We start from the raw sequence: 211,626 nt of genomic DNA, 5'->3' as shown, positions 1-211,626 counted from the left end.
AAAGTATTTGTTTCTGATATTTTCTTAATAAACTTTGTATTTAACAAAGTAAGATTTTTTTTTCTTTTTTTGGAAGTGCCTCTTCCTCGTGTTTTACTTGTGTTACTATAGAAAGGGTAGGTGTTGTTGGTTAGTCATGTCCTGTCCACCATGGCATACTGTATTGTTCATGGGGTTTTCTTCGAAAAGATACTGGAGTAGTTTGCTGTTTCCTTCTCCAGGGCATTAAAACAGCGGTTAGTGACTTGCTCAGAGTTACATAGCTAGTAAGTGTCTGAGGCTAGATTTGAATCCAGGTCTTCCTGACTCCAGGCCAGTGGTCTCTCCAATGAGCCACTTAGCTGCCTTATTAAGAGAGTAAACATTAAGGCTCTATAAATATAATATCTTTGTAATTATTAAACTATCATCTGTACAAGAAAAATATAATCTTTGTACGGGACTAACTTTACTAAATCCACCTTGGGCATTATGAGTGGGCTATACAGATTCTTGGAAGATCTTTTAAATTTATTTCATTTTATTTTTCTAAAATTCTGAACACCAAATAGACTGACCATTTCTATACATAGTAGGACAGAAGGAGAGAATTGTACATAAAATTTCAAATCTATTATCTGCTTTTCTATATATTCACAAAGGATCTCCAAAAACATCCAATTTCTTCTGGTCTCCCTTCTTTTCTTTTTTTTTTTCTTTTTTCTGGGCAGCAGGGGTTAAGTGACTTGCCCAGGGTCACACAGCTAGTAAGTGTCAAGTGTCTGAGGCCGGATTTGAACTCAGGTTCTCCTGAATCCAGGGCCGGTGCTTTATCCACTGCACCATCTAGCTGCCCCCTACTTTTTTTTTTTAAAGTCCTATCTTTAAACCTTTGTCTACCTTCTAACCCCACCCCCTCATTAAAAAATTTAAAAATTAAAAAAAATATTTGTAATAAATATGTATAATCAAGCAAAACATATTCTCACATTAGGCATGCCCAAAAATGTTTGTCGTATTCTGCATCTTGAGTCCAGCTCTGCCCAGAGCTGGATTATGTTTCTTCATGGGTCCTCTGGATTATTTCATTGAGTTCACAAGTCTTTCCCAGTTGTAGTACTTATCTTTGTAAAGTGATAAAAGTTAAGATCCTTCCTACTTAAAATGGAAGTAATCTCTCCATCTCGAATTTCCTCTCATACCTCTTGAAAGTGTGGGCAGAACATGTGTCAGTAAGAGTTGTCTTGGAGTTATTGCCTCTAGGGTTGACTGATAATGTTCGACTAGAATCCTAGCTACCAGCCCTCCAGCCTTTGATGGTTTTTTCAGGAGATCTTAGATCTTACAGTCTATTTCAGAGTACAAAACTATTGAGAATCTGCCTTGTACCATAGCTTGTAAAATGTTCTTTAAAAGTATGAAATTAGGGGGCAGCTAGGTGGTGCAATGGATAAAGCAGTGGCCTTGGATTCAGGAGGACCTGAGTTCAAACCCAGCTTCAGACACTTGACACTTACTAGCTGTGTGACCCTGGGCAAGTCACTTAACCCTCATTGTCCCACCAAAAAAAAAAAAAGAAATTAAGGTAACATTAAAAAAACTAAACATAACAAAAGTATGAAATTTAAAAGTCCTTTTCATTGTAGAACCTGAGTTGATAGGGGTGGAGTTGAGATGTGATTTCGTATTCCCTATTCCTGAAGAGGAAGGAGTCAGTTCCATATCATTCCAAAGAAGTGGTTATGCTGCCTCCCTTTAACGGCATCCAATGATGGGGAAGTCATTACCTGGCTACACTTTCACATCTTCAATTGCTAGGATATTGAGTCTTGTTTCTGCCCTTTGGGACCATGTGCAGTTAAGTCTGACTTATGTGGTGATAAATGGCAGCTATCCTGTCTCCCCCATCCCACTAGGGTGTAATTGAGTCCCCTTGCTATCATGGCTGCCCCACCTGGAGGTGCTACCATTTGTTACTATCCTTCCTAAAATACGACATTCCACAGGGTTGTGCACAACAAGACTGCCACCTCTCTTATTCTGGCTATTAGGAGACAGAAAAGGGAGGGAATAAGCATCTATTAGGTGCCTACTATGTGCTGGTGTCATGCTAAAGCTCCTTATAGTTATCTCCTTGGATCCTCACAGCAGCCCTGAGAAACATGTTATTATTATTATTATTATTATTATTATTATTATTATGTTACAATTGAATGAAATGAAGCATACAGCAATTATGTGACTTGCTCACAGTTACCTGGCCCCTGAATGTCTGAGACTGGATTTGAACTCAGGTTTTCCTAACTCCAGGACTAACACTCTATCTACTTTGCCACCTAGCAGCCTGTCCTTTGAGTGCAGCCTGAATTTGAGCTCTTAGGCTACAGTTGATGACTCATCGGACTGTTGAAAATACCACTTCTTTTTTACCTGAACAGTGGCCTATAGCCAGTTTTCCCCTTCCCATACTTGTGTGCTTGGTGGGGTTTTTTGTTTGTTTGTTAATCTCAAGTAAGATTATAGAATGTAGAGCCAGAAGGAGTCTTAGAGATCACCTAGTCCATAAATTCTTAACCTGGAGTCTGGGAACTTGTTTTTTAAAAGATATTTTGTTGGGCAGCTAGGTGGCGAAGTGGCTAGAGCACCGGCCCTGGAATCAGGAGGGCCTGAGTTCAAATCCAGCCTCAGACACTTAACACTTACTAGCTGTGTGACCTGGGCAAGTCACTTAACCCCAATTGCCTCACTAAAAAAAAAGAAAAGAAAAAAAAAGATATTTTTGTTAATTACTTAAATATAATATGCATCCTTTATATTTTATCTTATGCATTGTAATGAGAAAGGGTCCATAGGCTTCACTAGACTGTCACAAAGTGAAGAACTCCTCCAGTATAACCCCTTCATTTTACTAAAGAAACATGTGTAGTGTCACTATCAGCTTAGTTAACGAAGTAGTTCTTATTAGATGTCTGATTTGAATTAATTACCACAAAATACATATTGCTACCCATTTTATGATTAATTCTCATGACATTTAGTATCCTGTGGCTAGGTTTGTGTTTTAGTCAAGTATAGAAATTGAGGTGCTAAATATAGGGGAAATTATACTTAGAAAAACAATACAGCATTTTCTTGTAATTCCTTTTATTAATACTAGTCACCCACAACCTAACTATAAATAATCATGTTATAGAATAATATGATTCCTATGGGTGATGTTTGACATTTTCTAGCAAATGGATTTGCACAGCCAATTAAGTCCCTGAAAATCAACCTTCCCACCCCCCCATCCTTCATTTAATAGTATCTTTTTTCACGTCTTGCCACTTTAAGGGGAACTTAAAAATGACATTTAAAAGAAAATGTAAATCTTAGGACTAACACATTGCTTTATCTCTGAAAGAATGTCCATTAGCAGTAAGAATGTAGAATTTATACTTCACTGAATAATAGACTTCTTTGGTCTGATATAGAAAGTGAAATAAAAGTTAAGCATAGCCTTTAGCTCCTGAATAATCGTCTGGCCTTTTCATTGGAAAAATTCAGATTATTAGAGTGTTTGAGAGGTAGGAATATAATGACCAGGAACCTTATACATTCTTTTTCATTTTATCATAATCGTTGTTCAGGAAGTAGCTGTGGTGATTCAAACTTGTTCAGTCTGAACATATGTGGAATGAGGGGGTGAAAAAACTGCAATGAAGCTATTTTGCCAAAAAGCCCCCGGGCTTGGATTTTTGAATTAAATATTACATAGCTCTAAAATTTGCATTAAAAGCATATTGTCTATCTTTCACTTTTCAAAAAACCTAAGAATCTTCCCAGAGACAAGGGGGACAAGTGTCATCTACTATATATGATAGGAGGAAGATGCAAGCATGTGATAGTTACAGTTACACAAAGTAAATATTGGATGACTTATGACATTTATTTAAGTATTTATTGACTTTTGGAAAATAAAGTGCAAAATTGAATCTCCTATGGAATATCTTGTACTTCCCCAATTTAGGATAAATCAAATACTTCTTATTGGTTGAGATGAAAAATTAATTAGCCCTTGGTAGACAGAAGCTTTTGTAATATGTTTTTTTGTGTGTGTGTGTGGTGGCGGTGGAGGGGGGAGTTCCTGCTGTGGCATGTTTGTTAGTCATAAGGCAGATGTCATAAAATTTTTCATAGCAGGCCCTTACGCTTATTGCCTACCTCCAAGCAACCAAGAAGCTGTTACACAGTTGAGGTTAGTATTTATTTGGGAATGGTGGATCAACACATTCGACGATAATTTTTTAAAAATCAATTTATTCAAGTTGCCTTCCCTGCATACTCTATTAAGCAAAAAAAAATATGGAAAGGATGCTTACAAATTTCACAGCAGAGCATTGTGATAACAGAGCTCAATGCCTATTGGTGTGCACACCTTTCTGCCTTCATCCAACTTGTCAGCAAAGTCACCTTTGTACCACAGCCCTTTATTAGTCACTCCCCACAAATGCAGCATTATTGGTTGAGTATGAGTCTTGTTAGAACTTAACACAACTGGGTACGTATGGACCCAGATAATCTGTTAATAGTAGCTCTGAATTAAGGGTAGAATGAAAAATCTACACCACTCTTAGCATTCCAGATTTTAACTTACAGGGTTATGGTGCATGGGAAGGAATGTTATACCAAGAGTCAAGGGGACCTATTTCTTTTCTTTTTTTTTTTTTTTAGGCAATGGGGGTTAAGTGACTTGCCCAGGGTCGCACAGCTAGTAAGTGTCAAGTGTCTGAGGCCGGATTTGAACCCAGGTCCTCCTGAATCCAGGGCTGGTGCTTTAACCACTGCGCCATCTAGCTGCCCCAAGGGGACCTATTTCTTGTCCTGACTGCTCCTCCTTAGCTAAGTGAATCATATTAGACAGGTCATTCAGCCCATTGAGGCCTGTTAATATGCAGGGTTATGGACTATATGATCTGTAGGGTTTCTTGACTCCAAAATAAGCATTTGTGATAAAGAGACAATCAATCCTCTTAAGAATTTTCATTTCATTCTTTTGTTTGAAATATATTATTTTGGGGGCAGCTAGGTGGCACAGTGGATAAGGCCTTAGATTCAGGAGTAGCTCAGTTCAAATCTGACTTCAGACACCTGACACTTACTAGCTGTGTGACCTTGGGCAAGTCACTTAACCCCCATTGCCTCGCAAATATATATATATATGTATATGTATGTATATATGTATGTATATATATGTATAACTTATTTTTACTGTGTAATATTAACTTCTACCTTTTCCGAATGACCAGTATGTGGTCAATGACAGATTAGCCTAGCACTTAGAAGCCAGGTTCATGGAGTAAACTCTTTGGTAGACATTTTAACTTGACACTTTTTTTGTCTACACTTTTGTTTTTGGTTGGCACACTATCCTGATGAGTGTGAAGACATTAGTATGCTTTCATACATTCATTTATTTTCAGGGAAAGAGTCATTTATACACATTCAGGGCATGATTTTATGCTAGTAATAATAACAGACAGCCTTTGTATGGTGCTTTAAGTTTTGCAGAGTTCTTTCCATCTACGATCTCATTTGATCCCAGTATTTGCTATGTGCTTTGTAAGCCCTCAGGTGTGTGGTACTGGTGGGCAAATGTTAGGGAAATAATTTATTCTCCACTGATTGGGGGTCTTTGTATATGGAAAAGCCTCTTGCACCCTTGGTACTCACGGCCTACTTCCAACAGTAGTTTTTATATGCGGTTGTTTTATGGATTGTAGTGTACTTTGAACTAGTCATAATTAGCAGTTTAAATATTATATTACACTTTTAGTCAAGGTGAATCCAGGTTTGGGTTTGTTTGTTTCTTTTTTTCATTTAATCTGAAGTTCTGGAAAGATGTAAAAATATTCTAAGTTGACGGGTATGTTGTGTTAAAAATGAAATCACTGGATATTTATCAGTTTCTAGAAGTTGGCACCAATCAAAGCTTCCTTCGAGGGTCTCTGCCTTTTCTATGAGACATCCTAGGATCCTAGAGATCTTCTGTAGTCTAAGTTTTGGACCTGAGACCCAGAAAAGTAAAGTGATTCACCCAAGGTAACACAGACACATAGTAGAATTTGAATTCAAGTCCTGCAACTCTGTCATAGCTTGATATCATTTGCCATCCACTCCTATGAAGGATTGGCAGCAGTGTGCCTACAGATTATTTGGAATATGTTCATAGGATGTTAATTAAAAATGAAACAGATCCTTTGTGTGGGACAAGGGAGATCCAAGGATCTGGAAGGAATTAAGTCTCAATTGTTTCTTTCTTGCTGTTTTCCTGTTTAGCCAGTTCCGTTTAACTGTGGATATTATCTTTTCTTTGGTTCTAAAGGGCAAGATAGATATTTCTTATATTATCTCTTGAAGCTCAAATGAGAAAATGGATATGAAAACACTTTGAAATTCATTTTGTGATCCCTTACTTTTGTGTATAGTATTTGATGGATTTGGGGTGTTTTGGAGGCAGCTTAGTGGCTCAGTGGATAAAGCACCAGCCCTGGATTCAGGAGGACCTGAGTTCAAATCAGGCCTCAGACACTTGACACTCACTAGCTGTGTGGCCCTGGGCAAGTCACTTCACCCTCAATGCCCCACCAAAAAAAAAAATGGGGTAGCTAGGTGGCACAGTAGATAGAGCACCGGCCCTAGAGTCAGGAGTACCTGAGTTCAAATCCGGCCTCAGACACTTAACACTTACTAGCTGTGTGACCCTGGGCAAGTCACTTAACCCCAATTGCCTCACTTAAAAAAAAGATTTGTGGTGTTTCCATATCAATTATCTCCCTTGATTTTCAAACTGCCCTGTAAGGCAAATGTAATTTTCCTGTAAGGAAAAAGTCTATTTTCCCTATTTACCAGAAGAGGAAATGGAAGCTCCTTAAGTATAATTATAAGGGGAGATCGTTTGCTAAAATGGAACACTCTAACTCTGGAGTCAGAAGACCTGGGTTCAGATTCTGCCCCTGAAACTTACTATCTGTGTGACCCTGAACAAGTACCTTGCCTTTCCTCAGAATTTTCCTCAGCTGCTAAATGAAGGAACTGGACCAAATGACCTTTGGATTTCCTTCGACTTGTACATCTATGACCCCCTGATCAAATGAGATAATGATTGCGAAGCACTCAGCACGGTGCCTGGCGTATAGCTGGTGTTATCCAAGTGCTTATTCCCTTCCCTCCTTTCTTTACCTTCACTTCCCCCATGAAAGCACATTTTGAGCCATGAAATACTAAATAAAAGTGAGTTTTGTTGTGAGGATGTAACTCAGTCAAGGGCACAGGGCTGGTAAGTGGCTGGGGGCTTCTGTCTGCCAATCTGATGTTCTTTTCATTCTCCTGTGCAGCCTGGCCCTGCTGTGCTCTGCAGAGCAGGCAGAGGGTGCAGCCAGGAATGGATGGGCCTTGAGTCCATGTCTCAGCAGAGCCGGTTGGAGGAAATGGGCTCGTTTCTGCTGGAGGAGAGCGAGGAGGGGAATCGGAAGGACTGTCAAGGGGAGAAGGAATTAGATAAACTTGTCTTGTTTGGTTCCAGAGGGTAGGACCAGGAACAATGGATGGAAGTTTCTAATAGATCAGTTTGGGCTTGATGTCAGGGTGGGGAAACTTCCCAACAAACGGGGTAAAATGGGCTGCCTTAGATGCCTGCAAGTAGAGGCTGGATGTGCTCGAGGATTCCGTGGCTTGGACCAGGAGGTCCCTTTCATCTCTCAAATTCTGAGATTAAGTGAGTAATAGGGCAGCTAGATGGCACAGTGGATAAAACACCGGCCCTGGATTCAGGAGGACCTGAGTTCAAATCCAGCCTCAGACACTTGACACTTATTAGCTGTGTGACCTTGGGCAAGTCACTTAACCCTCATTGCCCTGCCCCCCCCCAAATAATAAAAAAAAAGTGAGTAATAAAAAACCGCAGTTAAGTTTGCAGCCATTCAAGATCTATGAGGCTGGTAGAGACAAGGTGCCCCTAGCATTTCACATCTACTATAATGCCTGACAGTCTTAATTAAGCTTAATAGATAAAGCGTTGGGGACAGATGTAAGAAATTAGACCAGGCAGCAAAAAAGGACTACAGAAAGGCTTAAATCAATATATGAAGACCTAGTAGAATAGCAAATGTCATAAACATAAGTCCAGAGGACAGACCGGCAGTCAAATGGACATGGGGCTCAGGTTACCCCTGCCGGTGAATAATAATAACAGTATCTAGCATTTATATGTCATTTTAAGGTATGCAAAGTACCTTAAAATAAATAATTTTATCCATACAACAACTCTGGGAGGTAGGTGTTATCATTCTCCTAATTTTACAGATGAGGAAACTGAGGCACAGAGAGGTTGAGTGACTTGCCCAGGGTTACATAACCAATAAGTATCTTGTGCTGGATTTGAACTCAGGTCTTCCTGACTCCAAACCACTTTGCCACATAGTTGGTCATGAAATTATACTCAATGTTAGCACTTGGATATTATTATTCTCTTAGAACAATTGTATGAAAATAAGAATAAAGCACCTATGTATGAAAAAGACCAGAAATAATTTGCTTGGTTTGTTTCTTTTGGTCTATACCTGTGATTTCAGGAAATGCCCCCTACCAATGTGGATTGGCCACTGTTAGGTGACTTAGAGTCTTAGAGTTCTATGGGACACTTGAAAATGAAAGGGCTCAGCCGAGATGTCATAGATGGGACCTGAACCCAGGTCATCTATACTCTGAGACCATCTGTCTATCCAGCATGTCATATCTCCTCTAGAGGGAAATTAGACTTAGTGTGTATGACAGAGAACAAAAGTAGTAGGTTAGGAAAATATGAAGTTTCTTATATGGTATCTGGTTGGACAGGTGTTGTTTGTCATATTCAGTAATGCAACCTGTAGAAATGATAACTGTCTCTTTTCTAAATTGTGATTTGCTTTAATGGCTTCATTGAAGACATCTAAACAAATTTGATGACTAATGACTTCCAAAGAGAAAATAATAAATGTATATAATCAGTTACCTTTTGAATCAATAATTCAACTTTTAATGCAAACATTTAAAGAAAGAAAGGCAAATTAGGAAGGAAAATTTCCCCTGAAAACGTTGAATGTGGCTAATTTTCTGAAGTGGTACTTTATACAAAGGTTTATACATAAATGTCTTTTGGGTTTTTTGGATAGATTATTCAGTAAAATATGCTAGATTGTTTTTTTATTGCAATGAGAATAACATGAATCCCTCCCTCTGGCCCCCACCCCAGCCCAATCTGATACATACATAGGTATGTATAAAACTTGGAAAGCCTAATGACCAACAGCAGTCAGCACAAGATGATTTTAGCCCCAGGAGATCAGAAGCATCTTCCACCAAGCACTTTCTAACAAGTACTTTAGGCTCATTCCAAATGTCTAGAACCATTTGCTAAGAAAATGAATTAACCTATTGCATTTGCTCTTCTCTCTCTCTCTCTCTCTCTCTCTAAACAAAGAAGGCCTTAATAAAGTAGAATTACCATTTCTAAAGTAAGTATAGGTTCTATTAAATACAATTCTAACAATGAGAATGCATCAGATTTAAATTGTAGGAAGGCATACAATAAATTAAAATATCCCTTTGATTCTTGGGGTCTCTGATGTAATTTTCAGGGGAGGTGGCATTAGCTAACATGGAAGTTTTCAGGAGTAGTGCATTTTTAAGTGCTTCAGTGGGAAGGAAGAAGTCTTTCACTCAATAAATTATTCCATTATTTATGTAACATTTATAAATGGGAAGAGAGAAAATACTCCAGTCCTTGCCACTGAACTACAGATATTCTACTGTATCATAGGGTGCTACATGCATTTGCTCCCTCATTGTAAGGAAGAATGATTACTCATTTGCGGGATACAATTTTATGCTAGTACTTGGAATAGTACTGGTGGCAAATTAGTCCACAGGACTCTATCTGTTATTTACTTAAGTAAATTACTTGAAAAAAACAACAACCCAATATAGATTACAGTTCAGTAAAACAATAAAGTGCTTTAAATGAGATTGGCTGTTTCTGCATCATTTTTACTTCACCGTAGGCACCCAAATCCACCAAATTAAGAGTCGATAGTATTTCACAATAAGGAAAACTTTAAAAGCCTCATTTTCTACTAAATATCCAATACTGCTTATGTATCTGACTTATTTAACAATTCTCTTTATCAAGTTTGTTTTCCATATCCTTATGTCATTGAATCAGCTCCCTAATGGATAAAGAAGGAAGTTAGAGCATAGGCTGAACATGTAAAAATGGAAAGGAGGAGGGGGGGGCATAAATATTACTTATATTAAAATTTTCACTTGTGAAACTGTGTATCAAAGGGGGTTGAAGCAAAAAAAAAAAAAAGAAGACCCGCTTTTCCAATCCAGTGTGTACGTCCAGATGAATTGAGATACACCATATAGAGCTTCTTAAAGAAGGGTCTTTGGGGACTTATATAAATCTAAGAGTCTGTAGTCCAAGTCCACTTGAATGATAACTGCTATAATACAGTCGCATCTCTCATGGCTTCAACCCATCTGCAAAACAGAGAAGCAGGAGCACGTTTTATTAGATGGATAGTAATAATTATTCACATTTATGTTTCCGATTACAAAGCACTTTATGTGTACATGGTGGTCTGTGCGTACAGGGCCAAAGTAGGCAGGGCAGGGATTATTATCCCCATTTCATAGATGAGGAGAGGTAAAATGATTTGCCCGAGATCACATAGACAGCCATCGGCTAAAGTTGGGTTTTGAACCCAGGCTTTCAGACCCAAAGTTCAAAATCTTTTCCTCCCACCTAAAACGGTATGGTATTGAGAGTATAAAAGGAATCCCCAAACACCAAGGATGCTTTCATTTTCCTTGTTCTATAACATCCTAGTCAATTGGTTATAAAGACAGGAATTCTCATAATGACAAAGTCACGGTCAGTTGTACTGCTAGTTGTTAGGGGATGTAAGAAGCTCAAGGAATAATGAATGGGTCCTTTCCCTTTGAGGGATGAGGGGTAGGGGGGAAAGGGTCTATGATCCTAGGCTAGTTAGTTCTTAGTACCTCTGTGCAGAATTGGCATCCTCTGCTCTGAAGCTGTAAAACAGAGTTTGCTTGTGGTAAAGATGAAAAACAAGTCCTAATTCTCGGTTTCCTTCTTCTAGGGCAATGGTGAAACCCAACAAAGGTATGCTCTCGGTAGCTACTTTATCCTGAGGTAGAAGGAAAAATAATGTTAGGTATCTTTCTTCAAATATGCACTGCACTTGTGTTATCATTATTGTTGGTGAAGACCCAGAATATGTCATTCTACTGTCGTGTAACAGGATGAGAACTGTGTTTTATTCATTTTTGTATCTCCCCCAGGGCTTGTACATGCCATGTCTTTGCACATCAGACTTTGTACACTTAGAGCTAGAAGGGAATTTAAAGGCTATGTGGTCTACTTTTCAAATCAGGAAACTCAAGCCCATGTAGGTCATGACTTGCCCAGGGTCATGAAAGTCGCAAGCATTCCAGGTTTTGAACCCAGATCTCCTCACTCCACAGAGTAGACAATCAGTAAATGTTTATTGAGTTGTGTTAGACATATGCTTTGTATGTTATAAGCACAGAAGTAGACAGTGGGACTAGCCTTACAATACACTGTACCCATATCTGGAGCAGAGGACAAGGCACCATAACCAAGGGGAGTTGGTACCGATCACGTCCTCACTAATATATCCTCTCGTTAGCTCAGATCTGACTCCTGAAGACTCATTATTCTTGTGATAGAAAGGCAGGAGTGTTATGGGCAGCTTTTTAAATGGTCATCCTGCCTACGGTTTCTGCTGCTCTTGAAAAGTAAGCACTTCTGGTTTATTTGGTGGTGATTTTTTTAAACTCAAAAACCAAGCGAGGAGGATTAGATTGCAGGCATGCAATGAGGGGATATTGTTGTGCCTTCACTTTTCATGTATGAGTTCAAGGATGGAAAAATGTTTAACTGATAAACCTCCATACCAAACCCTCCCCTGTTTTTTGTTTGTTTGTTTGTTTGGTTTTTGCAGGGCAATGAGGGTTAAGTGATGTGCCCAGAGTCACACAGCTAGTCAAATGTCTGAGGCCGGATTTGAACTCAGGTCCTCCTGAATCCAGGGCCGGTGCTTTATCCACTGACCCACCTAGCTGCTCCCACCCTCCCCCACTTTTTAAATTAAAACTGAAAGTGATTCTGGTCAGTAGAATAAATTTATGTTTCTGGAATAAATGACTTTGAAGCTATATTTATTTTCACCTTCATTTGAGGGCTCATCCACGTGCAGATATCTTTTAAGTAATGTCACCCAGGCTGCTCTTAAGACCTTGATTTTTCTAGTTTCCAAGATGAGTTTATTTTTCCTTCTGTAGTTATATGTGTTTGACTGATCAGAGGATTGATCAGGGAGGCCTGGTCAACTTGATGAAATTATAAACCGGTGAGCCTTTGCTTGGGACTACATTTCTCTATAGAGGGTGTGGATGTGCCCAATGAAGGGGCTAGAGATACCTCCTGGATCAGGGTATCTGCCTCATGAAGGAGGAGTGAATTAAGTCTCATTTTGAGAGTGAGGCATTATTGGATTATGTCAGATTATTGTCCATTGAGCTATTGTGCCACCCCACCCCCTTGGACTGGACCTAGAAAAGAGAGGCTTAAACTTCGGACATTTAGAGAGATACTCTTATCATGTGCATCCTAATGGCACCTTGCAGATAAAGGGATGGTGTCAGCACAGACTCTCAACCACATGGTCTAAGGTTTGGCAACATGAGGCCTTACAGCCGATGACTTGTCATTTCTGAGACTAGAAAGGTAGGGGCCAGAAGGGGGCACTGCACTATTCTAATCTATAGAGTTAACTCCCCACTCTAGGGTTAAGACAGGACCTCTGCTCTGTCTTAGGTCTCTCTGGATAACTTCCACTGCCCACCTATTGGCTCCCCTTTGTAGGCTCAGAGCCTTTTGCACCTCAAGCCCCTGACCAAATCAAATCACCTCCCAACACTGGGATTTAATAATCCCTCCTTAATAAAACTGAATGTACAATAGGCTAATGATTAAACAGGCCTGGTAAGTATCTTCAGCCCTCTCAAGGTGATAGCAATGAACGTGTTCACATTCTACATAATAAAGATGATCAAAGTCCCAAATATCCTATATCCCCAATTCTGAATAACTGGGAACGTGGGAAGGCTACACAGGATTGGACAGCTCACTCAATGCAGCCGTTGCCTTTTTTGGTTTTGGTTTTGTTTTTTTAGTGAGGCAATTGGGGTTAAGTGACTTGCCTAGGGTCACACAGCTAGTAAGTGTTAAGTGTCTGAGACTGGATTTGAACTCATGTCTTCCTGACTCCAGGGCTGGTGCTCTATCCACTGCACCACCTAGCTGCCCCTGCAATGCTTTTTTAAAAACAGTGTATTCAGTGAGGAATGCAAGGATTGTCCACTGCATCGGCTACTGGCTTCAGGGTGAAAAACTCCTACAATTAAGCATAATCCTTGCTTAAAGACCAAATGTGGCAAGAGCAGCCAAGCAGTCTCCTGAGAGCTGTACTCTGTGTAAAGGAGCCTAACTACCCAATATTCAGCAGTCTGTCAGAATGCAATTAGCAAATACGTTTTTCAAAGCAGATCCCTTGGTTTTGAGAGGCACCAGATGGTAGCCCTGGAGGCTGAAATCCTTCATTCATGTATCCAACTTGTTCAGGCCAGACCAGGACTGGGCCAGTGCCTCTCATAAAGCTGATTTAGGATAACCCTCTTCTTTAGAGAGCAGGGTAGAGAAAGCATGGGTCATTTCCCCTAGCTTTTTCTACTATTGTCAAATCAACAAATATCATGGTGGGGGTTGGAGCAATGAAGGAGAAGGATGATGCCAGTATTCTTATTTTCTATATAGGGTTGAGTTTGTAAGCCTCCAAATGACAGCATCTCAATGTTTGGCTCATTTAGTTGATTTGAGCAGAGTAGGTGATTGGCAACATTAGCAAAAGCCATATTGCTGGAGTCTGGGTCCAGGATAAGGAATAGGAATGACATGCTAATTAACACAGCCTTTTCCCTGGCCTTGAAAACCTTTTGTGATGCTCTGGTGTACTTTGCACAGCTGTTCTCAAACAAAACCCTTTTAAAATTGGTATGGAATTTAACATGCTCAAAGTTGATATCTGTGAGTACAGACTTACAATGGTATCATCAGTCCACATTGTGCAATGAACACGCGTCTCAAAGAAAGTGAGCTGTGAGAAGAGGAATTCATGGTCCTGCAGAGTTACATTGTAGACAGGTTTTATTCTTTGCTATCCTTAGCAGGACCTAATGTCTGGCCTCTATCAGTTTTTCCCACCAGCTTAAGATGGTGGTCGCGGTGCCAGTAAGAAAGATTTGAATGGACATAAATGATACAATTCAGTATTTGCTTCCTCAAAATAAATGAAACAATTTTATTTGAAATATGATTGTTACCAGCCATGGTCATTTTTCTTACTAACCCTAAATGGTGCTACTATTTTAACAGAAGAGTAGAGCCTGGCTCAATTATTTTATTGGGATAGAAAAGTTCTGGATGAGGAAATACCTGTACCAATGAAAGTCGACCCCTTATCTTCAATTTGAAGGCTCAAAAGCTTGCCTTGACTCACTCAGAGCCATATAGCCTGTATTTTTTTCTTTTTTCCTTTTCTTTTGGCAGGGCAATGAGGATTAAGTGACTTGCCCAGGGTCACACAGCTAGTAAGTGTCAAGTGTTTGAAGCTGCATTTGAACTCAGGACCTCCTGAATCCAGAGCCATTGCTTTGTCCACTGTGCCACCTAGCTTACCTCTCCCCCTGTATTTTTTTCAAAGATGGGACTTGAACCTAGCTCTTCTGGCTTTAAGGATGCCTCTCATTATTTTAACAAAAAACAAAAACAAAAAGACTCTTGACTTGCTCAAGGTCACATTGATAACTAAAATAAATTAGGTAGTAATGAACCTCTCAGTCTCTACTCTTACTGAACTTATTGAGAAATAAAGGCTGCCTTTTTGAGGGAAGGGAATATTAGTCTCCTAGACAATAATTGGACTCATTCGGCTGCAATGTTAGGAGTACTGATAATGAGAATGCTACACACTGGGGCCAGGAAACATCCTGTTTTCTCCAGCCCCCACACGAAGCACCTTCCTTACTGCCCATAACTCTTGGCTTTGGTCTGTTGAGGATGTTCTTTTTTGTGTGTGTGTGAGGCAATTGGGCTTAAGTGACTTGCCCAGGGTCACACAGCTAGTAAGTGTTAAGTGTCTGAGGTCGGATTTGAACTCAGGTACTCCTGACTCCAGGGCCGGTGCTCTATCTACTGCGCCACCTAGCTGCCCCATTTTTTTTTTTGGTGGGGCAATAAGGGTGAAGTGACTTGCCCAGGGTCACACAGCTAGTGAGTGTCAAGTGTCTGAGGCCAGATTTGAACTCAGGTCCTCCTGAATCCAGGGCTGGTGCTTTATCCACTGTACCAAGTAGCTGCCCCTTGGGGATGTTCTTTTATACTATCTCACAGTTTTCTGTTTTACATGTGTAAAGTCTTATCTCTCCAAAGAAATTGCAAGCTCTGTGAAAGCAAAGACTTCATCACAGACTAACTGTAATATGGCCCAGGGCACCAGTAGAATGGATGCTGTTTGGTGCAAAGACTCTCCCTTTTCTGTCTGTAGCCTGAGTCTATCCCAGTGCCTGGCAAATAATAGGTATTTAGTAAGTGCTTTCGAACTCTGGACAGTGGGTTGTGCATTTTTTTTTTTTTTTTTTGGCAAGGCAATGAGGGTTAAGTGACTTGCCCAGGGTCACACAGCTAGTAAGTATCAAGTGTCTGAAGCCGGATTTGAACTCAGGTCCTCCTGAATCCAGGGCCGGTGCTTTATCCACTGCGCCACCTAGTTGCCCCCGGGTTGTGCATTTTTAAAGGTGTTGATCTCAAGTTGGTATTTCAGGGACTGAGCTTAAACTGAGGGCCTCACCCTGGGAGAAGAGAGGGGGCATCAGATCTGAGTCTTAGTACCTCACTGGCCATATAGGTGTAGAGGACTTTGCCTTTGACGACAAACCAAAGTGTCTTCCAGTGTCGCTTGCCTTTCTTACGCCTGCTCAGATAGCCGCTGATAGCAGATCCCTCTCCGGAGGCTGCCACCTGTCAGGGTTAAAGCACACAAGTCACGGTGCCCACTGGCTAGGGATACAGTTCCCACTTAGGATATCACAGTGTGAAGAATGGAACATGTGATGCAGGCAGAAAGGAAAACTAATACAAAAAATGGCTTGAAATCAGATGCTTTGAATAAATCCTAAGAATTCATGAAGAACGCCAGACTCTGTAAAGTAAGGAGCTGAACAACTCAAAAGATCTATATTACAGACTTGCAATGAAGCAACACTGGGTTTTTCCCCCATACGTGTGCTGCCCCCTTGTGGTACTGCTAAAGAAATTTTCTTCCAATCTAGAAGTCAACTCTTGACTAATGCTGCAACTTAACATATGTAGACTCATGTCTTCCATTCTTTTAGAAGAAACCATATTCCTGACATCTAAATATGAACTCAAAGTTTCTCAGCTCTTAGCGGAGACTTTCCTAGGGGCATTTATCTACTCAATAAGATGCTTAGAAATCACATTGTTGGAGCTTGAGAAAGGGCTCAGAAACCATGGGATGCGATGTAGAAACACAGAAAGTTGAGGTGGTTTGTCCGTGATTATATAGCGAGTTAACGGCACGGCTAGTTCCAGCATCAGGGTCTCTTTCCATTACACCAACTATTTCAGTGCTTTCCCCCATAACTTAAGGCTTCTCCATTTTGGGAAAGAAAGAAGCAATAACAAACTTTTCTGTATACCTCAAAAGAAAGACTCTTGATGCCAACTCCCTTCCCTCTAACTCCACTCCTCTCCCCAGCCCCAACCAAAATCTCTTAGTGTTGTAAGTTGAGTTTTCCTTTGCTTTTTTTCTGAAACTATATGCTCATGGAGTGAGCCACAATAAATGGGACTTTTGGAGACTCAAAATAGCCCATGCCGATGGCCTGGGATATATGTCACAAGATATATATCTTGATGTTCACATAGAAGGACTTGCCAGGAAGAATTGGGAGGGTGAAGGGTTTGGTGATGCTAATGTATAGTTATCACTGGACTTTTACTGATCCTATCAAACACACAGTAACTAGATGATAGGTGATGGCCTTTGACTAATAGCAATTTTCTGATGTAGGTCTGATTCAGACAAGCCCTTTCTAAAAATTCCTAATGATTCTTAGGGTTAGAGAATTGTGGTTCTATAAGGGATCCCCCCAGAATGTACTAATCCAAGGGTTGCCAATTTCTTTTACACTGAAGACTGCCAGTGATGTTCAGCTGGTGTCCATGGACACCACTAGATATCATTGGAAGGTGTAGGCTATAGCTGGGGAAGAAAGAAGGAGTAAAAGAAGAAGGAGAGAGAAACAATGTCAAAGGGACTTGAGAACATTGTTCTTTGTGAAGGCTGCCTTTCCTTTATCTCAAATATTTCCCTACCTCCTGGTAAGGTGTTTGTGTTTTGTTTTGTTTTTGTGGGGCAATGAGGGTTAAGTGACTTGCCTAGGGTCACATAGCTAGTAAGTGTCAAGTATCTGAGGCCAGATTTGAACTCAGGTCCTTTGTGAATCCAGAGCCAGTGCTCTATCCACTGTACCACCTAGCTGCCCCCACCTCCTGCTAAGTTTTAATTCACCCTCAGAGCCAAATTTGCATTATAGATAGGGGGACTGCACAATCTCTTTCCATGGCCTCTTCAGTCAAGAAGTCCTTTTACCCTTCCAGAATCAAGTCTTTTCAGTTTCAGTGAAAAAGGATTTTGCAAGGGAAGATTAGGGCAAGCTAAGAGAGGCCCAAGGAATCAGGGTTGAACGAGCATGAAAGTCATCTGAATTATTCTCCATTTGTCTGTTATTTCCTTCAATGCTGTCCCATGAAAGCTGACATGAGAACAAATGATAAAGATGCCAACACAGACCAATAGCATCTGTTTACATCGATGCACACAAATAATCCTTCTTGGCAATGATTCTCATTGCGTTTTGCTAGATAGCCTTGATCCTACCTCCGTAAGAGCTGAAGGGATTTTCTTTTGTTTCTTGAAGGCAGAGGGGTTAATGCTGTGGAAGACAGAAGAGAAAGCACCACTGGAAAACCTGGATGACGACATGGGGAAGCTCATGCTCACTGGCCGCTCTGTAACAAAGAAAAAGGAGGAAAGGGGGAAGAAAAACAAACAAGCAAACGAGAGTTAACTGAGAAATCTGATCTGAACGACAGAAAGGAGCGCAGTGGCTAGGCTGGGAAGAGCAGGGCTTTGGCTTTTTCCAAGGCTAATGTCTACCCAACAATTCTTCCCAGTGTTTCCTTTGGCTTCTGGCTAGGCTTCATGTTTATCATCTCTATTACCTTTCAACAGCACTGGGACATCCCCTCCTCTTTTCTTCAGCTCTGCATAACAGCCATCACAGACTTTGGCCAGCCGGTCCTTGAGATACTTCAGGGGATACTTATTTCTCGAACAGTTTCGACAAACGATCTGCAACAACAGAAGACGGGAGGGGCCTTAGAAGCCATTTAGATCGGGGGTTATTAACTTGGAATCCGTGAACTTGTTTTTATTTGATGACTATATTTCAGTACATTTGGTTTCCTTTGGAGCCCCCTGCAATTTATTTTATGCATTTAAGAACATTATTCTGAGAAGGGGTCTGTCGGTTCCCTAGATGCCCAGAGGAGTCCAGGACCTCTTTTCTGGATGGCACAAGTCACTTATTTTGTTCATTAGGAAACTAGTATAAAGAATGTGTGTGTGTGTGTGTGTGTGTGTGTGTGTGTGTGTGTGTGTGTGTGTGTGTGTGTGTGTGTGTAGAGAGACAGAGAGAGAGAGACAGACAGACAGACAGACAGACAGACAGACAGACAGAGACAGAGAGAGAGAGACAGACTTTCCCATGGTCAAATAAGCAGTAAAGGTTTCAGACCAAGGAATCATAACAGGCACTTGTACTCCAAATCTTTCTTTTTCCATTTCTATACTCAAACCTATACCATGGAAACTTCATCTTGTTGGCTCGTGATTAGTTTGGGAAAGGAAAATTGCCCCACTCCCACTCTGCTAATCCATGTCTTTTCCTTCCCAAACTACTCTTCCTCAGTCCTCCTTAAGGACGCCTTCCCCTCCAACTACCTAGAAGTTTTCTGACCTCAAAGACTGAGTGGGTTTCCCTGACCCAGGCTGTAGAGCCCCTGCAAATGCTCCCTTCTCTCTCTCTCTCTCTCTCTCTCTCTCTCTCTCTCTCTCTCTCTCTCTCTCTCTCTCTCTCTCTATCTCTCTGACAATGAGGGTTAAGTGACTTTCCCAAGGTCACACACCTAGTGTCAAGTGTCTGAAGCTGGATTCGAACTCAGGTCCTCCTGAATCCAGGGTCGGTGCTTTATCCACTGTGCCACCTAGCTGCCCCCCTGCTCCCTTCTTGTCACACAAGTTATAGACTCTTGTCTTCCCATTCTGATGGCAGGGCCAAGCGTAGAAGCCCACCAACCTACCTTTCCGCAAGCATGACAGTGATGGCGTCTCAGGGTGAGGGAGAAGTCACAGCCACAGTTCATACACATCATTACATGGGACACAGGCACCAAGGTAGGGGGCCTCTCACCCAGGCAGATGCCAAGCCTTTCTCGGATCTAAAGCAGCAAATAGAGAGTGAAAAAATGCCTTATTCTCTTCCCCATCCCCCTCATTCCCCTCCCTTCCTCCTACCCACCGTGTAGATCTCAAAAAGTCTTTGCCTTTTACTGCTACTGAGCTGGTAGCTAGGACTTCCCAACCCGTCTGGAAATCCCTCCTGACTGGAAATCAGGCTTCTTTGATCTCTCTTGTGATTTCCTTGGCACTGTGGTTGCCAGTGTAGGCCAAGCATCTGGGCCCTAAAGCCCTCCCCTTCTTTGCTAACTAACCCTAGCTGGAATAGGGGAATGAATGTGGTACAAAGAGGTTGAAGTCCTGGCCTAGTCATGCTAGGGGACCTTGGACAAAGCACTTTCTTCTCTGGCCCTGTCTCATCTTTAAATTGAAGGAGATGAATCAGATGACCCTTAAGGCCTCTCTTGCTCTGAGATCGTCTGACCTTAACCTAAGAGTAAGATGCATAGCTGTAGTTTCCCCAGGGTCCCATATAGGAAGGGGTAGCTTATGTTTCTGTGTGACTTGGTTGCCATTGGGTGGGAGAGAGAGAAAAGCGCTTCTTCTTCTTTCCCCTAGACCCTCATCATAGACAGTAATAGAAACTGGGGATGGTCATAGCATTAGCATCACTGGCTAGGGTGGGACAAGGGCTGGCGATCTGACAACAGCATTTAGTTCTACCAACATTTGTTTAGTCAAGCACCTATTATGCTCCCAGGCACTGTGCTGGGCACTGGGGGTACCAGAGCAGAAGTGAACCAGCTTCTCTCCCCACAAAACTTTTGTGAAATACTTTGTAAACATTGCCCATTGTATAAATGTGCACTCTAATTATCCTTGTATGTGGCAGGATGCTGCCTTATAGAATCAGAGTCTTAGAAGCTATAACAGACTTTAGAAATGTTCTCATTCACCTCATTCATTTTACACAGGAAGAAACTGAGGTCTAGAGTGGGGAAGTGACTAGATCAAGGTCACGAAGTTAGATAATGGTGGAGTGGGGGACTCAAAGGCAGGTCCCGGTACTCTCCAATGCTGCCTTCATTCTCCTTTCTAGGGTCGATCTTGCCAGAAGATGGCATGCCATCTTAATTTTCTGGCTGTCCTATGCCAGCCTTCTCCTCTGCCACCAGGTCCCCTGCTCACCTCAACGCTGTTATGGAAGGCAGCTAGGGTGTGCATCTTGTAGTCCTCTGGCAGGGCTCTGCTGAGGCAGCTGTACCATTCGTCTCTCTCTGAGCACGAGCTGTGGACACAAACAGAGGGGGAAAGGAGGAGCTGTTAGTTCCGGCGGCAACAGCTGTGTTCCTGAGGCTCAGCCAGGGGTCCTAGCAGAGTCTGACTTCCTCTTGCCCTGGGATCCTGAGTGAGTCACTCTTAAGGAAGTGACTTTTTTAAAATAAAGGTGGAGTACTTGGCTGCTTCCATGGTGAGATCTGAGTAGTACTGGGCAGCCCCCTGTCTCCAAAAACACTTCTCATGGCTGTTACGGTACCTGAAATGCCACCATTACAGCTCATTGGTAGGGGATCATCACATTTATAGCTGGATGAGACCTTAGAGATAATTTAGCTCAGCAGCATCATTTTACAGGTGAGAAGACGGAGACCCAGGGGAGTAATTGTCTATTATGACTCTTTTGGGTCCTGGATAAATCTTGCAGGATCTTCAAGGAAATTAATGCTTCTGACTTTGCCAAGGAAAATCCCACAAGCCATTTGAAGGGAACATCTTAATAGGGATGAGCCTCATGAGAGCATCAGCTCCCATGGATTCACTGATCATCTCTATGCTGATGATTCTCAGGTCTCCTTGTCCGGCCCTAACCTCCATAAGCGAATTTCTAACTGCCTATTTGCTATCTCCGGCCCACACAAATGTTAAGCTCAACATGTCCAAATTGAACCATTCATCTCTCCCCTAAGATCTCCTCTCTTCCTGATACCATTGAGAATACTGCCATCTTCTCCATCACACAGGGTTGAAACCTAGATGCCAACCTCAGGTGCTCTCTCTTACAGCCCTCCCCTCTTCAATCTGTTGCCAGCTCTTGTTGATTCTACCTTGGAAACATCTCTCATACATGCCCCTTTTCCTCCTCTGACACTAGTGCAGACGTTTGTCACTTTAGACCTGGACTATTGCAATATCCTTCTGGTTGGCCTCTCTGACTCAAATCTTTCTCCATTCTAGTCCATCCTTCACTTAGCTGTCAAATTCATCTTTATCAAGCACAAGTCTGACCATATCACTCTCATTCTAGAAACCCCAGTGGCTCCCTGTCATCTTCAGTATAAAATATACAATTCTATGTCTTGGGTTTAAGAGCCCTTGATGACCTGGTCCTTCTCCTGCCTTTCCAGTCTTCTTATATCTTATATTACTCTGTGATATCGTATATAGATCCTATATTACTCTGTGATCCAGTGACACTGTTCCTCCAATAAGCCGTTCCTCGAAGTTTTATATTGGCTGCTCCTCTTCTCCTTCTCTTCATCCTCACTTCCTGCCCTCCCTGGCTTCCTTGGAAACCCAACCAAAACTCTACCCTCTACAAAAAGCCTTTTTTGATTTCCCCCATAAGGCAAGTCCTTTTCCTCTGTTGAAGTTCTCCAATTTATCCTGTATATATTTCGTTTTCACATAGTTGTTGGCATATGCCCTCTTCTGTTATGCTGAGAATCCTTGAGATCAGGGACTCTCTTTTGCCCTTCTTTGAATCCTCGGTAATTAGCACAGTGCCTAGCATATAGCAGTCACATTATAAGTGTTTACTGACTGACTGGCTATCTGGAAAAGGTTACAGGCAGGAGGAGGAGGAGGGAGAGGAGGAGGAAGTTTAAGAGGAAAGAACTGTTGACAGGAGATGTCTTCACAATTTTCATATTTGGACACCTCAAAACTTGTTTTCTGGTGGAGCCATACGGCTCACATTACTACAAGTTTTGGAAGTGATCATTATAAGTTTGGACGCAATTTCTACCTGCATGTGAGCTTCCCTGGGGAAATGACCCAATTTAAGATGGTGCTGGGCTTAGGGAAGAATCACAAAGGGATGAGGTCTTTCCTTGTCCACTAGATGGCGTTCTCGCCCTGTTTCATAATAAGGCAAGGGCTAGGAATGCTGTTTCTCTGCTCTTAATTGCTGTAGGCTCCCAAGAAGACCTTACCCTAACCCTAATCTACTCAGTAGCTAGACCTACACAGTGAGACCTTGGCTGAGAAAATTTTAACAGAGTTGGAAGACTTTGGAGTTGGGTTAGAACTTTTTTTAACTACTTAATCAAGAATGTTTTTTTTTTCCCCAAGGCTTCGAATTTTGGGAAATGTTTATATTTCCTAGAACTTCTCACTCTTCCATACCTTGCAGATAGCATCAAGCAGGACTCAGCTGACTCTATCTTCAGTGCATATGGGACTTTTTCCATCACAGGGCGGCTGACCTGGAAAAACAAAAGTGCTAGTGTAAGGGCTGGAGGTAGGGGATGGTACCTTAAGAATAACCCAGTGTCCTCACCCTCTTGACTGGGTGTTCATCCCCAGGGACCGCCATGAGGTTTAAGACTCTTAAACTCAGTCACATAGTTTCAGCATCCTGGTCCTGATTCTGGCATCAATAAGCTTGTGTGACACTGGATAAGTTACCTAACCTCTTTGGGGCATGTTTCCCCATCTGTAAAAGACAAGAGTTGGCCTTGCTGACCTCCAAGGCCCCTGGGAGAAACTTTCATGGTCATTTAGTCTAGTCTCCTCATCTTACAACTTCTGTGTTTAGGTTGGCCATTTGGTAGGGAGAAAAGAAAATGCTGCTGCTGCTGCTGCTGCTGCTGCTGCTGCTGGTAACCTTCTCTCCTTCCCCTTTCCAAAAGTCATCTACGGTCCCCTTTGTCAATTGGCTCCTCCCCTCCCCCCAAGGCTTTGGCAAAATTTATCTGGCTCCACCCACTGTGGGGCCTTCTGGTCCAAATTTCACTGAGTCTACTTTTCCAAGGAGTGTCCAACACTGGAACTAACCCCTAGCTCCCAGAAAATTCTCTAGAGGGAGGCAAACTCCCACCTAAGGAAATTGTCTAAGCTCACTCCACCTATTCCAGCACAAATTTAGAAATTCCTAAAAAAGAAAGACCTGCTACGCCTGTAACCTGTGCTCAGCCCCACTGGGGACCTAGCACCTTCCTACAATCTTCCTTCAGTGCACAGTTCAGTGGCTACCTCCTGGATGAGGCCTTTTCTGATTGCCCAATCACTAGCATTTTCTCCTTCAGTTATAGCATTACTTTGAGTGTATTGTATTTTGTTTTTTCTGTACACATCCTGACCCTATCCTTCCAAGAGAATATAAGCTCCGTGAGGGCAGGGATTCTCTCTCTCTCTCTCTCTCTCTCTCTCTCTGTCTCTCTCTCTCTCTCTCTCTCTCTCTCTCTCTCTCCCTCTCTCTCTCTCTCTCTCTCTCTCTCTCTCTCTCTCCTCTCTCTCTCCCTCCCTCTCTCTCTCTCCTCTTTCTCTCCTCTCTCTCTCTTTCTCTCTCTCTCTCTCTCTCTCTCTCTCTCTCTCTCTCTCTCTCTCTCTCTCCTCTCTCTTTCCTCTTTCTCTCTCCTCTCTCCCTCTCTCTCCACCCAGAATGCCCACCTCCCTCTCCTCCACTTATGCAAAGATTCCCCATTTTTCAAGACCCATATCAGAATCATGTCATCCAAGAAGCCTTCCTTGATGATTCTAGCTCACACTAATCTCTCCATTTTCTGCACTTAAATAATGATGACAATGATAATAATAGCTAGCATTTATATTGCACTTTAAGGTTTGTAAAGTACTTTACAAATATCTTATTTGATTCTCATAACAACCCTGGGACGTAGGCACTTTTATTATGCCCATCTTACAGATGAGGAAACTGAGGCAGAGGACTGACTTGCCCAGAATCACACAGCTAATTAAGTATCTGAGGCTGTCCCCATACTCCAACAATTCAATAATCACTTATTAAGTACCTGCTGTAGACCAAGCCCTGGGAAACAAAGGTAAAAGGAAAAACAGTTCCAAGGGGCCTTCTGGAGGCTTCCTACTAGGAGATACAAAAGTGTGTGTGTGTGTGTGTGTGTGTGTGTGTGTGTGTGTGTGTGTGTGTTTTAGGGAGGGTGCACTGACAGCTGGGAGCACCAGGAAAGGTTACCATAGTACATGAGCTACCCCTTGAAGGAATCTAAGAAGCAAAAGTGAGAAAGGAATGCATTTCAGGTATAGGGATAGAGTTGAGCAAAAGCATGGAGGCTGGAGATGGGAATGTGGAATTTAGGGAACTACAATTAGGTCAATTCGCTTGGATTGTACAATAAGCCTGGACACGCAGGCTGCAACTAGATTGTGAAGGGCTTTCAATCAGCCCAACACAAGAGCCTAGGCTCTCCTCTCTTGTGCTTTATTGTAGGGGCCAAATCTCATCTTCACATTTAGACTGGAAATCCCATCTCCCGCTGTTGTCTCTTCCTGGCGCCTAGTTAGGCACAAGACAGGTTCTTAATGCATGCGCTTACCCTCATGCTGGACACAGCCAGTGTGTTCTTCAGCCGGTATTTACCATCCTTCTGGGGGAATGTGTAAAGAAGGACGTCACTCATCTAGAAAAAGAGAAACACAAAGCAGATGGATAGTTTTCCTACCATGGAGCTCCACAGACTTGCAGTTTACTGAGGGAAAGGAGACTAGGCTTCTGGGAGGGGGGTGGAGGTATGTGAGAAATGAATCTCACTGTCTTCCTAGGAGCCTCTATGGTGAATGTGGAAAGATACCAGCCTACAGCGCATCCTCATAGATCATAGGCGTAGAGATACAGAGCTTCGGACGCTACCCAGTCCAATACCCTCATTTTGTAGATGAGGAAACAAACACAGAGGAGTGATGGGATTGTCCAAACTTACATAACCAGCAGGTGTCTTAGGTAGGATTTGAACCCGGGTCTTCCTGATTCCAAGTCCAGTCCTTTATTTATTATTCCATGCTCTTTGGGGGGGGGGGCGTTGTACCCAGAGGATTCTCCCTAAGGGGGGTGGGTTTCTTGGGATTGGAGCAAGTTGAATAAAATGTTGTCACCTCAGAACCCTTCCTTCCAAAGACAGTTAATTGCTTCTATCAGGAGGTGGAGGAATTTGATTACCTGTTTGGTGGGTGCCCCAGAGAGGCCAGTGGAAACTGATCCTGGAGGCAATAGTGTGGCAGAAGAAATGCTGGCTCACAGAATAATAGCAGTATGCATTTTGGCTTCAAGGGACCATAGAATCATCTAGTTCCACTGGCCTTTTACAGATGAGGCAACTGAGGCTCAGAGAGTTAAGTAACTTGACCGAGGTCACACAGTAGGAAGAGGTAGAGCTGAGATTTGAACCCAGGTTCCCTGACTAAATCTACCTTTCTTCCCACTGACCCATGCATTGATCATAGGATGTAGAGGTGGAAGGGACCATAGACTTCATCTAACCTGTTTAACTCCATCCTTTTATAGCGAAGTGGTTCAGGATCTTAGGGAAAGAACCTTCTAGACCATCCATTTCTAATCCCCTCATTTCGTGGAGGACAAAATGGAGACCCAAACAAAGAGTTAAGGGGATTGGTTTAGGGTCACATAGGTAATGAGGGATAGAGTCAATATTTGAGCATAGATTTTCTGGCTCCAAACCTAGTGCTCTTTCCTATTACACCATGGCCAGGATAAGAGGTGAGAGACCTCATTTCCAGACCTGTACTTGTCATCTACTTTCTGTGGCAAGTCACCTTCCCTCCTCCAGCCTCAGTTTCCTTTTCTGTAATATGAGGAGTTTGGACTAGGTGATCTCTAAGGCTCTTTCTATCTCCAGTATCTCCTGACTATGAGTGTGGGGTATGTGCGCATGTGCCATTCTTCAGAGTTCCCAATTCAGTGGGAAAACCAGCTGCCCCAGAGTGATGGGCAGCACTCAGGGCTTATTCTAAGCCATCCAGGGACAGAGGAAAGGTGCAGATTCTGGCTGCCATCAGCTGCTTCCCAGAATGCCCTGCTGAGCCTGCAGCCTCCAAAGCTGATTTTTTAATTTATTAAGAATGGGCATATTTTCATCTCTCTCCCTCCCATTTTTTTTAACCTGCCCCCAGCGCACGGCGCTGCCATGGCAACTGTGATTAGCATCCCAGGATTTTATTAAATGTTCAGCGTGGCTTTGTTTGCTAATTGCCAGTTGAGAGGTGCCTTTTCCTTTCCTCTTTTCTCTGAACCACACACAAAGGGGAAAATGAACCTTTAATCTCCAGGAGCTGAGGGCCTGTCCTGTGACTTGGTGATCCGGGAAAAAGAGGAATATTTGGTGGTCTTCCATAATAAGAAGACATCAACGGGTGGCCCTGCCGGCCGCTCTATGTCCACAGGCATGTTTCTGATGAAGGGCCTGAGGTCTTTTTCTCCAACATGTCCCCTGGGACACCACCCACCTGGGACCTCTTTAGGGTCCTGGGTCTCTCCTGACTACCTGGGAGGTTTGCGTTCATCACTTCTCCAACTGGAGCATTAAATGGGAGGGGGAATATGACAGTTTTCTAAGTATCATTTTTATCCCATTATGTCTTTTTTTTTTTTGGTGAGGCAATTGGGGTTAAGTGACTTGCCCAGGGTCACACAGCTAGTAAGTGTTAAGTGTCTGAGGCTGGCTTTGAACTCAGGTCCTCCTGAATCCAGGGCCAATGTTCTATCCATTTCGTCACCTAGCTGCCCCTATCCCATTATGTCTTAACCTCTGTCTGCCTCAGCTTCTTCAACTGTAAAGTGGACATCTATCTCCCAGATTTGTTGTGTGGATCAAAGGAGATAATATTTGTAAATCGAACTGCCTGGCACATAGTAGGCACTTAGTAAATGCTTGTTTCCTTCCTTTTTTTTTTTTTTTTTAAAGATACTCCTGTCATTTTCTCATGAAACTAGAATGGCTCCCCATTGTCTATTATATTAAACCTCAACTCCTTATTCTGCTGTATCAGGCCCTTCATAATCTGATCTCGCACTCTCTTTCCACTCTCCCTCAACTCATACCTTAGGCTTAAACCAGTCTGGTTGTCTCCCTGTCATATTCCTCTGTATCTTTGTGCCTACTATTTCTCCTGCTTGGAGGGACCCTCTCCCTCCCCCCCCCCCCCACCACACACACACATCCTTCTCTTCCCAGTCACAATCTTTAAGGCCCAGTTAAACCAGAGCCTTTTCCAAGCAGCATTCTCTGATCACTCCAGACCTCAGTACTCTCCTATAGCCCTTTCTGTCGACCTCAACTGTCTTGGATCACATCCTCTGGTCTTATTTTCTTTCATGACCCAGCTCCAGAGTACTCCACCAGGTTTCTTACACATTACTCCTCCCCTTCATGAATTCTGTGGTTCAGACAAACAGGCCAATAACTGTCCCTCACAGATGGACATTGTATCTCCTCTCTCTTCCCCTGCCTGGAGTGCACTTACCATGCCTAGAATTTCTAGCCTCCTCCAAAGCTTAGCTCAGATGGTAACTATTCCATGTGGTCTTTCCTGAAACCTCCTTGGCTATCAAAAACCAAAATAAAATGTTTATATTTATTATTGTAACGATTGGAATGGCGCCACCTGCTGGAGACTTACTGTAGAAGAGTTCCGCCCATGAAGCGAAGGTCTTTGAGGGCAAGACCAGGAGTCTTTTCTTTGGCGTCAGGAAGTGACGCGGGCTAGTGGGAGGAGGAAGGAAGAGACTGGCGCTCGCTCTCACTCTTTTTTTTTGGACTCTGGTGGAGAGCGGAGCTAGAAATGCGCTCTCCCTTTAATAGATAGGAATCTAGGCCTTTCTCTCTCTCTTTACCAAATTCTTATTCTTCTTAATAAATGCTTAAAAGTCTAACTCTTGCTAAAGCTTATAATTTATTGGCGACCACTCATTAGATATTTTAGACAGACTAGCTAGAATTTTAGCCCTTAACATTATATTGTACCTAATTATTTATACACATATTGTTTCTCCACTAAAATGTAAGTTTCTTCTCAGCACTACAATGATTCTAGACAATCCCAAAGAACTCATGATGGAAAATGTTCTCCATATCCAGAAAAAAGAACTGTGGATTCTGAATGCAGATTGAACCATACTGTTTCTACTTTTGTTGTTGTTGTTGTTTTTGAGGTTTTCCCCTTATGCTCTGATTCTTCTTTCACAACATGACTAATATATAGCCTATATCAGATTGCTTTCTGCCTTAGGAAAGGGAGTGAGGGAGAAAAATTTAGAACTTGAAAGCTTATGAAAACAAATGTTGAAAACTAATTTTTTGTGGGGCAATGAGGGTTAAGTGACTTGCCCAGGGTCACACAACTAGTAAGTATCAAGTGTCTGAGGCCGGATTTGAACTAAAGTCCTCCTGATTCCAGGGCCAGTGCTTTATCCACTGCATCACCTAGCTGCCTCCGAAAACTATCTTTACATGTAACTGGAAAATAATAAAATACTTTTATGATTTAGAAAACAAAATAAAAAAGAATGTAAGTTCCTTGAGGGTAGACACCGTTTTGTTTTTATCTCCAACATCTAGCTCAGTGCCTGGCACATAGTAGGTGTTTAGGCTTATTGGCTCACTGTCTTGGATATGAGTCTTGTTTTCCCAACTGGACTGTAACCTGCTTGAGGATAAGGACTGTGTCTAATTTGGGTATCAAGGAGCATTGTAGGCACTCAGAAATACTTGTAGTAGAACTTGTGGGGAAAGACTTAAGTTTGATGTGAACTCTTAGCCTTGAATAGTTAGCCCCACCTCTCTTTTTGGCTCTCAGATCTCTTCCAAGCCCTTCTCCCTAAAATTTAATATTCCCAGTTTTACAGTGAGGTTCCTCTGTGTGTAACACACATCCAGCTGTAGAGTTGTCTCATTTCTTCTTCCCCCAAGCCCAGCAGAGGCTTGACAGAGAGGGATCCCCAAAAGCTGCCTGTCCCCTTTACTTCTCATTCCACCACAGCAGGTTTTGTAGAGGAATTCTTGGAAGGCTGAGATCAGAGAGAGTACCTCCTTGGGGGCCTCCCATGGGTGTGTGTTTAGGGATAGAGGGATGGTGAGTGGGAGGGGGTGCAGCTGAGTTAGCCCAGTCTGTGCAAAAGCCTTTGCTGGAGCCAAGACCTCAGGGGAAAGTGGGCCAGCCAAACACCCGAAACATCCTGGCAGGAAGCCCCAGATTCAACAATATCACTGGCCAAGGAAAGCCTGATGACTCTAAGGTCTGACAAAGGTCACTCACACACCCATATAACAACCCAGAAACACACATACACACATCAAAAACAATGAATCCTCCTTTATAACCCCAAACTGGCTTAAAGTGGGTTCAAAACTACTTGAAGTCTTCCTATATTAGCTGAGGCCTCACCCTTGGCTGTCTGGCAGCCTCTGTTATCTGTAACTCAACTGGGAACCAAGAAGAGGGGCCAAAATATAGGCAGTAGAATTTTTGCATGTTAAAAATAAAAATAATTGATGTCAAGATAGTGCTTTAAAATTTGCATATTCACTTAAGCTTCACAACTCTGTGAGGTATGGAGCACAAGTGTTATTATTTTCATTTTAAAGATGGAGAAAATGACATGCCCATAGTAATACAGGTGGTGGCATAGTGTGGAAAGTGCTGGACTTGGGTTCAAGGAACACTTGGGCTTGAATCCTGTTTGACCCTGGCCAAGTCCCCTAATCTCTCTGTGGTAAAATAATGAATTTGGCCCCTACATCTCTTACCTCAGTTTCCTCATCTGTCAAATGAAGGGTGTTGGACTTGATGACCTCTAAGTTCTCTTCCTTTTCTAAATCACTGATCCCGTGACTCCAAGCCTGGCATCCCATCCCATCTGCCCTTATGTTCTCAGCAGAATCCCATCAGCCCCTATTGAATCTTTCTTCCTTGTGAGAATCTAGCAATCTGGGTACTCGGCTCAGCCCAGAGCAGATGAGGAGCAGAAAAGAGAGAAGGGCTGACAGAAGCAGGAGATGTTGATGGCAAATGAGGAGAGAGGAGATGCTGTTTTGTATCCTCTGTTGGATAAGGTGGGACATCTTTCTGCAGGCCACCCTCAGGGCACGGGAGGCCCCAAAGCAAACCCCATCATGTACTTAACCCATTCCCCTTTTAGGGACACTGGGTTAAAATAAATTCCAAGTACAGCCTTTTAAAGGAAAAGGAACCTCAACAAAGGAGATGGGGAGAGAGGGGGAGGAACAGTGCTGCTCCCTCTTTTTCCTATTACTCCCTCATATCACACCATGTAGACCCCCCCATACACACACATACACATACACCCCAATCCTCCTCTGGGGAGGGCCAGCTGACAATTGTCCCTGGAAGGGTAGATTTTCAGGGGATTTTGGAATTCATTCAGCGCAACCCTTCATTTTACAGAGGCCCATCATGGTTTTAAAGTAATGTCCCTAAAGTCACAGCACAAGGGTGGCAGAACCCAGACTTGAATGCAAGCCTTTTGACTCTATATCCTGTGTGATTCCTACCATCCTAGAGATGTCCAATGAAAAGAGTATGGGGCTTGGAATCAGAGGACCTGTGTTCTGTGTGACTGTGGACAAATCACTTCTTTCCGGGCTTCAGTTTCCCCATCTGTAAAAGGAGGGGGAGGGCTGGATGACTCCTGGGGGTCCCTCTAGCACCTAATCTGTGGTTCTATGATCTTTTCACCACCAGACACCCTTATATCTCAGCTTTTCCCTTTCTCTTTGTGGCGTGTGGAAGGAAGGTTTTCAGAGGATTCCTACATTAGACTGGTCTGTGACTCCTCAGACAGCACCATGCTAGATGAAAGGCTGTAATTAATTTAAGTTGTGCCTTTAGCAGGGAGGAGAAAGGTAGGTGCCACTGCAGTTCAACTCTGGTACCTTTTATGGCTACCTCTTCTTCTGCCCCAGAGTTAATTCTTCCAGGGGTCAGCCTGCTTCAGACAGACCCCATCCTTGAACTTCCCTCTATCTTTTCTCTCCACCTCCAACCAATGCAGACCCCAAAATTGTAATTCTTCATTTCCCTTTTTAATCTTTTCCTAGGATGGAGGCTTACATAAGCTTATTAAAAATTTGTTTATTTTTCTATTTACTTTGTCCTTTAACTGTTTGACATTATTCCATTGCTCATATGCAATGGAGGGGCACCAGGGAAAAGAGAAGTATTTTAAACTGTAGGATTTTTTGTTTGTTTTGTTTTTGGCAAGCAAACCATGGACTGAGGGCTCGGAGTTAAAGAAGAATTATTGAGGGCAGCTAGGTGGTGCAGTGGATAAAGCACCGGCCCTGTATTCAGGAGGGCCTGAGTTCAAATCTGGACTCAGACACTTGACACTTACTAGCTGTGTGACCCTGGGCAAGTCATTTAACCCTCACTGCCCCCACCAAAAAAAAGTTATTGATCCCTTTTTAAGTATTTCCAACACAGAGAAAAAACATACCTAGATTTCTCTAGGCGATGAATAAATCAGGAGTCTTGAGAAGAAGGGGGAGGACTGTGACCAGTTGGGTTGGTATTTTAGGTGAGTCTTTCTTGTTTCCCTTTCCTTTTTCCCAGTCTTGGTTTGAGAGGAAAACCCCTCCCAGAGGTGTGGCATTCTGAGAGTAGTTAGAGAGATAGTCATGCCCAAGCCAGAAGGAGTTCCACCCATACCAGGATAGAGCCAAATAAGAGGGAGTGGTAACCCTGCTTACCCAAACACCATGGTACAAATGGGGGTGCCCCTTGTCTCTTATAGTTCTGACAGTCTATGATTCCTGTGAAAATGTAGTTAATCCTAGGAAGAAGGGGCAACCCTAACTTCCCAAAAGACACCTTAGTGGGGCTCAGAATAGCTTCTAAAAGAAAACTGCTATAGGAATGGAGCGCAGGAAAAACGTGTGGAGGAAAAAAAAGAGAATGCATTGAACATTAGAAGCTTGGGGAGTCTCAGTACATAGAATGTTAAAGCTAAGAGGAAACTGGATAATCTTTTTTTTTTTTTTTTGTGTGTGTGTGTGTGTGTGTGTGTGTTTTTTTTTTTTTGCGGGGCAAGGGGGGGTTAAGTGACTTGCCCAGGGTCACACAGCTAGTAAGTGTCAAGTGTCTGAGGCCGGATTTGAACTCAGGAACTCCTGAATTCAGGGCCGGTGCTTTATCCACTGCGCCACCTAGCTGCCCCAAGGATAATCTTTTAATCATGAACCCTATATCATAGACTGACAAACTCCTCAGCTAGACATTAAAAGTTCATTGCAGGGGCAGCTAGGTGGCGCAGTGGATAAAGCACCGGCCCTGGAGTCAGGAGGACCTGAGTTCAAATCCGGTATCAGACACTTAACACTTACTAGCTGTGTGACCCTGGGCAAGTCACTTAACCCCAATTGCCTCACTAAAAAAAAAAAAAAAAAAAAGTTCATTGCAATTTGGTTCTAGCCAATTCAGGATCATTGGACATTATTCCCCTTCATGGGTTCTATGTTCTAGCCACAACGGCCCACTTGCAGTATGTCCATCCATCTCCGCTCTGCCTCTGGATAAGCTGTCCTCCATGTCTAGAAGGGACTAGAACCTCTAGCTTCCTTCTTGCCTTTCCTGAACCCCCTGTAGTGGTCAATGCTTCCTCTCTCCTCAAATAAGCCCGTGTAGACATATGTGTGTTTACATGTATCTCTGCTCCTCCCTCCTAACCCTCACCGTTTGAATATAATTTCCTTATAGGGCAGGGATTGTGTTTGATTTTATCTTTGTGTCCCTAGTACCCAACGCAAGTGCTTCACACAGTAGACAGTCATTCGATTAGCTCGCTCAAGGCCACACAGCTACTAAGCAGCAGTTTCCCACCACAATACCGTACTGCTTCCTCCAGCAGCAGGCTGGAAAGGGAGGGGAGAACACCAGAGACAATTCTTTATGGCTGCACAAGTCTATGGAGTCCACCTTCCCCATGAGACTGTGAGCTTCTTGAGGGCAAGGGCCCCAGCACTGAGCACAGTGCCTGGCACATAGTAAGCACTTAATGAATTCTAGTTAACTGGCCCCAGCCATTCCAGAGTCTTACCAGGAAGAGATGTCGAGGGTGTCTGGATTTTCCTGTCACTTTCATCAAAGTCCCTTCTTTCAGGAATTCCTGTAAGGAATAATCTGGTTTCAGCAGCTGGTTCCTTGTGGTCAGCCCCTCTGTCCCCATTTTATCCCAATTATGTGCCAGAAAACTTGTCAAGGAAGAGGAGAGCAAACCTTTACCCCAAATTAGTCACATCCTTCTGCACACAGGACCGGGGCAGGGACGGCATTAGTGATCCTGGGAAGGGTCTCACCCTCAAAGGACCAACCTTCAAGGCCTGACTCCAAGAAGGAGCTCTGAGGGACAGCTAGGTGGCACAGTGGATAGAGCACCGGCCTTGGAGTCAGGAGTACCTGAGTTCAAATCCGGCCTCGGACACTTAACACTTACTGGCTGTGTGACCCTGGGCAAGTCACTTAACCCCAATTGCCTCACTTAAAAAAAAAAGTTAAAAAAAAAAAAAAGAAGGAGCTCTGAGGCTTACTACCTGTAGGACCCTGGGCAAGTTGCTGAACCTCCGTGGGCCTCAGTTTCCCCCACTGTAAAAGGAGGGGGTTGGACTAGATGACTTCTAAGTGTTTTTTCAGCTCTAAATCTATGATCTTAATTCCAGCCTTCTTTGAGGAGCCTTCGTTGGCCATCCAACCGCCACTGATCTCATGGCACTTAATACGTATACTAGTTACCTGGCACTTAAGTCTTTTATGGCCAGATTGTATTATTATTATTGGGAGTAATGATATGAGTATTGTCAATACTGTCCATATTATTAACAACAATAATAACTCATATCATATAGTGCTTTAAAATTTACAAAGTATATTTCCCCATAAGAACTCTAAGAGGTAGGGCAGCATGGTTATCATTTAACCCCTGTTTTACAAATGGAGAAACTGAGGCTTAGAGAGGAGAAGCCATTTGTTCTGGGTCATCCGATGAAAGAGAGGAATTTCTTTCCCATAAGACTATGTGCTCCTGGAAGGCAGGGACCCTCTCGGTTCCTCTCATACCGTGTAAGCTCTTTGAGTTCAGGGACTATTTCCTCTTCAGCATCTAGCAGAGTACCTGGCACATAGTAGGTGCTTTATAAATGCTTGTGGATGCATAGTATCTAGGAGGATACTGGGTACCCAGCGAGCACTCAGGAAGGATTAGCAGAGGTAAAGGCTCTCTTATAGGCTGAACCGGACCCTTGGTACCAGTTTATTTGTTTTTCTTGCTCTTGGCAAGTGTCACTTGACATAAAGTGATATGGTTCTGGCTATGGGCCACTGCCCAGATCATACATTCCTCTTCTTCTCTGAATGGAGCCTCAGAATATTTGATATAGCAAGTAAAGGTGGTGCAGTGGATAGAGTGCTGAGCCTGAAGACCTGAGTTCAAATCCAGCCTGAGATAGTAGCTATGTGACCCTGGGCAAATCACTTTCTGTCTGTCTCACTTTCCTATTGGAATAATGATTGAATAAAGATAATAAAACTCCCAGGGTTGTTGTAAGGATCAAACGAGTTAAGATTTGCAAAGCACTTAGCACAGTGGCACTGTAGGCACTAAATAAATGCTTAGGAAATAAATAGGAAGAAATAAGTTCCTTCCTTCCTTCCTTCCTTCCTTCCTTCCTTCCTTCCTTCCTTCCTTCCTTCCTTCCTTCCTTCCTTCCTTCCTTCCTTCCTTCCTTCCCTCCCTCCCTCTTTCCCTCCATTCTTGCTTCCTTCCTCCCTTCCTTCCTTTCTTCCCTCCCTCCTTTCCTCTTTCCCTCCCTCCCTCCCTCCCTCCTTCCTTCCTTTCTTCCTTCCCTCCTTCCTTCCTTCCTTCCTTCCTTCCTTCCTTCCTTCCTTCCTTCCTTCCTTCCTTCCTTCCTTCCTTCCTTCCTTCCTTCCTTCCTTCCTTCCTTTCTTCCCTCCCTCCCTTCCTTCTTCCTAAAGGGTAGTGATGAGTACATCAGATCATAGGGACCCCAGAAGCAATCTAGTACAGCGCCCTCCTTATAAAGATGAGGAAGCTGAGGCTCCAGGGATGTGACATGAGCTGTCCAAGGTCCCACAGGTAGTTGAACAGCAAGAGATAGGGTTCACAAAGCCAGGTCCTCTGACTTCAGATCCAGGGCTCTTTCCACTCACTCCTACTGGGTCCTGACTAAGCCAAAGTGCTGGATTTGATTTGGGAAAAAGGCTCAGAAAAAGAATAACTGTTAGTTCCAAATATAACCCTGCAGGCACCTTCTATTTTTTCTCTCAGCTTCTTTCCCTTAATTGGCAATAATATGGAAATGACATTGTGGATGGTTGTTTGTCAATAGAATTTTATGTTTGCTATTCATAATATTAAAACCAGGTGGATTTCTCTTTCTTAAAAATAAATGAAAAGTTTTGTGGGTTTTTAAAAACATATATACAGCTCTCAGGAAATCTCTTTTTCTTTTGGTCAGGGACCTTCCATAGTGGGTGGAGGGCGGGGGGATGTTCCCCTTCTCTCCTAACTAAAGCTCACTGATTTTCTCTTCCTCAGGAGCAGGGGTGTCTCTTGTGAACTCTGAGGTAAAAATACACATCGACTCCTTTAAAAGTGGAGAACTGCCCACAGGGCATAGATGCTTCTTCCTATGGAAACATGACGTATGACCACGGGTACCAGCCCTGACCCTGGGGAATAAGGCAAGCCACCAGCCCAGGCCCTTTGCCCTCGGCTTCTGGCCCTGGGCCAGGTAGAACAAGAGGTCCTGGCCTCCTCCTCCTCCCAGGCCCAGAGCCCAGCCTGCACCAGTAAACACCACCTGTAGCCAGGCTGGGCTGAGGTCTCACCCTGCACTGATCCAAAATAAAACTGGCCCCCAAACAATGGTCTTATCAGGGGCCTCACCCACTGTGCTTACCCTTCCTGGCTGGAGGAGGTTGTTCTGGCCTCTGACGCTGTGCTCGATGTGGACCAACTTCTGTAGGTTTTCCTGCGGGCGAGACAGGAGTAGAAAATTAAAATGGGTCAGAGAGATTAGGGGAAGGAGAGGGGGAAGCCTGATTTTTTTTCATTTGTTTGTTTTAAAAAAAACAGATGTCCGTCCAAGCAATACTTATTGAGAACCCACAAGTGTTCCGGGCACAACTGGGGAGAAAGAAATGGTTAAGACATGGTCCCTGCCTTGGTGGAGTTCATAATCTAGGGGGAGGATGAGACATGTGCCCAATTAAGCTAATACAATTAAAGAGATAACTAATGATTTGAGGGAACTATAAGCACAGTGGCAGGGGGGTGGTCCATAGAAGGAGAGAGATAACTCTTAGCTAGAAGAAATCAGAGATTTCTCTGAGGAGACGCTATTTGAATTAGAATCATGCTGTTAGGATTGGTAGCAAGGGTAGAATTTTCACAAGCAGAGATGGGGGTGGGGCAGGGAGGGTTTTCCATAAAGAAATAACAGCGTGAGCAGAGGTATAGCTATTAGAAAGGGCTTGGAGAGGGGGAGGGCATGGGTGAGTTGGCCCCACCCTCCAGGTAGGGCCAAGTCAGACCCTGGACTGCTAGTCTGCCAGCCTTACTGGGCTGCTGGACTGCCAACCAAACAGACTGTGTGGGATGGAGAAGTTACTCAGATATGGGACATCAATGGGAGCAGCAGCAGCTTGCCAGATGGGCAGGCAAAGGATGGAGAGGTTGGCCCCCTCTGTGCTACCTAGCCCATTCTTCCAAAAATCTCAAACCCAACCTCCTGGCCGAAAGCCATGGAAATCAATATCCTTTTAGAGATTGAGACACACAGAAAAAGAGGAAGACAGTGACAGAGAAGCAAGGAGAGGGATACAGAGATGAAGACGGAAACAGAAAGAGGCTAGGAAGGAGTAGTTATAGAAAAATAGAGAAATGTACAGGAATCAAGTTCTATCATGTTTGTGTCTCCTTCCCCCAAATAAAATGTAAAGTCCTTGAAATTAGGGGATGTTAAGACTTTGTGTCCCTAGCACCTAGAGTAGCAGCTTGTCCAGAGTGGGTGCTTAATAAATGTTTGTTGATTTGGTTAGATATGAGAGTTGAGGGAGAGGGAAGAGTAAAAAATAATCGATCCCAAGGTTATGAATATCAGAGACTGGATAAATAGTTGGACCACTGATCTGAGGGTGAAATTGGGGAAGGGGGAGAACAGGTTTAGGGGAAAAGACACTAAGATTGGGTTTGGACATGTTGAGTTGGAGGTGCTTGTGAGACAACCAAGTGGAGATGTTCTGTGGGCAGCTAAAATTCAGGATATGAAACTCAAAAGACCGATCAAGGTTAGAGACATCAATCTGGACATTTTCACAGATGTGGGAATTATAACCGTGGGAGCAAATGAGATTGCTAAGGAAGAGAGTACGTGTATATATCTATATCTGTATCTATAGCTATATATTTATAGACCTATGTGTAGCTAAATGCATACAGAGAGAGAGAGAAGAAAGGGAAAGAGGGAGAGAGAGAGGGAGAGAGAGGGAGGGAGGGAGAGAGAGAGAGAGAGAGAGAGAGAGAGAGAGAGAGAGAGAGAGAGAGAGAGAGAGAGAGAGAGAGAGAGAGAATATAGTAGACTGGGGACTGAACCCTTAAGAGATTGGAAAGGGATGAAATAGAGAAGAAGTAATAGAAAGATAAAATGATGTGGTAATTCTGAAGTCATGGGGAGGGGTGGTGGTGGAGAAAATCCCATAGGAGATCAACAGTATCAAAAGCTGTAGAGAGGTCAAGGAAGATGACAATGTAATATTGGATCCGGCCATTTGCACATTAAAAGGTGATCTTTTATATAACTGTTTGAATACAGTGATTTGCTTGTAAGTCAGATTGTAAAGAGTTGAGCTGAAGGTAAGCAGGAAGGTATTATATTTAAAGATGCTTAACTATGAAGGGAAGAAGAAAAATGGAAGCTGGATGGGGTAGCACAGTTGAGGGAAGTCTTTTTTAAAAAAATAGGATTGGAGAAGCCTGACTATGTTAATAGGTAGAAGGGAAGAAACCAGCAGAGAGAGAGAATGAAAATGTATGCAAGAAAGGGATGGCTGCTGGATCAAGGTCCTGGAGAAGGCAGGAAGGAATGAGACCGAGGGAACAAGTAAAATCGTTAGCCTTAGTGAGGAGTAAGGATACTCCTTTTTCTGTGAGAAGAAAGAAGGTGATGAGAGAGGGTGGGTGACCATGTTTGAGAAGTTCTGAGGGATGAAGGAGAGAAGCTGGAGACAGCCAGCAGTATGACAAGTGTGATGACACCTGGATAGTGGAAGTACAAGAGCAGAGAACTTAGACAAGCTGAGACTTATAATAAATAGCATGAGGTTTTAGCCCCAACTTGGCCCTACCTCACTCTGTGGCCACAGGCAAGTGGCTTCCTTTCCCTACTCCCATCTTATCCTCTTCATATAAGGAGGTTACCTCTGATCACTATGAGAATCAGGCAGGAGAAGAAAGAAAGCTCCTTAGAAACCCATGGAGTATTGTTGGGTAAAGAACTAGAATGTCAAACAGAAGGAGAGTCCACACCAGCGTTGGCAGGTCTGCTGGTTTAACACTGCCCCAGTGATAAAACATTATGCCCGGTGACCCGGCGGGGCTCCCTGCCAACCCTGCCAAATTCTTTTTTTTTTTTAGACAATGAGGGTTAAGTGACTTGCCCAGGGTCACACAACTAGTAAGTGTTAAGTGTCTGAGGCCAAATTTGAACTCAGGTTCTCCTGAATCCAGGGTCTGTGCTTTATCCACTGTGCCACCTAGCTGTCTGCGCACCGCCCCCCCAATTCTTAAGGAAACCAAGAGGCTAGAGGAAGAGCCCAAGAACTGTAAGCTGACGGACAGCCTCCTCCTCTTCTCCCTTGGCCATGTCAGCCTTCCACATGTGGATTCGATTTCTTTCCTTCCCTCTTCCATTCTGTCCCCCCTCAGCCCTGCCCCTCCCATCCCCTGCCTTCCCATCTCCCCAGCTTGGGAAGCTGACATAGTGGGATTCCATAACTCAAGAAGCTACTTAAGAGTTTGGTTAATAGAGCACAGATGTACCAGGCTCAGCGACATGAGCGCAGAGCAATGTTGGATTGGTGGCCAAGACACTTTAAAGAGTCCTCCTCTGGCAGGCAGCACAATTGTCATGTCATTACCCCAAATGTACCGCTGCTAAAGACAGGCGATAGCAGCCAGTGCTTCTCAGAGGGGCACGATGAGCTCCCCATGTTTGCGACGCCATTTCCATTTTCCAAAGCCCCTTCCCAGCCTTTCTCCCATTTGATCCTCACGACAGCCTCTTACAGAGAGGAAACCCAGGCTCAGAGATGGCTTGTGCTTGTGGCATCACTTGTGCCTGGACTCAGGCTGGCTGACTCCAAATTCAGTCATTTTTCTACTACGCCATTGTGCCTGCTTTGTCTTATGAGGGGTCTATTAATGGGGGAACATTTCAGGGCGGATGAATGGAAAGAGAGGAGGTAGGAAGGATACATAGTTTGGAGACAGGTAAAATGCCCTGAACATTATGGAGGCATCTACACCCTGCCACACCCCCCCCCAAACACACACACACACACATCCCTCTCTTTGTCTCTATTTCTTCTCTCTCTTCCTTTCTTCCTTTCCCATTTCTGTCTCTATTTCTCATTCCCAATCGCTTCTCTGTCTATGTTCATCTGCCTCTTTTTCCTCCTTCTCTCGATCTCACACACACACACACACACACACACACACACACACACACAGGCTGAGTTATACAGAATGTCCCAAAAGTCTTAGTGCAGTTGTAACCTTTAATAACTTTAGGAATACAAATGCTACAAACTTACCCCCAAATCCCACCCTATCATTTGAAAGTTTAAGTATTTAAATTTCTTTTGCACTTATTTAGTTATGAGGATTGTGAATAGTACATTTTTTAATTTTAGTTTTTCACAAGACACAGCTGTGTCGTTACACATTGTGAGTATGTGTGTGTGTGTGTGTGTGTGTGTGTGTGTGTGTGTGTGTGTGTGTGTGTGGACAGTTTCTGGATGATGCTTTCTCAGATCAGTGGTGTGGGAGAGGAGGTCCTCTTGTGGGGTCATATCGCAACAATCAAAACCTCACTTTTGGATGATCTTTTTTTTGTTTGTCTTTTGTGGGGTTTTTTTGGGGGGGTGGGTGGGTCAATGAAGGTTAAGTGACTAGCCCAGGGTCACACAACTAGTAAGTGTAAAGTGTCTGAGGTTGGATTTGAACTCAGGTCCTCCTGAATCCAGGGCCGGTGCTTTATCCACTATGCCACCTAGCTGCCCCTGGATGATCTTAATGTTAATGTTCCAAATGCAATCCTTTCAGGCAATGAACAGCAGCTGATCCAAGTTTTAGTAAAGTTCAAAAATTGACTAGCACAGTGTATAGCATAAAGAGTAAAGTTCTATTGGATTTTAATAAGAAACATACCAATATGTAAAATTGAAATAATTAACCTTTCAAATCTGGGTTTTTTGTTGTTGTAAGTTTGTAACATGTCTTCTTCTGAAGTTATTAGTGCTTAAAACTGCCCCAAGACTTTTGGGACACCCTGGTTTACAAAGTGTTTTACAAAGCTCATTACACCTCATTTGACACTTGTAACAACCCTCCGAGATGGGTGGTGTTGTTATTCCTTTTACAGATGAGGGGAATGAAGCTCAGAAAGGCTCGGTCCAAAGACAATCAGCTAGTAAGTATTCTGAAGCAGGATCCAGATCCAGTTCTTAGATCACAAAGCTGAAGCTAGAAAGGACCTCAGAGGTCACCTAGTTCAACTGCCTCATTTTACAGATAAGAAACTGAGGCTCACAGAGGTGAATCGATTTGTCAAAGATCACACAGGCACTAAGCACTAGAGGTGGATTTGAACCCAGGGTCACCAACTGCTCTCTTCACTGTACCGTTCTGCCTCTCCTGACTCTCACTCCACTGCTCTACCCACTAAATCACACTGCCTCACCTTCATCCCAGACACTGAGGTCAGGAGCATCAAATTTCTCCCTGGGAGAAACTATTGAAGGTTTGGTATCAGCAGTAGTTAAACACTGATAACCACCTTCTTCAAGCCCCTTTATTACATTAATGAGAAGGTTTGTTCCTTGAGAGTATGGATTATCTAATACTTTGTATTTATATCCCCAACACTCAGCACAAATATTTGGCATTTAATAGATGCTTGTTGATTGACTGATTGATTGGCAGGACTGGACCAAGTCTTCAGAGTCACACATACATTACTGAATCTTGGCTACAGCCCTGACATCATGTTGCTGGTCTTCCAGCTGATGACACAGGGGCTGTTGCTCAAGTATAGTAACCATACTATATTTTATTAACCCATTCCAATCTAGCCCCCACACATACAAATAAATCCAGCAAGTTTAAAGAGATGATATTGTACTGAATGAGACCTCAGAGTTTATCTAGTTCAACACTCTCCTTTTTGTCCCCCCATCCCACCCTTGAGAAGAAATCTGAGGCCCCAAACTGGGAACAGACTTTCCTAAAATGATACTGATAAGGTTAGGACTGGAACTTGTCTCTCAGCTCTTAGTCCAGAACCCTTCCCTCTAACACCCAGTTAGTGTTATTGACACAGCGAACTTCCCAGGTTAAAGAGAAACCAGAATGGAAGGAGGGATGGAGGGAGGAAAGTGGAATGGGGGAGCGGATGTAGGTATTTTCATCTAAAGGAACTCTCCTATAACATGATGGATGAGGCCATAAGGAGTTGGATACAGTGGCAAAAAACCAGCCGTCTCCTTGGGATGATAACTCAAGGTTAATAAATGAGCCCCCAGGACAGCCAGGAAGATTTAGGTTGTAACTCAAGGCTGCTCTCAGCACTGGCCAGACCATCGGTGGGCCTCTGCCTCTGCCTAGCCCCGGACTATAGAGCTGGGCCTTCATAGCCCACCTGGGCACCAGAAGCAGACCCTCCTATGGCTCTGCTGAGTGACCTTTGCCCTGGCCTGTCAGGAGAATAATAAGAGGAGGTATTTATTGCTCTAATATATGTTATCGTTTTAATCCTCATGATAAACCTTCAAGGAAAGCATTGCAGGCCTCACCGATGAGGAAATGAGAATAGAGAGAGGTAAAGTAACTTTGGGACTTTTCCAAGGTCACACGGACATAGCGTCGTGCATTTAGAATCACAAGAAATAAAAAAAAAATTAAAAAAGAATCACAAGGAATCTTAGAAGTCACCTAGGGTAGTCTCTTGGTTTGACAGATGAAGAAACTTGGTCCCAGAGAGGTGAAGGTCACTAGGGATGCAAATGGTGGAACAGACTCTCGAACCCCGAGAAGATAATGTGACATAGTGGAAAGAACCCGAGTTCAAATCCTGATTGTGTGACCATTGACAAGTTCCTTCTTCTCTCTAGGTCTCAGTTTTCTTATCTGTAAATGGGAGGCTGGACAAAACAAACTCTAATGTCTCTCCTAGCTCTATATTTGATGATCACTTTTGTCAGTATATTTCCCATTTCACAGAGAAGGAAAATCAAACTTGTGGGTAAAAAAGTGACTTGCTTGTCCATGGTGTGTTAGTGCCAGAGTTGGGACTGGAATTCAAATCTTGGAGCTCCTCTGGGATTCCTTCCAACAATTCCACCCAACAATCTGTCATAGGGGCATAGATTTAGAGCCGGAAGGGATCTTAGAAGTCATCGGATCTAATGAAGCCTGCCCCTGTTTTACAAATGAGGAAACTGAAGGCCAGAGAGTGTAAGCAACTCCCCCAGCCTCACGTTATAAGTAACTAAAGGAGCTAGGATTCAAACCCAGATTTTCCTGAGGAAGTCTGGCACTCCATCCATTAGGCCAAACTGTCTCCATCTAATCAATTAACAAGCATTTATTAAGTGCCTACTATGTATTGTACCCAGCACTGAGGGTCACAGAGACAAGAATGAAACATTCCCTGTCTTCAAGGCATCAAAAACATCATTGAATGGTGAGAAAAAAAAGGACAATTAAAGAAACCCTTTGAAAAGTGAAAAATGATTTGTAAAGGAAAGGCAGCTTCAGAGAGGGATTTTTTAAAAGCACAATACTTTGGGGCAAGAGGGACCTGTGTTCAAATCTTGTCTTTGCTGTAAGATCTTGGGCAAGTCACTTCCCTTTCTCTAAGAGGCAGCTGGGTTGCTCAGTGGATAAAGTGCTGGGCCTGGAGTCAAGAAGACCTGAGTTCAAATCCAGCCTCAGACACTGGTTCTGTGACTCTAGGCAAGTCACTTACCCTCTGTTTGCTTCAGTTTCCTCACCTGTAAAATAGGACTGATGATAGCATTTACCTCTCAGGGTTGTTGTAAAGCTCTAATGAGATGATATTTGTAAAGAGTTTAATTTGGGGGTGGGCTGGGCTGGGCAATGAGGGTTAAGTGACTTGTCCAGGGTCACACAGCTAGTAAGTGTCAAGTGCAAATTTGAACTCAGGTCCTCCTGAATCCAGGGCCGGTGCTTTATCTACTGTGCCACCTAGCTGCCCCCATTTGTAAAGAGTTTAGCACATGGTGGGGACTATATAAATGCTAGCTATTATTATTTCTATAAAATGGGGGAGTTAGACAAAATAACGTCCAAACTCTTTTCTGGCTGAGACATTCTAAAGCTGTTGTTTGACAGGTGGCTTTCAGTGCCAGAAAGAGAATGAGGAGGAGAACCCCCAAATCCTAGAACTCAGCCCCCCCTAGCTGGCCAGGTGACCTCTTAAAAGCCACCTGTGGTGCTGCCCATGGGGCCCATAGACCCTTCAGACCGGTCAGAATGTGGCCTCTGAGCTCAGCGGCCTGGGGAAGCCAATGAGACAAGTGGTTTAACAGGATCTGCACAACCTGGCCCATTTCACCAGGCGGATCTGCTGACAGATCAAAGAGAGGGCTGGGGTGGAGAAGTCGTTCATCTTTGAGAGCTGGGGCCAGGGAGGGGAAGAGGGACTTCCCAGCTGTGCACAGCTGGCTTGGAGGACAACGGGAGGCTTTTGTTTGCTGGAGAAACTTCAAATATCAGCTAGGGTCAGTGCCAGGAGAGAGTCGTTTAGCCACCGGCGGCTGCTCTGGTACCTCTCCTGAGGGCACTGCCTGGCATCCTCGCCCTCACGCATGGGAGGGAGGCGGTCTCCTTGGCCTTGATTCTTAATGGGGAAAATCCAAAAGGATCTCAGAGGTGGTGCCAACCTCAGGCTCAGTGGGAATGATGGGAGGCATCCCATCTGTTCCCCAAATGTCTGCAGTTGTTGGGAGTTTGCTGCTTTGAGGAGGGTTGGGAATAACCAGCTCCTTGCCCCTGTATCCAGCAGAGTGTGGGCTACGGCTTTGGCTGGACCTGGCACTTCTGGGTAAGGCAGTATGGGCCAAGCTCAGAGAAATCCTGCAGTGCCAAAGGTCCAGCCAATCACTCAGCAGGAAGAGAAACTGCAGCCTTGGGACACAGGGCGAAGCTACATGCTCTCCCAATGGCTTTGTGGTCAGGGGAACAGGAGAAAGACATTCCTGGGGTGATGAGGGAGGAAGAGCTAACCCAGGGCCATGATGGGACCCAGGAAACCAGCATACTTTTCTCCCTGCTTCCCTCATTCAACAAGGACATAGTTCCCTCCTGCAGCTGAGGGTGTTGGCACATTAGGTCAGACAACCAGGGCCTGGAAAACCAGGTTTTATTCTCAGATTCAGACCTTTTAGACTATTGATTCTTTTCAATGTAATGCAGTGTGGTATAATAGAAAGTGCACTTGAGTCGAATTGCACTGAGTTCTAATTCTTCCTCAAATATTTATTAACTGTGTGATCCTGGGCCAGTCACTTTAATCAGTCTCAGCCTCAGTTTCCTCATCTGTAAAATGGGCTTAATGATAGCCCATACCTAACGGGGTTGTTGTAAGGTTCAAGTGAGATACTATATGGAAAAATATTCTCTAAACATTGAAGCACCTCATGGATGTTAGTTACTTAGTAAAAGTCCCTTGAAGGAAAGGCCCACATTTTATGTCTCTCTAGGAGCCTGACCATATAGACCAATGTCTTGCCTATAGCTGTCCTCAATAAAAACCTGATGGTTGACTGACTGAATGATCTGAAGCAATCTATTGCTTAACCTCTGTTTCTCTGACAGAAGGGGACAGTTGCTTTGGAAGGCACAAAAGCCTATCTCTCAACCTCCAGAGAAGAGGTCCTTGGCCCCCTGAGCTAGTACAGCCCCAGACTTCTGGGACCATTCCATCACCTTGTTTTGAAAGAGAGATTTTGCCAGGAGGATGGACAGGGATGTCCAGGACTTACCCCTTGCTCCATGCTGTCGTTAGCTCGGTCTGTGACTTTGGAGATGAGGGCCAAAGCATCTGGGGAATGAAATGGAGCAGAAAGTGGATTATCTGGGGTGAGGGTGAAGTTCCTATTTTATGACCCTCTACTGACTGAGAAAGCCCAGGGTAACTGCTTTGTCTCCTGTCCATGGGAAAATGACAATAGCTTCCAACGTCTCTGCAGGGCCTTTTAGGCTTGACTCCATTAGAGTCTAAGCCACTTGAGGGAAGGGACTGTCTTTTGCCTTTCTTTGTATGCCCAGTATCCTTAGCATTGTTCCTGGCACATGTCAGGTGCTTAATAACTGCTGACTGACCAGCTGCCTGCCTGCCTTGGGCTTGTAAGGGCCAAATTTATTATGGGGAGAGTTAATTGGGCAGCTCACCATAATATTGGGGTTCAGAAAATAATGAGAGACTTCTAGGTCCAAAGTTTCCTCCCTTCCAAACTGCCTTTTTTAGTTATTTCTACCAGACTAATAAGAAAGGAGATTAACAGCCTCTTTTCCACAAACAAACCAGGTTTTATTAATAGGAACAAAATTTACAACAAAGGTGAAGTTAATAAAGCCAGGGACAAGGGAACAGGGGAAGAGAAAAAAGAATAAGCTCCCTGGCTCTAGCAAAGACTGACTCAAACCCCAGACTTGCTTTCAGCTCAGCTAGCTCTTCTGTGATTGTTCTGCAGTTACTACCTCATTGGTCCTACAACAAGCCCTCTTGGGCTTGGCCATAGAGTGCTTACATGCCTGATGCCATTCTAAGGAATCAAGCTCTGGCCTGGCTTCCCAGAGTCTCAAAGACTCAATGAGAAGAGAAGCTAAGACAGACACAAAACACTTTCAGAGGACCAGTAAAGAAGAGCATTTTGAACTTTTCTCAAGTCATAGCTCCTCCTTGAAGTCCTCCCCAATCACTCCAAATAGGTTCCCACCCCCCAGGGCAATGAGGGTTAAGTGACTTGCCCACGGTCACACAGCTAGTAAGTGTCAAGTGTCTGGGACTGGATTTGAACTCAGGTCCCTTTGAATCAAGGGCTAGTGCTCTATCTACTGCGCCACCTAGCTGCCCCTCCAAACAGTTTTCATCTAATCCTCCTTCTATCTAATTCTCTATATATTCCACATATGTGCACCCTTACTTTTGTAATTCTTTCATCTTTTCCCCAGGGATGCTGGGTATCTACTACTAAAATGTTCCTTGAGAGAAGGAAACATGTCTCCTTCTGTAATCCCCTCAATACCCAGTGCTTGGGGCATGGAAGGTGCTTAGTAAGCACTTTTTGAATGAGCGTGGCAGAATTCTCTGGATCATAGAATTTGGTATTTGTAGCCCCAGGAAGGTCCCATGCAGGAAGAACGCCAGGGAAGTGCTCTTTCAGAAAGCTCCCTATCTATTCAAGGAGACTTCTGAATCTAGCTTATCTCTAACATCGCCCTAACCTGTGAGGTTTGGGCAACTCAGGTGGAGAAGATGATGAGATCATGCCAAAGACATGAACTAAAAGCCTCCATAGAACAGGAGCAAAATTGTCTATTTTTCAGTGATAGAGCTTTCGAGATCCAAGACTGCCCCTTCCCCAAACCTTGGTCATGACTTTCTCTTCCTCAGGTCTGGAAATCAAGCCAATCCCACTACATTTGGGGATTCCCAGATTTCCCACAATTCCCTATAATCAGCTCAGACACTGCCCCCCCAGCAAAGCCCCAAGCTTGTGAGGAATAAGTGGGGGACAGAAGACAGTGATTTCATGGGTTCCCAGTATGTTTCACCAAGGCAACTGTAAAAGCTCAGCCTATGGGAGTATAGTTTCCATCTCTCCTGTACTTACCTTGGGTATTTTCATATTCTGCTGAGTCTGGACAAAGGTTATTCAAATAATCTGTTGGAAAAAATAAGAACCAAAAGACAAAATTATTTCCCAGATGAGCTCAATCTCCTAACCCTGGGGTTGGCAACCCCATATTCTCACCCAGAGTAGGGATGCGGAGGCAAGTGAATTCTTCCAATTCAAGGACAGAAATCAATTCAGTTCAAGAAGAACATATTAAGTGTCTACTCTGTGTAAATAATTGTGTTAGGAATAGAGAATAAAAATGAAGAAGCCCCTGCCTCAAGGATCCTATATTCTTCTGGGTGGGGAAAGGGGGGGAAGTGAGAGATCACAGATATGTGTACTGAGGAAGAAAGTAAAGTTCAGGATGGATCGAGTATCCATTGTTATTAGCCTGGAGAATCAGCATAGGAACCCAAGAAGCATCATCACCACCTTCATCATCAGAGGACTGATACCATTCTCAATCCCCCACCATTAAGACCCTGATTATCATGACCAGGGTGTGGCCTCCTCCCTACCTCCTCAGCCCTGCCTCGACCCATTATCTCTGTCCCTTATTTCATCATTACCATGATCATCATCACGATGCTGCCATAGTCAGCAGCAGCAAGAATCACTCCACAAGCCATTAAAATGATACATATGGGAGGCATTAGTATTATTATCAGTGTCCTCCCCAAAACCGCCAAAGTCGTGACCATCAATGTCAGAAACATCATGCCCATTCTCACCGTCACCAGCACTATTGTCACCATCTGCACTGTCACCATCCCTATTATTATTCCCACCATTATACTTATCATGTTCACCATCACTACTTCATCCCCACCCCCCATCTATCATGCTCACCGTCATCCCTATTAGTATCCTAACCGTCCCCATTATTATGCTCTCCAATATCCCCACCACATTCACCGTCATCCCCATCCCCATCGGTCATCCCTTCTGCTGATGTCGTCATCTGAAGACAACATTCGTTGAGTAGCTGCCGTGTGCACAGAATGAGTCAAGATGCAAATTTTTCTGCCCTTGATCTTTTCACAATGGCCTTCACTTTGGCCTTTCCCAAAGCATATCTCAGCTTCCCTGGGTTTGGATTTTAGTTTCACTACTTTATGGCTACTTCTGGCCATGAATTAGCCCTGGTTTGGCCTGTGACGTAAGGGAAATGCTAGAGCCTAGGTGCATGGTCTGATATTAGCTACTCGTGTGACCATGGACAAGATATTTTACATCTTTGAGGATTAGGTCTTAGTTTCATCATCTGTAAGTGGGGAAAATAATGCTTATCCTATCTCACAAGGTTGTTGTAGAGATGGTACTTTGTAAATCATAAAGGGCTATATCATAGCTTATAAATGAAAAATGTAATTTTTATTCTTCCAGTGGAACATGTTGGCCTAATATAGGGCAGACCTAGACCATTAAATTTCACCTGGAATTGATTGTGATTTTCATGTACCCCATAACATGAGCCAAAATGCCAACATCTGATGAGGTAGGCAGAACGCTGGACTTGGAATCAAGAAGACCTGAGTTTGAATCTTGCCTAAGGTATTTATTTACCAAACAATTTACTTAACTTCTCTCAGTCTTAGATTCTCATCATTAAAATGAGGATAATAAAAGCAACTACTTCAAAGGGTTGTTGTGATGATCAAGCAAGATTTCATAAATATGTATAATACATGCGTAATGTAACATAAATACGAAATACAGTATATGTTATATTGTATAGACATGCATAATATATTAATATGCATGTAATATATACACATATAAATATAATATACGCACATATTATATATACACATACACACATATATAAAGCACTTTGCAAACCTTAAAGCACTATACAAACGTTTGCTGTCTTCATCATCACCCATAAATACAAACCAATTAACTTTACTACTCTGCTGCTGGGCTTCCTATTTCACAGGGGTCTTCAGAAAGCAGAATGCTGCTCCCAGTGGCAATGTCTACCTCTCCCCACCCACACATGCTCCCTCCTAGCCTGCACAACTTCCCTGATCTGTCCTCTGCCCATCCAGACCCGCCATGGCCGCATCCCTGGTGACATCCCCAGGCCCACCTGTGAGGAGCACTTGATACTGGAAGATGTGCTCAATCACCTTCAGGAGCTGATGCTTCACACCCTGGCCACCACTTTGAGGACTCTTCTGGTCACAAGAGAAAAGAGAGGAGAAACACTGTGGTCAGTCCCTGGTGACTTCTGAATAAAGTGTTTGCCCCAGTGTTTTCTGGCCCCCATGAATTCCACACTGAACTCTCTGTAGGTACCTCCTCCCTGCAGACCCATATCCCTCCCAATCCTCTCCCACTTTAAGGAGCTGTGATTTCATCATAGAAGCAGGTTCCAGCCCATCTACAACTGAGCCAGATGGTCTTAGAGAGTTTCTGTGGCTGAATAATCCCCCCTTTTTTTCCTGCAGGTGACCTAGTGCAACTGAAACTATCTTTCAAATCTTTTCAACTTCTCAGGACTTATGGGAACTTGGGCTCTTCAGGCACAGGCTCTGAGAGCCCAGCATTACCTCCTTGACATGGTGAGATATCACAGAGGGTTTTCAGCATCTTTTAGGATCTATCTCTAAGCTCAGCTCCTCTAGGGAACTTGCTCTGACTAACCCTGCCAAGTTCCAATTTCTACCTTATGCAAACAGTTGGTGCAGTGTTCATTAATATTTATTTTCTGGCTTGTGGCCTCATATCTCTTTCATGTTGTAGTGGCTAGAACATTAGATTTGGAGTCAAAAAGTATTGGGTTCAAATCCTGCTTCTTAGATATTTAATTGTTTGACCCTGAGCCTCAGTTTCCTTCATCTGGAAAATGGTGGTATCAATAGTTGCAGGACCTACTTTATAGGGTTATTTGTAAGGCAAGTGCTTTGTTGACTTTAAAACAACAGAAATGTTAGTTCTTACTAGTAAGACAATGATAGTGGACGTCCTCATAGAAGTAAGCTGGGGAGGTGGAGGGAGCCGGAAGTAGGGACTTTACCTCAAATTCCCGGATGGTGGCAGCCAGTTGGGAAGACTTGATGTAGTTTCCATTGAGTAGAGTCAAATTCTTATCAAACTTTACGATGTAAGCCACATGGTGGTCGAATTTTGGTGCCCGGGTGAGGAAAATGTCGGCTACCTTTGGCTGCTCTTCCCTGAAGCCATATGAGGAAAATGAAAGTAGGAGAGAGTGTGAGTAAATGGTTTAAAAATTACCAGCAAACCCCTCCGTAACATGCCATTGGACTTCCAGTCATCCCATCCTTGTCCTGTGGAAGGTTTCCTGCCTTTCATGGGAAACTAAGCTTTAATCTACTGGCTTTAGTGAGCTTCAATAAAATAATGCATGTACAGCATTTTGCAGCCTTTAAAGCATCATGTAAATGGAAGCCATCATCATCATCTCATTCTCGTTTTGGAAGATGGTATTCAGGTAGATACTGTGATAGAACAAGTCACTTTCCAGTTATTATTCTCTTATACTTAATGATATGTGGACTATTGTGAACTTGGATAAAAATAACTGCTTTTTTTGTAGGTGTATAAAAGTATTAGAATGTAAACTCATCTGTTGGCTCACTGCAAGCATCCTTGGTATCACTCCAGTAGCAAACAAAATGGTGTGAATGATAAGTATCTTGCTCTGTTCCCACATGATGTTTATTTCTCCTGCTAGTTCTCATTTTTTTTTAAAAAGTTATTTTTTGTGCCCTGAAGATTACGAATCTTTTGTAAGGTGACATAAAAACATTGTTCTTAAGTTTTTATAGACCAATGTCATGTCTGGGCATTTGGGGCCAATGTTTGGTCTATGATAATGGTCCACTTCCAGTAGCAGGTATTGATTGAATTCTCAGGTTACATATACATATACACACATATATGTATATACATTACATACATATTCTGAGAACTCAGAAAACAACTATAGGAATTTGGATGAATCCCCTTTCTCTCTCAAAAGGGTAAGGTAGGTAAGACAAACATCGAATGAACATATGATGCATAGTTCTCAAAAGAAGAATTGTAAACTATTAACAACCATATGAAAGATTACTTCAAATTGTTAATAATAAGAGAAATTCAAATAAAATATATATGCAATATAAATTATATGATATATGCAATATATAATGCATATATTCTGAGATTTTGAGGTCTGCATTTGTAGTATAGTGATTTGTCATTTGTCAGTTCACAAAATATAATGAACTTCTGATGTATAATTCTAGCCATCAGGATGTATCTTGTTAGATATTCAGTAGCTACTAAATTTTTACAATTTTTACAGTCTGCCACGATGCATTACAATTTCCATGGTTTCTTTGTGTGAACAATATTCATCACTAAATCTGGGATCTTTAAGGGTAACCTTTCTGTCATTTATTATTGTTGTTATTATTGTTGCCAAGGGTGGTTTGAACTTGTGGAAAGAACTATGGCTCTTTTGTTCTCCCCCTAACCCTCTCCAGGGATGGATTCTACTGTCTCCTCATCTGTAAAAATGAGATCTTTGCTTCAGCAGTAGATAGGACCAAGATGTCTTCTAGCTCTGCATCCTTTGAAACCTGTAGGGTCTTTTGTACTAGATCTACATTGTGTCCTAGCTGCAGAGCTCTGTTACCCCATGTACCACCCTATCCTAGGATATACGCCATATGGTATACATCGGCAAGAGCAGGGGCTGGAAGTTGGGAGACCTGACCTAGGTTTAAATCCAGGTTCCGACAATTGGTCACTTCATTTCTCCATGAATTTTAGCTTCCTCCTCTAGAAAATGGGGATAATGACACCTGCATTACTTATATTTCAGGGTTCTTATGAGGGAAATTATTTGTAGAGGACTCTCTCTCTCTCTCTCTATATATATATATATATACATATATATATGTCTCTCTCTCTCTCTCTCTCTCTCTATATATATATATATGTGTGTGTGTGTGTGTGTGTTATCATTATAATTCAAAAGCATGAGCATTAGAGGAGAAGACTGGGGACAAGAGAGTCCACTTACCAGTTCAGTATTCTCTCTTCCAGTTCACTCAGGATCTCTTGGTGTAGTTCATAGATGGCGGGAAGCTCACTCAAGCCTTGGCGCAGCTCACCTCTGGCTAGCGACTCTTCATTATCCTCTGTTTCCTCACTTAGGGCTTTCAGTATTGCCTCATGGAAATCCTGAAACCCAAGACAGCCTGTTAACAAGATGCTAAAACAATACACAATGTCTTCAACAATGGAAATAGAAAGAATAAGAAGAAAACAATAGAACTTGAATGTCATGAAATTATTATGACACCCAAAAGAAGAGATACAGAAAAGGCATTCCACTTCCCCCTCTCCCCCACCCTCTCCGGCCCTCTCCTAATTTCTCTGCAGACATGGGCAACTATAGGTGTGGAATGTTGTATATATTGTCAGACTTTTGGTAGGTGGGTTAGTTTTTCTGAGCTCTTCTCTACTCCTACTCTCCTTTTACATTTTTTGTTACAAAGGATGCTCTGTGGGAGAGAAAGGGGAAGGGATATGTTGGGAAATGTAGGTGGCATAAAAACAAAAGATATCTATCCACAAAATAAATTTTTAAAAATATATATAAGAGAGGGGACAGCTAGGTGGTACTGGATTCAGGAGGACCTGAATTCAAATCTGGTTTCAGACACTTGACACTTGACACTTACTAGCTGTGTGACCCTGAGGAAGTCACTTAACCCTCACTGCTCTGCCAAAATAAGTAAACGAATAAACAAATAAACAAACAAATGAATAAATAGATGAATGAATAGATGAATATATATAAGAGATAAGAGATGATATATATACATACACACACATATATAAGAGCATATGTGGCATGATGATGGTAAGAGCCTTAAACTAAGACTTCAGCTTTGTGGCTTATTAGCTACATGACTTTGGGCATTATAACCTTCCTGAATAAAATCTCGTATTTATAACCTGATATTGATTCCAAATCTCACTATGAATAGATTCAGTCTTCAAATACTCCTTGTAGAGTATGGCCTCTTTCCTTAAAGGAGCTGAAGCTTAGCTTTAATAAATTTAAGAAGACAGAGAAGTTAACCTCTCTAATGGGCCAGAGGTATCCCCTTAGCCGTGGATGACCGCTGAAGCTAACCAAGTAGCAGCAAAGAGAGAGAGCTGGGAAGCAGCAGAGGCTTGAGGCCCATTGGGGACCAGGTCCAGGACAGGCATGCCAGAAGCTCCTGGCAGCCCTGCAGCACCCATCGCCCCTCTGTGAGTGTGTGCCGGCCAGATGCGTTGCCTACGTGTGTCCTTCCAGTGGCACCTCATATATGCCCACTCCTCCCACTGATGGTGGATAAATTTATGAGAGGGTGTGGCTCTCACTTATTTGAGGGGAGGAGGTGCCCTGTTGCTACTTTCCTTATTATATGATTTCATTAAATGCCTTTGCTTTGAACTAATTTCATTCTCTGGATGACTAGGAAAAGCAACACATCAGGGGGTGCTCCAGGGCTGTGGGTTGGGGTGGATGGGGACCTCTTGACCCTTGGGTAGCTTTTCGTGGTGGGGGGGCTCCCACATGTGAGGGGTGTCATAGGTGCAATGTCAGTGATTCAGATGAACATACAGAAAGTTCCTTCAACAAGCCTAGTGACCGAAGACAAGGTCTCAGACCTTTGACAGATTAAAAAGCTGAAATGAAATGTTAAAAAATGACATTTACTAGAGATAAATGTTTTCCTGACATTCTTTGCAACCTCAGGCAAGTCTCTGGTTCTCCTCTGAAAAATGGGAATCATTCTGCTGCTGAGAAGGGCTCATTCAAAACTGGCTAGACTCCCCAGAGGCCTGGAATTCGAAACAGGCTTGCAGGGAAGGCTGTGCATGTTCACTGAGCCCTTCAGTGTTCTTGAGGATTGCCCGGAGGCCAGGGATTTATCCCCAGTTCCAGTGGAGGAGAGAAGGACGACCTCCAGATTGGCCAGGGCTGCAGTAGGGAAAGGTCACCCACTCCTGATAGCTAGGGAAGGAAGTGGAAACTTCAACAAGTGCCACTGTGTTCTGTTGGAGTGTTCTCTTTCCAAAAGCCACTTGGTGAGCCTGGGGCCTTCCCTGATTTCCTCCCTCCCGTCCTCTTCTCCAGGCACGAGGGGCCAGTCGCCTCAGCCCTGCCTGCCCCAGGCCCGTGGGGAGGTTCTCACACTTAGCTGGTTGGCAGAAGGGCCCAAGCTCAGGCAGCTTAGTCTAGAGAAACATCCCTTCTTTCCAGGTCTTCTCAGGCAGTGCTGGAGAGTCTTGGGTCATTGGGGGGTGGGGAGGGGGTGGGGTAGGCAGGAGAAAGGAATAAGGCAAAGGGAGTTAACTCAGGCCCTACCCCCCCCAAAAAAATCCCAAAGCCTAGTTTGGCATTGACTCAGCCTTAGGAAATATGGGCACTTCAATTCTCTGGGTCTCAGTTTCTTTATCTGTAAGATGAAGGGATGTGGATAGAAGACTTTTAAGTTTCCTTTTAACTGTAAGACCTATTTAAGAATTTCAGGCAGGATCAGGACTGGGGAGCTGATCTCTCTGGGAAGAGAAGCCTTTGACCCTCTTTTCCTATTCCAGGATCATCCCAGGCAAGAAAATCATCAAGTTACAGAAAGGAAGACCCTAGGGTTCCGGTCTTCCTACCAGCATTTTGTTGGCGAAGAGGGAAATGGGAGGGGGTGGGGACAGACCCTCTGGCTTCCCAACTGCTTCATAACCACCACAGAACCTAGAATAAGCTTCTTTCTTTCCACTTCTACAGGTGCTACCCTAGTTCAGGTCCTTCCTGACTGATTTCTGGTCTGCTCATTTCTCTCTCCCCCATCCATCCTCCACGTGCTTGCCAAGTCATTTTCCCAAAGTGGAACGTGAGTTAAAAATTATTCTCCGGGGCAGCTAGGTGGCTCAGTGGATAGAGCACCGGCCCTGGATTCAGGAGGACCTGAGTTCAAGTCCGGCCTCAGACACTTTACACACTCACTAGCTGTGTGACCGTGGGCAAGTCACTTAACCCCAATTGCCTCACTAAAAAAAAAAAAATAATTATTCTCCTGCTCAAAAAAAGTCAATGGCTCCCCAGTAGCCACAGGGTAAAGCCCAAACTCCTTCTCTGGCTTTCAAGAGTCTCCACCATCTGGTGTCACTTTCCCTTTCCGTTCATCCCCTACTTCTCTCTAACACAATCCAATTCAACAAACATGATTTAAGTTCCTACATCATGCAAGGTCCTGCTCTGTTACTTCTAAAGTGGATGAGTCCTCCTTCTCCATATATGTCCTGGGCTTTCCCACCTCCATGCCTTTCCTCATACCTTTCATGAAGACCCAGCCTGATGCCACCTCTTCCATAATTATCTCTGAGGGGCAGCTAGGTGGCGCAGTGGATAAAGCACTGGCCTTGGATTCAGGAGGACCTGAGTTCAAATCCAGCCTCAGACACTCGACACTAGCCGTGTGACCCTGGGCAAGTCACTTAACCCTCATTGCCCCACAAAACAAAAAAAAAAAACAAAAAAAAAACCCCATAATTATCTCTGATCTCTTGAAGCCAAATCTCCTTCCCCTAAAACCTTCTCAGCGTTTAGCAGTAGAGGCACCCAAGGTACAGTGGAAAGTGGACTTGGGGTCTGGAAAGACCTGATCTTGGGTGACTGTGCGCAAGTCACTTGATCTCTCCGATCCTCTTTGCTCACCTGGAACACGGGTTTAACAATAACTGCAGAGTGCCTACCTGGCAAGCTTGTTGTGAGGCTCAAATGAGATAATTACATAAAACACCTTGCTGGCCTTAGAGCAAAATATAAATGCTAATTATTATTATGACTTGTATGCCCCATCCGGCAATCATTGGATTCTGGGATGTGTTTCACCCCTTTGTCCTTGTGTCTCATCTCTTCTGCCAGATCGAAAGCTTCTGGGGGCAGAGACCAATAAGGAAGGGAAAGGGTCAGAAATGTGAAGGAGGGATTGGGGTAGCTGAGGGAGGGGGGCAGGAATAAAAATAAGAGGTAGAAAAATTGGGAAGAAGAAGAGAGATGTAGAGTAAGAGAGGCATGTATAAGAGAGAGATAGAGAGACAGAAACAGAGAAAGGGAGAGGGGAAGAAAGAGAAAGGAAAGAAAGAGAGAGGAGAGGGGGAGGAAAGAAGGAAGGAGAAAGAGAGAGGGAAGGAGAGGGAGGAAATAGAAGGAGGGAGGAAAGGGGAAAGAGAGAAGGAAAGAGGAGAGGAGTGAGAAAGGAGAGAGAGGGAAGAGGAGAGAGGAGAGAAAGGAAAGAGAGGAGGAGAAAGAGGGGGAGAGAGAAGGGGAGAATGAAGAGGAAGGGGGAGAGAGAAGGAGAAAGAGAGAGAGAAGGGGAGAAAGAATGGAAGAGAGAATCGTATTTTGGAGCTGGAAAGGACTCTAGAGGTCATTTAGATGAGAAAAAAAAGGAGTAGGAAAGAGAGAGGAAGAGAGAGAGACAAAGACAAAACCCTCCTGCAGCATTTGAAATGAAAGCAGATGATGTCATGCAAGGGACAAGCAGATGTGGAGGTTACAACGTTTCCTGCTTTGAAAACAGACAATTCTGTCCCTGTCTGACCTCCCCTTGTTGGGTTGAGTGAGGTTCTCTAAAGGGAGGCAGGGAGGGGTTGGGGGATGGATAAAAAAGTGGGAAGCAGTATTGGCTTCCAGTCCCAGAAAAAAATGAATGAGCTATGGACAAATGGTCAAAGGATATGAACAGACTCTTTTTAAAAGAGGAGACACAAATTATCAATGGTTTGAAAAGATGTTCATAATTGAAGAGACACAAATTAAAATGAATGTGAACTTCCATCTCAGGCCCATCCAATTGGCAAAAAAGGAACTAAAAGCACCCAAACTCAGTACTGGGGAAGTTGGGCAGAAACAGGTATAGTCATCCATTGGTGATGGAATTGCAGATTTATGGGATCTTTTAAAGGGTGAAATCAGGCAATATGATGTAAAAGTTTAAAAAAATAGCCCTTTTATCTAAGAATTCCATTATTGGGAATATACAACAGAAAGTTTTAAGTAAAGAGCAAAAGAGCTACATAGCCAAAGATGTTCAGTGTTATTTGTAATTACAAAAGGCTGGAAGCAATTTAACTTCCAACAGCGGGGAAATGGTTAAATAAATTGTGCCACATGACTGTAATAGAATGCTATGATGCAATTAAGACCAATAGGTTTGAGGAATACAAAGACACCTGAAAAGACTTGTATAAAGTAATGTAAGGTGAGAAAAGCCAAACAAGAGAAGAATACTATGAAGAATACATATTAACTTTCACCGTATTAGAGGAAAAGTGAATGAGAATGAATGGACAAAGGAATCGTGAAGGGGACTGGGAGAGGTTGAGAAGTGGACATGAATGAATCTAAATTGAATTCTTAATTAATAATGAATAAATCAATTTAATCAATTCAATAAATTATTAGATTGTTAAATTAATTATTAAATTGCATCGAAATTAATTTTTTTCAGATGCAGCTAGGTAGCCTGGTCAAGGAGACCCAAGTTCAAATTCAGCCTCAGGCATTTATTAGCTGTATGATACTGGGTAAGTCACTTTATCTCTGTTTGTCTCAGTTTCCTCAACAGAGAACAACACTTGCCTTGAAGGGTTGTTGTGAAGATCGAATGAGATAATATTTGCAAAGCTCTTAGTATAGTGTCTGGCACATAGTAGGTACCCTATGAATATTAGCTATTATTATTTTATAAATGTGTATTCTCTCTCTAATTTAAATGTCTTTACTAAGCAAGCTTAGTCATGCTGGTGTTCGACATTAAGTTTTTAATAAACTATTTAATTTTCAAAATGAAGCGAGCAGTTCAACCAATCCAAATCAGCCCACGCGGGCTTTCTGAAGATGGAATTCGAATAAGTTCATAATATCATAGGTAGCTAGGTGGCCCAGTGGATAGTGTATTGGAATTGGAATCAGGAAGACCTGAGTTCAAATCCAACCTCAGTCACTTACTAGCTCTATGACCCTGGGCAGCTTAATTTTAACCTCTGTTTACCTCAGTTTTTCTATCTATAAAATGAGAATAATCATAGCATCTACCTCTCAGAGTTGTTGTGAGGATCAAATGAAATAATAATTGTCAATTAGCACAGTGCCTGGCATATAGTAGGCACTATATAAATGTTTATATGATGCACACGTTCTCTCACTGTCTATGTGTTTGTCTCTGTCTGTTTCTGCCTCTCCCTCGCTCTCTTTTTCTTTCCCTCCTTCTCTCTCTCTCTCTCTCTCACACACACATAAACACACACACACACACACACACACACACACACACACACACACACACTATCCATGCCAATCCCAAGGATAGCAGCAAAAGATGACAAGACCATCCTTCCTTCTTCAAACCCAGGCTTCTTTCCCAGCTGCCCGGAGGCAGTTTCCTCTCTCTGTCACAACATCATATGTTGCCAACTGGCAGATCTCCTCATTTCCTTCTTAGGGACTTGTCTAATAAGAATCCCTGAAGTTAGGCCCCCAACTTCCTTTTGAACAAGTTTCCCAACTCTTAGCGTGCCTCCCCTGGAGGGCATCGGGCCACATGCCATCACCTGTCCTGTTGGGGCAGGGGCCTCAGCCCCTGGACACTTGGCCCTGTTGCCTGTTCTAGAAGTATGTGCATGGGGGGGCAGCTAGGTGGCGCAGTGGATAAAGCACTGGCCTTGGATTCAGGAGGACCTGAGTTCAAATCCGGCCTCAGACAATTGACACTTACTAGCTGTGTGACCCTGGGCAAGTCACTTAACCCCAATTGCCTCACAAAAAAAACCCAAAAAGAAGTATGTGCACGACCTGGTATCTTGAAGTGGTCCAGACTATTCCTTTGCTCAGTGATAATGATAACGCAGATGATAGCTCTCATTCCTCTAGGTGTATTAAGTACTCTTCACAACCACCTTGTGAGGGATACGGCAAAAACCTGATTATCACTATTTTATATTAAATGCCATGCCATCTAACCATGTTCACAATGCCAGAACATCCTCTATGGCATCTGTGACAGGTGGTCACTTGGCCTCTGCTTGGCCACCTCCAATGAGCGGGAGCTCACCACCTCTTTAGGAAGAACATTCTGCTGAAGAACAATTCCATGAAATTTCTTCCTTATATGAAGCCAAACCCCACCAGCCTTTCTCACTCTGGTTCCAGTTCTTCCCTCTGAACTCATACAGAATGCACCTGCTCCTTCCTCACCCCCTAAGTGGCAACTCTTGGTCTTGGCTGTGTGTAATTTAAGATTCTAAATGTGGATTCTAATCTGTTCCCCCAGTTTTTGGGGAAACTGACTAAAATCACTGATAAAACGAGTTTAGGTTTTTAAGGGTTTATTGGAAAATAGAAAGAAAAAGATTGAGAACAGAATTCCAACAGCCTGGCATTCCTATCTTTCCTCAAATTTCCTGTGAAGTCCTCTGCCACCGCCACCACCACCACCATCAAGTCAGGAACCCAAAAGCGCGAGAGCTCTCCGCACAGGCTCCCTCTCCTCCTCCCTGTCTCCTCCCAGAAAATAGGAGGCGCCTCAAGTTGATTGGCTGGTAGCCTTGATAGACAGCACCCATGAGCAGATGTCATTTCCTGACGCCAAGGAAAAGCCACAATGCCTCTGAGGCATTTTCCTCATGGCGGAGCTTTCCCACAGCAAGTCTCCAGTAGGTGGCATCATTCCAATCATTACAGCTGGAAGTGTGGCTCAGTGGGTAGAACATCAGACTCAGGTTCATAGGATCAAGGACATAGAGCAGGAAGGGAGCTTCCTCATGACCTAGAATGCTGCTGACACTAGGCTCAGAGGGTACATGGGTCTGTTGCTTCCTCCCTATGTCACCTTGGACAAGTCATTTCCCCTCCTCTATGCCTCAGTCTACTCATCAGCAGAATGTTGAGGGTTAGATTAGTGGCCTCTAAGATACCTTTCCCCTCTATTCTTCCGGTCCTCTGCTTCTGTGGACTCTCATGGTCGCCTTGTACTTAGTAGAGACTCAGGAAATGTGTCATGGATTGAATTCCTGAATGAGAGTATTTCAAAGGGACCAACTTATCAATAAGCAAACACATATTAAGCATCTCCATGTGCGAGCTACTGTGCTGGGGATGTGAGGGTAAAATGAAACAGTGCCTGCCTTCAAGAAGTTTGCATTCTTTTGGGGGAGCTCAGGTGTGGGAAGAGGGAGCAGATCTATTTTGTCTGACTTTGGAAGGCAGAAACAGGACCGAAGGGCAAAGTTGTCCAATGGTGGTGTGCTATGCCTTTGTGGGTAGTGAGTCTCTGGTCATCGGAGGTGCTCCAAGCACAGGATAGATGATGTCCATCAGGAATGTCCCAGAAGAGATTCTTTCAGGGGGGAAGAAGAATGGGTTATATAACCTCTAAATATCTCTTTCAATGCTTTGATTTTCTGTGAGAAGGTTAGGAAGAAATGAAATTCAGGAGGGGAAGAAGAACAGGGAGGAAGAAGAATGGGAGAGAGGGAGAGAGAGAGGGAGGAAAATGCAGGCAGGAAGGGAAGGCAAGAAGTTGGAAAGTATGGTGGATCTGAAGTTAGAAGACCTGGGTTCAGGGCTGACACAGATTCAGTCCCAGGAAGGCCTCGCCAGAGAAAGAGACCCCCAGAGCCTCTGAATCAGCTGCAGCACCAGTGTCATCTGGAACTAAGCTCACAGTCTGGTGAGAGGGCTGAGCCCTTGGCAGGGGGGAGATTACAGGGGTCTCTGCTGGTGCTGAGGTGGAACTTGGATTTTTCACCCCTGCTGGGAACCAGGAGGTAGGCTTGCGTAGCAGTGGCCCAGGTGGGGGAAGGGCGTGGGCTCATCAAAGCTGACAACCACAGCACACAGAGTTTTGCTGTCTGGTTGATTGGTGAGTTGACCTGGGGTTATCTACAGGACCAGGGAATAGGCCAGGCAAGTGAAGAACCTGCCCCTCCTTAAATCACACCACTTCAGATCTCCTGAAGCTTGGGGCAGAACAACCTGAAAACAGTGCCCCACTTTAAGGAGCTAAAAGTCAAGTAAAAGAAAGGCAAGATGAGCAGACAGAAAAAGGTGAAGACCATAGAAAGTTTCTTTAGTGACAAGGAAGATCGAAGCGCACCCTCAGAGGAGGATGGCAACATCAGGGCCCCTATATCTAAAGCTTCCAAGAAAAATGCAAATTGGTCTTAGACCATAGAGGCACTCAAAAAGGACTTTGAAGATAAAGTTAAAGAGGTAGAGGAAAAATGGGAAGAGAAATGAGGGTGATGCAGGAAAGACACGAGAAAAAAGTCAACAGCTTGAAAAGCCAAATGGAAAAGGAGATATAAGAGCTCTCTGACGAAAATAATTGCCTAAAAATTAGGGTTGAACAAATGGAAGCTAGTGACTTTATGAAAAGACCTGGGTTCAAATTCTGACTGCTATTTGCTTGTCTGTGTGACCTTAGGCAAGTCTCTCCTCTCTCCTTTGGGGCCTCAGTTTCTCATCTGTAAGATGAGGAGGTTGGAGTAGGTGACCTCTAAATCTTCCAGGGCTTTCAACTCTAAATCTACAGTCTGAGGAAGGAAGAGAGACAGACCATTATTATTTCTACACCCCAGGGAACTTCATTATGAATTGCTCTGTAAGCTTGTTTCTTGCTTGTAATTAATTCCTACTGAATTGACTTAATCCCAATGGTCTGGAGAACTGTTATCATCTTGATTAATTTCAAAAAGATTGAAACATAATAGTAATCACCATAACAATGGTTTTAACAAATCACATGGCAGCTAGAAGTCAGGACACTGGAGTTCATCTATCACACCTGATGGAGGAAGGGTCCTTGGCTGACTCTGAAATTCTAGTCCCCTGTAGCAGACTTTGAGTCTGTCACCTGGGGGAGACAACCCAGACCCTGGAGTCACCTTCCTCTGAGGGATCAGACCAGACCAGAAGCCAGGATAGACTGCTTGATGCCTCTCCACTGCCTACTCCGGTCTAATCCAAACTACTGAGCACGGCATTCGTTGCCCTTCCTAGCTAGGTCCCTGCCATTTAATCTCTCACTGCTTTCCACGCATAGCCCCAGCTCCAGCCATGCTCCATGACTCACTCTCAGGGCCCTCAACCTACTGCTGCAGTCCTTGAAACCATATGGGTTAAATGCTCATTGCTCTCTGTTTCAGGTTGTGTTGTCTCGGCACCCACCTTTAAGGGCAGAGACCTTGTCTTGTATTTCTTCTGCCCCTAGGACACAGCAGATTATCTTGGAAGGGCCGTTACAGGTCACTTAGGTCCCTACCTGGCATGAATTCCCTGTACGGTAATCCGTGGCAGGTCTCTTTTTATCTCCGAAAGCTCCTAGCACACAGTAGCATTTAATGGTTGTTGAATGAATGAATGATTGTAAATGTTCAGTTAAAAATCCTCTGATTAATGGATTCCAGATTCCTTCCGTTAAATATTTCTAGAAGAAATCCATCTACTTAATGGGTTTTTGTATAGGAATAGCTCTTTTTTAGCATAATAGAATCTATTTATTCTAGGTCCTGCACTAAGGGGGTCATAGTATCATAGAACGTCAGAGCTGGAAGACACATGAAATATTAACATGAAATACTAAAACTGGAAGGGAGCTTAACGTAGAGAATTTCAGAGTTGGAATAGACCTTTAGAATATAGAATGACAGACCTAGAAGGGACTCCAAGCTCATAGAGATTCAGTGATTCAGGGTCACAAGGGTAATAACTAGCAGCACTGGAATTCGAATCCAGGCCCTCTGACTCCAAATTCAGTATCCTTTCCAGGTTAGGCCAGTAGGCATGCTGCTGGTTAATGGCAAACCATCTTCACGGGGCCTAGCGATGGGGCCTAGAGATGGGGCTGGTGAAATGAGGAACTTGGTCTGGCTATCGGCTTCTTGTTTTTGTTGTTTGCTGTTGGTGGTGGCATTTTTCCAAATTTCTCCCACTGCAGAAGAAGGCTTTGAGAACCAAGTACTAAGGGAAATCTAGATAATCAGACCTTTTGGACAAATCCTCTCAGTCAAAAAATAAGCATTTATTAAATGCCTACTATTTGCTGGGCACTGTGTTAAGTGCTGGGGAAACAAAAATAAGGGAAAGACAGTAGCAAGGAGCTTACAACCCATTTCATATAGGGACCCATGTGGTAGGACAAAAACCTTGGATACGCTATGGACGATGAGACACATCTTATTCAAGGAGCCTTTTCTGCCCTAGTTTTGAGGTGAAAGTGGGTGGGGTTTGTAGCATCTGTGATTCCCAAAGGTTAATGTATGTTTACCATTCTAGGGATTATTTTCTTCTTCCTATCGTATTACCCAGCACTGTGCTTGGCACATAGTAGGTGCTAATGAAATGCTTACTGATTGATCGATTTTAACTATCCTCCAAATGCCTACCTCAAATGCCACCTGATGGTGCATGAAGCTGTCCTTGATAACCCTACTCATCGAGGACTGTCCCCATCAGCCTTCTCAAGAGAGAGCCAAATAATGAAACAGAAAGAACATTGGATCAAACCCTGCCTCTGATTCCTTTGACTATAATTGAGTGCTTCATCTTCTCTGAGCCTCAGTTTCCTCACCTGTAAAATTGGGGGGGGGGTTGGACTAGATGTCATTGAAAGTCCTTTCCAACACTAAATCCAGGGTCCTCTCATCTCTCCCCTGCTAAGCCATCCCCAGATGACCCAGGCTAACCTCCAAATTGCCTCACACACCCTGCTCTGGGCTTAGATATTTCCAGCATCAGTTCCCCTTCTCCACCAGGACCTTCTCCCCTTTCTTCAGACTCTTAATTGATAGGGTTCTCTGTGCTAGCACAATGTCTCTATTCTTTTCTCTCGGAAGAGAGTGGGTGGACAAAAATGTCAGCATCCTGGTCATTAATCAATCCATTAGTGTCACCCTAGGAAAAGACCAGATGGAATCCGTTAGGATGAACTTGAGGTGGCCTCACTCAGGGAAAGCTCCAATCCCTTCTGGGCCTTGGCTGGAGAAAGGGGCCTTCCCCTGAGCTGTGTGGGGAGGGGCTGCCCTCTCACCTCCAGCCTTGTCTCGGGGAAGAACTTTGGGAGGAAAAAACAAAACACCAAACTTTAAAAATAACTTCTCAAAGCTCTGGAAAGACAAGATATGCCAGAGAAGGTGGGGCTGGGGGGAGGGGGGAGGGGGGAGGGGGAAGGGATTGGAGATCAAGTCCAAACTCCTTAAATTGGCACCCAAGGCCCTCCACAATCAGCCCAGCCTCATCTAGAACTTCAGATCGACCTTCTGACTCTCAAGCTCCTAAAGACACCTTGTAAGGCAGCATGGCAGTGAATAGAATAGTCAAGAAGACCTGGGTTCAAATCCCACACTGGACACTTTACTAGTTAGATGATTCTGGGCAAGTCACTTAAGCTCTTTGGGCCTCAGTTTCCTTATTTGTAAAATGAGGAGGTTGGACTTAGTGGCCTTTGAGGTCCCTTCTGGGTCTAAATCTATGACTCTACAACCTACTCCTTCTGCTGCCACTTCCTAGAATGCCCTCCTTGGTCCCTATCCTTTATCCAATTGTACCCATATTTTAAGGCTCAGCTCAGATGCCACCTCTTCCATGAGGCCTTCCCAGATCACCTAAGGATCCATCCCTCCTCTTGGCTCCTATAACATTTACTCTTTGTAAATGCCATGCCTCAGTCTCTGACCTTGAGCTGAGTAAATGCTTCTTTATTGATATTTTTCACTACAGAGGTGTACAATCTCCTGTGGCATCCCCCTGTATTGTCATCTAATGTTTCATGCGCTGATGCCCAGTCTCCTCAGCTAGAGCACATGCTCACAGAAGGCAGGTACTCTGCCTTGCTGGATATTCCATGTAGCACCTCACAACACAGTGCTAGGCACACGGTGTCACTCCAAGGTATGTGCATGGCAGGTCCAAGGGCACGTCATGCCCACCTCCTCAACCCCTACCACTGGCATCTTTCCAAAACAGAGAAGAGAGAAGAACAAAGACAATAGAGGTACAGATAAGGGGGACAGAGCTGATCAGGTTACCAGCGGCTCATCTTTAATTGCCACCTGTGACCTCCTTCAGGACTGATCTAGCCATGCCAAGAGCAAGACTACCTGGTCCTGAGGTAACTTCTTGGGTGCCCTTCAGCAAGCTCAGGGGAGTTCCTGGCAGTTATATGCCCTTGCAGCCTGAGGGTACCCTGGCCTCAACCTCTGACTCATGGTGAGTGCCCAGCACACGGGAAGCAAGACTGCGGACGGATGATCAGGAAGATCTCAGTTCAAATCCAGCCATTTACAAACAGTATGACCTTGGGCGAGTCACTTAATTTCTTCTGCATCAGTTTCTTCAGTTATAAAATGGGGGTAATAATAGCACCCACCTCTCAGGGTTTTGTGAAGATCAAATGAGATCATATTTGTAAAGGACTTTACATTGTGCCTGGCACGCAGTCAGCACTAAATAAATGCATATTTCCTCTACCATATGCCTTAAATTCCACCATTACGAAATCATTCCTTTGGATCTAAGATACTCCCCCTGTTCCTCAGTCCCCTAGGAGAATGCACATGAGAGAGATTACAGCTTAAACCTTTAATTTAATCAGCTGACATTGTCATAGAGAAATTATAATAGAAAGAACAAGGCTTTATGGGAATTGGGCACATGGAAATTACCTGGTTGGGGGAGGGGAGAAGAAGGATCTGTAAAAAGAAGCAGGAGGTGCCAAAAACAAACATCCTATTTGCCATTTAATTCAAATCTGGTTTTGCAGAAATAAGAACAGTCCACTTTCTTCCTCCCACCTCCATTCCCAATTTGTTGTTGTTGTTCTGTATCTGACTCTCTGTGATCCCATTTGGGGTTTTCTTGGCAAAGATCCTGGAGCGGTTTGTCATTTCCTTCCCCAGCTCATTTTACAGATGAGGAAACTGAGTCAAACAAGGTTAAATGACTTGCACAGGGTCACAGAACTAGTAAGCGTCTGAGGCCAGATTTGAACTCAGGAAGATGAGTTTTCCTGACTCCAGGTCTGACGCTCTATCCACTGTGCCATCTAGCTGCCCAATACCCAATTCTCAATACTCTGTACCAATTGGTGAATTGAGTTGAACACTCTTAGATGCCCTAATCATCTCCAACATCTTCCCAAATCCAGGAGGGGGCCCAGGAGTGTGGTAACAAGTCCCTGGTTTAAAGACTGTTCACCAACCCAAGAAATACAGAGATACAGCTCGAAGCTTTTCCTTCTAAATAGGAAGGGCTAGAATGAACATCTTTATTTTTGTGTGTGTGTGGGGCAATGAGGGTTAAGTGACTTGCCCAGGGTCACACAGTTAGTGTCAAGTGTCTGAGGCTGGATTTGAACTCAGGTCCTCCTGAATCCAAAGCCAGTGCTTTATCCACTGCGCCACCTAGCTGCCGTTAGAACGAACATCTTTCATTCCTTCATCCAGGTATCCTAAAGAGTGAGCACAGGGGCCAAAGCTGAGTCATGGGAAGATAGACGGGGGATACCCAATCCAGGCCACTTTCCCCACCTACACAAGAGTTCTATCCTGGAAAAGGCGAGATATCTGTTTGGCAGTAAGCCTGGTGCTGAGAATCAGCAGATGCCCCTTGGATCTAGAGGCTGTCTGGTGTTGTGGAAAACATGTTGGCTTTGAAGTCAGAGGACATGGGTTCGAATCCCACCTTGCCTACTTACTACCTATGTGACTGTGGATGCCCCACACGCTATTGAGGTAGTAGAGTAGGAAGAAAGACATATTTGTTCACATGGCTTTGATGAGCTGTCACCAACAATGAGCCTTCAAGAAAGATGGAGGACCACTACTTACTCTCTGCCCTCTCTCTCACTGGTTCCTAACTCTTCAAGGCCCTGCCATCAGCCCTGCTACTGTGCCTTCTAGACTTCTGGGCATGGCCTTCTGATGTGCTGATATATCCTACATACTGCTGATGAACCAAGCTTCTTTCCACATCACTTTCATCATCACTTTAAGTAACAGGGATGTGTTGGAGCCGGCTTAGACAGCCTCAAGAGAGCTGATTGTTCAATTTTCAGCATGAGAATTTACTTCTTGAAAACTACACATCAGGGATTGGCATATTGTTTTATTGATTGTCTAGACTTAAGAAAGCAATGAAGGAAATGTTAATAATTCAGACTGAACAGAAAAGCTTAATTTTTTAAAAAAAACCAGCTGTGTTGTTAAATATTTACCAGCACGCCCCTAGTGGATGAGCTCTGTGGGGTTCAAATCCTGCATCTGACACTTACTAGCTGTGTGACCCTAGGTGAGTCACTTAAATGTCTTTGATCCTCAGGTCCCTTCTCTATAAAATATAGATAATAAATACATGCAATCCCTCTGAGGGTCCTTGGAAGGAAAGCTCTTTATAACCCTAAAAGTATTATAGAAATATGAATGATTATTGTGAGTTATTCTTATTCTCCTGCACTCTTCTGACTAAGAGCTGGGTGTTCTCTTTCTCTAGACTCCCTCCCTTCCTTTCTTCTCCCCATCCCTACCCCACCCCCCCATCATGGAGCACCGGGCTGGGGCCGGGCACACAGGAGGCCCTCCTGTAATTACTTGTTGATGGACTGATTTTATCTTGGAGGGGGATGTTGGGGGGGTGTTGGAATCTCTGTCTCAGCGCCCCAGCTGACTGGCTGGAGGAGGAAGGGAAGAATGTGCCGGAGGATGAAGATTACACACCGATTGAGATAAATAAATGTGTAAATCCATCAGCATCTTAGAATGCACTAATAACAAAGGCCTTCCGACGCTCACATCCCCTTCAATCACATTAGCACCACTTCCACGGCCAAATCAAACTCCTGCTCGGCTGATAAACAAATGCTTTGACTCAGGCCTCCCTCTCTCCCTGCAGTTTTTGAAACCTGGCTTTGTTTTTCTTCCCCGACCCTGTGGCTCCTCCTCCTCCTCTTCCTCTTCCCCCTCCCTCTCTTCCCTTCTCCTCCTCCTCCTCTCCCTCCTCCCTTTCTCCCCTTCTCCTCCTATTCCTCCTCTCGCTTATCTTCTCCTCCTCTTCTTCCTCCTCTCGCTCCCCTTCTCCTCCTCTCCCTCCTCTTCCTTCCCTCCCCCCGCCATACCACTCCAAACCTTTCTTGTAAAATGCTTTAGGAACAAAGCCCAGGAGGGACGAAAAGCCATCATCAGTGTGGACTGATCTTAAAGAAAATGCTGAAGCCAGAAGCTTTTCTCCAGGACTCTCTATCTACTTTTGTCAATCCCCACTCTGGGGCTTCTGTGGCTGCTCAGACTCCCCTGGTGACACCTTACCCTGCCCTGTCCTTATAGGATCAGAGATTTAAGCATCATCATCATCATGCCTAATAATAATAATAATAATAATAATAATAATAATAATAATAATAATAATAATATCTAGTGTTTTTATTTAAGTTTGGCAAAGCGCATGACATGTTTTATCTCATTCGATCCTCACAACCCTGGGAGGTAGGTGCTATTATTTAATATTCCCATTTTACAGATGAAGAAACTGGGGCCGGGAGAGACCAAATGACTTAGGAAGTATCCGAGGCAGGGTTTAAATTTGGGTCTTCCTGACTCCAGCTCCAAGACTCAGAGTGGGAAGGGAGTTTAATGATGGACGACATGTGACCCTGACTCAGACTCAGTTTCCTCATTTATAAAATGAGAGGAGGGCTACTCTAGGTGACCTCTGAGGTTCCTTACATCTCTAGGTCTATGATCCTAAGATATATGGCAACCCCCTCATTTGATAAATGAGGAAACTAAAGCCTTGAAAGATATAACAACAAACCAAAAAACCCCAAACAAAACAACAAAAAAGAAAGATATAAAAACAACTTGTGAATGGTCACACAAGTAGAAGGCACCAAAGAGAATTTGAACTCGGGTCTTTCTGACTATATATAGCCCAGCATTGTATCTACTAGGCCAACCTGTCTCCTTCCTAGGTGTGACCTATTCTTTCTCTCCATCATGTTTCCCACCCCCCCAGGGCTCTGACAGGTGACTGAATCCTAGGATGGACCAGAAGGTGTTCGTTGGTGCTAATGCTTCATATATTTACATACATACATACATACATACATATATATATATACACACACACACACACACACACACACATATATATATATATATATATATATACATATTGAGAGAGAGAGAGAAAGAAACATATATAACCTTATCTGCCCAATGAAACTATAAGCTCCTTGAAGGCAGGGATTTCAAAGTAGACTAGAAAGAGTGTTAGAGTTAAAGTGATATTTTATACACACATGTGTGTATCTATATATGTACACATGTGTACATGTGCATAGATGTATCTATGAATATGTGTATATACACACATAGGCTACTTCTTGCTTATAAAACACCGGACAAGTCACTTAACCTCTGGTCTTCTCTTTCCTTTTCTGTAAAATTGGAGTAGCATAGAGTGGGAATGGGGGTGGGGGTGGGGGTGGAAAGGGAAGATCTTGTACTAAATGACCTGTAAGTTTCCTTCCAGTTCTATGTCTACGATCCTTTGAAATGCATTTTGATTTGTCTTTATGCCTAGCGCAGGCCTTCACACAGAGGAGATGCTCAGCAGTTACTGGCTGATTGATTAATCATTTAGCAGGACAATTCACAACTGTTCTGATTCAGTCATATATGCATAAGCCCCTCTCCAGTTCATGCCTGGTCATGTGCCGCCCCAGGGGATTCCATTTTTGGTACATAGTGCCTACACATTGGATGTCCACCCTGGGGCTGCTCCTTCTCACATGCAGCCAAGACATGTTTTTTTTGAAATTCCATCAAATTAGAATAATTTCTTCTTTGTTAGTTGGACAGAGACAAGACAGAGAGAAGAGAGACAGAGAGCCAGTAAGAGAGACAAAAAAGAAAGAGAGAGAGAGAGAGAGAGAGAGAGAGAGAGAGAGAGAGAGAGAGAGAGAGAGAATGAGAATATGTCTCCTAAGGTCAGTAGTGTAAGCCGAAATCCAGGTGTTTCCCCTGTTGTTGAATTGTCTCCTTTCCAGAGGGTCTGTGAAGGGGGGGGGTCACTACAGGAGATCCCTGCCCCTTTCCCCCTAAGCACCAAAGTAGACAAATAGAGCTTGATGCACAATTTCCCATAACTGGCTTATGAGCTGTGGATTTTATAGGCTTTCTCTTTTTATTTTTTAAGGCATTATTTTGTATCACAGTGGTTTTGGAGTCTTTCCAAGTGGGAGGAAGCAGTGCAATCACATATGGAAGTTTCTAAGTTAAAACTCCCTTAGCAAACTTGTAGAACAAAAGACCTGTCCCCTGGACACATCTGTCAGCTCAGAAGTAAAGGGAGGTGGGTGGGTTAGGGGAGAGGGAAAGAGAGAATGACATTTCCCAGCCTTCTTAAACAGATCTTCCAGGATGGGGCTGGAAGTTGCCAGTGGACTTGCTACCTGCCACTTTCCACATCCAACGTTCCCTCCATGCTAGGCTCTCTCTCAAAAGAGTAGGCTTGGGACCTTTGGCTGGCCATTATCAGCCATGTTCCCTTCTCCTCACTGAGTAATGCTCTCCTTGAGTGGACCCATAATCTCATTTCTGATGATTGTTCTTATGATACTGACTTCTCAGATTTTAGATTTATTCCAAAGGGAAGATGCTGACTGTAGCCATAATACAATCCAATTTAATACTGTCCAAAGTAATTCGATTCAATTCAACAAGAACTTATTGGGCAACTATTATTCAGTTCAGAAAGTATTTAAACACCTAGTATGTATGAGACACTGTCCTGGGCATTTTGTGGATTGGTTTAAGGCATTCCGGGTGAGGAAGGCCCTCTACCAACGGGACTAGTGACTATTCTAAAATTCAGCATCTTAGAATGCTTTATAGGGCACTGAGAGATTAGGGACCCTGCCCTGGGGACAGAGCCAGCTGGCATCAAGACCTAAACCTAGCTCTTTCTGCGCTGTGATGATTTTCAGGGGAACTGGGAATAAAAACATGAGAAAATGGCACCACCCCCACCTTCAGGAAGGTGGTAAGGATGCTACAAATACGAGGTAGAATGTAACAGGGAGGGGGCAGCAAGGTGATGCAGTGGATAAAGCACCAGCCCTGGATTCAGGAGGACCTGAGTTCAAATAGGACCTCAAACACCTGACACCTACTAGCTGTGTGACCCTGGGCAAGTCACTCAACCCTCACTGCCCCACCAAAAACCAAAAAAAAAAAAAAACCAAAACAAACAAAAATAATGTAATAGGGAGCTAGGAGAACAGGGGGAAACGCCACGAGGAGTTTGACAAGGAAAGATCTTTTTCACCTATGGGATGGAGAGGGATGTTAGGGGAAGCTTCAAGGAGACAGATGTGGAATTAGGCCTTGAAGAAAGAGAGAGACTTCAAATAGAGATAGGGTGGAGGGGAGTCTATTCTAAGTACAGGGAACAGGGGTGATAGCATACCTATGGCAGAGGGCGAGACGTGAGTAGGGGATGTTGGGTAGCCCAATTTGGCAAGAACAAAGGATGTGCAAAAGGGAATTACATGAGACTATAGGTTGTGTTCTGACTGTGGAGGGTAGAGAGTGACTGAGGTTCCTTCTAAGTTGGAAATTCCATAATTCTTCTATACAGGAGTTCTTGTATTGTGTGCGTATGTGTGTGTGTGAGTGTGTGTCCCCATGACCCTTGTGGCAGTCAATTTAAGGAAGCCTCTGGACCCCCTTCGTAGAACCATGTTTTAAAATGGTTAAAATAAAATGCAAAGGATTACAAAGCAGACCAATTACATGGAAATACGATAATCAACATAGTAAAAACAAACAAATGAATGAATAAATAAATGAATAAATAGATAGATAATGAATGAATGAATGAATGTGTGAACTTCATCAACCTCTGCTCTGTGAAGTCTTCTCCCGGCACTCCAGGCCATAGGCAGAGCTTCCCTTTTTGAACTCTGCATTCAATGCTATACCACTTGTCCCTTAATTTTCCCTGGACGCTCCATGCCTGCTTGTGGCAGGTCTTATATTTTTGTCCAGAAAATGAATCCCTTGTTTGAAAGTATCACTTTTGGTGCCAAGCACAGGCCTGGGTGGATAGGAGGCACTCAGACCACAAGAGGATGATGGAATCTCAGATGTCTCCCTCCCAGGACATGGGGCACAGGGGCTGGGCACACAGGCAGCCTTCTGCAATCATAACAAGGGGTCATCTGGTCCCTGCTTGAAGATTTCTAGGAAGGGAGAACCCACCCCTTTCTGAGGCAGCCCATGTCCTCTTTGGATTGTTAGGGAACATTTTCTGATGGTAAGCCTAAGTCTGCCTCTTTACATCTTCTGTTCATTTCTCCTGTCCTTTCCTGTCCTGTACCAAACAGAACCAAGCCCAAACCTCTTCCACATGAGGGCCCTTCAAACACTCGGACTCATCTACTGTATGTCTGCCAAGTCTTCCCCTTTCTAGTTGCTTCAACAGATGGCCCAGTATGGCCAGTCCTAGGAATCCCCTTTGAAACAACCCTGTGACAAATGCACTAAACAGATCCTTTTTGACTGGTCAGTTGATGCACCACTAGGGTGCAGCCAAAGCTCTCCCAGGCAGCTTTCTCTTTGGTAAAAACAAATGCCCGCATGAGTGGACAGATGGCCATTAAGAGACATACTAGCCTGAGATCAGAGTGTCATGGAGGGACACTTGGAGTCTGAAGACTTGGTTTTGAGTCCTGGCTCCTTTACTTACTAGCTGTGTGATCTTAAGCGAGTCACTTAACTCCTCAGCCTCAGTTTCTTCATCCGTATAATGTGTATGATTTTAGCATCTATCTCTCAGGGTTGCTGATCTGTATGTGATAATATATGTAAAGCACTTTACAAATGCCAATTGTTGTTATTATTGATTATTATTATTTGAATTCTGTGGTACACATTACAACATCTCAGCTTCTTTATCTGGTAAATGTAAGGGAACTAGATGTTTGTTAAGGATTGCTTGATTCTCAGTAAATTATTAACTCAGATGAGAAACAGAAAGATGAACGTGTTATCTTGTGACTATGACCCCTGGCAGACCCTTCTCTGAGAACTCCTGCTCTGGTCCTTGGCACCTCCCTCCCATCAAGTTAACAAATGTGTTCAGACTCTCCCCTGGCTCCCTGGGTCATCTCTGCTTTGTTTCAGAAGCCAACTTTATAACTGAGTTTCCTGTGATGTCCCTGTGCATTTATTGGGACACACTGGGTAGTGGGTTTCCTTCCAACACCATATTTAGCCACTGACATTTTTCCAAAGTTCACACTCCCAACTATGTGATAGGAATTGAAATCAAGAGTCAAAAGACCTTGGTTTTAGTCTTGGCTCTGTGATTTGTTATCTTGTAACCCTGGGGAATGGTAGGGACCCTTCACCTCTTCTGTGTCCTGGACCTCCTTGTCAGTCTGCTAGAGCCTGTGGACTCCTTCTCAGAATAAGGTTTTTAAAATGCATAAAGTAAAACATACAGGATTAGAAGGAGACCAAGTATACTGAAATTGTTCTCGAAATATTTAAGAAAAGGCACGTTCATGGATGCTGGATTAAGATTCTCTGCTCTATGGATTTCAGCTTCCTTATCAGTAAAATGTTCAGGAGGGACTAGATAACCCTAAAATATTCCTCCTGACTCTAAATCCTGTCATCCCATGGCCCATGTAATGGGACAAATCTATCAATCAATTAATCAATAAGCATCTTATTAAGGGTCTCTTGTGTGCCAGGCATTGTGATGGGCACTAGTGATGAGCTTAGGCTATCAAGGAAGACATATCTATCTATCATCTACCTACCTATCTATCTATCTATCTATCTATCTATCTATCTATCTATCTATCTATCATCTTTCCATCCATTCATTTATCTGTCTATATCTATATATGTGATATGTATATATGCATTTCTATATGTATCTATATTTATAGATATAGACATATGGATATCTATCTTTAGATATAGATAGATATAAACTATACACACAATATAACACATACAGTATATATAACACATGCAGTATATATAATACATGACACATGCCACACAGATAACATATAGCATGTTATATATAACATATACTTTATGCATAATATATACCATTTATACATACAGAATAAACACCAAAGACATAAAAAATAGTTGTATGGGGGTGGGGGATCAAGAAAGGATTTGCATATGAGCCGGTACTTGACTTGAATCTTAAATGAAGTAAAGGATTAAATGGGGGTAGAGGAACATTCATTGCCACTATGGAGCATGGCCAGGATCAAGGAAACTGTAGCTCATATGGAGAAATGGTCTCCTGCTATTCCACTATTTTCTCTTTTCAATTGTGGATAATAATAATAATGACAATAAAAAGTAATACAACTTATACAGCACAGGTTTGCAAAGTGCCTTACAAATATTATCTCATTTGATCCTCACAATAATCCTGCTGAAAAGGCTCAAAACTGGGAAAAAGCCTTCTCCTATGAAGAGTTCCAAGTTACTTTTTTTTGTTTTTTGTTTTTAGTGAGGCAATTGGGGTTAAGTGACTTGCCCAGGGTCACACAGCTAGTAAGTGTTAAGTGTCTGAGGCCGGATTTGAACTCAGGTACTCCTGACTCCAGGGCCGGTGTTCTATCCACTGTGCCACCTAGCTGCCCCTCCAAGTTACTTTTCTTCCTAACACGACCCAAATTGACTAAGAGACAGGATTTCCTGCAATGCCTCAGTGAACTTTGGCCGCCATCACCCCTACATGAATAGGGTTCACCTCTGTCTCCTTACCTCTTTTCTACATCTCATAACACAGCCTAGGAAAGGGGGCGATTGGGTTTGGGCAATGGAAGTAATTGACTCACCAGCATTAAGTGTTGCAGCACCTGCCCGTATCTGTGGAAGGAGAGAGACTCGAATTAATTCCCATCCAGTCAGCCAGGGCTGGATTGAGGCTGAGGTGATGTTTTATTTACAAGTTCAGGGCCAGTCGGCCGCTGGGAGACTCACGATTTCTCTGAAGACAACAGCTCCTGAGCGATGACATAAGCTCGGGATTGTCCTTCCTTCTGGAGAAAAAAACAACAACAGGATAAGCAGAAACAGCTGATGTTAATGAGGAGGGGCAGGTGGGGTAGGGGGATATCATCACTGAGCTTACATGTCTACAGGACAGGCAGACTGACATGCTTTCATGCTAGGACTCCTTGGTGTGTCCCCTTCTTCCAAAGGATTAACAACCCAAATTCAGAATGCTCTTTCTAAAGGATGAATCCCAATCATTACTGAAGCCAGCTTGGTCTTTTTCTTTTCTTTTCTTTTCTTTTTTTTTTGTGAAGCAATTGGGGTTAAATGACTTGTCCAAGGTCATACAGCTAGTAAGTGTCAAGTGTCTGAGGTCACATTTGAACTCAGGTCCTCCTGACTCTAAGGTTGGTGCTCCATCCACTGCACCACCTAGCTGCCCAGCATGGTCTTCTAAGTTGGAAAACACAAACTTTGCTCCTTGACCCCTGAGGGAGGTTATCAGGAATTCACAGAATCTCAGTCTATCAACTTCAAATGGTTCCTGACTGAGCACTCTTTCAACAATGTCCTTCACCAGTGGTCCCTAGTCTTCACTTGAAATCCTCCAGTGAGGAGGAATCCACTACTTTCCTAGGCAGCCCATTCCACATTCAAATTGCTCTAATCGTTAGGATGTTTCTTTCCATTCATTTGAAAGTTGCTTCTTCCCTCTTCCTCACCCTATTCCCTAATTGTTCCTATTTTTATTCTTTAGGACTAAGAAGAACAAGTCAGGATAAATTCCTCTGTGGCCCTTCATATGTGAGGAGAAGCATCATGTACCCTGAGACCACCAAGACTTGTGGTCAAGCCTTTTCTAGGCTAATGATCTCCAGTTCATTCCATCGATCTTTACTTGACAAAATCTCCCACCTCTTCACCATCCTTCTCAATGCCCTTAATTAAAAAATGGTGCCCTAAGTGGACACAATACAGAACAGCTGGTCTGACCAAGGTGAGCTGCAGCAGAATCAGAGATTTCGATTTAGAAGGAACCTTAGAGTCCGTCAACAAACATTTACCAAGTACAGTATGATCCCTACCTTCAAAGAGCTCCCATTCTCATAAGAAAGACCACAAGTGAAAAATTGTACAGTGTAAATGGAAGGTCGAGGCAGCTGGTGGCTCGGCAGGATAGAGCACTGGGCCTGGAGTCAGGAAGACCTGCGTTCAAATCTGGCCTCAAATTCTTCATAGCTGTGTAACCCTAGGCAAGTCACATAACCTCTGATTATCTGACAAAAGGCTCCACCGGAGAAGGAAATGGCCAACCACTCCAGTATCCTTGCAAAGGGAACTCCATGGAGAGCTATGGTCCATGGGGCTCATTACTCTTTATCTCTAGTCCATCCTCTTATTTTATAGATGATGAAACCCAGGCCAAGAAGGGTTAAAGAATTTGCCTAAGGTCCCATACTTAGTGGGACCAGAACCTGGAGCCCCTGACTATAAACCCAGTGTTTTTTCCATGACTCCAGCAAAGCAGATCAGTAAAATAATAATAATAACAACATTTATATGTACTTACAACATGCCAGGCACTGTGCTAAGTACTTTACAATTATTAGCTCATTTGAGCTTCACACCAACTCTGGGAAGTAGGAGCTATTATTATCCCCATTTTACAAATGAAGAAATTGAGGCAAACAGAGGTTAAATAATTTGTCCAGGCTTACACAGTTAGCAAGTGTCCAAGGCTAGATTTGAACTCAGGTCTTCCTGACTCCAAGCCCAGTACTGTATCCACTGGACCATCTTGATGCCCAAAAGCCTTTACCCTCTGTCATGACCAGGTCTCTGGTTTCCATGACATCTCCCAAGTCATGAATCTTTTCTCCCTGTTTCTAACAAGGTAGCAAGAAGTAGCAATATTATCACTACCAGCTGCTTTTTAGTTCTGCTTCTTGGGGACAAATCCGTTATTCTCTGTGGTCCCCAGTTTCCTTATCTCTAAGGTCTCTTTTGCCTCTAAATCTTAGCATCCTGAGCAGCCCAATAAAAGGGAAGCAACTTTCTTGTTTGGCTTCTGAGGGGAATAACATTTTCCTGCCTCCATCCCCACAGAAGTGTAATATGATTCAAGTGTTAATTTACTCACTGTCTAGCTATTGTATTTGCAACACTGACTTGAAGTTTTTCTAGAATTTTAAACTGTGTATACTTTATGGGTAGATCTTGTTTTGTGCAGCAGATGGGCTCCCTCCAAATCGGTGCACAAATAAAATCTCTGTAAATTGAGTCCTGTGTTAAATGCACCAGGATGGGGCAGAGTTGGGGATAGATGTTAGAAGGAACCTTAGAATGTGTTCACCTGTAAATGGAAATCACAGATGAGAGTATCAGAGAATCCAAGAGGCAGAAAGGACCTCAGGAGCCAGCTAGTCCAACTGGCACTGAAAAAAGAATGATTTTTTCCAACAAGTGATTTTTCCAATGAAGAGCTCCAATGATGTTCCAAGTTTCTTGGTGTCCCTATCCATTTTTACTTGTTAGGGTTTTTTTCCTTACATAAAACCTAAACCTACCCCTACAAATTTCACCCACTGCTCCTCGCTCTGCAACTTGGGGACAAAAATGCCATCTCTTATCCGTCTTCAGCAAAACAACCCCTCAGTACTTCTAGACTCCCACACAAGCTTCTGCACTCCAACCTCCCCTTCTTCCCTGGCACTCCCAGAGCCTGCCCTGGGACCCAGGCCTTCACAATGATGAGTTGTCACTGTATCTAGCCTGGACAGAGAGCCACTATGCCATTCCCTGGGTATCCTTGTGGCAGACTGCTGTGCGGGCATCATCCTTCTGCCCTAGCTTTTCTACTCTGCCTCTGAAATCAAACCTACCAAAAGAGTCCTCCCTGGCTACCACTCACTCCCCTATTAGAATCTAAGCTCCCTGAGGGCAGGAACTGTCACTTAGCAAAGTGCTTAGCACATAGTAAGTGCTTAATAAATGCTGTTGCTTTTATTCATGTGTGAATGAATGAGAGAGAGAGAGAGAGAGAGAGAGAGAGAGAGAGAGAGAGAGAGAGAGAGAGGGAGAGAGAGAGAGAGAGGGAGGGAGGGAAGGATGAAGGGAGACAGACAGACAGAGACAGAGAGAGACAGGGACAGAGAGACACAGAGGGACAGAGACAGAGAGAGACAGAGAGACAGAGGCAGAGACAGAGAAACAGAGGGTCACACAGACAGAGAGAGAGAGAGAGAGAGAGAGAGAGAGAGAGAGAGAGAGAGAGATCTAACTTTCACTATAACTATAGCTGGCTACCATTAGCATACATTAGCCATTAGAGAGGTTGCTTAGGTACATACATAACAGAGAGAGAGAGAGAGGGAGAGGAAAACACAAGGGTGCAGTGCAAAGCTGAGCAGTCTAGGGGCCAGGAGATCTAAATTCTTGTCCGTCACTTTCTTCTCTGTCTTACTTGCTAATATCTTGTATCCCCAGCACTTAGCACAAAGGTTGGCACAAAGTGCTTCACAAAGGTGATCTCTCTGTCTCTCTCCACCTGTTTCCTACTCTGTAAAACGGGACGGCATGGACCATCCGATCTTACTGGGAACAGCAGCAGAACCGTAGTACATGCTAGAAATGGAAATGGACCCTAGAGATTATCTAGACGGGGCTTCTTAAACTTTTTCCACTCTCGATCCCTTTTCGCCAGAGAAATATTTACGCCACTCCGGGTACATGGGTATATAAAATCGGTATATAAAAAATGTTATCTATAACCTTTGACTATTGTCAAAGTTTTCGGGACCCCCGCATTCAGTTACGCCACCCCGTATGGGGGTCTCGACCCCATAGTTTAAGAAGTTGTGATCTAGCCCAAGTCTCTGATCTCACAAATAAGGAAACCCGAGCAGAGGAGTTGGTTAATCGGCTTGCCCAGGGTGGCCCCGCTGGTAAGTAGTCCAGCCTGGGCGGGTGGGCCCCGCTCTCTCTCAGGGATCTTCCGTCTCTGACGTTCCGGGATCCGGGATCTCTGCCTTGGGCAGGTTCGCAGGCTAGCTTTTCTCAAAGTGGGAGGACACCTAAGGGAAGTCCGGCTGGTGCCCGCCTGAGAAGCTGGCCGAGAATGGGAGGAGGCTCAAGCGGCTACATCTTTTTCCCACCAGCCGCTCAGGAGTGGCTGTGACCTTGGGCTTTATTTTCCCACCCTGGCACAGGTCACTTTGCACGTCCCCAGTGGAAGGGGCCCATCTGTTTGCCAAGCCCGCTCATGCCAAAGGGACAGGCTCTGGGTGGTCCTCCCGGGCACGCCCCAGTCCCTCCCTCACTTCTATATACAGAGGATCTTGCTTTTGTAACTCCGTCCATGATTAATGTGCCTTTCCCCAGACCCACAGCAAAAGACCCGAGTGGGAGGTCACGTGATCCATGTAGGACTAGCTCCTAGACGGTGTCTCTAGGCGTTGCCCTCCCTGAGTTATTTAATTGCTGTTTGTTTAACCAGGAAATGAACTCCAAGACTGACGACAGTGTCCAGAGACAGACTTCTGGGAATGGAGGGGCCTCCTCCCCCAAGAGGGCGTGGGGTGGTCCGGAGGGGGGTCTCTTGCTATCAGGTTTCTCAAACAAAGGCCAAGCCGGGTATTTCAATCAGGTCGGGCAGCCACCCCCTTTTGTGTGTGTCTGATCTTATTATCTCCTCTTTGTCCTCAGGCGCCTAGTGCATTCCCACATTTCCTTCCCGGGGTCCAGTTTGGGGCACGCAGGCTGCACGGTCCGCCAGCCCAGGAGAGGTGGCGGGTCCAGGTTAGGGCCAAGGCCACGGCTCCTCGACCCCTCCAGTTATCAGATGGAACAGCTGGGAGCCTGCTAGAAGAGCTTGGTCCTTCTCAGGGAGATGCTAGGGATATGGTTTGAGTCATGTACCCTGAAAATCCATCATAGAGTGAGAAGAGACTGGACAGAATTCGAGAGGGTTGGCTTTTGTTTTCTTAGTTGGACTAGCGATGTGTGACCTTGGGTAAGTCACAAGATTATAGAATTAAGGCATCTCAGTGACCGGTCATTTAGTCCCACTGGTACCCAGAACAGAAATCCCTTCTATGACATCCTGGAGAGGGATCATCTTATCTCCACTTGGAGTCCTCCACTGACCCACTACCTCCTGAGACGGCCTATTTCACCACTGTATCGGTCTGCATGTTGGGCAGTTTTTCCTTATATTAAGTAGAAATCTGCTTCTATGTGACTTTCCTCCACTGCTCCTAATTCTGGACTCTCTGATCAAATAAAAATAAATCAAATCCCTTATCTAAACAATAGCCCTTCAAATACTTGAAAACAACTATCATTTCCTCTCCCCCCCCCCACTCCCCTGCCCCAGCCTCTCCAGCATTCAACATTTCTGACTCCTTTAGTCAATCTAGGTGGCTCAGAGGAATAGAGCACCAGGCTTGGAGTCAAAAAAGAACAGTATTTAAATCCTGCCTCGGACACTTACTAGTTGTGTGATCCTGGGCAAGTCATTTGACCACTATCTGCCTCAGTTTCCTCATCTGTAAAATGAGGATAATAATAATAGTACCTACCTCCCAGGGTTGTTCTGAGGATCTACAATCATTATAAAAGTGCTTTGCCAACCTTAACGTGCTATGTAAATGGTGGCTATTTTGATGGCGATGGTGGTGATAAGGACAATGATATCTTTCTAACATTCTGTTTTCCCTTTTCTGGGTATGTTTCATCCTTCCAAAAATGATGCTGCCACTCTACCTCTGTCTGAGCCTCAGTTTCCTTATCTATCAAATGAGGGTAATGATTCCAGCCTCACCTACCTCATAGGTTCTAATCTGAAGAGCCAACAACAAAGTCTACATTAAAAATGATGCTCAGAGCATAAAGTACCATGCCAGTAAAAAGAATGACCTCATTTGGGCCTTAGGACAAGCCTGCAAGGAAGGGAGGGAAGGCATTATTATTTCCCCTTTGAGAGGTGACAAAATGAGACCCAGATAGTATTGATAATAGTCCCATGGTTTTGTATAGCTCTGTTAGCAATGTTTTCCTTATGTGGGACTGAAATCTCTCTGCAACTTCCCCATATTCCTCCCAGGTCTGCCCTTTGGGGCAAACAGCACAAGGATAAATCCTTTTTCCTGTGACAGCCCTTGGAGTACTTGAAGGCAACTCTCAGGTCACCCCATCTTGTTAAGGGTGGGCTCCTAAAAGGGTCATCTTCAGTAAACAGAGTACCCTGGTTGCATCAGAGAGTCTTCCTAGAGGATGAGTGGCATGGGACAGATCATTTAGAATTAAAGGGGATTTTGTTGTTCAGTCATTTTATAAACAGTGTTTGACTCTTGTGAACCAGATTTTGGGGTTTTCTTGGCAAAGATACTGGAGTGGTTTGCATTTCCTTCTCTAGCACATTTTACAGATAAGGAAACTGAAGCAAACAGGGTTAAGTGACTTGTCCAGGGTCATACCACTAACAAGTATCTGAGGCCAGATTTGAACTCAGAAAGATAAGTCTTCCTGACTGTTGGCCTGGCAGTCTAACCACTGAGCCACCTATCTGCTGTGAAAGGGACATCTAAAAAATAAGGTCAAAGAGGGTAATGGGCCTTCTGATTCCAAAAGTGCAACAAAAAGTCCGGGTTTGTGGATGTGTCTGCAGGGGTGTGCTGGAGCCACCTCTTACTGGTGGGAAGCCTACTGTTAAATGTTTAGCATGAGGGGCAGCTACGTGGCGCAGTGGATAGAGCACTGGCCCTGGAGTCAGGAGGACCTGAGTTCAAATTTGGCCTCAGACACTTAACACTTACTAGCTGTGTGACCCTGGGCAAGTCACTTAATCCCAATTGCCTCACCAAAAAAAAAAGTTTAGCATGAGTATTTACACCTCAGAAATCAAAAACCCCAACAAATCAGAACTTGATTTATTGTTTTGTTGATTGTTTAGACTTAAGAAAGTGATGGAGAAAATATCAACAATGCAAATTAAACTTTAAAATGTGCCTGGCATACTTCCCCCCCCCCACCCCAGACAATAATTGTTAAACATTTACCAGCACACCCACAGTTCCTACTCAGTTCAGGTCTTGAAGCAAAGGCTGACCTTCTAGAGAGCAATTTGGAACTGTGTCCCCAAATTTACTAAAGGCTGCATTCCCTTGGACCCAGCAATACCATCTCTAGGCTTGTACTCCAAAGAGACCAAAGAAAGAGGGAAAGGACCCATGTGTACAAATATATTTGTAACAGCTCCTTTTGTAGTTTCCTTTTGTAGCTCCTTTTTAGTTTCCTTTTGGAAACTAAGGGAACACCGATCAATTGGAAAATGGCTAAACCTATTGCAGTATGCGATGATGATGGGATACTATTGGACATGATCAGTGGGACCGTTTGTTTTTTTTGACTATGTATATTTATTCTAAAGATTTTTTAATGGAGGAAGAGGATGGGATGATGAGAAAATTTGTTGGTTAATTGGAAAAAATTAATTTAATTTTTAAAAAGCAGAGGCTGGAAGACTATTTGCCAGTGGTCTTGTTGAGGGGGTCTCTTGGTCAGGTATGGATGTGTGAGACTAGATGGTGTCTGAGCTCCCTTCTAGCTCTTATATTCTCTGATTCAGAGACTGCTGTCCCTTTGAGGCCTTGGGCAAAGTAATTTCTGGGCCTGGGTTTCACATCTGTAAAATGAAGGAGTTTGACCAATGGTCCCTATGCTTCCTTCTAGGTATAACCTATTATGGATGAATCCAATAAACAGTTGTTGAATTCTTGCTATGTACTGTACTTCCATTAAAGTCTTCCTCTGATGCTTTGTCCTAGCTTGGAGGTTACCCTTGGTTCCTGAGAACCATTCCAATGGAGCTCAGGCATTGGCAGGGCCCTAACAAAATAGGCAGGATTTGAATATGGCCCCAGGAATGGACCGTGGGCCCGTCTTCCAAGGGCCAGTCTAGTTTATCAACATCACTGGAGAGAGTATCCACTTGGACAAAACTGCACATTCTTGAAGTACACACAAGGCCCTGTCCAAGACCATGGCTACAAAGAATGAAAGCAACCCAACACAAGCTATTATGAGACAAGGTAATAATCATAGCTAGCATTTATATAGACTTTAAAGCTTGCAAAGCTCTTTATATGTGTTCTCTCATTTGATTTTCACAACTACCCAGTGTGTGTGTGTGTGTGTGTGTGTGTGTGTGTGTGTGTGTGTGTGTGTGTACAAACGAGCTTATTATCTTTGTTTTACACCTGAGGAAACTGAGGCAGACAGAAGCTAAGTAGTCATACAGCTAGTAAGTGTCTGAGGCAGGATTTGAACTTGGCTCTTTTTGGCTCCAAGATCAGTGTTCAGTTAAACACTATTATACCTTGATACCTTGCTGCTTAATTAGAAGATGATCCAAGGAGTTAGACTAGTGTGCTGTGAAAAAAAGGGCTGGATTTGGAGTCAGAGGAGGAAACTGAGGCAGACTGAGGTTAAGTGACTTGCCCAGAGTCACACAGCTAGTGAGTGTCTGAGGGAGGATTTAAAAACTGGTCTTTTTTGACTCCGGGCCCAGAGGTCTATGGACTGCCCCACCTAGCTGCCCACTGAGTGATCTTGAGCAAGTCACTTTCTTTACATGGGTCTCAGTTTCCCCAGGTGTAAACCAAGGGGGTTACACTGGGTGATTTCCTAGGTCCCTTTCAACTATTATATCATAATATGTGATTGTCAAGAATCTCCAGGGTTTGATTGGGTACTTGGGAGGGGAAAAGGAATCTCAGGCAACCATTATGGAAGAAGTAGGGAATAGAGAGTCATAGCATTAGTATATTAGAAAAGAGTAGTGAATTTAGAGGCTTAAGACCCGGGTTTGAATCTGACCATGTGACATGACATTTCTGGGCCTTAGTTTCTGTGTCTGATGAAACAAGGTGGAAGGAGATGAATTCACTGGCTTTTAAGCTCACTTCTAGCTTTAAGTCTTTGATCCTATGAACAGGGGCATGGAGGCTCCAAGACCACATGAAATGCCAATTGTAGTGTCAGTAGTGGGACTGAAGAATCCTGATGCCCACCTTGTCCACCTCTTCCTGTAGTAAGGCTATCAGAAGACATCCTTTGCTTCTCAGTACTCAGAACAGGCTTGATGGCACAGGCTCAGCAACTACTTGGTATCTCAGTGATAGAAAGCCACATCCTAGTATCCATTGCTTACCCATGATAGCAGCACGTCACCTCCTGGAATAGAGGAGGTGGGGATCCTCACAGCCCACCCACCCCCACACTATGCTCCAGCCAGGGCTTCCCATTCTGAGCATCAGCTAAACTATTCATCATATTGTAGGGCCTAGCGCAGGAAGGGACCTGAGAGATCACCTGGTCATGAGATAAGCCCTAACGTTTTACAGAGGAGGAAACAGGCCCATAGAGGATAAGGGATTTGCCCAAGGTCACTTAGGCTTAGGCCAGGTTTGATTTTGATATTTCAGTTTTATTCCTATGTTTGAGTCTTAGGAAATATGTAAGTTTATGGTTTGGTTTTGACTATGATTTATTTACCCTCAGGCCAGGGGGTGGGTGGGTAAAGGGAAGGTACTTGGTTTTCAGGCCAGTAGCAAGTTAACAGAGGCAAACATACCTAACCTGCCTCTCTCTCTTGAGCTCCCATTCCTTATCACCAACTTCCTCTTGGAACTCTTTACCTGGATGTAAAGTAGGTACCTCAAACTCTATGTGTCCAAAAAATAACTCAAAAACATGTCTCCTAAATCTGCCCTTCCTTTTAACGTCTCTATTTCTGTCCAGAACACCACTGGTTATGGTGTTGATGGTGGTGGTAGTGGTGATAGTGATGGTGGTGGTGGTGATGGTGAAGGTGGTGGTGCTGGTGCTGGTGGTGCTGGTGCTGGTGATGGTGGTGATGGTGGTGGTGGTGGTGATGGTGAAGGTGGTGGTGCTGGTGGTGGTGCTGGTGCTGGTGCTGGTGGTGATGGTGATGGTGATGGTGCTGGTGGTGATGGTGCTGGTGCTGGTGGTGATGGTGATGGTGGTGGTGGTGGTGGTGGTGCTGGTGATGGTGGTGATGGTGATGGTGATGGTGCTGGTGGTGAAGGTGCTGGTGCTGGTGCTGGTGGTGAAGGTGCTGGTGCTGGTGCTGGTGATGGTGATGGTGGTGATGGTGAAGGTGGTGGTGCTGGTGCTGGTGATGGTGGTGCTGGTGGTGGTGGTGATGATGGTGAAGGTGGTGGTGCTGGTGATGGTGATGGTGGTGATGGTGATGGTGATGGTGGTGATGGTGGTGGTGGTGGTGGGTGGTGGTGGTGGTGAAGGTGGTGGTGCTGGTAATAGTGCTGGTGATGGTGATAGTGGTGATGGTGATGGTGGTGATGGTGGTGATGGTGATGATGGTGAAGGTGGTGGTGCTGGTGCTGGTGGTGATGGTGCTGATGGTGATGGTGATGATGGTGATGGTGGTGATGGTGATGGTGGTGGTGATGGTGGTGCTGGTGGTGCTGGTGCTGGTGGTGGTATTGATGACAGCATTGATGATAGCTCCTTAAGGGAGCTAAAGACTTTCCACTTATTATCTCAGCTACCCAGTTTCACCTCCCACTCTCTCCACCCGATCAAATGCCAAATCTGCTCGATTTTACTTTGACATTTCTTGTATCTGCTCCCTTCTTCCCACTCACATAGCCACCCTTCTGCTTCAGGTTCTTATCTCCTCTCCCAAGGACTATTGAAAAAGCCTTCCAACTACTCTCAGGTTCTAGGCTCACTCCTCTCCAACCCATGCCTCTACAAAGCCACTCCAATCACCTTCCTAAAGTACACATCTAACCACATCATCTCCCCTGCTCAAGAACCTTCAGTGGCTTCCTACTGCCTCTGGGATAAGACACAAACTCCTTAGCATGGCATTTGACATCTTTCACAGTCCAGTTCTAGTCTATTTTTCAAGGATCAGTACACATTACTCTCTTTCATGTGTTGTACAATTCACCAAGTCATGTCTCAAATCCATCCATATCTCTCCCATGCCTTCCTTCTCACAGTCTTCCCTTCCCCCCAACATGCCTGGAATGCACTTCCTCCCCACCTCTGACTCTCAGCATAGTTGGCTTCCTCCCGAGGCTCAGCTCATGTGCCACCTCCTACAGGAAGTCTTTCCTGGCCCTCCTAGTAATACGTGCTCCATTCTCCCTGCCAAACAATCATGTATAAGCTTGGCTGTTCATATGTTTTAATCCACTAGTGGAATGCCAGCTCCATGAGAGCAGGGATTAATTTCCATTTCGTCTTTTACATCCCCAATGAGTACGGCAGAGACGGATAAGACTTGGAATCATGGGAGTTGGGTTTGAATCCCACCTTTGCCACTTCCTGCTTATGTGACCTGGGGTCACCTAGAGATTAAGTTATTGACTCTCTAGGGCCCAGGTTCCCTCATCTGCACAAAGAAGGGATGAGACCAGATTTATAGCAAAGTCCCTTCCAGCACTAAATCAGTGAACACGGGATCTTGTTCACTACCTGCCGTCCATCATAGGACGTACAGGACAGGTAGGAGAGGTGACCTGCCCAGGGTCATTCAGCTAATGTGTTGGAATTAGGGCTTGGAGTTATGCCTTCTGACCCCAAGGCCGGTGCCCTTTCCACTATAACCTGACACTTTGTTCCCAAGCACCATATTGTCCTTGTGAGTAAAGAACAGTCCTCTCTTCTGGAAGCACAAATATCAATTTCCAGGGACCTCAGAAGGCAGATCCCAATGCTTCCCTTTTCTCAGTCAACAAAAGGAAGCCTGTGGAGGCTAAGTCTTCCAGGTCTACTCTCTTCAGTAGATCAGGGCTGCCACAGGTTGAGATACAAGGTGGATTGTACCTCAGGGTCTCACATCTAGGGGTAAAAACCAAAAACCAAGACTTCTAGTGAAGTAAATCTATAGCTTCTTTTTTTTTTTTTTTAGTGAGGCAATTGGGGTTAAGTGACTTGCCCAGGGTCACACAGCTAGTTAAGTGTTAAGTGTCTGAGGCCGGATTTGAACTCAGGTACTCCTGATTCCAGGGCCGGTGCTCTATCCACTGTGCCATCTAGCTGCCCCCAATCTATAGCTTCTTAAAAGGGTTGGAGTGTCCCCTTGTCTCTTGAAATTAACCTTCATTTTCTGCTTCTCTTTGGACATCTGGGGGTTAAAGATTCTGGCAAAGCAGAGTGATTAATGGGACCTGGAAACCAATCCCACCCAGCAAAGAGATAAGACTAGGCCAGAATCTTTTAGCTTTATGAGCCAGTTTCAAGGGGGCCCCTGCCTAGATTGTGGCCTTCTGTGGGGAGTTCTGTCCCCCAGGCCTATTACCTGCTTACTGTCTGTGTCCAAGGTCCTGAACTCTAGCACCCTGTCTTAGCTTGCTGGTTGTCTTTCTGAGCTCAAGAATCATTGGATTATAGACTTAACCTTAGGGGTCATCTAACCTAAGCCCCTTACCTTACAGGTGAGGAAAACGAGGCCCAGGGAGGTTGTATCATGGCCAAGATCACACAGGTACTTAGTAATAGAATACAGATTCGAACCCAGGTCTTCTGACTACAAATTTAGCCCTCTTTCCATAAGTATTACTCTACCTCTAGCGTGGCATAGTGAAAAGAACAATGGACAGGGAGTCTAAATTCCTTTGGCCAGCATTCAAGGACCTCCCCAATTTGGCACCAACTTATCTCACGCCATTGTCTAACCGTCTGCTCTAGCCAGACTGCTTTTATCATCCCCTGAACTCACCATGCACATTCTGCCTCTCGGACCTTGGCTTACATCATTCATCTTGTCTAGAATGCTGTGTCCTCTGGTCTCTTAGGATCCCCCATTTGCAGTTGTGGGGGGCCTTGGGATCACCAAGTCCAACTTCTTTGGTTCATAGGTGAGGAATATGAGGTTAAGTGATTTGTCTGAGGTCACACAGTACGGGGCCAAGCTGGGGTCCCTAATTCAAATCCAAAGCTTGGGGCAGCTAGATGGTGCAGTGGTAAAGCACCAGCCCTGGATTCAGGAGTACCTGAGTTCAAACCCGGCTTCAGACACTTGACACTTACTAGCTGTGTGACCCTGGGCAAGTCACTTAACCCTCAATGCCCTGCAAAATAAAAACAAAAACAAATCCAAAGCTTCCTGCCTCTACTTATTGAAATCCTGCCCATCTTTTAAGGTCTCATTTCAGTCTCACTTCCTCTTTCTTTTAATTTTTAATTTTTTTTTCCTGAGGCAATTGGGGTTAAGTGACTTGCCCAGGGTCACACAGCTAGTAAGTGTTAAGTGTCTGAGGCTGGATTTGAACTCAGGTCCTCCCGAATCCAGGGCCGGTGCTCTATCCACTGTGCCAGCTAGCTGCCCCTCACTTCCTCTTAAAAGCTTTCTCTGACCACCCCCAAACTCAGAGGTATCTTTCGATCATCTAACCTCCTAGGCAATTTCCTGTCTGTGCCTCTCATTTGGTTTTTATTTTATACTAGTGGTGCAGCAGGAGAGCATGCTGGACCTAGAGTCAGGAAGACTTGAGTTCAAATCTAGCCTCAGACACTTATTAGTTGTTGTAACGATTGGAATGACGCCACCTGCTGGAGACTTACTGTAGAAGAGTTCTGCCCATGAAGTGAAGGTCTTTGAGGGCAAGACCAGGAGTCTTTTCTTTGGCATCAGGAAGTGATGTTGGCCAGTGGGAGGAAGAAGGAAGAGACTGGCACTCTGTCTCGCTCTCTTTCCTTTGGACTCTAGTGGAGAGCAGAGCTAGAAATGTGCTCTCCCTTTAATAGATAGGAATCTAGGCCTTTTCTTCTCTCTTTACCAAATTCTTATTCTCCTTAATAAATGCTTAAAAGCCTAACTCTTGCTAAAGCTTATAATTTATTGGCGACCACTCATTAGATATTTTAGACAGTTTAGCTAGAATTTTAGCCCTTAACACTGTGTGACCCTTGACAAATCATTAAACCTTAGTTTGTTCAATTGTATAAATGGGGATAATAAGAGTACCCATGTCCCAGGTTGTTGTGAGGATGAGATAATATTTGTAAAGTGTTATGCAAACCTTGAAATACTATATAAATGCTAACTAAGATTGTTGCTGACTTAGAGTGTTCATATTTCAAAGTTATAGCACTGGAAGAGACCTTAAGATCCTCTAGTCTTCTCTCTTTATTTTATAGATAACACAACAGAGATTGGGACAGGTTGAGTGACTAACCAAGGACCGTATTTGTTTACTTTTCCTCCTTCCTTCCCATGCCCTGCCACTTTCCCTCCCTCACCCCAAACCCTACACAATGGCCTTCTCATAAGAGAGAGGCAGCTTGGTACAATGGAGAGAGCACTGAAATAGACCCAAGGCACTGGATTCAAGTTTTCCATTTAACAGCTATAGAACCTGAGATGATCCTGTGAACTTCAGCTTCTCCCTTTGTAAAGTGGGAGAAAACAGCCATCTCTGCTCTACCTCGTCCACTTCTCAATAGTATGGGGTTCAGAGGAGGGGACGTGTGTGGAGAGCGCTTTCTGAACTATAACTGATAAAGGATTATAGAAATGGAAGAGCTCATCATTGTGGAAATTGCTCTATTCACCTTTATTCCTAGATTACCCAGGAGCTAGCATGTCCACCCAATGGTCAGGTAGAGCCTGGGGTCCCCAGTGGTCAGGTTCTAGTCTCCTGGGATCCTCAAATAACAGATGAGGAAGAAGGACAGAACTTTTCCAAATGCACAAACTGACCTGTAACTCAGGCAGAAACTGACTCCTTCCTAACCCAAGTGAAACTTTTTCTTTCCTAAATATTCTATTACTAGCCCTACGATTCAATTCAATAATTCAATCCAACAAATATTTATTAAGTGCTTTCTATGGTCCAGGCACTGTATTAAGCTTTGGGTATACAAATAAAGAGAAGAAAGACAGTCTCTGACCTCAAGGAACTTACAATCAAAGGAGGGAAGACAAAACACACACACACACACACACACACACACACACACACACACACACACACACACACACACACCCCAAAAAAGGAAGGCAGGAAAGGGAGGGAGGGAACCAGGGAGTACCTGGAATCTCTACAGAAAGTATCCTAGACCAAAAGAGGTGAGTAAGGAGGAGGGGTGCATGGTCCCTGGAAGAGCAGCTCTGGCTCTTCGGGGCTTTAGCCAGGGTCTTGCTCTGAGGATGCTCCCCTGAGGGCTGGTATTTTCCTGACTGCAGCTGTGGCCTTGAAAAGCCCCCAGAAGGCTGGAAAGCCAGACTCATTGTCAGTCCAGGCCAATGTGTCAGCCGGACTCTGAATGCTTCCATTTACAACTGGCTCTATTTTTAATCCTTTTGATTTCAATCTCAATCTCTCTCTCTCTCTCTCTCTCTCTCTCTCTCTCTCTCTCTCTCTCTCTCTCTCTCTCTCTCTCTCTCCCTCTCTCTCTCCCCCTCCCTCCTCCCTCTCTCTTTCCTTCTATCTCTCTGTGTCTCTCTCTGTTTCTATTTCCTTCATCCTTAACCCCGTGTGTGTGTGTGTGTGTGTGTGTGTGTGTGTGTGTGTGTGTGTGTGTGTGTTTCTGGGGCTGGCTTCAGGTCCCTTGTCTCTCTGCTGTCTGAGAGGGCGGGTAACTTGTCTCTGCCTCAGTCCCTCTCCTAAAATTGAGTGACTAATCTTCTGAGGCAATCCGACTGTGACCCCATGACTCCTCTCTGTTAGCTCAGTAGAGGTTGCTGGAGATAAACTCTCTTGTCCCTAGCTCCCAGATGGTAAGATTGAGACAAGAGAAGCCACCGTTGGGAATGGGGATTTGGTGGGATCCCTGTTTCTGGAGGCGGTGTCGCCACAAGCCCAGGTGGGACTATCCTTGATTATACTGAAGGCTGCGGTTCAGACACAACTGGAAGAGAAATCAAATGGACCAAATCAGTAGGGATCCCTGGGTTCTAGAGTAAAGGGTTGCCTGGGAGGAACAAACCACTCACTCCCTGACATCTCCAGTTTACCGTGATCTCTCCCTCTGAAATTCTGTTGTAATCAGAGCCAGTAAGTCAGAATCTGTCTTAGACACCACACTCCCCACTCCAACCAAGTTAACCTTCTCTTCATCCCCCTAACACGGCTCACCTATTCCCTTCAGCAGGCCTTGGGCCAGCCATGTCCTGGAATTGGTTCCTGCCCTATTGGGAAACAGAGAAAAGATTTTCTGTCTGAGTCAGGAGTTGCCTCCGTTTCCAGGTCTTTTTGTTTCTGGTGCCTCATGCCTTCCGCCTTGCTTGCCTGATCTCTGACCCTTGGCCTGACCTTGGTTCTTGGCAAGCCCCAGTTTCCTGGTTTGTTTCTGAATTCCCTGGTTACCCATGGTTTAAGTTTAACATAGAGTTTAAAATTTAGCTATTTGTTGTCTTGTCATGTCTACACCTGTATCACCTCTGGCATCCCACCTTTCCCCTTTCATCATGATCAGCATAGTTCAGGTCCTTATTTCTACCTGATGCAGAGGTACTTCTGCTTTTTTGTGCATCCGTTCATTCCTCATCTAGACTATTATAATAGCCCCCTCACTGGTGCCTCTGCTTCTGATCTAGCATCTTCCTTTCCTCTGCTGGAATAGTTTTCCAGAAGTCTCAGTATGGTTATGGCATTCCTCTAATCAGGAATGTTTCATGGCTCCCTATTGCCTACTGAAAGAAACATAAACTACTGAACCTGGCATTCAAACCCCTTCACAGTTTGGCTGCAACCTGCCTCACTTTACTGCATACTTTATCCTTTACATACATGTCTTACAATCCAGCCAAATGGGACTATGTAAGACTATTCCCTCCATTCTCATCCTGCTGTCTTCTATCTCCATGTTTTTTCTCAGTGTAACTTCCATGAGTGGAAAGAACTCCTCTCTCATTCCCCATCTCTATCTGTTCCTTCTCCAGAAAGCCCATCCTGACCTTCCCTGGGAAAAAAATGAAGTTTTTATCCTATCTTCCTTCCTTCCTTCCTTCCTTCCTTCTTCTTAGATAGTGGGGATTAAGTGACTTGCCCAGGGTCACACAGCTAGTAAGCATCTGAGGCTTGATTTGAAATTAGGTCCTCCTCACCCCAGGGCTGGTGCTTTATCCACTGTGCCTCCTAGCTGCCCCCTATCCTACCTTTCTAACAGCCTTTCCCTTAACTTTCCTTTGCCTCTACTTTACTCTCTTCAATCTCCTAATTATTTGTATACATGTCCTCCCTCCCCTGCTATTAGACTGTAAACTTTTTAGAGAACAGCAACAGTGGGGATCTAGGTTTCTACCTTCACTGCCCAGCACAGGTGTCATGCATCTAACACCATTTAACTTGCTTTTGTCGAGCTGAATTCACAGCTTTATTTGACATAGTTTTGTCTCCCTAACTAGACTGTAAGCTTTCTGAAGGCAAGATCTATATCTGAGCCATCTGTGTTTCCCAATAGGGCAGGAAGAGCACACAGTGCTCAAAAGACACTTCTGGTTGATTCAATTGAACAAATCAGATTTGACACACACACACATATATATATATGTATGTATGTATGCATGCATGCATGCATGCATGTATTCATGTATGTCCATGTCAAATCTAATTTGTTGGGGTGTGTGTATATACACACACACTTTTGATATATATACATTTCTTAAACATATAAGCATTTAGTGTGTACAAAGCCCTGGGGCTAGGAGTGTGCAGAGCACTTGCAAGGGGAAAGACAAAATTTAGATAAGCAACTTTACCTGCCTTTATGTAGTTTATAATCTAGTCTATAATCTATCTGACACAAACATGGATAGTTATTGTAGGAAATAATGCATGATTAGTGCATAAGAGTAATTTAAGCAAAGTGCCATGGAAAGCCTGGGGTGGAGAAAGACCACTATTGATTGGTAGTGGAGGAAATCAAGAAAGAGTTTTCAAAGGAGATGACATTTGCTATGGGTTTTAAAAATGAATAGAAATTCAACAGTTAGAAAGGGTTAAGGGAGGGCATTCAAGATCCAAGGTAGCACAAGACATGTATGGAGGGTAGACATTTGTTCAGTTTAGCTAGATTGTATAAGACATGAAGGTATAGGCATGAAATAAGACCGGAAAGGTAGGAGGGGGCTAGGTAGGGAGGTCTTCGAAAGTCAAACAGAAAATTCTGTATTTGATCCTAGAGGTGATAGGGAGCCATTGGAGGTTACTGAGTATGGGGATGACATGGTCATATCTATGCTTTAGGAAAATTGCATTGGCAGCTAAATGGAAGAGAGTTGAGGCAGGCAGACCCACTAGCAGGCTATTAGGACAACTAGGGGGTGCAGTGGATAGAGCACCAGTCTATATTTATTTATACATACCATATATATCTTATATCTAGCTAGTTCTTTATATAGTATTTCTTCTGTTAGATTGTAAGCTCCTTGAGGACAAGAATGATGTTTTGCCTTTCTTTGTATCCTCAGCACTTAGCACAGTGCCTAACACTTGGTGAGAGCTTGTGGATTGACTGGTTGATTTATGGGCTTTTGTAAGTCTGAACTGAGTTCAAATTTGGGACTGGGCTGAGATGCTTTCTGGGTCCCTGGTGGGATCTCCAATAAAGGAAAGAATTTAGAGTTTGGGGGTGGGGGGGTTAAGTCCTGCAATTGAGTACCTTTTGCTACAAACCCTCTGTTTCTAGCCTTTGGGACTGCGACAATGAGACAAACTCAGATGAATCAAGCATAGAGATGTCTGAGAGGCTGCTACAGAACCACCCCTAACTATCTCAGCTGCAGGTGGGAAGATCTAAGCAGGGACAACAGTGAGAGATAATTGGGGACTTCCCCTTTCTGGAGGTTAAAGCCACAGATACCTTCTTAAGGACATCATTAATTTGTCAATTGTCTCTCTGGGGGAGGAGATACAAGGGTGGTTAAATTGGAAATTTAAGGCCTATCAGAAGACCCTGATGACTTCCTGGTTAGGGGTGCAGCCAGGTGACCCGTGTCCTGATAAATCTTGAGAGCAGCACTCTCTATCTCCCAGGTAAGGCTCTTTAACTCTGGGCCACTTCCCAAGCCCCATTCTCTACTGGAGCTGAAGGAGCTCCGGAAAGAGCAGAGCAGATCCTTCCAATAAACCCTCCTTCAGGCAAAAACAAGGGAGTGAGCCAAACCCCAAGTAAGCCATCCCATTTGTTTCTGGTCCCAGATTTTGTGCCTTGGGGGCAGCCAGGGAAAGCAGAGATGAGCTCATTTCCAAACGCATACAGTGAATTCAGGCAACCCCTGCCTTCCTCTCAACCCACTCTGCCTCCCCTCAAGTGGCAGTGCCTGTGACTCCTGTGGTGTGGAGAAGGGGGTTGAGGAGAGGAGGAAAGTGAGGAAGATGAGAAGGGAAGGGAGAGAAGGAGAAGGGAAAGGGAATAAGATGAGGAGGGAGATCAGGGGAAGGGAAGAGAGAAAAGAAAGAGTAGGAAGGGGGAAGGAGAGGGAAGAGGAACAAGCAAGAGGGAGGGGATAAATAATAAGGAGGAAAGGGGGAAGATGAAGAGGAGGACCAAGGAGGGAAAAACAGAGGAAGGAAAGGAGGACAAAAGGAGGAAGAAAGAGGAGGAGGAGGAGTTGGAGGAGGAAGGGAAAAAAGAACGAGGAGAGGTAGTAGCAGGGAATGACAAGGGGAGAGGACTCAGAGAAAGATGATGGAAAGAAGAGGGGGAGGATGCAGATGTTTGAGAGGAATGGAGGAAGAAGAAAAGACAGAGGAAGGAAAGGGGAGAGAAGAAATAAGCCAAATAGGAAGTAGAAACCAGGGCTGAAGGACAAAGACAAGGCATCTTTCTCCAAAGAATTCTTCTGGGCTTTTGTCCCTCTTCCAAATTCCTTCCTGGTACAGGGAGAGAGAAGCCTGTGGTGCCTACAAGTTTTCTCTTCTGGGGGAAACCTGGGGTAGCTTGGAACCAGCTTGGGGCCAGAATGCTTGCTCCAGGGTACTCCTCCCACCTGCCCTCACAGTTGGAGTCACCCGTGCCCTCTCCATGGTCCTGGCCAGGGGCCATGGCCTCAGCACCACTAAGCTGGGTTGGCAGGATTGCTAAGAGGCTTGGGAAAACCTACTGGGAGTTCACACCAGAGCTTTCACAGTCACCTTTTGATTATTTCTCTCCTCTCAAACTTCATATTCTCTCTAGGTATTTCCCACTTTCCCAATCTCTCTGGGACATGACTAAGGACAAGGAAGTAGTGTATCAGACTTGGGAGAGGCTGGAGGCACTGGCTCTAGTCCCAGCTGTATTGCTAGCTTGCCATGAGACCTTGGACAAGTCACTGGGCCTCAGTTCCCTCTTCTGTCAATGGGGCTAATACTATCTACTTTGCCTTATGGAGCAGTTATGCTAAGAAAATGTTGCAGTGTATATGGAGGTGCTTAGATAGGAGAGCTGTTGCCTAGTTGGTCGAACTGTCCTATTTACACATGACCTTCTCCCCACATCCTTCCCTTCAGCTTTTGTCACAACCAGTCCAAATTGCTGAAACACTGATATCTAGCTACAGCAATTTCCATTGTAATGAGCTCAGTTGATATTTCAAATACAGAAATACCAAAAAGCCCATGGGGGAGGGGAGGGGAGGGGAGGGGAGAGGGTGGGAGAGAGAGGGAGGGACGGAGGGAGGGAGGGGGAGAGAGAGAGAGAGAGAGAGAGAGAGAGAGAGAGAGAGAGAGAGAGAGAGAGAGAGAGAGAATAGTTGCTATCTTCCCATTTAACCTTGTGAGTGGGCAGGTAGGGCACAGTAGATAGAACACTGGCCCTGAAGTTGGGAGGACCTGAATTCAAATATTGCCTCAGACACTTACAAGCTGTGTGACCCTGGGAAAGTCACTTAACCCCAATTGCCTTAAACATCTGGGGCCATCTCCAATTGTCCTGATAACATATCTTGCCAGTGAACCCAGATGGCTCTGGAGGACAAAGTGAGGCTGGTGACTTTGCACAGTCTTTCCTTATTTAAATCCAATTCAGTGGATAGAGCACCGGCCCTGGAGTCAGGAGTACCTGAGTTCAAATCTGGCCTCAGACACTTAACACTTAACTAACTGTGTGACCCTGGGCAAGTCACTTAACCCCAATTGCCTCACTAAAAAAATTTAATTAATTAATTAAATCCAATTCACTGTGATGACATCTATCATGGCCCTCTTCGGAAATGAAGGATAAACAACAACAATAGCCTTGAGAGTAGGGATTGGTTCATCTACTCCTTTTGTTTCCCTGGCACACATTGCCTCAAATATAGCCTAGGTGCTTGATGCACGCTTCTGGATTGATTGTAGTGGAAAGAACACTGGATTTGGAGTCAGCAGCTTTGTTTTTCAGCTTTACCATTTCTTAGCTGAATCTGAATCTGTTTCCTCAGAGAGACATGGATTTAGAGTCAATACCCAAGTATGATGCCCTACTTTGCTGTTTAGTAGCTGTGTGACTTTGGACAAGTCACTTAATCGTTCCAAACTTCAGTTTACTTCTGTGCAAAGTGAGGGAGTGGGTGGGATGGATAATCTCTAAATTACCACCTGCGTCTAAATCCTTGAAACCAGCCCTTCCCCCCATGCTTCAGAAACAGGATGACTAGACCCCTCTCTGAGAGAATCTTTCTTACCTTGTGGGTGAGGCCTGGCTCCCTCTGGCTGCTCTCCTCCTCTTCAGAGGATTTCTGCTCTTCATCAGATGAGACATCCTCTGTGGCCACCGCCGAGATCGGGCAGACCTTGTACGGCTCCGTGTAGGCACTGTAACCAGACAAGGGGAGATGGGCAGAGAGGAATCAGAATTGCTGGCTCTCTGAAGCTCCATCAGGACAATTTAGGACATGATGCTTGGACAGAGACTACCCTTTTAGAATGTTCCTAGCAATTCAGGGCTCCCGGAAGCTGGAGGAGGCAATGAGAAGGGAGGGAAGAGGGGTGTTCGCTAAATCCTTTCCAACTGTAAATGGCTTGGCTTTGGACATATGTAGGACCAGGAAGGCCTTGATGGAGGAAGGTGGAGAGACACTCGTCACCAGCACACAGAGTTTGCTACAGACTCGTGCCAAGGTCCCATTTCCTTTCAAGAGAGGCAGAGTAGAGAAGTGGATAGAGCAAGGAATTTCAAGTCAGAAAATCTGGGTTCAAATCTCAGCTCTGCCTCTTGATCCCTGTGTGAGCTTGGAAATCACTCACTTTTATATGATGGTGATGGAATATTATTGTGCTATATAAGAAATGACAAGCAGGATGATTTCAGAAAGGCCTGGAAAGACTTGTATGAACTGATGTATAGTGAAGAGAACATTGTGCACAGAGACAGCAATATTGTTTGACAAAGAACTGTGAATGACTTGACTATTTTCAACAATGCAATGATCCAAGACAATCCCAAAGGACTATAGAAGAAACATACTATCTACCTCCAAAGAAAGATATTGATGGAAAACAGACTGAAGCTGATACTTTTCACATTCTTTCATTTTTTTCTTTTATTCAAGCTTTCTTTTTCTTCTCTTCTCTTCTCTCTCTCTCTCTTTTTTTGTTGTGAGGCAATTGGGGTTAAGTAACTTGCCTAGGGTCACACAACTAGTAAGTGATAAGTGTCTGAGGCTGGGTTTGAACTCAGGTCCTCCTGAATCCAGGTCTGGTGCTATATCCACTGTGCCACCTAGCTGCCTCTATTCAAGTTTTCTTATACAAAATTACTAATATGGTAATGTTTTACATAATTGTACATGTATAACCCATATCTGATTGCTTACTGCCTCAGGGAAGGAGGAAGGGAGAGAGGGAAGGAGGGGAGAAAGGGAAGGAGGGAAAAATGGAACCAAAACTATAAATAAAAATGTTTATTACTAGGAAAAAAAATCACTCACTTTTCTAAACTTGAATTTACTGGAGGTAAATGGAGAGAGTTGGACTAAGAAATCTTTAAAGTATCTTCCAGCTCAAAATAATATATTCTCTCTTGGTGGTCTTATTAGCTCCTATGGGTTCAACCATCACCTCTTTGTAGGTAACTCCCAAATCAATAATCGACATCTCCAACCCCCATTAGATCTCTACATCTGGATGTCCTTTTGGTCTCTCAAACTCAGCATGCCCAAATTAAGCCAGGTATTTCCCCTTCTAAACTCATTTTTGAGAATTTAAAGCCCTTCATAGTCTAGCCTACTATTCCAGGCTGATCACAAATGACTCCGCCATATCAGCTCTATGATCCAGCCAAACAGGTGGTCAATGAACATTTATCAAATGCAGACTATGTGCCAGGAGGCAGCTAGGTGGCTCAGTGGATAGAGCACTGGGTCTGGAGTCAAGAAGTTGTTGTCATTGTGCAGTCATTTCAGTAAAATCTGACTCTTTGTGACCCCATTTGGGGTTTTCTTGGCAGAGGTACTGAAGTGGTTTGACATTTCCCTTTCTTGCTCATTTTATAGATGAGGAAACTGAGGCAAACAGGGTTAGGTGACTTGCCCGGGGTCACACAGCTAGTAAGTGTCTGAGACCAGATTTGAACTCAGGTAGATGAGTCTTCCTGACTCCACACCCAGCATTCTATCTACTGCCCATGGTACAAAGAGTTAGGATTTGAACCCAGATCCTTTGATGGCAAATCCAAAACACTTTCCACTAGAGGAGAATGATGATGATTACAATGATTAGCACTTAGAGAGTGTTCTAAGGCTTGGAAAGCACTTTCCATGTATCATCTCATTCGATCCTCACAACAATCCTTTGAAATATTGGCCATTATTATCTCTCCTTTTACAGATGAGGAAACTGAACCTTAGAGAAGTTAAATCTAGCACTCTGTACAGAATATTAGCCATTTTACTATAAGCATGACTCAACCTTTCCAAGCCTCAGTTTCCTCATCTGTATGATGGGGTCCATTGATTCCCCAGACTAGCTACCTTACAGGATGTTCTGAGGAAACATTCTGTCAGTCTCAAAGTTCTAAAGAAATGTGAATTATCATTGCCATCACCTAGCAGAGAGCAGGCTGCTGAGTGAATGGAGCATCGTAAAGACAATTTTTTTCATGTAGAGAGCAAGAGGTCCAAGTCATGAGGCAGGCCCAGGAGAGAGAGTCATCTGAAGCAGCCAACAGAAAACAAGAAGTCATTGAAACACCTGGGAAGTTGTTAAGAGGAAGGGATTTGTGGAGTGAGAAGGGCTGTGGCTCAGCTGAAAGAGCATTGGTCTAGAAGGGCAGCTAGGTGGTGGTATACAGCACAAAGTACTGGGCCTGAAGTCGGGAAGACTCATTTGCCTGAGTTCAAATCTAGTCTCAGACACATCCTAGCTGTGTGACCCTGGGCCAGTCACTTAACCCTGCTTGCCTCAGTTTCCTCTTCTGCACAATGAGCTGGAGAATGGGGTTATAGAGAGTCTGAAACAAGTGACCAAGAAACTGATCTAGAAGTCAGGATGACCTGGATTTCTCTGATACTTAAAATCAATGCGATCATGACTCTCTGAACCCGGGTCTCTTCTTTAATATAATGGGCATGATGCTAATACTTCAGGATAGAGTTCTGTATCAAGAGCTGACTTCAGAGGCAGGAGAACTGGGTTCAAATCACATCTCTGAAACATGCTGGTTGCTTTACCAGGGGCACATCACTGAATCTTGCTGGGCCTCAGTTTCCTCAACTGAAACAAGAAGGCATTGGACTAGATGACTTCTGTAGTCCCTTTCAGCTCTAAATCCAAGATCCCAAGATTCATGCCCCAGGCTGCTCTCCAAGATTATAAATTGTAGAACACTTGTCTATCTGAATCTGCTCAGTTTTCTGATGAAGAAATCAAAGCTATCTATTGCCATATGAAAAAATGCTCTAAATCACTATGGATTAAAGAAATGCAAATTAAAACAAGTCTGAGGTAACACCTGACATCTATCAGATTGGCTAATATGACAAAAAAGGAAAATAATAAATGTTGGAGAAGCTGTGGAAAAATTGGAACCGTAATGCATTGTTGGTGGAGCTATGAACTGATCCAACCATTCTGGAGAACAATTTGGAACTATGCCCAAAGGGCTATAAAGCTGTGAGTACCCTTTGACCCAGCAATACCACTACTGGGGCTCTTTCCCAAAGAGATCATAAAAAAAGGAAAAGGACACACATGTACAAAAATATTTATAGCTGCTCTTTTTGTGATGGCAAGGAATTGGAAATTGAGGGGATGCCCACCAATTGGGGAATGGCTGAACAAGTTGTGGTATATGAATGTAATGGAATGCTATTGTGCTGTGTAACGATTGGAATAACGCCACCTGCTGGATACTAACTGTAGAAGAGTTCTGCCCATGAAGCGAAGGTCTTTGAGGGCAAGACCAGGAGTCTTGTCTTTGGTATCAGGAAGTGACGCGGACTAGTGGGAGGAGGAAGGAAGAGACTGGCGCGGAGTCTCGGGCCTCTTTCCTCTGGACTCTGGCGGAGAAGGGAGCTAGAAATGTGCTCTCCCTTTAATAGATAGGAATCTAGGCCTTTTTCTCTCTCTTTACCTAATTCTTATTCTCCTTAATAAATGCTTAAAAGTCTAACTCTTGCTAAAGCTTATAATTGATTGGCGACCACTCATTAGATATTTTAGACAGTTTAGCTAGAATTTTAACCCTTAACAGCTGTAAGAAATGATGAGCAGGCAGATTTCAGAGAAACCTGGAAGGACTTACATGAACTGATGCTGAGTGAGATGAGCAGAACCAGGAGAACATTGTACACAGTATCAACAATATTGTATGTTGATCAATTGTGATAGACTTGGCTCTTCTCAGCAGTGCAATGGTCCAAGATAGTTCCAAAGGACTCAAGATGGAAAATGCTCTCCAAATCCAGACAAAAAAGAACTATGGAACCTAGATGCAGATTGAATGATACTATTTCTATTTTGTTTTTTTGAGGTTTTTCCTTTTTGCTCTGATTCTTCTTTCACAGCATGACTAATGCAGAAATATGTTTAATGTGATTGTACATATAGAACCTATATCAGATTGCTTGCTGTCTTGGGGAGGGGGGAGGGAGAAAAATTTGAAACTAAAAATCTTATAAAAACAAATGTTGAAAACTATGTCTACATGTAACTGGAAAAATAATAAAATACTTTTATGGAAAAAAATTAAAAAGCCAACAACTTTTTAGAAAGAAAGAAAGAAAGAAAGAAAGAAGGAAAAGGAAGGAAGGAAGGAAGGAAGGAAGGAAGGAAGGAAGGAAGAAAGAAAGAAAGAAAGAAAGAAAGAAAGAAAGAAAGAAAGAAAGAAAGAAAGAAAGAAAGAAAGAAAGGGAAGGAAGGAAGGAAGGAAGGAAGGAAGGAAGGAAGGAAGGAAGGAAGGAAGGAAGGAAGGAAGGAAGGAAGGAAGAAAAAAGAAAGAAAGAAAGAAAGAAAGAAAGGAAGAAAGAAAGGAAGAAAGAAAGAAAGAAAGAAAGAAAGAAAGAAAGAAAGAAAGAAAGAAAGAAAGAAAGAAAGAAAGAAAGAAAGAAAGAAAGAAAGAAAGAAAGAAAGCCTCTGCAGTTAAAATCACTGAGAAGCCAACCAGACCTGGTGGAGCTCAAGGCTAAGCACTGATTTCTTGGCCAAGGGCTGCTTGATCAAGCCCATCCCCCACTCTGGGACAGGGTGAAAATCCTCTCAGTGGAGGTTTTAAAAAAATGCTCCAAAAATATCCCTCATGCTTATACCACTTTTGAAGGGGCTCTGTGAGCCTTAAATTGCCCTAAGAAATGTGCTCTTCTCAATCCACCCAGTGACTTTGTGGGATCCCCTACCTCTTCCTGAGTCTTAGTTTCTTCGTTTATAAAATGAAGAAGTTGGAGCAGATGACCTCTAAGGTCCCTTCCAGCTCTGACTTTGTAAGATGTGACCCTGTGTCACAATGTTGCTCAGGGTGGGTCCTTGAAACTTCCCGGGTAATTTATCTTCTCTTCTCAGGAGGCTCCTGATCTTCATTTCCTATGGGATATTTCCTTCCCTCCTAGAGGAGATAGGTTCCTGGAAGGGGCTTGGAATAATGGGAAAGCAAGTAGGAAGAGAGGGAGAAGCCCCAAGCTTTCTGAAAGATGTTTTAAAATAAAGGATTAACTGCGTGCATTCCATGTCTTTTTTTTTTTTAAGTGAGGCAATTGGGGTTAAGTGACTTGCCCAGGGTCACACAGCTAGTAAGTGTTAAGTGTCTGAGGCCGGATTTGAACCCAGGTACTCCTGACTCCAGGGCCGGTACTCTATCCACTGCGCCACCTAGCTTCCCCCATTCCATGTCTTTTTAAGCTAACAAGTTATTTAGGGGCAGGTGTTCCTAAGAGGAATTAGATGAACTATGATTTGGGGTCAAAGGCATTCAGCTCACAAACAAATCAGTTCAAGGACACATACATCCTTTCAGGAGCTGTTCTCCTTCAGTCTGGATTATTGATGAAGGGCAGGGTTTCCTCTCATTTCCAAAGGATGATTACACCTCACTAAAGACCAGCATGTTAAGTAGGGAGTATGAGTGTCGAGGGATGCTAGGGATAAAGCAGAAAAGATACCAGATATCATCCAGGAAACCTGGGTATCAGTCTTAACTCTTCCACAAACCTACTGGGGGGGTTTCTTCGGTCAAAAAACTGACCTGATTGGCCAACCTTCTGGAGCTCAGCCTTTCTAACCTAGGATGGTCCTTGGACAAGGACAAAGAGCCTTTCTGGCTTGCCAGAATCATAGAGTCATAGATTTAGAGCCGAAAGGGATCTTTGAGGTCACTGAGTCCGACTCAGAGCTTTTGTTCCAGGGGCATAGCTTTTGAAAACACAAGTGATGATACTTGGTGGGGCAGATAATCCAGAACTATTGATTTAGGGACCTCAGAGGCCATCTAAGCCGATATCCTCATTTAGGGGTGAGGAGACCATATCCCAGGGATTAAATTACTTGTCTAAGGTCCCACTGGTAGTAGACATCAGAGGTGAGATTTGAGCTCAGGTCCAGTAACTCCAGAACCAATGCTCTTTCCACTGTATGTAGGTGATGAAATATACATCCATCCTTTTGGGAGAGAGGTCAGGGACTGTGGATGCAGAATGTTGTCTAGATCCTGTCCCAGGCATTGTATCAGTTTTACTTAGCTGGGTTTTTCTTTCTTTGTTATGAGAGGGATCAGTAGGGCTGGGTATATACCCAGAAGTCATTGTGATGTAAAAAAGTAAAAGCTTCAGGGACTAGTGGAGTAGTCTTGTGATTTCATTGTTATGTGCGATTCCCAGATAAGGACCCTACTACTGAGGGGCAGGTCTGCACCTTTTCTGCAACTCTTCAGATAGTTGGATTGAGGGGTTGTGCCACATAGCTAGAAATGTGCTCGTGTGTGTGTGTGCATGCACGCACACACACACACACACACACACACACACACACACACACAAAGTTCTTTAGAAAGAACGTAATCTCTTTGGGACTTAGTTTTCCCATCTGTCAAACACAGTTAATAATTCCTGCCCTGCTTATCCCATAGGATGTTGTGTGAAACAAATGAGAAAACTCTCCTTCCCCTTTCCCCTCTCTCTATATAGGCATATGTATATTTACCTATACATAGTGCTATAATAATATCTTCTATTTGTAGTACTATGACTATTATCACATGGTCTCAGGACAACAGAATTTCAGAGTTCCACAGGTACACAGAGTTCCTCATTGTCTAACCTTTACCCCTTGTCCAAAATCCTGATGATTAGGAGGAAATGACTGATTCTCCAGAATTCTGGTAGCAGGTGACAGGCTTTCAAATCACTTATAAGCTAATAAGACTCTTCATAATGTCTCCTCTATCTGTCCCTTCCCCCTCTCCTGTCCCATTCCCTTCTCTAAGCCCTCAGAACTCTCACCTGGACTATTACGAGAATCTCCTAATTGATCTGTCTGCTCCCAGTCTCTTCCCAGTCAAATCACCCTACATATAAATGAATGTTCCTTAAACACTGATTTCATTAGGTTACTCCCTCGGGACTCAGTTTCCTCATCTGTAAAACAAAGTGGTTTCCCCGACAGGATCTCCAAGGCCCTTTCTTATTTGAGTGTGAGAGGATCCTCCTGTTTCTACTCTTTATTCAATGATGCCCCCAAGCATCTTCTTCTTCTTCCCTTCCCAGGATGACTTTTCTAGACTTGAAATCTCAGTGGCTAGTATGCAGTATGAATACAGTCAGAACCATGACTGGTTCAGTTAGTTTTTCTTTTCTTTAGCCACAGGCTAATCCCCTAACCTGAGCCACAGGATGCAGTATAAGGGACAGAGAGATGGAATTGAGGCCAAAGAATATGGATTCAAATCCCAATTGGCTACTTACTATGTCTGTGACTATAGGCAAGCTGCTTGGCCATTTGGGGCCTCAGTTTTTTCATCTGTACAACGAAGGAGCTGAATTGGATGACCTCTCAGGTCCTTTCTAAGTCTGAGAAAATGATCCTATGATTCCGGTGAGCAGAGGGGGTGGTGAGGAGATGAAATACTCAATGGGATTGTTTTGATGGGGAGAAGGTGTGAGGGAAAAGTCTACAGCAAAAGCACTATTGAGCAAGGCCATGCCATGGCGGGGGGGCATCCTAAGGTCTCTGGGTGCCCAGTGAGATAGCAAAGAGGGAGGAATGATGCTAGCAAGAGGAATGGGCAGCTACCAAAGACAAGCTCCACCTACTTAAAATTTTTGCCCAGTGACTTGAAGAGAAATCATGGATAGTGACAATGCCCAGGGAGAGAGCACAACTGGAGCCTGGTCTCGGCTTTGCCATTAACCTAGGTGACCTTGCACAGGCGGTTCCAGTTTCTAGATCTGAGGGTCCTTGCCTGTAAAAGTAAGGGGTTGGATTAGATCAGGGGTTCTTAACCTTGTTTGTGTCAGGAACCCTTTTGGGTAGTCTCGTGAAATCTTCTTAGAAGATTTTAAATGCATACAATAAAATGCAGAAGATTACAAAGAAAATGAATTCCACTTAAATAGTTATCAGAATATTGAAAACAAACAAATAAGTTCACAGACCCCAGGTCAAGGACCCCCGATGATCTCTAGTGGTCCTTCTAGATCTAATATTCTATGAAAGTTTAAGGCAGGATCTTACATTTAGAAGCTGCATGTACTGCTTGTGTCCCTGGGCCCCTAGATATTATGTGGACTGTCCTTCAACCTTGACCAGGGAGCTTAATCTTCACCAGGTGCCCCTGCCTTGCTCTGGCTTGATTACCCTCCTGGGCTAGAAAGCTGGTTCCCCTGGGTGCATTCAATCCCAAGCAGGTGCCTGGGTGAGGGGAGAGGACAGAGGAGGAGAGAATGAGTGTCTGGAGGCAACAGTGCTTCCGAACTGGCAGGATGTGATGGCATGGAATGGATGACCTCTGACCTCTGCTGAGGGCAAAGTGAAAACTGTCCATTCCAGAAAGACGGATCCCCAAATTCAACCTGGTGTCATCAGAGGAAGCTTAGAGTGTCCCCACCGGAAACACTGACTGCCTCAAGGACAGTTACAATGCCAACTGGGGAGAACGGACTAAATCTTACCTGAGACCTGATGGAATGACCCTGTCATGGGAACAGGTAGTGGCAGGATTTTAGCTCAGAAGGAAAAGAATAGAGGAATTTCTTGATGAGGCAAACATCCACTGGCAAATCCCAAGCACAATCTGGCCCATAATGCTGATCACAGACTGACCACTAACCCTGGCCATAGGATAAGCCTTAACCCTGAACATGGATTGAGCTCAATCCTGATCACAGACTGACCCCCAACCTTTATCACATATTGATCCCTAACCCTTATTACAGACTTACCCCTAATCCTGATCATAGACTGACTCAACCCTGGCCACAGCCCTGAAAGATGGCCACACATTCATCCTCTAACCCTGGCCACTGACTGAGCCTTGGCCCGGATCACAGAGTGACCCCAGTCTTCCTGGGGAGCAAGCTAAAGTAGAAAGAAGGCTGGATTTGGTATCCAAGGAGCTGGATTTTGCCACCTGTTTGACCTTGGAGAAGTCATATCTTGTCTTAGGAGCCAGTTTCCTACCTGGTAAATTAAGGACTCAGTGACCTCTTTTTTGGGGGGTGGGGGTGGGGCAATGAGGGTTAAGTGACTTGCCCAAGGTCACACAGCTAGTAAGTGTCATGTGTCTAAAGCTGGATTTGAACTCAGGTCCCTCCTGAATCCAGGGCCAGTGCTTTATCCACTGTGCCCCCTAGCTGCCCCCTCAGTGACCTCTTAGGGGCCACCCAGATCTCAGTCTGTGATCCCACAATGATATGTCATCCCTGATCCATGTGATTAAATCAAGCACATGGGGCCCTTTTCCCAGAGGGGGTCCTCTAGTGAAGCAGAGTGAAGCGGTCCCTGTGGTTGGGAGAGTCAGGACAGAGCTGCTTGCTCAGCAAAGTTTCAAACTCTCTTTCATCCAGGTAGCTGCTGGTCCTACAATCTCATTGACTGGCTTAATCAGTGTCTCCCTCCTCCTCCTGGACCTGCCTGGCTTCAATCTGTAACTATTTGTCCCAGAAGACAGGGAATTCAGTGCCATTCACTCCCCCAAAGATAAATGGTGACACTAAGTTCATTAAAATTTGGCAAGAGTGCCACTGCCTGTGCCACACATTACTGTGGTAATTGTGATGGATAGAGTGGTACAAAGATGCTTACACAGCTCAGGTCTCCCATATCCATCTTCCTCTGGCTTTCCCTGGCTGTCCCACCTGGCCAAGAAGCAGGCCCTTTGAGGAATGTGGAAGCCCTGGACATTGGCGGGAATTCATGAAGCATTGCCGTGGCCCGTATCACCCCTTGACCAAACTGGAGAGTTTGTCCCTGGTACTCTCCCAGCTCCTCTTTCTTGACTCATTTCCCCTTCTAAGGCACTTCATTCACTTCAAATTTGCTCTCTGGAAAGTCTCTGCTGTGCTCAGTCATTTGCACCATAGTGTGAACAAGAAGCTAATTTCTCTCTCCCAGGACTATTGATATTTCCAGGATCTTCCCTAATTTGGAATGAAAAGCTTTGTCCTCTGTGAGATTTTACTTCCGGTATGAATGACCTGGTGGGTGGAGGATATTTTGAGGAAACCTTATTGGCACCTTTTAAACTATACTGGTAAGTGACAAGATATTATGATATAATAGAGAGTTCCCTGGATTCAAGCCCAGAGACCTTTCCTTCTCTGTAAGATTAGGGAATTGGACTACCTGGGGTTCACTTGAATAGATTGGGGGGCACAGTTCATGAACTTGGTTGGATGGGAAATCTTTATTTCCACTGACCGCTTTATTTTTAATATTTAATAGGGGCAATGAGGTGATGCAACAAATAGAGTACTTGGGTCTGAAGTCAGGGAGACTCATCTTTCTGAGTTAGAATCTGGCCTCAGACACTTCCTAGCTTTGTGACTCTGGGCAAGCCACTTAACCGAAACCTGATTTTGAGAAGGGGTACATTGGTTTCACCAGATTGCCCGGTGAAGGTTTGTTGGTCTGGTTCAGGATGTGACTATTGGATCACATCCATAAACCCTCAAATGTTAGACTTGGAAAGATCCTTAGAGGTCAAGCCTTGCCCAGACAACTAGAACTTAGAGCCTCTAACAAATCCTTTCTCTTTGGATTTTTCAAAGATTAAAAGCTGGAAATAACCTTAGCCATCCCCTACTCCAAATGAGGAAACTGAATCTCAGGAAAGTTCAGGAAGGATCCTGACTCAAAGAGCACAGAGAGTAGCAGAGTTGGGGTTCAAGTCTTGTGTTCTTTTCTTGAGTTTTGTTGCACAGTTTTAACTCACACTGCATACAAATACAAATAATAAAGGACTCTGTATTAACGAAGGCTTATGGATGTGATCCAATCAACACATCCTGAACAAGACTAACAAGCCTTCCCTGGGCATTGGAATGCTGTGGACTCCACATATTCATGCTGGGAGGTTGCTCAATCCCCTCCACCTCATGCTTACAGAGTTCTTTAGAGTCATCATTCTCGTTGCAGTCCTTGGGACCAGAGTTGTTAAGCCTACAACCTTTGTATAAGTGACTTTAATGAGTAAGAAGGGGCTGAGGGTCCCAAGTCCCAAGATCTCAACCCTGGGCACCCTCCAGGGTTTTTGGTCTTTCTAGAGAAGGTGCCTTTGCCAGAGTATATGGACAGGAGGGAGAATGATCAGAGATTGATACAATTGATACAATCCCTGATTGGGGATTCAGAGTCAAAATTTGTTGTTGTCCAGTCATTTTTCAGTCGTTATCAGACTCTTTGTGACCCCATTTGGGGTTTTCTTGACAAAGATACTGGAGTGGTTTGCCATTTCCTTCTCCAGCTCATTTTACAGATGAGGAAACTGAGGCAAACAGGGTGAAGTGACTTGCCCAGGGTCACATAGTAAGTGTCTAAGGTTGGATTTTAACTTCTAGGTCTTCTAGACTCCAGGCCTAGCAATTTACCTACTGTACTACCTAGTTGCCTAGAGTCAAAATGACTGGGTTCAAATCCAGGCTATGGTAATTCTCTTGACCTTTCTAGGCCTCATATTCCTAACCTAAAAAAAATAAAGGGCCCCTTCTAGCTCTGCATTATATAATCCCTTCATCTTACAAGTGTGGCTCAAATATGACAAGTGCCTTGCCTTAATACACACTTATTAGGTTAAACAGGCAGCATTCAAACTCAAGTCTTCTGACTCCTTCTAGAATACTACACTGCCCCTTTGAAGCTGTGACTTCCTAAGCTATGATCTAGATTCCCCATCAGGAGGACCCTATTGAGAGTTGCTAGGGCCTTTGAGCATCCTCCCCATCTGTTCCATGCATTTTTAATCTTCTTCCTGTGGCATCAGGGTCTCCATGGTATAGGAAATAAATGGACTTCCTAGCTGAAAGCATGATTCAAAAGCCAGGGAAAGCAGGAGCAGACCCTGGGAGGGGAACCATCCACCCCTAACCATACTACAGTCACACCAAGTGCTGCCTCTGAATCTCCCAATTCCCAGGTGGCTTGGGGCAGGGAAGGACACTGTAGAACAATCCTCAACCCACCAACTTTGAAAGTCAGGGTCAATGGCAGCAAGACTGCAAAGAAGACAAGATAATTGGACAGCTTTGAAAGCGATAGGGTTATTTTATCAACTTTAGAAAAGCAAGCAATGTATAACAGAGAACTCCAGACCAGGGCCAGTGGTAGAAAAGGAAACTCCCTCTCACACACAATTGAACCCTTCCTGTGGATTAGGAGTGTGACCTCATTGTGACTCTGTTGACCCCTTGCCATTCTTCCAATTTTCTTAGGAATTCATTCATTCATTCATCCGTCCATTCATCTGTCCATCCATCCATCCATCCATCCATCCATCCATCCATCCATCCATCCATCCATCCATCCATCCATCCATCCATCCTTCCGTCCATCCATCCATCCATCCATCCATCCATCCATCCATCCATCCATCCATCCATCCATCCATCCATCCATCCATTCACAGAATATCTGAGCTGGAAGGCACCTCAGGGGTCACTTTTTCTCTACAATAACAAGTGGTCACATGGCTCTCACTCAAAGCTCTTTAGAGAAGAGTGTAACTGATCAAGGGACTTTATCCCTTGGGAAAAACTGTCTAATTCAAGACACTCTCACAGTTGGTCCTATAGATGGACTGAATAGTTGGCTGCCTAGAGTTCAATTTGAAGGGCATCCCCAAATAGTTCCCTCCTACCTGGCCTGACATTCTCTAATTCTCTAATTCACTAATGACTTACAGAACAAAGGCTGGTGAATTACTTCTCAAGTCCATGACTAATATGTACACATGTTCTCTGGGAGTGGCCTTTGTTCAGGGATTCATTACGCACTCATTATGCAACATGAGCAAGTTGGCACACCATGTGCATAGAGAGCCAGATTTTTCTTCATTGGATACCTACCTACTTAGTATCCAGCCTTGAGTTAGGCATTAAAGGGACAACAAAAAGAAGAGAACTCCATCCTTTCAGTTCAGAAATGTGTAATTTGGGGTAGACAATACCACACACAGAACAATGGAGGTAGGGTGGCATCATTTAAAGATTAATGGCCGGGGCAGCTAGGTGGCACAGTGGATAAAGCGCCGGCCCTGGATTCAGAATGACCTGAGTTCAAATCCGGCCTCAGACACTTGACACTTACTAGCTGTGTGACCCTGGGCAAGTCACTTAACCCCAATTGCCTCATCCAAAAAAGAAAGATTAATGGCCAAGGAATCAGAAAAAAGCCTAGATTTGAATTTCACCTCTAACACTCCCTAGCTGGGTGACTATGGACAAATTGCTTAACCTTGTTGAGTTTCTGTTTCTTCTGTAAAATCAAGAAAATAACACTTGCAGTACTTGCTTCTCAGGATAATGTTTGTAAAGTGCTGTGTAAACCTTGATGGACCAGATCGATTTCATTTATTATTATAACAATCAAGGGCCACACTTTGCAATGCAGAATGTGAACCCTATGGGCACTCCGAGAAGAGACAGATGTATGTTAGACGTAAGGAGAACTTGAGAGATCTCTTCGTCACAGATGGAGACCTGAAAGGAACCATTTTTCTTCTAGTCCAATCTTTATAGATGAGGAGACTGAATCTTAAGAAGTATAGGTGGGGCAGCTAAGTGGCGCAGTGGATAGAGCACCGGCCCTGGAGTCAGGAGTACCTGAGTTCAAATCCGGCCTCAGACACTTAACACTTAACTAGCTGTGTGACCCTGGGCAAGTCACTTAACCCCAATTGCCTCACTAAAAAAAAAAAAGAGTATAGGCACCTGCCCAGAGTTGCACAGGTAATAAGGGGGGAGAGCTAGGATTCCAACCTTAAATCTTCTAAATCCAAATCCAAACTTCATCCCACTGTTCCATGACCCCCTTGCATTTACATTTATTTTTTTAATTTTTTTTGTTTTTGCGGGGCAATGGGGGTTAAGTGACTTGCCCAGGGTCACACAGCTAGTAAGTGTCAAGTGTCTGAGGCCAGATTTGAACTCAGGTCCTCCTGAATCCAGGGCCAGTGCTTTATCCACTGCACCACCTAGCTGCCCCCTGCATTTACATTTAAATGCTAATAATTGGTCTGGATTTGAAAGAGCATCAAAGGCAAGCAGTACACAGGAAGAGTTAGCAAAACCATTGCAATAATAATAATAATAATAATAATAAACAATAAAGCACTTTAAGGCTTATAAAGCACTTTACAATTGTAATCTCATTTGATCTTTATAGCAACCTGTGAGGTAGGTGCTATTATCCACCTTTCACATGTGAGGAAACAGAGCCACACATCTAGTGTCTGAAGAAGGATTTGAACTTGAATCTTCCTAACTCTAAGGCATCTTTGAATGAAAATGAAGAAATCATCAATTAATCACTAAGCATTTATTAGGCACTTACTGTGTGCCAGATACCATGCTAGTGGCCAGAAATACAAAGTATGAATGTTCTTATTATAACAAGTGACTCATCCAAGGTTATCCAGCTAGTGACAAGCAGAGCCATGGCTAGAATCCCATCCTCTTTGATTGTTGATCCAATGGTTTCTTCCTTGTATCATGTAACAACCCTGGAAGGCTTCCTGGGGGAACTGGCACTTGAATCGGGTTTTGGAGGATGGATAGATCTGGGCATGAGATACAGGGCAAGTAAACTTCCAGGCCTGGGTATACTGGAGGCGATCATAAATGAGGGCCTTAGGGCAGGGAAGTCAGGATCCAAATGAAGAGGGGGGACCTAGGGAAGGGCAAGGGAGTAAGCAGACCCCCACAGGCACCTTTTACAGAATTCATAGCCCTCTCAGGGGCCAGGCCCATTAAATTGTGCTTCCATGAAGCGTGCTATTTTCAGGGAAAATAGAAAGAACACTGTTCACATGGGATAGCACTGTAGAAAGTGTCATCTAGGTGGTGGATTATGCAGAGTTCTGAGCCTGGAGTCTGGAAGACTTGAGTTCAAATCCTGCCTTAGACACTTACTCTCCGTGTGACCCTGGGCAAGTCACTTAACCTCTGTTTGCCTCAGTTTTCTCATCTGCCATATGGGGATAACAATAGCACCTACCTCAGGGGGTTGTTGGGAGGATTAAATGAGATAACCAAGCACTTCACAAACTTTAAAGCTGTTTAAAAATGCTAATTATTATTAACCATTCTAAGACCTCAGTTCCCTCATCTGTAAAATGAGGGACTTGGACTCAGTGGTTTCTAAAGCCGTTTCCAGTTCTAAATCCATGCTACTATGACGCTATTTATGGCAAGTTACTTCTCTCTGGGCCTCGGTTACCCCATCTGTAAACTGAAGGGAGTGGAAGAGGCTATTAATGGACAGATCTCTAAAGTGATATTTAGCATTTATTTTTGTTTTGTTTTTTTGCTGGGCAATGAGGGTTAAATGACTTGCCCAGGGTCACACAGCCAGTAAGTGTCAAGTGTCTGAGGCCGGATTTGAACTCAGGTCCTCTTGAGTCCAGGGCCGGTGCTTTATCCACTGCGCCATCTAGCTGCCCGATATTTAGCATTTAAATCCTAAAGTTCTCCCACTGGGCCCAGGCTGATGCCAAATCCCCAGAATCAATTCTGCCACATGCTTTAAGGGGACGTGAGGCGGCGTGGCCCTAAGCTCGTTACTTTCAAGCATCTTTCCTGCTGGGTTCTATATTTTCCAGCAGCCTGGAGATGGAAAAGAACAAGAGCTCGCATTAGGGGAGCTCAGCATCTTGTAATTCCACTAAATGATATTACACTTTTGGTCATTAAAGCCCATCCTTTGGAAAACTTACTGTGAGCCATAAACCCTAACTCAGACAAAGATGCCTTTTTTTTTTTTTTTAAGCTAGGAAGGAAGAATAAACAGCCCCCAGCTAGCATGCTCTCTTTGGTTGATGTTCTAATCCCAAACTAATTCTCTTGCTTGTAGCAATGATATGGATGAGCAAGGCCAGATTGCAGACCCATTATCTGGCTGCTCCCCTAGGGCCTGCCTGCAATCTTTCTGAGAGGAGGAGGTGATGGGCCTTCAGGGGTGGGGCTACCTGAGCCCGTGGAATAAGAGCTGGGTTTGGGAAAGCCAGAGGTGACAGGGAGATTTTGCAGCCCCATTAAGCAAAGCAGCTCCAGGCAAAGCATTGGGGACTGATTATCTATTATCTATAGGGGCTGATTCTGGGCATAGCAGTCGTGCTCTAACTATGAAGGTGATGCTAAAGAGACTTCACGAGGTCCCACTGCTCCCTGGGATCCAATGTCCTTGTCATGTCCATTGGCTGCCCATCCCCATCTTGCCCCAACCAAGCATGCTTCACTCCCGGCTGCCTTCTCTTCTGCACACATGACAAGGTTAGCACTCCAGATTAAAGGGGTCTATGTATTTGGAGGCTTGTGGAACAGCCTGGGTATAGTGTGTTATCTAACATACTTGAATGGGAATTAAGAAATCAAGGTTTTATCTGATTCTCCTATCTGTGTGCAAGTGTCTGTATCTCTCACCTTCATTTTCCTCCTCTGTAAAGTTGGGGGTTGGACTCAGTGAAGTCTAAGAATCCTTCCACTTTAAAAATTCTACCAATCAGTATGATCTCTTCTCTTTCTTCCCTCTCCTCCCTCCACCCAGTCTCAGAAACCTTGACTTGCTAATTTAAACTCCATGGAATTGAAAAGCTTTTGCGCAAACAAGACCAATGCTGTTGGGACAAGGGAAAACATGTTGGCATCAAATATCTAATACTCTGATATCTAAGATACATAGGGGCCTTCCTCAAATAGATGAGACCAGAAGCTATTCCCCAACAGAGAAATGTGAGATATAAATAAGGGATAGAGATTAGACCTGTGATTTCACCTGTATGGGGAACTACTGGGCAAAGCAAGTCCTTTTACCAACACAGGTCAGCCCTTTCTCTGAAACTCATGATATTAGAGAATTTCCTAGAGAACTAAGGTGCTAAATGACTTGTTCAGGATCACAGTGCTAATGTATGTCAGAAGTGGACTGAACTCAAGTCTTTATGGCTTTGAAGCCAGCTCTCTCTCTACTATACCATGCTGCCTCTGACACAGCTCTCAAAAGAAGATTTGAAAACTATTAGCAACCGAATTGAAAGTGTGCCCCAAATCAACAATAATAAGAGAAATACAAATTGAAAACTCAGACTTCCTACTCAGGAAATTGGCAAAAATATTGAAGGATTGAAATGCTTGGTGCTGGTGGGGCTATGAGTAGACAGGCATTGTGGGTGGAATTGTGAATTTTCTAAGCATTCTGGAAATCAATGAATAAGGCAGATTTTAAAAAATAAACTAAAAGGTTCATATGTTTTATCCCAGAGTTTCTGGGCAGTTATCCCAAGGAGCTCAAAGAAAGAAAAGCACCATGGACACTAAAATATTCATAGCAGTACTTCTTTGTGGTAATAAAGATCTGGAAAACAAACTAGTCACCCAATGATGAAAGATTGGCTAACCAAATGGAGGTCCTTGAATGTCAGAGAATAAATATTGCACCATAAAAAATGAGGAATATGAGGAATTCAGAGAAACTTGAGAAGACTTGTATGAACTGATGCAGAGTGAAGTCAGAGGAACAATATATGCAATGGTTATTTGTTGTTATTTAGTCATTTTTCAGGCATGTCCTATTCTTCATGAGCCCATTTGGGGTTTTCTTGACAAAGATACTGGAGTGGTTCCCCATTTTCTTCTCCAGCTCATTTTACAGATGAGGAAACTGAGGCAAACAGGGTTAAATGACTGGCCCAGGGTCATAGAGCTGGTGTCTGATGCCAGATTTTGAATTCATGAAGGTGAATCATCCTGATTCCAAGGCCAGTGCTCTATCCACTGTATTACCCAGTTACCCTTCGCAATGTTTACAACAATATAGAGAACAACAAAATAAAACTAAACATTGTATAATTATGATGATCAAATTTGGCCTAAAAGATGAAAAATACACCTCTCTCCCTTCATTGGAGATGTGGGGGGCTATGAATGTGAAGTGTGGCATGTCCTGTTAGACATGATGGGTGTGTTGCTTTTACTGAATTTTAAAAATAAAGGGGTATATTTAGGAAAGAACATGATAGAAAAAGCAAAAAGAGCTTTATTAAAAAAGAAAGATAACAAGGTTATTTTTGTTTAAAATAATCTCCAACTTTCCTATGTTCCAGTCCTTCAACATCTTGATTTTTTAAGGATTAATTTGAAAAAAAATAATTTTGACTATAGTATTGTCATTTTTATCTTTTGTTTTCATTTTGGTTTGTTTTGGGGAATTCCCTCAACTAAGATATTTCAAGAGTTGCTTGAAACACTGAAAGAATTAGTGACTTGCCCACAGTCATAAAGTCTGCGTCAGGGTCAGGCCTTGACCCAGCTCTTCCTAACAGCCTTCAAAGCTGCCCCAGTATCCTCTATAACCAGGCATTCCCTGCCTTTTCTATCCCTCTGTCCCTTGGCTCTCTTCCCTACCTTCCCCATTCAATAACACAGGCTATTAATGCTATAGTTGAATCCTCTATTGAATATGAAAGGAAATAAATAGCATAATTTACCATATATATACATATAAGAAAGAAAATTAAAATATTAATTTCAATTGGATAATGTAATTATTTGCCAAATGTTCTCTCTTGACAAGTTTCCTGTATCACTTGGGTGTATATATGCCACAGATTGGGAACCCCTGCCCTAGTCCATGCTGCTTGTACATGGGGGATTAATTGGTACTCATGGCTAAAACATCTTTTAGGCCAAATTTGATCATCATAATTATACAATGTTTAGTTTTATTTTGTTGTTCTCTATATTGTTGTAACCATTGCGAAGAGTAACTGGGTAATACAGTGGATAGAGCACTGGCCTTGGAATCAGGATGATTCACCTTCATGAATTCAAAATCTGGCATCAGACACCAGCTCTATGACCCTGGGCCAGTCATTTAACCCTGTTTTAGATGAGTTTTAGATGGTCATATGGCCCAAATTTTCTAGATAAGGAAGTTGGAACCTGTGACCCACCTGAGGTCACTCAGGCAGTAAGTAGCAGACTGGGGATCTGAAGTCTCTAAGGGGCAGTGAGGTGGAGAAGTGGATAGAGCCCAAGGCCTGGAGTGAGGAAGACTCACCTTCCTGAGCTCAAATCCAGTCTCAGACACTTATTAGCTATGTGACCCTGGGCAAGTCACTTTAACCTGTTTGCCTCAGTTTCCTCATCTATAAAATGAACTGGAAAAGGAAATGGCAAGCTACTCCAGTATCTCTGCCAAGAAACCCCCAAATAGGGTCATGAAGAACCAGACACTGAAACAACTGAACAACATCCCACTTAAAGTAAGAATTAAGATGGTCAGTCTATCAATCTCAATCATAGGCTTTTAGACCAAGTATGAAATGCCTTTGAAGGCCATTTGGATGAAGTGAAATGATACCAGATAGGAAGTCTATTCCACTTAGCTGAGGTGTGCCACTGGGGTTCTTAATAAAAACATTGAGATAACTAGAAATGAATGATCTAAGAGAGAAAACATTCTAGCACCCCCCTAAGAAGGAACCACCTAGGGTAGGGGTAGAGTTCCCATTTTTTTTCCTTCCTCTTTCCCACCTCCTTTGTCCAGAGGATGGATCTGGACTCAGAGGGTCTAGAACCCCTCTCATCTTCCCACTGGGGACCTAGCAGAATCTATAGATCAGCTGACAGTAGTATCTACATTGAGAGCCAAGAACAAACAGTATAGATTCTTGGCTTCACAAAGAGCCCAGATAAAGGGGAACTTCTTGAGCACCTCCCAAAGCAATGAAAAGGACTTCCAGCAGCCAAGAGTTGTGAGGCCATATGTGCTACCTATGTCTGAGCCCATCTTCCCCTGAACTCGGTATGTACTTGTGGGAGAGTTTGTTACAGACTTTATTTTATTTTATTTTTTTTTGCTTGTTTGTTTTTTGCAGGGCAATGGGGGTTAAGTGACTTGTCCAGGGTCACACAGCTAGTAAGTGTCAAGTGTCTGAGGCCAGATTTGAACTCAGGTCCTCCTGAATCCAGGGCTGGTGCTTTATCCACTGCGCCACCTAGCTGCCCCCTGTTACAGACTTTATGGGGATGTTTTGTACTATTTTTGCTATAACCACTTTTGTAAATACCTCTTTCTGTAAGTCACTTATTTGTTTTTGTCATTTAGTTGTTTCAGCTGTGTCTGACTCTTTGTGACCCTATTATGGGGTTTCCATGGCAAAGATATTGAAGTGGTTTGGCATTTCCTTCTCCAGCTCATTTTACAGATGAGGAAAGTGAGGCAAACAGGGTGAAGTGACTTGTCCAGGATCACACAGCTAGTGAGCATCTGATGTTTGGATCTGAACTCAGGAAGATGAGTCTTCCTGATCACAGGCCTGGTGCTGTATCCACTTCACCGCTTAGCTGCTGCTATCTATCACTTAAGAGTGCCTAATTAAATTGCTTCTCATCTGATCATTTTGAGGGTAATTCGCACCATTTGGGCTTGAGCCAATGGCATTAGAGAATCACCCCAGACTCCTGAGGGTAGGAAATGTATCCCTGCTCCAGGACTTGACCCTCATCTGTAAGAATGGGCTCTGGAATAAGGATCCTCAGAGATTTTATGGGTCAGACCATCCATATTCTCACCAACACTCTCTGGAATAGAGAATGAGCAGTCTTCTCTGCTTAATAGCAAAAGGAAAGAGCGGCCCAGAAGCAAAACCACTTGTTTCAGGTCACACAAGACTCAGAGGGGAGAGTCCTCAGCTCCTACAGTTTGTGCCCTCTGCTGTCTGCGGTACTTACTATCTGTCTCCTCAGGTCAGGGTGCTGTGGGTATCAGGCCAAAGGAGAAATCAGATGGAACCCTATGGCCTGTTACCTCCTTAAATCTCAAAGAGAGGCAGGAAGAAGAGCAACACAAGCTTGGGGAATTCTCAGCCTCTTTCACACTTGGAAGGAGACCATCATTTATTCAGGGTCAGCCAAGGGATAGTTTGTAATGATTCCCAGAAACATGATAGAAGGGAATACTTGGTTTGGGGTTTTCTTTCTTTCTTTCTTTTTCAATTCAGTTTCCATTTTTTTTCACTAAGAAAAAACAAAAGTCAGCCTTCTTTAACCCTCCCTCCTAAAACACCCACAATACATAGGCCCTGGGTTAATAATTCACCAGGAATTTTGAGGAATTCTATTCCACTAAATTCCTGGAGGGTCCTCTCTTGCTGTCTTCCTCTTTTTTAAGCAAACAAACTGGTATTTTCCCAACCAAAGCAAAACATGGTTTCTGTGGGAAAGAGCTTATTTTCATAGAACCACAGCATTTGGAGTAGGAAAGGACTTTAGAGATGATCTAAAATGAGTATTTTATAGAGGAGAAACTGAGGCCAAGAGAGGACTAGGCCAAGGACACTCACAAGTAAGTGACCAAGTCTTCACCTGAACCCGGGGCCTCCAGTTCCACATACAGCGCTTTTTCAAAGCTATCTGTGAGTCAAAAAAACAAAACAAAACAAAACAAAACAAAAACAACAAAAAAACCCAAAACCAAAACCCAAAACCAAAGACAAAACTGGTCACTACCATAAAGGCACCATACAAATTATGAAAACATTTAAAATAGCTGAGTAATATCCAAATATAAGGAAAACAGGCAAATTAGAGGCTCTCCAAAGCTGTCATGCACGGTCCATCTGGTTCAGGCTTTGAAAAACAGCAACCCTGTCATTAGTTTGATTTTACCTTCCTTAAAGTCCTCCCCTGCCTCCTCATCATGGTGTGAAAGTGCCCCTTGGGTCTTTGAAGGCTGAGTCAATGGAGCGTGAGCCACAGCAGGGCTGGCTAAGTTGATGATGCCTCTAGGACTATCTGTACTGAATGGGGAGAGGTTTCCTCATTGCCACAGCATTGGCCACTTGGGTAATAGAGATTTTGATGTGGCTCCATCAGAACGCACAAAGATACTGCGCTAAAGTCTGCGAGGGTTGTGAATTGCATCAGCAGAGGAAGAGCCTACACGGACCACATTAGTGAGACTGGTGATGGTAAAACCAGTCTCTTACTATAGGGGCATAATGGAGTTTGGACACCAACTTCGAAGATGGCTATGTGTTCTAGGAGCCCAGCGACTTTCTGCCCCTGTCCTGGTGCTATCCTCCCCTAATGAGGAATTACATATAAGCCCATTTCCTCTGGAACAGACGATTGATCCAACAAGAGCACTGTGGAGAGTTCTGAATTGGCAGCCAGAGGTGGTGGTGGTGGCCGTTCAGTCATTCAGTCAGGTCTGACTCTTCATGACCCCATGGACCAGAGTACCCCAGTCTCTTCCATCCTCCACTATCTCTCAGAGTCTATCCTAACTCATATTCATTACTTCCATGACACTCTCTCTCCATCTCATCCTCTGCTTTCCCCTTTTCCTTTGCCTTCCATCTTTCCCAGCATTAGGGTCCTTTCCAATGAGTCCCGTCTTCTCATTACGTGGCCAAAATATTTAAGCTTCAGCTTCAGTATTTGACCTTCCAGTGAATAGCCTGAATTAGTTTCTTTAAGTATTGACTGGTTTGGTCTCTTTCACTCTCAAAAGTATCACTCTTCTTTTTGAGTCAGAGGGCCTGAGTTCAAATTCTGCTTTTGCTATTTACCACTTGGATGACCTCAAGCAAGCTACTTAACCTCTTTGAGCCTCAATTTCCTCATTTGTAAAATCGGGAGATGGACTACATAGCCCTCCCAGCTCTAAATCAAGGACCCCATGACTAGGTCTTACCTCGAGTTTGTATTCCCTCCACTACAGTAATTTACTAAATGTTTTTTTTTTTTTTGAATGAATGAATGACTTAGAGTCAGGAAAACTGAGTTGAAATCCTGGCTTGACCATTTACTAGCTGGGTGAACCTGGACAAATCACTTAGTTTATGAGCCTCAGTTTTCTCATGTGTAAATGGGGATCATCATTTCTGCCCTGCTTATCTTGAAGGGTTACTGAGGATTGAATGGAATACATCTTAAGATGCAGATGCAAGGGATTAATATCATTAATATTTTTCAGGGATGACTTGAAGCTAGTAAAATTTGTTTCTGACACCCCCTTTAGCCCCATTCAACATCTTTCTTCTCACTGTGGATATTTTACCTACTTCAGTCTTCAGTCTCCATATGCTCAGTGCCCTCACAACCAATCAAGAAACGCTTATTAAATGCCTACTGTATGCCAGTACTGTGCTAAGCCCTGGGCTAGAAGTGCAGCTCTCCTGTCTATTTCTGCTGATCTCACCTCTTGTCAGTGCCCCATGTCCCAGGCCTCTTAAGATCACCTTCCCTTGTCGCAATTTTGTTATGCCTTGTCCTATCCTCTCTGCGATCTTTTCTTTGCAAGGTGATTGATCTAGGAATGGAATAAATCAATTTGTGCTCACCTGCTCCTCTAGAGATATGGCAGCATGCAAAGAGGATGTAGGGCCATCTTCAAACCAGGAAGATCTGAGTTCAAGTCTGGCCAGTGGCACCCATGTCTGGGTGACCCAAGGCAAGGGCTGACCTAACATGGGGGAGGCAATTTCCTTCATAACACCAATGACATCACAGGTCTACTCTCTATCAGTTCAGAGCTAGTTCAGAGCTAGTTCAGAGCTAGTGAGTTATTATTATGTTACCCTGCCAGACTTATTACACACACACACACACACACACACACACACACATACACACACACATCCCCAAAGTCTTATTGAAGTTTTAAGTTTTAATAACTTCAGAAGTATACATGCTAAAAAGTTATAAAAATATTTAGAAGGTTAGCTACTTAAAATTTTAAAATATTGATATTTTTCTCATTAAAATTCAATATAACAACCCTCTTGTGTTATACATCTTTCTGGTCAGTTTTCAGACTTGTTAAAAAACAAACAAAAACCTTTTTCATTAGCTGCTGCTCAGTGCCTGAAAGAATTGCATTTAGAGTCCTAGCCTTCAGATCAACCAAACAACAAGGTTTTGATATGACCCTACAAGAAAAGCTCTAATGTAGAGAAATCAAGTGATTTCTTTCTTTCTTTCTTTCTTTCTTTCTTTCTTTCTTTCTTTCTTTCTTTCTTTCTTTCTTTCTTTCTTTCTTTCTTTCTTTCTTTCTTTCTTTCTTTCTTTCTTTCTTTCTTTCTTTCTTTCTTTCTTTCTTTCCTTCCTTCCTTCCTTCTTTCCTTCTTTCTTTCTTTCCTTCTTTCTTTCTTTCTTTCTTTCTTTCTTTCTTTCTTTCTTTCTTTCTTTCTTTCTTTCTTTCTTTCTTTCTTTCTTTCTTTCTTCCTTCCTTCCTTCCTTCCTTCCTTCCTTTCTTTCTTTCTTCCTTCCTTCCTTTTCTTCCTCATTCTTTCCTTTCTTTCTCTCTTCTTCCATTCCTCTCTCCCTTCCTTCTCTCATTCTCTCCCTCCTTCCTTCTCTCTCTCTCCCTCTCTCTCTCTCTCCTTCCCTCCCTCCCTCCCCTCTCTCCCTTCCTCCCTCCCTCCCTCCCTCTCTTGTTCTATTTCCCTTTTTCTCTTCTCTCTTTCTTCACATATTTTTCACAGGCCTTCAAGAAACAATATCCTAAACCAAAGAAGCATCTCTAGTACAGGTGTCAATATGAAGGGACAGGGTGGTAGAGTGGAAAGACCCTGGGATTGAGAGCCAGGGGACCTAGTTTCAAATCCCTCTTCTGCTGTTTACCCAGGTGGCATCGGGTAAAGTCCTGCTTTGCCTCTTTCTCTATAAATTGAGAGGTTTCAGTTGGCTGGTTTGCTAGGTCATCCCCTCTAGCTCCTCTGGCATTTGACAGCCCTGTTTGCCACCCACCAGCTTTTATCTACCACCACATATCATGTGACACCTCTATGGTCTTCATGGGATCAAAGATTTAGTTCTGGAAGTGACTTTAAAGAGCCTTTTGTCCAACCTTCTCACTTTACAAGTAAGAAAACAGGCCCATAGAAGTTGTGAACTGTCCAAGGTCACACAGGTAGCAAAGAGTAGACATACGATTTGAACTCAGGTCCTCTGATGCCAAACCCAACAGTCTTCACTGCCTGCGTCCAGGGTCCACAGTGATTGAGCAAGTCAGAACTAGCTTTGGCCAGCAAGGGCTCCAACATCCCAGATCACTGCTGTGTTTTGTGTCAGGAGGTTAAGATACTATCCATTTCTCAGAGTGGAAGAGAAAATACCTGACCCATGCCTGTGTCTACCAGTATAGAAAAGGCAGACTGATTAGATTGAAGAAAAGCAATTTAGTGACTTATTTATATATAGTAACTGGAACTCAGCTATAAATATATATTAATAACCGGTGATCCTGGAGGTCTGCTGTAATGACTAGATAAGAAGCCATTCTGTTCAGCATATCAATTGTATGTGCCTGAACTATTGTTCTCTGAAGTATTCAAACATTTCTGCAAGACAGTCTATACGACATTAATTTGCTCAGCAGACACCCCCTGTGTTTTTCTGTTACAAAAAGGATGCCTTTTGATTTTATATCACATATATTTCTGAACATATATTCAACTCCCTCCCCTATGCAGAAAGCCTCCCCTTATGACAAAGATCCAAAAAGAAAGAGAGAGGGAAAAAAGCAATTCAATGAAACCAGCCAACACAGAGACCTCATTTAGGCCCTTGTTGTGTTTTTAAGAAGGTGCCTAAAGAGAGTTTTCAATCAGTGTGTGTAGAATGGTTGACTTAGTGACAAGCACTACCATACTGGGTGAACTCCTAATGAATAACCCAACTCTAAAGATATAGGATGTTATCAGAGATTTTATAATGAGCTTTACAATTCACCAAGTTCTTTATATACCTAATTTTAATTGTCTTCATAATTAACATGTGAGACAAAAAACCGAAATCTTATATAATAATCAATACCTAATAATCAATAACCCTGTGAAGTACAGTAGGGAATGTAAATCCCTGTCCTCAAGGAACTTACAATCTAATGGGGGGAGACAACACATAAAAAAGGAAGAGGGTGGGATGATGGAGAAGTTCAAAGGAGGGTAGTGGGAGGAGTGGCCTGAGTGACTTCCTTACATACCAGGCAGTGTGAACCAGTAAAATATGGTACTAGTCTGAGGTTGAGGGAGCCTCGGTTTCCCCATCTGTAATGTGGAGATGACAGCTCCTTCTTTTTCCTATCGAGGTCATGGGCTTGACCCTTAGGACAAAACTGGGAAGTGCCTAAGTCCATCAGACAAAGGGGTAAGGAAATAGAAGCTTTTCTCAGCTGTTTTCTCTTCTGTGACAGCATATGTAACACGGGAGGGGGAAGGGTGGTCACTTGGCCACTGAATGACCGAAATGCACCATGTTGTGGGTAAAGCACTGGATTTAGAGTCAGGGGGCTTGCCAATTACTACCAGTATGAGCCTGGACAAGTCATACCACCTCAGTTTTTTCATCTGTAAAATGGTTGGATTGGATGATCTCTACAGTCATCTTTACTGCTTCCACTGTGAGATCTTTGAGTCTATACATAATGAGACCTTTCAAAACCAAGATGAAAAACCGATGGCAATGTCTTCCTTGCTGCCTTGGCTGGTGAGACAGGTACTATGACTTACAGAAAAGCTGGGCAATTTTACAACTGCAAAGTCAGGAAAATGATGGAATCTCCCAGTTAAGGTTAGACTTCTATAATCTTACTATCTCATTTTTTCTCTCTGAGGAAGGAAACATTTATTAAGTGCCTCCTATCTGCTAGGTACTTTACAAATGGTCATCAGATCCTCACACAACTCCGAGAGGCAGGTGCTATTATCGCCATTTTATAATTGAGGAAACTGGGGCAGATAGAAGTTAAATGACTTGTCCAAGATCACATAGCTAGTAAGTGTCTGAGGCTGGATTTGAACTGAACTCTTCCTGAGTCCAGGTCTGGCCCTCTCTTCTTTGGGTCCCTCAGCTGCCTTTGTTTGGGAGTCAGAGGAGTTGGATTTAAATTCCATCTGTGATGCTTACTATATATGACTTTGGGTAAATCACTCAACATCCCTGGGACTCAGTTTCCTCATCTGTAAAATAAAAGTAATGGATGAGGTGACCTCTGAAATCTTATCTAGCTCTGTGCTTATGCTCTTCACCTATTGCTCTTAAGGGGAGTATTGTCATCCAGTCACCCAGGTTTGTATATCTCTTCAGAGATATCCCAAGCTCTTCCCATTTTCTCATTCCACAATCAATCAGTTGCTGAATCTTGTCAATTCACCTCCATCATTTCTTCACCGCCTTTCCCCCACTCTTGGTTCCCAAAGACACCACTCTGCTTCCTCTCCTCACTACTTGCCTTAACTATCTCTAGCCTCTTTTCTCCAAGCCATCTGTTCTCCACCTAGCTGCAAAAATAATCTTCCTATGGAAGAGTTCTGATCATGTTACTCCCCTCCTCAAAACCTGTGATGACTCCCTATTGCCTCAGGAATAAATGAATAAAAGTTCTTCAGTCCAACATTTAAAGCCCTTCAGGATCTGTTTCCAAAATGCCTTTTCCCCCAACTTTATTTCACATTATTCTCCATCACACACTCTGTAGTCTAGCTAAACCACATAATAAGTTATTCAATGGATTCAATATTCCCTCAGACCCCATTTCAGGAGATGCCCAGTCTATCCATACTCACTCCACTCTCCTGGCTCCACTCCTGACTCTCCACTTTTCTGCCTTTTGGGCTCCCTTCCCCCAACACATCCCCTCAATCTCGGGCTTTCCAACTCCCTTGAATGTAAGCCCCTCGAGGGTAGGAACTATCTTTGTATTCTCTAGACTTAGCATAGTGCCCAGCACATAGCATAAGTTTAATAGATTATCTATCTATCTATCTATCTATCTATCTATCTATCTATCTATCTATCTATCTATCTACCCATCCATCCATCCATCCATCCATCTATCTACCTCTCTATCTACCTATCATCTACCCATCCATCCATCCATCCATCCATTTACCTCTCTATCCACCTATTATCTATCTACCCATCCATCCATCCATCCATCCATTTATCCATCCATTCAACCATCCATCCATTTACCTCTCTATCCACCTATTATCTATCTACCCATCCATCCATCCATTTATCCATCCATCCATCCATCCATCCATTTATCCATCCATTCAACCATCCATCCATTTACCTCTCTATCCACCATCATCTATCTACCCATCTCTCCAGTGCATCTTCCATCTCATTATATTGTCATAAGTCACAACCCCCATCACTGAAATGCTCTCCTTGATCATCTCTGCTTTTTCTAATCCTTTTCTTCCTTCAAAGCTCAGCAAGTGCCACTTCTTATGGAAAGTCTTCTTTGATCTGCCCACCTTGTAGTGAGTGCTCTCTCCCTCCTCAGTGTCTTTGTATAATACCCATTGATGTGCCCTTTAAGTTTCCTAAGTAGGATGTAAGCTACTTGAGGTCTGGACTTGTCTGGGATTTTCCTTTGTGTCCCCTGCCTCTAGGAAAATGCCTTGCACACAACAGGCACTTAATGGGTGTTTGTCGACCTCACTGTGGCTTGGCCTTGTGGACGTAACTACACACCCAAACACATACAAATACACAGACACAGAGACAGACCTGGACACATACAGAAAATTAGACATGAATCATACAAGTCTACACCAAGACATAAATTTGTCCCAAACAACAGCAAAAAAAACCCCAACAACCCATCGAGGGCCTGTGTGAAAACAGATGTGGGCTGTGGACGCTGATCTGCAGAATGTTAGCAGTGGAAAGAGACTGAGGGAGCCAACATTCTGATTCTGTACAGGAGGAAATGAGGCGCAGAGAGTAAAGGGCGACCACTTACTCGGGGTGATGATATGAGTTTGTGGCAGTCTGTGGGAGTAGAACCAGTGTGTCCAGACTTGCAGCCAGCATCCTCTCCACAATCCCGTGCTTCCTTTCACAGAGCATCCTCACAGATAGGATCATTGATCCAGAACTAGAAAGGCCCTCAGAAGCCACCAAATCCAACCTCCTCGTTTCATAGATGCTCAGAGAAGTTTAGTGATTTGCCCAATGTCACACAGTCATTAAGTTGGGATTTGAACCCAGGTCCCCAGTACCCAAATCCAGCACTCCTTCCCCACACACATATGGGGATATACCTGCAGGCACACATAGAACTACAAGAAAATGACCCCGCAGATGCCTGAGGTACACATGCAGACAGACTTGGGCTGTTGGATTATTTCATTGAACCTCAGGAAATGTCTTCTGCCTATGATATAGCCATCTCCTTCTAAGTCAAGGAGAAGTATTTCCACAGAAATCCTGGATTCAAGACTTTGGGCTTAGAAAAATGATGTTTGGGGTGGCTAGGTGGCACAGTGGATAAAGCACCAGCCCTGAATTCAGGAGTTCCTGAGTTCAAATCCGGCCTCAGACACTTGACACTTAGTGGCTGTGTGACCCTGGGCAAGTCACTTAACCCCCATTGCCCCACCAAAAAAAAAAAAAAAAGAAAAATGATGTCTTTGTTATATACGTACATGTGCTCATATACACACACAAGGGGCAGCTAGGTGGCACAGTGGATAGAGCACTGGCCCTGAAGTTGGGGGGAACTGAATTAAAACCTCCCCATAGACACTTACTAGCTGTGTGACTCTAGGCAAGTCACCTAACCCTGATTACCTTAAACATTCAGTGCCATCTCCAGTCCTCTGGATATATATCTCACCACCAGAACCAGATAGTTCTGGAGTAGAGAGTGAGGTTGGTGACCTTGCACAGCCCTCCCTCACTTCAATCCAATTCAATGCAAGTCATGACATCACCTCCCGACATCATGGTCTTCTTTGAGAACGAAGGACAAACAACAACATCAATACCCACACATGTAAAGGGGCTTTAAAATGTACAGTGTCTGAGCTGGAAGGGACATTAGAACATCCACTGTTAGAGTGACAAGAGACAGTGAATGGGAAGAGATGGCAGAGATCAAGCCTTTCATTTTGCAGATGAAGAAGGGTGGCCCAGAGAGGGAGGGAACTTATGAGTAGTCGAGGTAGGGACTAGAACCCAAGCTTCCTAACCCTCAGTCCAGCATCCTTCCAACTTCACTTTGGCTTCTGTGTCCCTTGCAGTGCCTTGCACATGCAAAGAGCTCAGTAGCTCTGCTGGTGATCGATCTCAATGCTGGCAATGGGTTGGCGGCCCTATCAGATCCCACGCTTGCAGATTGAAAGGTCTCCTGAGCCAGACAGGGTGGGGAGAGCTCCGGAGTTGGAAGCAGGAGAAGGGAAAGGGCCACTGGTGATATGGGCCTTTTTTCCCCTTAAACAACAAAAAGGTAGTGTCCTTGGGAGCCTATGGAAGGGTACCCACCCTCAGCTCCACCAAGGCTGCTACGCATCTATGAGGGCCTACATCCCTCAGCCTCCCAGGCCCTTGTCCTGCATTTCCTGTAAACATGGGAAGCTTCCTCCCTGGAGATGAACTGGCCATGAACTAACCACACCCAGGCCCCCTCCAAGCCAAGAGGCACAATGGCTGGCCCATGCCACAGGCTCGGTCATTAAAGCCTCTAGGGAGCCCTTTGCAAAGCCCTTGGGAAATGTGTTTATGGAGCTACAAGAGTGTCAGATCAGGAAGAGAACTGGGCGCTCAGCAGCTCTGACCCTCTCGTTTTAACAGATGAGGAAACTGAGTTTCAGAGAGGGGAAGGTGCTTGATCAAGGTCGCAGACAGAGCTAGGAACCAGGGTTCCTGATTCCCTGACCAATAGGAGACCATGTAATCTTAGCTTCCAAGGATGCAGCACTCATGGCAGAAATAGGTAGATAGACAAAGCATTTGCTGTGGGCCAGGTGCTGTGCTAAATCCAGGTAGTCCAAAGATAACCTTTGCCTTCATTGGGCTTATAGTCTAATTATGGGAGATGACACATGAAAGGGAGCTGCAAAGCCTGAGGTTGGGGGGATGGGCAGGGGGAAGGGTACCCAAAGGGCAGAAAAGTGTGTAGAGAGGAGTGGATGGAGCATGGACAGAGACAGGGACAAGCCTAATGTCATCTGCTACAAAGAACTAGGACTAGAATTCTGGAATTCTAGGTTTGGCTATGCTAAGTAACTCAGTTGAGCAAATCACCTAACCTCTCTGGGCCTCTCTTTCATCTTCATTAAAAGGGATACATTAAAATTAGAGGCAGCTGGGCGAGGGGGCACAATGGATAGAGTCCTGGACACTGAGTCAAGAAGACCTGAGTTCAAATCTAACCTCAGACACTTCCTAGTTGTGTGACCTTGGGCAAGTCACTCCACCTCTATCTGCCTCAGTTTCCTCATCTGTAAAATGGGGGCAATAACTGAGCCTACCTCTCAAAGCTGTTGGGAGGATAAAATGAGACAGTGGTATATAAATGTTAACTCTCATTATTATTAACCTATGCTAGAAAGATTCTTACTTTACAGGAATGCTCTGAGGATCAAGTGGGATGAATGGACATGAAAATTATTTTAATAAGTTCAAAACAATATAGGTATATAAAATGTCAATGGTTAGCATGTATTCCAAAAATTCCAGATTCCTCAAATAAACTATTGTTGTTCTGTCACCTATAATACCAGATAGATCCTTACTGAAATGATTTGTATTTCACACATGGACCAGAGCTTTGGGGGATGGCTCTGTCGTTATCTGTTTGGCAAATCACTCCCCTTCATTCAGACTCAGTTTCCTCCTCTGTAAAATGAGGAAGTTGAACTTGATCAGCCCTCAGGTCTCTTTAAGCTCTAGCATTCTTTCCTTTATGATGCCTTATGGCTCTCCTACTCCAGGCTTGGAGGTTCTTTCCTGTTCTTTTCTTTCTTTCTTTCTTTTTTTTTTTAGTGAGGCAATTGGGGTTAAGTGACTTGCCCAGGGTCACACAGCTAGTAAGTGTTTGAGGCCGGATTTGAACTCAGGTACTCCTGACTCCAGTGCCGGTGCTCTATCCACTGCGCCACCTAGCTGCCCCCTTCTTTCCTGTTCTAATGTTCTGTATTCAAAGGTCCCTTTCAGCTCAAAAATCCATCCATTCCTTAAACCTCTAGCATTCCCTCCATCCATGAATCCCCTAAATTTATTCCGCGCCTGGTGGAAGAGGCCAACTTTTGGTTCATACCATGTCTAACAGTCTCATCCTCCAAGTTGTTAGGGGGAGGGAGGCTACAGAAGGAAGTGAGATGAAATTGGGGGTTGTATTTAAATGATGAGGAGGATGGTCCCAGCTTTCCTCACTGTTCCCCCTCTCCCCATATCTCCTGGCCCAAGACACCTGATTCATGGTAGGAGGGTTTTTAAAACCCAAGCTGGAGGTAGGGTTGGCCCTTGGCAAAACTGTGGAATCCCGATGATGGCTGATGTCCTAGCCAGTGAAATCCCGTGATCTATCTAGAACTCACATCCTGCAATGATTAGGTGCTAGGGACAGCCCCATGAGGATTGTAGACAGCCAGCTCACATTCTGGAGCTTGTTTTTTTTCTCCTTTTTTCCTCCTTAAAAATCAACCCAAAACTTAAAAAAACAAAACAAAACAAAACTTGACTTACTCCCCAAGAAAAAATTTTTTCTTCCCCTTTGCTAATGCAGAGTGATCCAGGCCTGGAACTCAGCAAGACTAGGGAGTCCCAGGGGCAGCTAGGTAGTGCAGTGGATAAAACGATGGCCCTGGATTCGGGAGGACCTGAGTTCAAATCCAGCCTCAAACACTTGACACTTGCTAGCTGGATGACCCTGGGCAAGTCACTTAATCTTCATTGCCCACCCCCTCCCACATACACAAAAAGACTAGGAAGTCCCCAAGGTGTGTCTTCTTCATTAAGAGCCTTACTTGATCTTTCTCAAGCCTTCCCTCCTATCTTAGACATATGACTCCTTCCTTTCTCCTTCTGCAAACTATCCCTTTTAGAATGTTAGCTGATTGTTACAACAATCTACAGATATAAGCACATATGTGTATCTGTATACACACATGCATATATGTATTTATTCATGTATATAAAATTTCTCCATATGCATGCAAATGTCTATTTACATAACTAAAAGCCACACTATTTTCCAATAGATAAGCCATCAGCAGAGCCAGGGCCAGAAGTGACTCCTCCTTTAGTGTTCTTTTCCTGGTGCCACACTGTCTCTGAAGAAAAGGCAGTATAGGCTAATGGGTAGAACATAGGTTTGTGATTCTTAAGTACTTTTTAGCTATGGGATCCCTGGCAAGCCACCACCTCTCTGGGACCTGTTTTGTTCATCTGGACAATGGGAACAGCATCTACCTCACCAGGCTGCTGTGAGGATGAAATGAACTAAGGTGAGAAAGAGCATTTTAAAAGCAAGCTTCCCTGTGCTACGTAAATGTGAGCTATGATTGATTTGTTTAGCTTGTTGCTCTAGCCACAGCACTCCTCAGAGGTCTTTGTAGAGCAAGAGGAGACACACAGACAACAGCAAGTTATGGAAAGATTACCTTGAGTTCACAATAACAAAAACTCATATTCCCAGAGGAACTTTATATGAATCAAGTCACCTGATTCTTGAAACAAGGAGACAGATAGTGCAAATGCTATTCTTCCCATCTGATCAATTCATTCATTCAACAGGGATTTAGTAAGTGTCTGCTCCATGCAAGATACTTGACAAATGAAGAAACTCAAAGAGGAGAAGTGATTTGCTAGTCAGTTACATGGCTAGTATAACCATCAGGATTCAAACCTGGATCTCCCGAGCCTGAACCTATTCGTTGCTATTCCTTTCATACAACACTGCCTCTTCCTATCTCAACACTGAAATACTCTAGGTGACTCCTCCGAGGATGCAGGGCATGGTGTGCTTTGGTTCTCAGGCCTGTGGCTGGGTGTCTGGAAGCATTTAAAAGCTGCCTTGCCAGCCCTGCTCTTTCTTGTCAAGGATTGCTTTGAATTATGGGGGAATATGAGAATTCCTTCTGATGGCCAGCTGGCATATCATTTCCCCACACACACACATGCCCAGGATGGTGGCCAGAATAATGGTGGATCTGGAGAGTTCCAATGGCACAGATAATTCTAATTTTAAATTAGTGAGGAGCAGAGGCAGGGTGGAGGGGAAATGCATGATGCTAGGGCAGAGGATGGGTTAGAAAAACCCACCTGGAGTGTCAACGTAAGCTGCTGGTTTCTATCCAGACAACCCTAGGTGACCTAGGGTTCTGTAAAGAGTCAAAGGTGTCCTGGGGAAGAGCATGGGTAGCAAATCAGAAGTCTAAGTCTCATTATGCCCATTTTAAAGACAATGAAATAGAACCCTGGAGTGGTAAGGTGACTTCCACAAGGTCACACAGTGAGTAAGTGACAAAGCCAGATAATTCAGCTACAGCTTCCCTATCTATAAAATGGGAATAATAAGGCTTGTATCGATTATGAAAAGCCAAAGGGGTAGGATCATAGAACCCTAGATTTGGAGCTCGAAGAGATCTCTTACCATAGGTCTAGAGCTAGAAGGGGCCAAATCCAGGGAGTTGGGTAAGAGTCTTTAGAAATCTCAGTGAATTTCTCGGTTCACTGACTCTTCCTGGGTCTTGATTACTTCATCTGGAAAATGATGGAGTTGGACTAGCTTGCCTCTGGGTTCCTTCCAGCTTTATATCCATGGTCCTATAAAAGGAGCCGAAGTCACCAAGTTGTAGGGAAGGTTGAGGAGCTGTGATGTAGTGAACTCAAGGTCAGGAGACCAGGTTTCTCCTCTAGCCTGTCTCACTAGCCCACAGTGTCACCTTCAACAAGTCATTTCCCTTGTCTGGGCCCTGGTTTCCTGTAAAATGAGAGGGTGGGCTCTGTAACCTCAAAAATCCAGCTTTCACATTCAGTCTGTGAGGCACCAAACTGGGTCACACCATCTTGATCCCGAGTCAGCCTGGCTGAAAAACAGATTCGTGTGTTAGCCCTAATTTCCAGGAAAAGCAGTTTACAAGTTGGCTCTGTCAACAAGTCGAGGATGACTTCAGAGGCTGGCTTGTGGCTCCTCTGCCAGCTGAGAAGGGAAGAGTCAAGAGAGGTGGCATATCAGAAGATTCCCCCAATTTTCCATTAACAATACTGTAATGGAGATGACCTTAGTGATAAGGAGGTCCCAGAGAATTTCCTTTAATGTACAAATGACAGAAAAAAATTATTGGTGTCCCAGGCAATCTATGAACAGGAAGTGTCCCTGGCCAAAGAGCAATTGGATGGTGCTATCATTAACCCATTGGAGTCATCATGGAGTACCACTAGTTGGCCACTCTGGCACCCATCCAATGGAGGCACTAAGTCAATCTCAGTGGCAATATTTTTTAGGAGGCAATTGGGGGTGTGACTTGCCCAGGGTCACACAGCTAGTAAGGGTCTGAGGTCGAATTTGAACTCAGGTCCTTCTGACTTCAGGGGTTGTGCTCTATCCACTGAGCCACCTGGTTGCCCCTCGATGAAAACTTAAATGTTTATCAACATATCCAAAACCTAACTTTTCCCTAAACCAGCTCTTTCTCTCAGGTCAGTCAGTGATAGAACACCTCCAGTTCCTTTCTAAAACTTTGGAGTCATCTTTGACTCTCCCTCTCTCTCCTTGCTGTATCCAGTCATTGACCAAATCCTGCCAATGCTTCCTCTACATGTTTTACCACAACCTGGCAGGACTTCATTGATCTATGGAGGCAGGAAGGCAGCAGCAGCTGCCAGAAGACTGAAGGAGGGTACCAGCCTCTTCCTCATTCTGAGATTGCCTTTAGACAATACCAGACAAAAGTAAAGAGAAAACACACGTATGGTGTTTCTAAATTACTTTCCTCCTATACTGTGTGGCGTGTGTGTGTGTGTGTGTGTGTGTGTGTGTGTGTGTGTGTGTGTGTGTGTGAGTCTGTGTAGGGAGAGAGACAGACAGGGAGAAGAGAGAAAGGAAGAGAGGGGAAGAGGAAGAGAGGAAGAGCAGGGAGAGAGAGAAAGAGAGAGGAAAGGAAAAGAGGTAGAGGGAGGTAAATAGAGAAAAGAGAGAGGGAGAGAGGAGGAAGAGAGAGGGAAGAGGAGAGAGGAAGAGAAGGAAGGAGAGAAAGAAGAAGAGAGAGGGAGAAAGGGGAGGAAGAGAGAAGAAGAAAAGGAAAGAAGGAGAGAGACAGAGAGAAAGGAAGAGAGGGGGAGAGGAAGAGAGGAAGAGGAAGGAGAGAGAAAGAGAGAAGAAGAAAGAGGAAAAGAGATAGAGAGAGATAAAGAGAGAAAAGAAGGGAGAGGAAGAGAGGAAGAGGAGGAAGGAAGGAAAGAGAGACAAAGAGAAAAGAGAGAAGGGAAGAGAGAGGGAAGGGGAGAGAGGAAGAGAAGGAGGGAGAGCAAGAAGAAGAAAGAGGGAGAGAGATATCATGGGACTCTGATGGTCATGTCTCTCAATTCCAGGTTAAGGAGGTCAATTCCTTGTTTCCTCTCTATTCCCACTGCCACCACCCTAGCATAGACCTTCAACACTAACCTGGAGTACTGCAATAGTCTCCTTTCTCTTGCTACTCCAGTCCAATCCATACACCATCAACAGAATCAACCTCCTTCTTCAAAGATCTGCCAGTCCTCTGCTCAAAAGCTTTCAATAGTCCTCTAACCAAATAAACTTCAAACTCCTTAATGTAGGATTCGAGGCCCTTCAGAGTGTGACAAAACTCCATCTTTCCATCCTTGTATCACATTGCTCACCTCCACCACTCTACCTTAATCACTCTTTCCCCTGCCCCACCCTGCATGTCTCACTCTTTCCTGCCTCATAGCTCACAGTACTCGCTCCCCATGCCTGGAATGTCCTCCCTCCATCCTTGCCTGTTGAAACCCTCCCATCCGGTGACATACCCTTAAAACTCCGAGTCCTAGGATGCTCTTACCCACCCACCCACCCACGGGAGACATATTAGATGCAGGTGTAAACAGTCTGCAAATAAATAAATCATAGGAGGTTAGAAGACAAGAGACTTTAAAGATCATCTGGTCCATGGGTCCTTAGCCTGCAATCCACAGGTCTATAGATAGATTTCAGGAGTGAACTTGGATGGAGAACAATGACTTCCTTATTTCAATGTAATTGGGACACCCATAGGGCTTGCTCCCTAAAGACTCCCTGGCCCTTCTATCTGCCCAATAGCTAAATTCTCCTCCATGTGTTGGCTTCCCCAATCAGAATGTAAGTTCTTTGAAGGCAGAGGCTGTTTTTTTTCCATTTGTATCTGGCTCTTAGTATGATGTTTTGCAAATAGTAACCATATGATAAAGGCATTTTTGTTCATTCGTTTATTTAACCTCTCTAGACCTCAATTTCCCCTTCTGTAAAGTAGGGGGGTTGGACAAGATGAACTCTAACATCCCTTCTGGCTTTAAATTCTTCATCCCCACTCTATGCAAGGCTCTGAAATTCAAAGGTAGATCAGACAAGATCCTGGCCTCAAAAAAATCTAATTATACCCCCTCAAGGCTCTCCCTTGTTCGAGTTAATAGTAGTGTTTCCCTGGAAGACCTGGCACCTTCTTTATATTTATAAGAATAAAAAAATAACATGTGTTTGCTACAAAAAATCACAAAAAACCAACCCACAAAGCAATACATGAAGCATTTTTATTTTTGGTTCCAAAGCTTTAAACTTGGTTAGTTCTTTTTTAAACAACTATAATTGAAGAAAGAAAAGCATGTTTGCTTGCAGTTCTAGCATGACAAATGGAACACCCCCAATAAACTTTAGACTTCTGAAATCAAAACCATGGATCTCAGCATCATCCCGTGACTCATCTCCCAGGGTCCAATTAAATACACAGAATCAAAGTTTTACAGAATGCCTGATCTGGAAAAGACTTTCGAGTGTAGGATGTTAGAGCACAGGAGTTGATGGATCCTTAGAACACAGAATGTTAGAGCTGGAAAGGACCTTAGAACATAGAATATTAGAACTGGAAGGGACTTTAGAACATAGAATGTGAGAACCAGAAAGAGGCTTTGAAGCTAGGATGTCAGAGGAGAAGAAAGTTTAGAACATATAATAATAATAATATCTAACATTTATATACCACTGACTATGTGCTAAGCAGGCACTGTGCTAAGTACTTTACAATTATTATTTCTTTCGATCCTCACAGCAATTACCTAGGAGGCAGGTGCTACTAGTACTCCTATTTTATAGATGGAGAAACTGAGACAAACAGAGGTTAAGTGACTTGCACGTAGCTAGTAAGTGTCTGAGGTTGTATTTGAACTCAGATCTTCCCAAATTCAGGGCCAGTGCTCTATTCACTGAGTCACCTACCTGCCTCATAGAGCTTGCTGGGAACTTAATGATCACAGATTGATAAAATATTAGCCCTGGATTCAAAATTTTGAGATTATAAGGAATACTTTTTTTTTTTTTGGCAGGGCAATGAAAGTTAAGTGACTTGCCCAGGGTCACATAGCTAGTAAGTGTCAAGTGTCTGAGGTCAGATTTGAACTCAGCTCCTTCCGAATCCAGGGCTGGTGCTTTATCCACTGTGCCACCTAGCTGCTCCCCCATTATAAGGAATCTTAGAGAACATTTTATAGAGGGGGCCCTTTACTTGGAGTCTAAGGGGTCTATGTATAGATTTCAGGAGGTCAATGAACTTGGACGGGGAAAAAAAACCCCTTTCTTTCACTACCCTTTGGTTTTTGTTGTAATCTTACATATTCTATGCATTTAAAAACATGACTCAGTACAAAAATATTTATAGCAGCTCTTTTTGTGGTGGCTAAGAATCGGAAATCAAAGGAATGCCCATTAATTAGGGAATAGCTAAACAAGTTGTGGTATATGATGGTGATGAAATATTATTGTGCTATCAGAAATGACAAGCAGGATGACTTCAGAAAGGCCTGGAAAGGCATGGATGAAATGATGTCTAGTGAAGTGAGCAGAACCAAGAGAACATTGAGCACAGAGACAGCAATATTGTTTGATGAAGAACTGGGAATGACTAGACTATTCTCAACAATATAATGATACAAGACAATCCCAAAGGACTATTGATGAAACATACTCTTCACCTCCAAAGAAAGAACTGATATTGATGGAACAGACTGAAGCATGCTACTTTTCACTTTCTTTCATTTTTTCTTTTAATCAAGTTTTCCTGTACAAAATGAGAAATATGGTGATGTTTTACATAATCATACATGGATAACTCATATCTAATTGCTACCTCAAGGAGGGGGAGGGAGGGAAAGAGGGATAAAAATTGGAACTCAAAACTATAAATAAAAATGTTTATTATTTAAAAAAAAATCAAAACATGATTCTGAGAAGTGGGTCTATGGTCAGGCTTCACCTGACTGCCAAAGGGATCCATGACACACAACAATTTATTAGTGTACACTCTGGTCCAATTTCCTCATTTTACAGATAAGAAAGTGACATCTAGAATGTAAATGTCTCACTTTTGCACAGCTCTGCCTCCATTAAATCCAATTCAGTGGCAAGTCAAGGCATCACCCTCATAATGTCATCGGTCCTCTTCGAGAATGAAGGACGAACAACAATAACAACAAGGCTACCCAGCTAGTCAGTGGTATGGCTTGGATTAGAAACCAGGGCTCCTGAATTCTAGTTCAGTGCTCTTCCACCACTCTATTTTGGGACCATAAATTCCACTTTCTTGGATCTCCTTGAAATGCCAAGGGCAGGGTAGATTGTGATCTCAACTATCATAGTGTAGAGGTGGTGGTTGGAAATAGGAAGGGGGGGCACAGGAAGAAGGCACATCCTGGAGAGTCCAACAGGCAGTGGGAAGGTCTGAGTAGCATCCAGATGCATCAAATAACAAACCCTCTAGGATGATGATGGTTGGAAGATGCCTTGCTCTTCCTCAGATCCAGAGACTGAAAGGGAAGTTGAGGGAGGAGTACGGAGCTATACTAAAGGAAACGGCTGCCCCCACTAAGAGCACTTTGATTGGGCCAACACGGCTCTACTGTCCCTGGAGGTTAGAATCACGATTAAGAAAGATTGTGGGGGCAGCTAGATGGCCCAGTGGATAAGCACCGGGCCTGGATTCAGGAGTACCTGAGTTCAAATCTGGCCTCAGACACTTACTGGCTGTGTGACCCTGGGCAAGTCACTTAACCCCAATTGCCTCACCAAAAAAAAAAAAAAACCCAAAACCCCCCCCCCAAAAAAAAGAAAGGTTGTGGCAGGCTGGAAGAGTAGGCCAATCCAAACACAAGGGCAACGTCCAAGGTCAAAATAGGTAGTAAGGAGAGGAAGAATGGATCCAGGTTTACTGTTAGTCATCTAATTGCTACCCTTCTTTATTGTCCCAGGCCAATAACTCCACTTCCACCGCAGGAATCCAACCCAATAACCAAAGAGACATATTGATGTTTCTTCCCCAAGTCATGTTCACCAAACCCCAAATTTCCCAATCCACCAAAAACCCATTAAGTCAACTACAGCTCTATGGTACACGACCTATTACTAAGAAGGTTGAATGGGGAAGTAGGGTTAGGCCTCCCACTCTGGCAGAAGCCACCTCTTCTTTCTAGAGTTCAATCAATTAATGAATCAAATGATTCCATATGTCCCCAGAATGTTTTATAAATCATGGTACCTTCCAAGGACCATTGCCCCTCACTCTACTCTGCCTGTCAAGGGACCACTGTTTCTTATCCCTGCTCAAAGAACTAGGCTCTTGGCTCCCACCAACACAATACAAGATGGCCACTTCTAACATAGTTGCTTCTGCTCCAGTATTTAGCTTCCTTCTTGAGGAAAGAGATGATTGCCAATCCTTTTTTGCTTATAGATAAGGACTTGGTTAGTGAGGCAATAAAATAAAATAAGACACTTAGGGATTTTTTTTCTTTTTACTAATTTTTCATCCCTTTCCTTTCCATGGGGGAATATTCTTTAGACCAGGGGTTCATGGACCCTTTGTTTGAGCAATGGACTCTTTTGGCAGTCGGCAAAGCCTATGTACCCCCTCTCAGAGTAATGTTTTTAAATGCATAAAATAAAATACATAAGATTGAAAACGTTATAATTATATTATGTAATGCATAATTCAAAACATCTAGGTGGTGTCGTAGATAGAATGCCAGATCTAGAGTCAGGAAGACCTGAGTTCAAATGTACCCTTAGACATTTACAAGCTGTGTGAGCCTGGGTAAGTCACTTCACCCTGTTTGCCTCAGGTTCCTCATCTATAATACAAGCTGGAGAAGGAAAAGGCAACCATTGCAGTATCTTTGCCAAGGAAACCCCAAATGGGGTCACAAAGTGTTGGACATGGCCTAAATGACTGAATAATGACAAAAATATAAAATTAGACTATAATTACATATAATTATTATATTTTATGGTTTTCATATTTAAAAAACAAGTTCAGTGCAGGTTAAGAATCCCTGTCCCGGGCAGCTAGATGGCACAGTGGATGAAGCACTGGTCCTGGATTCACGAGGCCCTGAGTTCAAATCCAGCCTCAAGATACTTGGCACTTACTAGCTGTGTGACCCTAGGCAAGTCACTTAACCCCAATTGCCTCACACACACACACACAAAGAATCCCTGTCCCAGAAGAGAGAAGGCACCATACAGAGAACAGGAGACTAGGAGTATGAAGGCCTGGCTTTTGGTCTCAGCCCTGAAATTAATTAGCTATGTGATATTGCCTCTTTGGGCCTCAGTTTCCTCCCCTGAAAAATGAGGAAGATTGGGTGAGATGACTTCTAAAGTTCCTTTCAGACCTAAAATTCTAAAATGATTTCCAATCCCCTCTACTCCATCTTGTAGAGACTTCTCTGGATGTTAGGTGAATACTCACTGTTCCCTGGGCCATCGGGACCTTTGACAAGAAACTATTGAATGGCCAACTTGTACCCATTTGAAGACAAAAGAAATGGGGGAGTGATCTGGTCTTAGTGCTGGGCCTGTAGACTCAAAGAGATGACAAGCCCGTTTCTTCTGATGAAAATGTTCTATTACTCCCTCACGGAGAGAATTTAAGAAACTTCATTAATCACTGTCCTCCTTACTACCCTCTCTGGGTGCCCACTGTGCCAGGCCAGAAATAGAAGAGATATTTTGGTTTCTGTAGCGAGCTTGCTTTTCACTATAAATCTCCTTGCATTTTTCAAATAAGGATGCAGTGAGTAGAGTTATTTCTTCTGTGGGTGTTACATTCTTAAGTCTTTGTTTAAGGTGGTTCAGTCAATAGAGCACTGGACCTGAAGTCAGGAAGACCTGAGTTCAAATCTGTCTTCAGACTTAATAAGCTATGGGATGCTGAGCAAGTCACTTAGCTTCTGTTTGCCTCAGTTTCCTCCTCGGTGAAATGAGGACAATAATAGCACCTACCTCCCAGGATTGTTGTTTGGATCAAATGAGAGAATGTTTGCAAAATACTTTGTAAGCTTTAAAAACTGCTATATAAATGTTAGGTAACCAGCCAAAATTATCCACAAAAATCCGTTAAGTCAGATGTGAAGCACAGTGATTTAAATAAACATCAACTTCAGTGCTCTACTGCTTTAAACAGCAATAACTGGAAATGGGTGAGGGTTTCTTTTTTAAAAAGGCAGTCTGTATCAGAGAAACATGGATCTGAGATGGTTGCTATAGCAATAATTGAATAGAAACTTTATTTTTTGTGTTAATCCAGCTAACCTTTTGACTGAGACAGAGAGAGAGAGAGAGAGAGAGAGAGAGAGAGAGAGAGAGAGAACTTTGCAAACCTTAAAGTGCTAGCTAAATGCTATTATTATTGTTGTTACCAAAACAGCTGTCCCTAGATAGTGATGGAGGAAGAGCATCCATGGCCCACTTGCTCCCAAATCTCACCCTTATCAATACCTGCCACACTGCCACACTGATACCACACTTCTCTCCTAGAGGACCTGAAACCCCAGACCTCTCCTCTAGGGCCACCTCAAGCAGGGCCTGACTAAAAGACACACACTGATTGTGAAGGGAGAAAATTATTCCGTCAAGAAGCCGCCTTGTTTCCTCACTGTCTCTCACTGACAAAGGTCAAGTTAAGCAGATTAGCCAATGGTTCCCTTTGGAGCCTACACCTCACAAGAAGAGGAATTTCCACAGTGAGAGGGTGACCAACAAGAAGTCATGGGATCCAAAGGGAAACAGAGAGAATCCAGGCCAGAGAGGGCAAGACCCATATGGTAGTTTGGGTACAGATAGGAAGCCCACACCTATCCTTTCTTTAGGAGAATAAATTCATTTTAGCCTAAGATGACTGAAGCACAATAGCACAGACTGTCTAAGCTAGAAGGGTTCTTAGAACACAGACAGACACCTTAGAACACAGAATGTTAGATCTGGAGAGAACCTTAGAACAGAGAACGTCAGAACATAAAAAAATATAGATGGGAGTGACCTTAGAGCATAGAATGTTAAAGGGGGATGAGACTACAGAGATTGTAGTCTAACCCTTTTTATTTTATAGATACCAAAGCTACTCATACTTATGTAGCCCTTGAGAGCTCACAAAGCACATTATCTCTTCGGATCTTCCCAGTGATGTGCCGGAGGCAGGGCTTTGCTTTAGTTTTTGTTTGTTTGTTTTTGTTTTTGATTTTTTTTTGCTGGGCAATGAGGGTTAAGTGACTTGCCCAAGGTCACATAGCTAGTAAGCATCAAGTGTCTAAGCCGGATTTGAACTCAGGTACTCCTGAATTCAGGGTCAGTGCTTTATCCACTGAGGCACCTAGCTGCCCCTTTGATTTAGTTTTACTTGAAAAGTAAAACTTTCCCACAGTTAACAAGTGGGAAAGGCTGGACTAGAAGCCAAATCTCCCAATGGCCAGTGCAATGTCTATACATACTGCCTGCCACATTGCTGACATGAATATCTTTCAAAGTCATTGTTGTTGAGTCATTCAGTTTGTGTCTGATTTTTTGTGACCCCCTGGATGCCACTACTGGGTCCATGGGGTTTTCTTGGCAAATATGCTAGAATGGCTTGCTATTTCCTTTTCCAGTGGATTAAGGTAGGGGTTACATGACTTGTCAGGGGTCACACAGATAGTAAGTTTCTGAGGCTGGATTTGAACTGAGGTCTTCCTGACTCCAAGCCCAGAGCTCTATCCAATGTGCAACCCAACTGCCTCAAAGCTATTAATTCTGGCCTGATAGAGAAGAAAGAGTACAGGACTTGAAGTTTAATTTCTGTCTCTTCCTAGCTGAGAGACCTCGTACAAATCACTTAAACTGAGCCTCAGTTTCTTCTTCTGTAAAATGGTAATGACAATTCTTATACTAACTACCTCATAGGCTAGTTGCAAAGTTAATGCTTTGTAAAACATGCAGAATGACATAAATGTTACCCAATGGAACAAAGAAGTAAAGATGTGTGTTGATGACACTCGATGTAGGAGCAAAGGCCCCAGAATGACCAACTCAAGAACCCAAGGAATCCAGGACCATAACTGGATGCCTGGCAGGGAGACAAACCAAATATGGACCCCATAAAAAGGAATCATATTTCTAACCATCCAAGGCAGACCAAGGTGCAGCACTGGGAGATGGGGAAGAAAAGAGAGGAGACACTAAGGGACTGAAGCTCTGAGGAGATCAGCTCTCCAGGGTTGGAGGGCATCCATTCCCAGGCCAGCTCTGACTTCCCAAAGCATGTTCCTGGTTCCAAGCTACAGCCAAACTGTCAAGTGCTCTCCATCACCATCATAATCACTAATTTGGCCAGGCCAAAGGCATCCAACTCACTCAGTGTGACCTGAAGCAGATTAAAATGTAATTGGGAAATGTTTAAGAAAATAAATTAAAAATACAGTACAACTTAGCTAATGTTTATTTGTGGTTTTCTAAGTCAATATGATTTCCCACAGGGATCCATCTTTAGTCATTCACACAGCAGCTGTAACCACTTTTCAGTTTGTCTTCAGCTGTGCTGGAGATACAACTAAGCCTTGGAACATTTCCTAGGATTTTTGTTCATGGAGTATACAATGTCAAATAGCCAAAGTTTAATGCAAAAGGATGTGGACAAAAAAAAAAAGGTTGTGGACAATAGCACAGCCAGATCCATTACCATAGACAGCCTGATGTGGTTCTCTGACTATAACCTCTCATTTTAGGGGTTCTCAGCCTAGGATCCATGGTTAGATTTCAGGGAGTCCATGAACTTGAATGGGAAAAATTACCCTTTATTGTCACTAACCTTTGGCTTCCTTTGTAAGCCCATGTACTTTCTTTTATGCACTTAAAAACATTATTTTGAGAAGGATTCTACAGGCTTTACCAGACTGCCAAAGGCATACACGATACTCTAAAAATTAAGAACTTCTGCTCTAATTAAAATTCATTCATTCATTCACTTATTCATTCATTCATTAATTCATTCATTCATCAGGCAAAGGATGTATCTGCTCTCTACCTATTCTTTGAGAAGAAGCCTGGCTCTTTGTGTCTTTTAACTACACTTAAAAATAAATTCCTCCTTCCACTAACTGACCCATTAAATTTAAACTAGTCTTGGGCCTGTCATGGAGAAGACAGCTTTGGTATGACATTCCCCCATCTAGGAATAGGCAGCTTGCTCTGTTTAATTAATAGCTCACTATAAAGCAGATATAACCAGGGGCTCCAAGCACAAAGCAGACAAAAGACTTGTGCCTTACCCCTTCTCCAAAGAAGAGGGGGGAAAAATTGTGTTAGCAACACTCTGGGACTAAGCCATGGTCTCACTGAATAACAAAGACAAACAGAACTTGTTCTGAAGGAGGGAACCTCATGGGATGGCAAGAGCCTCAGACTGGGAGCCAAAGGTCTTGGAGCCAGTCCCAATGGCACTAGTATCAATCCCAGTTTGCCCACCTCTCTAGACTGCAGTTTGTTCAGTGGATATAGTAAGGCCTGCCCCTCACTGGGTGGTGACCTAAAGAGTTTTTGATAAGTTCAAGGCATTTGACAAGTTTTAGATAACCTTACTGAAGTCGCAAAATCACCATTGCCTTCAACTCGTGATGCAAGTAAGTGATTGCTGAGGTCAGGGAGGTTCACGGGGGCACAGCAGGGAGAATAACTTGGTTTCCTCACCTTTAAAATGTGGAGAAAAATACCTTAGTTGGGAGGACCAACTAAAGTAACGTATGCAAAGTGCTTTGCAAACCTTAAATCCCTATGTAAATAAATGCTGGTTGTAATTCCTAGGGAGAAATAGCATGGAGTGATGGAGAAGGGGCTGGCTCTGGAGTTGGGAGGACCTGGTTTCCAATCTTGCTCCATACAGGAAGTGTGATAGAAGCTACTCACTCCATCTCTCACTGTCCCAGGTAACTCCTTACACCTATCAGTTGCAAAGATGCTGACCGGTATCTATAGAGACAGTTTTCTTATGCATGAGGTCCCTATAGCAGTAAAGTCACAGGTCCCCTTCATACCTCCTCCTCTTTATTATTATTTTATTTTATTATTTTTTTGGAGAGGCAATTAGGGTTAAGTGACTTGCCCAGGGTCACACAGCTAGTAAGTGTTAAGTGTCTGTGGCCGGATTTGAACTCAGGTCCTCCTGACTCCAGGGCTGGTGCTTTATCCACTGCGCCACCTAGTTGCCCCATCTCCTCTTTATTATTACCATTATCATCTAAGGAGAAACTTTTCTTCCAATTGATTCTGGTAGGAATGTCCTGGAACTGAGGGAAATGGGAAAATAAAAAGTTGGGAATCCTTAGTTTCCTCACATTCAATTCAATCTGACACATACTTTGTTGTTGTTGCTCAGTCATTTCAGACTCTCCATGACCCCATTTTCTTGGCAGAGATACTGGCGTGGTTTATTTACCATCTCCTTCTCCAGCTCATTTTAACAGATAAGGAATCTGAGGCAAACAGGGTGAAGTGACTCGTCCAAGGACACACAGCTATTAAGTGTCTGAGGCTGGATTTGAACTCAGGAAGATGAGCCTACTGCTCTATCCCACTGTACCACCTAGCTGCTGACACATAGTAATTTAGTGCCTTCTCTGTGTAAGGCATTCATCAGTCAAATGGAAACCATAATATACACATTCCTTACCTTTCAGGAAATCTTAAAGCATGACAAAAATGGGAGCTGCTTTTATTACAATGATAATGATGATGATGATGCTACAATTTTATTACTGGCATTCCCTTACTCAAGAATCAAGAGATAGCTGGGTGGTACAGTGGAAAGAGCTCTGAGCCTGGAGTCAAGATAATCTGGGTTCAAATCTAGCCTCAGACACATACTGGCTGTGTAACCCTGGGAAAGTCACTTAATATCCATCTGCCTCAGTTTCCTCAACTGTAAAATGAGCTGGAGAAAGAAATGGCAAACAATTCCAGTATGCTTGCCAAGAAAACCCTAAATAGGGATCATGGTATCACCTACTCCACTCCCCCCGCCCAGGTTGTTGTGAGGATCAAATGAAATAATATTTGTAAATCAGTGCCTGGTACATAGTAGGTACTTCATAAATGCTTATTTCCTTTTTTTTTTCCCCTTCCTTCCCTCAAGACTCTTCAGTTCCTCAGTGTTGTCTTTAGTAGAAACTACTAACTCCTCACCCTGGCATTTAAAGCCCTTCCCTATTTGGCTCCAGTCTCATGGCCAGACTTATTTTACATCATCTACACTCTTCACACATCGTCTCTTCCAGCCAAATTGGTCTCTTTGGGCTCCCCAGCATCCAGATTTCTCAGCTCTGTCCTCCACCTCCTCTGTCCATGCTTTCGCACAGACTGCCCCACAATCCCAGAATTCTCTCCTCACCTCTGCCTCTTAGAGTCTGGCCTCCTTGGAGGCTCAGCCTTTTCTCATCCCCTCAGTTGTTAGCAGGTTCTCTCTCTCTCCTCAAATTCAATTAGATTCATTTTTTTTTCTGTTAAAGTTTTGCATTCCCCAGCACCCCCGGATTCTAAGCTCCTTGTCGAAGGGCACTTTTCATGTTGTCTTTGCATCCCCAGTGCTTAATACACACTTCTTGAATTATGTTACGAACCCAAGCAGCATCGGACAGCAGGCGGAGGTGGGGGAGGGGTGGTGGGAGTCGCCAAGGGCTGACCTTCCCAGGCGATTCAGGAACCTGGAAGCAATGGTCTTGGAACGCTGAAATGTCATTCTGGGTCAGAACTTCCTGCCTTGCTCAGCGAGTGATGTGGATGGTGGAGGGGGTGTGGAGAGTTCCCGTTGTGTCCCTCCCAGGACCATGTCCAAGGCAACCCCCTTTCTCTTCCTTCTCCCAAGTCTTTAAAGGAAGAACTGGTGGCAATTCCATGGAGATCAGCCTGTTTCTATCCAAGAGTGCTTGAAATTTTTACCATTAGTGTTTCAGCCATCTATATATTGGAGGCAAGTATGTGGTTCAGTGGATAGTGCACTGGCCTGGGAGTTGGGAAGACTTGAGTTTAAATCTGGCTTCAGACACTCACTAGCTATGTGATCCTGGGCAAGTCCCTTAATCCTGTTTGCCTCAGTTTCCTCAACTATAATCGAGGCAGCTAGGTGGCTCAGTGGATAGAGCACTTGCCCTGGAGTCAGGAAGACTTGAATTCAAATCTGACTCCAGACACTCACTAGCTGTGTGACCCTGGGCAAGTCACTTAACCTCTGCCTTAATCCACTGGAGAAGGAAATGGTAGAGTACCCCAGTATCTTTGCCAAGAAAACCACACAGACATGATTCATAGGGACAGGAAGAGTTGGACACGACCGAATGATTGAACAACAAACAATGATTTTCTCCCCCCCCCCTTTTTTTTTGAGAGGAGAGTGGTAGAATCAGAAGACCTGACTTTGAATCTTGACTCTAACACTTTCTGTAGGATCATTTGGCCTCAGTTTCTTCATCTGTAAAATGGGTCAATAATACTTACACTGACCTATCAGGTCGTGAGGAAAGTACTCTGTAAACCTGAAAAGACTGAAGAAGTGTGAGCTTGTACTATTTTAAAATTCAAGTATGGCCTCAATGTGAACAGCGGTGTCAGCTGAAATAACCTGGAGCCTAAGACTGGGGAGGGAGGGTTAGGTGAGGAATTAAAAGATGGGGAAATTGGAAATGAAGTACAGGTCTTTGAATTTTTGCCCTGGATGGCCCTGAGTATTGGCAGAGTTAAAGAGAAGAGTCAAGTGAGTGGGATGGGCTGATTTAGATTCTCCTGGAAATGTTGACTGTTTGGGTTTGGGGATTAACTAACAAGATCTCTGCTGTCTCAGAGTTGAATAGTCCACTTTGAACTCTCTGATCTGGGCTAAGCCACTGACTCACTGCATGGCTCTGAACCTGGCCTTGGCCCCCTGGCCTCCAGCCCAGTTGGGAAACTTGGGTATCAACCAGGGACCTCCCTAGAAACCAGATGCTGTATCTTAGAGGAGCTTCCCAGGAGGGAAATGGATTGCAAGAACAATCCCAAGTCCCATGACATCATTTGCTCCTCTTTTCTTCTGTTTGTTCTCAGAGTAGGCCCCCAGGTATGGCCCCTCTTCTTCCCTCTGTCCCCTGCCTTTCTCCTGACCACAACCTAACCTCTCTCTCTGCCACCTCCAGGATTTTTATCTCCTGCTCTTCATCACTTAGCATCTTGCTCTGACTTGGCCTCCTGAGTCTGATGTTCTGGGACCACCCTAGGAGCACTGTTATTATCCACCCTGCTCCCTCCTGGGCCTTCTAAGTCTGTGATTTAATAAGAGACCCTAGGGATCACAAGACCTGGTTTCTAGTGTCAGCTGTACCAGTCATTAACCCATTCTGGGTCCTTGTTTCTTCATCAACAAAACAAAGGGCTGGAATATTCTAGGGCTTTGTTTTGGAATGAGCTGATTGGATGGGATAAGGCCATTTGGAAATAAACTCTAAGATGGAGCCAGGGATGTGTGTTTTCTGGGCCTCCGGTAGTTCTGCACCATGTCCTGTCCTTTTGATATCTCTCTTTCCTTACCATATGGAGCCCAAGCCCTTCTAAAATGTGTCATCACATAATCATCAATTTAGAACAGGTAGAGATCTCAAAGATCATCTAGTCAAGCCCCCTCCCATCACAGATGAGGAAACTGGGGCCATCACAGGGTATGTGAATATAGTATATAGTGTATATATACACATATATAGTTATAGTTCTAGCATATAGTATATATATAGTATATATAGATGTAGTATATATAGATGTAGTATATATATAGTATATATAGTATATATACATATAGTTATATAAATATATGAAGATATATAGCATATATAGATAGCACTGTATATATATGCACTGTTATATATATTGTATATATAAATTGTGTATGTATATATGTATATATACATATTAGATAGATAGATAGACAGACAGATAGCTAGTATTGGACACTGTTGCATGTTTCCAAATATATAATTTAATATATTTAGGTCTGGAGTGTGCTTTTTTTTCTTTTCTTTTCTTTTTTTTTGTATTTTACAAAGCATTTTTTTAAATTAAATTAATTTTTTTTCTTTTCTTTTTTTTTTTTTGGTGGGGCCATGAGGGTTAAGTGACTTGCCCAGGGTCACACAGCTAGTAAGTGTCAAGTGCCTGAGGCTGGATTTGAACTCAGGTCCTCCTGAATCCAGGGGCCCGTGCTCTATCCACTGCGCCACCTAGCTGCCCCCCTGGAATGTGTTTTTAAGATCATTAAACTTAACCCCCTCATTTTACTGAGGCTCAGAGGTCAAGTGACTTACCCAAGGTTACAAGGCTGGTAGCTAGCAGGGCTAGGATTCAAATTCAGATCCACTGACTTCAAATTGAGTGCTCTTTCCACTACACAATATACCCCTACAACATCTTAGATGTGGCCCTTCCTGGCAGAATTAGTATGTATAATCTCCTAGAAATGAAAACTCTAATGGGTGGGATTTCAGGTTTCCTTCAGAAGATGATTGGAAGGGTTTTTTTTTTGGTTTTGTTTTTGTTTTTGTTTTTTTTCAGGTAAGAAAGTCTTCCTAGAGTGACTGAGATCATGCTACAAGGAGACTTCCTCTTCTATATTTGTGTAAAGTCAACTGTAGCTTGAAAGCATGTAACCTAGTGCCCTTGGCTACCCTCTAAGCTGAACCAGAGAGGGAAGTGGATCAAAATTCTGGTCCTCTGATGTGATCAAAATTCCTTATTCATTAGCAAGAAAGTCATGGAATTTGACCTAGACGAAAAGTCAAGGGACTCACTAGCTCTGGGTCGGCCACAGCTAACTGGGTGAACTTGGAAAATTGCCTCTTCTCTTTGAATCTCAGTTCCCTAAAAACCACCCAACTTCACAGTGCTATCTATAAAAATGCAACCATGACAGACAAAGAAATATCAGAGGAAATTTTGGTTTTTTGGTTTTTCTTGCAGTGCAATGAGGGTTAAATGACTTGCCCAAGGTCACACAGCTACGTAAGTGTCAAGTGTCTGAGGTCAGATTTGAACTCAGGTCCTCCTGAATCCAGGGCGGTGCTTTATCCACTGCGCCACCTAGCTGCCCCCTCAAAAGAAATTTCTTTTTTTTTCTTTTTTTTTTTTTTAAAGCAAGGCAACTGGGGTTAAGTGACTTGCCCAGGGTCACACAGCTAGTAAGTGTTAAGTGTCTGAGGCCAAATTTGAACTCAGGTACTCCTGACTCCAGGGCCGGTGCTCTATCCACTGCGCCACCTAGCTGCCCCCTCAAAAGATATTTCTAAAGGATTTCTCTGTAAACCTTGATGTACTCTAGAAATGTGAGTGATCAATGATATTATTTCAATACAAGAAAGACTGATAGATCAGAGGAAGAGAACTTTCAAAAAGATCTTTGAAAGGTTGAGAAATTGGAGATGTCAGGGGTAGTGTATGGGAACAAGGGCTAAGCAAGTCCAGGAGGAAGACTGGTCCAGTAACATTGGGTCTTAGGATGGGAAAGAGCTTTCAGGGCCTTATTAACAAGGGAAGAAGAAAGTAGGAGAATGAAGATAAGTGATTAAGGAGAGACTTACAGTCTCTTGAATAGGAATTCTGAAGCAAGCGAGTATAAAAAAGAAGCCAGTAGTAATACAGATGGGTAAAGTATGCTAGGGAAAAGAGGAAGAAAATAAGGGACAATTATTAAGGGTGGAACTGGTCTATGCATGGGAAATCTGGAGGCTGGTTTGGTGGTGAGCTTCTGTGATGCAGCCTCCATGTGAAAGGGAGGGTCAATTGCATAATCAATCCCTCCCCCCACCACTAAAGTAACTAACAAGATGTTCTATGCCCTGATTTCTTTATGAAGTGAGAACTCCCCTGGTGAATCAATCAGTCAAAGACAATAAACTAGGTGTGAGGAAGTCTTTTTTTTTTTTTTTTTTGGCAAGGCAACTGGGGTTAAGTGACTTGCCCAGGGTCACACAGCTAGTAAGTGTCAAGTGTCTGAGGTAGGATTTGAACTCAGGTCCTCCTGACTCCAGGGCCAGTGCTCTATCCACTGCGCCACCTGGCTGCCCCTGTGAGGAAGTCTTAATGGAAGCCATTGGATGAAATGAGATGACTCTACATGGTAGTTATATTAGGATGGGTTGAAGAATTGGTCCTTCCCCAAGGGATCTTTCAATTCCACTTGTGGAGCTAAGCCCCTGAAGACAAATTACTTGGAGGTAAGTCAAAGGGAAGGAGGAGAGAACCTATAATATCCTTCCACCCTTGACAGAGGATGGCCTTTTGAACTTTCAAAGGGCAGAAGATTTGTACTTCCCACAAGTATCTTAGCAGTGTCCCTGAGATAGCAGTAGCTGATGGCAGCATCTCCTTTGGGAACTGAGGACAAACTAGACATATTGAGGAAAGGCATCTTTAGGAATCTACAAAGAGCCCAGTAGAAAACTCTGCCATACCTAAGGGGAACATCATGAGGATCTCTTTAAGAAGAGAAAAGAATATTTGGCAATCAGAACCTAATAGTTACCCCTTTGCCATGTGCTCTCTAAGCTGAACTCACTTTTCCTCAGTTGTTGTCAATTATCAATTTGGGTCATGAAGAGTTGGACACAACTGAAAATGATTGAACAGCAACAACAATAAATGTCCCCAGACTGGGGGAGATATTTTTACTTAATTGGGTAACTCTTGCTGTCTAAATGATATCAACTGATATTGGGAGAAGCATACTTGTGATAAAAGATAAAATAATAAATAAAAAAATAAAATCTTTGCTTAGATAAAAGCCCCACCCCTTCGGGTTCCTACTTCCGAGCCCCGAGGTGAGAAGTGGCCAACCACAGGGTGGAAACCCAGCCTGCCATTGCAAGTGGGGGTCTGATATAATGGCCCAGAGCCTGAGCTTTAGAAGTCTAGAGCATACGTTTGGCCATGAACCATTCCTCACCCCTCACACAACCATCACCCCCACTGAGGTCCTCTTCACCTCTCCTCTTGACTATTGTGAGAATTTCCTGTACTGACTGTTATCCCAATTTTACAGATGGGGAAACTGAGATTCAAAGAGGTCAGGTGACTTAAGTGACTTGTGAGAGTCACACACTGGATTTTGATGATTCTGGAGGAGAGAGTAAGGCTGACTTTGCTCAGCTCTGCCTCACTTGACTCTAGTTCATGATCAAATCGAGACTTCACCCTCATGATGTTATTGCTCCTCTTCCAGAATGAAGCACCAACACTACCACCACCAACACCAACTGATTCCAAATCCTGGGATCTCTCCCCTGGGCCACCAGCAGCTCTACGACCTGACTCACAGCATTTTTTTTTTTGGTAAACCTAATTCAATATAGGAATGTGTGAGTGGCGGGGAGGGGAGTTGTACCATCTTGTTGACTTATAAGAAAGGGGTTTGTAAACATTCTTCATAGTTATCCACTTATGGACCCACAAAATGTTGAAACTAGAAAGAACCTGAGAGACGGTACAACCTTCCCCCCAGTGAAAGGAAGTGATCACCCAAGGTCACACAGAACGTTAGTAACAACCAAGTTGCTCTTGGGCAGACTTGGGGCAATTTGAGTTAATTTTGTAACCTTTCCTCCCTCAAGTGGATTGACCTGGCATCCAAATTGGACTCTTTGGGAAAAGAATATGTAGACAGCTCCAGGACCCTGGCCAGGAGCTCCTGAGACCCCAGAAACTTCCTTGGGAGACTGTGTTTATTTTCTCGTATATCACTTTTACCTGGGCTGTACAGAATATGGATGTTTTTGTTAAAGAAATTGAATACCGTTCCCCTTGGGCTATGAGGGACATCAGATGTGGGACCATGGCTGAGTAAATTTTCTTAATCTTAAGTAAGTCTGCTGCTTTAAACTCGCTGGTGGTAACCTAGAATGGAAGCCAGGCCTGGGGTCCTGAACAAACCCCACACAGTGTTGATGGCTGCTCTGTTTACATAGAGACCATCCAAACGATCACGAAAAGAAACCTCAATCCAGAGGCATCTGCGGAACACAGGAAGACATGCAAAGGCCTCTGAGTCGGAGTGAGAAGGGAGTCCCTCAGCTTTTCCATGGGGAGAATGCTTTGGAGTTCTCTAAGTAGCTTCCTCCACTCCGGTTGGCTAGATGGGCTTTGGGACACAGTCCAGGAGGGAACTATCTATCTTCTTCAGTCACCGTCCCTTAATTGTGACTGTTTTGTCCTGCTGACCTGGGGCTGAGATTCTGTGGATCAAAACCTCCCCAGGGAGGCTGTGTTCATTAAAGCTAGGCCATGCAGTCTAAGGAAAAGTTAATTACCCAACAATTACAAACAGGCATAGTCTGTCTGAGCTATTTACAGCAATAAAATGTACAGGCCCAGATGCCCTCTTTTTTTCTTCTTCTTTTTCTTTTTTTTAGATTTGAGGATTTTGGTGTCCAGAAAGAAACATTATTAGGTTGTTTGCCTCTGGAACTCTTAGAAAAATCTGAAGTTGTTAAGGATTTCATCCTGCTTTCTCTCAGAGCTGGACTTCCATTTACAAGACAATGGATATTGATCATCTCTCTCATCTGGGTAGTGTTTTATCCTGTTCACAATATCTACACTTCCAAATCTGTGATCCTATAATGATTATCCCATGTTCTGCATCAGGAAACTAAGATGATGGGATTTGTCCCAGGTCACACAGTGAGTTACAGACAGAAACAGGATCTGATTTGGGGTTTCTTTTATTAATTTTATATGACCTTTGATGTTGTTGAGTTGTTTAGATTATGTCTGACTTTTCATGACCCCATTTGGGGTTTTCTTGGCAGAGATCCTGGAGGAAGTGGTTTGCCACTTCCTCTTCCAGTTCATTTTGCAGACGAGGAAACAGAGGCAAACAAGGTTAAATGATTTGCCTGCTGGTAAGGGTGTGAAGTCAGATTTGAACTGAGGAAGGTGAGTCTCCCTGATTCCAGGTCCAGCGTTCTATCCACTGTACCACCTAGCTGCCCATGACCTTATATGACCCTAGGTTTCTTTTATTCATTCATTTAGTAAGCATTTATTTAGCACTCATTATATTCACTATATGTTCTCTGTAGATATTGGGAAAGGAACAAAAAGAAATAAACATGACCTCTGCCTTCAGGGAGCTTACAATCTATTCCTGTATGCTTTCCAGTATATAAAATTATGAAAAACAAAGCTGAACAGCAAAAGTCTTTGAGTACGTCATAGCTTCAAAATCCCTTGTCCTCTAAGCCCAATCACGCACATTTGTAAGCACGCATGTGTGCACGTTTACACACACACACACACACACACACACACACACACACACACACACCTGGTATGACCTGAAACATCTAGGTAGAAAATGAAAAAGTCAGAGAGCCAAAATACTTTCCCCTTTACTTGTAGTAGTCATGATCTCATATTTCTCTCCCTAACTTTAAACTTCTCCTTACAAATGGGCTTCTTCCCTACTGCCTAAAGATACTCCCAGATGTCTTCCATCCTTTAAAAAAAAAAAATCCACTCAAATTATTGCCTTTCATCTCTATACAGTTAAATTCATTTTAAAAAGCCATAATATTCTTTACTTCCATTACCTCACCTTCCACTTATGCATTGTTCCTTACAATCTGCCTTCCATCCCTACCACGTGACAGAAATGACTCTGTCCAAAGTTACCAGTCCTCATCCTTCATGTCTCCGTAGTATTCGGCAATGTTGATCACTTCCTCCATCTGGATTGTCTCTTCTCTCTGGGTTTGGTTCTCTTCCTGCAACTCAGTGGCTCAGTGGATAGTCTGGATTCAGGAAGACCTGAATTCAAATCCAGCCTCGGACATATACTATCCATGTGACCCTGGGCAAATTGCTCCACCCTGTTTGCCCAAGTACCTCAACTGTAAAATGAACTGGAGAAGAAAATGGCAAACCCATATCTTTACCAAGAAAACCCGAAATGGGGTCACAAAGAGTCAGACACAACTGAAACGACTCTATAAAATGGAGATAATCATAGCACCTAAGATAGAGATAATAATAGCATGTACCTCCCAGGGTTGTTGTGAGGATCAAATGAGATAATCTTTTTAAAGCACACAGTAGGTGTTTAATAACTGCTTGTTCCCTTCCCTTTCCCCACCTTCCCCCACCAGTTCATGCCTGCCTGACTGCTCCTTATTACTCTGCTTTTTGGATCATTGTCTATGTTGTCTTCTCTATTGTGAATACACCCAAGGGCTCTGAGCTGAGCCTTCTCTTCTCCCTTTCCACTCTCTTTCACTGTCCACATCAACTTCCATGGGCTCAGCAGTTGTTTCTATGTTTATCAACCCCAAAGCCTCGTAATCAACCTTGATCTCTCTCCTGAGCTCTCATCCTGTACCTCCAGTTGTCTTCAAGATACATCTCTTCTTGAACATGCTCTCAGCATTTCAAGCTCAACATGGTCAAAATCGAACTTACTATTTTCTCTCCAAACCCAAGGTTTTTCCTAACCTCCCTATTTCTCTCAAGTGGAACACTAATCTTCCTGGAACTTAAGCTCAATTGGATAAATCAATAAACAAGTGCCTAGTGGTCCTCGTCATACAGTAAGAGCTCAATAAATGTTCGTTCATTGATTCCTATGTGAGATTTGGAAACATTGATTTGTTCATTCATTCAACAAAACAATTATTAGTCACCCACTTTGGGCAAAGCACCATGCTCAGTGTGGGAGGAGAGGAATAAAGAATGGGCCCATCCACATGGAGTTTACAGTTAATTAGGAAGACACATGCACACACACACACACACACAATACCTGTAACACACAATACGGCATAATGAGTGTGTTAGAGAGGTACCAAATAAAGTGGTCTGAAAAGAAGGTTGTTATAGAGTGCAGAGGGGGGAGAATCAAGAAGGGCTTCCTGGAGGAGGTGGCACATACTGCAATTAGGCTTTCAAGGGTGAGTAGGAATTTACTAGCCCCCCCCCATGGCCCCACCTTCCCAAAGGATTGAGGAAATTCCAGACAAAGGGAAAATGCAAACAAAAGCATGGATTTGGGAGTGTGGGGGGTGTGTTTGTGGAACAGGGAGCCACAGCAGAGAGAGTAAGAAGGGGAGTAACATGATATATGCTTTGAAAAGCACTATTGGGGGGGGGCAGCTAGGTAGTGCAGTGGATAGAGCACCGGCCCTGGAGTCAGGAGTACCTGAGTTCAAAGCCAGCCTCAGACACTTAACACTTACTAGCTGTGTGACCCTGGGCAAGTCAACCCCAATTGCCTCACTGAAGAAAAAAAAATATATATATATATATATACAGTTCCTCACTGAATCATCAAAAGCACTATCTTGAATGCCAAGAGGAAGATCATAAATTTTCCTCATTGGATAATAATAACCCATTGAAGATATTTCAGTAGAGGAATAGCATGACCAGATCTTGTTCAGTCATGTCCAACTCTCCATAACCCCATTTGGGGATTTCTTGGCAAAGATACTGGAATGGTTTGCCATTTCCTTCTCCAGCTCATTTTACAGATGAGGAAACTGAGGCAAACAGGGTTAAGTGACTTGCTCAGGGTCACACAGTGAGGAAGTGTCTGAGGGCGGATTCGAACTCAGGGAGATAATCTTCTTGACTCCAAGCCCAGTGCTCTGTGCACTGCCTTACATTGAAAATTATCCAGTGGACACTTCAAAGAGAATGGCTCAGACATCTCAAGCTCATTGTGTGCAAAACTGAATTCATTATCTTTTCCCCAAAATTGTCTCCTCTTCAAAGCTTTCCCCTTTCTGTTGTGTACATATCATTATCTATTCTCCTTTCTCCTAGATTAGGAACCTGGGTATTATACTGGCTCCTCATTCTCCTTTACCTGATATAGCCAATCAACTCCCAATTCATCTTTCTATTCCACAACATCTCTAACATCCAACCCCTTCTCTCAATTCACATGGCTCTTCACCACTTTGGGTCAAGCCCTTAAAACTTTTCACTTGGATTATTTCAACAGCCTCCTACATGGTCTCCCTCCCTCCTTCCTTCCTTCCCTTCTTCCTTCCTTCCTTCCTTCCTTCCTTCCTTCCTTCCTTCCTTCCTTCCTTCCTTCCTTCCTTCCTTCCTTCCTTCCTTCCTTCCTTCCTTCCTTCCTTCCTTCCTTCCTTCCTTCCTTCCTTCCCTTCTTCCTTCCTTCCTTCCTTCCTTCCTTCCTTCCTTCCTTCCTTCCTTCCTTCCTTCCTTCCTTCCTTCCTTCCTTCCTTCCTTCCTTCCTCCCTCCCTCCCTCCCTCCTTCCCTCTCTCTCTCTCTCTCTCTCTCTCTCTCTCTCTCTCTCTCTCTCTCTCTCTCTCTCCTTTCTTTTTTCTTTCTTTCTTTCCAAAGTGCCTGGAACATAGTAGGCACTTGGTAAATGTTTACTGAATTGAAATGAATCAAATTGAATCCCATGTACTACTGTCAAAGTAATTTTCTTCAAGCACAGATCTGACTCTGTTAGTCCCCTGCTTATTCAATTCTAGTGACTAAGTATCACTTCTAAGATGAAATATAAACTCCTCTGTTAAGATTTTAAAATCATTTCACAACCTATTAGACAGTATCCTCTTTCTTATACTCTGTCTCAAACTGGCCTTCTCTGTTCCTCACACAGAGCAGTCCAGCTCCCCTCCCTTTGCATTGGCTGTCCCACATGCCCAGTATGCCTTCCCTCTTTACAAATGCCTCACAGAGTCCATTTGTCCCTTCAGCACATGCTTGAGCATCATTTCCTTTAGATTCTCCTGATCCCCATTGCTATGCCCTCCCTCCCAAACTACTTTGTATTCTCTTTCTCCCTCTCCCTCTCTGCCTTCTCTCTCGTCTCCCTCTCCCTCTTCTTTCTGTCTCTACCCTCTCTCTCTCCATCTCTTCCTTCCCTCTCCCCACTTCCTTCTCTCTTCCTCTCTCTCTTCCCCTCTTCCCCTCTTCCTCCTCTCTCCCTCCTCTCTCCCTCTTTCACTTCTCCCTCTCTCCCTTCTCTCTTTCTCTTTTTGTCTTCCTTTCTTCCTCCTTTCCCTCCTTTCCTCCTTCCTTCCCTCCTCTCCATATAAATATTTGTATGTACACATACGTTTAAAAATGCTCTATTGGTGTTTCTATATGTACTCATTGTCTCCCTCTACATTAGAATCTAAGTTCCTTGAGAATAGGAATTGTTCATTATATCTCATCCACAATGGGCACCTAATAAATACTTGTTGGTTGACTGATAAAATCTCTTAAAAATATATTGCATTTATCCCCATTTTAAAGATTGAAATGTCTGAAGCCCAACCATGTGAAATGCTCCCAATCTCACAAAAATCTGATTCCCAGTTTAAGTTAAATGACACCATCCAACTTTTTCCCAAAGAACTTGTCCAATGTTTCTGTCCCAGATTTGTAGAGCTTTGTTTTTACACCTTCTGGGGCAACATGAATTGTTCTTCTAAACATAAAACCATATCATGTTTATTTTCAATCATTATCATCAGTTGATTAATAAGCATTTATTAAGTGCCGTGTGTCTGGCACTGTGCATTACAAAGAAAGTCCAAACCCCTTCTCTCCAGGAGTTTATAATCTAATGAGGTTAGAATTGTCATTATTCATCTCACCACTAGTTCTCTCAGTGATGGGGATGAATAATGATAGCTAGTGTTTACACAGTGTTTTAAGATTCACAAATTACTTCACATATATTATCTCATTTGATCTTCACAAGCACCTTGGGAGATGGATGCTACTATTACCCCCATTTTACAGATGAGGAAACTGAGTTAGATGGAGGTTAAGTGCCTTGCTCAGGGTCTCAAAAGTAGATGTGCCTGATACAGAATTTGAATTCAGGTCTTCCTGATTCCAAGTTCAGCACTCTATCCACTGTACCCCCTGCCTCTGAATTGTTTTGGCTACAGTAACTCATGAAACTTCAAGAATTCCAACCCTTACCATCTGTGGTCCATCCATACCAATGAAACTGTGGTTCACTTTAAATAATAATAACTTGATAATAGCCCTGCATAGTAGGCAGTGGAGATATTATCACTGTATTCCTATTTTACAGGGGAAGCAACTGAGGTACAGAGAGGATAAGTGATCAGGTCACAGATTTACAGCTAGAAGACATCCTAGAGGTCAAGCGGTGGTCCAGCCCTCTGATTTTACAGATGAGGAAACTGAGGCTCAGAAATGGCAAATGACTTGCCCAGGCACATGCAAGCCTTAAGCAGCAGAGCTTGTAGTTGAAACTAGACTGTTTGACTCTAAATCTACACTGACTCTTTCCTCTGAACCACAGGGTATATTTTCCTGTTGATATCCAGTGACAGTGTTATGACTTGAACCCGGGTCTTCAGATTTGAAGCATGGTGTGATTTCCCCTAGACCAAGCTTCCTCTTTAAGGACAAATGAAAGCTTTGTGTGAAGGTTCTCTACATTATCGCTCTATGAGAGGGCACAGGCAGGGCTTCCATCCCACCAGGGTAGCAGTACGATAAATGTGCTCCTGATGTGCTTTTCTTATTAGCTCCTTTTCTATAAATTTTATTACATTTAATTAAAAATTATTGGTATAAAACTACTGCAGATGGTCCTTTTTTTTTAGTCAGAAAATTAAAAAGTGAATCTTCTCATCAGTCAATTTCAATGAGCAGTGTAATCACGCACATTAGGAGGTGATGGAGGCGAGATGGTAATAATTTCTATTGCATTTTCTAGCTCCATTTGCTGAAACTTAATGAAACTTCTGTGTGGGTTCATTTGTCAAAAGAAATGTGTATGGATAAATATATATTTATAATAATAAGCAGGATTTTGGCCTCTGGGCATACAGCAATGCCAAAGGGCTGAACAAGGATGCTGCAATGTGCCCTCACTGAAGCGACATAGCCCCCTGGACAGATGGAATTAGTCAGTAGGAGTTTGACATACAAACACACAGGACATACAAATAGGCACATTAATCAATGAGACAGTAAGTCATCCTTTTAGGAGATCACTCGTAATGAGAGGTAGCATGGGGCAATGGAAAGAGTGTTGAACTTGGAATCAGAGGCTCTGGGTTTGAATCCCAGCCTTGCTATTTAGTATTTGCGTGACCTTGAGCAAATCACTTGTGCCTCAGTTTCCTGATCTATAAAATGAACACATTGGATTAGATATATTTTAACTAGCTAGAAATCCATGATTCCCTAATCTCTGAAGTTCCTTCCAATTCTGAGATGCATTAGACACCAGAAAGGGGGTACTTGAATAACATGCTGTCCCTGGGCAAATTTGGAGGAGGCAACATGATTTGGCAGAAAGACCGCAAGGTATAGGAGTCAGAAGGCATGGGCCCTGGTCCAGGCTTTGTTGCTTTTTGAGTTAAGTAGCCTTGGTAAAATGTCTTTACTTTTCCAAATGACAGTTTTCTTGTATGAAAAACAGGGAATCAGAACTAATAATAAAATCCCAATGTTGGTAGGGATATCACTGATTACCTGAATAGCTCTGACAAGTAGCCATGGCTTCCATCTGAAGAACTCTAGTGATGGAGAGCTCACTACCTCCTGAGGCAGCCCAATTAAGGGACATTTGAACTTCAACATTTTGTGGTTTCCCAGTCCTAACATTTATCAGCAAACAACAGTTAGACTACTATAAGAATATTTTGTGTAAAGAAAAAAATAACAATTTTCAATACTCAAGAGCTCTGACCAAAATAGTGACCAAGAAAAACATGAATATGAAATCAGTACAAGGTAGGTATAGAAGAAAGACACTGGCAGTTGAAGGGATCAAGAAAGGCTTAATGCAGAAGCTGTGTCTTTAAGGAAGTGCCTGTAGTTAATGATAACTATAACTAGTCCAGATATTCTATGAGGCAGAGGTAAGGAGGGCATTCATTCCAAGCACTGAGAGCGGCAAAGGCACAGAGATGGGAAATGGAAACATTCAGTTTGGCAGGATCATGGAATGTGACAGAGAATATCTAATGAGCAATCACCAATTAACAACTGCTAATCAACTGCTACCAACAGGCAGAGCAAGAGCCTTGGGAGTGGGAGTACTCTCCTTGAACAGCACCAGAGCCATCATCCGGCAAAGTAGCTTTTGTGGAGAAGGCACCAGCCATCCTCATCAACTAACTGCCAATCAGTTGGGCTAGCCTAGGGCTTCTTAAGCTTTTCCCCTCACATCCCTTTGCACCTGAGAAATTTTTACATGACCTTAGGTATATAGCCATATAAAATAGGTATATACAACCTTTCACTGTTGCCAAATTTTTCAGGACCCCCACATTCAGTTATGCAATCTCATATGTGGTCGTGACCCACAATTTAAGAAGCTTTGGGCTAGCTTAGCTGACAGTGGGGAAGCCTCAGAGAGAGACAGGATTGCTAGCCAGCTCAAACCAGTTATCACCACCATACCTAACCAGTATCATCACCAGACCTTGACCACTATCTTCCTCAGGACCCTGAGCCCAGGATCCTTTGGCATAGCCATGCTTCCAGCCCAGTGACCATGGCCATCATCACCCTGTTAGCAACCCCCATGGAGGTACAGCAACTGCTCCTCTAGACTCTAGACCCACATCTATTAAAGACATAGAAAAAAATAGTTCTCGACAGTGCCAAATGACTCACAACAGGAACTGATATTTTATCAGTGGAAATAATATCAAAGGAGAGGCATTAGCATCTAAGGACCAGAACCCTTTTTTAATCTGACTTGATGCTGGATCCTTCTGCAATGTGCTGTCTCTCCCTTAAAATGTAAGCCTCTTGAGGGGAGGGACTGTCTTTGCTCTCTGCATTTCCAGGACTCCTCAGTGATCTGTGCAAAGTAAGCACTTTCATTCAGTGTGCGAAGGTTTTGTTTTATTTTGTTTGTTTGGGTTTTTTGTGGGGCAATGGGGGTTAAGTGACTTGCCCAAGGTCACACAGCTAGTAAGTGTCAAGTGTCTGAGGCTGGATTTGAACTCAAGGCCTTCTGAATTCAGGGATGGTGCTTTATCTACTGTACCACCTAGCTGTTCTCCCCCCACCCCCATGAAAGGTTCTGGAAAACAAACAGAGTCATTTATAGTTGATTATACTGGCAATCGGGATCCTGAAATGCCTGTATCAAACCTGACCTTGGGAGAAATCCTCGACTTAGCCTCTTCCCCAAGAAATGACAGGCATTCCTTAGAAGTACATGAAGAAGACCATATCACAGTGCTCTGGCTGCTGGGATAGACTTAAAATTCCCCTAATGTTCCCCCGACAGATGGTGGTCCATGGGCCACATCTCCTTTCCAGACATGGCCACTGAACTGGCTGCAGACGGCAGCATTCCGTCAATGAAGGATCATTGGATTCTCTCATTAGCATGTTTTGCGAGGGCGAAAGAAGGGCCCCTAATGTGCTTCACTCCAACGGACTCATCTGTTTGACGGGCACATCAGAGAAGCATCATGCACCAAAGTGCACCTGACTTCTGTCAAACCTTTGGGCAAAAGTCTCTCAGGATGTCCTTGAGAAGAAGATAGATGAATGGAGGCTGGCCAATAACATGGTTAGATGACTTCAGCCTGGAGTCTGGACCAGAATGAAAGGAGCATCGAAGCTTGGGCCGGGATGTATGGGTTTAAATCAGCTCTGCTATGACTGCCTGAGACTAAGGGGGTGACTCACCTGACCTCTCTGGGCGTTGGTTTCCCCAGCTATCATAAAATGAAGAAATGAGCTGGGTGATTTTTAAGTGTCCTTCTAGCTAAAAGAAATCCTAAGGTCTATCCATGGCCCCTGTCAACCTGGAGGAAGTCGCTGGCCGAGGTTGTTGTTACAAGGGCTCTATGCGGGGGGATCTCTTCTCCTGTTCTCAGGAATAAAGCACAAACACCTAAACCGGGCATCTAAACCGCTTCATGATCTGATCTGCTGGCTCTGCTCTGCACACTGCATCTATCTTAATCCTGGGATGCATTCCCTCCTCTCTGTCAGCCTCATGGAATCCTTAGCTTCTTTCAAAGCACAGGCCACATACTACTGCCCACTTGAGGTTTTTCCCTCTAGTTATTAGCACTCTATCCCTCTTGATGTTATTGTAATAACTATCCCAAATAATAACATTCTAGTAGTTATTCTAAATAACAGGGAAGAGAAGGGAACAAGCATTTACTAAATGTCTGTTGTGTGTCAGGGACTGTGCTAATAAGCACTTCACAAATATTATTTCGTTTGATTCTCACAACAATCCGGAGGTGTTATTGTTATTCCCATTTTATAGTTAAGGAAACTGAAGCAGACAGAGGTTAAATGACTTGCCCAGGGTCACACAGCTCATAAAGCTGGATTTGATCTCAGGTCTCTTTGACTTACAAGTGTAATGATCTATCGATTGTGCCTCCTGGCTGCCTTCATATAGCACCCACATCAAGGGAGTTTATGCTGTTATTTAGTCATTTCAGTCATGCCCAACTCTTCATGACCCCATCTGGGGTTTTCTTGGTAAAAGTACTAGAGTGAGTTGTCATTTTCTTCTCCAGTTCACTTTACACATGAGGAAACTGAGACAAAGTTAAGGGACTTGCCCAGGGTCACACAGCTAGTAAGTGTGTTAGGTCAGATTTGAACTCAGAAAGATGAGTCTTCCTGACCCCAGGCCCAGCCCTCTATACACTGAGCCATCTAGCTGTTCTCTACTGTATTCTAAATATATTCAAAATGCTAAACCATATAGGGAATGTGGAGTCATTTGGAATTAGCCAAAGATTGGTAGAGTGTTTTGCCCACTGTCACACAAGTAGTAACTGGAAGAGCTGAGATTCATACTCAGGTCCTGTGACTTTGGGTTCAACACTCCTGCCACCACACCTGGGTCTAAGCTTTATATTGTTTTTCCAGGTCTATAACACAACATCCACTGTCTCTCCCCTCCAACCAACAGTGAACATTTTTTCTAGGTATCTGGGTGTGATTTCAGGGCACAATCTGTATGTAGCTAGAGGTTCACAATAAAGTAATCTGATTCATGTAACCCATGACTTTGACCTCATCAGCACCATGAGACAACCAGCTGAACTAGTTGGCCATTGGCATGCAGTCATAGCCAAAGAAGCACAGCATTTTTAGGGTGGGAAGAGATCTTAAAGATCATTCATTCCAGGCTGCTCTATCTCAAAGCAGATTCCCCACCCAGCCTTCCCTGTCCCTTTGCTTTCTTTCTGGTCCAGAGATCTCCTGTTGGCAAACAGAAGAAGCCCTTACTGTCTGACTGTTGGTCATGGACGTCTCAGCCTCAAGGATAATTCGTTAGAGTGGAAAGAGTCTTGTATTTGGAGTCAGAAGACCTGGGGTCAAATTCCATCTTTGTCGTTTCCTTTCTGCATTATTTTAGGTAAGTCATTTCACCTCTGTGGGCCTCAGTTTCCTTGGAGGTCAAATCAAAGGGTTGGATTTTATGTCCACTAAAGTCTCTTCTAGCTCCAGATCAACGATGCCGGGATCCCATGGGAATCTTTCTCACTTGGTCTGTCTGGTCTTTGTTAGCATGTCAGCAAGGCATTACAATAATAACTCATTCATTCATATTACATCCATTTGGCAAGTGTGGTGATTCTGATAAATAGTAGACTAGAACTGTTAGGCACCCCAGGCCTATGGGATAATTGCTCATTATTGAGAATGGCTGAAAGAATAAAGAATAAATGACTGGACAAGAGAAGGTAGGGCAGGAGGTATGATCATTAGCTTCAATTACTATCTAAAGTATGAAAGCTGAAAAATGCTCCAAGACTTTTGGAACACCCTGCATATGGGGTGGGGCTATCAAGTAAAAGAGGGAATGGTCTTGTTCTGTGTATCTCCCAAGGATAACACTAGAACCAGGGTGGGGGATTCTTTGGGGAGGAAGGGCAAATTTCAGTGAAATGTAAGGAAGGACTTTACAACACTGAAAGCTGCCCAGCAATAGAAGAGGCTGCTTTGTGAGGCAGTGAGTTGTGAGTGGCAGCATAGCGAAGACAGTCCTGGACTTGGGGTCATTAAGACTTGAAGTAAAATCTTGACTCAGTTTCCCCATCTGTAAAATCTAGATTCAATGGTCTTCCTGATCTAAATCTATGATCTGATGAGTGTCTTGACAGGTGGGGCAATGAGTAAGAGTGCTGGACTTGGAGTTGGGAAGACTTGAGTTCAAATCCAACCTCAGCCACTTTCTGTTTTGGACTACACTGACATACATAATGGTCCTATGCATTTGGACCCTCTAAGCTATTACCAATGATGATATGTCAGCATTAGCACTAATGTCTTCTACTGCCTCCCTTACTCTTGGCAATAAAGCTCTACATCTTCCAAACTAAAAACTAGATTCTCTAAACTAGGCTGAAGCTGACCTTTCGCTTCATAAATCTTTTGTCACCCAAAGAGGCAAGTTAACCACGTCTCTAAGATCAGGGGATTGTCTCAAAGATTAGGGGACTGGGAGGAGCAACTGTGAAGGGTAGCCCTGACAGGGGAAATGTGATACTGAAAACCCTCAAGAGAACAGATGCTCTCAAAGCACTCAAGGATCCCTTTACCAACGAGCAGTTCTTGACTGCTAATTGCGAATCATCCTTATCTATTCATTACTGCAGGTCCCCTAAGAATATCCACTTGGCAATACTTCATTAACTTGAGTTACTGGATATAATTGAAAGTGACCAGACTGCATTTCTTTTAAAAATCTTCAATAATTTAGGCTCTTTACTAATCCAAATTAGACTTCACCCAAACATTGAGTGAAGCTTAACTGTACCTCCTTCAGGCCTCGTCTACACAGCACAAATTAAGTAGAGATTTCGATTGGCTGGCTAGGACAATGGATAACGATATTTATTGGAGTATAGGGGGCTGAAATATTTGGTTTGACAACCTTGACCACTGTTATTGATAACTCTGGTATCTCCTACTCACTTTGAAACAAATTAATAATGAATCAGGCCCAGATGTACCACTTAACCACCCAGGGTCATTAAACATTTAGCTTATCGCACCTTAGATTTTTCCACGATAAAAATTGTTTTAAATAAGTGAAACTTTTTTTCTGTCTCTTAAACCACCCAAGGTCTGCTTGTCTTTCCTGTGTATATCTATATTTGTATTGTATGTATATGTTTGTATGTGTATGTATATATGTATAGGTGTATATGTATATGTGTGTGCATATTTAGAGGATCTTTTGGGGGGGGGGTGTAAAAGATTGCTAGTTTAGAATAATTCCAGGAACCTATCAGCACTCCCATGGAAATCAGATTGGTTTACCAAGACGACTTAAAGCTAACTAGAGACACAAGGCTTTACCGTACCTTTCCGTTTCCTGATCTGTGGTCTGCTGCTTGCTCTCAAATGCGTTAAAACTACTCATGTCCACATAGCCATCATTCTCATTTGCTGTTGACAATGCCCTGCTGGGATCTTCAAAAAGCTTGGTAAATGTCCCAGCCCTCGTAGGTCTCCGAGGAGGGATTTGGATGTTTTCATAATCTGAGTTCATTGCTGGGATGTTCTCATAATCCGAAGTGTCTGCGTTGGGAAACGAAATGGACCGTGGCTTTGTCAGGGGAAGGGGCAGGAAAGGAGGCCGGGAGCGGTCCTCGAATGACTCCACTCTGGACACACTCCGGCTGAATGCGGCCCCTTTCCTCTTCATGTCTCTGTAAAAGATGATGGAGGAGGGAGACTCTGAAGCTCGAAGCTTTCCCGATCTGGACTTGAGCTGAGGAGAGTTACTGAGGCTCCTCCTGTCAATCTCCAGGACCCTTGAGGGCCCGTGGTAACTGGACTCTGAGGAGGATCTGGAAGAAGAAACATTGACGTCCACGTGGACTTTGTTCTCCGTCCTTTTTTTGAATGTCAGGGCCAGGAATCTCTTAAAGGATGATTTTTTCTTCTTTGTGTATTTATCAGGAGAGTCATTATCAATAAGAAGGGAAGGGGAACTCTTTGTAATTGGCTTTTTTGTGATGCAGGCCAGGTCAAAAGGAGGTGGGATATCCACAAGGGAAGAGGGGGTTGACATGCCACTGGAAGAGAGATGGCTTCTTTGGGAGAAGCTCCCCGAGGACCCAATGACCCCAGGCAAAGAAAGATTGTCCTCTTTCCTTTTTATCCTTCCGTCATCCAACATAGATTCTTCTAACTCTCGGTACAAGGAGATGGGAAGATCTCGGCCTTCCACAGAGAAAGACCGAGGATACAAGATGAAGCTTCTTGGCTTGGCCGGCAAGGCCCTGTTGATTTCTAGTGGTTTCCCTTCCATTGGCAGCCAAGTCTTGTTTCCTTCTTGCCCCGAATGCCTGCTGTCCACGGCTAACAAATCTGTCTCTGGCCCTGTTTCTTCAGGGACTGTTTCCGGGACGTAGCCAGGCACTTTCCCAGAGTGAGATCGGGCCCTTGTAACAATGTTTTTCCTATCCATAGCAATCAGGCCATTGTCAGCATCGCCATTTATTTCTTCTTTAGTGCTACAGTTGCTCTGAGCGCTTTCTTCTCCTTTTGTTTCGGAGTATCCCCTTCCTCCTGGAAAAATACTCTCATCCCGGTGAATCAGGCTGACTCCCATCACATAGGGGTCAATGAGGGAGTCATCTACTGTTTCATCATCGAGAGTTTCCTCTGGCACAACGACTACTGCAGGAACCTCGAAAGCCCCATCCTCTGGAGATCCACTTTGATTATTTACAAGTTCAGTGACAGGAGCCTGCTCATCGTCTTGCGTCTGTTCTGGGAGAGTTGTGCCATCTCCAGAAACATCATCTGCTTCTCCTCTTGTTTCATGGTTTTCCTTCAAAGTGCTTTCAGTTCGACTTCCTGTAACAAGAAACCCCATTGAGGTGGCCCCCAAGTCTACCTCCATTCCAGATTCTGAGTCTTTCATTGATTCAGAAAGAGGGTAACAGCTGCCACTGCAGAAGGACGTGCTTTCAGTGGGGAGAAATGCAAAGGAGTTTTCTGGAAGAGAGTCCAGAAGCTCATCACCACCTTCACTTTCAAAAGGAACAATCTGGCAGCTCTCATCAGCAGTTTCATCCTTCAATGTGTCTCCAGCATCTTGAGCATCTTCTCCCACACCCTGGACGGCTACTTCTTCTTCTTCTTCTTCTTGGTCATCTTTTGCCTCAGCATCTCGATCGCCCTTGTGCACATTGTCTTTGTTTTCCCAGTCTGTGATTTCAGGATCTTCTACGGCTGAGTCAGTTTCATTGAGCTCATTGCAGGGTGCTAAGCCTTCATTGCACTCAGTTTCAGTTTCAGCTTCCCCTCCCTCAGCTTCTCCTCTAGCAGGGGGAATATCAGAAGCATCATAATGGTCTGACAAACTTGGTTCTGCATCAGCACCCTTTTCAGTGTTGGCATCCCCAACATCCAGTGATTCTTCAGGCTCCCCTGGCTGCTCGCCACTGGCCTCTGGCTCATCTGAAGCCATGTGGGTTAAAATAATATCCTTGTAGTCCTCACTGCCAGAACAAATCCTCTCCCTTTCCAAACTATATCCATTTTGGTTCTCTATCAGGCTGTCCCCTTCCTTGCTCATGAGAAGCTTATCCTTGTCACCTGCATCATTTTCACAGTCTGTGTCCTCCCCAGTATTTTCATACACGGGGTCTTGGGTCTCAGTTCCTCCTGGGTCAGTCCTCTCACTGTCCCCACCTTGAGGAAGTTCATTTGAGTCATCCCCTCTGTCAGTGGAAGTTAGAGAGTCCTCTTCTGTCTCTTCTACCTTGGCCTCAAAGCTGCTGGAGCAGTTGCTGGAACAGGGGTCCTCTGCCTCAGTTTCCTCCTCCCTGGTTGCTGCCAAAGATGTCAACTTCTCATTTTCTGCACAGCATGCATGCTCCTGCTCCAATACTCTGTAGTCTCCCTTAGTCAGCAGAGTTTCGGTGACCAAGATATATTCATCATCAGCTTCTGATTCTGAGCATTCAGGGTTGGACTGATTCCCTTCATACAACTCTCCATCTGAACAGATCAATTTCCCATTGCTGCATTTGTTGAAGGTGTTGTTCATGTACACACGAGCTTTCCCCCTATTGGTAGCGGCCAACTTGGGCTTGGGAGCGATGGGTGGTTTGGGTCCTCTAGACATAGAGTTGGGACTGTGGAGAATATCTGAACGGGGGGATGGAGGGAACTTGGAAATGGCTACTGGCGTAAAGTGACCAGAAGTCCTGGGCTTTGGTGCTAATGGTGGCTTTGGTGAATCTGAAAAAAAAAAGGAACAAAAAGAGGAAGTTAAAACACACACACACACACACACACACACACACACACACACACACAATTTCTTGCCATTCAGATTCTAAGAAGCATCTCTCCTTAGAGGTATCAGAGTTCATCAGAGCTGTCTATGAGGCAGCTTGGTTTAGTGGGAAGAGTATTGAACTGAATGCATCATGCCGTGGTGAAAAGACCACTAAATTTGGAGTCAAAAGATCTTGGTTCATATCTTGGTCTTAGTGGGAGCAGTTTGGACAAGTAGAAAAAGTGGTGCAGTTGGGTACTCTGAGGATCTGGGTTCAAGTTCCAGCTTCACCACTGTGTGACTGATCAATTAATCAAGCAATAGACATTTCTTTCACACATACTATATGAGAAAGGATTTGTGAGGACTAGAAATACAAAAACGACAACGAGACAATCCTTGTTCTTAAGGAGTTTATGCTCCAGAGGGGGAAATAACATACAAAACATATATGTGGTGACTTTTTTTTTTTGCGGGGGGGGGGGGTGGTGGTGGTGGGAGTGGAACTAGCAGCTGGAGGGGAGGGATCAGGAAGGCCATCGAGCAGAAAGTGGGATTTGAAAAGAGACTTGAGGGAAACCAGAGATCCCCAAAGGTGGAGGGACAGAGAAGTCCATTCCAGGGATGGGGGATACCCAGGGCAAAGACATGAAAATGAGAGACACAGTGTCATGCATGAGGAAAAGTCAGAAAGCCAGTTTAGTTGGACCAAGAGTGGGTGGAGGGAAGTGAAATGTTATAATTCAGGAGACATCAGAGAGGCCAGGTTCTGAAAAGCTATAAATGCCAAACAGAGGACTCCATGTTTGGTCCTGAAGGTAATAGGGAGCCAATGAGGATTCTTGAGTAGGGGATGACATGGCAAGTTATTTCTCTGGGCCTTTGTTTTTTTTCTCTATAAAATGAGGAGCCTGGACCAGGTATCCCTCCCAGCTATAAAATTCCATGATTCTAAATGAATGCTTCTTAGCTATTAGCAATTATCTACAAAATTAAGAACTTGGGGCTTCCCCCGAACTCTATGGTCAGAACATCATGGAGTTAGAGCTGCCAGGGAATTTGGAGGCAATCTAATCCAAACCCTCTTGTTTTACACATGAAGAAACCAAGACAAAGAGAGGCTGAGTGACCTGCCCAGGGCTCCATAGACAGCATCTGAGGGAAGATTGGAACCCAGTGCCCTAGTCACAACACCACACTGGCTCTGAGTCCTACAGGGGAGCCTGGAGATTTGGATTCAAATCCTGATTCTGCCATTAACTTCCTGTGTGACCTTGAGCCAATTACTTTTGGGTCTGGGGTCCTTTTTCCATTCAAAACAAAACTCAAGATGGATTTGATGACCTCAAAGGTCCTTTGAAGCTCTGACATTCTATGATCCAGTGAAAGACACCCAAAGGCAAGACAAACGATCCCAAGTTCTGCATATGGAAGTACTGTAGCCTGCCAGACACTGTTACTGCCCAAGACTTATGCTGGAAATCAAGGGCAGGGGCCCTCTCCTTGAAACCCTAGGGCTGAAACTCAGCACCCAAAGATAGGGCTTGGCCTTCTAAAGTGAGGTAATAGGGGCAGCTAGGTTGGGCAGTGGATGGAACATAGGCCCTGGAGTCAGGAGGACCTGAGTTCAAATCCTGCCTCAGACAGTTTATACTTACTAGCTGTGTGACCCTGGGCAAGTCACTTAACCCCAATTGCCTCACCAATAAATAAATATATAAATAAAAAATAAAGTGAGGGAATACAGTATGTCCCAAAATTCTTAGTACATTTGTAAAGCCAGCAGCTCATTGATACATATATTCAGCAGATATTCATTCCCTAGGCCCCCAGCTCTGGGGTGCATACACATCACTCGTTTGGATGCCTTAGGAGATGCAAGAGGAGAGCTCATAGCCTCTGCACTTGAGCAGCCTACAGGCCACAGTAGCTGAGAAAATATCTCATGATATGAAAGGACCAGGGAAGACCCCTGCTAGTAGAAAATCAAATGTGAAGTGTGCTACAATAGGAATCTGAATCTCTAATTAAGAAAAGAAGTCAGGGATGGGGGAGTGGCTTGCTTCTTCCCTTGAAAATGAAAACACTGGACTGGATACAGCTGTGTGTTTAACAACTGGCTCTCCAAAAAATGTACACGTATGCTTTTTTCAGTTTAATCTGCTATTTTATATTTTCTCCATTACATTAGTCAATCTAGACAATTAATAAAACTGGAAATCAAACCCTTGTTTGCAGCATCTGCTGCTTTTTGAAAATTTTTAAAATTTAACCATCAACTCAGAAGTATAAGGTGGTACTAGTTAGCTCCAGAACACCCCTGACCGGATGACTGCTGAAGTCTCTTCCAGCTTTGATATTCTATACTTCTGATCAAGGAAAGCTTCCCAGAGAATCTGAGGCTTGAACTAGTCCTTGAGGACTGGGCAAGATAAGGAGGGAACATAATTTATATAACTTCTGGACACATTGTTCAACACTTGCATTTTCTGAGGGCAAGAAGGCTGGAGGTAGATTCTTTACATGGGAAACACAGCTAGGCACAGGTTTCCTTTGTAATGAAAACTTTTTGTCCAGCCAAGCCTCACACACAGGCAAGAGCCCTATATCACAGGATCTCAGAGTTGGAAGGGACCTCAGACACCATCCAGTCTGACCTAAGTTCTAAGTAGCAATCTGCTCTGGAACTTCTCAAGGGCGGGTCTCCCTCCAGCCCAGGTCTGTGCGATGGGCCTGGGTCAGCCCATGTCTAAAATGAAGGTTAGATACTGCATTAATTCTGACTGGAGATTCCTCTGAAAGAAGGCTCCCTTGTTGACAGCCACGTTCCCCTAAGAAAGAGGATAAGGCAATGCCAAGAGGATGCGGTGTTCTGGACACAAAGTCTCTCCTTCTCAGCAAAGCCTGGCTACTTTAGACTTGTAGGATAAGGATCTGGAAACAAATTTACAAATGTTTTCTGTGCTGATGATGTTGTCCCTCTTCCCACTCAGTTTGGAAAGAACAACAGAACCTCACTCTCCATCAGGTTCTCCCTCAACACGTATGGGACTGGGGGCAGCTAGGTGGCGCAGTGGATAGAGCACTGGCCCTGGAGTCAGGAGGACCTGAGTTCAAAGCCAGCCTCAGACACTTAACACGTACTAGCTGTGTGACCTTGGGCAAGTCACTTAACCCCAATTGCCTCACCAAAAAAAAAAAAACCACGTATGGGACTTCTTTGGTTATCAAAGATGGGGGGATGAGCTGTGCTGGGGGAAAGTTTCATCCATTTCATAAAAGCAAACAGGAGACCAAACGATGGCTGATGGAAATGGTTCCATGAAGCCAGACCTGGCTTAGGGAGCAGCTCTCAGGGAAGAAAGCGACTTCGTGGAAACAGAGAAATGCCCAAGGAGAAATGCTTCCCCGGGAATGATTGACATCTCATACAGAACAGCCCCAGCAGGGAGCTTAGCCATGGGGCCAAGAGCCTGAGTCACCCTCTACACCACCAGATCTAAGTGGGGGGATCCTTCAAGAGATTGTTCATCTGATGGGCAGGTCATGGGCTCCACTGTCAACCCTTTTAATATTGGGAGACAAAAAAAAAGGTCTTTCCTTTTAGCAGGGTCTTTCCTTGATAGCAGGGACTATTTTTCTTTGCATCTCCAGGGCTTAATTAACACAGTGCCTGGCACAGAATAAGGGCTTAATAAATGCTTGTTGAGGGGGCAGCTAGGTGGCACAGTGGATAAAGCAGCAGCCCTGGATTCAGGAGGACCTGAGTTCAAATCCAGCCTCAAACACTTGACACTTACTACCTGTGTGACCCTGGGCAAGTCACTTAACCCTCATTACCCTGCAAAAAAAACCCCAACAAAATAAATGCTTGTTGAAGGAAGGAAAGAAACAGATATTTATCAAGCACCTACTATGTGCCAGGCCCTATGCTAAGTGCTCTATGACAACTCTGGGAGGTAGGTGTTCATATCATCCCCCTATTGCAGTTGATGAAACTGAGGCAGGCAGACATTAAGTGACTTGCCCAGGGGCATGCAGCTGGTAAGTGTCTGAGGTCAACTTTGAACTTGGATTTCCCTGTCTTCCAACCTGGCCTTCAATCCACTGGATCACCCAGCTGCCTTGTTGATTAATTGATTGATTGCAGTGTCCCAAAGGACAAGAGAGGAGAAGGTTTGGTGAAGCAGGATATGAGCAACAGGTCAGAGGCCACCAAGAGGTTAAAGAGACTAAAGACCACAGAGAAGTAGGGCTATCTTTTGTGCTCTGTGTCAAGAGCAGACCTGGTAGTAGTGGAAAAAACAGATGAGCTGGTGGAGCACCCCCGCTCCCCCGCCCTTCCATCTTCTACATTCCTTTAATCCTGGGTGAAATAATCAATTTAGTGACTGCATTTTCTTCATCTATAGCCTTACTCTCCACATCTATACTTCACCTGCTACAGTTTCATCAAATGATTAATGAGGAGCAATCTCTTGGGATAACCTGAAAAGCAACAAAGGCCAACTGGAGGGAGCTGGGCTGATTGCCATCCAGGTCAGTCTCAACCAGTCTTGCCTCAGCAGGAAGGAACTTGGTCATGGCTCCTGGCCAGGTGAGTAGTTCTCTGTTATAGAGGTCTTTAAGCAAAGTCTGGATGGCCGCTTGGGATGCTGCATCAGGTAAGGGATTCCTGCCTCAAGTGAAAGGTAAACCGATTTTACAACATCCCCCTTCTTTGGAACATAGGGGAAAAAATAGACCAGGAGCTTTACTCAGAAGCAGATGAGGTTTTGACCCATACCCTCCCATATCTCTGAGGATGGGCAGTCTAAGGTATGTTGATCTTTCATCAGCATAGCCTAAGATATCTAGGCAGAGGCTCCTGGGAAATGTGCCCTGCCCTGGCATCTCCACCAGCAAATCCATGCCTTCTACTATACCTCCCCTCAGCACAGAGCACAGTCTGGACCAAAGGTAGCCCTAGTTCTCTGCAGTGTCTTCAGCCTCCTTAGCTTCTTGGTGCCCTCTAACACTGTTGTTCATATTCTGCTCCAGAAGACATCCTCTCTTTCCTTTGTGACACACAGCAGTCAATTAAGCAATCAACAACACATGCTTATTGAGCACTTACTATATTAGATTATAAGCTCTCTGAGGGCAGGAACTATCTTTTGCCTCTTTTTGTATCCCTAGCATTTAGCACAATGCCTGGCACATGGTAGGCATTTGATAAATGTTTATTGAATTGAATGGGCATCTAAGTGGTACAGGGGATAGAGCATTGGACTTGGAATCAGGAAAACTCATCTTCCTGAGTTCAAATCGGGATTCAGACACTTTCTAGCTGTGTGACTCTGGGCAAGTCACTTAAACCTATTTTGCCTTGGTTTCCTTCTCTGGAATGATCTGGAGAAGAAAATGGCAAACCATTCCAGTATCTTCACCATGAAAACCTCAAATGGGGTCACAAGCAGTTGGACACAGTGACTGAATTGAATTGAAATGTACCATAACTGTAGATGGAAAGAAAAGGCAAAAACAGTCAGCAAGGCTCTGTTCTGGGAGTTATACTATAACCCGCTTAACTATGTCTTCATTAATTGGCAAATTACTCTCCCCCTGGCTAATGATTCTGCTCTCAAAGAGCTTACATTCTAATCAGGGAGACGACATGAAAATAATCAGGTATATACACAATACATCATAATCTCTGTGGGGAAGGCATCAGCAACCAGTGGGGAGGGACTGAGAAAAGGCCCTTATACAAGGCAAGGCACTCTAAGTACTGGGGATACAAAGAAAGCACCCTGCCCCCATTTCTGCTTTGGTTAAGTTACAATATTTATATAGCATATCACTGTAACACAATTATTTGATATTTAATAAATAGTCATTATAGCTTTACATAAAATAATTACACGATATACAATCTAATATTTAGCAAAATGATGTTTTATATAACAATTTATTCCTAATATTTTAATAACTAATTTATCCAGACTAGGCCTTCAGAGACCAAGCCTTGGAAGAACTCTGGAATTCCCACTTTGGGGGGGGGCAGTCCTGACTCGTGAAACTTCTCTACTTTGAACCTTCCCACATTCTTTCGCTTTCCAGTTCTTGCTCTGGGAATTATAATCAAACCAACACAAAACTGTTGCTTCTGGAAAGGGTGTGTCAATCTACTGCCCTATTGTTCCTCTCACCATCCCAGTGACTTCCCAGAAAGCAAAGCAAAACAAAACAAAACACCCTTCTCCAGTCAACACTCCCCACCAGTTATAGTCCCCCCCCCTTTAGAGGGTAAACTCCTTGAAGGTAAGGGCCTTCTAGCTTTTGTATCCCCAGAACTTATCACATAGTAAGTGTTTAAGAAATGCTTTTCATTCATTCTGTTATCATATAATCAGGAATTTGGAAATTTTTTTTAAAGGCCTGGGAGAAGTGAAGGTAGATGTCACAAAATCCATGCATTTAAGTGCTTAATTTTTTTGGGGGGGATGAAGCAATTGGGGTTGAGTGACTTACCCAGGGTCACACAGCTAGTAAGTGTCAAGTGTCTGAGGTCACATTTGAACTCAGGTCCTCCTGAATCCAGGACCAGTGCTCTATCCATTGTGCTACCTAGCTGCCTGTTAAGTGCTTTTTCTTTTTTTTTTGTGAGGCAATTGGGGTTAAGTGACTTGCCCAGGGTCACACAGCTAGTAAGTGTCAAGTGTCTGAGGCTGCATTTGAACTCAGGTCCCCCTGAATCCAGGGCCAGTACTCTATCCATTGTGCCACCTAGCTGCCCCAAGTGCTTAATTTTAACTCACAGAAGAGCCTTTGTGCAGAGCCTAATGCCATTAATTGATCTATCAACAACTGTTTATTAACCACTTACAATGTGCTAGACACTGTGCTAAGTAAGAGCTAGGGGAGCAAAGAAAGGCAAAGACATAGTCCCTACCCTCAAGGAGTTTCCAATCTAAAGACACAACATCCAAACAGCCACATACACCCAAGATATTCATAGTTCTAATAGGTTCCATGATCTGGTTTCTCAGTCTATAAAAGCAAATTAAAAATAATGGAAAAGGCCTTCTAAAGGAAGCTCTCCATCATGAGGGGACATGTAGCAGAAAAGAAGGAGACAAAAAATCCTAAAAAATTGTTTATGAGATTTCAGAAATCACAGGACTTTGAGCCCATCTAGTATAGAAACGAACAGCCAATTGATGATATTCTTCTTTCAGATTCTATATAGTACTTTTTTCCCCACCTCGGTGATAACACTCACCATGTAATGTTGTGGAAGAATATAGTATTCACAGTCAGTGGATAGAGTGTGGGAGCTGATGTCATGATACCCAACCTGTCACAAACACTTACAAGCTGCCACTTTCTCAATCTCAGTTTCCTTATCTGTAAAATAGGATTAGCAATGGCACCTATCTTTGAAGCTTGCTGTGAGGATCAAATGAGATAATATATGTCAAGTTAGCTAGCCAACAAGCATTTATTAAGCACTTGCTGTATGCCAGATACTGTTTTAAGTGTTGGAGATAGAAAGGCAAAAATAGTCCCTGACTATTTTATGGTTCATGTTGTTCATTTTTCATTTAGAAGATGGCCAGTGACATCACTGGTGATATCTTGACTTGTACATGAATTATATTTAAGTGAACTGCATCAGCCTCATTCTCTCTTCCGGAGTCATCAAAGTCCAGTATGAAGACAAAAGTCAGGACAACTGGTGATGGCCCCATATGCAGTGGATGTGTCTTTGATGCCTGACCACAGCACCTGCTTCATGGCAGGTTGGAACAAATTGTTCCTATCCACCCATTCCACCGAGTAGTCGTCACATGCTTGGGGTAGACATCCCCCTAGCTCATTGATGGGTTTGTACATTTGAGGAGGATGTGGTTATCACTAAAAGTTAACTAGGCTTCATCAAGAACAGATCATGCCAGACTAATCTTGTCCTATTTATTACAAGGTAACTAAATTCATAAATTAGAGGAAAGCCACGGACATTGTATACTTGGATTGTTAACAAAACCTCTCATGCAACCCTTGTTGCCAGGATGCAGTCGTATGGGCGGAACCAGTGGTGTCAAACTCAGTGAGAAACAGATCCCTGTGGCCACACACTCACTTAGAAAATCACAAGTTCATATCATCTACATTATGTTTTTATCTATTTCATTTAACACTTCCCACTTACATTTAATGTCATTTGCAGCACTTGGGCTGAGGTAGATACCTCTGGGCAGATTTGGGGCAGGTTTCATGACCAGATCCAGAGAGGAGTCCTGAATGAGCTGGTGTCAGTGTGAGGGGAGGTTCCAAGTCAAGTTGCCATCTTCTAACCCTATCTTAGTAGTGACTCTAGAATAAAAGGACCTGGGTTCAAATCCCCCCATCCAAAGTTGACTGACTGTGAAACCTTCATGCACCCCAGTTTCCTCCTCATCAAAATGAGTTTGAAGCAGATGACCTCCAAAGTTCCTTCTGACTTTAGCTCTGTGGTTTTATGTAATAAGAACCAAGGATAATGAAGCATAATGAAGCGACAGCCTAAGTTGCTGCAGTTAAAGGGAGTGGATGGATTACACTTTGACCAAAAAAGGAGGTAATACGTAGATAATATCTGGTAGGAGCTCATAGTCTAATGGGGTAGATGGTGTGTAAACAACCAGGTGCATACAAGATATATGCAGAGTAGAAGGAAGAGAATCTCAAAGAGGAAGGCATTAGCAGCTAGTGGATAGAAAGCTGGACCTCAAATTAGAAAGACTTGTGTTCAAATGCAGTCTTAGATGCTTACTAGCTCTGCGATCCTGGACTAGTCACTTAATCCCTATCTACCTCAGTTTCCTTATCTGTAATATGAGGATAATTATAGCACCTACCTCTCAGAGTTATTTTAAGGACAACATGAGATGTTTTTAAAGTTTCAAGCACTATGTAAATGTTGTTGTTGTTATTATTATTACACCAGGAGAGGATTCCTATAGAGGGTGGGATTTGAGCTGTCTTGAATTTTAAAAAGCTATATAAATGTTAGCTATTTTTATAGTTCTGTTTGCCTCATCCCCTTACTAGACTATAAGTTCTATGAAGACAGGAGCCATATCTCAGCTAAATATTTTTTCTAGTGCATAGCACAATTAGAAATTTAATAAATTTTTTATTGAATGGATTAATGAATATCCTCTGAGGGCATTGTCATACAATAATGCAGTGCAATGAACTGATGTTTGTCATGATAACTCTGAGTGAACAAGAAAAACCAACAAGGATAGCAGCTGTGGTAGCAACATTTCCAGGAGGATAAATATAATATTCAACATATTCTGTTTAAGTTGGCAGAGAAGCATATGATACATTGAAGAAAGATTTCCATCCAAAACAGTTCAAATAGAGTTGTTTGGGTGCTTACTAAAGGAGTTGGCTTCAGTTTTCTGGAAAATTCACTAATGCTGAACCCCTTCCCCAGAGAAGCTTGTGAGGCATCACAGTTATATGATTTGACAAACCACATTCCCTTGCTTGATGCCTTCTAATTGGGAGATTTAAAAAATCACATCTAGTAAGAAAGAAGGAAGGTGAGGAAAGTTTATAAAGACACTTTAAAGAAATTCTTCCTGGAACAGGCCCAGAAAAGTGTAAGAAGAGCAGAAAAAGTAAGAATATTCCCCAGAGAATAAACATTTTAGAAGAAAGGACACGTGGACCTGAAGTCCACTTAACTTTTTTTACTGGCAGTCTTGTGCCTTTCCTAGGTGTAAACAAGAAATAATATCTCCCTCTTGGGGATGTCCTGGAAGTGATCATCATCATAAGACACCCTGAATCACCAAATCCTAGAACGATAGCTGGAAAGGATCCTAAATATATTATAGTCCAACATTCCTATTTTACAAGGGAGAACATATAACTTGCCCAAGGGCAGAGTGACAATTACTACTAGTGGGAATTTTGCCCACACTCTCTGAAAAATGAAACTTGAAGTTCACTCAAAGGGCAATATCAAGGTACATGGTGGGCTCCATTAAGCATGAACCCATTCTTGTTGTTGAGTCCTGTCTGACTCTTTGTGACTTCTTTCTTGGCAAAGATACTGGAGTGGTTTGCCATTTCCTTCTCTAGTTGACTGAGGCGAACAGAGAATAAGTGACTTGATGAGGGTCACACAGCTAAGTGTCTGAGGCTGAATTTGAACTTTTAATTAATTAATTAATTTAATTAATATTCCTGACTCCAGGTTTGGTGCTCTATCCACCAAGCCACCTAGCTGCTTCAGAAACCCATTACCGCTGGAGAATTCAGAAAGAGAAGCAGTTGAAAGGATGTGATCAAAGGGAAAGGGAAAGGGGATTTTCTCTCTTTCTTCTCCTCTCCACACCCCCTCCCAGCTCAGTTGATGTAGTCACAGGATATAATCACAGACGATGCGGCATTAATGGGTTAAGAGGGATTTATGGGAGGACTTGGACAAGAGAACCAGATTGATAAACCCAAAGTCAATTTGCCTGTTCTTTCCTCTTGTCACAAAGAAAGGGGTGCCTTTAATCCTTCTAAAGCTAATCCCATCTCTTTCCCTGACCTATGAGACTCAGAAGCAATAATACACTCTCTCTTAGGTGTCTTCAATCTCTTTCCACAGGAGCCTTCCCTCCTGCCTACAAACATCCCCCGGTCACTGTGATGCCACACACACACACACACACACACACACACACACACACACACACACACACCTTCCTTCAGCCCTTCTTTTTTTTTTTTTTCAGCCCTTCTAAGAATCTAGGTACCACCCTATCTTTCTCCTCCCTTTCCAACTTCTTGGAAAAGCAGTTCACACCCAATGCATCCACTTTTTTTTTTTTTTAACAGTCCACTTATTCTCTTTTCGACCTTTTTCCTGTTTGACTTCCATTTCCATCCCTCTTGAAACTGTACTCTGGGAATACAATAGTGACCTCTGAATTTCAAAATCCAGTGGTCCCTTTCCAATTCTCATCCTCCTTCATTTCTCTGAATCGCTTAACGCTGTATTCCTTCTTCTTCTTTCTTTTTTGTGAGGCAACTGGGGTTAAGTGACTTGCCCAGGGTCACAAAGCTAGTAAGTGTTAAGTGTCTGAGGCCGGATTTGAACTCAAGTACTCCTGACTCCAGGGCCAGTGCTCTATCCACTGTATTCCTTCTAAATAGCACCCCCTTCTTTGGCTTCCATCTTCTCATTTCTCTTGCTTCATTCTTTTTTTTTTTTTTTTTGGTCTCCTTTACTCAAGCCTCTTCCCAATCCATTAAGGTCAATGTTCCCCATGAGTATGTCCTCAGTGTTCCTTCTCTCTATGATGTCTCCTTCAATGCCTAGCACAATACCTGGAACATAGTGGAGATCTCAGAACTGCTCTTAGATTTCTTGTTGATTCATCCCTTCCCATAGCTTTAACTGCCATCTCTGCAAAGAAAACTTCCAAATGTGTATATCCAATCTTTACCTCTTCTGGATCTCTATTTCCACATAGGTAATTAATTACCTTTATGTTAAGTCTACCTGGATGGCTTATACTACAAGTGCAACTTATCCCAAATTGAATTTAGTCTCTTTCACCTCAAAATCTGCTCTTATTTCTGAATGTGTGTATATATATATGTATGTATGTATGTATGTATGTATGTATATATGTGTGTGTAATGTAGATACACATAGACACATATACATACACATATATGTATGCATATACACAAACATGTACACACACACAATACACATATATGTGTATGTATACACACATACATATTCATTCATTCATTTGTTTATTTTGGCCAGTGGTGCCGCCTACTCCACCATGTCTGAAATTTTGCCTGCTACTACTGCCCTGGTAGAGGTCTTCATTATTCCTCTCTACTATTCCCCACACCCACCACAGTGACTCAGAGTAGGCACCTAATAAATGTCACAGCCCCTTTATCACCCTGGAAGTTCACTTGGCTTTTTCCCCAGGGCTAGTCCCATAGCCCTTTTTTGTCTGAATGGTCAGAACCTCCATTATAAGGAAGTGACCCATTTTTCTCAGGCCTCCACTCTTGTCTCTCCAGACTTTCCCTACTGTGCCACAGCAGCCTTCCAACCCTGGAAATTCACTCTGGGGCCAGCCCTCTCTCAGTGGAAACATACTCTGCCCCTGAGGCCACTTCCTCTCATTGGTTTTTCCCAGAACCGTCATTTAAAAAATTTTAAAAATTTTTTTAGTGAGGCAGTTGGGGTTAAGTGACTTGCCCAGGGTCACACAGCTAGTAAGTGTTATGTGTCTGAGGCTGGATTTGAACTCAGGTCCTCCTGACTCCAGGGCCAGTGCTCTATCCACTGCACCACCTAGCTGCCCCACCAGAACCATCATTTTAACCATTCTTTTCTATGCCCCACTTCTGACCTTCTCCACTCTTTCTAACATTCCCCCACCCAACCATTTCAGCCTCATTTTAAGGATTGTCTTGTCCCATTGGGACAGAAGCTCCTTGAAGGCAGCAAAGACTTTTCTTTCTTTTTCTTTTCTTTTCTTTTCTTTTTTTTTTTTGCGGGGCAATGAGGGTTAAGTGACTTGCCCAGGGTCACACAGCTAGTAAGTGTCAAGTGTCTGAGGCCGGATTTGAACTCAGGTATTCCTGAATCCAAGGCTGGTGCTTTATCCACTGTGCCACCTAGCTGCCCCCTTTCTTTTGTTATGGAAAGAATTTAATTAGGAAAGAAGATTTTTAAAAAGCATAGTTTCTTTTTCTTTTTAATGTATGAGGTATTTTATTTTTTCCATTACATGTAAAGATAGTTCTCAACTTTTGTTTATACATGCTTTTCAATTTCAGATTTTTCTCCCTCCCACCCCTCCCTCCTCCCCTAGACAGCAGGTAATCTGATATAGGTTATATCTATATATCTCTATACATATACATATATATATATATACACACATATATATATATATATACACATAATAACATTAATCCTATTTCTGCATTAATCCTGTTACAAGAGAAAGAATCAGAGCAGTGATGCAAAACCTCAAAATAGAAAGAAAAAAAAAACCAACAGCACCCAAAACAAAAGAAATAATATGGTTCAATCAGCATCTATACTCCACAGTTCTTTCTTTTTTTTTTCTTGGATTTGGAGATTCTCTTCTATCATGAGTTCCCTGGAACTCTTCTGTACCATTGCATTGGTGAGAAGAATATAGTCCATCACAGTAGGTCAACACTCAATGTTGATGATACTGTGTACAATGTTCTTCTGGTTCTGCTCATCTCACTCATCATCAGCTCACGTAAGACCCTCCAGGTTTCTCTGAACTCTTCCTGCTCATCATTTCTTACAGCACAATAGTATTCCATTGTATTCATATACCACAACTTGTCCAGCCATTCCCTAATTGATGGGCACCCCCTCAACTTCCAATTCCTTGCTACCACATAAAGAGCAGCTATAAATATTTTTGTACATGTGGGTCCCTTTCCCCCTTCCATGATTTCTTTGGGCAAAAGACCTAAAAGTGGGATTGCTGGGTCAAAGGGTATGCACAGAAAAGCATAGTTTCTAATGTTTGTGCAGAGCAGCAACAAAATCCAAAAAAAAATGACTATTTAAAAAGTATAGGGGCAGCTAGGTGGCGCAGTGGATAAAGCACTGGCCTTCGATTCAGGAGGACCTGAGTTCAAATCCGGCCTCAGACACTTGACACTTACTAGCTGTGTGACCCTGGGCAAGTCACTTAACCCCAGTTGCCTCACCAAAAAAAAAAAAAATATGTAGGGTGTAGTGAGGTTTGCTTAATGGCAATAAAAAAACAGTAAGTAGATGGAACCCAGGCATCATTCATGCAAACAACTACTTTTCTTTCTGTTTGTATTTGTATTCCCAGACTCAACATGGTGCTGGGTATACAGTATGTACTTTATAAATGCTTAATGACTTGACTTGTTGATTAAATGATAGGTCTTCTCATCTTTACTCTCCCATGCAATCCATAGTTCATGTCATCGCCCTAAAAATCTTATTTATGCAGAAACCTGGTCCTATCGCTCCTTTGCCATTTGATGGTTCAAACTCATCTTCATGAGCCTCCAATACTTACTAGCTGTGTGACCCTGGGCAAGTCACTTCACCCTGTCTGCCTCGGTTTCCTCATCTGTAAAATAAGCTGGAGAAGGAAAGGGCAAACTATCCCAGTATCTTTGCCAAGAAAACCCCAAATGGGGTCAGAAGAGTCAGACATGACTGGAATGACTGAGCAACAACACTGTCTACCAAAAAGGGTTCAAACTCCTTACCTGGTATTCAACTTCCTTCCACAATGTGGTGTCACCCTAGCCTTGTACCATTGCCCTCCATATATCTTATGCTCTGGTCAAAATGGACTCCTTGCCTTCCCTCCTATACACACCCTGTACTTCCCTACCTCTGCTCACGCTATTTCCTTGGTTTGAAATGGTCTTTCTCTCTATCTACAAATTCTTGCCAATCCTTTATAGCTTAACTTAAATTCCAGTTCTCAGATCTAGGGCTAGAAGGGACCTCAATGGCCATGACCCATTTTACAGGCGAGGAAATGAAGCCTAAGGAGATTAAGTGACTTCTCGAACATTGTATAGACAGTAAGGACAAGAGGTAAGATTTGAGCATGAGATCTTCTTAATGCCTTCCCTGACCTCTCCACTCAGGAGTGATCTTGAATCCCTAGATTTTATATCATACTTTGATCACCTTTATGTCCTTAACATGAATTATTTTGGATTGTTATTTTTATTTATGTGTTGCACCTCCCTACCAGATGACCATAAGCATCTTGAGGGCAGGAGCCAGGTTCTCCTGAATTGTCTCATATTCAGTGTCTTTTAGAGTAAAGCCTGAACCAAAGTAGATGTCAGTTTAATAGAAGGATAACATTTTATATCAATGGAGCATATTCAAAAGTAGACTCGGACTTCCTAAAAAGATGGTCAGTTTCCTGTTGACCCATAATGCTGGTCAACCAGTGCAGGTAGGACAACCATTTGTATTGTAGAAGGAATTCATGACTTGGACATGGCTAGACTGAAGGAACTTGGAAATTTCTTCCGTCTTTAGGATAGGATAATTCTAAGAAAATATTCTAAGCCTTTGGCTAATGGATATCTTTGGCTTGCTTAGTACCAGCCTTATAATTAGGTAAGTAGTGGTATTGGGTAGTATTGAGAGGAGGTTGGGAAAGGTCTGCTTGCCCCCCACATTTCCTATCTACAACCTCTCAGTGCCTGAAATTCCACGAGATTTCTATCTTTCCCCTAGGAACCAAAGTGATTTTCCTTAAGCACCGGACTGACTGTCATTTCTCTAATAATTAAAGTATACTGCTTCCCTATTGTCTATAAGATCAAATATAAGGCAGCTGGCGGGGGTGGGGATGGGGGTGGTGGTGTAACTTTTAAAAGCTTTCAGAATCTGGTTCCGACTGACCTTTCCAGCCTCCATCATACATTAACTCCTCTTCCTACACTTCTGATACTCCACAAGTTTGGCTAAATTAACCTTCCTGCTCTATCTCACCAAAAACTCCATCTTCAGTCTCCATGCGTCCGCCCTGCCCATCTCCCATGCCTAGAACACTATCTTTCTTTCCTCTGCCTTAAAGAATCCCTTACTTCCTGTATAACAGCTCCCCCTCCACTTTCTACACGAACCTTTTCCTGATCTTCTCAGTTACTAGGCCTCCCTCAACTACCCGATTTATTTTGTTTATTTGGCATATACTTAATCATGGACCTTGTGACTCTGAATAGAATGTAAATTCCGTGAGAACAGAACTGTGTTGTTATCTTCATGGTCTATCAAAATGCCTCCTATATAGTAGGGGCTGAATAAATTCTTGTTGATTGATTCATTCCATTGTTGAACTCACTATGAATGTGTGAATCCCCCTGAGAAGGAGGAAATATCTTAAGTTTAGCAGATACTGCCTGAGTGAGAATTGTGACAAGGGCTGAGAGAGAGGCAGCAGCGAAGGAGAGAACACATCAGAGAACATCGATTCAAATGCTGGATATGTCATTACTTATATGATCTGGAGTAAGTCAGTTCTCTGCTCTGTATCTACCTCACTGTTCTTATCCATAAAATAAAAAGGTTGAATGGACTAGAGAAAAGCTGTCAAATCCAGCCAGAGCCAGATCAAAATGTAATTGGGAGATATTTAACAAAATAAAGAAAAACACAATAAAACACAGCTAACATTATGGTTTCAAACTACATCAATATGCAATCTTCCCAGATCCTTATGTGCAGATTCATGTACCCCATTCCTGGTTGAGTTTGATGCCACTGGAGTAACTGACCCCTAACAGCAGTTAGGTGGCATGGTGGATACGGTACCAGGCCTGGAGTCAGAAAGACCTGAGTTCAAATCCAGCCTCAGATACTTCCTAACTGTGTGAGCCTGGGCAAGTCACTGAACTTTTGTCTGCCTCAGTTTCCACAACTGTAATGTGGGGATAATAATAGCATCCATTTCTCAGGTTTTGTTGTGAGAACAAATGAGATAACAATTATAAAGCACTTAGACATTTCTGACCCATGATAGGCATTTAATAAATTTTTTTTCTTTCCTCCCTCCCTCCTTCCCTCCCTTCCTCTCCTTCCTTCCCTCCTTCCTTCTTTCCTTCCTTTTCTTTCCTTCTTCCCTCTCTCCTTCGTTCCTTCCTTCCTTTCCTCCTGCCTTCTTACCTTCCTTTCTATCTATTCCAACTAAAACCCTATGGTTCTACTTTCTTTAGGGAAGAGGGAAGGGGAAGTGACCCGGGCCAGCTGAGGTTGGAGGGGCTGGGGCAAGACACAAAGACTCTGCCCTGAAAGACAAATTTTGTCAACTTTCCATTTCCCCCACTGGATCAGCCTAGCCCAGTGTGCACTACTTTATATTGCTTTCAGGTATCTCATGTCAGACATTAACCGTTTCTGTAAAATTATTCTCCCAGGGGGTGGAGAGCTCATTTTTCACCCTTAACAGGTGGCATTTTGCAGGGATGTCAAGGGAAGGGGGATGGGAGCATGTGGGGCCGTGAAAAATGGGTGTCCTCTCAGGAGCCTCTGGCTCCAACCCCTTCAACCCATTCTTCATTAAAGGCATCCTATTGATCTGTGGAGGACTCGATCCTGAGGAAAGGTTATAGTAGGTGAGAGAGCTGTGATCCTTCAAGATAATGCCTTCCAAACCAAACTGTTAATAAGTTTGAATAATGAGTTTCTCTTCTCTGTCATAGAAGATCACTCTTCATTATTCTGTCTCAGAGATTGCAAACTGTTCAGTTTAGAACGAACCTTGTAAGTCACCTAGCACAACCTCCCCATGTGGCCCTTGTCTCCACTTTACAGAGGAGGAAATGGAGATCCAGAATGAATGAATGAATAAAAATAAGTATGAAGCGCTTACTATATACCGCTACTGTGCTAAGCAAGACAATTTCTGCTCTCAAGAAGGTTAGAACTTATTAAGGGGAGACCTCGAAAGGAGAAGAAAGGGTAGCCAAGCTTTGGCATGGTTTGGCAATGGCTAGGAAACAGCATGGTACCCTGGTTCTGTGTAGATTAGGTGAGAAATCACATCTATGGCAGAGCTCAGGACACCAAGGGCAGAAGTAATTTGCCCAAGGTTCTCCACTTAGTTAAAGAGCCAGGATTAGAAGCCAGTTCTCCTGATTTCAAGACCACTACTCTTATCAAACCACCAGGCTGCCTCCCTCCCTCGACCTCATCTATCCTTAAGCTGACCTTTAACCTGGACACATCCTTGGCTAACGGACTTCTTTCCCCAAACAGAGAGCCTTTCATCCACCCATGCCATGCCCCTGACATCGCTGCCATGTATGATATGGGGATGATACACCTTGACAGCACATTCTGGGTCAGATTGCCTCAGAGGTTTGCTTTCAGTTGACTGCTTTAAACAATGTATGTTTCTTCATTTTATTCTCCTTTCTGCCTAATGTGGACCACTTGTTGCTTTCCCAAACTTAGTATCCCATCCACTGTCTCTGGGTCACTGCACAAGCTATCTCCCTTGCTGGGCATGCCCTCCTTTCTCACTCCCAACTCTCTTAATCCCCAGCCCCCCTCAAGGATCAGCTCATGTGCCATACCCCACAGTAGCAGTAATAATAATAATGCTTATGACAATGGTGATGGTGATGATAATAGCTAGCATTTACATGGTGCTTTAAGGCTTGCAAAGTGCTTTGTAAATATTGCCTCATTTTATCCTCACAATGACCCTGGGAGAGAGGTCCTATTACGATCCATATTTCACAGATGAAGTAACTGAGGCAAGCAGGTTAAGAGACTTTCTCAGGATTACAAGCTAATAAGTATATCTCAGGCTTAGATTTGAATTCAGGTCTTGAGGAGGGAGGGAGGAAGAAAATTTAGAACACAGTTTAAAAAAAATCAATGTGAGGAAAAAAAAAATTCAGATCTTCCTGACTCTAGATGTAACACTCTATACATTGCCCCAGAGCAGCTAGGTGGCAAAGTGGATAAAGCACCAGCCCTGGATTCAGGAGTGCCTGAGTTCAAATCCAGCCTCAGACACTTGACACTTAACTAGCTGTGTGACCCTGGGCAAGTCACTTAACCCTCATTGCCCCGCCAAAAAAAAATAATAAAATTTAAAAATATATACATTGCCCCACAGGAAGCCTCTTTTGATCTCCTTATTTGTGAATGCTTGTAACCCAGAATGCTCAGCTCTACTATCGTGAAAAATATACACTGGCCCATGAGCTGGTAAGGCATGGGATCTAGCCCTGGCTCAGCCACACTCATCTCTGAGACGCTGAGCAAATTAGTCTCCTTGCCAGTGAAATAATAATTAAAATTTCTATGTCCCCTCAAGGTTTGTAAAGCACTTGATATCTATTGGATCCTTACAAAAAACCCCAAGGCAATATGATGCCCGTTTTATTGATGAGAAAACGGAGGCCTGTGCTCACACAGCTGGAGGAGTCAGAGGACAGGCTTGAACCCAGGTCTCCTGCCTCCAGGTCCAGTGCTCTTTGCCCTGCCTCTCTCCACACCCATCCTAAAAGTTGGACGGTGAACCAAGTCCCTTCCAGCTCTAGGATTCAATGTTCTACCCAACATCCTGAGGGGAACTGTGGCATCTGTCAAGTTCAGGAAGGACATGCTTGAGGACACAGGTGTTACCCACAGTACACCAGCCTTGCAGAAAAGTACCAGCTGCTCTGTCTGCTTCAAGCTTGCCCTCCCTCCTGGATAAACAAGTAAACACACAAAGTTGATGCTCTTGCAACTCTGAGAATGTGGGGAGAGGATATCTGCAATGGCAGGAGCCTACATCTTAGACTGGACAAATGCCAACCTGGCCAAAATACATCCTCCCTCCCCTCCCCCAAACATTTCCCATCATGTCCCTGGGCAATGCACTTCAGGAAGTTCTTCCTGGAATCTACCTTCCATCTTCCCTGAAACTGGTTAAATTCCATTCAATTGAACAACCATTTATTAAATGCTCAGCATGAGCCTAGTTCTCTGAATGATCCCAAGCTTATCCCAGAGACAAAGGCCCGTATCTTAACACCAATATTGCTTCAGTGGTGTTGTATGTTTGGCTACAGTCACTATAATCTCAGAATGATTGAAGTTCCCGACTGCCCCAAAAGACAATGCAGAGACGTGGAGGGAATGACATGGGAGAAGCCGTGTAAATGATGGCACTAGGAAATGAATATTTTCCAGGAAAAAAAATGATGGGCCAGTCACACACATATTGAGAATTAATAACAAATAGATAATAATAGCCAACATTTATATAACATTCACTATGTGCCAGGCACTGTGCTGAGTGATTTACAAATATTATCTCATTTTATCCTCAAAACAACCCTGAGAGGTAGGTGCTCTTGTCATCCTTATTTTATGGATGAGGAAACTGAGGCAGGCAGAGGTTAAGTGACTTGCCCAAGGTCACAGAGCTAGTAAAATGTCTGATGTCGGATTTGGTCTCGAGTCTTCCTAATTCCAGACCTAGCAGCTTCTCTATTCACTGTGCCTGAAACTGCCTAAATGAGAAACAATGGCTCCCATGTCCTTGTTGGTATCAATCAACCAATCAACTAATGAGTGCCTATCGAATATTAGGCACTGGAGATATATAGACAAGAGCCAGATAGTCTTCTCTCTCAAGGAGCAGTGGACATGTCATGTCAGGGAGAATAAGATGAAAGTGAGGCCCTCTATCACATCTCCTGGGCCCTCTATGGTGGATTGTGGGGAGGGGATGAAGTCACAAAGGTTGGCCAGGCATAGAAGGCTTGTGAGTTGCATCAGCTGAAGGGAGTGACCACCGTGCTTAGATAAACCCAGGAGAGTGTTATCCCTGCCTAAGGAAGCTTACATTTGAATGGGAGAGACAACATGTACATAAATAAGGTTTTACCTGATCTATAGAGAACAAGGGAAGGGAAGGGAAGCTTAGAAGGGAAGAATCTAGTAGCCAGATCTAAGAAGAAAGGCCTTCTACAGAAGTCAGTGTTTTAGTAGAGTCTGGAAGGAAGCCAGAGATTCGAAGAGGTCAAGATGGGAGGGAGAGCATTTGGAGTAGAGGGACTGACTGTGCAAAGTCAGGGAAGTGGGAAATGGAGGATCATGTTAAATGAGGTGGAGCAGTGGATAGAGCTCCAGGTCTGGAGTCAGGAAGATATCTTTCTGATGTCAAATCCAGTCTCAGACACTTACTAGCTGTATGACTCTGGGCAAGTCACTTAACCCTCAGTTAAGTGCCTCAGTTTCCTCATCTGTAAAATGAGCTGGAGAAGAAAGTAGAAAACCACTCCAACTATCTTTGCTGAGAAAAACCCAAAAAGGAGTCGTGAAAACTTGGACACAATTGAAAATGACTAAATAACAGCAAAGAATATTTGAGGAGGCAGATAGCAAAGACATTGAGCTTGATCTTCTTCATCCTTCTAGTGCATGTTATCATATGGCTAGGATTAGGGGGTATTTCAGCGGCTGGAGTTAGGGGTAAAGGCTGTAGCTGGAGTTAAAGGTAGAGCTCTAGTCAAGATTTATGGCAAAGGTTATAAGTAGGATTCAAGGTGAATCAGTAGCCAAAATTTGGGATTATTCTGTGGTTGACTTTAGGGCTCCGTCTGTAGTTGCAATCTAAGGTTAGTCTGCAACCAAAGCTTGACTAAGTCTATAGCTAGATTCAGTCTGTGGGCCATAAAATGGAAGCAAGTCTAACCTTTGGATGTTGGTACCCCAGGACAAAATTCTGATCTCCCCATCCTAGTTATGGCTCTGGTTGATAGTATATATGTAAAATTATTGTCCAGCAATAAATGAATGGGCATACTGTTATGTATGGAGACATACAATAAAACAAAAGATGAAAAGGTACCAGAGAGATCTAGTTAGGAAGACTTCCTTCATCAGAAATCAATAGAATTGCCATTCCCAAACATTTCATTCAGATGACTATAACTTAGCATCTTTCTCTTGGGTACCTTCTCCTTCATTGAAGCTGGCATCATAGATATGGATAGAATTGAAGAAGATCCATTGAGTATCACATCCATGAGCCTCTAACTACCTGACTGAACCTGGATATGATGCTAAGATGATCTCCATACTTGCATGCTACAGACAAAATTGATCGAATCCAACAGCCAAACTGGGTTTTCCTTTCTCTAGGGATGAGTTAGTTGATCCTTTCTCCTCTTACCCCTAGCCATTGGCCAGAGGGGAGGGAGGGAGTGGAAGACTGGATCTCTCACCATAAAATATGCTCTTGCTATATATAAATCCTGGGTCATCCGCATGGTTGCTCTACTTGTCTATCTCTCGTTTCCCACTACAGTGTTTAAATCCATTTTCTGCTTGGTGGAGAAGTCATTTTCATGACCTTTTATGCTCCCTTGATCTGTCACTAAGAGTACTGGAAAAGTCAGAAGTGTAGTATGGTGGAAAGGACCCTGGTCTGGGAATTAGGAGACCCGGTTTCTCATCCCAGATCAGACACTAACTGGCTACAAGCTCCCAGGAAATGTCACTAAACCTCTCTGTACCTCCTTTGTTTATCTTTCAAAAAGAAGGGGCTAGGGGCAGGTAGGTGGCACAGTGGATAGAGCACTGGCCCTGGAGTCAGGAGTACCTGAGTTAAAATCCGGCCTCAGATACTTAACACTTACTAGCTGTGTGACCCTGGGCAAGTCACTTAACCCCAATTGCCTCACTAAAAAAGGAAAAACAAAAACAAAAACAAACAAGCAAAAAACCAAAAAGAAGGGGCTTGACTACATGGCCCCTAATGTTCCTTCCAGGTCTATATCTATGAGCCTTTGAGCTTTCTTAGGACCTCAGTTTCTACCTTTGTATAAAAGAGGTAGTTGGAGTAGATGGATGCTCTTTACTCTTGCTCTGACATTCAATGAGTCTATCTCTATCCAAGTTACCAATTTAAGTGTGGGCAGGGGAGGGAGCAGTACTTAGAGAGATGCCAGGTAACACTTGCCTCCATGAAAATGATAGAAGTGGCAATTCTATTGATGGTTTCTTATGAGGAAAATTTTCTTAACTACTTTCCCCTTTTAATCTCTTCAGATTTCATGTAACTCTATGGAAGGAAGGAAAGCAGTATTTATTAAGTGCTTGCCATGTGCCAGGAATTATGTCTCCAGTATTATGTTCACCCATTGGTCAATGGACAAGAAGATCACTTAAAGAGTGCCAATCAAAGTCATAACTAGAATGGGTTGACTGGGACTTTGACTCAGAGTGCCCACACTTTTTCCCTATCTGCCCTCTGATCCACTCTCTTATCTTGGCAGAGTTCCAAGTAAAAGGATGGCTAGTAGGGGGGGCAGCTAGGTGGTATAGTGGATAAAAGCACAGGTCCTGGATTCAGGAGGACCTAAGTTCAAATTCAGCCTCAGACACTTGAAGCTTACTAGCTGTGTAACCCTGGGCAAGTCACTTAACCCTCATTACCCCGACAAAAAAAAGGGGGCGGGGGTGGCTAGTTCATTATAGCTCAGATAACCATAGTTAATGTTTATAGATGGTCTAAAAACCAAGTGATCCATAGCAGTCTCTGCCTCCTCCTCAACCACTTTGTCACCATTACTAAAGAAACAGCAGGTGGCCACACAGGACCAAGGTCCTTTTTGTATTTGTCTGTTTCATGGATTCCCATGATCAGAGAATTTATCACCCACTGGCCAACCTACTGGTGATGGTAACCTAGCTTGTCTGGTTCTTGAGAAAACTGACCCAATCTATGAACCAGCCTCTTCTAATATGCTTGTGGTTATTCAAACATGGATGGAGGATCAACGTTTTAAAGGTGCAAGTAACCACATGCAGTACAGTGTTTTGTTTTTGTTTTTGCAGGACAATGAGGGTTAAGTGACTTGCCTAGGGTTACACAGCTAGTAAGTGTCAAGTGTCTGAGGCTGGGTTTGAACTCAGGTCTTCCTGAATCCAAGGCCAGTGCTTTATCCGCTGTGCCACCTAGCCACCCCCATACAGTACAGTTTAAGAAAATCACTGAGAAAAGAGTCAAACTGGGTCCTAATCTCCCCACTGCTCTCAATTAGGAGGTGTCCTTCAACAAGTCACTTCCTTTCTCTGTGCCTCTCTTTGCCCATCTGTAAAATAAAAAACATGAATCAACCTGAAGGTCCCTGTCAACTTGAAGACTGATTCTCCGAAAACAAAAAGTCAAGTGTGCGCTCCCAAACACTTACAGTGAAGTTCCAGTTTTATGGCCCTGAGTTTATTTAATTCTGATGTATCCCAGTTCCCATTGAACTCCCACACCCAGATGTTCAGATATCAGCATTCAATTGAATTTTAATTTAACTTTTAGTACTGAGCACCCCTAAAATGCCTAAGCAATGACCTAATGATCTATAATTAAGCTGCCATTCACACAGTCCATTGTTCTTGGGCGTGCTCTAAAGAGTGTATATTTCTGCTATCCAATCAAGGGCCAATCACTTGGCATGATTATGAAAACCCTCCTCCATGTCAGCTGCCCTCTCCCAGCCCCTGCCCAGTCAATAAAGTGCTATCTGCTAGACTCTAACCTAAACATGCCAGTAGCTTAGGCACAAGCTGCTGGTGGCCACAGAGCAGGGAGGAAAGGCCTCATAGAGGCAGATGTCATCTGGCCCGTTATCCCTGCAGTTCTGGAAAGCTGGAAACTCTCACTATTGTTTTATTTTTTTTCTCACTATTGTTTTAAAGAGAGTTAGGGCATAGGAAAAAAAAATGACTAAGGCTCCAGTAGGGCTGCTCAGAAGGAGGAGGTGAGGTGGTAGTGGGAACCTGGGACCAAGGTGGCAGACTTGGGACTCAGAATTCTCTTTCCACTGTCACTACCTATGTATAGTGCATGTTATTCCAGGTATGCTTCCCTCTACTAGGCTGCTCCTCTGTATAAAGGAGCTAATAGCCATGCCCTCTTCCAGGAAACGTTGGCTGGATCCACACACTAATCACAAACACAATGTACCAAAAATGCCCCTCAGAAAACCCCAAATGCCTATGCCTATATGTGTCTATGCCGAAAACACACCCATTTCCTTTGACTCTCTCCTAAATCAAGGGAGATTTTTTTTCCTTTGTCATACTCAGTCTGCTCCTTGCCACCAGCCTGCACTTAGCTCTTAAAGCAGACAATGTGATTTTTTTTTTTGCATTAAAAGGGTAAAAAAAAAAAAAGCAGCAAGCAGCAGGATATGGGTTCCAAGACAGGCAAAATGGTGGCTTCCTGTTTCTTTAGTGATGTGCAATTGGGGTCACTTTTTTTGTACATGAAAAATGCATCTTGCAAAAATTTTAAGTGGGGGAAGAGATGTTCTGTTAGCTACCACATTGGGTCCTGGCCCTTTGAAGATCTTATTCCCCTAATATCTTGGAAGGAGGATCTCCTACTCTATTGGGTTTGAAAGCAATGGGGTGCAAAGATGCACAAGAGGGGGATATCGCCCAGACCCACCAAGACTACGAAGTAGGTCCCAGTGTTCTCCCTTGGTTCTGAATCCCTGGTCAGGGATGGAGGATATGAAGGAGGAGAGCCCAGGAAAGTGCTGTCTGGAACCGCAAAAGGGGTGTTTCCTTCCAGCATGAAGTCAGGAAAGAGAGGCGATAGAAAAGGCGCCCTAAGCCAGAGGCGGCCCGAGAGGGTGGTTCAGAGAGAGGTGGAAAACTGACTTGTTTTTCTTTTTGTTTTTGAAAATTTCATTCTTTGTGGCTGTGAGCTCGGAACTCTGGTGGGTAAACTCACAATGAAGAAACTACAGTACTGGGGTGGAAAGTACTCCCAAAGGCTGGCACCAACGTTGGGGGAAGAGACCTCGTTTCCCACCCCAACCCCCGGGAGGGAACCCTGTGAACGGCAGAACCACATACACATTAGCCTCTCTGGGCAAGCCCCAGAGCCAGAGTCGGTGAGGGCCAGTGAGTGGAGGAGATCAGGCAATCGCAATGCTGGCGCAGCCCGCCTGCCGGTCGGGTTGCTCTCTGAGAATCCGCTTCAAAGGGTCGGAAGGGGAGAGGCGCTGGGGGTCCGGGCTCTCAGGCTCCGGAAACCGGGAGACGGAGGGCTGTGAAGGGCAGGAGTAAATCCCCTCTCCCACCCCGGGTCGAAATGACATCTGGGGTTGCGCGCACCTCGGTTCTAGATACAGCTACGGGAAATCAACAAACGAAGCCATTAAAGGCTTGATTCATTGATATGGGGAGGGGGTGCTTTCCCTACCTCCCTATTCATTGACTCTTTTATGAACTGTCTCCCTTCTCCTCTCTAATCTAGTCCCTCCAAGAGGAAAGATAGGGAAATTACCAGCCCAAATCGCAGAATGAACTGTGGACCAGCCAGACCGGGTAGTCCCAGCTTTTCAGTGCCCTGAAGGCGGACCCCTGAAGAGAGGGGACCCCGGACACCCACTGCTAGGAGGACCCTTCCTTTGAGGTTTGCAACTCCGTCAGCCCTAACCCCGTCGCTTCCATCAGCCTCCAGGGCCCGAGTTCTCCAACTTCCCTGCCGGTTCCCCGGGCGCACACCAGTTGCTCCGCTTGGAGAGCCCCTCCCCGGGATGGGTGGGGAAGAATTGGTTTCTTTCTTTATTACTGTTACGGGGGACGCGGCAGCTGGATATGTCTCACTCTGTCAGCTGCAACCTTCCCAGCTCGCCCGTGGGGCTCAGGAAATAAAGTTCCCCAGGTCCAGCGCGTTCCCTTCTCGCTTTGCCCTGCCTCGCGGCTGGGCGCGACCGAGAGGTCCCTTTCCCAGCCCGGGCAGCGCCCCGCCGGCCCCACTCCCAGCAGGGGCAGCGCCCCGCGGGTCAGTCCCCAGTCCCCCGGCCGCCTGCCCCGGGTCCCCGAGGCCGCAGTTGGCAGGGACAGACATCTGCAGGCTGGGCTCTCCGGGACCCTGAGCCTTTCCTGGGAAGGTCGGGCTTTTGAGGATGTTGCAGCCCCAGGAGCCTGGGGCTGGGCAGCTGCGCTCCTCGGTCGCCCCACTGCCGCCTCTCCCCGGGCCCCGTGGACACACCTACCTGCGTTGTTCATCTTCCAAAGAGCCGAGCCAACTCTCCGCCGCAGTCCCCTGCCTCAGATCATAGTCCCACGGCCCTGGCAGTCCAGGGTTCGGCTTCTCTCTAGAGCGCTCTTCCTCCCTCTCCGTCTTTCTCGCGCGTGCACTCACCCCCACCCTCTCCGGACCCCGCTTGGGCAGGCGAAGGAGGGAGCCCCCTAAGCCGCTGGTTGGGGGAGAGGGCGCGGAGAAGTTGAGTGGGGGGCTCCGGGGGCGGGGCCGCCGAAGTGCCTGCCGTGGCTACGCTGGGCGAGAGGACAGTCTGGCCTGGGGGAGGTCGGCTGGGGCTCAGTGGCTGCGGGGGGCGAGGCTCGGACCCGGCGGCTGCTGCTACTGCTGCTGCTGCTGTTGCTGCTGCTGCTGCCGCCGCCGCTGCTGCCGCTGCCCGGCCCCTTGCTCTGCCCCCCTCCCTCCCTCCCTCCCACCCTCCCAGAGCCCAGAGCAGGGCGAGCGCAGACTCGCGGTCAGCTCCGCTGGTCCCCCTGTGCTAGCTGCGCTCTGGTGGCCGGAGCTTCCCTCCTCCTCCTCCTCCTCCTTCTCCACCACCACCTCCTCCCCCTCCTCCCCCTCCTAGACATTTCCTTTCCTTTCCTGAAGAGGAAGCCCTTTTTTGCTCAGTCAGGGATTGAAGGCAGTGGAGAAAACCGAGGGGGGCGAACAGCAGCCAAACGAGCGGAGATTTAAAGGGACAGTGGCCGTTCCGTAAGCCACCCCTGCCCCTGAGGCCCCATCCTCCATCCCTGGGAAGCTCCCTCTTGAGCAGGGGTACTGCCTGGGGCCCGCTAGGCTACGGAAGATTTAAAGAGAGAGATTTGGATTTATGTCATTTACCTCCCAGCCGAAGGTGTTCGAGGTGTGCGGGTGTTTGGGTTGGGCTGGGGAGGGAGATGAAAGGCCGCTGAGAGCTACCTCGGCTTTCCAAGAAACCCGGGGGCTAGCAGCAGGAGGCGGTGAAACCTCGGGCAGAGACCGTGGGAAGCCACACTGAAGCGTATTTGCCAGGTGGATACAAAGTGTACCTGGTCTGTCTGGGCGCAAAGCGTCCGACGTGGAATCAGATTCTAGCTCCTCTCGTCTGGCGTAGGGAGCGCCCTTTCTTTGGGACCCCAGTCATATATCGTAGGTGCACCTTGTTTTACGCAACAGATAGCTTTGTGGGAAAGTTTAGTATAAATCGATTTTTAAAAAAAATCAATTCCCTCCCCCCTGCCCCCCTTAACACACCAGAGGAGCCAAGTACTTAAAGGAACCAGCCAGAGGCTTCTTTTGTAATGCAAATCACCACTCTCTAATGTATCCACTTTATGAGTGTGGATTTTTGTGTATTAGACTTAATTAGGGGGAACTCCACCTGTGAAGAATGGAGGTGAAATGAAAGTGCGTGGGGGGCGGGGTTGCTTCCGTATAGGGGGAAAAAGGCTAGCTGCAGTGGGGATGGGAGATAGAATCAAGTCCCTCAACAAATCCTCTGGGAATTGAACTCCTTTTAACAGAGTTGTTGAGGCTAGAGGGGGTTGGGAAAGGTTCTATGTCATAGGATCACAGATTTAGAGCTGTTAAGAACCTTAGAGGCTATCGAATCCACACCCCCCCTCCCGTTTTGCAAATGAGGAAACCGAGGCAGCGAGGTTCAGTAACTTGCCCAGGGTCACACAGTTAATAAGTAGATGAAGTGGGATTCGAGCTGACGCTCCAAGTCCAGTTATCCACCATACCAAGCTGTCTCTCTCCTTGGTACTTGGTCTCGATGGCAATGGAGGAGGAGACAGAAGTGATACTTCAAGTTCTGGCCTCTTGCTTATTGGCAGGCTGTCCTTACTGTCCCCTAAGACCTGCACTCTGGCATGGATCATAAACCTTGTCACAAAATGTCAGAGTCGTAAAGGACCCTATACTACTATTCTGTCCACACCCACCCTATTTTACAGAGTAGGAAACTGAGCCCTAGAGAAAGAAAATGACATGCCCAAATTCTGTTGTAACAGAAATGGAAGTGACTACCTTTTTGGCCAATCCAGACACTGAAAACATCTGATTTCATCTGAAGGGGAGAGCGGGCCTTTAACTGCGGTAGTATAGCAGAGGGAATTCATATCTTCGATACATTGCTCTCTCTCCTATCAAAAGAGGCAATGTAGCTTACTGAAAAGGGTTTTGGAATTGGTGCTGGTAGACCTGGATTCATGTAAGGACTCATCTTTTACTACTAAGTGACCTAGACTAAATCACTTTATTCCTCTGATCATCAGTTTCATTTAAAAATGGGAATGATAAATATTTGCTTAATATATTTCAGCTCAAATGCAATAATGCTTGGAAGGTACTCTATGACTTATTAGAATCATTTAGAACAATAGATTTGTTCTATTATTAAGCTTATTATTACCTGTGATAAGGGAGTACCTAGTAGCAAATGTGCTTAGAACTCTCTCTTCATTAATACAGGTATGATTACATCTAGTTTGTAGATCAGCTGGTATTTATTTCTTTGTCCTGCCTTTGGGAAAGTGTTTTAGCCCTACCAACAGAGGGAAGGCAAAGGCAGGGCTATAGGGGAGGAGGTGATTCCTAAATCAGGCATTTGGAGTGTGTGAGTGTGTGTGTGTGTGTGTGTGTGTGTGTGTGTATACACACAAGGCGGAAAATCATGGCAATTAAAGCTTTGGGATTTGGCCATATCTATAAATCCACTCATTTGTGTTGTTCTCCCTCCCCCCTTACCTGTATGGTGGATGGAAGGCTACATCCCAAATGGGTATATTTCAAGGAGCCTAAAACATTTCAAGGAGCCTAAAGCATTTCCCAGACTTTTAACTGTGTCTACTCCATGCCAGACGTCTGGACCCAAACTGAAAAATGCAGCCCGCTCCCCAGATGTTTCCAGATGTTCAGGTATTCAGCATCTCTCAGATGAAAAATCCAGATGACTTTACTGAGTTTTTCACTTCCTACCAGATGTGCTGCCGTGTGGGAGACCTGGCTTTAATCTTGATCCTCCCTCCTTTCTCTTCCTCATGTCAAGTTAGAGCAAGGAGATAGTGTTCCTCCAATTTTATAGGACCATTGTTTTAGAGCTAGAAGGGACCTCAAAGGTCATCTAGTGCAACTGCCTTACTTTACAGATGAGGAAAATGAGCCCTGGAGAGAATGGATGATTTGCCCAAGGTCACACAGGTAGTTAGTGGTATCTTGAGGGTCCAAGTTCAGAATTCTTTCCACTACACTTCGATGGTTCCTTTCTTAGCAGAATTACATGAATCACAATGGAGTTTATCTTTGTTGGTCTCAGTTTCCTCTAGTGTTAAATGAAGTAGTGGTGGGAGTAGATACAGTCATCTCTAAGGTTCCTTCCGGGTCAAAGATTCTCTAAATTCTTCCAGTAAGAAGTAAATCAGAGGCAGTTATCTATCTTCCATGACTTCCCTGCTTGCTTCTTATTTTGATTATTGGGAAGCATAATTGAAAGTGTCCCCCAAGGCTGGAAGCAATCAAAATGGAATCAAGAAAAGAAACATCCCCCATACTGAAAAGTTCTTTTTACAGGAACACTTCTTAGCTAGGACGTCAAGGGACAAAGGGACGGAAAATATGAGTTTTTCCATGAAATAGGCCAGTAGTCCCAGGGCTAGCTAAACACAAAATCATGAAATCAGCAGATTTGTCTTCCTTTTCAGATCATTTTCTTCAAGTCAACAAGTAAGCATTTATTAACCACTTATCTAGTTCTCTTCTGGCATCGAAGAATGTGATCTGATAAATAAAGGCATCTGTGTTAAAGTGTAGAGGAATTAATGTGCCCTTGAAAAGAGAATATGAGGAAAAGAGTTTGCTTGTCCCTTAAAATGAACCTTACTAGGAGAATTTGACGGTCTGAAGAAACTTGGGTGGGGGAGATAATTTTTGCAGGGTCTCATCGTCCCTTAAATTACATTATTTCTATGGCCTCCTGCTAATCTAAGGAAGGGCATCCTTGGGCAGCTGCAAAGGTGGGAACCATTCCACTGTCCATCCTTTGGCCCATGAAGTAAGTTCTTATTCTTAGCCATAGATATTCTGGAATAATTGCTGGATTTATTTGTATGGATTAAATAACAAACTCTAAATGCCTCCCCCCAAGATCTTAGGGGAATTGCTGATGGCAGCACTTCTTCCTCTTTTTCCTCTTATTCTTCCTCTTCTTCCTTTTCCTCTTCTTATAATAATAATAATTATTATTATTTAGAATTACAAGGGACTTTAGAGACCAACTAATCCAGCCCCCCCTTCTATAGACGAGGAAACTGGGTCAAAAAAAGGCAAGATGATGCAACTAAGTTTACTCGTAAATAGCAGAGTCAGGATTTGCTCTTAGATCCTCCCATTCTAGATTGAGTCTTCTTTCTTTTATATCATGGCACCTAGCAAGTCCAGTGTGCTATCCAAAATGTTATGCTGCCTCCTCACAATGTAACCACAGCATTACTATTCTAAGATTCCTACTGAGACTCTATTTCCTTCAGGTTGATTATGAGAACCAAAAAATAAAAGCTAGCTCAGCATGGAGAGGTCGTGACAGAGGTTGGGGTCAGTTTTATTTCATTAATAACCAATGTCATCACCACTTGCTGTGAGATATGTCCAGGAGAGATGCAGAGGGGAGGGGGTGGGGGTGGGGAACCTCTGGAAATGCATTTCAAAGCCTTCTTAGCTGATGCAAGATTGAGTCTTTGATGCTAAATAGATTCTATTTGAAATCAGCCCATAAACCAAGGATGGCAGAGGTGGTGGGGGAGGGTGAGACAAAAACGAAAATCCAAATCATTTGAGAGCAGTCAAATTAATGAGCAAAGTGACTAGTTGTGAAGCCAAAATACCAGATCCTTGGCTTTCTCTACTAAGAATCCGCTCCTTAGTGAATTGGGGTGGGGGAAGGGGGGAGGTATGAGGGGAGGAGGAAGAGAAAGGGAGAGAGCAAAATGTTAACATCTGAAGCTGACGTAACAATATTTGCCTAATAATATTAGACGCCACAATAGCCAGGGAAAAGCTTGAATCCTAACTCCATTCTTTACTAGCTATTTAACTGGGAACCATTTACAAAGCGTCAGTTTCCTCATCTGCAAAATGAGAACCATCATACTTGTATTACCTACCTCATGGGGGAGTGTGTTGAAAATATCTAAGCCTCAAAGCTCTAGCAAAGTGTCAGTTATCATCATCCAGCACTTAGCGTGGTGTCCTGTGTTCCATAGATGCTTAACTATTGAGTTGACTTGTCATCAATTACATCTGTATATTTGCTGTCATTTGGCTAAAATAGAAACTCCTCCATTTATAATGTTTAAAGCCCTTTACAACCTGGCCCTGGTTTCTTTTCCAGCTTTGCTGGACATTCTTCCCCTCCCACACTCGGTGATCCAGCCAAGCTGGCCTTCTCTCTGTTTCTCACACAGGACACTCCATCTCCGGTGTCTCTGCTTTTACACTGGCTGTCCCACATACCTGGAACACACTTGCTCCTTACTGCCACCTCACTGGGTCTCCTCTCTTCTTTTAAGATTCAGGTCAGAACCCACCTTCTGCATGAAACCTTCCTTAACAACCACTCCCCCCCCACCCCAACCACCAGTATCCTCCCTCCCAAACTTCTTTGTATAAAATTACTTTGTGTTTATGTATTGATTAGCTTTATAATTGTGCTGTATATATTTTATATGCACTTATTATCTCCTCCTTTAGAATGCGAACACTTTGAGATTTTTAAAGTAGCAGCCGTTTTATTCTTTGAAACCCCAGTGCCTAGTAGAATGACCAGGACATAGTAGGTGCTTAATAAATAAATTATTTGTTGATTGGTTGATTGACTCTTACAGCCATTCTGTGAGGCAGACAGATTAGGGCTTATTATTCCCATTTGACATTTAAGGAAACTGAGACCAAGAGAGGGAAAATGAATTTCTAGAGTCATAAAATTTGTCAATGGCTCAGCGAGGCCTGGTACCCACGTTTCCTGGCTCTCATTCCCCTGTTCTTTCCACCATGCCATGCTGTGTCTTGTAAAATCTAAAAGTCTGCCCTATAATTTGATACAGTAGCTCTTTTGAGTTTACAAGGAAAGAGTTTAATTTTCCCCTCTTAAAAAAAGAGAATTCAAGATGAGTTGTAGTTAAGAATATACTTGTCAGTTTTATAGCAAATTCAGGGCTGGATCCAAACTTCTATAAAGAGGTCTGAGGATACAGCAGCCACTAAAGAGAGTCTGTTTTGTTAGGGGTTAGGGACAAGTACCACTTCTGGGGTGTACAGAAAACATTCTACTTGAAGATTTTTAAAACTGCTAGTTCTAAATAGACTCATTTGAGAGACATGGGACATTTGAATTTCTTTTAGGTTGAATATTAAAACAATAATGACACAACAATACAGATACACTTTGGAGTCAAACAGCTTTTAGGGATTTTTTGGAGAAAAAAATCGGTTTGATTAATGTTCAGCAAAGCATTGGAGTTTATTCTGGCTAGGACCTTGAGGGTTAGGTCCTTGGTTTTGAAAATTCCTGTTTCCTGTTCATTCTTTGATCCTTAATGATGGAGAAACTGGGTCAATTGAGTCAGATCTAGGAAGCTGGTCTCCTACTGTCTAACCTATTACTTCATCCACCAGAATACTACCTCCTCTCTATTTTCAAAGGCTTTTCCCATATTGATTTACATTAAGTACATGATACAAGGTCCCTCTGATTTAACTATGTCATTGCCCCAGAATGTCCTCTGGTGATTTTCTATCATGACTGTGATTTAATTAATTCAGTTTCTTGTATTTGAGAAGATTGATCACTTCAGATAATAGGCTCAATATATGCCCTCTCCTTTGAAACTCAGATTGAAAGTCAGCCATGCCTTCTCATTTTCTGCTATTCTTGCCCATGTTCTCCCAGAAACCCTCCAGATATGATTTACCCAACATAATTTAAGCTTTCCTGGAAGTCTTTTTCAGGATCATAAGACCTTAGATTTAAAACCGGAAAGAACCTTAGAAGTTATGTTGATTATGAAGTGAAATGATTTGCCCAAAGTTACATAGGTGGTTAATTGCAGGGTCAGGATTTGGCGCAGTGCATAGAGTGCTGGACCTGAAATCAGGAAGATTCATCTTCCTGAGTTCAAATCCGGCTTTAGATACTTATTAGCTATGTATCCCTGGGCGAGTCACTTAGCCCTGTTTGCCTCAGTTTCTTCACCTGTAAAATGAACTAGAGAAGAAAATGGCAAACCATCCCAGTGTCTTTGCCAAGAAAATTCCAAATAGGGTCAAAAAGAGTCCAACACAACTGAAAACAACTCAACAGTCTTTATATCCAAATCCAGTGACCTTTCCGTTGTGCCACTATGGAAATCAGTGTAGCTCTTTCAGTGCTTTACACATTAACAGGGCTTAATCAAGTGAAATATGTATATGTGTTTTGTAAACCTTGAAGCACTATAGAAATATAAGCTATTGTTATTATTACTATGTTCATCATCATCATTATCACTATTATTGGGGCAGCTAGGTGGTGCAGTGGATAGAGCACTGACCCTGGAGTCAGGAGGACCTGAGTTCAAATCCTGCCTCAGACAATTGACACTTACTAGCTGTGTGACCCTGGGCCAGTCACTTAACCCTAATTGCCTCACCAAAAACCAAAACAAAACAAAAACATCATCACCATTATTTAAAAGTTATTAAATGATTGGATTTTGTGGGTACTTTTATTTAGGAGTCAACAAAAATTTAATGTGTAGCTACTATGTGCAGCGCACTGTCCTTGGCACCTGTTTGTATAAGTTTATATAAAGTTTGTATGAGGCATCCTAGACCCTGCCCTCATGGAGCATACAGTCCAATGCAGGAGGAGCAACACTAACACATATAATTCTGATGCCTTACAAGATTACAAAATAAGTATATGAGCTTTTGAACTTTCTTTTTAAAGTTCTCCATCAGGTAGCACCAGCTTCTTCTCACCTCCTGATATAGTACAAAATCACAAAGCAGGAAGGGACCTTGGAGAACATCTAGGCCAGTACCTTTATTTTAAAAATGAGAAAAGCGCGGGGCGGCTAGGTGGCACAGTGGCTAGAGCACCGGCCCTGGATTCAGGAGGACCTGAGTTCAAATCCGTCCTCAGACACTTAACACTTACCAGCTGTGTGACCCTGGGCAAGTCACTTAACCCCAATTGCCTCACCAAAAAACAAAATGAGAAAAGTGGGGCCAGAGAAGTCAAGACTCTTGTCTAAGATCCCACAGTGAAAGAGTGGCAGGCCCAAAGGAAGAACCCAGGCCTAGAATGACCAGCCCAATATTCTTTCTGTTAATCATCTTCTCCTTCCCTTTCCTTCCTTCATTTCCCTTTCTTTCCCCTCCTTCCCTTCTCTTCATTTTCTTTTTTCTTCCCTTCCTTCCTCCTTTCTTCCCTCTCTTTCCCTTCCCTTCTTCCAAAAAGGAAGGAATTTATTCTTGACTTATTCCAGTGGTCAGAAAGAACTGAGGTGTAGAAGTATTACTGGGGATGGTTCAAATCAGGTCAAGGCAAGTCAAGAAGCGTTTACTATGTTCCAAGCAGTGTGCTAAGCCCTGGAATACAGGGAAAGGCAAAAAATCTGTCCCTGCTTTCAAGGAACTCACATTAGGGAAACAACATGCAAGCAACTCTGTACAAAAAAGATATGTCAAGAATAAATGTGAGGTAATCTTAGAGGGGAGGCACTAGCATTAAGGGAGGTAGAGGAAGGCTTCTTTTTTTCTGGGACAATGAGGTGCCCAGGGTCACACAGCTAGTAAGTGTCAAGTGTCTGAGGCTGGATTTGAACTCAGGTCCTCCTAAATCCAGGGCCAGTGCTTTATCCACTGTGCCATGTAGTTGCCTCCCCCTCCCCCCGCCAAGGTTTATTGTAAAAGGTGAGCCAGAGAAGCTGGCCAGTGATGAGGGAGAGAATTTCCCACATGGGGGAGTGCCAGTGAAAATATCTGGAATCGAGGAATGGAGTGTTTCAAGAAATACAAAGAGGCCAAGTGTCCTTGAACTTGCAGAGTGTGAAATAGGGGTGAGTAAGGTATAAGAAAACTGGAAAGGAAGGAAGGGGGCCAGGTAATGAAGGACTTTCAAAACCACACAGAGGATTTTATATTTGATCTTTGAGGAAATAATGAGCTGTTGGAGTTGTCTGAGTAAGGAAGTAACATAGTCATACTTGCACTTTAGAAGGATCAGTTTGACAACAGTATGGAGGATGGACTTGAGCATGGTGCTATTTGAGGTAAGGACACCAACCAGAAGGGACAGGACTTGGTGACAGGTTCCACATTGGGGGTTTGGGACCTGAAGGCATGGAAGACTGATGATGGCACTGACAGAAATGGGACAATTGGAAAGGGAGCTGGTGAGTTTGGTCTTAGATCTGTTGGGTTTGAAGTGACAACAGGGCACCCGACTGGAACACGGGTGAAACACTGATACTAGAAATGTAGATGTGAGAATCATGAGCAACAGAAAAATCTACATTAAATCTCAGAGCTATCATTCGATGTGTCTTCATTGTAGGAAGCTATGAGAATAGCTAATTGTTGGTTAAGGATCGATCCATCGCTGGGGTTGTGGAACACTAGATTTAGAACTAATGGAGCTTTGGAAGGCATCTAGTCCATTTGCCAGATGGGGCAACCGAGGCTCAGAAAGCCAGTGATTCACCCAAGGTCACAAAGCAAGCAAGTGGCAGAACTGGGATTCAAATCAAGAAATTCTCATTTCAAATCCAACCTGCTTTCCACTGTACCAAGTTGCCAGTGGTTAGGATTAGGAAGTCCATTTGTGGTTAAGGTTACTGGTTAGTCTATAGCAGGTAAATCAGTTAGATTTGTGGCTGGGGAGAGTGGTCAGTTGATGGCTCGCATCAAAGTTCAATTTGTGGATGGAGTTAGTGGTCAGGGATAGTTAACTAAACGGACATGGGCAAGTAAATACTAGAGACTTTGAATAGAGATGGAGTACTGATACTTTTGCAAGCTAAGTTTCTAACAAAGAGCTCTGGCCAAGTACTCATGAACTCCATTCTAGAATGATAGGGCACTGGGAAATCTACGGCAGGGCTGAATAAAGCTGTGAATAACAACTTCTGCTCTGTTTTCCACCCATATAGAAATGTCACAGAGTCTGTAGAAGCCCATGATGATGGGGTTGGACGGGGGGGACTCAGTTTCTCTATAACATCTTCAAAGTTCTGATTTTGGGGAACCCTAGTCTTGGCCACAGACAATGCTCTCTGCTCCCTCTCCAAGCCAGCCCTTGGTTCTCTGAGGCCTTGCTTCAACAATCCATCTTTAAAACTGCTCAAAGTCATGAACTTTAGGAGCAAGGGCAGTGTACATTAATTGCCTTTTCTATGAATGACTGGAAAGCCCTTACTGAAGTGACTCAGGTCAGCTGGAAAGCCACAAATCAATTTTTTTTTCATGGATTCCCAGAATATCAGAGTTGAAAGGGAACCTAGAATGTAGACTTTAGAATGTTAGAACATAGAGACTTTAAAAGAACGTAGAATATTAGAGATGAAGGAGATTTAGAGAGCATCTAGTTCAATCTCCTCATTTTACAGATGAGGAAACGGATCTAGAGTAGGGCCTTGCTGGAGCTTAGACAGTGAGTGCATGGCAGAGCTTGAGACTAAGATTCAGGTCTCCTTAATGCCATTTTTGGGGGAGGAAAATTTCCCAGTATACTGCCTCCCAACTCAACGTTCAGAAATCCTGATGATATGCAAAGTTTATCCATGACTCTCTTCTTTGCTGGTTGAGTTCAGAAATTGGAGGTTCCCCTTAATTGGGCTATTAGGATACCACTCTCAGAATCCCCCATGGAATTCCCCTTCCTCTCCCCTCATCTGTCTTCGGAGCTCTGAATGCTCACAGTAAGCAAATGACTTACCATTTTTTTTATTGTCATTCTGAAAGACAATCTGGGGTATAATTACCTCTACACAAAACAATGAGCAGCTTTGAGAGCTTTACAGCAAAATGCAAATAAGTAGCCCATAAAAACTGCTGAAATTTGTCTATTTTTCTTCCCTCTTGCCCTCTAGGTACAAATGAATTGTTGAGCAAGTGCCAGAGTAGAAAAGAAATGTATTTGGGCATATCCTTAAAAAAAAATCCTGTCGACGTGAGCATTTCAAAAAGTCTGATGTCTTTAGAGTTATAACATACTCCAGGGCCTGGAGTCTCTGTAATGTTCCCTCTGACTGCTTCCTTCTTTTGCTTTTTAATCACAGTATATTAGAGCTGGAAGGGACTTTTGGGAGTATATAGTCCAACAACCTCTTTTTACATGTGAAGAAACTGAGGCTTAGAAACATGAAGCAATTTGACCTAGATCACATAGAAAGTTAATAGAAGAAAGTTAGCATGACATCCAGCTAGGTGGCTGCATAGAGTGGATAGAGTGACAGGCCTGGTGTCAGGAAGACCTGAGTTCAAATCCTTTTTGGAAAGTTACTAGCTGTATGACCGTGGGCAAGTCACTCAACTCTGTCTCAATTTCCTCATCTGTAAAATGAAGGGGAGAAAGAAATGGGAAATCACTCCACTGTCTCTGTGAAGAAAACCCCAAATGGGGTCATGACTAAAAACAACTGAATAATGACAACAAAAAGCATAAACCAGGTGCCTGGTATTTGATGAAACCAAGAACACAAACTAGTGGTTCTGTGAAAACTATAAAGAATGTGGCAGAAAAAGGCATTTTATGCCATATACTGTACCATAGCAAGCTTTAAATACAGGGATATTTGGTTTAAATATAAGAAGTGAACATGATTTTAAAAATCAGAGAGGAATAGGAGGCACTTTTCAGAACTACTGTCAGGGGAGAATGCTGAATCAAATAAGGGAGAGAGTCAACCACAAAAGATAAAATAAATTATTTCAATGATATAAAATTAAAAGGTTTTTCTGTAACAAAATGAATGCAGCTGAAATAAAAAGGGAAACTGTCAAGTGGGGAAAATATTTATACCAAAATATATCTGATAAAAGTCTGATAGCCAATATATACATATATATGCATACACATACACATATGCATACACACACATATATACATACATATTACATAGGATTATTTATATATGTCTATATCTATCTGTCTCTTCTCTCTCTCTATCATCTCTATCTGTTGACATAAATATACGACTCCCTCAATAAATTAGTGGTCATAGAATATGAACATTTTTCAGAAGAAGAAAGGTAATTCATCAATAACCATATGAAAATGCTCCAAATGATGAGTAAGAGACATGTTAATTAAAATTACTCTGAAGTTTTACCTCATATCCATTAAATTGGCAAAAATGATAAATTACAGGGGCAGCTAGGTGGCGCAGTGGATAAAGCACCGGCCCTGGATTCAGGAGGACCTGAGTTCTAATCTGACCTCAGACACTTGACACTTACTAGCTGTGTGACCCTGGGCAAGTCACTTAACCGTCATTGCCCTGCAAAAAAAAAAAAAAAAAAAAAGGTAAATTACAGAAATAATTGATGTTGGAGGGGCCATGATAAGACATGGACACCCCTGAGATGGGAAGAAAGGCATCTTATAAATCTGTCAAATCATTCTGGAAAGTGATTTGGAATTATGTAGTGACCTGGTGACCCTGATACTAGGCATATACTTCAAAGAAATTGAAAACAGAATAAAGTGTCCCATACATACCAAAATACTAATGGCAGCTTTTTTTATAATAGCAAAAAAGGTGGAAATAAAGTGTGTGTCCATTGACAAAGGAATGGCTGAACAGATTGTGGTTTATAAACATAATAGAATGTTATTTCACCATAAGAAATGGTAAATGTGGGAGTTCAGAGAAACAGAAGACTAGTTTGTGCTGATTGATGTAGAGTGAATAAGCAGGAGAACAATGAAGTGATGACTACAATAATGCAAATGCAAGATCTCTAAAAGGCAACCAATTCATATTAATTACAATGACCAATTTCAGTCCAGGAGGACAAATGATGAAAAACACTGTGACCTCCTTTTGGTAGAAAGGTAGGGGAAAAGGGATACAGAATATTCTATATGTTATCCAAAATGGTGATTTTGTATTTATTTTATCGTTTTGTTTTGCAAGGTAATGAGGATTAAGTGACTTGCCCAGGGTCATACAGCTAGTAAGTGTCAAGTGTCTGAGGCTGGATTTGAACTCAGGTCCTCCTGAATCCAGAGTTGGTGCTTTATCCACTGTGCCACCTAGCTGCCTCTATTTGTTTTTTCTTAATTCCTTTTATTCTTCCTATAAGCCAAAGTTCAATGAGGGTTGGAGTGTATCAGAAAATGAGATGTAAAAACAAAAGGACTAGGAACTGAATCTATAATTTCATAGGTACAGAGAATGGGCAGTTGTGGACATTCTTGCTATCAATGCAAGTTGACACTTTTTCTGCAATTTAGAATCACAGATTTGGAGATAATAGGAATCTGAGAGATGATTGGGTCTAATCTCCCCACCCCCATTTTAAAGATGAGGAAACTAAGGTCCATAAAGGTAATATGACTACCTATGATATCTTAGCCAATATATATCAGAAACAGGATTCGAACCCAAGTTTTCCGGGCTTCAAGGATATCTAGCCATTACACCACACTGCCTCCCTCAAAAAAAAAAGATGATAGCTATGTGTTGTAGTTGATAGAGCATTGGACCTGGAGTCAAATACTATTTCAGACACTTCCTACCTGTGTGGGCAAGTCATGTAACTGCTTTAGGCTCAGCCTCAGTTTCCTCATCTGTAAAATTAGAATGCTAATAGCACTTACCATACAGGATTAATATGAACATCAATAACATAGACACATCAATATCAGATAAAAAGCATCATTAATGCTTTTTAGAAGAAAAAGAAAATTAGTGGAAGAACCAAAATTCAAATCCAGGTGTCTTGGAAAGATCCAGCATCCTGGATGCCTCTAGCTTTCATCTGAAATTGGATTCTGAAGTCCTAAAGTTTTCTAAAATTCACAGTCATTTCTAGATATACCTCTCCCTAAGTGAGGTCCCACCTCTCAGTGAACACAGTAAAAAGAATGTATAAAATCATTGAATGTATCTACCACGTCTACAGGCAGAAGCCAAATTCAACACCCCTAATCCCTCACCTCTTCAGTGAAGAAGGAAAAGACATTTATTTCTTCATTTCCCCTCCAGGGTCTGAAGTATTAATCGCATTTTTCTTTCTCCAAGTTCTGGGCTGCTCTAGAAGAAGCCAGAAAGCACAAACTACCGCACACCCTATTTACCATTGAAGATTCAGTGTTTTTACCCCAAACTGGAAATTTCTTGCTCTTAAGATAACTCAGTCCATCAGCTCCCCTGCTCAGGGTCTGACGATCCTTTGGTCCATCAAACTAAGGCTTATTTAACAGGGGACATCGCCTGAGTTATTGCATTGGTCTTATCCATGATCAGGGGCTTATCTTTCCCTGGAAAATAATAGAGTTTGCCTCTTGGCTCAGTGCCACCCCCTAAGTAGAATCAGTCCAGTGTCCTCTGGGCTGTGAATTGCATCATCCAGCAAAGCCAACTTTTTCAACACCCTTGAGTGCTCAATGGGTCCTTTGCCACATCTGGGAATGCATAAGTAGAAAAGAAGCTCTATTCAGATGGGAATGGAGAGCTGCCTTACATGATAGGGAGTTAAGGAAGTGAAGAAGAAAAGGGTCATAAGGTCTAGAGCTGGGAGGGACCTTAGCAATGATGGAGTCCCATAGTCAATATTACAGATGAAGAAACTTAGGCCAAGAGATTGGGGGCGGGGAGAGTGACCCCCCCCACCCCAGTCTTATAGGAAGCAATGAGCAGAGCCAGTATTTGAATTGAGGTTTTCTGACTATAAACACCCTCCATTTCATGGAGTGCTGGACGTGAAAGGACCTTTAACCTCATTCATGTTGAATCCAACACAAGGTGGGGACACAGACTCTGAGAGAAGAAACTGATTCGCCCAAGGTCAAACAGTGTATTAATGGTAGAGCTAGGGCATTCATAATTGACTTTTCTTAGTGACCATAGAGAAGCAGCCTTCTGTACTTAAATGCCTTCTGCCTCAGTTTCTTCAACTGTAAAGTGGGGATCATAAAAACCCCTATCTATCTCAGGGTTGTTGTGAGGGTCTGTAAAGCACTTAGCACAGTGTCTGGCCCAAAGTAGATACTTAATACTTTTTCACTTTTCCCTTTCTTTCCTGGTTTATAATCACTATAATTTGCAAGCAATTACTGAACAATGAACCATGGGGCAGGCTAAGGATTCTAGGCATTTTGGGGGCAAGAAAGAGGCATAGGGCTTGACTCCTCCCCTCAGGGACTTTACAGTCTCTCTAGAGAACATGTCAATAAAAAGATAATAACCATCTATGAGTCACTTACCCTCCATGAACTTCAGTTTTCTCCGCTGTCAGAGGACAGGGATAAGGCTGGATCATCTTTGAGCGTCTTTCCAGCTCTAATCCCTCCTCCTGGAATGGTTTACAGGTGTGTACAATTAATGCCCAATGAATGGTATAGGAGTTAAGTGTTCAGAGAAGGAGATCAATTTGCACTGGAAGGATTGGGGAAAACTTCAGAAAGCTGACACCCGAGTTGGATTTGTTTGAAAGAAAAAAGACCAGGAATGAGTTGTGTGTAGAGGAGAATGGGGATAGCAGTCCAGGCAGGGACAATTGTGTGATGGAAGGCATAGAGAGTGTGTTTGGGGAACGATGGTAGGTTTTTGTAAAAGGGGAGAGCTGGGGGCAGATAGGTGACACAGTGGATAAAGCACTGACCCTGGATTCAGGAGGTCCTGAGTTCAAATCCAGCCTCAGACACTCGACACTTACTAGCTGTGTGACCCTGGGTAAGTCACTTAACCCTCATTGCCCTGCCAGAAAAAAACAAAAACAAAAACAAAAGGTGGGGGGGAGCTAACAAAGGCTGGAAAAGTAGGGTGGGGCAAGATTATGGAAAACCCAGCCTGAAGATTTGGACTCTATCCTGTGGGCAATGTCAAAGGAACAAATGAATGAACAAATAAATCAATGAATGAAAAAGTACTGATTAAATCCTTCCAAATATTATTGAAAACACTGCGGACACAAGTACAAAACAGAACACAGTCCTTACTCTAAAGGAGCTGACATTTTAATAGAAAGAGACAACATACATGGGGAGGGCTCCTGGAAGGGATATTTTGGATTGGAGAGTTATAAGGATGGTGAGTAG

At 43.6% G+C, this 211,626-nt stretch overlaps 1 protein-coding gene across 3 annotated transcripts; it reads right to left on the bottom strand.

Moving 5' to 3' along the window:
* Positions 1-9,451: 9,451 nt before the first annotated feature.
* FGD5 (FYVE, RhoGEF and PH domain containing 5) lies at positions 9,452-195,678 on the bottom strand. Of its 3 annotated transcripts, none has more exons than XM_043979716.1 (21): positions 195,313-195,678; positions 165,785-168,680; positions 97,702-97,831; positions 76,038-76,096; positions 75,893-75,923; positions 52,978-53,138; positions 50,962-51,118; positions 50,032-50,119; positions 47,934-47,984; positions 46,080-46,138; positions 36,695-36,766; positions 33,817-33,885; positions 25,286-25,369; positions 23,115-23,194; positions 20,898-20,997; positions 19,613-19,750; positions 18,473-18,602; positions 18,129-18,259; positions 16,055-16,183; positions 11,062-11,210; positions 9,452-10,539 (listed from the first exon to the last, which is right to left on the bottom strand). In XM_043979716.1, the coding sequence occupies exons 1-21, from the start codon at positions 195,323-195,325 to the stop codon at positions 10,503-10,505; spliced, it is 4,764 nt and encodes a 1,587-aa protein (XP_043835651.1). In that variant the 5' UTR covers positions 195,326-195,678; the 3' UTR covers positions 9,452-10,502. The 3 variants fall into 3 exon arrangements, with proteins under 3 accessions (XP_043835651.1, XP_043835654.1, XP_043835652.1); XM_043979719.1 differs by having other exon boundaries at positions 50,032-50,116; XM_043979717.1 differs by having other exon boundaries at positions 76,038-76,093.
* Positions 195,679-211,626: the final 15,948 nt, after the last annotated feature.

This window comes from Dromiciops gliroides, chromosome 1 (assembly GCF_019393635.1).
Source record: "Dromiciops gliroides isolate mDroGli1 chromosome 1, mDroGli1.pri, whole genome shotgun sequence".
NCBI lineage: Eukaryota > Metazoa > Chordata > Mammalia > Microbiotheria > Microbiotheriidae > Dromiciops > Dromiciops gliroides.
This window is presented reverse-complemented; position numbering and strand designations above follow the sequence as displayed.

Coding starts and splice junctions, on each gene's coding strand:
- FGD5 (XM_043979716.1), bottom strand. Junction 23,195..25,285: donor TGGCTGTGTCCAGCATGAGG/GTAAGCGCATGC, acceptor TTGTTTTTCCAG/GTCAGCCGCCCTGTGATGGA. Junction 11,211..16,054: donor ACACCTATATGGCCAGTGAG/GTACTAAGACTC, acceptor CTTCTACCTCAG/GATAAAGTAGCTACCGAGAG.